The 288,358-nt window shown below is 40.6% G+C and overlaps 7 protein-coding genes across 12 annotated transcripts in view; 4 read left to right on the top strand and 3 right to left on the bottom strand.

The window, feature by feature from the left end:
* Window positions 1–89,099: 89,099 nt before the first annotated feature.
* mcc (MCC regulator of WNT signaling pathway) lies at window positions 89,100–156,826 on the bottom strand. Of its 5 annotated transcripts, none has more exons than XM_083782105.1 (19): window positions 156,459–156,826; window positions 154,856–155,100; window positions 151,823–152,055; window positions 127,894–128,007; window positions 124,332–124,474; window positions 120,535–120,677; window positions 119,044–119,207; window positions 118,125–118,331; window positions 112,398–112,544; window positions 112,197–112,286; window positions 107,741–107,889; window positions 103,183–103,323; window positions 101,614–101,714; window positions 98,287–98,470; window positions 96,081–96,315; window positions 94,352–94,570; window positions 91,803–91,894; window positions 90,925–91,047; window positions 89,100–89,971 (listed from the first exon to the last, which is right to left on the bottom strand). In XM_083782105.1, the coding sequence occupies exons 1-19, from the start codon at window positions 156,584–156,586 to the stop codon at window positions 89,791–89,793; spliced, it is 3,039 nt and encodes a 1,012-aa protein (XP_083638231.1). In that variant the 5' UTR covers window positions 156,587–156,826; the 3' UTR covers window positions 89,100–89,790. The 5 variants fall into 5 exon arrangements, with proteins under 5 accessions (XP_083638231.1, XP_083638230.1, XP_083638233.1 ...); XM_083782104.1 differs by having other exon boundaries at window positions 98,287–98,473; XM_083782107.1 differs by lacking the exons at window positions 151,823–152,055; window positions 154,856–155,100; window positions 156,459–156,826 and adding an exon at window positions 144,598–144,847 and having other exon boundaries at window positions 98,287–98,473.
* Window positions 156,827–160,437: 3,611 nt separating this feature from the next.
* LOC310870297 (very long chain fatty acid elongase 7-like) lies at window positions 160,438–164,455 on the top strand. The gene is made up of 7 exons (XM_083781463.1): window positions 160,438–160,502; window positions 160,745–160,805; window positions 160,909–161,099; window positions 161,480–161,560; window positions 162,223–162,279; window positions 162,510–162,752; window positions 162,929–164,455. Exons 2-7 carry the CDS (start codon window positions 160,754–160,756, stop codon window positions 163,187–163,189), a joined length of 885 nt encoding a protein of 294 aa, XP_083637589.1. The 5' UTR covers window positions 160,438–160,502; window positions 160,745–160,753; the 3' UTR covers window positions 163,190–164,455.
* Window positions 164,456–165,754: 1,299 nt separating this feature from the next.
* On the top strand, window positions 165,755–176,316 carry LOC310870807 (DEP domain-containing protein 1B-like). Its single transcript, XM_083782125.1, has 11 exons — window positions 165,755–165,878; window positions 166,947–167,212; window positions 168,054–168,195; window positions 168,552–168,679; window positions 168,894–169,024; window positions 169,333–169,380; window positions 169,692–169,832; window positions 170,661–170,827; window positions 170,957–171,133; window positions 172,819–173,010; window positions 174,723–176,316. The coding sequence occupies exons 1-11, from the start codon at window positions 165,831–165,833 to the stop codon at window positions 174,885–174,887; spliced, it is 1,605 nt and encodes a 534-aa protein (XP_083638251.1). The 5' UTR covers window positions 165,755–165,830; the 3' UTR covers window positions 174,888–176,316.
* Window positions 176,317–179,979: 3,663 nt separating this feature from the next.
* Window positions 179,980–233,560, top strand: LOC310870452 (contactin-associated protein-like 2). Its single transcript, XM_083781681.1, has 25 exons — window positions 179,980–180,416; window positions 193,452–193,562; window positions 194,129–194,322; window positions 195,339–195,486; window positions 196,300–196,503; window positions 198,659–198,843; window positions 201,894–202,037; window positions 204,370–204,628; window positions 205,115–205,264; window positions 205,859–206,021; window positions 209,194–209,300; window positions 210,704–210,823; window positions 212,121–212,236; window positions 212,678–212,762; window positions 217,777–217,933; window positions 219,818–219,945; window positions 221,173–221,343; window positions 221,702–221,920; window positions 222,727–222,963; window positions 223,379–223,615; window positions 225,748–225,881; window positions 226,489–226,582; window positions 231,308–231,538; window positions 232,283–232,357; window positions 232,931–233,560. The coding sequence occupies exons 1-25, from the start codon at window positions 180,296–180,298 to the stop codon at window positions 233,128–233,130; spliced, it is 3,990 nt and encodes a 1,329-aa protein (XP_083637807.1). The 5' UTR covers window positions 179,980–180,295; the 3' UTR covers window positions 233,131–233,560.
* A 3,227-nt stretch (window positions 233,561–236,787) lies between these two features.
* tgs1 (trimethylguanosine synthase 1) lies at window positions 236,788–255,893 on the bottom strand. Its single transcript, XM_083782696.1, is given in 16 exon segments — window positions 236,788–237,112; window positions 237,497–237,574; window positions 238,220–238,437; window positions 238,664–238,810; window positions 240,313–240,489; window positions 240,752–240,915; window positions 241,496–241,755; window positions 244,806–244,989; window positions 247,089–247,175; window positions 248,428–248,560; window positions 249,563–250,132; window positions 251,596–251,691; window positions 252,163–252,217; window positions 252,600–252,823; window positions 252,826–252,899; window positions 255,351–255,893. Coding segments are annotated over 16 exon segments (2,721 nt in total). The 5' UTR covers window positions 255,491–255,893; the 3' UTR covers window positions 236,788–236,998.
* Window positions 255,894–255,961: 68 nt separating this feature from the next.
* On the top strand, window positions 255,962–268,769 carry tmem68 (transmembrane protein 68). 2 transcript variants are annotated; one of them, XM_083783029.1, is made up of 10 exons: window positions 255,962–256,058; window positions 257,635–257,834; window positions 259,128–259,301; window positions 260,099–260,201; window positions 260,743–260,910; window positions 262,879–263,072; window positions 263,343–263,403; window positions 264,897–265,036; window positions 265,327–265,457; window positions 267,597–268,769. In XM_083783029.1, the coding sequence occupies exons 2-9, from the start codon at window positions 257,775–257,777 to the stop codon at window positions 265,429–265,431; spliced, it is 1,005 nt and encodes a 334-aa protein (XP_083639155.1). In that variant the 5' UTR covers window positions 255,962–256,058; window positions 257,635–257,774; the 3' UTR covers window positions 265,432–265,457; window positions 267,597–268,769. The 2 variants fall into 2 exon arrangements, with proteins under 2 accessions (XP_083639155.1, XP_083639154.1); XM_083783028.1 differs by having other exon boundaries at window positions 265,327–268,769.
* An 11,984-nt stretch (window positions 268,770–280,753) lies between these two features.
* The window catches only part of xkr4 (XK related 4), a 30,157-nt gene continuing 22,552 nt past the window's right edge, over window positions 280,754–288,358 (bottom strand). The window contains exons 2-4 of the mRNA XM_083781108.1: window positions 287,489–287,688; window positions 281,934–282,288; window positions 280,754–281,422 (exon numbers count right to left, since the gene is read on the bottom strand). Of these exons, the coding sequence (XP_083637234.1) occupies window positions 280,822–281,422; window positions 281,934–282,288; window positions 287,489–287,688 (1,156 nt within the window). The 3' untranslated portion in view covers window positions 280,754–280,821. The remainder of the gene's footprint in view (window positions 281,423–281,933; window positions 282,289–287,488; window positions 287,689–288,358) is intronic.

Consider the following 288,358-nt stretch of genomic DNA (forward strand, 5'->3'; position numbering starts at 1 on the left):
AGCTGTTCGGTGCTGGAGCACAGCTGTTGACATTGTCATTTCACTGTGATCGAGTAAACAAACTATGTAAATAAAAAGCACAAAATGCTCCCAAACATTTGGTTGCAAATATTATAATAAGAGTTTTTCCAAACAATAACAAAGCCCTGATAAATGGGCTAGAACCCATTAACCTATTATCCTATTATGTTAATTACATTCAGCAGAGTGGTATTTAATTAGTACATTATCATCAGCTGTTATGGTGAGGGTTGTACCTTAACTCTCATAATCCAATTAAACCAACTAAATTCATTGTTTTGTTGACATTGTTGTGTTCAATATGTATAAATTAATCAAAGCATTTATGTCATTAATTGAAACTTGAAAAGCCCTCACTGTATACGGATATGCTGTGCTCGAAACAAATATTGTCTCTACCCCGGCTGTCTCTGAGCTTGGAAAAACACTGACAATATTTAATTATCTGTTTGCGAGTGGGGATTTTGTTCACTTGAACAAATGGATTTGTTATCGCCATACGACGAATTGGTTTTCGTCTCTGTCCGTCCAGCCGTGTGTCTGTGACTTTGCACACTCTCTCAGTAGTTCAAGTGACATTTTCAAATTGGCCTCTCTAACAACCCACTTTACGTTTTGGCCTATAACTCAAAATTCCTTTTTCCCCTGGATTCCTTAGATCACGACTCATATTGGCCCTGGCCATTTGTGCCCGTCTTTGAAAACAACGATGACCCCAAACAGACACGTCGGGCTAATCTAGTCCTTTTATTTGACTTTTTAAAACTGTAATTTTATACTAGATTAGATTTCATGGCCGTTGGATTGGGCTGGAACTTTGTCCAGATATGGCAATGGCTGGAGTCATAATACTGATATCATAGTAGCCTTCTGATAGATTGGCGATATGACGTCTTCTTGTTTGTTTTTTCCCCATGCATGACATTTATATTTTGTGTTCTGATTCCCTCTGCCCAATCACCTTTTTTAATGATTTGTACTTATTGATGATTTGTACTTATTGTCTCCACCAGGCCGAAGGCATGGGGTGAGAGTGTGTGTGTGTGTGTGTGTGTGTGTGTGTGTGTGTGTGTGTGTGTGTGTGTGTGTGTGTGTGTGTCTCCTGCACCGTTAACCCGGTCGATGTCAAATTTTGCACACACACTCCCTGGATGCCAACAATGAACCTCTGCCCCAGAATTTCCAGAACGTCCTGTTATAGCGCCACCTACAGATTTTGTCCAAACATCACGCAAATTGGTACACAGTCTCTCTAGAGCCATTCAACGAAACGGGTCTTTCAGATTTCTCAGACTCCATCCTGATTAGCTAAGATTGGCTTCCAAAGTCAAGTGCTCAGTTTCAAACAAAATGCTGCAAATCATGAACACATCGTGTGATTTCCGTGAAATTGTGCACGCACATTCCCACTAGGCAGAGGAAGAAATGTGAACATTTTCAACTCAGTCTCATGGTGGCGCTATAACTCGCCGAAAAGTGTTTTTACCTCTAACTGGATCTGTGGGTAACTTTGTATGCCAACTCCCTTGAGGCCAATGAAAAACCTTTGCCTGGAATTTTTCACATTTTTATAGCGCCACCAGGAGGCCGACATGTAAAACACATTTTCTAATATTACTCCTTCAGATTTTATCCAAATTTCACGCAAATCAGTACACATGCTCTCCATAGTCATGTGATCAAGACGCGTTTGTTTGATTTCTCATAATCCACCTTCATTGCTTACGATTGGCTTCTAAACCTTTCAGGAGTAGCCCGCTTTGTACCCGTTTTGTACAAATTCCCACAACTAGTCAACGCAGCGTCCGATTGCGGTGAAACTGTGCGTGTTAGTAAAGTTGAAACACTCCAGCATTAAATTATAGGCGAACAGGGATTTGAACATGTAGAGCTACCTGAAGGCTATTGTAGCAGTGGCTCACAGCCCCAGCCTGTGAACAATATCATCTACAGTCTCATATCTCCCCTTCGCTATAGGCAGCTGCTTTGGATTAGTGGTTAAGATGATGGCCTTCCGTGCGGGAGACCTGGGTTCGATTCCCGGGTGTTACACTAATGTACAAAACAGTGCTCAAAGCATTTGATGAATGTGATTCTGTGTTCAGGACTCAATTCTTTCAACTTTACTTTGGTGTAGAGCGTGGAGGCCCTCCGTAGAACTGCGCATCCGAGGGTGTCTAGGATGGGCCTGTCGTATTCAAACCTCTCAAAGTACTGTTTCACTCGGTGAAGACGGGACTTCTTGACGGTCAGGTCCACCATGTTGTCGCTCTTCTTGCCCTTGGGCGGACGGGAAGCCATCTTCGTCGAGGTACAGGCCAGCTCCTGCGGCTATTTTTGGTAGACCGGCAGGGAACTGGTTCTGTATCTTGTTGTTTTCTTCGACGAGCGGCTAGGCTAACAGGTTAGCCGAGCTAGCCAGTTCAGGCTAAGTAGAGCCGCGGGCAAAGAAAAAACCCGTTGACTCAACAGCCAGAACAAAAGGCTAACAGGGCTGAGTGCTAGCTAGCACGCTCGAGCGCCAGCAACAAGGCCGCGGTGCTCTTTCGGGAGCCCGTTGACCAAGAGCTAAAGGTAGTTAGCCTGCGCTCGAGCGTTAGCTGAAAGGCCGCGGGCTTTGTTTTGGAAGCCCGTTGACAAAGCGCTAGTTAGCTTTAGCCTTCGCTCGCACGTCTGCTTCAAGGCCCTGTTTTCCGACGCTAGCTATCGCTAACGTGAGGAAAAAGGGTTCTCGAGGCCTAATTCTGCAGTACCACAAGAATTAAAAACTAACCAGAGCTATCGGAGAGCCTCACGGTGCTCGAGTCCTCTCTCTTGTCCGGTTTACGAGACGTAGAATTGCTCCAAACAGCGCTGGCTAGAACTTGCGTACCTATCTTGGACAGAAGGGAAAACGAATGACTCATGACGTGGGGGCTAGGCCTTAAATACCCCTGAGGCGCTGGCCGCCTACGTCACGAGTCTTAAACCCGCAGGCCATTTTAAATGTCCTGTGGAAGTTCATGAAATTAAATTCTGTATCTCGCTTTCAGAACGAAACCTCCCATATTTCGCAAACACAACTTGAAAGAACCCATGTTTTTTGAATTTTTGATTTTTTTTTAAATCCTCAAAAATGATGAAAAACGGCGTGCTATAGTATGCCGTACGGTAGGGGCTATAGCCCATGTTCAAAAATGAAAAACGAGGATAAAAAAAAAAACTAAAATTCAAAAAAACGATGGGCTATAACCCTTTTTTTTTTTTGATTTTTTTTTCAAATCCTCAAAAATGATGAAAAACGGCGTGCTATAGTATGCTGTACGGTAGGGGCTATAGCCCATGTTCAAAAATGATGAAAAACGAGGTTAAAAAAAAAAATCTAAAATTCAAAAACCGATGGGCTATAACCCATGTTTTTAGAATTTTAGATTTTTTTTTCAAATCCTCAAAAATGATGAAAAACTGCGTGCTATAGTATGCCGTACGGTAGGGGCTATAGCCCATGTTCAAAAATGATGAAAAACGAGGTTAAATAAAATAATAAAAAAATCTAAAAACGATGGGCTATAACCCATGTTTATGATTTTTTTCTTTTTTTTTTTCAAATCCTCAAAGATGATAAAAAACGGCGTGCTATAGTATGCCGTACGGTAGGGGCTATAGCCCATGCTCAAAAATGATGAAAAACGAGGTTAATGTTTTTTTTCAAAATTTAAAAAAACGATGGGCTATAACCCATGTTTTTTGGATTTTTGATTTTTTTTCAAATCCTCAAAAGTGAGGAAAAACGGCGTGCTATAGTATGCCGTACGGTAGGGGCTATAGCCCATGTTCAAAAATGATGAAAAACGAGGTTAATTTTTTTTTTCAAATTTTCAAAAAACGATGGGCTATAACCCATGTTTTTAGATTTTTAGATTTTTTTTCAAATCCTCAAAAATGAGGAAAAACGGCGTGCTATAGTATGCCGTACGGTATGGGCTATAGCCCATGGTCAGAAATGATGAAAAACGAGTTTTCTTTTTTTATTCCAAAAATTCAAAAAACGATGGGCGATAACCCATGTTTTTTGAATTTTGATTTTTTTTTCAAATCCTCAAAAATGATGAAAAACGGCGTGCTATAGTATGCCGTACTGTAGGGGCTATAGCCCATGTTCAAAAATGATGAAAAACGAGGTTAATTTTATTTTTTCAAAATTTCAAAAAACGATGGGCTATAACCCATGTTTTTTTTTTTTTTTTTTTTTTCAAATCCTCAAAAATGATGAAAAACGGCGTGCTATAGTATGCCGTACGGTATGGGCTATAGCCCATGTTCAAAAATGATGAAAAACGAGGTAAAAAATAATAATCAAAAAATCAAAAAACGATGGGCTATAACCCATGTTTTTTTTTTTCTTCATTTTTTTCAAATCCTCAAAAATGATGAAAAACGGCGTGCTACAGTATGCCGTACTAAAACACGTCTATTTTTAGACGTGTTTTAGACGTCTATTTTTAGAAGTTTTTTAGACGTCTATTTTTAGACGTTTTTTATCCCATTTTTAGACGCTCGTCTAATAGCCGGCTATTGCTCAGTGGGATGGTCAAAAATGATGAAAAACGAGGATTAAAAAATAAATCAAAAAATCAAAAAACGATGGGCTATAACCCATGTTCATGAATTTTAGATATTTTTTTCAAATCCTCAAAAATGATAAAAAACGGCGTGCTATAGTATGCCGTACGGTAGGCGCTATAGCCCATGTTCAAAAATGATGAAAAACGAGTTTTTTTTATTTTTCAAAAATTAAAAAAACGATGGGCTATAACCCATGTTTTTTTTGTTTTGTTTTTTTTTAATCCTCAAAAATGATGAAAAACGGCGTGCTATAGTATGCCGTACGGTAGGGGCTATAGCCCATGTTCAAAAATGATGAAAAACGAGGTAAAAAAAAATAATCAAAAAATCAAAAAACGATGGGCTATAACCCATGTTTATGAATTTTTGATTTTTTTTCAAATCCTCAAAAATTATAAAAAACGGCGTGCTATAGTATGCCGTACGGTAGGGGCTATAGCCCATGCTCAAAAAAAATGGGATAAAAAACGTCTAAAAATAGACGTCTAAAACACGTCTAAAAATAGACGTGTTTTAGAGGTCTATTTTTAGACGTTTTTTAGACATCTATTTTTAGACGTTTTTTATCCCATTTTTAGACGCACGTCTAATAGCCGGCTATTGCTCAGTGGGATGGTCAAAAATGATGAAAAACGAGGATTCAAAAAAAATCAAAAAACGATGGGCTATAATCCATGTTTTGGAATTTTTGAAATCCTCAAAAATGATAAAAAAACGGCGTGCTATAGTTTGCCGTAAGGTAGGGGCTATAGCCCATGTTCAAAAATGATGAAAAACGAGTTTTTTTTCTTCAAAAATTAAAATAAGTGATGGGCTATAACCCATGTTTTTTTTGTTTATTTTTTTCAAATCCTCAAAAATGATGAAAAACGGCGTGCTATAGTATGCCGTACGGTAGGGGCTATAGCCCATGTTCAAAAATGATGAAAAACGAGTTTTTTTTTTCTTCAAAAATTCAAAAAACGATGGGCTATAACCCATGTTTTTTTTGTTTTTTTTTCAAATCCTCAAAAATGATGAAAAACGGCGTGCTATAGTATGCCGTACGGTACGGGCTATAGCCCATGCTCAAAAATGATAAAAAAAACAGCGTGCTATAGTATGCCGTACGGTAGGGGCTATAGCCCATGTTCAAAAATGATGAAAAACGAGTTTTTTTTTCTTCAAAAATTCAAAAAACGATGGGCTACCCATGTTTTTTTTTTTTTTTTTAATTTATCCTCAAAAATGATGAAAAACGGCGTGCTACAGTATGCCGTACGATATGGGCTATTAGACGAGCGTCTAAAAATGGGATAAAAAACGTCTAAAAATAGACGTGTTTTAGACGTCTATTTTTAGACGTTTTTTATCCCATTTTTAGACTCACGTCTAATAGCCGGCTATTGCTCAGTGGGATGGTCAAAAATGATGAAAAACGAGGATTTAAAAAAAAATCAAAAAATCAAAAAACGATGGGCTATAACCCATGTTTTTGAATTTTTGATTTTTTTTTCAAATCCTCAAAAATGATGAAAAACGGCGTGCTATAGTATGCCGTACGGTATGGGCGATAGCCCATGCTCAAAAATGATAAAAAAAACAGCGTGCTATAGTATGCCGTACGGTAGGGGCTATAGCCCATGTTCAAAAATGATGAAAAACGAGTTTTTTTTTCTTCAAAAATTCAAAAAACGATGGGCTACCCATGTTTTTTTTTTTTTTTTTAATTTATCCTCAAAAATGATGAAAAACGGCGTGCTACAGTATGCCGTACGATATGGGCTATTAGACGAGCGTCTAAAAATGGGATAAAAAACGTCTAAAAATAGACGTGTTTTAGACGTCTATTTTTAGACGTTTTTTATCCCATTTTTAGACTCACGTCTAATAGCCGGCTATTGCTCAGTGGGATGGTCAAAAATGATGAAAAACGAGGATTTAAAAAAAAATCAAAAAATCAAAAAACGATGGGCTATAACCCATGTTTTTGAATTTTTGATTTTTTTTTCAAATCCTCAAAAATGATGAAAAACGGCGTGCTATAGTATGCCGTACGGTATGGGCGCCCATGTTCAAAAATGATGAAAAACGAGGTAAAAGAAAATAATCAAAAATTCAAAAAACGATGGGCTCTGCCATACGGTTCAAAAATGATGAAAAACAAGTTATTTTTTCTTCAAAAATTCAAAAAACGATGGGCTATAACCCATGTTTTTTTTTTTTTTTTTTTTTCAAATCCTCAAAAATGATGAAAAACGGCGTGCTATAGTATGCCGTACGGTAGGGGCTATAGCCCATGTTCAAAAATGATGAAAAACGAGTTTTTTTTTTCTTCAAAAATTCAAAAAACGATGGGCTATAACCCATGTTTTTTTTGTTTTTTTTTCCAAATCCTCAGAAATGATGAAAAACGGCGTGCTATAGTATGCCGTACGGTACGGGCTATAGCCCATGCTCAAAAATGATAAAAAACGGCGTGCTATAGTATGCCGTACGGTAGGGGCTATAGCCCATGTTCAAAAATGATGAAAAACGAGTTTTTTTTCTTCTTCAAAAATTCAAAAAACGATGGGCTATAACCCATGTTTTTTTTTTTTTTTTTTCAAATCCTCAAAAATGATGAAAAACGGCGTGCTATAGTACGCCGTACGGTAGGGGCTATAGCCCATGCTCAAAAATGATAAAAAACGGCGTGCTATAGTATGCCGTACGGTATGGGCTATAGCCCATGTTCAAAAATGATGAAAAACGAGGTAAAAAGAAATAATCAAAAATTCAAAAAACGATGGGTTATAACCCATGTTTTTTGATTTTTTTTTCTCCAAATCCTCAAAAATGATGAAAAACGGCGTGCTATAGTATGCCGTACGGTATGGGCTATAGCCCATGTTCAAAAATGATGAAAAACAAGGTAATTTTTCTTATCAAAAATTAAAAAAACGATGGGCTATAACCCATGTTTTTTTTTCTTTTTTCTTTTTTTTCAAATCCTCAAAAATGATGAAAAACGGCGTGCTATAGTATGCCGTACGGTATGGGCTACAGCCCATGTTCAAAAATGATGAAAAACGGCGTGCTATAGTATGCCGTACGGTATGGGCTATAGCCCATGTTAAAAAATTCAAAAAACGATGGGCTTTTTTTTTCAAATCCTCAAAAATGATGAAAAACGGCGTGCTACAGTATGCCGTACGATATGGGCTATTAGACGAGCGTCTAAAAATGGGATAAAAAACGTCTAAAAATAGACGTCTAAAACACGTCTAAAAATAGATGTTTTTTAGACGTCTATTTTTAGTCGTTTTTTTAGACATCTATTTTTAGACGTTTTTTATCCCATTTTTAGACGCACGTCTAATAGCCGGCTATTGCTCAGTGGGATGGTCAAAAATGATGAAAAACGAGGATAAAAAAAATTCAAAAATTCAAAAAACGATGGGCTATAACCCATGTTTTTTGAAATTTTGATTTTTTTTCAAATCCTAAAAATGATGAGAAAAACGGCGTGCTATAGTATGCCGTACGGTAGGGGCTATAGCCCATGTTCAAAAATGATGAAAAACGAGGTTAAATTCTTTTTTTCAAAATTTCAAAAAACGATGGGCTATAACCCATGTTTTTTGAAATTTTGATTTTTTTTCAAATCCTCAAAAATGATGAAAAACGGCGTGCTATAGTATGCCGTACGGTAGGGGCTATAGCCCATGTTCAAAAATGATGAAAAACGAGGTTAAATCTTTTTTTCAAAATTTAAAAAAACGATGGGCTATAACCCATGTTTTTTGAAATTTTGAATTTTTTTCAAATCCTCAAAAATGATGAAAAACGGCGTGCTATATTATGCCGTACGGTAGGGGCTATTAACCTGACTCTGCCAGATGAGGGCGGTATTGGGTAACCATGTTTCCCAACACAGCAATCATCTGGGATCTCTCACACAGTTGAGCTTACAAAAATCCGTTCCGTACCGGACCAATCAGCGTGAGCTAAGGGCGGGATATGTGCGAAACCGGACGTGAAGCTATATAGACACGTCAATATGATTGGTTGTGTTTGCACGCCCACACGGTGATAGACAGACGGTCCCATCCAATCATCTACCAAGTATCTTGAAAAAAGGAACAGCCCCGTCATCGAATTTGCTTCCGCGATCCCAGATCCCAATAAGCTGTGAAACAAATTTGTGTAGCAAGCTTCTTGGATCTGGCAGCGTCAGGTTAAGGGGCTATAGCCCATGTTCAAAAATGATGAAAAACGAGGTTACATTTTTTTTTCAAAATTTCAAAAAACGATGGGCTATAACCCATGTTTTTTTAAATTTAGATTTTTTTTCAAATCCTAAAAATGATGAAAAACGGCGTGCTATAGTATGCCGTACGGTAGGGGCTATAGCCCATGTTCAAAAATGATGAAAAACGAGGTTAAATTCTTTTTTTCAAATTTTCAAAAAACGATGGGCTATAACCCATGTTTTTTTAAATTTTGAAATTTTTTCAAATCCTCAAAAATGATGAAAAACGGTGTGCTATAGTATGCCGTACGGTAGGGGCTATAGCCCATGTTCAAAAATGATGAAAAACGAGGTTAAATGTTTTTTTCAAAATTTCAAAAAACGATGGGCTATAACCCATGTTTTTTTTAATTTTGAATTTTTTTCAAATCCTCAAAAATGATGAAAAACGGCGTGCTATAGTATGCCGTACGGTAGGGGCTATAGCCCATGTTCAAAAATGATGAAAAACGAGGTTAAATCTTTTTTTCAAAATTTCAAAAAACGATGGGCTATAACCCATGTTTTTTTAAATTTTTTAATTTTTTCAAATCCTCAAAAATGATGAAAAACGGCGTGCTATATTATGCCGTACGGTAGGGGCTATAGCCCATGTTCAAAAATGATGAAAAACGAGGTTAATTTTTTTTTCAAAATTTCAAAAAACTATGGGCTATAACCCATGTTTTTTGAAATTTTGAATTTTTTTCAAATCCTCAAAAATAATGAAAAACGGCGTGCTATAGTATGCCGTACGGTAGGGGCTATAGCCCATGTTAAAAAATGATGAAAAACGAGGTTAAATTCTTTTTTTCAAATTTTCAAAAAACGATGGGCTATAACCCATGTTTTTTGAATTTTTTTCAAATCCTCAAAAATGATGAAAAACGGCGTGCTATAGTATGCCGTACGTTAGGGGCTATAGCCCATGTTCAAAAATGATGAAAAACGAGGTTACATTTTTTTTTAACCCATGTTTTTTGAATTTTTTTCAAATCCTCAAAAATGATGAAAAACGGCGTGCTATAGTATGCCGTACGGTAGGGGCTATAGCCCATGTTCAAAAATGATGAAAAACGAGGTTACATTTTTTTTTCAAAATTTCAAACAACGATGGGCTATAACCCATGTTTTTTTAAATTTTGAATTTTTTTCAAATCCTCAAAAATGATGAAAAACGGCATGCTATAGTATGCCGTACGGTAGGGGCTATAGCCCATGTTCAAAAATGATGAAAAACGAGGTTACATTTTTTTTTCAAAATTTCAAAAAACGATGGGCTATAACCCATGTTTTTTTTTTATTTAGATTTTTTTTCAAATCCTAAAAATGATGAAAAACGGCGTGCTATAGTATGCCGTACGGTAGGGGCTATAGCCCATGTTCAAAAATGATGAAAAACGAGGTTAAATTCTTTTTTTCAAATTTTCAAAAAACGATGGGCTATAACCCATGTTTTTTGAAATTTTGAAATTTTTTCAAATCCTCAAAAATGATGAAAAACGGTGTGCTATAGTATGCCGTACGGTAGGGGCTATAGCCCATGTTCAAAAATGATGAAAAACGAGGTTAAATGTTTTTTTCAAAATTTCAAAAAACGATGGGCTATAACCCATGTTTTTTTAAATTTTGATTTTTTTTCAAATCCTCAAAAATGATGAAAAACGGCGTGCTATAGTATGCCGTACGGTAGGGGCTATAGCCCATGTTCAAAAATGATGAAAAACGAGGTTAAATCTTTTTTTCAAAATTTCAAAAAACGATGGGCTATAACCCATGTTTTTTTAAATTTTTAAATTTTTTCAAATCCTCAAAAATGATGAAAAACGGCGTGCTATATTATGCCGTACGGTAGGGGCTATAGCCCATGTTCAAAAATGATGAAAAACGAGGTTAAAAAAAAATTTCTAAATTTCAAAAAACGATGGGCTATAACCCATGTTTTTTGAAATTTTGAATTTTTTTCAAATCCTCAAAAATGATGAAAAACGGCGTGCTATAGTATGCCGTACGGTAGGGGCTATAGCCCATGTTAAAAAATGATGAAAAACGAGGTTAAATTCTTTTTTTAAAATTTTCAAAAAACGATGGGCTATAACCCATGTTTTTTGAATTTTTTTCAAATCCTCAAAAATGATGAAAAACGGCGTGCTATATTATGCCGTATGGTAGGGGCTATAGCCCATGTTCAAAAATGATGAAAAACCAGGTTAAATTCTTTTTTTCAAAATTTCAAAAAACGATGGGCTATAACCCATGTTTTTTGAAATTTTGAATTTTTTTCAAATCCTCAAAAATGATGAAAAACGTTGTGCTATAGTATGCCGTACGGTAGGGGCTATAGCCCATGTTCAAAAATGATGAAAAACGAGATTATTTTTTTTCTTTCAAAATTTCAAAAAACGATGGGCTATAACCCATGTTTTTTGAAATTTTGAATTTTTTTCAAATCCTCAAAAATGATGAAAAACGGCGTGCTATAGTATGCCGTACGGTAGGGGCTATAGCCCATGTTCAAAAATGATGAAAAACGAGGTTAAATCTTTTTTTCAAAATTTCAAAAAACGATGGGCTATAACCCATTTTTTTAAATTTTGAATTTTTTTCAAATCCTCAAAAATGATGAAAAACGGCGTGCTATAGTATGCCGTACGGTAGGGGCTATAGCCCATGTTCAAAAATGATGAAAAACGAGGTTAAATCTTTTTTTCAAAATTTCAAAAAACGATGGGCTATAACCCATGTTTTTTTAAATTTTTAAATTTTTTCAAATCCTCAAAAATGATGAAAAACGGCGTGCTATATTATGCCGTACGGTAGGGGCTATAGCCCATGTTCAAAAATGATGAAAAACGAGGTTAAAAAAAAAATTCAAAATTTCAAAAAACGATGGGCTATAACCCATGTTTTTTGAAATTTTGAATTTTTTTCAAATCCTCAAAAATGATGAAAAACGGCGTGCTATAGTATGCCGTACGGTAGGGGCTATAGCCCATGTTAAAAAATGATGAAAAACTAGGTTAAATTCTTTTTTTTTAATTTTCAAAAAACGATGGGCTATAACCCATGTTTTTTGAATTTTTTTCAAATCCTCAAAAATGATGAAAAACGGCGTGCTATATTATGCCGTATGGTAGGGGCTATAGCCCATGTTCAAAAATGATGAAAAACGAGGTTACATTTTTTTTTCAAAATTTAAAAAAACGATGGGCTATAACCCATGTTTTTTGAAATTTTGAATTTTTTTCAAATCCTCAAAAATGATGAAAAACGGCGTGCTATAGTATGCCGTACGGTAGGGGCTATAGCCCATGTTCAAAAATGATGAAAAACGAGGTTACATTTTTTTTTCAAAATTTCAAAAAACGATGGGCTATAACCCATGTTTTTTGAAATTTTGAATTTTTTTCAAATCCTCAAAAATGATGAAAAACGGCGTGCTATAGTATGCCGTACGGTAGGGGCTATAGCCCATGTTCAAAAATGATGAAAAACGAGGTTACATTTTTTTTTCAAAATTTCAAAAAACGATGGGCTATAACCCATGTTTTTTTAAATTAAATTTTTTTTTCAAATCCTAAAAATGATGAAAAACGGCGTGCTATAGTATGCCGTACGGTAGGGGCTATAGCCCATGTTCAAAAATGATGAAAAACGAGGTTAAATTCTTTTTTTCAAAATTTCAAAAAACGATGGGCTATAACCCATGTTTTTTGAATTTTTTTTCAAATCCTCAAAAATGATGAAAAACGGTGTGCTATAGTATGCCGTACGGTAGGGGCTATAGCCCATGTTCAAAAATGATGAAAAACGAGGTTACATTTTTTTTTCAAAATTTCAAAAAACGATGGGCTATAACCCATGTTTTTTTAAATTTTGAATTTTTTTCAAATCCTCAAAAATGATGAAAAACGGCGTGCTATAGTATGCCGTACGGTAGGGGCTATAGCCCATGTTCAAAAATGATGAAAAACGAGGTTACATTTTTTTTTCAAAATTTCAAAAAACGATGGGCTATAACCCATGTTTTTTGAAATTTTGAATTTTTTTCAAATCCTCAAAAATGATGAAAAACGGCGTGCTATAGTATGCCGTACGGTAGGGGCTATAGCCCATGTTCAAAAATGATGAAAAACGAGGTTACATTTTTTTTTCAAAATTTCAAAAAACGATGGGCTATAACCCATGTTTTTTTAAATTAAATTTTTTTTTCAAATCCTAAAAATGATGAAAAACGGCGTGCTATAGTATGCCGTACGGTAGGGGCTATAGCCCATGTTCAAAAATGATGAAAAACGAGGTTAAATTCTTTTTTTCAAAATTTCAAAAAACGATGGGCTATAACCCATGTTTTTTGAATTTTTTTTCAAATCCTCAAAAATGATGAAAAACGGTGTGCTATAGTATGCCGTACGGTAGGGGCTATAGCCCATGTTCAAAAATGATGAAAAACGAGGTTACATTTTTTTTTCAAAATTTCAAAAAACGATGGGCTATAACCCATGTTTTTTTAAATTTTGAATTTTTTTCAAATCCTCAAAAATGATGAAAAACGGCGTGCTATAGTATGCCGTACGGTAGGGGCTATAGCCCATGTTAAAAAATGATGAAAAACGAGGTTAAATCTTTTTTTCAAAATTTAAAAAAACGATGGGCTATAACCCATGTTTTTTGAAAATTAGATTTTTTTTCAAATCCTAAAAATGATGAAAAACGGCGTGGTATAGTATGCCGTACGGTAGGGGCTATAGCCCATGTTCAAAAATGATGAAAAACCAGGTTAAATTCTTTTTTTCAAAATTTCAAAAAACTATGGGCTATAACCCATGTTTTTTGAAATTTTGAATTTTTTTCAAATCCTCAAAAATGATGAAAAACGTTGTGCTATAGTATGCCGTACGGTAGGGGCTATAGCCCATGTTCAAAAATGATGAAAAACGAGGTTATTTTTTTTTTTTAAAGTTTCAAAAAACGATGGGCTATAACCCATGTTTTTTGAAATTTTGAATTTTTTTCAAATCCTCAAAAATGATGAAAAACGGCGTGCTATAGTATGCCGTACGGTAGGGGCTATAGCCCATGTTCAAAAATGATGAAAAACGAGGTTAAATCTTTTTTTCAAAATTTCAAAAAACGATGGGCTATAACCCATGTTTTTTGAAATTTTGAAATTTTTTCAAATCCTCAAAATGATGAAAAACGGCGTGCTATATTATGCCGTACGGTAGGGGCTATAGCCCATGTTCAAAAATGATGAAAAACGAGGTTACATTTTTTTTTCAAAATTTCAAAAAACGATGGGCTATAACCCATGTTTTTTGAAATTTTGATTTTTTTTCAAATCCTCAAAGATGATGAAAAACGGCGTGCTATAGTATGCCGTACGGTAGGGGCTATAGCCCATGTTCCAAAATGATGAAAAACAAGGTTACATTTTTTTTTTCAAAATTTCAAAAAACGATGGGCTATAACCCATGTTTTTTGAAATTTTGATTTTTTTTCAAATCATCAAAAATGATGAAAAACAGCGTGCTATAGTATGCCGTATGGTAGGGGCTATAGCCCATGTTCAAAAATGATGAAAAACGAGGTTAAATCTTTTTTTCAAAATTTCAAAAAATGATGGGCTATAACCCATGTTTTTTGAAATTTTGAAATTTTTTCAAATCCTCAAAAATGATGAAAAACTGCGTGCTATATTATGCCGTACGGTAGGGGCTATAGCCCATGTTCAAAAATGATGAAAAACGAGGTTACATTTTTTTTTCAAAATTTAAAAAAACGATGGGCTATAACCCATGTTTTTTGAAATTTTGAATTTTTTTCAAATCCTCAAAAATGATGAAAAACAGCGTGCTATAGTATGCCGTATGGTAGGGGCTATAGCCCATGTTAAAAAATGATGAAAAACGAGGTTAAAAAAAAAATCAAAATTTCAAAAAACGATGGGCTATAACCCATGTTTTTTGAAATTTTGATTTTTTTTCAAATCCTCAAAGATGATGAAAAACGGCGTGCTATAGTATGCCGTACGGTAGGGGCTATAGCCCATGTTCCAAAATGATGAAAAACAAGGTTACATTTTTTTTTTCAAAATTTCAAAAAACGATGGGCTATAACCCATGTTTTTTTAAATTTTGATTTTTTTTCAAATCATCAAAAATGATGAAAAACAGCGTGCTATAGTATGCCGTACGGTAGGGGCTATAGCCCATGTTCAAAAATGATGAAAAACAAGGTTACATTTTTTTTTCAAAATTTCAAAAAACGATGGGCTATAACCCATGTTTTTTGAAATTTAGAATTTTTTTCAAATCCTCAAAAATGATGAAAAACAGAGTGCTATAGTATGCCGTATGGTAGGGGCTATAGCCCATGTTCAAAAATGATGAAAAACGAGGTTAAATCTTTTTTTCAAAATTTCAAAAAACGATGGGCTATAACCCATGTTTTTTGAAATTTTGAAATTTTTTCAAATCCTCAAAAATGATGAAAAACTGCGTGCTATATTATGCCGTACGGTAGGGGCTATAGCCCATGTTCAAAAATGATGAAAAACGAGGTTACATTTTTTTTTCAAAATTTCAAAAAACGATGGGCTATAACCCATGTTTTTTGAAATTTTGAATTTTTTTCAAATCCTCAAAAATGATGAAAAACAGCGTGCTATAGTATGCCGTATGGTAGGGGCTATAGCCCATGTTCAAAAATGATGAAAAACGAGGTTAAAAAAAAATCAAATTTTCAAAAAACGATGGGCTATAACCCATGTTTTTTGAAAATTTGATTTTTTTTCAAATCCCCAAAAATGATGAAAAACGGCGTACTATAGTATGCCGTACGGTAGGGGCTATAGCCCATGTTCAAAAATGATGAAAAACGAGGTTAATTTTTTTTTTCAAAATTTCAAAAAATGATGGGCTATAACCCATGTTTTTTGAAATTTTGAATTTTTTTCAAATCCTCAAAAATGATGAAAAACGGCGTGCTATAGTATGCCGTACGGTAGGGGCTATAGCCCATGTTAAAAAATGATGAAAAATGAGGTTAAAAAAAAAAATCTAATTTTCAAAAAACGATGGGCTATAACCTATGTTTTTTGAAAATTTGAATTTTTTTCGAATCCTCAAAAATGATGAAAAACGGCGTGCTATAGTATGCCGTACGGTAGGGGCTATAGCCCATGTTCAAAAATGATGATAAAAGAGGTTAAAAAAAAATCTCAATTTCAAAAAACGATGGGCTATAACCCATGTTTTTAGATCCTCAAAAATGATGAAAAACGGCGTGCTATAGTATGCCGTACGGTAGGGGCTATAGCCCATGTTCAAAAATGATGAAAAACGAGGTTAATTTTTTTTTTCAAAATTTCAAAAAATGATGGGCTATAACCCATGTTTTTTGAAATTTTGAATTTTTTTCAAATCCTCAAAAATGATGAAAAACGGTGTGCTATAGTATGCCGTACGGTAGGGGCTATAGCCCATGTTCAAAAATGATGAAAAACGAGGTTAAATGTTTTTTTCAAAATTTCAAAAAACGATGGGCTATAACCCATGTTTTTTTTAATTTTGAATTTTTTTCAAATCCTCAAAAATGATGAAAAACGGCGTGCTATAGTATGCCGTACGGTAGGGGCTATAGCCCATGTTCAAAAATGATGAAAAACGAGGTTACATTTTTTTTTCAAAATTTCAAAAAACGATGGGCTATAACCCATGTTTTTTGAAATTTTGATTTTTTTTCAAATCCTCAAAAATTATGAAAAACGGCGTGCTATAGTATGCCGTACGGTAGGGGCTATAGCCCATGTTCAAAAATGATGAAAAACGAGGTTACATTTTTTTTTTCAAAATTTAAAAAAACGATGGGCTATAACCCATGTTTTTTGAAATTTTTATTTTTTTTCAAATCCTCAAAAATGATGAAAAACGGCGTGCTATATAGTATGCCGTACGGTAGGGGCTATAGCCCATGTTCAAAAATGATGAAAAACGAGGTTACATTTTTTTTTCAAAATTTCAAAAAACGATGGGCTATAACCCATGTTTTTTGAAAATTTGATTTTTTTTCAAATCCTCAAAAATGATGAAAAACGGCGTGCTATATTATGCCGTACGGTAGGGGCTATAGCCCATGTTCAAAAATGATGAAAAACGAGGTTACATTTTTTTTTCAAAATTTCAAAAAACGATGGGCTATAACCCATGTTTTTTGAAATTTTGATTTTTTTTCAAATCCTCAAAAATGATGAAAAACGGCGTGCTATAGTATGCCGTACGGTAGGGGCTATAGCCCATGTTCAAAAATGATGAAAAACGAGGTTACATTTTTTTTTCAAAATTTAAAAAAACGATGGGCTATAACCCATGTTTTTTGAAAATTTTAATTTTTTTCAAATCCTCAAAAATGATGAAAAACGGCGTGCTATATAGTATGCCGTACGGTAGGGGCTATAGCCCATGTTCAAAAATGATGAAAAACGAGGTTACATTTTTTTTTCAAAATTTCAAAAAACGATGGGCTATAACCCATGTTTTTTGAAAATTTGATTTTTTTTCAAATCCTAAAAATGATGAAAAACGGCGTGGTATAGTATGCCGTATGGTAGGGGCTATAGCCCATGTTCAAAAATGATGAAAAACCAGGTTAAATTCTTTTTTTCAAAATTTCAAAAAACGATGGGCTATAACCCATGTTTTTTGAAATTTTGAATTTTTTTCAAATCCTCAAAAATGATGAAAAACAGCGTGCTATAGTATGCCGTATGGTAGGGGCTATAGCCCATGTTCAAAAATGATGAAAAACTAGGTTAAATCTTTTTTTCAAAATTTCAAAAAACGATGGGCTATAACCCATGTTTTTTGAAATTTTGAATTTTTTTCAAATCCTCAAAAATGATGAAAAACGGCGTGCTATATTATGCCGTACGGTAGGGGCTATAGCCCATGTTCAAAAATGATGAAAAACGAGGTTACATTTTTTTTTCAAAATTTCAAAAAACGATGGGCTATAACCCATGTTTTTTGAAAATTTGATTTTTTTTCAAATCCTAAAAATGATGAAAAACGGCGTGGTATAGTATGCCGTATGGTAGGGGCTATAGCCCATGTTCAAAAATGATGAAAAACCAGGTTGAATTCTTTTTTTCAAAATTTCAAAAAACGATGGGCTATAACCCATGTTTTTTGAAATTTTGAAATTTTTTCAAATCCTCAAAAATGATGAAAAACGGCGTGCTATATTATGCCGTACGGTAGGGGCTATAGCCCATGTTCAAAAATGATGAAAAACGAGGTTACATTTTTTTTTCAAAATTTCAAAAAACGATGGGCTATAACCCATGTTTTTTGAAAATTTGATTTTTTTTCAAATCCTAAAAATGATGAAAAACGGCGTGGTATAGTATGCCGTATGGTAGGGGCTATAGCCCATGTTCAAAAATGATGAAAAACCAGGTTAAATTCTTTTTTTCAAAATTTCAAAAAACGATGGGCTATAACCCATGTTTTTTGAAATTTTTAATTTTTTTCAAATCCTCAAAAATGATGAAAAACGGCGTGCTATATAGTATGCCGTACGGTAGGGGCTATAGCCCATGTTCAAAAATGATGAAAAACGAGGTTACATTTTTTTTTCAAAATTTCAAAAAACGATGGGCTATAACCCATGTTTTTTGAAAATTTGATTTTTTTTCAAATCCTCAAAAATGATGAAAAACGGCGTGCTATATTATGCCGTACGGTAGGGGCTATAGCCCATGTTCAAAAATGATGAAAAACGAGGTTACATTTTTTTTTCAAAATTTCAAAAAACGATGGGCTATAACCCATGTTTTTTGAAATTTTGATTTTTTTTCAAATCCTCAAAAATGATGAAAAACGGCGTGCTATAGTATGCCGTACGGTAGGGGCTATAGCCCATGTTCAAAAATGATGAAAAACGAGGTTACATTTTTTTTTCAAAATTTAAAAAAACGATGGGCTATAACCCATGTTTTTTGAAAATTTTAATTTTTTTCAAATCCTCAAAAATGATGAAAAACGGCGTGCTATATAGTATGCCGTACGGTAGGGGCTATAGCCCATGTTCAAAAATGATGAAAAACGAGGTTACATTTTTTTTTCAAAATTTCAAAAAACGATGGGCTATAACCCATGTTTTTTGAAAATTTGATTTTTTTTCAAATCCTAAAAATGATGAAAAACGGCGTGGTATAGTATGCCGTATGGTAGGGGCTATAGCCCATGTTCAAAAATGATGAAAAACCAGGTTAAATTCTTTTTTTCAAAATTTCAAAAAACGATGGGCTATAACCCATGTTTTTTGAAATTTTGAATTTTTTTCAAATCCTCAAAAATGATGAAAAACAGCGTGCTATAGTATGCCGTATGGTAGGGGCTATAGCCCATGTTCAAAAATGATGAAAAACGAGGTTAAATCTTTTTTTCAAAATTTCAAAAAACGATGGGCTATAACCCATGTTTTTTGAAATTTTGAATTTTTTTCAAATCCTCAAAAATGATGAAAAACGGCGTGCTATATTATGCCGTACGGTAGGGGCTATAGCCCATGTTCAAAAATGATGAAAAACGAGGTTACATTTTTTTTTCAAAATTTCAAAAAACGATGGGCTATAACCCATGTTTTTTGAAAATTTGATTTTTTTTCAAATCCTAAAAATGATGAAAAACGGCGTGGTATAGTATGCCGTATGGTAGGGGCTATAGCCCATGTTCAAAAATGATGAAAAACCAGGTTGAATTCTTTTTTTCAAAATTTCAAAAAACGATGGGCTATAACCCATGTTTTTTGAAATTTTGAATTTTTTTTAAATCCTCAAAAATGATGAAAAACAGCGTGCTATAGTATGCCGTATGGTAGGGGCTATAGCCCATGTTCAAAAATGATGAAAAACGAGGTTAAATCTTTTTTTCAAAATTTCAAAAAACGATGGGCTATAACCCATGTTTTTTGAAATTTTGAAATTTTTTCAAATCCTCAAAAATGATGAAAAACGGCGTGCTATATTATGCCGTACGGTAGGGGCTATAGCCCATGTTCAAAAATGATGAAAAACGAGGTTACATTTTTTTTTCAAAATTTCAAAAAACGATGGGCTATAACCCATGTTTTTTGAAAATTTGATTTTTTTTCAAATCCTAAAAATGATGAAAAACGGCGTGGTATAGTATGCCGTATGGTAGGGGCTATAGCCCATGTTCAAAAATGATGAAAAACCAGGTTAAATTCTTTTTTTCAAAATTTCAAAAAACGATGGGCTATAACCCATGTTTTTTGAAATTTTGAATTTTTTTCAAATCCTCAAAAATGATGAAAAACAGCGTGCTATAGTATGCCGTATGGTAGGGGCTATAGCCCATGTTCAAAAATGATGAAAAACGAGGTTAAATCTTTTTTTCAAAATTTCAAAAAACGATGGGCTATAACCCATGTTTTTTGAAATTTTGAAATTTTTTCAAATCCTCAAAAATGATGAAAAACTGCGTGCTATATTATGCCGTACGGTAGGGGCTATAGCCCATGTTCAAAAATGATGAAAAACGAGGTTACATTTTTTTTTCAAAATTTCAAAAAACGATGGGCTATAACCCATGTTTTTTGAAATTTTGAATTTTTTTCAAATCCTCAAAAATGATGAAAAACAGCGTGCTATAGTATGCCGTATGGTAGGGGCTATAGCCCATGTTCAAAAATGATGAAAAACGAGGTTAAAAAAAATATCAAATTTTCAAAAAACGATGGGCTATAACCCATGTTTTTTGAAATTTTGATTTTTTTTCAAATCCTCAAAAATGATGAAAAACGTTGTGCTATAGTATGCCGTACGGTAGGGGCTATAGCCCATGTTCAAAAATGATGAAAAACGAGGTTAAAAAAAAAAAAAAAAAAAAAAAAAACGATGGGCTATAACCCATGTTTTTTGAAAATTTGAATTTTTTTCAAATCCTCAAAAATGATGAAAAACGGCGTACTATAGTATGCCGTACGGTAGGGGCTATAGCCCATTCTCAAAAATGATAAAAAACGAGGTTATTTTTTTTTTCTAAAAATTCAAAAAACGATGGGCTATAACATGTTTTTTTTTTTTTTTTAATTTTTTTCAAATCCTCAAAAATGATGAAAAACGGCGTGCTATAGTATGCCGTACGGTAGGGGCTATAGCCCATGTTCAAAAATGATGAAAAACGAGGTTAAATCTTTTTTTCAAAATTTCAAAAAACGATGGGCTATAACCCATGTTTTTTGAAATTTTGAATTTTTTTCAAATCCTCAAAAATGATGAAAAACGGCGTGCTATAGTATGCCGTACGGTAGGGGCTATAGCCCATGTTCAAAAATGATGAAAAACAAGGTTACATTTTTTTTTCAAAATTTCAAAAAATGATGGGCTATAACCCATGTTTTTTGAAATTTTGAATTTTTTTCAAATCCTCAAAAATGATGAAAAACGGCGTGCTATAGTATGCCGTACGGTAGGGGCTATAGCCCATGTTAAAAAATGATGAAAAACGAGGTTAAAAAAAAAAATCTAATTTTCAAAAAACGATGGGCTATAACCTATGTTTTTTGAAAATTTGAAATTTTTTCGAATCCTCAAAAATGATGAAAAACGGCGTGCTATAGTATGCCGTACGGTAAGGGCTATAGCCCATGTTAAAAAATGATGATAAAAGAGGTTAAAAAAAAATCTCAATTTCAAAAAACGATGGGCTATAACCCATGTTTTTTGAAATTTTGAAATTTTTTCAAATCCTCAAAAATGATGAAAAACGGCGTGCTATAGTATGCCGTACGGTAGGGGCTATAGCCCATGTTCAAAAATGATGAAAAACGAGGTTAAATCTTTTTTTCAAAATTTCAAAAAACGATGGGCTATAACCCATGTTTTTTCAAATTTTGATTTTTTTTCAAATCCTCAAAAATGATGAAAAACGGCGTGCTATATTATGCCGTATGGTAGGGGCTATAGCCCATGTTCAAAAATGATGAAAAACGAGGTTACATTTTTTTTTCAAAATTTAAAAAAACGATGGGCTATAACTCATGTTTTTTGAAATTTTGAAATTTTTTCAAATCCTCAAAAATGATGAAAAACGGCGTGCTATAGTATGCCGTATGGTAGGGGCTATAGCCCATGTTCAAAAATGATGAAAAACGAGGTTAATTGTTTTTTTCAAAATTTCAAAAAACGATGGGCTATAACCCATGTTTTTTGAAATTTTGAATTTTTTTCAAATCCTCAAAAATGATGAAAAACTGCGTGCTATAGTATGCCGTACGGTAGGGGCTATAGCCCATGTTCAAAAATGATGAAAAACAAGGTTAAATCTTTTTTTCAAATTTTCAAAAAACGATGGGCTATAACCCATGTTTTTTGAAATTTTGAATTTTTTTCAAATCCTCAAAAATGATGAAAAACGGCGTGCTATATTATGCCGTACGGTAGGGGCTATAGCCCATGTTCAAAAATGATGAAAAACGAGGTTAATTTTTTTTTTCAAAATTTCAAAAAACGATGGGCTATAACCCATGTTTTTTGAAATTTAGATTTTTTTTCAAATCCTCAAAAATGATGAAAAACGGCGTGCTATAGTATGCCGTACGGTAGGGGCTATAGCCCATGTTCAAAAATGATGAAAAACGAGGTTACATTTTTTTTTCAAAATTTCAAAAAACGATGGGCTATAACCCATGTTTTTTGAAATTTTGATTTTTTTTTTAATCCTCAAAAATGATGAAAAACGGCGTGCTATAGTATGCTGTACGGTAAGGGCTATAGCCCATGTTCAAAAATGTAGAAAAACGAGGTTAAAAAAAAAATTCAAAATTTCAAAAAACGATGGGCTATAACCCATGTTTTTTTAAATTTTGAATTTTTTTCAAATCCTCAAAAATGATGAAAAACGGCGTGCTATAGTATGCCGTACGGTAGGGGCTATAGCCCATGTTAAAAAATGATGAAAAACGAGGTTAAAAAAAATATCAAATTTTCTAAAAACGATGGGCTATAACCTATGTTTTTTGAAATTTTGAAATTTTTTCGAATCCTCAAAAATGATGAAAAACGGCGTGCTATAGTATGCCGTATGGTAGGGGCTATAGCCCATGTTCAAAAATGATGAAAAACGAGGTTAAAAAATAATTCAAATTTTCAAAAAACGATGGGCTATAACCCATGTTTTTTGAAATTTTGATTTTTTTTCAAATCCTCAAAAATGATGAAAAACGTTGTGCTATAGTATGCCGTACGGTAGGGGCTATAGCCCATGTTCAAAAATGATGAAAAACGAGGTTAAAAAAAAAATCTAATTTTCTAAAAACGATGGGCTATAACCTATGTTTTTTGAAATTTTGAAATTTTTTCGAATCCTCAAAAATGATGAAAAACGGCGTGCTATAGTATGCCGTACGGTAGGGGCTATAGCCCATGTTCAAAAATGATGATAAAAGAGGTTAATTTTTTTTTCACATTTTTAAAAAACGATGGGCTATAACCCATGTTTTTTGAAAATTTGAATTTTTTTCAAATCCTCAAAAATTATGAAAAACAGCGTGCTATAGTATGCCGTATGGTAGGGGCTATAGCCCATGTTCAAAAATGATGAAAAACGAGGTTAAAAAATAATTAAAATTTTCAAAAAACGATGGGCTATAACCCATGTTTTTTGAAATTTTGATTTTTTTTCAAATCCTCAAAAATGATGAAAAACGTTGTGCTATAGTATGCCGTACGGTAGGGGCTATAGCCCATGTTCAAAAATGATGAAAAACGAGGTTAAAAAAAAAATCAAATTTTCTAAAAACGATGGGCTATAACCTATGTTTTTTGAAATTTTGAAATTTTTTCGAATCCTCAAAAATGATGAAAAACGGCGTGCTATAGTATGCCGTACGGTAGGGGATATAGCCCATGTTCAAAAATGATGATAAAAGAGGTTAATTTTTTTTTCAAATTTAAAAAAAACGATGGGCTATAACCCATGTTTTTTGAAAATTTGAATTTTTTTCAAATCCTCAAAAATGATGAAAAACAGCGTGCTATAGTATGCCGTATGGTAGGGGCTATAGCCCATGTTCAAAAATGATGAAAAACGAGGTTAAAAAAAAATTCAAATTTTCAAAAAACGATGGGCTATAACCCATGTTTTTTGAAATTTTGATTTTTTTTCAAATCCTCAAAAATGATGAAAAACGTTGTGCTATAGTATGCCGTACGGTAGGGGCTATAGCCCATGTTCAAAAATGATGAAAAACGAGGTTAAAAAAAAAATCAAAAAAATCAAAAAACGATGGGCTATAACCCATGTTTTTTGAAAATTTGAATTTTTTTCAAATCCTCAAAAATGATGAAAAACGGCGTACTATAGTATGCCGTACGGTAGGGGCTATAGCCCATTCTCAAAAATGATGAAAAACGAGGTTATTTTTTTTTTCAAAAAATTAAAAAAACGATGGGCTATAACATGTTTTTTTTAATTTAGAATTTTTTTCAAATCCTCAAAAATGATGAAAAACGGCGTGCTATAGTATGCCGTACGGTAGGGGCTATAGCCCATGTTCAAAAATGATGAAAAACGAGGTTACATTTTTTTTTTTTAATTTCAAAAAACGATGGGCTATAACCCATGTTTTTTGAAATTTTGATTTTTTTTCAAATCCTCAAAAATGATGAAAAACGGCGTGCTATATTATGCCGTACGGTAGGGGCTATAGCCCATGTTCAAAAATGATGAAAAACGAGGTTACATTTTTTTTTCAAAATTTCAAAAAACGATGGGCTATAACCCATGTTTTTTGAAATTTTGATTTTTTTTCAAATCCTCAAAAATGATGAAAAACGGCGTGCTATAGTATGCCGTACGGTAGGGGCTATAGCCCATGTTCAAAAATGATGAAAAACGAGGTTACATTTTTTTTTCAAAATTTCAAAAAACGATGGGCTATAACCCATGTTTTTTGAATTTTTGAATTTTTTTAAAATCCTCAAAAATGATGAAAAACGGCGTGCTATAGTATGCTGTACGGTAAGGGCTATAGCCCATGTTCAAAAATGTAGAAAAACGAGGTTAAAAAAAATATCAAATTTTCTAAAAACGATGGGCTATAACCTATGTTTTTTGAAATTTTGTTTTTTTTTCGAATCCTCAAAAATGATGAAAAACGTTGTACTATAGTATGCCGTACGGTAGGGGCTATAGCCCATGTTCAAAAATGATGAAAAACTAGGTTAAAAAAAAAATCAAAAAAATCAAAAAACGATGGGCTATAACCCATGTTTTTTGAAAATTTGAATTTTTTTCAAATCCTCAAAAATGAGGAAAAACGGCGTACTATAGTATGCCGTACGGTAGGGGCTATAGCCCATTCTCAAAAATGATGAAAAACGAGGTTATTTTTTTTTTCAAAAAATTAAAAAAACGATGGGCTATAACATGTTTTTTGAATTTTTTAATTTTTTTCAAATCCTCAAAAATGATGAAAAACGGCGTGCTATAGTATGCCGTACGGTAGGGGCTATAGCCCATGTTAAAAAATGATGAAAAACGAGGTTAAAAAAAAAATCTAATTTTCAAAAAACGATGGGCTATAACCTATGTTTTTTGAAAATTTGAAATTTTTTCGAATCCTCAAAAATGATGAAAAACGGCGTGCTATAGTATGCCGTACGGTAGGGGCTATAGCCCATGTTCAAAAATGATGATAAAAGAGGTTAAAAAAAAATCTAAATTCCAAAAAACGATGGGCTATAACCCATGTTTTTTGAAATTTTGATTTTGTTTCAAATCCTCAAAAATGATGAAAAACGGCGTGCTATAGTATGCCGTACGGTAGGGGCTATAGCCCATGTTCAAAAATGATGAAAAACGAGGTAATTTTTTTTTCTTCAAAATTTCAAAAAACGATGGGCTATAACCCATGTTTTTTGAATTTTTGAATTTTTTTCAAATCCTCAAAAATGATGAAAAACGGCGTACTATAGTATGCCGTACGGTAGGGGCTATAGCCCATTCTCAAAAATGATGAAAAACGAGGTTATTTTTTTTTTCAAAAAATTAAAAAAACGATGGGCTATAACATGTTTTTTTTTATTTTGAATTTTTTTCAAATCCTCAAAAATGATGAAAAACGGCGTGCTATAGTATGCCGTACGGTAGGGGCTATAGCCCATGTTCAAAAATGATGAAAAACGAGGTTACATTTTTTTTTCAAAATTTCAAAAAACGATGGGCTATAACCCATGTTTTTTGAAATTTTGATTTTTTTTCAAATCCTCAAAAATGATGAAAAACGGCGTGCTATATTATGCCGTACGGTAGGGGCTATAGCCCATGTTCAAAAATGATGAAAAACGAGGTTACATTTTTTTTTCAAAATTTCAAAAAACGATGGGCTATAACCCATGTTTTTTGAAATTTTGATTTTTTTTCAAATCCTCAAAAATGATGAAAAACGGCGTGCTATAGTATGCCGTACGGTAGGGGCTATAGCCCATGTTCAAAAATGATGAAAAACGAGGTTACATTTTTTTTTCAAAATTTCAAAAAACGATGGGCTATAACCCATGTTTTTTGAATTTTTGAATTTTTTTAAAATCCTCAAAAATGATGAAAAACGGCGTGCTATAGTATGCTGTACGGTAAGGGCTATAGCCCATGTTCAAAAATGTAGAAAAACGAGGTTAAAAAAAAAATTCAAAATTTCAAAAAACGATGGGCTATAACCCATGTTTTTTGAAATTTTGAATTTTTTTCAAATCCTCAAAAATGATGAAAAACGGCGTGCTATAGTATGCCGTACGGTAGGGGCTATAGCCCATGTTAAAAAATGATGAAAAACGAGGTTAAAAAAAATATCAAATTTTCTAAAAACGATGGGCTATAACCTATGTTTTTTGAAATTTTGATTTTTTTTCGAATCCTCAAAAATGATGAAAAACGTTGTACTATAGTATGCCGTACGGTAGGGGCTATAGCCCATTCTCAAAAATGATGAAAAACGAGGTTATTTTTTTTTTCAAAAAATTAAAAAAACGATGGGCTATAACATGTTTTTTGAATTTTTGAATTTTTTTCAAATCCTCAAAAATGATGAAAAACGGCGTGCTATAGTATGCCGTACGGTAGGGGCTATAGCCCATGTTAAAAAATGATGAAAAACGAGGTTAAAAAAAAAATCTAATTTTCAAAAAACGATGGGCTATAACCTATGTTTTTTGAAAATTTGAATTTTTTTCGAATCCTCAAAAATGATGAAAAACGGCGTGCTATAGTATGCCGTACGGTAGGGGCTATAGCCCATGTTCAAAAATGATGATAAAAGAGGTTAAAAAAAAATCTAAATTTCAAAAAACGATGGGCTATAACCCATGTTTTTTGAAATTTTGATTTTGTTTCAAATCCTCAAAAATGATGAAAAACGGCGTGCTATAGTATGCCGTACGGTAGGGGCTATAGCCCATGTTCAAAAATGATGAAAAACGAGGTAATTTTTTTTTCTTCAAAATTTCAAAAAACGATGGGCTATAACCCATGTTTTTTGAATTTTTGAATTTTTTTCAAATCCTCAAAAATGATGAAAAATGGCGTGCTATAGTATGCCGTACGGTAGGGGCTATAGCCCATGTTCAAAAATGATGAAAAACGAGGTTACATTTTTTTTTCAAAATTTCAAAAAACGATGGGCTATAACCCATGTTTTTTTAAATTTTGAATTTTTTTCAAATCCTCAAAAATGATGAAAAACGGCGTGCTATAGTATGCCGTACGGTAGGGGCTATAGCCCATGTTCAAAAATGATGAAAAACGAGGTTAAAAAAAAAATCAAAATTTCAAAAAACGATGGGCTATAACCCATGTTTTTTGAAATTTTGAATTTTTTTCAAATCCTCAAAAATGATGAAAAACGGCGTGCTATAGTATGCCGTACGGTAGGGGCTATAGCCCATGTTCAAAAATGATGAAAAACGAGGTTAAAAAAAAAATCAAATTTTCAAAAAACGATGGGCTATAACCTATGTTTTTTGAAATTTTGAAATTTTTTCCAATCCTCAAAAATGATGAAAAACGGCGTGCTATAGTATGCCGTACGGTAGGGACTATAGCCCATGTTCAAAAATGATGATAAAAGAGGTTAAAAAAAAATCAAAATTTCAAAAAACGATGGGCTATAACCCATGTTTTTTGAAATTTAGATTTTTTTTCAAATCCTCAAAAATGATGAAAAACGGCGTGCTATAGTATGCCGTACGGTAGGGGCTATAGCCAATGTTAAAAAATGATGAAAAACGAGGATTTAAAAAAAAATCAAATTTTCAAAAAACGATGGGCTATAACCTATGTTTTTTGAAATTTTGAATTTTTTTCCAATCCTCAAAAATGATGAAAAACGGCGTGCTATAGTATGCCGTACGGTAGGGGCTATAGCCCATGTTAAAAAATGATGAAAAACGAGGTTAAAAAAAAATATCAAATTTTCAAAAAACGATGGGCTATAACCTATGTTTTTTGAAATTTTGAAATTTTTTCGAATCCTCAAAAATGATGAAAAACGGCGTGCTATAGTATGCCGTACGGTAGGGGCTATAGCCCATGTTCAAAAATGATGATAAAAGAGGTTATTTTTTTTTTCAAAATTTCAAAAAACGATGGGCTATAACCCATGTTTTTTGAAATTTTGAATTTTTTTCAAATCCTCAAAAATGATGAAAAACAGCGTGCTATAGTATGCCATATGGTAGGGGCTATAGCCCATGTTCAAAAATTATGAAAAACGAGGTTAAAAAAAAAATCAAAATTTCAAAAAACGATGGGCTATAACCCATGTTTTTTGAAATTTTGAATTTGTTTCAAATCCTCAAAAATGATGAAAAACGGCGTACTATAGTATGCCGTACGGTAGGGGCTATAGCCCATGTTCAAAAATGATGAAAAACGAGGTTACATTTTTTTTTCAAAATTTCAAAAAACGATGGGCTATAACCCATGTTTTTTGAAATTTTGAATTTTTTTCAAATCCTCAAAAATGATGAAAAACGGCGTGCTATAGTATGCCGTACGGTAGGGGCTATAGCCCATGTTCAAAAATGATGAAAAAGGAGGTTACATTTTTTTTTCAAAATTTCAAAAAACGATGGGCTATAACCCATGTTTTTTTAAATTTAGATTTTTTTTCAAATCCTCAAAAATGATGAAAAACGGCGTGCTATAGTATGCCGTACGGTAGGGGCTATAGCCCATGTTCAAAAATGATGAAAAACGAGGTTAATTTTTTTTTTCAAAATTTCAAAAAATGATGGGGTATAACCCATGTTTTTTGAAATTTTGAATTTTTTTCAAATCCTCAAAAATGATGAAAAACGAGGTTAAAAAGATAAATCTAATTTTCAAAAAACGATGGGCTATAACCTATGTTTTTTGAAAATTTGAAATTTTTTCGAATCCTCAAAAATGATGAAAAACGGCGTGCTATAGTATGCCGTACGGTAGGGGCTATAGCCCATGTTCAAAAATGATGAAAAACGAGGTAAAAAAAAAAAATCAAAAATCAAAAAACGATGGGCTATAACCCATGTTTTTTGAAATTTTGAATTTTTTTCAAATCCTCAAAAATGATGAAAAACGGCGTACTATAGTATGCCGTACGGTAGGGGCTATAGCCCATGTTCAAAAATGATGAAAAACGAGGTTACATTTTTTTTTCAAAATTTCAAAAAACGATGGGCTATAATCCATGTTTTTTGAAATTTTGAATTTTTTTCAAATCCTCAAAAATGATGAAAAACGGCGTGCTATAGTATGCCGTACGGTAGGGGCTATAGCCCATGTTCAAAAATGATGAAAAAGGAGGTTACATTTTTTTTTCAAAATTTCAAAAAACGATGGGCTATAACCCATGTTTTTTGAAATTTTGATTTTTTTTCAAATCCTCAAAAATGATGAAAAACGGCGTGCTATAGTATGCCGTACGGTAGGGGCTATAGCCCATGTTCAAAAATGATGAAAAACGAGGTTAATTTTTTTTTTCAAAATTTCAAAAAATGATGGGGTATAACCCATGTTTTTTGAAATTTTGAATTTTTTTCAAATCCTCAAAAATGATGAAAAACGAGGTAAAAAAGATAAATCTAATTTTCAAAAAACGATGGGCTATAACCTATGTTTTTTGAAAATTTGAATTTTTTTCAAATCCTCAAAAATGATGAAAAACGGCGTGCTATATTATGCCGTACGGTAGGGGCTATAGCCCATGTTCAAAAATGATGAAAAACGAGGTTACATTTTTTTTTCAAAATTTCAAAAAACGATGGGCTATAACCCATGTTTTTTGAAATTTTGATTTTTTTTCAAATCCTCAAAAATGATGAAAAACGGCGTGCTATAGTATGCCGTACGGTAGGGGCTATAGCCCATGTTCAAAAATGATGAAAAACGAGGTTACATTTTTTTTTCAAAATTTCAAAAAACGATGGGCTATAACCCATGTTTTTTGAATTTTTGAATTTTTTTAAAATCCTCAAAAATGATGAAAAACGGCGTGCTATAGTATGCTGTACGGTAAGGGCTATAGCCCATGTTCAAAAATGTAGAAAAACGAGGTTAAAAAAAAAATTCAAAATTTCAAAAAACGATGGGCTATAACCCATGTTTTTTGAAATTTTGAATTTTTTTCAAATCCTCAAAAATGATGAAAAACGGCGTGCTATAGTATGCCGTACGGTAGGGGCTATAGCCCATGTTAAAAAATGATGAAAAACGAGGTTAAAAAAAATATCAAATTTTCTAAAAACGATGGGCTATAACCTATGTTTTTTGAAATTTTGATTTTTTTTCGAATCCTCAAAAATGATGAAAAACGTTGTACTATAGTATGCCGTACGGTAGGGGCTATAGCCCATGTTCAAAAATGATGAAAAACGAGGTTAAAAAAAAAATAAAAAAAATAAAAAAACGATGGGCTATAACCCATGTTTTTTGAAAATTTGAATTTTTTTCAAATCCTCAAAAATGATGAAAAACGGCGTACTATAGTATGCCGTACGGTAGGGGCTATAGCCCATTCTCAAAAATGATGAAAAACGAGGTTATTTTTTTTTTCAAAAAATTAAAAAAACGATGGGCTATAACATGTTTTTTGAATTTTTTAATTTTTTTCAAATCCTCAAAAATGATGAAAAACGGCGTGCTATAGTATGCCGTACGGTAGGGGCTATAGCCCATGTTAAAAAATGATGAAAAACGAGGTTAAAAAAAAATCTAATTTTCAAAAAACGATGGGCTATAACCTATGTTTTTTGAAAATTTGAAATTTTTTCGAATCCTCAAAAATGATGAAAAACGGCGTGCTATAGTATGCCGTACGGTAGGGGCTATAGCCCATGTTCAAAAATGATGATAAAAGAGGTTAAAAAAAAATCTAAATTTCAAAAAACGATGGGCTATAACCCATGTTTTTTGAAATTTTGATTTTGTTTCAAATCCTCAAAAATGATGAAAAACGGCGTGCTATAGTATGCCGTACGGTAGGGGCTATAGCCCATGTTCAAAAATGATGAAAAACGAGGTTAATTTTTTTTTTCAAAATTTCAAAAAATGATGGGGTATAACCCATGTTTTTTGAATTTTTGAATTTTTTTCAAATCCTCAAAAATGATGAAAAACGAGGTAAAAAAGATAAATCTAATTTTCAAAAAACGATGGGCTATAACCTATGTTTTTTGAAAATTTGAATTTTTTTCAAATCCTCAAAAATGATGAAAAACGGCGTGCTATATTATGCCGTACGGTAGGGGCTATAGCCCATGTTCAAAAATGATGAAAAACGAGGTTACATTTTTTTTTCAAAATTTCAAAAAACGATGGGCTATAACCCATGTTTTTTGAAATTTTGAATTTTTTTCAAATCCTCAAAAATGATGAAAAACAGCGTGCTATAGTATGCCATATGGTAGGGGCTATAGCCCATGTTCAAAAATTATGAAAAACGAGGTTAAAAAAAAAATCAAAATTTCAAAAAACGATGGGCTATAACCCATGTTTTTTGAAATTTTGAATTTGTTTCAAATCCTCAAAAATGATGAAAAACGGCGTACTATAGTATGCCGTACGGTAGGGGCTATAGCCCATGTTCAAAAATGATGAAAAACGAGGTTACATTTTTTTTTCAAAATTTCAAAAAACGATGGGCTATAACCCATGTTTTTTGAAATTTTGAATTTTTTTCAAATCCTCAAAAATGATGAAAAACGGCGTGCTATAGTATGCCGTACGGTAGGGGCTATAGCCCATGTTCAAAAATGATGAAAAAGGAGGTTACATTTTTTTTTCAAAATTTCAAAAAACGATGGGCTATAACCCATGTTTTTTTAAATTTAGATTTTTTTTCAAATCCTCAAAAATGATGAAAAACGGCGTGCTATAGTATGCCGTACGGTAGGGGCTATAGCCCATGTTCAAAAATGATGAAAAACGAGGTTAATTTTTTTTTTCAAAATTTCAAAAAATGATGGGGTATAACCCATGTTTTTTGAAATTTTGAATTTTTTTCAAATCCTCAAAAATGATGAAAAACGAGGTTAAAAAGATAAATCTAATTTTCAAAAAACGATGGGCTATAACCTATGTTTTTTGAAAATTTGAAATTTTTTCGAATCCTCAAAAATGATGAAAAACGGCGTGCTATAGTATGCCGTACGGTAGGGGCTATAGCCCATGTTCAAAAATGATGAAAAACGAGGTAAAAAAAAAAAATCAAAAATCAAAAAACGATGGGCTATAACCCATGTTTTTTGAAATTTTGAATTTTTTTCAAATCCTCAAAAATGATGAAAAACGGCGTACTATAGTATGCCGTACGGTAGGGGCTATAGCCCATGTTCAAAAATGATGAAAAACGAGGTTACATTTTTTTTTCAAAATTTCAAAAAACGATGGGCTATAATCCATGTTTTTTGAAATTTTGAATTTTTTTCAAATCCTCAAAAATGATGAAAAACGGCGTGCTATAGTATGCCGTACGGTAGGGGCTATAGCCCATGTTCAAAAATGATGAAAAAGGAGGTTACATTTTTTTTTCAAAATTTCAAAAAACGATGGGCTATAACCCATGTTTTTTGAAATTTTGATTTTTTTTCAAATCCTCAAAAATGATGAAAAACGGCGTGCTATAGTATGCCGTACGGTAGGGGCTATAGCCCATGTTCAAAAATGATGAAAAACGAGGTTAATTTTTTTTTTCAAAATTTCAAAAAATGATGGGGTATAACCCATGTTTTTTGAAATTTTGAATTTTTTTCAAATCCTCAAAAATGATGAAAAACGAGGTAAAAAAGATAAATCTAATTTTCAAAAAACGATGGGCTATAACCTATGTTTTTTGAAAATTTGAATTTTTTTCAAATCCTCAAAAATGATGAAAAACGGCGTGCTATATTATGCCGTACGGTAGGGGCTATAGCCCATGTTCAAAAATGATGAAAAACGAGGTTACATTTTTTTTTCAAAATTTCAAAAAACGATGGGCTATAACCCATGTTTTTTGAAATTTTGATTTTTTTTCAAATCCTCAAAAATGATGAAAAACGGCGTGCTATAGTATGCCGTACGGTAGGGGCTATAGCCCATGTTCAAAAATGATGAAAAACGAGGTTACATTTTTTTTTCAAAATTTCAAAAAACGATGGGCTATAACCCATGTTTTTTGAATTTTTGAATTTTTTTAAAATCCTCAAAAATGATGAAAAACGGCGTGCTATAGTATGCTGTACGGTAAGGGCTATAGCCCATGTTCAAAAATGTAGAAAAACGAGGTTAAAAAAAAAATTCAAAATTTCAAAAAACGATGGGCTATAACCCATGTTTTTTGAAATTTTGAATTTTTTTCAAATCCTCAAAAATGATGAAAAACGGCGTGCTATAGTATGCCGTACGGTAGGGGCTATAGCCCATGTTAAAAAATGATGAAAAACGAGGTTAAAAAAAATATCAAATTTTCTAAAAACGATGGGCTATAACCTATGTTTTTTGAAATTTTGATTTTTTTTCGAATCCTCAAAAATGATGAAAAACGTTGTACTATAGTATGCCGTACGGTAGGGGCTATAGCCCATGTTCAAAAATGATGAAAAACGAGGTTAAAAAAAAAATAAAAAAAATAAAAAAACGATGGGCTATAACCCATGTTTTTTGAAAATTTGAATTTTTTTCAAATCCTCAAAAATGATGAAAAACGGCGTACTATAGTATGCCGTACGGTAGGGGCTATAGCCCATTCTCAAAAATGATGAAAAACGAGGTTATTTTTTTTTTCAAAAAATTAAAAAAACGATGGGCTATAACATGTTTTTTGAATTTTTTAATTTTTTTCAAATCCTCAAAAATGATGAAAAACGGCGTGCTATAGTATGCCGTACGGTAGGGGCTATAGCCCATGTTAAAAAATGATGAAAAACGAGGTTAAAAAAAAATCTAATTTTCAAAAAACGATGGGCTATAACCTATGTTTTTTGAAAATTTGAAATTTTTTCGAATCCTCAAAAATGATGAAAAACGGCGTGCTATAGTATGCCGTACGGTAGGGGCTATAGCCCATGTTCAAAAATGATGATAAAAGAGGTTAAAAAAAAATCTAAATTTCAAAAAACGATGGGCTATAACCCATGTTTTTTGAAATTTTGATTTTGTTTCAAATCCTCAAAAATGATGAAAAACGGCGTGCTATAGTATGCCGTACGGTAGGGGCTATAGCCCATGTTCAAAAATGATGAAAAACGAGGTTAATTTTTTTTTTCAAAATTTCAAAAAATGATGGGGTATAACCCATGTTTTTTGAATTTTTGAATTTTTTTCAAATCCTCAAAAATGATGAAAAACGAGGTAAAAAAGATAAATCTAATTTTCAAAAAACGATGGGCTATAACCTATGTTTTTTGAAAATTTGAATTTTTTTCAAATCCTCAAAAATGATGAAAAACGGCGTGCTATATTATGCCGTACGGTAGGGGCTATAGCCCATGTTCAAAAATGATGAAAAACGAGGTTACATTTTTTTTTCAAAATTTCAAAAAACGATGGGCTATAACCCATGTTTTTTGAAATTTTGATTTTTTTTCAAATCCTCAAAAATGATGAAAAACGGCGTGCTATAGTATGCCGTACGGTAGGGGCTATAGCCCATGTTCAAAAATGATGAAAAACGAGGTTACATTTTTTTTTCAAAATTTCAAAAAACGATGGGCTATAACCCATGTTTTTTGAATTTTTGAATTTTTTTAAAATCCTCAAAAATGATGAAAAACGGCGTGCTATAGTATGCTGTACGGTAAGGGCTATAGCCCATGTTCAAAAATGTAGAAAAACGAGGTTAAAAAAAAAATTCAAAATTTCAAAAAACGATGGGCTATAACCCATGTTTTTTGAAATTTTGAATTTTTTTCAAATCCTCAAAAATGATGAAAAACGGCGTGCTATAGTATGCCGTACGGTAGGGGCTATAGCCCATGTTAAAAAATGATGAAAAACGAGGTTAAAAAAAATATCAAATTTTCTAAAAACGATGGGCTATAACCTATGTTTTTTGAAATTTTGATTTTTTTTCGAATCCTCAAAAATGATGAAAAACGTTGTACTATAGTATGCCGTACGGTAGGGGCTATAGCCCATGTTCAAAAATGATGAAAAACGAGGTTAAAAAAAAAATAAAAAAAATAAAAAAACGATGGGCTATAACCCATGTTTTTTGAAAATTTGAATTTTTTTCAAATCCTCAAAAATGATGAAAAACGGCGTACTATAGTATGCCGTACGGTAGGGGCTATAGCCCATTCTCAAAAATGATGAAAAACGAGGTTATTTTTTTTTTCAAAAAATTAAAAAAACGATGGGCTATAACATGTTTTTTGAATTTTTTAATTTTTTTCAAATCCTCAAAAATGATGAAAAACGGCGTGCTATAGTATGCCGTACGGTAGGGGCTATAGCCCATGTTAAAAAATGATGAAAAACGAGGTTAAAAAAAAAATCTAATTTTCAAAAAACGATGGGCTATAACCTATGTTTTTTGAAAATTTGAAATTTTTTCGAATCCTCAAAAATGATGAAAAACTGCGTGCTATAGTATGCCGTACGGTAGGGGCTATAGCCCATGTTCAAAAATGATGATAAAAGAGGTTAAAAAAAAATCTAAATTTCAAAAAACGATGGGCTATAACCCATGTTTTTTGAAATTTTGATTTTGTTTCAAATCCTCAAAAATGATGAAAAACGGCGTGCTATAGTATGCCGTACGGTAGGGGCTATAGCCCATGTTCAAAAATGATGAAAAACGAGGTAATTTTTTTTTCTTCAAAATTTCAAAAAACGATGGGCTATAACCCATGTTTTTTGAATTTTTGAATTTTTTTCAAATCCTCAAAAATGATGAAAAATGGCGTGCTATAGTATGCCGTACGGTAGGGGCTATAGCCCATGTTCAAAAATGATGAAAAACGAGGTTACATTTTTTTTTCAAAATTTCAAAAAACGATGGGCTATAACCCATGTTTTTTTAAATTTTGAATTTTTTTCAAATCCTCAAAAATGATGAAAAACGGCGTGCTATAGTATGCCGTACGGTAGGGGCTATAGCCCATGTTCAAAAATGATGAAAAACGAGGTTAAAAAAAAAATCAAAATTTCAAAAAACGATGGGCTATAACCCATGTTTTTTGAAATTTTGAATTTTTTTCAAATCCTCAAAAATGATGAAAAACGGCGTGCTATAGTATGCCGTACGGTAGGGGCTATAGCCCATGTTCAAAAATGATGAAAAACGAGGTTAAAAAAAAAATCAAATTTTCAAAAAACGATGGGCTATAACCTATGTTTTTTGAAATTTTGAAATTTTTTCCAATCCTCAAAAATGATGAAAAACGGCGTGCTATAGTATGCCGTACGGTAGGGACTATAGCCCATGTTCAAAAATGATGATAAAAGAGGTTAAAAAAAAATCAAAATTTCAAAAAACGATGGGCTATAACCCATGTTTTTTGAAATTTAGATTTTTTTTCAAATCCTCAAAAATGATGAAAAACGGCGTGCTATAGTATGCCGTACGGTAGGGGCTATAGCCAATGTTAAAAAATGATGAAAAACGAGGATTTAAAAAAAAATCAAATTTTCAAAAAACGATGGGCTATAACCTATGTTTTTTGAAATTTTGAAATTTTTTCCAATCCTCAAAAATGATGAAAAACGGCGTGCTATAGTATGCCGTACGGTAGGGGCTATAGCCCATGTTAAAAAATGATGAAAAACGAGGTTAAAAAAAAATATCAAATTTTCAAAAAACGATGGGCTATAACCTATGTTTTTTGAAATTTAGAATTTTTTTCGAATCCTCAAAAATGATGAAAAACGGCGTGCTATAGTATGCCGTACGGTAGGGGCTATAGCCCATGTTCAAAAATGATGATAAAAGAGGTTATTTTTTTTTTCAAAATTTCAAAAAACGATGGGCTATAACCCATGTTTTTTGAAATTTTGAATTTTTTTCAAATCCTCAAAAATGATGAAAAACAGCGTGCTATAGTATGCCGTATGGTAGGGGCTATAGCCCATGTTCAAAAATTATGAAAAACGAGGTTAAAAAAAAAATCAAAATTTCAAAAAACGATGGGCTATAACCCATGTTTTTTGAAATTTTGATTTTTTTTTAAATCCTCAAAAATGATGAAAAACGTTGTGCTATAGTATGCCGTACGGTAGGGGCTATAGCCCATGTTCAAAAATGATGAAAAACGAGGTTAAAAAAAAAAAAAAAAAATCAAAAAACGATGGGCTATAACCCATGTTTTTTGAAATTTTGAATTTTTTTCAAATCCTCAAAAATGATGAAAAACGGCGTACTATAGTATGCCGTACGGTAGGGGCTATAGCCCATGTTCAAAAATGATGAAAAACGAGGTTACATTTTTTTTTCAAAATTTCAAAAAACGATGGGCTATAACCCATGTTTTTTGAAATTTTGAATTTTTTTCAAATCCTCAAAAATGATGAAAAACGGCGTGCTATAGTATGCCGTACGGTAGGGGCTATAGCCCATGTTCAAAAATGATGAAAAAGGAGGTTACATTTTTTTTTCAAAATTTCAAAAAACGATGGGCTATAACCCATGTTTTTTTAAATTTTGATTTTTTTTCAAATCCTCAAAAATGATGAAAAACGGCGTGCTATAGTATGCCGTACGGTAGGGGCTATAGCCCATGTTCAAAAATGATGAAAAACGAGGTTAATTTTTTTTTTCAAAATTTCAAAAAATGATGGGGTATAACCCATGTTTTTTGAAATTTTGAATTTTTTTCAAATCCTCAAAAATGATGAAAAACGAGGTTAAAAAGATAAATCTAATTTTCAAAAAACGATGGGCTATAACCTATGTTTTTTGAAAATTTGAAATTTTTTCGAATCCTCAAAAATGATGAAAAACGGCGTGCTATAGTATGCCGTACGGTAGGGGCTATAGCCCATGTTCAAAAATGATGAAAAACGAGGTTAAAAAAAAAAATCAAAAATCAAAAAACGATGGGCTATAACCCATGTTTTTTGAAATTTTGAATTTTTTTCAAATCCTCAAAAATGATGAAAAACGGCGTACTATAGTATGCCGTACGGTAGGGGCTATAGCCCATGTTCAAAAATGATGAAAAACGAGGTTACATTTTTTTTTCAAAATTTCAAAAAACGATGGGCTATAACCCATGTTTTTTGAAATTTTGAATTTTTTTCAAATCCTCAAAAATGATGAAAAACGGCGTGCTATAGTATGCCGTACGGTAGGGGCTATAGCCCATGTTCAAAAATGATGAAAAAGGAGGTTACATTTTTTTTTCAAAATTTCAAAAAACGATGGGCTATAACCCATGTTTTTTGAAATTTTGATTTTTTTTCAAATCCTCAAAAATGATGAAAAACGGCGTGCTATAGTATGCCGTACGGTAGGGGCTATAGCCCATGTTCAAAAATGATGAAAAACGAGGTTAATTTTTTTTTTCAAAATTTCAAAAAATGATGGGGTATAACCCATGTTTTTTGAAATTTTGAATTTTTTTCAAATCCTCAAAAATGATGAAAAACGAGGTTAAAAAGATAAATCTAATTTTCAAAAAACGATGGGCTATAACCTATGTTTTTTGAAAATTTGAAATTTTTTCGAATCCTCAAAAATGATGAAAAACGGCGTGCTATAGTATGCCGTACGGTAGGGGCTATAGCCCATGTTCAAAAATGATGATAAAAGAGGTTAAAAAAAATCAAAATTTCAAAAAACGATGGGCTATAACCCATGTTTTTTGAAATTTTGAATTTTTTTCAAATCCTCAAAAATGATGAAAAATGGCGTGCTATAGTATGCCGTACGGTAGGGGCTATAGCCCATGTTCAAAAATGATGAAAAACGAGGTAATTTTTTTTTCTTCAAAATTTCAAAAAACGATGGGCTATAACCCATGTTTTTTGAAATTTTGAATTTTTTTCAAATCCTCAAAAATGATGAAAAACGGCGTGCTATAGTATGCCGTACGGTAGGGGCTATAGCCCATGTTCAAAAATGATGAAAAACGAGGTTAAATTTTTTTTTCAACATTTCAAAAAACGATGGGCTATAACCCATGTTTTTTAAAAATTTGAATTTTTTTCAAATCCTCAAAAATGATGAAAAACGGCGTGCTATAGTATGCCGTACGGTAGGGGCTATAGCCCATGTTCAAAAATGATGAAAAACGAGGTTAATTTTTTTTTTCAAAATTTCAAAAAACGATGGGCTATAACCCATGTTTTTTGAAATTTTGATTTTTTTTTCAAATCCTCAAAAATGATGAAAAACGGCGTGCTATAGTATGCCGTACGGTAGGGGCTATAGCCCATGTTAAAAAATGATGAAAAACGAGTTTTTTTTTTTTCCAAAATTTCAAAAAACGATGGGCTATAACCCATGTTTTTTGAAATTTTGATTTTTTTTCAAATCCTCAAAAATGATGAAAAACGGCGTGCTATAGTATGCCGTACGGTAGGGGCTATAGCCCATGTTCAAAAATGATGAAAAACGAGGTTAAAAAAAAAATCTAAATTTCAAAAAACGATGGGCTATAACCCATGTTTTTTGAAATTTTGAATTTTTTTCAAATCCTCAAAAATGATGAAAAACGGCGTGCTATAGTATGCCGTACGGTAGGGGCTATAGCCCATGTTCAAAAATGATGAAAAACGAGTTATTTTTTTTTTTCAAAATTTAAAAAAACGATGGGCTATAACCCATGTTTCACTTAGTAAGAGACCACACCTTCGCTCAAGTTCAACCATTTATTGGTAAATTGAAAGATGAAAGGGGGGAGGGGGGGGAACCCGGGATGGGTGAGACTCAGGATGGGGGTGTAGTCTCGGGAGAGGACGCCGTGTAAGCGCGCTCGGAGAGCGGGCGTCTCTGCTCCGGAACTGCCCGGGTTCCTGAAAGAGAAGGAGACAAGTGTGATTATTGAGGTGGAGGTAGAAGGGGTGGATGGAGGGTTTGTTCTGGATCACGTAGTGAGAACAGGTAGATGTTGGCGCACGGGTGTATTTATACTGTGGTGATTGTGGAAGGATTGGCCAGGCGATAATGACAGGCAGGTGAGTTTGATAAGGAGGGGAGTGATTGATAAGGAGGGGGGAGTGGTTAAGGTCGAGCGGAAGGAGGCCTCTTCTCCCGAAACTACGTTGTATAAATACAACTTCCCTTTTTGAAATTTTGAATTTTTTTCAAATCCTCAAAAATGATGAAAAACGGCGTGCTATAGTATGCCGTACGGTAGGGGCTATAGCCCATGTTCAAAAATGATGATAAAAGAGGTAAAAAAAAAAATCAAAATAAAAAAAAACGATGGGCTATAACCCATGTTTTTTGAAATTTAGATTTTTTTTCAAATCCTCAAAAATGATGAAAAACGGCGTGCTATAGTATGCCGTACGGTAGGGGCTATAGCCCATGTTCAAAAATGATGAAAAACGAGGTAATTCTTTTTTTTCAAAATTTCAAAAAACGATGGGCTATAACCCATGTTTTTGAAATTTTGATTTTTTTTCAAATCCTCAAAAATGATGAAAAATGGCGTGCTATAGTATGCCGTACGGTAGGGGCTATAGCCCATGTTCAAAAATGATGAAAAACGAGGTTAAATTTTTTTTTTTAAATTTTAAAAAACGATGGGCTATAACCCATGTTTTTTGAAAATTTGAATTTTTTTCAAATCCTCAAAAATGATGAAAAACGGCGTGCTATAGTATGCCGTACGGTAGGGGCTATAGCCCATGTTCAAAAATTATGAAAAACGAGGTTAAAAAAAAATTCAAATTTTCAAAAAACGATGGGCTATAACCCATGTTTTTTGAAATTTTGAATTTTTTTCAAATCCTCAAAAATGATGAAAAACGGCGTGCTATAGTATGCCGTACGGTAGGGGCTATAGCCCATGTTCAAAAATGATGAAAAACGAGGTTAAAAAAAATATCAAAATTTCAAAAAACGATGGGCTATAACCCATGTTTTTTGAAATTTTGATTTTTTTTCAAATCCTCAAAACTGATGAAAAATGGCGTGCTATAGTATGCCGTACGGTAGGGGCTATAGCCCATGTTAAAAAATGATGAAAAACGAGGTTTTTTTTTTTTCCAAAATTTCAAAAAACGATGGGCTATACCCCATGTTTTTTGAAATTTTGATTTTTTTTCAAATCCTCAAAAATGATGAAAAACGGCGTGCTATAGTATGCCGTACCGTAGGGGCTATAGCCCATGTTCAAAAATGATGAAAAATGAGGTTTTTTTTTTTTTCAAAATTTCAAAAAACGATGGGCTATAACCCATGTTTTTTGAAATTTTGATTTTTTTTCAAATCCTCAAAAATGATGAAAAACGGCCTGCTATAGTATGCCGTACCGTAGGGGCTATAGCCCATGTTCAAAAATGATGAAAAACGAGGTTAAAAAAAAAATCTAAATTTCAAAAAACGATGGGCTATAACCCATGTTTTTTTAAATTTTGAATTTTTTTCAAATCCTCAAAAATGATGAAAAACTGCGTGCTATAGTATGCCGTACGGTAGGGGCTATAGCCCATGTTCAAAAATGATGAAAAACGAGTTTTTTTTTTTTTTCAAAATTTCAAAAAACGATGGGCTATAACCCATGTTTCACTTAGTAAGAGACCACACCTTCGCTCAAGTTCAACCATTTATTGGTAAATTGAAAGATGAAAGGGGGGAGGGGGGGGAACCCGGGATGGGTGAGACTCAGGATGGGGGTGTAGTCTCGGGAGAGGACGCCGTGTAAGCGCGCTCGGAGAGCGGGCGTCTCTGCTCCGGAACTGCCCGGGTTCCTGAAAGAGAAGGAGACAAGTTTTAGTTGTTAACGTTAGTTCAACTTAGAGCTGTAATGCTCCATCATCCGTCTGCTCCAATCAGATCTGCGTTACCTTGTCCGCACCCCTTTATAAACGGTCCTCACTTCCCTTCGCTCATCTGTGCTTCCGTTCAGGTAGCACACAGACACGTTCGAGAGCTCACAGCTCACCTTCTTCATTCGTCATTTCCATCCAAGTTCAAGAGTCAACAAACTCCTCCACGGCCGCAGCTTTCATCCCAGGACACACCGTCGGGTGTTTCGCCAGCGTCCCAGGCCCTGCATGCCTCCATCAGATACAGTATCATTCTAATTGCTCGTCACTGCTATTTATCCACCTGAATGGTTCAACCTTCAAAACAAACGTAACTGCTAACAGCCTAATTTCGATTCCGTTCCGATGCTGCCTCCGCACTAGCCACTTTTTACCCTGCTTGCTTGCTGCTGCTCAGTGCTTTGTACGTCGTGCGTTGCCGTTACAAGGCTGCTTATGCTGTATAGTGTATACTGCTGCTAATGCCTCATGCCACCAGTCTCGCACTGCTTCAGGTGGCGTCTGGGCGATCATGCATTAAACGTTGCTTTCACGGCAGTAAGCTACTGGTCATCCTGTGAACGTAGCATAGATCAGGCTGCAGGTCTAAAATCATACACGGCGTTTTAGTTCGTCCACAGTGTAGAGTGGCGACACGCTTTGTCTAGTTCCAAACTTTTTGTTCCTTGGCGGAACTTTCCCCCGAGATAGAACGAGCACTTCCGCATTCCATTGTTGCCACGAGAGTCAACACTAGTGTAGGCTCGAGGATCGTTTGCTTTTGCCTGAAGGCTGGCGTGCTTTGATGACGCAGTGTTGTGATGCGCCAGTGTTGGCTGTGATGAGCTGTTGGATGGAATAATAATAAACGGAGCGACCGGTGGCGTTCCAATGATAAACTCCTCGTCATCTATCCTTATAAAGAGAGTCTAAAGCCTGCATTTTCTTCTAGCTGCGGCCGGCGCTACACTAGCGTCACCACTATCGTATCTTAGACTCCTAGACTACTCTGAGCATGTCCGGTGCCGTCAGGTTGCCACGTCCGCTCATTATAAGCGTCTCAGGCTTGTTTTATTTAATCACTTACCAGGTGGACGCCGTTGTTTAAACCCACGGTTCATTCGAAGCACCCTCAGTGTTACATGTTGGTAAATTATCTGACGCTGTCGGATCGTTTTCATAATGATTCAAGTTAGTTTTCGTGACTTGTTTTTGCGGACCTGGCGCTTGTCTCCTCCAACATGGCAACTCGGTGCCCCATTCATTCATGCCCTGGCAATCTACTAGTGCTCCAGATTCTTTCTCCAATCATGTGGATTGTGATGAGATGTTGAGCGTAATCGTAGGAAAAAGAAAAAGAGAGAAGAGAGAAAGGGAGAAAGAGAAAAAAGAGAAGGAGGAGGAAAAGAAACAAAGTAAAAAGAGGAGAAGAAGAGAGAAAAGAGAGGCGTGTGTCAGTGTGAACACGTTCAAATAGCTGATCTACAAGCCGTGAGCTTTACAGGTCGGAGCTCCCACTATCAGCTCAATAAGTCACATTTTGCTGTGGTTTATTCCCGGGTTTTCATTCCATGTCTAACCCCCTGATCGACGTTAGACCCTCAAGAACGCTCCATTATTACATTGTCAATGAAGGGAAAATGCTTGCCATATTGTCCCTCTTTACGCCACTCTGTTCCTATCATTCACGGCATTTAATGTTCATGCCGGCACCGCTCGTTCACTTGACCTTTCACCACCTAGTTAATTTGAGCCAGCCCCCTTTTCACCAGCGCCCCTCATTTCTCACGGGTGTGATTATCACATTACGTTTGCTCAGGAATCGGCTCAAGTGCGCGGATCGGCTTCCCGCTGTCCCCCTAAATCGTTCATTTAGGACTCGTCACGTTTCACAGAAAAAGAGTCAACGCGTCAGTCACGCTAACTCGACGCAGGTATAGTGCAAACATACAAATGGCTTGTCTTCAGGGCGGCCGTGTCCATCTGGTATTCCTCTCCTTTCACAGCAAATCTCAAATCTGCTGCCGCGTTTGCACATTGTCGTACCTCGCCCAGCAGATATGGGAGTTTTTCGCCACGGGCCACGTTCTCAATCTCCAGTTGTAATCCGTGGGAAGTACGTGTCTCTGATGTCTCGGTTCAACACATGGTTAGAAAGCGTAGCTCGCTTTCCACTTCATTCACGCGCAGTGGGCGCATAGTCTGTCTTCTCTCAGGATTCAGGTCCGCCTATGTCGACCTTCTCGATGGCGAGACCGTGCTCACCGAGCCGTACCTAATTAAGATTTTCTCTGTTACTCACCCGTCAACTGCATTGTTTCTCCCGTCAATTAAGTCTTAATATTCTACTCTCACTCCAACTGCCACGTCGGTCCGACCATACTAACTCCATGCTTGTGCCCCTCCTGTCCAGCTACCTGCTCGGCGATCATCAGGGAAACGAGCACTGTTCACGCATGCCTGGAAGGCCAGGTTCCCGGCTAGGCCTCAACACGGACCCCCACCGAGCTGAACTCGTCAGCCATCCAACGCAGCCTAATCCCATCAGCAGCCACGCACTGCAGCAGCCAAACCCAGCCGGCAGCCACGCACCGCGACAGCTAAACTCAGTCGGCAGCCATGCACTGCAACAGCTAAACTCAGTCGGCAGCCACGCACTGCAACAGCTAAACCCTCTGGCAGCCATGCACTGCACCAGCTAAGCTCGACAGCCACGCACCGCAACGTCTCAACTGCGCCGTAATGTCTAAACTCATAGGTAACCACCCACTCAACGTCTCAAACCACTCACCTCAACCCATTTCCGGGCGGGAACCCCTATCGGTATCTTACCCCCTCAGGCCGGGAACCCATACAGTACGTACAGTATTCAAATGTAAAATTTCGATGCTGCTTTATAAATATCTGAAGTTTTTCAGAAACCTTAGGTCAGGATTCAGAGGCGTTTTTAGAATCCGCCTTAGGCCTAAATGGATTAAGCCATAACCTATTCACAGCCTCCGTTGCTCGGAGAGCTCAGGCCACCGTGCTACGCTCCCACTTCAGTTTTGGGGGGGAATTCCAAGCGGAATAGTTTCCCGCAGTCGGCCATATCACTATTAATAATTTCGGTTCCACGTCCACTGCGTCAGCCATAGCCCAAGAACCTATGTTCGTCAAACCTTTCCCCTCGGGTCTGCCGCGTTCGTCAAACATCACGACGCCCAGTTTTCGCTCGATGCCCAGAGATCCATGGCGTCTACTAGTCCGGCACCGTGGTCAGGTACCTCTCCTCCGTGCTCCTCCCCCTCCACGTTAAGACCAGTTTCTTCCCTGCTACTGCGGAGACCGTCCTCCTCCTCGGCCGTGAATGCCGGACACTTCCGCCCCACGGAAATCCCTGGACGGGTGCTGCACCAGGATGTCTCCGTGGTACTTGACATCAACCAGGATGAGCACATCACCAACGAGCATCCGTACGGGCCATTACCAAGTATAACAGAGAAGATAGCAGTGAGGAGACTAGCTGGTCACTGCCACCGCCATCGAGAACTCCCGGCCAAGGCCGCACCGCGGGAACCAACGCTGGGCGTCGATCGAGAGGACGTCCCACACCTTCCTAGGCAGACGCACTAAAGAAAGATACCGGTGCGGAAGCCAAGGAGCTGGCCAGATGTACGAAGGACCGAGATGACCGGAGTCGTCGTTGGAGGGCTCGTCTGAGGTCGTCGTAGAGAGTTCGCCTCCCATCTCCGCTCGCTGCTCCTAAGATGTGGTCTCCCTCCTGACCGCTATACTCCAGCCACTCCCTGAGAATCGGAGCCGCCACCACCGCTGCTGCCAGCGGCGTCTCCGTCCTGATCCTGCAAGCCTCGGGCCACTGGTCGTCCTCCGCCTTCTCCTCCTACGTCAGACCTTCCTCCGCCTCCGTGCTCGATGCCCAGAAGTCCATGGTGTCTTCCAGCGCGGTACCTACATTGACTGGTGGATGTGTCGGGTGGCGGGTACCTCCTCCTCTGCCCACTTCTAAACATGTTCTCCCTCTCCAGGACGCCCACTCACTTCCTCCAAAACGACGGTCGACCCGTCCTCCGGCCACGCAGGCCTCCTCCGTCGGGAGTCTCCCTGTCCCGCCAGGCGAATCAAATTCTCACTCACTGCCCTCTGTCGAGAGGACGCCTGCTAATCAAATTCTCACTCACTGCCCTCTGTCGAGAGGACGCCTGCTAAACAATCATTCCATTCACGTTTCATTCATGCCATGCTAACCAACCTTACTCTCATCCCAAACAGACTCCGCCGGCAAACGATTTCCGGCCAACCATCCAGAGGCTCGCTAACCATCGGGCTGTTCGCCTACCAACCATACCTACTAACCATTCTCCCACAAGCCCCTTCCGCAAAGGCTCCCATGTCGGCGGCACCAGCGTCGTGAGGCTCCAATGGCGCGGGGCCTTCCTGACTCTCCCACGGATCCCTTCTCGCTAAAGGCCCCGGCTCGTCGAGGGAATCTCTCCAACATCGTTTGTATAGTCCCTTCCAGGTAAACCTTAATTTACTCCTTCCTCCAGACGTTTGCACCATTCCTCCAGGCGCGCACTATTTAATTCCTTTTGGGGGGCAGGCTCAAGAGCCCCCCCTGCCTCCGCCAGGCAGGATCCGAACCGAGGCTCTGGTCCGTCCCCAGGGGGCCCACGCCAAAGCTCCTCCACTGTCTCCTCCTCGTACCGTCATCATTCTGTTATCATTCTGTTATCATACTGTCAGTCACTTCTCTGTCCATTCACTCAATCCCAGCTCCATACTGTAATCAATTCATCTGCAATAAATCTCACCTCCAACCTCCACCCTCCGTCTTAAGTGTAAGCTCGTTAAGAGTTGAAGTTTTAGTTGTTAACGTTAGTTCAACTTAGAGCTGTAATGCTCCATCATCCGTCTGCTCCAATCAGATCTGCGTTACCTTGTCCGCACCCCTTTATAAACGGTCCTCACTTCCCTTCGCTCATCTGTGCTTCCGTTCAGGTACCCGCCACCTCCCCGACGACCGCCCAGCAGCAGGCTCCACCAGGTCGGCCCCAGGGGGGCAGGCTCAAGAGCCCCCCCTGCCTCCGCCAGGCAGGATCCGAACCGAGGCTCTGGTCCGTCCCCAGGGGGCCCACGCCAAAGCTCCTCCACTGTCTCCTCCTCGTACCGTCATCATTCTGTTATCATTCTGTTATCATACTGTCAGTCACTTCTCTGTCCATTCACTCAATCCCAGCTCCATACTGTAATCAATTCATCTGCAATAAATCTCACCTCCAACCTCCACCCTCCGTCTTAAGTGTAAGCTCGTTAAGAGTTGAAGTGTGATTATTGAGGTGGAGGTAGAAGGGGTGGATGGAGGGTTTGTTCTGGATCACGTAGTGAGAACAGGTAGATGTTGGCGCACGGGTGTATTTATACTGTGGTGATTGTGGAAGGATTGGCCAGGCGATAATGACAGGCAGGTGAGTTTGATAAGGAGGGGAGTGATTGATAAGGAGGGGGGAGTGGTTAAGGTCGAGCGGAAGGAGGCCTCTTCTCCCGAAACTACGTTGTATAAATACAACTTCCCTTTTTGAAATTTTGATTTTTTTTCAAATCCTCAAAAATGATGAAAAACGGCGTGCTATAGTATGCCGTACGGTAGGGGCTATAGCCCATGTTCAAAAATGATGATAAAAGAGGAAAAAAAAAATCAAAATTTAAAAAAACGATGGGCTATAACCCATGTTTTTTGAAATTTAGATTTTTTTTCAAATCCTCAAAAATGATGAAAAACGGCGTGCTATAGTATGCCGTACGGTAGGGGCTATAGCCCATGTTCAAAAATGATGAAAAACGAGGTAATTCTTTTTTTTCAAAATTTCAAAAAACGATGGGCTATAACCCATGTTTTTTGAAATTTTGATTTTTTTTCAAATCCTCAAAAATGATGAAAAACGGCGTGCTATAGTATGCCGTACGGTAGGGGCTATAGCCCATGTTCAAAAATGATGAAAAACGAGGTTAAAAAAAAAATTCAAAATTTTAAAAAACGATGGGCTATAACCCATGTTTTTTGAAAATTTGAATTTTTTTCAAATCCTCAAAAATGATGAAAAACGGCGTGCTATAGTATGCCGTACGGTAGGGGCTATAGCCCATGTTCAAAAATTATGAAAAACGAGGTTAAAAAAAAATTCAAATTTTCAAAAAACGATGGGCTATAACCCATGTTTTTTGAAATTTTGAATTTTTTTCAAATCCTCAAAAATGATGAAAAACGGCGTGCTATAGTATGCCGTACGGTAGGGGCTATAGCCCATGTTCAAAAATGATGAAAAACGAGGTTAAAAAAAATATCAAAATTTCAAAAAACGATGGGCTATAACCCATGTTTTTTGAAATTTTTATATTTTTTTCAAAACCTCAAAACTGATGAAAAATGGCGTGCTATAGTATGCCGTACGGTAGGGGCTATAGCCCATGTTCAAAAATGATGAAAAACGAGGTAATTTTTTTTTTTCAAAATTTCAAAAAACGATGGGCTATAACCCATGTTTTTTGAAATTTTGAAATTTTTTCAAATCCTCAAAAATGATGAAAAACGGCGTGCTATAGTATGCCGTACGGTAGGGGCTATAGCCCATGTTCAAAAATGATGAAAAACGAGGTTACTTTTTTTTTTCAAAATTTCAAAAAACGATGGGCTATAACCCATGTTTTTTGAAATTTTGAATTTTTTTCAAATCCTCAAAAATGATGAAAAACTGCGTGCTATAGTATGCCGTACGGTAGGGGCTATAGCCCATGTTCAAAAATGATGAAAAACGAGGTTAAAAAAAATTCAAAATTTCAAAAAACGATGGGCTATAACCCATGTTTTTGAAATGTTGAATTTTTTTCAAATCCTCAAAAATGATGAAAAACGGCGTGCTATAGTATGCCGTACGGTAGGGGCTATAGCCCATGTTCAAAAATGATGAAAAACGAGGTAATTCTTTTTTTTCAAAATTTCAAAAAACGATGGGCTATAACCCATGTTTTTTGAAATTTTGAATTTTTTTAAATCCTCAAAAATGATGAAAAACGGCGTGCTATAGTATGCCGTACGGTAGGGGCTATAGCCCATGTTCAAAAATGATGAAAAACGAGGTTAATTTTTTTTTTCAAAATTTCAAAAAACGATGGGCTATAACCCATGTTTTTGAAATTTAGATTTTTTTTCAAATCCTCAAAAATGATGAAAAACGGTGTGCTATAGTATGCCGTACGGTAGGGGCTATAGCCCATGTTCAAAAATGATGAAAAACGAGGTTAAAAAAAAAATTCAAAATTTAAAAAAACGATGGGCTATAACCCATGTTTTATGAAAATTAGAATTTTTTTCAAATCCTCAAAAATGATGAAAAACGGCGTGCTATAGTATGCCGTACGGTAGGGGCTATAGCCCATGTTCAAAAATTATGAAAAACGAGGTTAAATTTTTTTTTTAATTTTCAAAAAACGATGGGCTATAACCCATGTTTTTTGAAATTTTGAATTTTTTTCAAATCCTCAAAAATTATGAAAAACGGCGTGCTATAGCATGCCGTACGGTAGGGGCTATAGCCCATGTTCAAGAATGATGAAAAACGAGGTTAAAAAAAAATCAAAATTTCAAAAAACGATGGGCTATAACCCATGTTTTTTGAAATTTTGATTTTTTTTCAAATCCTCAAAACTGATGAAAAATGGCGTGCTATAGTATGCCGTACGGTAGGGGCTATAGCCCATGTTCAAAAATGATGAAAAACGAGGTAATTTTTTTTTTTCAAAATTTCAAAAAACGATGGGCTATAACCCATGTTTTTTGAAATTTTGAATTTTTTTCAAATCCTCAAAAATGATGAAAAACGGCGTGCTATAGTATGCCGTACGGTAGGGGCTATAGCCCATGTTCAAAAATGATGAAAAACGAGGTATTTTTTTTTCCAAAATTTAAAAAAACGATGGGCTATAACCCATGTTTTTTGAATTTTTTTTTTTTTTTCAAATCCTCAAAAATGATGAAAAACGGCGTGCTATAGTATGCCGTACGGTAGGGGCTATAGCCCATGTTCAAAAATGATGAAAAACGAGGTTACTTTTTTTTTTCAAAATTTCAAAAAACGATGGGCTATAACCCATGTTTTTTGAAATTTTGAATTTTTTTCAAATCCTCAAAAATGATGAAAAACTGCGTGCTATAGTATGCCGTACGGTAGGGGCTATAGCCCATGTTCAAAAATGATGAAAAACGAGGTTAAAAAAAATTCAAAATTTCAAAAAACGATGGGCTATAACCCATGTTTTTGAAATGTTGAATTTTTTTCAAATCCTCAAAAATGATGAAAAACGGCGTGCTATAGTATGCCGTACGGTAGGGGCTATAGCCCATGTTCAAAAATGATGAAAAACGAGGTAATTCTTTTTTTTCAAAATTTCAAAAAACGATGGGCTATAACCCATGTTTTTTGAAATTTTGAATTTTTTTAAATCCTCAAAAATGATGAAAAACGGCGTGCTATAGTATGCCGTACGGTAGGGGCTATAGCCCATGTTCAAAAATGATGAAAAACGAGGTTAATTTTTTTTTTCAAAATTTCAAAAAACGATGGGCTATAACCCATGTTTTTGAAATTTAGATTTTTTTTCAAATCCTCAAAAATGATGAAAAACGGTGTGCTATAGTATGCCGTACGGTAGGGGCTATAGCCCATGTTCAAAAATGATGAAAAACGAGGTTAAAAAAAAAATTCAAAATTTAAAAAAACGATGGGCTATAACCCATGTTTTATGAAAATTAGAATTTTTTTCAAATCCTCAAAAATGATGAAAAACGGCGTGCTATAGTATGCCGTACGGTAGGGGCTATAGCCCATGTTCAAAAATTATGAAAAACGAGGTTAAATTTTTTTTTTAATTTTCAAAAAACGATGGGCTATAACCCATGTTTTTTGAAATTTTGAATTTTTTTCAAATCCTCAAAAATTATGAAAAACGGCGTGCTATAGCATGCCGTACGGTAGGGGCTATAGCCCATGTTCAAGAATGATGAAAAACGAGGTTAAAAAAAAATCAAAATTTCAAAAAACGATGGGCTATAACCCATGTTTTTTGAAATTTTGATTTTTTTTCAAATCCTCAAAACTGATGAAAAATGGCGTGCTATAGTATGCCGTACGGTAGGGGCTATAGCCCATGTTCAAAAATGATGAAAAACGAGGTAATTTTTTTTTTTCAAAATTTCAAAAAACGATGGGCTATAACCCATGTTTTTTGAAATTTTGAATTTTTTTCAAATCCTCAAAAATGATGAAAAACGGCGTGCTATAGTATGCCGTACGGTAGGGGCTATAGCCCATGTTCAAAAATGATGAAAAACGAGGTATTTTTTTTTCCAAAATTTAAAAAAACGATGGGCTATAACCCATGTTTTTTGAATTTTTTTTTTTTTTTCAAATCCTCAAAAATGATGAAAAACGGCGTGCTATAGTATGCCGTACGGTAGGGGCTATAGCCCATGTTCAAAAATGATGAAAAACGAGTTTTTTTTTGTTTTTCAAAATTTCAAAAAACGATGGGCTATAACCCATGTTTCACTTAGTAAGAGACCACACCTTCGCTCAAGTTCAACCATTTATTGGTAAATTGAAAGATGAAAGGGGGGAGGGGGGGGAACCCGGGATGGGTGAGACTCAGGATGGGGGTGTAGTCTCGGGAGAGGACGCCGTGTAAGCGCGCTCGGAGAGCGGGCGTCTCTGCTCCGGAACTGCCCGGGTTCCTGAAAGAGAAGGAGACAAGTGTGATTATTGAGGTGGAGGTAGAAGGGGTGGATGGAGGGTTTGTTCTGGATCACGTAGTGAGAACAGGTAGATGTTGGCGCACGGGTGTATTTATACTGTGGTGATTGTGGAAGGATTGGCCAGGCGATAATGACAGGCAGGTGAGTTTGATAAGGAGGGGAGTGATTGATAAGGAGGGGGGAGTGGTTAAGGTCGAGCGGAAGGAGGCCTCTTCTCCCGAAACTACGTTGTATAAATACAACTTCCCTTTTTGAAATTTTGAATTTTTTTCAAATCCTCAAAAATGATGAAAAACTGCGTGATATAGTAAGCCGTACGGTAGGGGCTATAGCCCATGTTCAAAAATGATGAAAAACGAGGTTAAAAAAAATTCAAAATTTCTAAAAACGATGGGCTATAACCCATGTTTTTGAAATGTTGAATTTTTTTCAAATCCTCAAAAATGATGAAAAACGGCGTGCTATAGTATGCCGTACGGTAGGGGCTATAGCCCATGTTCAAAAATGATGAAAAACGAGGTTACTTATTTTTTTTCAAAATTTCAAAAAACGATGGGCTATAACCCATGTTTTTTGAAATTTTGAATTTTTTTCAAATCCTCAAAAATGATGAAAAACTGCGTGCTATAGTATGCCGTACGGTAGGGGCTATAGCCCATGTTCAAAAATGATGAAAAACGAGGTTAAAAAAAAAATCAAAATTTAAAAAAACGATGGGCTATAACCCATGTTTTTTGAAATTTGAATTTTTTTTTCAAATCCTCAAAAATGATGAAAAACGGCGTGCTATAGTATGCCGTACGGTAGGGGCTATAGCCCATGTTAAAAAATGATGAAAAACAAGGTAATTTTTTTTTCAAAATTTCAAAAAACGATGGGCTATAACCGATGTTTCACTTAGTAAGAGACCACACCTTCGCTCAAGTTCAACCATTTATTGGTAAATTGAAAGATGAAAGGGGGGAGGGGGGGGAACCCGGGATGGGTGAGACTCAGGATGGGGGTGTAGTCTCGGGAGAGGACGCCGTGTAAGCGCGCTCGGAGAGCAGGCGTCTCTGCTCCGGAACTGCCCGGGTTCCTGAAAGAGAAGGAGACAAGTGTGATTATTGAGGTGGAGGTAGAAGGGGTGGATGGAGGGTTTGTTCTGGATCACGTAGTGAGAACAGGTAGATGTTGGCGCACGGGTGTATTTATACTGTGGTGATTGTGGAAGGATTGGCCAGGCGATAATGACAGGCAGGTGAGTTTGATAAGGAGGGGAGTGATTGATAAGGAGGGGGGAGTGGTTAAGGTCGAGCGGAAGGAGGCCTCTTCTCCCGAAACTACGTTGTATAAATACAACTTCCCTTTTTGAAATTTTGATTTTTTTTCAAATCCTCAAAAATGATGAAAAACGGCGTGCTATAGTATGCCGTACGGTAGGGGCTATAGCCCATGTTCAAAAATGATGAAAAACGAGGTTAAAAAAAAATTCAAATTTTCAAAAAACGATGGGCTATAACCCATGTTTTTTGAAATTTTGAAATTTTTTCAAATCCTCAAAAATGATGAAAAACGGCGTGCTATAGTATGCCGTACGGTAGGGGCTATAGCCCATGTTAAAAAATGATGAAAAACGAGGTAATTTTTTTTTCAAAATTTCAAAAAACGATGGGCTATAACCCATGTTTCACTTAGTAAGAGACCACACCTTCGCTCAAGTTCAACCATTTATTGGTAAATTGAAAGATGAAAGGGGGGAGGGGGGGGAACCCGGGATGGGTGAGACTCAGGATGGGGGTGTAGTCTCGGGAGAGGACGCCGTGTAAGCGCGCTCGGAGAGCGGGCGTCTCTGCTCCGGAACTGCCCGGGTTCCTGAAAGAGAAGGAGACAAGTGTGATTATTGAGGTGGAGGTAGAAGGGGTGGATGGAGGGTTTGTTCTGGATCACGTAGTGTGAACAGGTAGATGTTGGCGCACGGGTGTATTTATACTGTGGTGATTGTGGAAGGATTGGCCAGGCGATAATGACAGGCAGGTGAGTTTGATAAGGAGGGGAGTGATTGATAAGGAGGGGGGAGTGGTTAAGGTCGAGCGGAAGGAGGCCTCTTCTCCCGAAACTACGTTGTATAAATATATGCCGTACGGTAGGGGCTATAGCCCATGTTAAAAAATGATCGTCGTCGTCGTCGTCATCATCGTCATCATCGTCGTCATCGTCGTCATCGTCGTCGTCGTCATCGTCGTCGTCGTCGTCGTCGTCGTCGTCGTCGTCGTCGTCGTCGTCGTCGTCGTCGTCGTCGTCGTCGTCAGTGTCGTCGTCAGCGTCGTCGTCGTCAGCGTCGTCGTCGTCGTCGTCCTCGTCGTCCTCGTCGTCGTCGTCGTCGTCGTCGTCGTCGTCGTCGGCGTCATCGTCGCCGTCGCCGTCGTCGTCGTCGCCGTCGTCGTCGTCGTCATCGTCGTCCTCTTCGGGAGAAGAGGCCTCCTTCCGCTCGACCTTAACCACTCCCCCCTCCTTATCAATCACTCCCCTCCTTATCAAACTCACCTGCCTGTCATTATCGCCTGGCCAATCCTTCCACAATCACCACAGTATAAATACACCCGTGCGCCAACATCTACCTGTTCACACTACGTGATCCAGAACAAACCCTCCATCCACCCCTTCTACCTCCACCTCAATAATCACACTTGTCTCCTTCTCTTTCAGGAACCCGGGCAGTTCCGGAGCAGAGACGCCCGCTCTCCGAGCGCGCTTACACGGCGTCCTCTCCCGAGACTACACCCCCATCCTGAGTCTCACCCATCCCGGGTTCCCCCCCCTCCCCCCTTTCATCTTTCAATTTACCAATAAATGGTTGAACTTGAGCGAAGGTGTGGTCTCTTACTAAGTGAAACATGGGTTATAGCCCATCGTTTTTTGAGATTTTGAAAAAAAAATTACCTCGTTTTTCATCATTTTTTAACATGGGCTATAGCCCCTACCGTACGGCATACTATAGCACGCCGTTTTTCATCATTTTTGAGGATTTGAAAAAAATTCAAAATTTCAAAAAACATGGGTTATAGCCCATCGTTTTTTGAAAATTTGAATTTTTTTTAACCTCGTCTAAAAATAGACGTGTTTTAGACGTCTCTTTTTAGACGTTTTTTATCCCATTTTTGACCATGGGCTATATCCCATACTGTACGGGATACTATAGCAAGCCGTTTTTCATCAATTTTGAGGATTTGAAAAAAATCAACAAAAAAAAAAACGATGGGCTATAACCCAACGTTTTTTTTTCTTCATTTTTTTCAAATCCTCAAAAATGATGAAAAACGGCGTGCTATAGTATGCCGTACAGTATGGGCTATTAGACGAGCGTCTAAAAATGGGATAAAAACGTCTAAAAATAGTCGTCTAAAACACGTCTAAAAATAGACGTGTTTTAGACGTCTATTTTTAGACGTTTTTTATCCCATTTTTGACCATGGGCTATAGCCCATACTGTACGGAATACTATAGCAAGCCGTTTTTCATCATTTCTGAGGATTTGAAAAAAATCTAAAAAATCTAAAAACGATGGGCTATATATAACCCATCGTTTTTTGTTTTTTTTTCATTTTTTTTCAAATCCTCAAAAATGATGAAAAACGGCATGCTATAGTATGCCGTACAGTATGGGCTATTAGACGAGCGTCTAAAAATGGGATAAAAACGTCAAAAAATACACGTCTAAAACACGTCTAAAAATAGACGTGTTTTAGACGACTATTTTTATCATCGTCGTCATCGTCGTCATCGTCGCCATCGCCGTCGTCGTCTAAAAATAGACGTCTAAAACACGTCTAAAAATAGACGTGTTTTAGACGTCTCTTTTTAGACGTTTTTTATCCCATTTTTGACCATGGGCTATATCCCATACTGTACGGCATACTATAGCAAGCCGTTTTTCATCATTTTTGAGGATTTGAAAAAAATCAAAAAAAAAAAAAACGATCGGCTATAACCCATCGTTTTTTTTCTTAATTTTTTTCAAATCCTCAAAAATGATGAAAAACGGCGTGCTATAGTATGCCGTACAGTATGGGCTATTAGACGAGCGTCTAAAAATGGGATAAAAACGTCTAAAAATAGTCGTCTAAAACACGTCTAAAAATAGACGTGTTTTAGACGTCTATTTTTAGACGTTTTTATCCTATTTTTGACCATGGGCTATAGCCCATACTGTACGGAATACTATAGCAAGCCGTTTTTCATCATTTCTGAGGATTTGAAAAAAATCTAAAAAATCTAAAAACGATGGGCTATAACCCATCATTTTTTTTTTTTTTTTTTTTTTTTTTTCAAATCCTCAAAAATGATGAAAAACGGCATGCTATAGAATGCCGTACAGTATGGGCTATTAGACGAGCGTCTAAAAATGGGATAAAAACGTCAAAAAATACACGTCTAAAACACGTCTAAAAATAGACGTGTTTTAGACGTCTATTTTTAGACGTTTTTTATCCCATTTTTGACCATGGGCTATAGCCCATACCGTACGGCATACTATTGCACGCCGTTTTTCATCATTTTTAAGGATTTGAAAAAAAGTTAAAAATATTCAAAAAACGATGGGCTATAACCCATCGTTATTTATTTATTTATAATTTTTTTCAAATCCTCAAAAATGATGAAAAACGGCGTGCTATGGTATGCCGTACAGTATGGGCTATTAGACGAGCGTCTAAAAATGGGATAAAAACGTCTAAAAATAGACGTCTAAAAATAGACGTGTTTTAGACGTCTATTTTTAGACGTTTTTTATCCCATTTTTGACCATGGGCTATAGCCATAGACTGTAAAAAATATGGACAAAGCGTTCGCCGGGTCTAACATGGACGTAAAATGAAGCCTGTTATTCCTGCACTGTAAGTCGCCATCTTTCTAGATCCGTTTGGTACCAGCTGGCCATTGGCTGGCTCCGTTTTGGACCAGCTGGCCATTGGCTGCCCAGACAACGAGGCGGGACTTCCCCCCTTCTTCTCCGTTGGTTTTTATTTTGACTCGAGTGGGAGGGGAATCCCGATCATAGACTGTAACGGTAGCCACGCCCCTCAGAACATACGCGATGTTTTTTTTTCTTTATGGTCATTTTTATTTATTTATTTTTTTTGAAAAAAAGTTAAAAAAAATTCAAAAAACGATGGGCTATAACCCATCGTTATTTTTTTTTCCATTTTTTTTCAAATCCTCAAAAATGATGAAAAACGGCGTGCTATACTATGCCGTACAGTATGGGCTATTAGACGAGCGTCTAAAAATGGGATAAAAACGTCAAAAAATACACGTCTAAAACACGTCTAAAAATAGACGTGTTTTAGACGTCTATTTTTAGACGTTTTTTATCCCATTTTTGACCATGGGCTATAGCCCATACCGTACGGCATACTATAGCACGCCGTTTTTCATCATTTTTAAGGATTTGAAAAAAAGTTAAAAAAAATTCAAAAAACGATGGGCTACAACCCATCGTTATTTTTTTTTATTTTTATTTTTCAAATCCTCAAAAATTATGAAAAACGGCGTGCTATAGTATGCCGTACAGTATGGGCTATTAGACGAGCGTCTAAAAATGGGATAAAAACGTCAAAAAATACACGTCTAAAACACGTCTAAAAATAGACGTGTTTTAGACGTCTATTTTTTGACGTTTTTTATCCCATTTTTGACCATGGGCTATAGCCCATACCGTACGGCATACTATAGCACGCCGTTTTTCATCATTTTTAAGGATTTGAAAAAAAGTTAAAAAAAATTCAAAAAACGATGGGCTACAACCCATCGTTATTTTTTTTTATTTTTATTTTTCAAATCCTCAAAAATTATGAAAAACGGCGTGCTATAGTATGCCGTACAGTATGGGCTATTAGACGAGCGTCTAAAAATGGGATAAAAACGTCAAAAAATACACGTCTAAAACACGTCTAAAAATAGACGTGTTTTAGACGTCTATTTTTTGACGTTTTTTATCCCATTTTTGACCATGGGCTATAGCCCATACTGTACGGCATACTATAGCAAACCGTTTTTCATCATTTTTGAGGATTTGAAAAAAATCTAAAAAATCTAAAAACGATGGGCTATAACCCATCGTTATTTTTTTTATCTTTTTATTTTTTTCAAATCCTCAAAAATTATGAAAACGGCGTGCTATAGTATGCCGTACAGTATGGGCTATTAGACGAGCGTCTAAAAATGGGATAAAAACGTCTAAAAATAGTCGTCTAAAAATAGTCGTCTAAAACGCGTCTAAAAATAGACGTGTTTTAGACGTCTATTTTTAGACGTTTTCTATCCCATTTTTGACCATGGGCTATAGCCCATACTACCGATTTCAAATGAGGCTTCACGAAATATCTGGCTGACTGCCCCCCTGGCTATAGCCCATACTGTACGGCATACTATAGCAAGCCGTTTTTCATCATTTTTTAGGATTTGATAAAAATCTAAAAAATCTAAAAACGATGGGTTATAACCCATCGTTTTTTTTTTTTTTCAAATCCTCAAAAATGATGAAAAACGGCGTGCTATAGTATGTCGTACAGTATGGGCTATTAGACGAGTGTCTAAAAATGGGATAAAAACTCAAAATAATACACGTCTAAAACACGTCTAAAAATAGACGTGTTTTAGACGTCTATTTTTAGACGTTTTTTATCCCATTTTTGACCATGGGCTATAGCCCATACTGTACGGCATACTATAGCAAGCCGTTTTTCATTATTTTTGAGGATTTGAAAAAAATCTAAAAAATCTAAAAACGATGGGCTATAACCCATCGTTTTTTTTTTTTTATTATTATTTTTCAAATCCTCAAAAATGATGAAAAACGGCGTGCTATACTATGCCGTACAGTATGGGCTATTAGACGAGCGTCTAAAAATGGGATAAAAACGTCAAAAAATACACGTCTAAAAATAGACGTGTTTTAGACGTCTATTTTTTGACGTTTTCTATCCCATTTTTGACCATGGGCTATAGCCCATACCGTACGGCATACTATAGCACGCCGTTTTTCATCATTTTTAAGGATTTGAAAAAAAGTTAAAAAAAATTCAAAAAACGATGGGCTATAACCCATCGTTATTTTTTTTTCCATTTTTTTTCAAATCCTCAAAAATGATGAAAAACGGCGTGCTATACTATGCCGTACAGTATGGGCTATTAGACGAGCGTCTAAAAATGGGATAAAAACGTCAAAAAATACACGTCTAAAACACGTCTAAAAATAGACGTGTTTTAGACGTCTATTTTTAGACGTTTTTTATCCCATTTTTGACCATGGGCTATAGCCCATACCGTACGGCATACTATAGCACGCCGTTTTTCATCATTTTTAAGGATTTGAAAAAAAGTTTAAAAAAATTCAAAAAACGATGGGCTACAACCCATCGTTATTTTTTTTTATTTTTATTTTTCAAATCCTCAAAAATTATGAAAAACGGCGTGCTATAGTATGCCGTACAGTATGGGCTATTAGACGAGCGTCTAAAAATGGGATAAAAACGTCAAAAAATACACGTCTAAAACATGTCTAAAAATAGACGTGTTTTAGACGTCTATTTTTTGACGTTTTTTATCCCATTTTTGACCATGGGCTATAGCCCATACTGTACGGCATACTATAGCAAACCGTTTTTCATCATTTTTGAGGATTTGAAAAAAATCAAAAAAATCTAAAAACGATGGGCTATAACCCATGGTTATTTTTTTTATCTTTTTATTTTTTTCAAATCCTCAAAAATTATGAAAACGGCGTGCTATAGTATGCCGTACAGTATGGGCTATTAGACGAGCGTCTAAAAATGGGATAAAAACGTCTAAAAATAGTCGTCTAAAACGCGTCTAAAAATAGACGTGTTTTAGACGTCTATTTTTAGACGTTTTCTATCCCATTTTTGACCATGGGCTATAGCCCATACTGTAAGGAATACTATAGCAAGCCGTTTTTCATCATTTTTGAGGATTTGAAAAAAATCTAAAAAAAAAAAAATTCGTTTTTTTTCAAATCCTCAAAAATGTAGAAAAACGGCGTGCTATAGTATGCCGTACGGTAGGGGCTATAGCCCATGTTCAAAAATAATGAAAAACGAGGTTAATTTCTTTTTTTCAAAAATTCAAAATACGATGGGCTATAACCCATGTTTATTTTTTTTATTTTTTTAATCCTCAAAAATGATGAAAAACGGGGTGCTATAGTATGCCGTACGGTATGGGCTATAGCCCATGGTCAGAAATGATGAAAAACGAGGTTAATAAAATTAATCAAAAATTCAAAAAACGATGGGCTATAACCCATGTTTTTTTTATTTTGATTTTTTTTTCAAATCCTCAAAAATGATGAAAAACGGCGTGCTATAGTATGCCGTACGGTAGGGGCTATAGCCCATGTTAAAAAAATATGAAAATCAAGGTTAATTCTTTTTTTAATTCAAAAAACGATGGGCTATAACCCATGTTTTTTTCCCCATTTTTTTCAAATCCTCAAAAATGATGAAAAACAGCGTGCTATAGTATGCCGTACGGTAGGGGCTATAGACCATGTTCAAAAATGATGAAAAACGAGGTATTTCTTTTTTTCTAAAATTCAAAAAACGATGGGCTATAACCCATCGCTTTTCTTTTTTTTTTTCTCTTTTTTTTCAAATCCTCAAAAATGATGAAAAACAGCGTGCTATAGTATGCCGTACGGTAGGGGCTATAGCCCATGGTCAGAAATGATGAAAAACGAGGTTAAAAAAATTAATACAAAATTCAAAAAACGATGGGCTATAACCCATGTTTTTTGAATTTTAGATTTTTTTTCAAATCCTCAAAAATGATGAAAAACGGCGTGCTATAGTATGCCGTACGGTAGGGGCTATAGCCCATGTTCAAAAATGATTAAAAAAAACGAGGTTAAAAAAAAATCAAAAATTCAAAAAACAATGGGCTATAACCCATGTTTTTAGATTTTTTTTATTTTTTTCTAATCCTCAAAAATGATCAAAAACGGCGTGCTATAGTATGCCGTACGATATGGGCTATAAAGTATAAAAGTATAAAACTTCATAGTTTTAGAAATATAGTGCTTTCAAATTTACAATGGGGCTCAATGGCACATCAAAAATCACTTTCACCTAGAAACTCCATTCACAATTTTTATTATTCAGCTTACTGTGGAGACACATGCTGGAACTTTTTGTCTCCACCAGGCCGAAGGCATGGGGGGAGAGTATGTTTTGCACTCCGTCCGTCCGTGTGTCCGTCCGTGTGTCCGTGTGTGTGTCCGTGAGCAGCTAATCTCGGCCACCGTTAACCCGGTCGATGCCAAATTTTGCACACACACTCCCTGGATGCCAACGATGAACCTCTGCCCCAAACTTTCCAGAACGGCCTGTTATAGCGCCACCAGGAGGCCGCTTTGTGCAAAACAAGTTTTTGCACAGTACACCTACAGATTTTGTCCAAACATCGCGCAAATTGGTCCACAGTCTCTCTAGAGCCATTCAACAAAACCGGTCTTTCAGATTTCTCAGACTCCATCCTAATTGGTTAAGATTGGCTTCCAAATTTCACAGGAGTGCTCAGTTTCAAACAAAATGCTGCAAATCATGAACACATCACGTGATTTCCGTGAAATTGTGAACGCACATTCCCACTAGGCCGAGGACGAAATGCCACATGAACAATTTCAACTCAGCCTCAAGGTGGCGCTATAACTGGCCGAAAAGTGTTTTTACCTCTAACTGCACGGATCTGTGGATAATTTACTTTTGTTGCCCTTTTATCCAACCACCAGATGAAGGCAAGCTGCAATGTCCTACATTCCTATCCTGGTGGAGACCTGTGCCCAGAAGGGCACTTTTTCTAGTTTACTTTGAAATGTTTTATAGTTTCTGAGTTATTTAACTTAAACGCCCAATGCATTCTCTATGGCAATAGTACAAACTTTGGCATGCTACTAGTCCTACATACAAAATGATGAAAAACGAGGTTAATGTTTTTTTCAAAAAACGATGGGCTATAACCCATCGTTTTCTTTTTCTTCATTTTTTCATTTTTTTCAAATCCTCAAAAATGATGAAAAACGGCGTGCTATAGTATGCCGTACGATATGGGCTATAGCCCATGGTCCAAAATGATGAAAAACAAGGACTTTTTTTTTCTTTCAAAAATTCAAAAAACGATGGGCTATAACCCATCGTCTTTTTTTATTTTTATTTTCAAATCCTCAAAAATGATGAAAAACGGCGTGCTATAGTATGCCGTACGATATGGGCTATAGCCATAGACTGTAAAAAGTATGGACAAAGCGTTCGCCGGGTCTAACATGGACGTAAAATGAAGCCTGTTATTCCTGCACTGTAAGTCGCCATCTTTCTAGATCCGTTTGGTACCAGCTGGCCATTGGCTGGCTCCGTTTTGGACCAGCTGGCCATTGGCTGCCCAGACAACGAGGCGGGACTTCCCCCCTTCTTCTCCATTGGTTTTTATTTTGACTCGAGTGGGAGGGGAATCCCGATCATAGACTGTAACGGTAGCCACGCCCCTCAGAACATACGCGATGGTTTTTTTTCTTTATGGTCATTTTTTTAATTAATGGGACCATAATTTTCCAGAAAGAATATTATGACATTAGAAATGAGACTTTAAACTAGTGACTGGAAGAAGAAAGTATTCATGACCATGTTTATTAAGGTAATACAGTCTAGGTGAAGTTGGGCCAAAATACATGGGCCTCTATGGAGCTATGGGGCTTTTTGGGTCCAGTCCAGCGCCACAACAGGCCATTATTATGAACTACCGATTTCAAATGAGGCTTCACGAAATATCTGGCTGACTGCCCCCCTGGCTATAGCCCATGGTCCAAAATGATGAAAAACAAGGATATTTTTTTTTTTCAAAAATTCTAAAAACGATCGTTTTTTTCATTTTTTCATTTTTTTCAAATCCTCAAAAATGATGAAAAACGGCGTGCTATAGTATGCCGTACGATATGGGGAGTATGACGTTCTCTCTACCGCAACATACTTAAAAATAGCGGTGTATGAGAATGGGTGTTGCGGTGGATGAGAAACATTTGAATGTTTTGAGAACAGAGAAGCCTACATACTTACACCTAGCAACCCCATTCTAGCCTACTTAGGTTCATCTTACAGTGGACATGATTGCCTGAAAAGGAATATTTGAAATGTTTCATCGTTTTAGAAATATAGTGCTTTTAAATTTTAGAATTTTACAATGGGGCTCAATGGCAGACATTGGCACATCAAAAAAGCACTTTCACCTAGAAACTACATTCACACTTTTTATTATTCAGCTTACTGTGGAGACACATGCTGGAACTTTTTACTTTAAAATGTTTTATAGTTTCTGAGTTATTTAACTTAAACGCCCAATGCATTCTCTATAGTGTGTCGTTTTTTCATCGTCAAAAGTCAAGAAAAATGACATTGCCATTGTCAACGTTTATAATCGGGGCCCAGTATGCAAATACACAGACTATTCTGTCAGATGATGGGCCAAAATGCATTGGATTTATTTTTAAACGTTTGACCTAATTCTTATCTGTAAAATGTTAGGTGGACAGGGTTCTTTCAGACATAATCCCCATTTAACCATTACTTCTCAGGAAACAGGGGGAGAGAGCACCGTCTCCCGATGGTCCTCCAGCACCTTGATGACATGGGACTTGAACCTGCCAACTGTCTGTAGCAGAGGCAACCAATCAAGCACACCACACCATTGAGCCAAGGCACCTTTGGGCATTCAGCAAATTTCTCCTGGTGCTTTTGAGTTTTTATTTTTTTATTCAAGCCTTGAAACGTTCAAATTACTGCAGCATTGAATGAGACTTGAACACAGAAAGTCTGTACTGAAAGACTCATCATTAGACCACTGCGCCATGAGTCAGACATTCTCAGCCAAAGTCTCCTGGTAATTTTGAAGTTTGTTTGTTGTTAGCCTTCAGTTAGTAAAGTTAAAATAACACAGAATCATATTAATCAGATGTTTCTTAGCACTGTTGAGGTCTTCTTTTGCATGTTAGTGAAACAGCCGGGAATCGAACCCTGGTCTCCCACGTGGAAAGCCAACATCCTGACCACTGAGACAAGTCAAATTGCCTATGACTCAGGGGAGAGTTTTGAGGTCGTCAGGCTGAGGCTGTGAGGCACTGCTAGAATAGCCTTCAGTTAATAAAGCTGAATAACTCTAGCATTAGACTGCCCCTATACTACACCATCACTCAGTAACAACTGCCTCTTCGTACTGTTGAAGCGATCTTTTGTATGTTAGCCTTCAGTTAGTAAAGTTGAAAGAATCAAGTCTTGAACACAGAATCACATTCATCAAATTCAAGTTCAAGAGTTGTTTAGTACGTTAGTGTAACACCCGGGAATCAAACCCAGGACCCCTGCACGGAAGGCCAACATCTTAACCACTTCTCCAAAGCAGTTGCCTATAACTCAGGGGAGATATGAGGCAGCTGAATGTGTAGAGAGGCTGCCTGGCGAGCAGAAGGTCCTGGGTTCGAATCCTGTTCCCAGCAATGTGTCAAGCCCTTAATTGCACTTCTGTGGGAAGTAAAGTGAAGCTGAAAAATCATACCCGTGTGAAGTGAGGGGTGCTCTTATCATCTTACAATATCGAGGAGGGAATCCGGTATAGCTTGGAGCAGCTATAAATGTTACTTTATTCAATGATTAGATGATGTAATGACGATGTAAAACAAACATTAAATTATCTTTATTGTTAGTGGCATTTAATGTTTGTGTTAGGGACAAGATGACCCTTCATTGTCAATGGCGTCTTTAAAACAAACATTGAACTAAACACAAACATTAAACCTGTATATAGGAGGGGCTAGCGCCCTGATCTTTCACTGTGGCATTAATGCAACACAGTGGCCACTTTGGACACAAATAACATGGCAGCCAACCCAAGAGTCTCTGCAAGCATGTCCGGCAAGGACGTGCCAGTCTTTGCTTTGACTGGCAATTAAACTCTGTCTCTCCTATACAAAGTAATACTGTACAGTCAAGACCCTAGCAGAGAACCCCCCTGTGTTTATACATTTATGGATGGTTGTTATTGCTTTGTTAAACAAGTAAGCCCAGGCGGTGGCGTAACCGTCTGGGCACCCGAATGGTAATCCAGTCGCAGTGTGCCGCGGGTTCGACTCCCGAGCCTGACACGGCATTTACTGCATGTCTTCCCCCATCTCTCTCCCGTTTCCTGTCAGCCTACTGTCTGTCCCTTCAAAAAAAAAGAACAATAAAAGGCGTAAGCCGCAAAAAGAATATCTTAAAAAAAAAACAAGTAAACAAACATAGTGCTGCTATAAATAGATCTATTAATTACAATTAGGAAGGTGGGGCATTTCATTATCAAAATATCACACAAGTGATTGCGAACGCAGTGAGCCACTTACTATGACAGCAGGGGCTGAATGTCTGTGTGTGTGTGTGTCTGTGTGTCTGTGTGTGTGTCTGTCCCACTGTTACACCACCCGCCCGCCACCAGAGGGCGCAGCTGTAGCACACACACACACACACAGGGCGCAGCTGTAGCGCACACACACACACACACACACACACACACACACACACACACACACACACACACGCACACGCACACGCGCACACACACACACACACACACACACACGCACACACAACCACACACACACAAGCTGCGTTCGCTTCACGCGTTTGCTTGTCTTAGTCATGTAAGTCATGAAAACACAACATGCATTCATCTTTATAACATTAAGCATTATGAATATACTGTTACAAACAATCATATCCTGGTGGAGACCTGTGCCCTGAGGGGCACTTTTTCTAGTTTACTACTGTTACTGTACTTATTAATGCTCTCGCTCCAACACACATATACTGTATAACAACACCAACACAAGACATATCAAAATACAAAACAAAGACGAAAATGGAAACCCATAACAAACAGTGAAACATAACATTTGCACAGAAGCATACAGCAGTCCACCCCAGCCCAAATTCAAGACATCAAGTCATCAAAATATATTAGCAAAAGATGCAACACATTTACAATTTACAATTTACAATTTAGGCATTTAGCAGACGCTCTTAATCCAGAGCGACTTACATTTAAGCAAGAACAAAAGCATGGGAATACATCACATAAAAGCATTTATCATGAAACATGCGTAAGCTAAGAAAGTAACAGTGGAATATCTATATAATGAAACTATACATACACTATACATATAAACTATACATATTTACTACTACGTATGCTATACATATGTACTATGGCGTGCTATGACTATATACAATACAATTATAGTGCTGTCTACATAACATGCTATAAGTCTGTGTCAAATGCTATCTAAGTCTACAGAAATGCTATCTAAGGGGGTGGGGTAAGTGCTATGGGCCATGATGGAGTCTGAAAAGGTGGGTTTTCAGGCTACGGCGGAAGATTGGGAGTGATGCTGCAGTTCTGACTGCAATGGGAAGTGCATTCCACAGTTTTGGAGCCAGAAGGGAGAAGAGTTTGGGACGTGTGGAGCGTTGTCCCGGCGTTTTAAGTGAGGGTACTTCCAGCTTCCCTGCGTTGGCTGATCTGAGTGCGCGCGTTTGTAGGGTTCAATCATACTTGCAAGATATGGGGGAGCCATACCTTTGGTTGCTTTGAATGCCAGCATCAGAGTTTTGTATTCTGTGCGGGCAGCGACCGGGAGCCAGTGGAGGGAGCGGAGCAGGGGGGAGACATGTGAGAATTTTGGCTGGTTTAGAACCTATTCTGATCCGGAAACGTCATCAGAGTAAGTGGAAGTGTAAGTGGAAAACTTCAGATCATAATTATTTGTCTGTATGATAATCGCTCGTAAGCAGCCAGTGGACCAAGCGTGGCATACCAGTCCACCAGCCTCCTACCTGACATGAGGGCTGTCTGAATCCATTCAGCTAAGGGGGGAACAACATTCCATAACGTGGCAGTGTCCCCCAGAATAAACAGACTAGGGGTAGTAGGGGAGAATGGGATGTTCAGGTCTGTTATTCTCTCCAGTCTCTTATAGCAGACCAATAGTCCTGAATTTTGGGACAACTCCAAAGCACCAATGCACCATCCCTGTCCTCCTGACACCGCCAACATCCAGGCCCTTCAATCAGGCCCACTGTCTTGATGGTGTAACTGTAATCAATAATCAATAATCAATCATTTGAAATTTAATCTATCTCATACGCAAATCTCTTGACATTTTCTTCCCATTCCTAAGAATTTGAACCCAATCACCATTTGAAATCGAAATTTCCAAATCCCTTTCCCATGGCAGCTTAAATGCAAATTTACTCGAGTCAGAAGCATCAAGGAACATTGTCTAATATGCAATAGTCAATAGTTTTATATATTTTTCCACTGTATCAATTTTAGGAGGTGCCATATACTGTAGGTGTCTCAATTGTGAGTATTGCCTGATGATGTGGTATAGGCCAAATTCTGTCATAAATTTTATTCACCTCTCTAACTTGAGAACTGGATAGACCCCTGTCCTCCATCTGCTCTGGTATGTGGAGAGTCTGTATGGTTGAGAATACTTTTACCCACTGCGCGGTACATGAGCCAAAGCAAATGCTGCCTCTTTTCCTCATGTTCAACAAGACCTGTCCTACAAATAATGAACTGCATAATGGCTGGTGATTATGCTCGGGCAGAGGATGAGTCATGGCTCAACAGCAGACAGCAAGGTAATTACTTCTACCAGAGGAGACATGGGGTATGGGGACAAGGGTGTAGTGGGGCTCTAGGGAGAAGTTCTGCTCAAAGACCATTACAATAGTGCTAATGAAACAAGTAACACAGTGATTTGGGGGGTGCTGTTGGTGATGTTGTTGAGGAAATAAAGTGATGCTTGAGGGTATATTCTGCCAAATATCTAATAGAAAACCCTTGACGAGACAACAATAAACAAACAACAAATATTGAGTGTCAATTCGGCTTCGGAAACAGGCTCAGCTGTTGTGAAGTATACCTGGTCTAGTGCGTTAGCGAGTTAATGCACTGCACTGGTGAAGGTAAGATGAGAAATCTCTGAGGGCCGATAACCTAAGAGAAACAACAACAGCATGTGATCATAGGGTTGACTTTCTGTCTTCCCCTCGTCAAATATGGACACAAGGTGTGTATTTAAATGCGGACCATGACCATCTCTATTTGGATGGCAGTGGTGCCCACAGAAATCCCATGGCAGTATAAAAATACCTTTCACATTTAAAATGTCGTAAATTGCCTAGGCACAATGGGTCGATTGTAGCAGCAGGGCATTTTGCAAACCACCAGGACAAATATTTTGTTTTGCATGTGAACATGTTTCACAATTTCTATGTGTAAGTATGTAGGACTAGTAGCATGCCAAAGTTTGTGCTATTGCCATTGAAAATTTCTCAAATTTGAAAGCACTATATTTCTAAAACTATGAAACATTTCAAAGATTCCACTGTAAGATTAACCTAAAAAGGTTTGAATGGGGTTTCTAGGTGTAAGTAGGACTAGTAGCATGCCAAAGTTTGTGCTATTGCCATTGAGAATGCATTGGGCGTTTAAGTTAAATAACTCAGAAACGACAAAACATTTCAAAGTAAAAAGTTCCAGCATATGTCTCCACAGTAAAGCTGAATTATAAAAAAGTGAATGGAGTTTCTAGGTGAAAGTGACTTTTTACGTGCTAATATCTGCCATTGAGCCCCATTATAAATTTCTCAGATTTGAAAGCACTATATTTCTAAAACTATGAAACATTTCAAAGATTCTATTAATATTCTATTTACAGATATGGCTGTTTTTGTCCTCCATATGAGTATACAATGCAAAGAATCAGAGGCATTTTGTTTCGGCAAAAAAACATAGGGACGCGTATACAAATTGAAAGTATGAAAAACGACAAAATACACAAACAAAAACAAATGAGGATGAGTGTGCCTCCATTGAGCTTCAAAACAAGTTATTTCAACTGTCTTCAAAGAGAGAATGCACAATTTATTTATTTATTTATTTGGCATAACCATCCCCTTGGGTTTTTATTTTCTTTGTTTGATGTGTGCATGCACGACTTGCACGTCTACCTCCTCCATCAAAATCAAGGACATCCTATAGATTTCTCATGGTCCGCCAAGAATAAGGAACTTCAAAGCAATCATATTAGAGGAATCAATTGGTTACAGAGATGGAACTGTACCAAGCTAAGGGAATATAACGGATCTCATTAGCAATCCAGTGTTATGGGGTCTTTTTTCCTACACCATTTGTTCATTTATTTATTTATTCATTTGTTTGTTCATTTGTTTGTTTGTGTGTTCATTCATTAATTATTATTATTTTTGTATTCATTTAACATGTTAACTTCCCTCTCAAGAGCAACATTGGTAACTTCATTCTGGGGAATCCTGAGGCGTCCCCAGACCATCTGATCCTTTGTCTGGCCGGGGGTCTCTTTCCAGTATGACGTGCATGCATCGAGGACCTCCTTCGAGAGGCATCCTTTATACCAGATGCCCAAAACATCTAAGCTGGCTCCTTTCCAGATCTGGGTCCGCAGCCAAATACATATTATTTGGGGGGTCCATGATATGAAAAGTTTCGACAACTACTGCCTTATAGTACAGGTTATTTACTGCAAATTAAAAAATTATACCGTTTATTATTTTCCACCCCATCCTCCACATGTTACTATGACTAAAGCAAAGTACCATGGCCTCCGTCTAGCATTTGGCCCTCAATTTTAAAATCTCAGCATGTGGTTTGCAAAGGGGTAGGAATAGAATCTACATTGAGGCTTGCATATAATTGCACAAATAAATATTTGAATAAAACCTGAATAGATTAAAAAACAATAACAATAAATGCTTTGTGTGTTTGTCGTAACACTGCCATTCTGCACCCATTTCGAGTCTGATTCAGGGTTCCCCTCTTAATTACTTAACAATTTAAAGTTTTCATTTGCAGGACCCCTAGCCATGAATATGTAATAATGTCCTTAGAAAGGTAAGTGTAATTCTATGAGCAATATTTTGACTATACATAAATAATGTATATTCTTTGCATTAAATTGCATATTAATGAATAACAACATTAATATGCAAAGGAATGCAGCATAGTACAGTAATATGTTTATTGCTTTCACCTCTTTATTGAAATGAAAAACTAAAGTCTATTGAGCATGAATTTATATTAGGTGCAGGTTCTTCCTTGGCCTACTGGGAGTGTGTGTGCAAAGACTCACACCGATGGGCCCAGCAGTGCACAAGCTGCTCTCAGACAGACTGATGGACAGACCAAGAGACAGACGTCATGTCTCAAGGGAGCGAAGGCCATATATCCCCAGGGCGGTTCTGGCTGGTGGAGATAAAGTTGTTAAATGTGGTGACTTTCTTCAGCTTGAGATGGAGGCGTTAGCACAAGTTAGCACAAGTTACATCACAAATACATACATTTCTATGAAGCAAAACTCCAGTGTGATGTAGAAATTTTAAACTAAACTTTGAATGTGTATCTAGTCATTATGACTGGAGACTGGATTGGACCAAAAAGCAGACCAGTCATCCACTTATCTCCATTGTAGCTTTTAAAAGTATAGCCATGTTCATGGAGATTGGCCTAATGAGAACATACCATGCAGGCTTTTAAAGGGGACAACAGTGATTTCCCTACAGGCGTGGTATAGCTCTATAGATGCTGTCTGTTCGGAGCGTTGGTAGTATACCAGACGTATACGTGTGAAAACAAGCGGGAGATATATGGCTCCCATGAGGACTAATTGCAAGGTCATACTGTTCCTACACTGCCGATAAACAATTCACCTAATTTGCATCTGAACCTGCATCGAATCGTGCGGATCTGGGGAGCCACGTGGGACCAGTGTGCCTCCAATGTAGATGTCCAACGTCATGTGGCCAGCCCGTTATGTCAACAGTGGTGGGGAAAAGTACTCACATCTTTTACTTAAGTAAAAGCACCTATTACTGCAGTGCGAAACTCTGTTACAAGTAAAAGTCCAGAATTCAAAATGTACCTAAAAGTAAAAAGTACAAAGTATTGACTCTGGTTTCCCTCCCATCCCTGCCCCCTATAGGGAGTGTCACCAGGCTTTTTTTTTTGCACTATGTTCCATAAACTCTGCACTTTATATTAGGGATGCACCGAAAGGGAAATTCTTGGCCGAAACCGAATACCGAATATAGGAAACAGTTGGCCGAAAACCGAATAGCCGAATACAGCTTTGTTGTAAAGCTACCTGATTATGGCAAAAGACATGATTATGGATTTTCATAATCGATTCATCTGGCGATTATTTAAACGATTAATCGGATTATGGCACCTTTTTGCAATTACCTTTAAAAAAATGCTTCAAGTTATTGTAGGCATGTTGTAACTAACAATAAAGACAATAAAAATTAATACTCCTTCAAAATTTATATTTTACCCCCTTTTTAATACAATTTGATTTCATTGCCATTCCTTGTACTTGTAATGATACTGTAATCTGTAATGTTGACTGTGTATAGCTGACTGTCTTTCTTCCCATTTCTATCTCTGGGACCCCAATTTATTTCTATTGTAAAAAACAATGTAAATTTTGAGAGTGTATTTGGTTCCATTTTTGCACTCTGTTACAGACCGGCCCCACTTGGTTTACTTCCTAACTATCTATAATTTAGCTGGAACTCCCACTATGAGAACCACTGTCCTACACAGTGTGTGGGCACGCACACGCAAGCACGCACAAACACACACACACACACACACACACACACACACACACACACACACACACACAATAGCATGCTAGCTGATAGGGGAAAACGTTCTTATTTAGCAGCCATATTAGCATGTTCTCTAGGCTCTAGTATCACATATTGCCAAAGTTAAACAGCACTGAACAACTGATCATTGTTAAGCAAAACGTTCACGGACATTCTGCTTCTGCTTTTGCCCTGCCTGTGCCCACTTCAATGCGCTGCTGAGATTACACACAGGTGGAACAAGTTTGAGGAGCTAACGAGCAAGCTACTGCTAGTGTTCGTCGTAGCCTGCATGCAAACTCACAGATTCAGACATTGGGGAGCATTTTTTGTCATAGCCTACGACAAAAAATAGACAGTGGCGGTGCTCACAAATACCATGTTTTGGGACCTGTTGATGAGCGCAGATTTCGCGGAGCGCATCGCAGCCACAGCACAGAGCAACTTGACGCTGTGTGTGTGTGTGTGTGTGTGTGTGTGTGTGTGTGTGGGGGGGGGGGGGGGGAGACTGACGTTGGGAGAGAGAGAGAGGTAGATGCGGAGCGCTCTGGTTACGTTCAAGACAATCGCGTGTTGTGTTTATACCGACCCGGTGTTTTGACTATTCGGTGATATATTTTCGGCCTATTTGAGCCGAAACCGAATAGGCCGAAAATACATTTTTAGCCATTTTCGGCCGAATATTTTCGGTGGCCGAATTTTCGGTGCATCCCTACTTTATATTTATACTTCCTGCACGGTGTTGTATTTGTGATGTTATTTTTGTTATATGTGAAAAAAGGAAAAGAAATGCACACACGCAATGTCAAAGCAAATTCCTATGTGTTTTACACAATGGCAAATAAAGGTATGTGAATCTGAATCAAAATGTATAGGCCTACTCTACTAGTTATACAGAATGTTTTCAAATGTATAAAAATCTTTTGCGAGTTTGTAGATCGGCTATTTTCAAATGGTCGAAATGTATAGGGCTGAAGTTTAATGTACGTTTTGTGATAATAATACAGTTACTTTATCCAATTACTTTATGTAACTAGTAACTAAAGTGTTCAAAAATAAATGTAGTGGAGTAAAAGCACAATATTTGGATCCGAGAGTGCAATAGAAGTAAAAGTATAGGAAATTGAAAATATTAAAGTAAAGAACATGTACTTATTACACCACTGGATGTCATGCAGTCAGATGATGTATTTTCATCAGATTCTATTGATTTACTTATCCATTGCAACATTTCAAAATGTTAAAAAACTAGGGGAGGATGGGGGAAGATGAACCACTTTTTACTTAAGTTGTCCTGGAAGCAAGGCAAAATGAGATGGAAGTCAAATCTAATGATCTACACATATTTCAGGGTGTCCTCTATCAATTGAAATGATGAGTAAGCAGCTATGACAAAGGGCCATGAAAATATGACCTTTTAAAAAAAACTGGTCATGTGGCTCAATTTGCCCCAGGTAAGGGGTAAGTTGATCCAAAATGGAACCACATGATATTTTAATGTAAAGAGCTTAAACTTGAACAGATAATGTATTCACTTATTGAAAATAATTTAATAACAGTTTTCCCTTTTGCAAATAGTCTTATTTATCTGTTTATTTATTATTTAAACAATATAAAGACAATTAAATAAAGTTTGTTATTTAGAACCTTATAATATTTGCAATATTGTTAATACAATATAGCAAATTTGCAAACATTTGCAAACATCCAAATTAAAGGTCATTCAGTATAATTTGAGTAGCAAATACTTAATACAAAAATATGAATGGTGATTCACATTAAGAAAATTGGCTCAATTTACCCCAAGGAATTGGTTCAACTTGCCCCATGGCCACTTTTTGACAAAACATGGCTAGCTTTATGCTCCAGGCTAATGTTTAGCTAAATGATTCACATGGGTTTTATACATTGGTATATCACCAACATGCATGATATATAAGTTTAGACCTGGGTGCTTTTGCTTTAACATAAAAATGATTATTCCAGAAAAGTTTTTTACTTTGACCAGCAAAAAACACTTTGTGTATAAATGTACTTTCCACTTTGTCCATGTGTCTCTCATCTTTACAGTCAGGTTGAAATGGTGGGTGTGTCCTGATTTTGAGGTCACATGACAACTCATGTGTGTAGTTTTAAAGATACAGGGGGTGGTTCAACTTACCCGACGGTTCATCTTCCCCCATCCTCCCCTACAGTGTGAAAAGAAACAAGAATTGTCCTTGATTGTCTCCACCAGGCCGAAGGCATGGGGGGAGAGTATGTTTTGCACTCCGTCCGTCCGTCCGTGTGTCCGTCCGTGTGTGTGTCTGTGAGCAGCTAATCTCCGGCACCGTTAACCCGGTCGATGCCAAATTTTGCACACACACTCCCTGGATGCCAACGATGAACCTCTGCCCCAAAATTTCCAGAACGGCCTGTTATAGCGCCACCAGGAGGCCGCTTTGTGCAAAACAAGTTTTTGCACAGTACACCTACAGATTTTGTCCAAACATCGCGCAAATTGGTACACAGTCTCTCTAGTTCACATCTGGCTTTTAGAGCGCCACCAGGAGGCCGACTTTTGTAAAACACATTTTTGGATATTACTCAAAAATCCTGCAAATCGTTACACAGTATCTCCATAGTCATGTGCTCAAGACGGATGTGTCTGATATTTCATATTCCATCCTAATTGGCTAACATTGGCTTTCAAATTTTGCAGGATTGGCCTGTTTTTAACAAAAAGCCTCAAATCATGAACGCAGCGTGCAATTTGACGTGAAATCTTTCACGCACTTTCCTACTAGGCTGAGGAATATAGCCCACCCATTTCACATTGGCCTGTTATAGCGCCACCAACAGGTGGATTGTGCATACGTGCGATCAACACGGATCTGCACCATTTCCCATATTCCATCCTGATTGGCAAAGATTGGAACAAACAAACAAAAAACATTGTATTATCGTCAGGGTGGCTAATGCTAAAATAACAAACAAAAGCCCTCCAACCCTACCTAGAAAAGAAACAATCCTAAACTACACCAAAAAGAAAATTACAATCTAGGCTCCCTGACTAAACAGAAACAATGGGCCAAAACTGGGGCAACAAAAGAAAATAGCAGCACACCCTTTATACCATACAGCTTCCCTTCTTTTGACACAGGAAAGGGGTTTGGGATACTTTGACAGCGGTTTGTGTACAATGATTACTAGGTTGGTCTGTTCTTTAAACGCACAGTAAATAAAGAAAGCTCAATCAGGTAAGGCACACAGCCTACAAACACTACCCTAGCTACAGACTGGGTTCAGCAGCACAGGTGACGGATGGCAAGACAAGACACACACACACACACACACACACACACACACACACACACAATCTTACGCAAGGAACGCATGACCCCCCAGAGAGAGAATCAAGAGAGCGCTCAGAGCGCAACTGGGAGAAAATAACGGAAAAAAGGAAAACCTACAGCGGCGGCCCTGCCTCGACAGCTGCATTCCATGCTGCGAGTTTCAGAGATGCATATTCTGTATTGGTAATCACAAATCCAAGAACTGTACTGAACTGACTGTTGAACTAAGAAGAGAAACACTGAGGAAACAAGGCAGGTGTTTTGTTAGCCCTGAAACATGACTGCCATGATAATTATCATGACAAGTCAAGAACCATGGCTATTGGCTATAGTGTTTTGTATGTCTGGTAGGCAGGCATGTCGCGCGTAATTGTAGAACGCAGGGCATTCACTGTGAAGAGTGCGGGCGCAGACACCTCAAAACAGTTTGCAATCAAACAGCCAGTAAATATACAGCGCATGATAGACGCGCCGACCACGGCAACGACAGACAGACTGACCACAGTGTTGTAGAATGCAGATGCAGTTAGTAGTGTAGCAAGCAACTCTACAGACAGTCAACAGTGTACTATACTGACTGCAGACAGCTACCATTTGGATAGATGCACCAACGCAAAGCCAAGTAGCCAGGTGCCTGGGGGTAGCACCCGCATTTTCATTAAAGTGGATAGTTCCAATATTGGAAAATGGTCACAGGAAAAATGGAGAGACTGAATGAAGGACTAGTTGCACTGGAAAGTGTATTTGGATGGCTGGTGCAAGGAGAAGTCACCACGCTAAATATCATAACTGAAGTTGTGGACATTCGAGTGATGCACATCAGCATCGGAGAGGAACAGGTCAGACCAGTTACGCAACTTTTGGGAAATCGAATCACTTGGAATCCACATGAAAGAAATGCATTCTGAGAAGGAAGTATATCCCAATATCCACGGATATCCCAAGCAGGGCCGGCCCTCCCATCAGGCAGAACAGGCAGTTGCCTAGGGCATCATGAGGGGAGGGGGGGCATCCACCAAGCAAAAAAAAACAAACACAGTGCTTTAGAACACAAGGGGGCCGTGGTCATTTTTCAAGGGGGCATCACGGAAAATCCTGCCTAGGGCACCAAATTGCTCAGGGCCAGCACTGATCCCAAGCCATATCCATGGCTTCGTGCCTATTCCCACTATAGGCTGAGGAAGAAATGCCACTTGACAGTTTTCAAATCAGCCTCATGGTGGCGCTACAACAGGCCAAGTTGCGTCTCTCTCACTCTCTCACACACACACACACACACACACACACACCTCGCCCCATGAGTTATTTATGGGTTATTTCCAATAATAATACTGTATATAAATAATAAAAAAGTACTTATTTAATATTATCTGAACCCACTTTTGAATAATGCAGCATACCGTACTGTACATATAGTACTGTCCACAAGAGCCCACACGAGACTGCATCAGTGCTAATTACAAATGCATAGAACATTGTCTCTTTTGCATGGCTTCTTTGTCATTGTAATGCCATATAATCTTTCTTCAATTAGACCATAAGGCCCCTCTGATGCTGTGTGTGTGCGTGTGTGAGTGTGTGCGTGCGTGCGTGGAGGTATTGTCCAGGATGAGGCTAATTAGGCATGTCTGATTCTTCAGATTTCAACTGTAAGCAACTCTCTCTGGAACTCATTTAAATATACATACACTCTTGTGTATGTGTAAGCAATTTACATTGGAAACCGTTTTTAAATGAACTGGAAGTATGTGCGTGTATGTGTGCGTGCATGTGTTCATACAGTATGTGCACACATGTGTACACACATGTTTGCGTGCTCCTTTCACATTCTTTTTTTGGCACTGTGATGGATGGCTGTGGAGAAGATATTGGATTGTCCAACTTCACTGATGACTGGTTCATTTCATCCTCTAATTCAATCTTCCTCCATTCATCCTCATCACTGCTGCCTGTGCCCTGTATGCCTGCTATTTTTCTCTTTCTCAATCCATCCCTTTCATTAATTTCCTGGTAGGCCACTCCATAATTTCAAATTCCACTCCAAACATGATAAGATTAAATATGAGACTTAACCACTTAAATCCTACATACATACATACTGTAATAAAATAGCAGATCTACATATCTACTGAATGTTCAAACGGTTCATGAGCTATGTCTGTTAAAAGTTTGCATTTTCAGCCTTTTGGCCAATGGTTGTGGGCTTTGCGTCTTCAACATTTGGCCACAGAGGAAAATCAGAAACACAACTCCTGCTGTTTTCTTCTTTTTTATTGTTATTATTCTGTACATAACATTGGAATGTACAGTCTTGAGATAATGACAACCCTTTGTCATTTGTCATAAAGGCATCAGTGACTAACATGCTGCCATCTCTGGAACCCTTATCACGGACCTGCTCTCGCTTCCTCATTTCTTGGTCTAAATGGAGATGAACTTTAGCACCGTCAATCTTATTAACTGCTCAGGCTGCGCGTGCCAGAATGGGATATGATAATGAACTATAAAGAGCCATGTGCCCAAAAGCAAGTTCATTTATTACCGTTGAGCGATAATGACTAATTGAATCCTCCGATTGGCTAACGAGACATATCCCGACACACCCATTGGTTAACGAGCCCCTGTGACATTACTGTCATTAAGACAGAATTATTTGTCTGTCACCATGGTAATAAGTGCTCATGTTAGACCTGTTGGTCTTCTATAGCAAAGACAGAGGTGAGGGTTTTCTAATCAGCTGGTGTCCTCTGAAGCAAGGAATCTGTACGGTAGAATAGACTCGAGTCATCCTGATAACACTGTCACATGCTGTGAATGTAAAGCTAAATGAGTTCTCCCCAAGGACTATGAGCTTTGTACATTTGCATATATATATATGCAAATATATATATTTCTTTTTTTTGTAAATAGTATGAATTTTTTTACTCATAGCCTCAAAGTAGGGACACGGCATAATAAGAGGTGAACCACTTAAACCCTAGTGTCCCTATTCTGGGCATGTCATAATAGGCGAACGTTTGACAGATCTACAATCTCACAACAATTCACTGTCTGAGATCCCTAGTCTAATATTCTCGTTTGTTTTCCAGTTCAGATAAAAAACTACAGCAACATATAGGAGAGTAGTAGCCTAAGCAACACAGATGCATATGATTCAATAAATAATTGGTGTGCAAGATTTACATGTACCCAGACTCTGGCTATACCGATATGCTTGATGGCTCTGGGTCCCAGAGCCATCAAGCATATCGGTATAGCCAACAATACTTGTGACACAATAAAGTCAGTCATATGCAGCGTGCCCTGTTTTTACTCTGCTGTAGGTTTATTAACCTGAACTGGACAACACATGACAAAATCAGCCTAAATGGCATAATTTCTCAACATTAGTTGAGAAAAGCACATACAGTAGCACTATAGCTGAGGCAGCCAATATTAGATCTAACGTGCTAATGCATGTGAAATATGATTACAAAAATGCCTTATTAAAATAAAATAAAAATATATGGGCTGCATACGATCATCTTCTAAAAATCACTGCTGTTTCTCTTAATTAGAGTCTGTCCTACTGTACGGCTCAGTGATGTGGATCCTTCCGACCAAGGCCAGGCGGATAGTCACCAGGCGGCTGCTCTATCGGCAAGCTGCACATTGGCCCTTGACACATTCATGGCAGGACCTTTTACGTAACATTAACCTTTACGACAACATGCTGAGAATAACAGGCAACATCAAGGTTTTCTGGACTCTGGTGTCTGACTGCCTGAGCCTGCCTGACTATACCGTGGACTGGGAGCCCTTTGAGGGAGAGAAGAACCTACATTTAGATCAGGCCAGCTGAGGAGGAACACCAGCCTCACAACCGCAGAGGCAAGGGGGGCTGAGCCCCCCCTATCTTATGGAGTAAAGATGAGAAATTATTATTAAAATGTTTTAGAATAGATACTTTTATATTCTGGTATAATCTAAAGCAGCAACAGCATGAAGTAGTTACAAGAAAAACACAAAATAGGTCAAAATGGGCTGATTTTTTTACAGCCCAAAATGCTTCCATTGGCTTTCATTGCGTTGAATGATTGACAGCTGCCAAGACACGCCTGCTTGGTTTACTTGCCATTGGGGCTAAAATCTCTCAGCCCCAGAGCCTCAGACCGTGAGGTCATTGGCTATTGACCAATCACAGCACCTGCTCTTGTGTGGTTGTTTATGATGTGAAAGAATGACGGGTGGAAGTATTTTAAATGAAATAAGTTTATTATTTACTTTATAATCCGTTTTGTCCCCCGTCCGTGGAGGGGAAAATGAAGTTAAGAGACTGGGAGCATATCGTCCATTTTGGATATAACAAAAGGAAAGGATACGATATGTTTTGTTTTGTGAGTTTGAAATTCTTGCTTGGGGCAGACAGTAGCCCTCCAAGCAGAACCCAATGCTACTGAAGTTTCTGACATTTGTTAGACCCAGAGCATGGGGTCCTGTTGCAGCAGTACCATGCCACCTGGTACACGGACATACATAAAACATAAACAACATGGATAATGCCTGTCTGCGCTCTTTGACGACTTTTTTTCGTGTGAGGTCTTCTGAATCTGTGAAGTATAAGTACCTATACATGCCGCTGCGAATATCTCCTGTGGCGCGGAAGCCGTTAAGTATTTTTAATCTTTGTTTGACCGATTTGGTCGCTTTGATTCTTCTCTTCCTTCCTTGTTTATTGACACCTCATTGTACCGCCTATCTGGCTAGCTAGTGGCGCTATAGCTATGACAGAGCAGATCAGAGGCAGGGACGTAGCCGCACAAGCCAACCGCACACCGGGAGGCGGTACAATAAACGGTAAACAAACAAGAAGAAATAAAGCGACCAAATCGGTCAAACAAAGATTAAAAATACTTAACGCCTTCCGCGCCACAGGAGATATTCGCAGCGGGATGTATAGGTACTTAAAGTTCCCGAATTCAGAATAACTCAAACAAAAAAAGGCCGTCAGACGCCGCAGATTCGATCTTAGAGAGCATGTTTATGTCCGCGTTCCAGAATTCCCATACGGAAATATAGTCATGAACAGGGACCCTACATAAAACTCATCAAAATTTCAGAAAAGCTTTATGGAGGGTTCCGAGAGGGGCTAGGCAGACAGCTGAGTGAGCTGACCGCACACCGGACCCACAGAAAGGTAGAGTGGTCTGCGACTCTGCTTCATTCATCTCACAAAGTTAAAAAAACATAATCGCTGGTTTAATCACATTGAAAGTGGCTCGAGCTCTCATTGAGTTGGGAAGAGAGAGAGAGAGAGAGTAAAGCTAAATTCCAATACCGCAACTTTCACACTCGCTCACTCTCCTCGCGTCCTCCACTCGCTCCTCGGCTCCGCCCCCAGCGAGGAGGAGAGGAGGAGAGGATTCTATGCGAGGACAGAGTGGTGGTCGAATTTTCCTCTAGAATCGGAATGTACTACGTTGTCATTTCAAAGCGACGGCACATTCCGCGATCACTAATGACGTGTATCAATTAAATTCAATTCAAAGGGCTTTATTGGCATGGGAAAACATACGTTAACATTGCCAAAGCAAAAGTGGTGGAACAATACAGTGTCACACAGCTGGATCACTGGAACTCTGAACAGAGCCGTACAGTCTACAGAATAGACAATTCATCATTTTGTACATGTAAACGAGGGTCCGAGGCCAATGTGTATGTATTGGTAACATGTGCAAGGCAAGGCTATTTATTCCTGAAATAGTGAATAATCGCCAGGATGCGCCCACGTATAAATCACCCCACCCCCCCTCCTCCGACAGTCAGTCCTCCGCGGTCTTTGCAAATAACGGACACTATAACAGGAATTAGGTATAGTCTCTCTGACTTACATATTCAGTTCAGTCCACATAATTATAAATAAAAACATTTTTGTCACCGTCATTCATAGCAGTCTGTGCATTCAGGCATGCACAGAGATAAATTAACTATAGCTTTTGAGGTGCGCACAATATAGCCCGCCTAATTTATATATCCTACTTTTATTATGCTTATATCACACATCGCAATAAAGCCAGTGGCTTGTTGTGGTCCTTTCACTTTCACATAAGTAGGCTAGATAGGCTACTTTATCATTCTGAAGCTCTATTCATTCAGCGAAAATGTGTCTCTTCAACAAACAGTTGAACAGTTTGTGCATGTGTGTGTTGGCCGTTGGGTCAGCGACTTCAGCCAGTCAGCTAGTGGATGGGGTGGGGTGGGGGGTGCATAGTATCGGGTTTCAAGCAGTGTTTTTGTGCCACATGTGGAGGAGGCGGACTTATGTCACTGGAGAAGGAAAAAAAACATGTACACGTGATGCGGAAATCCGCTGCGAGGAGACAAAATACCCCACCGAGCCTCCACCTGATGTACACTCGCTCTATGCGGTCTCGGAGAGCCCACTCGGCTCCTCCACTCGACTCCACTCTCCTCCTCGATGGAGCACTTTAACAAATGGAACGTTAACCATTTCCGGGTCACGCTGGAATGACCCCGAGTGACCGAGTGGGAGTGAGCGAGTGGCCGAGATTTTGGGTATTGGAATTTAGCTATAGGCTGTGTTTGTGTGCGTGTGCCACTGCCTTGCAAGTTGCTTGTTTCGAAACGGCACCGACGCGCGCGCGCAACGCAACTGGCGCAAACGGCCCGCTTGCGCCAGTTGTGCGCGTGTGCGTGTGTGTGCGTGCATGCTTGCGTGCATGCATACTGTTATTATTAATGACAGTATAAGAGCAGCTATCTGTACATACAAATACAAACAATGTTCAGTGGAGTGTTTGTTGTGGGCATGCACTTCTGTTGTTGTGGAGCATTTGCTGTAACAAAGTATAGGCCTGTAGTAGTGTCATTGCTGTACTTTGATATCTGGAATATGATGCTATTGCTGCAGGTTGAACTAGTTGGGTAGCATAGTGTAATAGATTTTCTGAGTAGCACTGTATGGGTACTGGGTTGTTGTGGAATGTGATGCTGATGCTGTTGTTGCTGTAGACCAGTATTCTGTGAACATGCTGTAGTATAGGGTGAACAATGGATAGCATGTTTTTGTATTGAGTTGTACTTGAAATGTACTGTAATTCTGCAAACTGTTAATAAATCAATCAATCAGCATATACTATAGTATATTGGCCCGTAGCATAAGATTTCTTAGGCAGCCCCTCCAACCAACATCACCAAGAACCGCTACTGAATTGGTTACATGCACACCTTGTTGCATAAAACGCACAAATAGTCACACATAATGAACCACCACATCTAGCATAAGATACCGCAGGTAATGTACCTCGCCGTGAACCAGTTATAGCCCAATAAATGCCAAAGGAAGCTGTAAAACAAGAGGCAGTTCAAAGGTTGACCCCGTCTCATCCGGAGTAGTGAATAATGGAACAGGAAGAACCTCTGTATAAAAAATGCATCACACCGCCATGTATTGTTCAGTCAGTGTGCAGGTTTTTATGTGTGTGTGCGCATGCTTACACACATGAAACCCACAATCACCTGCTGTGCATGTGTTAAAGATGATTTAAATTATGCAGGCCGCATGCTGTATTGAGGCAAAAGTTCACTGGTGGAGGTACGGTAGGAGAAGAGGAAAAACAGAGGGAGGAGGGGCATAAAACCTGAATTAGACTTAGTTATGCAGGTGTCACGCACTGAAAATATCTGATCTAATGGATATAGATCGACTATTTTTGGTACACAGCAACACTGCCATGTAGCCAAGTATATGTCAAGGAAGACAAGCAGGCAACTGCAGATGGGTTCCAAGAAGGACAGAGGCCAGGACCTCCCTGTCCAATTCAATGAAGCAGCACAAATCACAACGGTGTTCATATCAGTGGCAACTGGCAACACCACACTAATGCACATAGACAAGCTTTAACTGTGATGTAATGCACACACACACACACACACACACACACACACACCATGAGCTGTGATTGGTCTACTTTTGGGGCACATACATACAGTACAGATACTGACACCACACATACTGACACCAGCATACTGACCAGGATACTGACACCAGCATACTGACCAGGATACTGACACCAGGACCATGCATACTGGCACCAGGATACTGACACCAGCATACTGACCAGGACCATGCATACTGACACCAGGATACTGGCAGCATGATACTGACAGCAGGATACTGACACAATGACACATTGCATCACAAATATTAGGCTTGTCTGACCATTTATGGGTTATGCAGTAATGTACCTCTCATTATTTGTGGTTGAATTTGTTCTGAGAGTCGGTAAGCCAATCATAGGCATAGTAGAAGTGACATCTCTCTTTTGTTTCAGTGTATTTAAGAATAAAATTACCATGCATTTTATGTACATGAAATACAAGATCTGAAAGCATCTTAATACAAATTACATAAAGGAGAGAAAAGCACAGAATGTGGCAAGATATGTGTGACAAGAGGCGATCTGCAAGCTCACAAGCAACTCTTAGGAGCTTGTGAGATTCTTGGTGCCATCATACGAAGCTACAGTAGGCTGTCTTTGGGAGGGCGATAATGGGGATTTGAGGTAAAGCAAGGTGACAAGACAGGGTGGAAATTATAGGGGGTGCCAGGCGGAGGGATCAAGCAGGAATAGAAAGAGGAATTGAATACGTAGAGACAAGAGTGAGCATGGAAGTGAGATTATACTGAGATGGAAGCTGAGGAGTTTGCAGGCAAAGGTAGATGAAATAAGCTATAAGCCGCCATCCAATCATTTTTCACAGGCAAGGCAAATGTATATTTTATACACATTTTGTATGTATCACATTAGAAAAATGTATGGCCAATTTTGATTTCCACAATATCATAGAAAATGTTTTGGTGCTTTCTTGATGTGTAAGTGTTTTATTTCCTCCCCTGTATGAAGAAATTCTTAGAAAAGGAGAGAAAAAAAGGATAAATTAATAGTAATGGAAATTGATTAGTTTTTAATTTTACTACTGTAATTGTTCTCATAAATCTCATATTTTCTAATGGCTTGAAGAGCAAGCACTCAGTTGAGTAGTTTAATAAGAGAATACCGGGTGCACAGTTCTAGTAGAAATAGTCTACCAGCAGTCCAGCACTCACTTTTTATCCGTTTAGGATTCTTTGTGGGTTTCTAATGTCTACAAGATGTTCTGGCAGTCTATTTGGAAACACAACTTCTGCAGTATACCTTTTTGAGCGGTGCTTCTGCTCCATTGCGGAGCCATGTGTGTCTGTATGTCTGTCCCTGTGCCTGTATATGTATGTCCAAGCACGGAAAGCTGCACCACCTAATGTGGCCAGTAGAGTACAGCACAGAGTAAAGTGGCACAGAGTACACTACAGTAGAGAGCACAGCACACTACAACAGTAAACAGACCACAGTGCAGTACAGTAACTATAACAATAAATGTATAGTTGCACCGCTCACTTCACACAGGTGTGATTGTATTATTTTGAAAGGTTAGCGTAAAGTTAGCTTGACAAATGGATGGACACCTGGTGTGGTGACAGACCCATGTATGAGGGGAATAGAAAGGGAATTGTGTCTGAATGATGTTGAAGGTGAAGTCGTTGCAAAAATGGTAAGAGAGAGAGGAAGACCAGGAGGGAAGGCTTTTACGGTGCTCAATGGGTTTTTATATGGCATCTCCCAACATGCAAGCAAATGAAAATGTTCATTCATGCTCTAGGTGTTGCTGACTATATTTCCCACCCCTGCCAGGTGGTGATAGATGCGGAGGTGAGTGTTAGGCACGGTCTAGGGGGATTGTCACTTGTATAATGGTGAAGTTTGACCTTGCAGGTTCACCCTGCACGGGAGACCGCCACAGCTTTGCTCAGTTTTACCTCGCAACCCCTCCCTGCCAGGACAGCTGACAGTACAGTACAGCCTACAAAACAAACCTTTATCCAGGCATTTATCATGGTGGCGTGGATATTTAGCTATGCAGGTCTGTGTAGTTATTTCTATGCTTATGTGTTCTAGTTTGTTTCATTTGATCATTTCTATTATTCCATATCCATAATGCATCAACTACGTAAGCATTCCATACCACCGCCCTTAGATTCTGAACAGTATTTCAAAAGAACTATTATCTTTGTGTAAGAAGGAGCATTCTGCCATCTAGTGTTTACAATGGGAAACAACAGCCTTTGGTGAAGCTATTTACTGTATTTCTATGCTATCAAACTTGGGCCACCCCAAGTTAAATCCTCAAAAAGATATATCTTTTCTGTTGGGCAGAAATCTCAAATCTCCATATCTCAACTTTTTGAGTTTGTACAGCCTGGTGCTATAAGGGTTCCTGTCAGTGCTAAAATAAAGTCAGCCCAGCTGTGCTGGGAATATTGCCTGCCACATGGAATTCGGTTCAGAAGTTCAGTTTCACTCCCAGCTCTCTTCAGTGTCTTTTCAGGTGTCTCTCTCTGTGTGGGAAGCCTCGATCCCTGGTCCAGCACCAAGAGACAATCCTGAATAACCTATTAACCACAAAGCCACTCAATAAACCCTGGCACTGCTCCCATGAGCCACCCAGAGCCAACATAAATCACACCGCACTACCACAAAGTATTTTTGAGGGGCACTAGCCCCTCGTATATATAGGTTTAATGTTTGTTTTAAAAACGCCATTGGCAATGAAGGGAAAATTACTGGACATCTATTGATTTTAAATGATGTGTAGCCTAAAAGAAGAGGCAGCACTCAGTGCCACTCACTCGTCCAGGGTCACTTCAATGGTGTGTTCATGTTTTCAACCTATCCCCATAAAGGGTTTTGGTCATGGTAGTTTTAACGGATCATCCAGGCTGACTGGAACCAAGGGTTGGAGATATATTATGTACTTATTATTATTATGGACCGTGGCCATGCAACTTGCAAGTAGCACCAGCCACCATGCTGCTATTTGACTGCTGCTGATCACAGCAGAGGCCCAGACTGGTGCTGTGCGAGTTAATCCAATCCTATCAAATGATATGGGCATAAAACTTGCTACAGGATTTTGCAGTCCATGTACAGGATCTGTATCCACCAGTATGAAAGAGCTGCACAAGACAACCATTTCTTTATGAAAGCTGAAAGCCTTTGAGTCAAAAGGCCCAATCGATTCGAAATACACCACTTTATAGTGACATCATAAAATCATCCCCTCCCCAAAGCCAGCTATGGGCCAGGCTTAAGTTCAGGTGGGTGGTGCTAAGGTGAAAACCAGGTATAATTACTGGTGGGTGTGGCCACATAAAAAAAACATAATTTTAACTTCTGTACACTTCTCCTAGTAAAATCACAGTACCTGATTTTATATACACACACACATACACTTTTTTGAGGGGGGATCACAGATCATCACAGCACTCCATCATTAAGTGCCTACATGTATCGTTGTCGGTTGTCACGCACTTACGCTTATGGTTGTCCATCGAGTCAGATGACGTCCACTTTACTATGTCCTTGGTGTGTTCCTTGATGGCTAAAGAGTACTTGTTTTAGTGGAAAACTATACTCGAACTGTAGAGCCCTGCAAATGATAACAAAAGGTTGGTTATTGGGATAGACTACATCCTGTAGCCTGGAGTGATGATTGCTCTGCGATTGGCTAATAATCATTGTTAGTCCAACCGGCTGACCAATTACGTAACTTCAATCAAGCTAAATGATTGACAGTCAATCTAGTCTGAAACTCAGATAGTGTACAAAGCCTATAACTCAATACGTGTACAAATGGAACCATATGGGTCCATGTGTAGGCCTACACTCTCAAGAGTTACTGGGGTCCATGGCCTAATGCTGGGGCATCCTTAAAATAAAAGGTTTGAGAACCACATGTGTAACTTCGTGTGTGTGTGTGTGTGTGTGTGTGTGTGTGTGTGATGCCCCTCCTCTCCGTTTTTCTCTTCTCCTACCGTACCTCCACCAGTGAACTTTTGCCTCAATACAGCATGCAGCCTGCATAATTAACACATGCACAGCAGGTAATGGCATCTTCCTCCTGAACAAGTGTGACATCAAACCACCAGCACTAGAGTCCCTAGCTGGCTGTTGATGGACACACCTGGACACCAGGGAATCACTGGTCTTCAGGAGACGTTCACAGAGGAGAGAGCAGCAGCAGCCTGCACAGAGGAGACGTTCACAGAGGAGAGAGCAGCAGCAGCCTGCACAGAGACACCAACGTGAGAGAGCAGCAGCAGCCTGCACAGAGGCACCAACGTGCCAAAGGGCCTCCGACCACCACTGCTGCAGGAGGGGAAGTCTGTGGATCACACATGGGTCTGACCAGCCACCTGGCTTTGCCCAGGCGACCGACACAACCACAATAATCAACATCAATTATATTTGGAGCAATGTCATTATCAACATTGATGACAAGCAAGTGTGTGCGTGTGTGTGTGCATGCAAGGCAGTACTCCATACTTTGATGTTACCAAAAGGCATCATATGCCATTTGTATCTTTCATAACTCAGTGAACTCACTGTTAAATGCTTACTGTTACACGCTCGCTAAGTGTAAAGATGGACTCTTACAGTGCGTTTTAATAGCAGGCAACAGTCAGACGAATTTTCCGGAAGTGCATTATTTGTCTATGGGACCCGGCGACTATCTATAGTCGAAAAGTGGGCGGAGGAACGTCGCCCGAAAAGATAAAAATAATTAATATTTTCGGCCGATAGTGGGCGATTAGGCGATGTGTCACCCCGATGCTCGCCCGCTGTTAAAACGCACTGTTATAGGTACAGTATATGTTTATACACTCAAGAGTAAAGCTATTGTATAACATATCTACCGGTATGACTGGACCAGGACACTTTGTTGCTGTAATCATTCAATGTTCACATTTATATTTATATTAAAAAAAACACAATGTACATTATATGCAAGTCATTCAATAATACAAATGAAACCTGTCTTTGGTTAAAAGAAAACAAGGTTAATATCCTCACACCCAACACTGCGTATTACACAGTAAAATCCTCTCACATATGCATTTGTAAATAGGAGTGAAAAACTTTAACCAAATTAATGGTTACATTTGTACACTCTCAGAGTTAACCACTTAAACCCCATGTTTGGTTGACCGGAGTCCCTCAGGGCTCTATACGAATTACTTTTTCACTCTACATAAATATCTTGCATTGCAACGCGTTGTGAGCTTGTAGATCTTCTATTTTGCTAATGTTTCCCCCAGAATACTGAGGTGGGGTTTAAGTGGTTAAATTAACAGGATAATTACCCAGATGTTACAGGTAAATAATAGTCTGGCACCATTTTCTCATCCCCCTCATAGGAGGAAACTACTGCTGGTATTACTTTTACAGTAAAACGTTAAGATACAATCCAGGCAATGTACGTACAGTGTAGTGAAATTGTGTGTGTGTGTGTGTGTGTGTGTGTGTGTGTGTGTCTCCCGAAAGCAACAATATATTATTTTAACAAATTGCGCAACCCTACAAAATAGGCCAGAACATGACCAAGCTGTTGTGACTTTCTCAAATTCCATTTATCTAGGATGCTTCTGGGATTGGCAATCATGATGGTCAGCCTAAAGAGTGAATGTAACTTCAATCAACAGGCAGTAAAATTACACCGATATAAAATAATAAGTTGTCCAACCTTAAGACAATAAAGGCATATCAAAGCTAAATTAGTGACGCTGTAGCATAAACCGTGTTAGACTCTGGTAAAATAGCCTGTAGAAGAGGATACCAAATCGTATAATAGTGCTCTTAAAAATATAGAAATAACACAATTTGTATTTGTAGTTCAGTAAATGCCATCCTTCTCTTGTCCTCACTTCACATCAGCTTGCAATGCAACTGTTCACATGCAAGCCTTGCATGTGAACAGTGAATACACACTGTGTCCATCATCCACGCAGTAGGACCACAGGAAGGAGGGGAAGACCTTGTATTTAATCACACACACACAGACAGACACTGTGGGATTCCTCCGTACTGCACACCGAGAGCTGTGATCTCTCACAGTTCATGGCATTACAGTTCCATGTGTCAGAGGTTTAAAGTCAAGTCCCTGTTGTTCTACTTAGACAGAAGAAAACCATAACACAAAATGGCACCCCTATGTCTGCCAGTCTGTGCGCACAAGGGAACATTGCCATCATTACTATTTTGAAACAAAACGCCTATGGTCTCCAAGGCTACGATCTGGAGTCGCCAGAGGTAAGAACATGAGGACAGTAATGAAGTGGATAGTTTTGTTTCTTTCGTGCTTTCCGCAAGACTTTTCAGCACAAGAGACTCGGTGAACCCACTGGGGGAACGAATACTTTGGAAAGCCTCTCTTTGTGTTCCTCGCCCCATCTAATGCGCAGGGATATTTATTCATAAACGCATTAACATACAGTCTTGGCTCAGCACCATATCCCGACTTCAACAACTCTCAACGCCTCGAGGATGTCAAACAACTGCAGGTCCATCACAAGTTCCATTTTGCTGTCTTTGCGGGCAGACTTTGTTTTCCTCCTCTCCGCGGGGGCTTGACGACGTGTGTCTGTCTCTCCTCGCGTGTCCTATAGTGACGTCTCGTTGGTGTGAGGTCGTGTGTTCTCCTCCTCCAACAGGGCGATGCGCTGTTTGAGCATTCGCACCTGGGTGTCGTGGCGCTCCACCATGCCCATCATCTGGCCCTCCATCTTCTTTAGTTTGCTCTGGTGTTTCTTCTTGGCCTTCTCATAGGCTGCTACCAGGTTGCTGCAGCGCCATCAAACCCAGACAGGAACAAAAATAAATAAAACAGTTTTCAACATGTGCTCTGTCTGTTTTGCAAGGACGTTTCCTAGCTAGGTAGTTTGGGAAATATGATTACAGGATGGGAAGTTTTCTCATTTTGATGAATTGTAAAGGAAACATCAAGTGGTTCTTTAGTTAGTAGTTAATATATCCTATAATTCTGTGTTGAGGCCAGCAAATCTTTGGTAATTTCAACATTAAATACATCTGCTGTATGAGAGGCTTGTTAGCATGAAATACACAGTGGATATTTTACCTAATAAATGACAAACTATAGGTTAAAATGCGTTAGGATGTCTCATTCCAAAAGACAGGGTGATCATTTCAATCAACAGAAACTAGGCATGTAACGATACACTCAACTCACGATACGATACGTATCACGATATGAGGTTCACGATACGATTTTTCACAATATTTTCAACACAATTATTTTCCAGACAAATGACAGATTTTTTTTTTAATGATTTATCTTCCCCCCAAGCTTTTTTCACAATTTTCATTTAACTACATTGCAAAAGTAGCATTACTTTTCATGTAAAATTACTTAATTTCTGTGCAACAACTGTAAACATGCTTTCCTGTTTAAACCTAGCTCGAGTTAACATTTCTTCTTTTCTTTGATGGCATCTTAGGATAGATGTAGACCTATTTGACAGTGCAGAAACATAATTGCCTTCCTTGATGTATTAATGAGCATCAATAACGACCATCACCTGTGTCACAGACACATACAGCTCCCCTCTGCAGGCCTCTACTACTGAAAGTGAGGGGAGTTGCACCACTCAGTTCACACGGGTGTGATTTTTTATAAATCAATACATATCGTCGGGATATACGATATATCGTTACATGCCTAACAGAAACTAATGCAGAATGGATGGTGAATCAGATTGTCCATGGACCATGGTTACCTGTTGGCCCGCTTGAGGTCGTTGACAAACTCTGCACTCTGCTGATGTCGGACTTCACTGCTTTTGGTCAGCCTCTCCAGCGCTGCCACCAGTTCCTGCACGCGGCATTTTAGTTTTTTCTCCCTGACAAACGCAAAAACACAATACAACAACATAAATCAATAATTTCATACATTATATATTAATAATGAATACTAAATCTACCTTATTCACCAGAGATCTGCACTGTATGTGACACAGCCATTCTATGCTGGAATATCATGTGATTTGGAATACAGAATTCGTATAGCTTTGTGTGAGTAAATGGCCTTGTTCTTTTCTGATATTTCTATGCCCATCTTTATTTTACAGTAGAGTAGAGAGAGAGGAATTCCTACAACACTGAATGTGAAGCCTTTCCATGATGACTGCATACACAGGCAGATCCAGGGACAGGTGATCACCACACACAGAGACTTTATTTGCTCTCTCTTCACAACTCAACCTTTATTTATCTTTAGCACATTTATAGCAATAAAGGTCAAACAAAAGTGCTGAACAAGAAGTTCCAGGGACACACCTCACTTTGTGCCATGCTGCAAGCTTGTACATCTGCTATTTTTGAACATTTTTCAAAATTAAAATGTTGAATAACTTTTCAGAAAATGTGAACACAAATCTTCTCTTCTGGACACCCCTTAGCTTGGCACAAAACATGGTTTAAAAAGGAACAATAACATTTTAAAAGTCAATTCTGAAACCGACTGGCAGCCTAGGGAGGCTGGGACTGGTGTGATGTCAGGCAGCAGGGTTCAAGGCCTGTAATGTTTAGCTTGAAATGAAAGCCAACCATCTTAGACAAACGACACATCGTACAACAACTAATCAATTAGCCTTACCGCTTGATTGCATTAGTCAGTTCTGCAGCAAGGTCGCTGTCATTTATGGTTCTGAAGTCTGACAAGCTGATGGCTGGAGACTCTCCTCCATCCTAGACGACATACAAAAATAAACATAAAACAATAATGTCTGTGAGGTGAAAAATGTTTGTTACTTGTTGATTCCTACATTGCCACATGGACATTCTAACGTCTTATGACGCAAATGTGTTGACAGACACTAACATTGTAGACTGTTTTTTTTCCTAAGCAGCAGCTATGCAATGGGCAAAATCACATTCAGTTGTTTCCACGATCTGAAGAAACCAACGTTGTCCACAAGAGGGCAGCAGTGTATGTGAAAGATCTAATGCTAGCAGGCATACCCATAAACTTAACACTTAAGTCACACAGCAACATGAACATTGTGAACATACTGTACTAAATAACATGAATGGTTTTCAATATGTATATATCCATGTGGGATTGGCTCGCCCCGTTTTCTTGTCCTTCTCTTCTTGCAGCCATTCCATATATGGTGAACAGGTCATATTAAGTGACTGAGATCAAAGGATGTCCCATTTGAGGGCCTGTTGATGGATGGCTTGCTATATGCCAAGTGGGGAATACGAGCTGGGGATAAGAAGAATGGATGGAACAAGGTAAAGGGAGTGTATTGCTGATGATGGTTGATTTTATAGTGACAGTGACCCTTTGGCTAAGTGCCTTTCCTTGGCGTGGACGGTTGCATAAAGGTGTCTAATATGTGTTGGAGTCTGTGCGTATAGTCGTATACGTATGTGCACATGGGCCCTGTGATGAATTGCTCTGATCATAGGATGTGACAGAATGGAATGATGTCACATGTGCCGTGTGTGCCTGTGTGTTGTCACACGTATATGTCCTTAAGAGGACCGAATGTCCTCACGAGAACAGGAAGACCCTGCAGAATAGGGAGATTTTAGTATAAACTGACTAACTGACTAACTGTGCATTATACCCAATGAAGCCGTTTGCAGAGGTGGAGGTGTTACACACCTGTCACTTTATATGCTATACTACCATTATTATGATAGTAGTTGAATTCTACTTCTTCTTGATCAATTCAATACCCGTTTGAATCTCCTACAGAACCTTCTTCCTCTTGCCAATATAACTTATTAATAAGCAGCATGATCTCAAATGAAAAGATGTTTGGTTCACTTTGCAGTGCACGTATATAAGCTAGACTTCACATTTTAATTGAGCTCTGACAACTAGCTCGAACATTCACTGGAATATCTCATCAAATTCCAATGACATACAGTATAGCCTCACTGAAGCAATGCGATAAGAATTCAATTAATCAAATCATTGAATGACGAGAAGATTAATCAATATGTTTTTAGTAATCAAATAATTGGTTTTAGCGACGTATCATCTGCAGCATTCCAATATGGGCCATTAGAACTTCACCAACATGTGAATGCTTGTCTTTGTTCCAGAAGGCAGCTCTCCAATGAGGCAGACTGCAGCGTTAAATCCTCAGGCAGGACCCATCTGGCAGTCTAGACTTAAAGCATAAACGTGACCTCACCTTTGCCATTGGGGTCTCAAGGGTTTTGGAACAACCTGCCTGAAGAGATTATGCTAGCCAGATCACTGTCTTCTGTTCTTTTGTATGTCTTCGAAAAAACTAAATTTTATAAACTTCCTTTAGGCATTTTTTTTTACTCCCTTGTTTTATTATTCTTTTGTCGATTATCCACTGAGAGTTGTTCTGTACTGTTGTTCTGGCAACTGTGGAGCGCTCCGTTTGTTTTAAAAGATGCTCTAAATAAAGATTGTATTATTTCAAAATGTAAAGTTATGACACCTGCATGCCCCAGGCTCCTATTAGATGGGCGATAAGACTTCCAATCAATATCACGATTCCATCCGTTAGTCACCCACGCCTCCATAGGAAGGAGCCGCCGGTCCAACACCCGCCGGCACCGCTACGTCTGTGGAAACTTGGACCACCTGTCCTGGAGCTGCCCCCAGCGGGAGCAAGACATTAGTATGGCCTCTGCCGCTCCCTGGGACGGTGTAAAGCCCTGTCTGTACGGGAGAGATAGGCCACGGAAGCGTTCCAACCGACCTGTCAAAGTGGAAGGCCAAGATACACATGCTCTGATCCACTCGGGGAGCGCTGTCACTCTCGTGCGACCCGCCTACGCCGGCCACATCGAGATGTATTCATTTTTGAGTGGTGCAACCACTCCTACAACCAGCAATGTCCGTGTTCACCTATGTGTTGGTTCACCTATGTGTTGGTTCACCTATGTATGTGTATCTGAGCACCAGTATTTGACTATTATTACCAGTAGGGGCGCTGTGCCAGAAACAGAGAGAGAGATAGTGCTGCTCTGTTGCCTACTAATGAGAGAGAGAGAGAGGAGGAGGAGGAGGAGGGGGGGGGGGGGAGAGGGGAGTTGCACCACTCAGTTCACACAGGTGTGATTTTTTGTTAATTGCTTAGCACTAGTTTACAGGATGGGGAGGTTTTAAACTAGACTGTTTTGTTTTTTGAGTGCATAAAGAAGGCTCACCTTGGCTCCTCCAGAGGAGGACTTGTCCTTGCTGCTGCTCCCTGTGGAGCCTAGCGAACGCCTCCGCTGCTCCTGCTGCTCCTCCACCTCCGCCTTCAGGTGCTCGATGTGCACCAGGTAGGCCTGCTCCTGCGCCTCCCTCGTGCTCAGGCGCAACTCCACTGCCTTCTTCTCCTTCTCCAGGAGGTACAGCTGGGCCTTCAGCTCTGCCATCTCCTCCTGGAGAGGAGAGGAGAGGAGAGGAGTATGTAGTGGTGTCATGCTCATGGAACGCAGTACCACACCGTGGTACCAGTAATATTTTGACGAGCACGCGCAGGGACGGAACGGTGCATGTGCGTGCACACTAGAACGCGTCCCCCTAGATTCAAGAGAAGACGCACCTAATGAACCTCGCGTCACCAGACTTTCCAAGTCCCCCCACCCCCTATTTTCACGCCGTGTCAAGTACCGTGCCGAATTAAATGGCTGCTACTTTGCAGAACAACAGGACAGCTTTGTTTACCTGAGCGCACGTAGCCTATACGGTAAGCATGCACACTTACAGCAGTAGGCTATGGCTCCAGTAGGCTACTGCTGCTGTGAGGTGTTCTGCACACAAGAAGAATGCCTCATCCTCCATCAAAGAACAGATTCATTCGTCCAAAGCAAACTTTTTAGTTTCGCTAGTGTGCAGTAGGCCTAAAGATGTTTGTCTGACTATTTTAAGTCTACTGTTTTGTTTGTGTCTAAAACTCTCACACTACTTAACAATAGGCTTAGGCTATATCAGCTGTTCTGTGTGCATACCGTGATGCGCACATGCACATGCATGTGACATCATTAAAACGCTGTGGTACCAGTAAAAAAAAAACACCATGACACCACTGGGGGTATGAATTAAGCAATATTACACGAGAGGCTGTGCTTTATCGTGATTATTGGCACACCAGTGATGTGGTCAGGAAGGAGGCTTTAGCAGAGTTCAGCAAGGGTCACTGCGTTTGGGCGGTCCTTGACATGAAAAAGTTTGAGAACCACTGATATTGAAACACATGTTTCTCAGAAAACTGTTAGCATTTAGAAGACATTTTTAAGAATCTAACTCAGGTTTTGGGTTAACTACCAAGTGCCAAAGACGTGTACAGATGTCTTATCAAATAAATAACCGTAGGAGGCCTAGGACGTCTAAAGGTGTTTTATATTGATTAACGTAGGCCCTGACCCTAAGCTACATCTGGCTAGCTCTGGAATGCTAGCACGAGGTATACGATGTATACGGTTGCGGTTATGGTTATGTTTCGGATGACTTAGATATGCGATTTTAACATTGGTGGCTTTAAGTTTCGGTTCACGGACCTGGGCAATTATTTTTCCTCAAGCAAATCCGCTCAGAATAAATGGTAAATGGTGCATTTATATAGCGCCTTTATCCAAGTCGCTTTGCATAGATTGTGCATTACATTCACCCATTCACACACACATTCATACACCGATGGCGGCGGAAACCATGCAAGGCACCAACAAGCACATCAGGAGCAATTAGGGGTTCAGTGTCTTGCTCAAGGACACTCCGACACTAACTCTGGGGGAGCCCGGGTTCGAACTGGCAACCTTGTGGTTACCATCCAGCCACTCTAACCCTGAGCCACCGCCGCCCCATTGGAAGGCACGGCAGAGGCTACAATAATGAATTAATAGCTGGCTACATAAGTGTTAATTAGTATGTGTAATGCTCCTCCAACGGTACCTTCATAGCCATCAGCTCCTGCATGAGGACGGCGTTCTCCAGGTCCAGGCGGTGCGTCTCTCCGCGGGGCTTCACCTCCAGGCTGAGCGGGTCCACGTGGACGCTCTCCAGGTCCAGCATGGTGAGCTTGACGGCCGCGCGGTCGTTCTTCAGCTGCTGCACGTAGTCCTTCAGCCGCTGCTCGTCCTCCTTGGAGAAGTCTGTGTCACACGAGCTGGCCGTGGAGCTGGTGGTGCTGCATGGGAGAGGAAGACAAGGACCACGTCAAATAGATGGTGGTGCTGCTGGGAAGAGGACGAGAAGAATCACGTCAAATAGAGCATACACGGGCAACTAGGTAGGTGAAGTGGGCAGCCGTGAAGCAGTGCTCGGGGACTTAATACGGCCTGGAGGTTAATATCGGAATACTGATATATTATTGATTTCAGCTGTTACAAATGAAACATGGAAACAGGACCCGCTTTAATTACTTAAGTCTATTATATTAGTAGCTCAAATATAAAGACAAGTGAACGAGAAGAGAAGTTGGTTTACAAAGTCGTCGCAGAGCTGTGTGTGTGTGTGTGTGTGTGTGTGTGTGTGTGTGTGTGTGTGTGCGTGCGTGCGTGCGTGCATGCGTGCGTGCGTGCGTGCGTGTGTGTGTGTGTGTGTGCGCACGCGCACACGCACGTGAGTGTGTATGTCACTCTGTCCTCAACAATGACTCAATACACTGCACTTACTGTATCATCAAATCACAACACAAGGCCATGAAACATCAACTATTAGATCTCAAACTCAATATCTGACATGTAGTGTGGTGAGGAACATTGCTGAACCACTTAGGGTTATATCTGATCAAACTGAGGAAGGATGTTCTGTGTTTGCATTGCTGAAAACCAAGTGCACAATGTTCAGCGAAGACAAGAGCGAGGACACCACAATGAAAAATACAATCATGTCAGACAAAAAGTGGAAAGTAATAATAGTAAGTAAGGAGTAAAAATGTATAAATGAATGTATTTAAACTAGAAATGCACTCTGTGGAGGTGCCAACTTGCACCTTGCACACAACACAAGTAGGCCATACATACATGTGCGCAAGCAGAAGCAGAGTACACAAGTACTGCTACCGTACTAACTAATGTCTATTATAACTGCTGTTCTAAATCCTTTAGATCCGTTATTGACCTTATACCAACCTTGAAACGTACCTTCAACAGCCAATAAGGGACCACCATTCTCATTCTTGCCCGACAGACAACACTGACATACGATACGACCGACATATGCAGCGCGCTCTGCTTGCGCAAGTAATAAATAAATGACTCAAGTCATATATATCAGCTTGCATTCCATTCTCTTGCATATTGTACCTTAGTGGGTATTTCTGTAGTTGCGTTTGTAGTAGTCTAGTCATGGTGCGGTGGGGGAAGTGTCCTATTGGCCGTATAGGGCTAATGGCCATTGGCTTAGAGGCCAGCCAATCAAGCAAATCTCGCCACTAGACCAACGTGACTAGAATAGAAAGTCTGATCATTGATCAGCTCTGCAAGCTGATAAAAAGTACACAAGTTAAATTTGAGCTTAGTGATGCATTTCTTTTCCCTGGTATTTTTCCCATCATACAGTGAGTCACACTGAGATCATGAAAGAAGAGATACTGATATCGATCCATGCACACCAAGGTACAGTATATGCCTTGGGCGGTTATACACACGCACGCTGCACTGGGAGGGAGTGAAAGCTCAAGAGAACATTCTTCCAAAAGCACCATGGTAACAAATTCTCCCACATCATAATATCACAACAGCCAACACAACTGAAAATCCCATTCATTGAGGGAAGAAAATGAAGGGCATCCGACTGTACTCCAAAAGCCCAGAGTTTATTAACTGTATTTCTGTCCTGACTCCAGTCTCACCTGGTGTGGCTGTTGGGAGGACAGACTCTCCAGTTTCACCTGGTGTGGCTGTTGGAGGACAGACTCTCCAGTCTCACCTGGTGTGGCTGTTGGAGGACAGACTCTCCAGTCTCACCTGGTGTGGCTGTTGGAGGACAGACTCTCCAGTCTCACCTGGTGTGGCTGTTGGAGGACAGACTCTCCAGTCTCACCTGGTGTGGCTGTTGGAGGACAGACTCTCCAGTCTCACCTGGTGTGGCTGTTGGAGGACAGACTCTCCAGCTCACCTGGTGTGGCTGTTGGAGGACAGACTCTCCAGCTCACCTGGTGTGGCTGTTGGAGGACAGACTCTCCCAGGGCTGGACGGTGCAGCCGCCGACGGTGAAGGCCGCTCCGCCACAGCTCCCGTCCAGGCGCGTCAGCAGCTCCTTGGCTGTGTTCTCCGCCGTCTTCCGGCTGTCCTGGGCCCTCTTGAGGATCTGGCTGGTGCTCTCCTCGCCGCACTGATCTCCTACGCATGCACATGCACACACACACACGCACACACATCATTATTATTATAATTATTATTATTACGATTATTTTGGAAGCACGGAGAAGTTGAGTGACACAGGCAAGCGTGGTCCCGTGAAATTGTCACGCGCGTCCTTGTTTGCACACACGCCGACGGGCGACTAGACCTGGATTGAGTTTGAGATTTCTTTTCACGGCCCACCACAACCCCCAATGAACTGATCCAGGTGAGAGCGCCTGCGTCACTCGCTGAAGGGGCCTTGCGCTTGAAACCTACCGGTCGCACTAGCATGAGCGCACGGACGCTGATTTATCTAATGCTCCTTGGAAATGAATGCAGCCACTCTCACTGGCCACGCACGGAAGCTCCACTGGGCCAGGATTGACGAGAACAGTTGTGCACAAACCTGCCGACTTTTTTTTGGGTGGGTTCCAAGCGTCTCACATCCTTTGGTCTGGTCTTTCTCAGACACCATAATACACTGAATGTCTTTCAGCATATAGTTGCTGTCCGGTCCAAAACCGTTATTCTTCAGGAAATGGAATTTGATCCAATGGATCCAATGTAATCATTTCATTGTCATAAGCTCTTGTTTTCGTTGGTGTGATATTTATAAAACCCACAGACACACTTTTGCATTCACTTATTTATTTTTTATTCCAAAAATAGCAGGTCTATAAGCTCTCAGCGCGTTGCATTGCAATGCATTGTGTGCTTGTAGATCGGCTATTTTTGCAACTTTTGTGTGACGCTGCAGTATCATGATGAAGTAGGGCATTGATTTCTGAAAATATAAATAGTAGAAATATGGAGATACAAGGATAGCAACGATATCATTATTTGCACCCATCTGCAGAGCACAGGGCAACCTGACTCAGTCAGTTCTCATTACCAGAAAATATTTTTTGCTCAGTGGAATGCAGTTGCCATTGTGTTTTTTGAATAACCCCCACAGCCTCTAGTCTAAAGAATAGCTGCTTCCCCTGCCACACAATCACCTAGCTGACAGCTGTGTTCAGAATTGTTCTCATTAGCGGCAGTATTGAGCTGATCCATTCATGCCCAGCTCAAGCAAGAATGCTGTTGTGAACGCACGCCATTCACTTCCAAGGAGGTCTATAGCACCATTTGTTCAATTTCTGTCCTTTTCTCCAGTATTGAAACATCTCAGACATTCGTTTCATTGATTCAATTAACAACAAAAAATATATTGTGGTTAGAGGCCAATATACGGTAGAAAGACCCAATGATAAAAGCATGGCCAAGTGAGTGTCTCTGAAGAGAGATAGATCATCAGCTGAACCTCTGGATCTCCTTCACAACAGTGGAAGCTGTGACCTTGTCCCCGAGACAAGGAAAGCCTGCGTATGGGTATCATTTTTCCACCAGCTCTCCTACTGTATGTTTTTCTCTGTAATGTCTCAGTTGATGTGCTATCCACCTTGTCAGTGCCACTATATAGAACTGTATTTCTCCACTTTAGTCTCCACACAGCCAATATAACACTGGTAATAATATATAATATTTTAGTTTTCATTATATTAAAGTCACAATACAATGTTATTGTGCCAATAAATACATATTTATCCGAATCTATTGTGATATTTGATTTTATCTCAGCCCTAGTTAGCACGGTTGCCTCACAGAAAGAAGGCCCTGATTCTTTGCATGTTCCCTGTTAGTGTGAGTTTCCTACCACATAAAGATACATTATTAGGGACATGCTCCTGCCTCGGGGCTAGAGCTGCGTGGTCCCCGAGCACTGCTTCACGGCTGCCCACTTCACCTACTGTACTAGTTAGGATGGGGCAACTGCAGAGGACAAACGTTTCCACTGGAATCAATGAAGTATAACTTAGCTAAAAGCGTTAAAGGACCTATAACATAAAATTCAACTTTTTCAATTTCTTTTGTGTTTCTGGGGCTCCCATGTGTGTTTTCTATCCCCACAAATAACCAATTTTGAACAATCAGGCTTTCATGTCATATGGGTGTTTTAAGGGAAATTACTCTCAGGAACAGCTCGACTGATTTTGGCCTCATCGTGATGTCATCAATGTCACCCTACTTTGTATAATTCCTCCTCTTCTTCAGTCTTCAGTTCCAAATTTGCATTTCCACTTGTTTACAATGTCCACCATTGTTGATTTTCCAAGCTGGCATGGAATGGAAACAAGCCTGGTTTTATCTAGCATCAGTATTATAATGACTCAAATATTAAATAATCTGCATATCAGCACCCCCACCACCTCAGGACATTGTGGTACTGCAGCTAAAACTGCTTTCAAAGTCCAGAAAGAAATGACAAGGCCTGGTTATATCAGAGTGGTGATTGAGGCTCAAACCATTAGAAATAACTTTGAGGGACATAGACAATATGATTATTAAATATTAAAAGCAGTTTTAAAATGCATGTTATTTGCCCTTTAACTGAAACCTGGTGGTTATGTGTACTAGATTTTCAGGCAGCCTTAAAATCTAGACTTATATTGTGCTGATCAGAGCAATGATCACCCAGTTATGGCCATTTGAAGTGTTTAAAGCTGCTGTGACACTGCAGTAGTGTCTTGCAATTTGTTTTTGTTTCTCCGGTGGGACTATTCTCATGCCAGGCCCCTGAACAGTGTTTGGTGCCAGGTTTGATGCAGATCGGGGCAACAGTGCGCCTGTGGCCCGCTGGGGGGCCCTGGCTGAGCTGGTGTGCCTGCCTATTCCCATGGCAGACCCCTGAACATGGTCTGTGCCAAGTTGGGTGCGGATCGGAGCAACGGGCGTGTCGCAAGTCCAAATGTTACGTTTGTGACATCGTCCACTGTCGGTCCACCAACCCACCCTCTAGGCAAGTTTAATATAGGATACATAAATCGTGCATTTGGTAAATGGTTTTTATCCAAAGGTCTTTACATAGATTGTGCATTACATTCACCCATACACCCATACACTCATACACCGATAGCGGAGGAAACCAACCTGCACCTCAGGAGCAATTACAGGTTCAGAGTCTTGCTCAAGGACACTTCGACACTAACTCTGGGGGAGCCTGGGATCGAACAGGGAACCTCAGGTTTTTTCCCCATCCGGCCACTCTACCCCTGAGCCACTGGCGCCCTGAACATAAGAACAAAGTGTTTCTTTACCTACGGAGCCGACTCCAGCTGCTCTGAACTGTCCCAGGACCAGGTTCTGCTCACTCTCTGCCAAAGCCAACAGCAGTTCATAAGCCTCGATGCACTGCTCACTGGAGGACACACACACGTACGCACACACACACACACACACGTCAGATAAACACACAACACAGAACAGAAATGGTTCAGATGGCATCTTTCATAGACAGACAGTATTTGCAGTGCTTTGCAGATTCTCATGCCTACAAGTAAAGCTGCATGCACCACTCTCCCATGGCAGCACTAAACTCATCCATACCAATATCTGAAAGGCTAATAAATGTATATATACATACGGTATGCGTATACAATATACATACATATTATATATGTATTGCGCACGCACACACACACACACACACACACACACACACACACTTTAAATGCACCAAAATATTAGACAGACAGGTAGATTCCTACACTTTACGCAGGCTCTGGCTCTGTTAATCTAATTAAAAGGCTGACTGTAGGCTTGGTCAGGGACATACCTCATCAGGTACCACATCACATACAAAGGCAGAGGCCCGTGGCAAGCACACTGGCTTAGAATAAATGCTAATGAGATGCTAATGAGGGTTCAACCATACAAGGTAAGAAGATGAAATTGAATAGGCCAGGGGTATGGATTTAACTGTATGTGTGCTTTAAACAATTCAAAACAGGTAAGCATCTATGTCATTTTAGCTATATATTAATCATATAATTTTGCCGGGTTTTTTTTGCACACTCAATAGTTCTGGCCAGACATTTCATCATTATAATTGGACCAAAGCACCTCATGTTGTGATATATTAGACATACTGTAGGTAACAAACTTTCATGTTATCAACTCCCAACATGAATAACCTATTTTAATACCTAAATTAATATTCTGGCTAAACATCATGCTTGTAAGGACATACTGTGGAAGAGTATACCGGTAATTGTTGACCAGATGTTGACCAGATGTTGTATTTTTAATTAGCTAAAAGCATGAAAACACAAAATCAATTTCCCTGTCCCCATCCATAGTGGTCGCCTCCTTCAACTGCACTGGATCTTTTTCCCTTTCTTGCTGCTCCTTGCAGCAATATGGGTTCCCCTGTTGCTGTCAGGGAGAAACCTTGTATGTCCCAAACTGAAACAGGGCTCCATTTGATTCAATGGAAGTATGAGGATCTTGATACTTTTCATTGGTTAAATAATTATTGTAAAACCTGCAGACTGAAATAAAGGGTGCTATAAAAAACAATAACAAAATATGGACATACAGGTTTCCATCCGACAGCGACCTTATGAAATTCATGTGACTTCTTCCCCGACATCCTGTGTGTGCATGTGTGTATGTATGTGTGTGTGTGCGTGCGTGCGTGCGTGCGCATGTGTAGGGACGGGTTTACCACTGGGATGGGTGGACTGCAGCCCTGGGGCCCCTGACAGATTTGTGTTTAGTTACTGTATATTTAGTTTTACTCTATTAATTACTCTAGCTCAGGGGCCTCAACTCCTATAAATCCGGCAGTGTGTGTGTGTTTGTGTGTGTGTGTTACTATTCTGTACCTGTACTGCAGTGCCAGTCTGAGAGCGGTAGCGTTGGACTCATATTTGCCCACCAGCATGCTCATCCTCTCAGCGTTGCCCTTACACTCCTCCAGAGTGATGGTCAGCAGGTCGTTCTGAGACTTCAGGTGTTCAATGCGGCTAGAGGACACACACAAGCACACACGCACGGGCACACAGTTACATATCGTTGCTGTAGGGCAGAAACCTCGCAAATGAATGCTCCAAGCAAGCTTGTAGATCCTCTAATTTAGAAAAATATGTAAAGTGAAAGTGGTTTGTGGGTTTTTGTAAATATTGAACCAAGTACCATTTTGGACACGCAAGGTTTCCACTCAACAGCAATGATATATAGTTCATTTAAAACCAATGGCCTTCCAAGGCCTCTCTTGCCGTTATCATTTTAGAGACCTCAGCCCTCCTCGTGCTCGCTGCAGTCAGCCAGAATAACACTTCTTCTCTCATGAATAGAATTATGAACCTAATTCTGTTCCTTTGCACTGATAAAAAAAAAAGTGTGAAGCATCATTTCAAATAGACTCGGTTTTCTGTTTTAGCACTGATGATAGCGCTGATAACCTTAAAACCTGTGCATTACTAACACAAACAGTGTATTCATGGTGCTCAGCAGAGACTACTGCACCCTAAAAAAAGACCCATTCATGCAGTTGAGTGGTGGAAAGCTGGCACTTGTCAGTGGTGTACATTTACTCCAAGTACTGTACAATTTTGAGATATTCTTTTACTGGAGTATTTCCGATTTTCAATACTTTTACCAATACATCTCAGAAACAAAATAGTGTACTTTTACTCTACTGCAATTACTTGAAAACTTTAGTTACTAGTTATTTACTTTATTACAAAACATTTAACCACTCAACTCAGCATTTTATATACTATTTTATATAATGAAACTAGTTGATCTGTTGTGAGTTTGTCAATTTGCTATCTTCAAAAGATCTTTAAAACGTTCTGGGTCATTCTGTATAGAGTACATTTGCCTTTAGTACTTAAAGTATAGTATGATGCCAACAACATTGTGTGGAACCTGGACCATGGGATGTCAACAGTCCAGTGTAAACGACAACAATATTTATTTACCTCTGCACCACATGAGCGCTAGCGTTCCCGATCCTGGGGGCGAACATCTGGCGGAAATAGCAGATCTACTTGAGTAGATCAGCTATTTTCGGGGAAGATATTTAGTGCAGAGGGAAAAAGGAGGGGACTAGTACAGAGCCCTGGGGAATCCAGTTAACTAAGTACTGTATATAGGGTTTAAGATTCGTTACAGTATGTACATGGGGATATATTCACAAACATTCTTAAAGGGATTGAATTGTAGATAGAAAATAGCAGCACATTTAGAACTTTTGCACTGCAAAATATAGGCCAGTTTTATTCCAATGTTTACAGTACATTACCAAGGAAAATAAACCTCCTGAAAAAAAGACATCTAGCGCAGAGGCAATCAGCGAGAATCTAGGGGATTTGTTTATCATCTAGGTCCCAGATGATTAAAACATGGCTCCAATGCCCATTTATTTACATACTGTACTGTATGTATGTATCACTGATTGGGCCATTAAAACAAGCTAATGCTCGTATATCAGTTGCTGCTTGCAAGCTGTATTCGTCACTGTAGCTACCCCGTGTAACACTTTAAAACAGTATAGAAGCTTACAGTAATTCAGAGCCAATCATGGTCCACAAAACCCAAATTGCACCTTCTTCACCCCTAAATCAACCAAGGCAATACTCTTACATAGTCCAAGATCAATGACAATGGCCATGTTCACATGCATACAGTGCACCCAGAATACACTCTTATCCCAGCCATTGTCTTGTTCTAAACAGAGTTGCGTTTGCTGGTTTGATTCCAATATCCCTGTTTCTATGAGCCTCTAACAGTTTTTTCTAGAGAACTTTGAAACGCTTGCTAGAGCATTAAGGCAGTCGCATCAACAAGATTTTGGTTCCAGTGGTAATAGCCGGGCAGCCAGTCACACAACATTTGAGAGGACCTGTGATGTTATACTACATCACAGTACTTTTGCCTTTAGCTGATCTACATACAAGCTCTCAGTCTCTTGTATATCTGCCATGTTTTTGAGTGGTGCAACCACTCCTACAACCAGCAATATCCGTGTGTATCATGAGCATGAGTGGTGTGCGCATGCGTGAAACCAATGCTGCATCGTAGCAACACACATCAATGCTGCGTGCGTGCGGTATCGCACGTGTGTGTGTAGTGCCTAGCACGTAGCAACACACACGTCAATGCTGCATGCGCTGCGTGCGTGCGGTATCGCACGTAGCAACACAATGCTGCGTCGTAGCAACACACATCAATGCTGCGTGCGCTGCGTGCGTGCGGTATCGCACGTGTGTGTGTAGTCGCACGTGTGTGTGTGTAGTGCCTAGCAGTGCACGTAGCAACACAATGCTGCGTCAAGCATCCAAAGTATGAGAGAATGCAATGTGAAATACTGTATGTCCTGTAAGTAGACTTGGCAATAAAACTAGTGTTGACTAATCATTACACGTTGCTCTTATTTTGAAGAGAAAGTTATTGCAAAGGAAGTCTGTTTCAGTTGTAAACAAGCTACTATGACAAAAGTCCCAAAGTGTCGTTCTCCTCTCATAGTGGTATGTGGACTGTGGTAGTCGTCGCTAAACCATGCGACAATCATTATTATGATTATTATGCACAACACTGGGATTATTTATGGACCTGCAGCAGTAGGTGAGTAATTACTTTTATCTATGTTGGACGTTTGTGTTGCTGCATCATGAGCTTGGAGATCTGCTGTGTTGCTGCATCATGAGCTTGGAGATCTGCTATTTTCAACTGTACTGTACTTCAAGTGCAATTTCTTATAATAGACGGAACTCTTTTGTAATGTGAAAAATGACAACTTGATACTTTTGAGCCAGGTTGCTTTGGTGGTTTAATACAAACATCCTGTAATGTTGTAATAATTTTTAGGGTTGAAACAGTTAATTGAAATAGTTGACTATAAAACAAAATATTTTAATAAAATACTAAATGTTTTGTTTTAAAAATGTATTCTTTATAAATACAGCAAAATACCAAAAATAGCAGATCTGCAAGCTCCCACGTTACGTTATGTGTATTTGTAAAAATAAAAATAATAAGTTGTCATATGTCAGCATGTAGACCTGAATGAATGCATTTAGCTACTTAAATCCTATTTTGGATATGTCATATGTTTCAAAATTCTAATAAATTCTAATCATAACAAAATGTAAACCTACAGTTAGTGGCATTTTAGTAGAGTTAAGTCAAGGTCGTACGATTTGTCACACGTTACGGCAGTGAAATTTGTTCTCCGCATTTGATCCATCTTTTGCAGCGGTGAGCCGCCGCCAAGGAGTGTCGAGCTGCAGCCGTGCCCCGCTCGGGAATCATTTGATTAGTTGATTTGACCCCCCCAATCCAACCCATTGATGCTGAGTGTCAAGCAGGGGGGCATTGGGTCCCATTTGTATGATTTTGATGCTATTTTAACTAATTCATATGCCTGTGAACCCCTTGGAAAACCCTCAAGGACCCCTGGGGGCCCCCAGACCCCACTTTGAGAACCACTGCTTTATATTAACTCAAGTCATACACTCATTTTAGTGAACAGATCAGACTGTAACATCAATTTTTGAGTGGTGCAACCACTCCTACAACCAGCAATGTGCGTGTACACCTATGTGTATCAGTGGTCATGAGCACGAGTATGTCACTTATTAATACCAGTAGGGGGCGCCAGAAACAGAGACAGGGGTAGTGCTGTGCCTTCTGCTTGCTAATGAGAGAGAGAGAGAGAGAGAGAGAGAGAGAGAGAGAGAGAGGAAGGGGGGGGGGGGGGGGGGGGGGGGGAGTTGCACCACTCGGTTCACACAGGTGTGATTTTTCTATTCATCTGGTCATTAAGGTCCACAGAATAAGAGGCCTGCTCTGCCGGAAACATTGTGAAAAAAAGTTATGGCCATTTTTGTATACCACACCATAGAAAACATATTATGGCAACATTTTCCAAATATCATTATGCTTTAATAAGTAGTATGTGGCATGTCAAACTAGGGGGTTTTCATGATTCTGAATCCATTCTAGGCATTCGTTTTTTGCACAAAAAACACTCATTGGGCTAAAAGAAAACTGTATTCCTTGAGCTTTTGGGCCTGTGGCCCCTCGACTATAAGAAGTGATTTTTTTGGAGGAGCGGCCATAGCCGAGTGGAAGGCAAGACACTTAACCACTAGCCACTAATCAAAGCCACCTGAGTAGCCATCATCTGGGTCAAGTTGTAAAAACTATTTCTACACCCCCCTATTGATCATTTTGAAACTTTACCAGGTATATCAGGGTTGCCATAGCCAGTAAAATGGCATTATGGTGTGTATGTTAAAACATTATATGGTGTTAACATGCACTTTTATCGAGTAGCGTGAACTGAGGATTTTGCCTGTAAACATGTCCAATGTTTTATCAAGTTGGGCCGTGTAAAATAATATTGAAAAAGCAAAAACTTGGTATAGTGGTCACCTGTTGAGCCTCTCCGTCTCCACCTCAAACTCCCGTATCTTGCTCTCGGAGATGGCCGAGCCGTGGGAGTACAGGGTCTGGAAGATCTCCTGGATGTTGGAGCAGTCCTGCAGGGAATGGGCCAGGTGCTCTGCTACGTTACTGGACACCTGCACACAGCCACAGCACAACACTTACATCTAGTTTCACTTATTTAGAGATTTTCAGAGGAAAATCACTACTATCGATGTCGAGTCACGTTTTTGAGGGGCGCTAGCCCCTCCTACAGGTTTAATGTTTGTCTTTAGTTCACTGTTTGTTTTGTAAACGCCATTGACAATGAAGGGAAAATGTACGTCATAATGTGCCTCATTATGTCATATTGTCTCTTTATTGTTAATGGCGTTTAATGTTTGTGTTGGCACCGTTTGTTTTACATCACCATTAAAGCACCTAATCAACATGAGTTAGACTTTAATATATTAGCGCCCCTCACTTCACACGGGTGTGATTTTTTGTACTTTGAACTAGACCCATATTTTTAAATCCTCTTTTCATTAATAAACAGGAGAGACCAACTGGTCCACACTGATCATACATGACATATGCCAACGGAACTTAATGGCAACTACGCACAATGCAACACTACTGCCTTACTTACAGTAGTGCGTATGTTGGCAAAACCACCAAAAACGTAAGCAATGTATACGTATGTGAACAAAAAAGTATTTTTTTGTGGGTTCCTGAGCCAGCTGTGAACCAGATATGTTAACCCATTTAGACCCGAGACCAATTCTAAAAACCTAACTTTAATTTTATTTTAGAAACACTTATGTTGCTATATATGTGTGACCTGATTGTTCCACATAAGTGGGCAGCCTATTTAAAATGGCCTCTATCTCTCTCTTCAGTCTCTCGTAAAATAATCTGATGAATGTCTGTGGACCAAAATGTTTTAATTTCCATTGAACGCATTTGCATTTGAAGACAAAACACAAGAGTTATTTACAACACAAACTGATACAGGACTCGGCTAACAAATACATTAGCACGAGTTTTTCATCTACATGCTTTGTGTTGAACAGCATTAACTGGTCAATTGTGTGGATGTATGTGAGCGGATTATCCTGGTTGGGGTAAGGGGGGGGGGGCAACGGGTGAGCATGTGTGTATGTTGTTCTGTGAGTGAGTATGTAAGTGGGGGAAGGGATAGGGTGGGATACGGTACACGGTACAGTGCAGAGACAGAAAAGACAGGGTTGAGAGAGAAACAGAGTGAGGGAGAAGGCTGCTATGCATGCAACAGTGGTCACCAGTCCAAACACTGTGTGTATGCGTGTGCGTGCGTGCGTGTGTGTGTGCGTGTTTAACTGTTTATTTAAAGAATATATATTTTAGCCCCATTTAATACTTAAATAGATATACAACAGAGTTGCATGAAAATAGCCGATCTACATACAAGCTCTGAGTCTCTTGTATATCTGAAAATGATCGCCTAGAATAAAAATCCAAAATAGGGATGCCTTTTTAAAGCGGTTGAAGTTTCAATTTCATATGGAGTGTCTAACTTCATACCAATCCTTGTGTTGTGCATCTAATATCTACGCAATAATTCTGATGCCGTCTGAAATTTCACTCTGGAATAACAAATCAAGTCTTATCTTGATGTGTGGCATGTCATTGGCTGGGGCTCTGTCCTGTCTGTCTTCATTGCGGCGTGCCATAAAGCAGCAGTGCACTGCTTTACAACACAGTGACTTAGCAAGGACTTCATCTAGAGGGAAGTGGAACGGTGCTCGGCGAGACGAGAAGCTTATCTGCTGCTGCTGCATTCCATCAGATAGTGCGCCTGAAGCGCGACGCATACTTCGGCGAGTGGCGGTGTCGCACGGCGAGAATAGCAGAGAAGAACAGACCTACAAGCTCACAAGGCGACGCCTCGTTAGCTTGTAGATCTGTTGTTCTCGGACGTTCTTGGCGCCATGCAACGGATCATCATAATACCGCTATCCTTCAATCGCTCCGCTGTCTTTCTCTGCCACCTCCTCTCTGTCACTGTCCTAGTCTGCCCTCCTCACATCCCTCTTCTCTTTACCTTTCCCGCTCTCTCTCTCTCTCTCTCGTTTCTGTAATCTATTTTAGGAACCGTGGTTTCTACTGAAGGACTGACGCGTAGTTTTGTTGGATGGAGCTTCCCGGAACAGCCAAGAAATAAGAGCCCCCGGAAAACATTAGGATTGATTTTCCATCACAAACACCCATGTGCACATACACAGTCATGCACGCATGCACACACACACACATCAAAAAGTTCTACAAAGAAAGGCTATTTCAGGGTACTTCAACAGAATATAGTACTGTAGTACTGTCAGTGGTTCTCAAATGATATTACAACTTTGATGCTCATGTAGCTCCTCTCGGCTTACAGGGGACGACGTGAAGGGCAACCATACAGGAAGGAGGCAACCAAACACTGATGATGATGGCTGTACTTACGCTACGCGTCCGTGTAGACCACGCTACCTTTGGCTTATCCCATGCAATAAAAGCTATCTGTGAATGCTGCTTTCTTTCAGTGTGATTGCATTTACTCTGGGGGAGTTGTGCTCCCACAGTCTGTATTGCTTCACATGCTATGGGAAGCCTCTCAGTACTGTATGTGTGACTAGCCCATTCTGACCTGAGATCAGATTCACATGCTATGGGAAGCCTCTCAGTACTGTATGTGTGACTAGCCCATTCTGACCTGAGATCAGATTCACATGCTATTGGAAGCCTCTCAGTACTGTATGTGTGACTAGCCCATTCTGACCAGAGATCAGATTCACATGCTATGGGAAGCCTCTCAGTACTGTATGTGTGACTAGCCCATTCTGACCTGAGATCAGATTCACATGCTATGGGAAGCCTCTCAGTACTGTATGTGTGACTAGATGAGTGATTCTCTGCTGCAGGAGAGCTGCAGCAACCGCCTGCACCACCGACTGCCACGGGAAGAGTGTCAATCTCTCTCTAGGCTTCCACGACGAATGCAAACATGTGCATTTTGCTGCACGCCAATTATCCGGTCTTATCGCAATTAAGGCAGTGCATTGACAATATATAGCGCTTGCCATGAAAGTGCCACAGACAGTCCTTTTCCCCCCATTTTTCTCCCTATTTAGCTCGTTATGCCCATTCCCAATTCCCTGTGCATTCCCAGCTCTTCTCACTGCTGACTCCTACAGCTCTGGATTAAGAAAGAGCGTCTGCTAAATGCCTGAATTGTAAATTGTCCTGGGGGAGAGCACAAAACATAAGGAGTCTCCTCCAATACACGAGAGAGGAGCTTCACCGGGAGGACATAACCTTAGAGTATATATGAATAGAGACGGCACCGGATTTCTCCTCCCCTCCACTTGCATTAAGTTGCTGGTGTTTTTTCCTTTTCGTATGTGAACATGTCTGATATTTGTATGCAGTTGTGACTCTGTCTCCAAGACAAATTTCTCCCAAGGGAGACAAATAAAGACAACCTTGAACCTTGCTCAAAAGCACATGAGGCGATTTCACTCAGGAACAAGGAGTGCATTCTGGGATATGGATTGGACCCATATCGTGAACGCGCTGGCTGTTGACTATCATTGCACGCTTTCACATGCGTTCACGTGTCATCATGAACGTGCGCAATGATAAGTCAACGGACCAGCACGTTCACGATTTGGGTCCAAACTGCAATACCAGATTTGGCCACTGTCCATTTCGCCTCAGGGTTTCCTCCGGGTGCCGTCTCTATTCATATATACTCCAAGGACGTAACCCATGCCGAGGTGCACACTATTCCACACCTCGCTGAAATGGTGTCCTGAGTCCTGACTAGGGTTGGGTTCCTTCATGATTCTAACGATTCCGGTTCCTTAACCCCTTTTGGTGTTAGCATTATGTTATGCTTTAGCTACTGAAAAATAGCAGATCTACAAGCTCATAGCGAGCCACCGAGTGGCGCGCTAAGAGCTTGTAGGTCTGCTATTTTTGAAAAATCGAAGAACGACTGACATAGAAACATAGCTTTTTCAGAAAACTGTCAGACATTTTTTGAATCTGATCTCAGGTCAAAATGGGTTAACGATTCCCTCTTATCAGTCCGATTCCTTAGCCATTCCCTTTAATGATTCCTATAGGGGGTTCCAAATGGAACATGGAATATGTGTGTGTATTGTGTATTTGTACTGTATGTAATGTTTAACTTATGTGTATTGTATTATATAGGACCCCCATGTAAAAAGAGATGCTGCATCTCAAGGGGCCATCCTCTCATTGACCCTGGAAGTTGATTGTTCAAATGACCTTTCCAGATTATGTCATGCAAACACACGTGCAAATATAAACATGTGCACACACACACACACACACACACACACACACACACACACACACACACACACACACACACACACACACACACACACACACACACGCACAGACAGAGAAGCCTTACCCCTATACTGCTGATCTCCGAGCCCAGCACAGGCCTCTCCGTGGATGAAGACTCACTACGCGTTTTAGACAGCTTAACTCTCTCTGCCACCTGGTGAGCACAACACAACCAATCACATAACACATCTCTCCAAAACAAAACTGCAACAAATATCCATGCATACAACTTAATGTAAAATGCCAGTGGTGCATATGTCTTTACCTTGGCTACAGGCACGTCATTGCTGCTACTGCTGGTACTTAGCTCTCCAGTACTCGGGTTGATGGGGCGTGAGACACCTGTCAAACGACCCGGGCTGGACGGTCCTCCCACCTGAGATGTCTGGAGGCGAGTCTGCAGCTCACGCACCTATAGCCAACAAGACACACACACACACACACACACACACACACACACACACACACACACACACACACACACACACACACACACACACACACACACACACACACACACACACACACACACACACACACACACGTTCTGGTTTGACGTTTACATGTAGACAGTGCTAGTAATACTGACTCTTAAGTCTTCTGGTGTAAAAAAGTTCTGCTGTAACTTGCAGAACTTCAGCTATGCGTCCGCCGTGCACACTGTACACTGTACATGGGCTGAGACAGTTCTACACGACCCACCTGTCAACTACTCTGATACACAAATCATTACATGGTTTGCTTTTTGTTGAAGCACGGGACTGAGGTGGCATATTATTGTCTCCACCAGGCCGAAGGCATGTGGGGAGAGTATGTTTTGCACTCCGTCCGTCCGTGTGTCCGTCCGTCCGTCCGTCCGTCCGTGTGTCCGTGAACAGCTAATCTCGGCCACCGTTAACCCGGTCGATGCCACATTTTGCACACACACTCCCTGGATGCCAACGATGAACCTCTGCCCCAAACTTTCCAGAACAGCCTGTTATAGCGCCACCAGGAGGCCGCTTTGTGCAAAACAAGTTTTTGCACAGTACACCTACAGATTTTGTCCAAACATCACGCAAATTGGTACACAGTCTCTCTAGAGCCATTTAACGAAACGGGTCTTTCAGATTTCTCACACTCCATCCTGATTGGTTAAGATTGGCTTCCAAAGTTCACAGGAGTGCTCAGTTTCAAACAAAATGCTGCAAATCATGAACACATCGCGTGATTTCCGTGAAATTGTGCACCCACATTCCCACTAGACCGAGGACGAAATGCCACATGAACAATTTCAACTCAGCCTCAAGGTGGCGCTATAACTGGCCGAAAAGTGTTTTTACCTCTAACTGCACGGATCTGTGGATAACTTTGTATGCCAACTCCCTAGAGGCCAAGGAAAAACCTTTGCCTGGAGTTTTTCACATCTGCTCTTTATAGCGCCACCAGGAGGCCGACATATGTAAAACACATTTTCTATTATTACTCCTTCAGATTTTATCCAAATTTCACGCAAATCGGTACACATGATCTCCATAGTCATGTGATCAAGACAGGTTTGTTTGATTTCTCATATTCCATCCTGATTGGCCACGATTGGCTCCTACAGTTTTCAGGAGTAGCCCGCTTTGTACAAATCGCCACAACTCCTCAACGCAGCGTCCGATTGCGATTAGGGATGCACCGATCCGGCTTTTTGGCATTCGATACCGATTTCGATACATGGGGGTCCAGTATCTGCCGATACAGAGTACCGATCCGATACCCCCCACAAAGAAACGTAATAACCTATTAAGCTGTATGCCTCACTGTGTGGAGTCTGGAATCATTATTTTGTGTAAGGCAACATCAAGGCTTGACTTAAACATTACTTTCCCAACTTTGTAAAACAAAATGTAACAAACACAGATATAAATGCACTGAATTATTTATTAAATAACTGTGCAACAATTAGACCAGGTTAATGTGTGCGCAGGCTAGCCTGGCTGCATTCCACATGTTATAATGTCAATACTACACTGCTGTGTCACAGAGGAGGTAGAGTTGTTTTCATACTGTAATTACACATAATTATCGGATCGGATAATGGATCGGCCACCGATCCGATACCCAATCTAGAATTTTAGCCTGGATCGGCGCCGATCTCCGATACGAGTATCGGATCGGTGCATCCCTAATTGCGATGAAACTGTGCACGCATATTCCCACTAGGCTGAGGAAGAAATGCCACTTGACAGTTTTCAACAGCCTGATGGTGGCGCTACAACAAGCCAAGTCGCGTCATGCACTCGTTTATTTGTGTTGCCCTGCTACCCAACCACCAGATGAAGGCAAGCTGCAATGTCCTACATTCCTATCCTCCTGGTGGAGACCTGTGCCCAGAAGGGCACTTTTTCTAGTTCAAAATAAAAGACCCAAACCTCAAGGACAAAAACTAAAACCTACACGTAATCATTCAACTGTAATTTTGTATGACCGTCTCTGAAATAAGTTCAATTGCCGTTTTGTTTTAGTCAGCAAACGTGTGTTTCCTTAGCATCTACTGATATAAACCACTTCAACCATTATGTCATAATAGGTGAGAATTTGGCAAAAAGATAGACAATCTACAAGCTCACAAGTCTAGTTAACTTATATGGTTTAAAGTGAAGTGAAGTCTTGAAGTGATACTGCAATAAACACATTTTCTTGAAGAATAAAAACAAATGCATTTAACTTCTGAAGTAAACTGACTAAATACATCTCTAGTTAGTAGGAATGCAAACAGGAAATCAATTTGCCTTCGGAGAGGCCTGTGCTCTACCGAGTGCTTTCTGTGTATATGCTTATTTTTATATGCACACACTGGAGTGAGAGGAGGCCTGGAGGAGGGAGATGAGATAAAGTATTAAGATAGTGATTACGTCTTAAACTAATCATCCATAACGTCTGAATGTGAATGCTATGCTAATGATTTGCTAGAGGGGAACATTTTCCAGCACTGCTGTGCTTGTAGGCAGCATGCGCTAATGCTCTTGTAAATATACATGTTTTTCTTAACTTTAGCAAAGCCAGTCTGGGCATCACCGAGTGATGCCAAGACCACATACCTTCTCAGTGGGGGAAAAAAATAAAATATGCATAGGCTGGGTACACATGAGTGGTTCAAACTAAGCTCCTCCATAGATGATGTATGGCAGGGTGGGTGGACTGGACTGGATTGCATAACGCATACATACATTTCAACGTGTCACATAACTTTGTACACTTTCAGAGTTGCTGAAATCCACAATTGTTGACGAATGAATCGTTATTTTAACAATCTGTATGGTATAGCGTATGTTAATACATTAGAACTTAGGCAATACAGTGCTTGGAGGTGGTCTCCCTGCACTTCTATCGAGACATTTATTTAGGTCCTGCGGTCCCGTTTTTACTGTGTGTTAAATCCTGACCTTAGATGGAGCCAAGACTGTGTCTACCATTGGCAGCCTGACAGAGGACAGTCTGTGCAGTGTGCATGCAACCTCCCTGCTCCTATACCACTACATTTTGTTGCACGAGTGGAAAGACGAAAAGGAGCGTGTTATTGGGAAAGGAAGGAGAGGAGATGAGAGGTAATGGCGAAGAGAGGACTTGGGGCACAGGGGACGCGATTTAGTCTGACGGACAGCAGAGATGGAGGGAGACCGATGCAAAAATGTAAAAGAGAGGGAGCAAATGCGGCCATGAAGAGGTCCTTTGAAGGAGGCACTGATTTCCCTGTGCTCTCCTGCCAAATGTATGCAGAGCCCCACCTCTGAAAACAAAAAAACTGCTGCTGGCCTGTGTACTGGCCTGTCCTGTGCCCAAGCTCACCAAAAGCTTTAGGAAAAACAGCCAGAGAAATGAAAATGATAGGTTTGTGCTTAGGCGTGGGATATATAGGCTCAGTAATTATGTAACCTGGGACTTCCTTGTAATTTCCCGATTTCAAAGACACAAACTGGGACTGTGCCAGTGTTACTGAAAATATGGATGAGGTGTGTTTTGACTTGCTTGTGCACCTGCTTTAGGGGGGAGATCACTCTTTGCCAAACACATAGATCCAGTCTCACTTTTCATGACACCGTCTTCGCCCTTATGGCATTTATGTTGACAGTCCTGAACAAACACACAGGGTTGTGATGAGACTACCCCTGGTGCCATATAACATATAATACCCCTAAAAATAAATAATAATAAAATAAAAATAAATAATAAAATAAAGCCCATACAATATCACAGACTGCAAAAAAAATAGTGCCAAAGGTGAGATACCGTACATGAGTACCGGTACTGAGACCTGAGGACGATTGGACAATATGAAGGCAGTTTGTGTCAGGACATAAGAATTGTAGCCCTTAATCACTACGGTTGGTCCCGTTGTGTGCTGTTAACAAACTGCTGATTGTGCAGGAGAAACCACCCAACTGTGCAACTACGGTAAAACAGACCAAATCCTTATTGTTAACAGAGAAACTCTGCATTCCAAGGGATTAACAAGATTAACGAGGTGTCGAGACACAAATCAAAGAAAATCCTCCCATTGAGATGGAATTGTATGCGTTCTCTCAATTAAAGGAATGGTTTCATTAAAGGATTTTGACTGTCCCCAAAGTGTTCTAGAAAGCCTCAGCATTTGCACTGTTAACATTAAACCTATTTATTTAATAACAATCTACATTAATAAATACATTTACAGTAAATATCCTGTTAATTTAACTCTGAATGTATATAGTAGTTTCAAGCGTCCGTCCATTTCTATGCTGTCTGGGTTTCAGAGTGAAAAGCCCACAGTTTTGTAATGAAATCATATGAAGGTCTAAAATAGCCCAAATTAAATTGTGCCATAAAACCCACATTTCTCAGATCGGATCACATTTACCATCGCCCCTTGACATTTTACGTTAACCTCTCATTCAAAGCTAGGCTGGCTTCGGGGACACACCCAACTATTTGACCCAATGCATCCACGGACATAATCACATTAGAGGCCTAACAGGCTTCCGTGGACCCTGGGAGATGGCAAGATTTGATTATGTGCCTAACGGCGCTCTCGACGTATTGATTTAGCCGGGCCCACTTGTCTGGGTTTCCAACAATAGAAGTTGATTACCAAATGTTCAAATTCAATGGCTTCATTCTTAGCCGTGTAGATATATGGATTTGTCTGGTTGCAAACTATGGAGGGGCAGTAGATTGCATGAATAATTTCCCTACGAAATCAGAAATAGTATTCAACACTGTCAAATGAGGTTATGGGAAAATGGGATCGCATAGACAGTCCGGAGACGCACAGAAACAACACATTATGCAGTATATCACTGTATAGGGTGGAACATGATATGTATATATGCCATATATACTGTAGGCGAAGCCTACAGTATATATGCCTTCTGAGACCCTCCCTTAATCCAAAATTAACAAATATTTTGATTGCCTGAGCAGGTAATTTACCACTTAATGTGCCCTACTGTATATACTTTGTTAACCCATTTAGGCCTGACCTCAAAAAAAAAAAAAAAAATCTAAATCCTCCAGTTTTCTGAAATAAATATTTTCACAATTTTTCAAAAATAGCAGACCTACAAGCTCGTAGCGCGCCACTTGGTGGCACGCTATGAGCTTGTAGATCTACTTTTCAATAGCTAAATTACAACATGTTTAAAATACCAAAAGGGGTTCCCGCCCAAAATGGTTTAACCGGGTTCCCAAGGGGTGTGTACTTGGTCCCCTCCACACCAAACCTTCTCTTCAAAAGTAGATCTTCAACCTCACAGCTTGTAGATCTTCCATTTCCACAGAATGTTCACCTATTATGACATGCCCAGAAAAGCGATGCTGGGGTTCATGTATTAAAATAGCAACAAGCTACAAAATCTAGACTTCTGATTTAGTGATGTCCAGTGAAACTCATAAGTTAGCGTTAAAGTTGGCTGTGGCAACGTTGATTGCAATCCAATCACGGACATTAATGGGCATATGGCACAAACACACCCTTGAGTTCACGCACCCGTCGTCGTAGTCGATCCCGTTCTTCCCTGACGGCGTTCATTGAGGCTTTGGTGCGGTTCAGGTCCTCCTCCTTGTTGCACAGCATGGCAGTCAGACTCTCGTTCTCCTCCTTGAGGCTGGCCAACTCCTTCTCCCAGCGGAACCTTTCCTCCGACAGGCTGGGGTAGAAGTCCCGACCCAGAGCACCCTCGATCTCCTCCACGGTCTGGAACAACAACATGGAATTGACCCATTAAGAGCGGGAAAGCAACTGTGTCATTTTAGATTTTTGTAGAATCGGGCTCAGACCTTAATGATTTATGGAAACAAGCACTAACAGTGCATTTTAACAGCGGGAGAACAACGGCGACTCCTGCTGTTATTACCTACTGTATGTCCTTGTATGGAGGGTAAACAAAGCAACACATGAATTTGATTGCCTATCTCCGGATGATGTCATCCAAAGATACAAATATTTATGTTGTCGGGCGACATTCCTCCACCCACTTTTCACTTATCGCCAAATAACGCACTTCCAGAAAATACGTCAGGCTGTCACCTGCTGCTAAAACGCACTGTAAGGTTCCCCAGTCAGAGCTAAAGTATACGTATTATTACTACTTATTAAATGACCATCACAATACACCCCACAAATAACGCCTTTTTTGTCAGACTGCCAGCCCAAACCTGCTCTCCTATCTAGATTGGAGTCGGATTGGTTTCATGCATTCGGGACAAGGCTAAGGAATGTGATTAAAATCTGATTGCAAAATGATTGCATTTTCAAGGCATTGTTTTTCCACTGCTCAGAGTTGATAAAAAACAATCCAATTCTAATCTGTATAGGCCAAAATTCTGATTTGGACCACCAATATGAACATAGCCAAATGCTGACATACTGCAGTGATGTGTTGTTGAGAGGAATGGGCCTACAGTACCTTGATGGCCAGGTCACAGTGCTCGCTGGCTGTGGTCAACTGCTCGATGTGGCGGTCCACCTCGGCCACAGACAGACTGCACGCGCTCTTCTTCCTTCCACACAGCACGCTCTCCAGGCCCGTCAGCACCCGCTGGAGCTCAGAGTTCAGATCACTGCAGGTGTCTGTATGCGTGGGAGGATCAGGGGATGAGTGGGAACCTTATAGCACTGTTGTCCCAACTCCCAACTGAATCTTCCAACTCTTGCTAAGGATAAGCCTGCATATGTCTGATGGAGATTTACTTTTTTTGAATAAATTAGTAATTTATTCAAAAAGATTAATTAGTAATAAGTAATTTATCACCTCTCTGTCTCAACATATATTTTAGGACAGGGATGAGTGATTATTAGCCGTAGTTATCCAATTTTATGGTACTTATTGTGTATAATATACCAGTACCCACCACCATTCACAAAGAGGTTTATTCTAACCCAAGTATGCATAGCAAGCACAGAGAATGAAACTGGAATATGTGTGTGTGTGTGTGTGTGTGTGTGTGTGTGTGTGTGTGTGTGTGTGTGTGTGTGTGTGTGTGTGTGTGTGTGTGTGCATACATGTGTGTGTGCATACGTGTGTGTGTGCACACAGGATGTATTGTGTACAGAGCAGCAGGGTTTGGAGTGACACACAGTGACCGTAGGCCTGGCCCTCAGGGGTGGCATGGCAGGCAGCTCTGCAGGGTAATAGAGGGCTTATAAACCATGCTGTAAGTGGAGGAACAAGCAGCTGGCATACTGCTCTGAATCAGCGTTGTCCAGTGAAAGCATAACCATGTGTGCACTGTGCACACTCACACTGGCATGACTGCAGTGGGAGTGTTAGTCACACTCACACACTGCCACTTCAGCTGAGTCATGAGCAACAAATAAATAAATAAAAGAAGAAGCTAACTTCAGAGGAGTGCTTGAAGTCATTACTTTGCACAAGTCATTTCGCTGTGCTATTGTATTAGTGCAATAGCTGAACTGCACCCTGGCCGTTTAGCATGAAGCATGACTTATGTGCCTAACCTACAAATCCCTATTTTATTTTATGATTATCATCAACATGACCCTCCTTCGTGCCTTCTGAACAGAGCAGGGTAGCCATAAACTCAGTGTTCATTGTCTGTGTTCAATAGCTCTCTGTGTCATTTACAGAAACCAGTTTTTACATAACAAGTAATGGTCAGGAAAAGCCTGCAAACTGAAGTCAGATATGGCTAATGACATTGTATTGTGCAATGTGCACTTTTTTTATTTGCTGCATTATGCATAATATCTTATTTGTAGAAAATGCAAACATAGCCATGTCTGCAGAGACCACTAAGGAGGTGTTTTCAGGCAGAGAGAGTGAACGTACCCATGTCTGCAGAGACCACTATGGAGGTGTTTTCAGGCAGAGAGAGTGAACGTACCCATGTCTGCAGAGACCACTATGGAGGTGTTTTCAGGCAGAGAGTGAACGTACCCATATCTGCAGAGACCACTATGGAGGTGTTTTCAGGCAGAGAGAGTGATGTCCTGTCTTGATCCAGGCTCCGTCCGTCTTCAGTGGCCTCCTGATGGCTTTGGCTGAGCTCGGAGTGCAGCTCCGAAAACTCATCCTCCTCCCTGATTTGATACAGCCAAGAAGGGCAAAAGGAGCATACATTAAAGCTGTAATCTGGGACTAATTCTGATGAATAAAAGTATATTATTAATCTAATATAACTAGTCCATCTGCAGTGGTTGGAAGTGGTGTCCCTACTCTTAAATTGAGAACTTTAGACCTTGGTACCAGGTAAGACACATTGGTTGACAATTACTGCAGCACTGGCTGAAGCTCATAAGTGCAAAACCTCCCCTGGTAATCAACAAACAAATAATATAAGAAAGAGGCAAACAATTTGAAAATAGCCGATGGGAGTAGGAAATACAGGCTGACAGCAGTTGGCATTCATACATGTACATAGCATAAAATAGATTTCACCTAAACAAATACATAACTAGCTGCTTTACATGTTCCAAGTGGAGCGTGGGTAAATGTGTCCTCTGCACAGCAGCCGCTGTACAGTGGGGACCATACAGCTCCAGCTAAGGCCAGCATCCTGGTCAAGGGCAGTAACATGCATGTAATATAATACAATGATAAATGAGTAGCCTAGTAACACCAAGACGGCACACCATCACAGTAATAACACAATAAACCAAGCAACATCATCTGCTTTGAAAATGTTTGCCTCACTGTCTTTAACATTATCTATATTAACAAGTCTAAAGTTGTCACGTGCGAAAAAGATGTGCACAAAGCCAATGAAAAGATGTGCGCATAGCCAATGAAAAGATGTGCCACTAGCCAATGAAAAGATGTGCCCATAAAGCTCTCAGCCCTTCCCTCTTTGGCTGCTGTAATGTGATCTCCCCTATGGATCTCCGCACTCCGCAGAGAAACCTTACCTATAGTCGCCTCACCATTTCGCTTATTCCTTCTAAATCTCTGCATTTAAAATATAGGTCGCTCAGCGAATGTCTTAGTTACATTAACATTGTTCTTAGAAACTACTGGGTTTGTACCTAACTACTACAATTAGACAGATCGCGTTTGTTATTTCGCTACTGCCAGTACTTCTGATTGCACGCACACACACACACACACACACACTACCCCCTGTCCCACACACACACAACACTGCCGCGCGGATTTAAGCTGTCAAAACTATTTTGTTAAAGTTACATATGCCACAGACACTTGCCTGAACTGTGCAGCTGATATATATACAGCATTGTCATATTTAAAAGGCGCTTTATAGCTTCTCTCAGCTCAAAGCGTGTATGAATAAGGAGATAAATGAACAGCTGACGTCGGTGGGAGAGGACATCAGCTGTGTGTGTGTGTGTGTGTGTGTGTGTGTGTGTGTGTGTGTGTGTGTGTGTGTGTGTGTGTGTGTGTGTGTGTGTGTGTGTGTGTGTGTGTGTGTGTGTGTGTGTGTGTGTGTGTGTGTGTGTGTGCGCGCGCACGCGTGTGAGAGGGAGGTACCGTAAACAGTCAGCAACACGTTACATTTCTACTTCTACTAAAGAAAGAGGCAGCGATGGAGCCATAAGTCCATATCCATAAATTCGGGGACATAAATTGCGCAAAATACTGTTAAACATGACGGCATCAGCCTGCTGCATCCTCCTAGCTGTTGTGTGCTAAGCTAAATCATCATACAGAACAGTCAACACGGCATTGACCAGGGTTGCCACATTGACTGAGAGGGAAACAAGCAAACAGGTCTATGAAAATGTTAACAGGCCAGATCAAGTCAGAAAATAAATCAAATATTGCTGACTGTCAAACATCATTGTCCAATGTTGTTTTACAGCAGTGGTTCTCAAACATTTTCATGTCATGGACCACTAATATATATATATATAATATATATAATATATATATTTACTATATATACACACCGGTATATATACAGTGTACACAAACCGTATATCTAGGTGTGCCCCAAGATTTTTAGGCTATGAAAAGTGTGCCCTGGGACAAAAAAGGTTGAGTTAAGCGGTGCCCAAAAGGTAGATCACGATCTACCAGTAACGTCAGATCAGGGGTTTTGTTGGCCAGCGCCAAAAATGCACCCCGACAGCATAATCGAAGCAAATACCGGGCAGTGTGTATGAGCCATAACGTGTTGACTACACTACACTACACTAATAAGGACACATAATAATAACTAATAACCCATCCGTTACTACATGTGGAGTCAACTCCCGCAATTTCCTTCTTCCCATAGTGCGCGGCAAAGTAACTCTGGGATGAGCGAAATTCTAGTGTTTAACATTTACTAGTAGTAGTATCATGTTACTGCTGTTGTTTTTAACAACTTAAACGCTATACAGTATATCTAATACTGGTCTCCCCCCCCCCCCCCCCCCCCCGAATCTCAAGGCTGTGAGATTGTTGAACAGAACTGCACATAGTTTGTATCTACATGGATTCACTATGGATTTACTGTAGTGGTGGTTGATAATTAGCCTGGCTTGGCCAGCCTCATAGCGGAGATTCACTGAAGATTCCTCTTAAAGGGACACTTCACCCTTTTTGCTAAAAAATATATGTTAATGACATTTAGGAGCTTTAGAACACTTTCCTGGGGGTCTTTATGTGTGTAATATGTGGTTTTAGATATTTTAGATTGTATCAATGAGCCCAGTGTCTCTGATGTCATGGACACTGGGATCACTTACTTCCTGGACTACATCAAGGAAGCTCTGAGAAGGAAGTGAAGTGGTCACGTGACTGGGCTGCGCCATGACACTTTCATGGACACTTTCATGGGAGCCAAACTCACACAGGAAGTGCAATGAATACATGGCAGTGAATGGAGCCTGCTGGACCAGCTCATAACAAACATTATTCATGAACAATTGAGACCTTTTGTAAAGTAATCACTTCTGGAAAATAACAGAAGACATATCACAGGTTGTTTTCTAATCACTTACTTTTCGATGTGCACAGAGTGCACAGTATATAATTTTATCTGAGGATCTAAACAGCAGCAGGTATCGTTTCTGGCTCCGAAGTATCGCGATATTTGGCTGCCAGACAGGAAACGGTGGGAAGTCTCGCGATACTTGGTGTATTCAGAAATGTACTTTGTACTTTATGGTATCTCTATTTTTATAGAGATATCATACCTCTATAAAAATTACACAGTGTACACATTGAATAACAACACAGCAGACAATAATGTGTTACATGTCTTCTGTTATTTTCCAGAAGTGATTACTTTACAAAAGGTCTCAATTGTTCATAAATAATGTTTGTTTCATGAGCTGGTCACTGAGCTCTCATTGACTCCAATGCATTCTGCCAAACTTCCGGGTAGTTTGGCTCCCATGAAAGTGTCCATAAAAGTGTCATGGCGCAGTCACGTGACCACTTCACTTCCTTCTCAGAGCTTCCTTGGACTACATGTGGTCCCAGTAAGACAGACCTCCCCTATCCACAAGGAGGAGCACCAGTATAGTATTATGGGAATTGTAGTCCAGGAAGGAAGTGAGACCAGTGTCCATGACATCAGAGACACTGGGCTCACTGCTACAATCTAAAATATCTAAAACCACATATTACACACATAAAGACCCCCGGGAAAGTGTTTTAAGCTTCTAAACGTCATTAACATATATTTTTTTGCAAAAAGGGTGAAGTGTCCCATTAAGGAGGAAGCGTCAGTGAATCCACCATATGAGTCTAGTTGATAATATGACTAGTGTGAGTAAGTGTGTCTATACCTGATGGAGTTGTTCTGCAGCAGTTCTATCTTCTTGTTGAGCTCGGCGATGACTCCGTGGAGCTCAGTGATGCGTTCCTCGTAGCGCAGAGTGGTGCGCTCCTGGACATCCTCGTGCTCGCGCATGAGGTGGGACTGCTCGCACTGTGGGGACAACCACAAGCACACACACATCCATGAAGAACATGACATGGGACTGCTCACACTGTGGGGACAACCACAAGCACACACACACACACACACATCCATGAAGAACATGACGTGGGACTGCTCACACTGTGTGGACAACCACAAGCACATACACACACATCCATGAAGAACATGAGGTGGGACTGCTCACACAACAACCAAAAGCACAAAGACACAATCAAGAACATGCACATGTGTTAGTGGACCGTGGATGTTGAGCAATGAGCCGTGGTTCTCCGTGGACCCCCCCCCCCAGGGCTTCAATAGGGTGTTCCAGGGGGATTGATAGTTAATATTCACCATTGTTACATTTAGAACTACATAAATACAACTAGAGAATGCACAGGAAAGGCCATCTTGATCAGTTTCACTGTTATCTCTATACCCAGGTTACATAGACAGCACTTAAATAAATAACAATATAAAATGTTTTTTTTTATTGTACCTGCTGCTACTTGGGTTTATTCCTCAAAGCAATCTGCATAACTGTCGATAGAACAGATGTAAAAAAACAAAATCTATGATATATAATGGGTCATACCGATATATCGGTCGGGGCTCTATTCAAGTTCTTCCTCCCTCATCTCAACAAACCATTTCTGTACGGGGGAATCATGGTGGGGATTGTAATTCTGAAACAAGAAACTGCCTTCCCACTGTTGCCACATAATTGGAAGCACACAATTGTCTAGGATGTCATTGTAGCCGTAGCATTATTCCAATCACTGGAACAAAGGGCGGTAATTAGAAACACTGATGGACCCCTTTTCACAGATGTGTCAGGGTAACAGACAGCTTCAGCTAATTAAATTAATCCAGTCAGTAGTACTGATAACTGGTACCCCTGACCTAATGTACATCAAACATAGCTACCCATTCTTTTTATTTTATTAGCTGCAGCTGACTCCGTTTATCCTGTTATGATACATCTAAAACAGTGGTTCCCAAAGTGGGGTCCGGGGACCTCAAGGGATCCTTGAGGGAGTTCCAGGAGGTCCCCAGCTAAATGATAGTTTGGAACCAAATGGACCCTTATGGGTCTGTAACTCTGAGTGTACAAATGGAACCAAATGGACCCTTATGGGTCTGTAACTCTGAGAGTGTACAAATGCTACATTTGTAGCTAAATTAACATTGATTTTACAATATAAATCGGGGGTCCCAGAGATAGAAATGCCATTAAATGGGGGTCCGTAGGTTTAATGAATGTCAAACCGGGGGTCTTTGAAATTAAACAGGTTGAGAATCACTGCTAGAGCCGTAAAAGTCTTCTCTTATGGGGGGTCCCTGGCAAATATTTTCTAATGGGGGTCCGTGGGATAATTAGTGTCAATTTGGGGGTCCTTGACATGAAAGAGTTTGGGAACCACTGATCTAAAAGGTCCCATTGCCCAAGGCTATATACACTATATATACAGAATTTACTTCATTGTACGGACATATTGATAAGTTATTCTTTTCAATTTCAAGGAAGACATTTCAAGAAATTATAGAACGTTTCATTGTCAATTCACTCTTCGGTGCTACTGAAAATGTATGACGAGCCAAAATCATTTCGGCACTACAGCAGTAAAATAGGAGTATGAATCGGCCCTTAGATCTTCATATATGGATATATGTCAGAACCTGCTCTGACATTCCATGTGTTGATCCTTCCTTTAGGGCGAGGTCGCTTCTCGCCCTTAGGCATCTTACTGGTATTACTACCGATATATATTATTCCATCCAATGTTAACTGGAACAAGTAGAACATATTCTGCACCATGCATTTGATGAATGTCCTTGGTAATAAACCCATATCACTATAGGACATCAACCCTGCTGGTGAATTTTGTAATTAACCCCTATTGTCCCTTTGCGTGCATGTGTGTGTATGTGCGCGTGTGCGTGCATGCATGCACTCTAGCCACACTGAACACCAGAAGTTTCGGAATGACTTGCTTGCTGTGTGTGTGTACAAAATGAACACTAAATGCATTTTTGTTTTGGTCATGTGTACTGTATAGATTTGTTTAATGTAGAATAGATGCAGTGTAAATGCTTCATAAGGTGATATCAATATTGACTAGCACTGATGTTGGAACATATGGAGGGGTATGGATATATCCCGTTAGCTGATCTGTGAAATGCTGTGCCTGCGTCAGCTATTCTGCTAACGTCCTTGGAAGAATCCCAATTAAGGAAGCTCAATTCACCGTAAAGTAATTTAACGGTAGGTTTATCAGTCACAAATGAGTCGCTACACTTTTGAGAGCACACCACACTTGTTTGTTTATCGACATTGCTTCTAGGCATTCTCAAGAGGCCTTTCGTGATGAACAAAAGAATGCATACTTGTTGTATTTGATAGTTCGTCACTGTAGTCACAGCAGCACTACAAAACATCATAATCAAACCTGCTCTGCCACATTTACTGAATGTATAACATTTTTACCGTCTGGCCTGGATCGCTGGCGTAGCGGTCCAAGCAACAAGGCTACAATGTAGCCTGACAGCATGTCGCGGATTCGAGTCCCGATGACGACGGCCTTTGCTGCGTGTCACTCCCATGTCTCTCTCTCTCTCCCCTCATTTCCTGACTACTGTCCTATTCATAATAAAGGCATTAAGCCCAACATAAAAAACAATGCACTCCCCCCCCAATGTCCAACCAGACCTCTATCATCTGATGTAATATAAATGTTTCGCAACAATAGTATTGCAATTTGCAACATTTATTGTAATGATTATTGTGTGACAGTATAACACAATAATAGTCCCTTTTGGATTTCATACTTTCAGAGTTAAATTAATGCTCCAGAATCAGAATGAGATCAATTTGTCACATCACAGCTTAACCCGGTCGATGCCAAATTTTGCACACACTCCCTGGATGCCAACGATGAACCTTTTCACCAAATCTTCCAGAACGGCCTGTTATAGAGCCACCAGGAGGCTGTTACTCCTACAGATTCTGTCCAAAATTCCTGCAAATCGTTACACACTATCTCTATAGTCATGCATTCAAGACGGATCTGTCCGATATTTCATATTCCATCTTAATTGGCTAACATTGGCTTTCAAAGTTTGCAGGAATGGCCCGCAATGAAATCTTTCACAGACGTTTTTACTAGGCTGAGGAATATATTCCACCCTTTTCACAATGACCTGTTATAGCCAGGTGGATTTTTGTAAAACACATTTTTGGAACAAAATGCCACGAATCATCGAATTGCCATCCAAGGCATAAGAATAAATTGCACCCTTTTCACATTGGCCTATTATAGCACCACCAGGAGGCCACAACCTGACCTGCCCTGGTTGTAGACCTGTGCCCGAGGGGTACTTTATCTAGTTTGGATTGCACTGCAAACTTGGCGGTGAGGAATGCCTACCTGTGCTTTGGCCAATCTCTTTTCCAACTGGTCTCTGTCTTTCTCTGATAGCACCAGCCGCTTGTTGAGCTCCACCGCATCCCCATTTAATGAGACCAGGTTGGCTAGGTGAAGCTATGTGGAGAGGAGAGAGGAGTTGATCTTTGGTGAGTACGTACGTATGTTTTCATTTCAAGAATGCAGAGACAAGAATACAAACATAACATATGTTGCCAGACATAATCTCATGTACAATAAATAAGGTACAATTCAATTACTCCAAGGAGAAGGTATCTTCAATGCTTCCTTAAATCCTTTGAGAAGTTGAAAACCTAAGCCTAACAAAGAATGACTACATCTGGTGCTCTTGATAAGAGGAAATAATAAATTCCTGTAGAATTACCGAACTGTAATTAGTCCTCATGAGAAGATGCTCAGACAAAAAAAACATCCAGGAATTCTGGAGTTATATACACACAATGGCCAAAAAGACACATTGTTAAAATACTTAATTTCACTGAAAAGTCTAAATGAATGAGCCAACAAATGGCCTTCATCAGGAAATGACATCACTCACTTTTTACTTACACTCCCCAACCCAGTGAGAGGATTTATCTCCAAAGGAAAGCTGATATGACGCGTGCATGATGCAGCATGTCTACAATTATCTATTTTAGAGAGGGGGGGGGGGCGGGCATGGCACACACAATGTCTCAACAGACATTCCTGACACATCCTGTAAAAACATGGGACTCTCCTTCAGTGACGTACCACTGCTGAGTGCTGACCATTCCTTTGTTTAGTTTTTTTCTTCTTGTTTGACACTGGTCCCAGTGTTGTCCAAGCACACAGTATAATATGTATGTAACCGAGTTGTGTTACATTTGTACACTCCATGTTACAAATGGGTAAATTAACACTAATGATTTTACTGCGCAGGGTGACAAGACATTCCTACAATTCAGTCCCATGGAGCCAGTCCTTGCTCAAGGGCACTTCAGAAACGCACTGCACTTCAACCTGGGAACTCTTTAGGGACCTATTTGGGGGAACGAGGTGCAACAGTGTGAAGTGCAGTCAAGAGCATGGTGAGGGAATGGACCTTTGGTACTGGTTGTACCCATGGGTGTAATGAGGCTGGAAATGTCAGTGGGTGTTGAAGGTGGCGTTTTCCACTACCAACTGGCAATTAGTCCACTTGCCAGAATGTGAACCCAGGCATGTTGAGTACACCAAGGGATGTTAGAAATGTTGAGTATGGGTCCCCAGCATTGCTCAACTTCCATATGTTGAGCAATTTTCATAATTGGCATGTGACCATACCATTAAAGGAGAATTCCATGCTAGAAGGCTTTGTTACCTTTCTTTGTTGCCGTTACGTCCCCACAAAAGACCATAAGCCCTCAATGAATTGCATTGAATGGGGCTATGGGGTGTTGTGCTAATTCGCTTATTTTCATCGAAATAAGTAGTAAAGTGTGCCTTGTGCTTGGGATATTATTTACATTATGAAGAGAGGATATATACAAAAAATAATCATTTTGAGCGATGGAAATAAGCGAATTAGCACAACACCCCATAGCCCCATTCAATTCAATGCAATTCATTTAGGGCTTATGGTAGGGGAAATAGCCAATAAGGAGCATTTGCACAAAATAACACCTGAACCTCTTTGGTGGGGACGTAACAACTACAAAGAAAGGTAAGAAAGCCTTTTAGTATGGAATTCTCCTTTAACAACCTATAGAAGGCATCCATTCCAAGCATTAGTTTTGGAAGAAAACAATCCTTGGGCTAAAAACGGCCATAGCCATCATCACATTTGTGATGATGGCTATGGCCTTGGTGTACTCAACATGTCCATTCTTTAGTACCTTCCCTTCCGAGCTGCCAGTAGCTCAGCTCTTGGTAGCAATAGCACGGAGATTGTTTCATAATTGATGCAATGGAGACAGGGTGCCACTGAGCGCTGCTGCGCCAACATTGCAGTGCTTTACGTGAGATCTCACTGTATGTCAGAAAGTATTTATTTTCCAAGTGGGTGCCGGTGCACTACACCGGGCTCCACCCAGGCCTAGTGTCAAAGGGTCTTGAGCAAGACACTGTCCTAAAACCCCCAATGAGCAAGTTGGAGCCTTGCATGGTTCCCTCTGCTGCCGCTGTGTCCATGTGTTTGAATGGGTAAATGTAATGTACACTGGAAATGCTTGCTTTTAGATAAAGGTGCAATAGAAATGCACATAATGTATAATTCAGACAGCAACAGAGTGTTGCTCTTCTCCATCTGAGTGTTAATTGAAAAGAAACATTAATCTTTCTGATTTTAGTGGAAGTGCTTGGGAATTCAGGTAAATATTGACTCAAAGTCTTTTTTTTTTTTTTTTCAACATCTTAGAAAGCACACAAAAATAGAATGTCAAAGTCAAGGCCGACAGTCCTGTCTTTTGCATTAAATCGAGTCAGGCTACTTATTTAGATCTTTTTTTTTTCTTTTTTGAAGGTTAGGATATGCATGAAACTGAACTTCCACTAACTTCCCCTAAATATTTACAGACAAACAAACTCTCCATTTAAACAATGATTTTATTTTATTTTATTGATGTCTACCTAGGTTAAAAATCTGCGTCCATGTTCCTAGTTACTTAATGTTTGCACATTCCAATAAAAAAAAGAAAGCTACCGGTAGTTTAAAGCACATATAATTGATATTTGGATTAGACTTCAATGGCATATCTGCAAAGCAACTCACAATGATGGTCATATGTCTGCAGACTCCTTAACCATGATTACCCTCATGTGTAGCTGCCAGCATGAACAAACTCCCCTTTTATCAGGAGACAGACACACACACACACACACACACACACACACCAACCGTCATTTCACTCTCGTGTTTTCAAAATTAGTTCTCTCTCGTCTTCTATCCCCTATCCTGGCCTCTGCAACGTTTACTCTGGCTCATTAGTTCACTCCCTCACTTTTTCTGATACCTAACATCAACGTCTCTATTATTCCTATCCTGTTTCAGCAGTAAATCCTCATTCTTCCCGTCTTGTAGCTGACCTAACCTGCCTTCTTACCTTGGCTCCCTCAGTCCTGTCAGGTCAGGGCTACATGGTCCTCTCAGTGTCCATGTGTCTTCATTCAAGCCTCACAGACTGCACATATACTCCAACCAGCTGGCTATTATATGTTTGTACAAACGGAGCCAAATGCCTTCTCCACTCCACAAAAAGGACACAACTCTTATACTTAAATAAATAATACAGCTACATTGTAAAACTCTTTTGTTTGTAGACTTTAGCCCATATCCTTGTTGAGTTGTGATGGCGTGACTGTGAGTGTGTGTCTGTGTTGCCTTTTCTTTTGTTGGGAGCATCGCCCTTTTCCTTCCTGTCGCAACAGTGGGGGTTGTTTCCCTGTTTGTGTCAGGGCTCCGGCTCAGCTATGTGGGCTTGGCCTGGTCAGAGTGAGATAACGGTCCCCATGTTTGGGACTAATAATAATCAATGATGTACTTATTGTTCAGTGAGTTAAGGGTTACTATAATTATACCAGTTGAACTGCAGCATGCCTAATCTATTCTGGGGGGGAACCTTTGCCAAATATAGCAGATCTACAATCTCGCACGTTGTGAGCTTATCGATCAGAAACTTTTGGCAAAGACATTTGGTTAGGACGAAAAAAAGTAGGCTACGGTTGCATAGTTGCAAGTAGGCTACAGTTGTACGATCTATCCACTCACAGACTAAGTGATTATGTTTCTCTCTGCTTTTGTTTTAACACATTTTGGGCAGGAACCCCTTTTGGTGTTAGCATTACGTTATGCTTTAGCTATTGAAAAATAGCAGATCTACAAGCACGCCACCGAGTGGCGCGCTACGAGCTTGTAGGTCATTCGTATGTTTATGTATGTCGTATGTTTATGTAAAAACGGTGGTTCCGAGGGACAACACCGACATATGTGGATGACGTAACCGATTTGAGTTTCAAACATATATAGGAAAGTTAAAATATTCAGAACCCATTGTAGTGGTGAGAGAAAAGTTGCGCGCTCTGATCACGTAGGCCATGAATGGCCTACTTGTGTACAAAGCGCAAGTTGGCAGCTCGACAGAGTGCATTTCTATATGAAGTTCTTTGTCAGGCATGCCCAACTATGGAGTCTATGCAGATGCCAGAACAACTTTGTGATGTCAGAACAGACCAGCCCCATATATGGAGATCTAGGGGTGATCAGGTTCAGGTATGATCAATTGGCTAATTTGGGCCCTGTCCAGAGCCCGGGCAGAGGCCTTTTGTGGCGGTTCTGGACAACCGTGGGTCCGACCGACTCAAGGCCGGGCACTGCACTCCCTGCGTTCGTGTGAAACGTGTGTGGCAAATTTGAAGTCGGGATGGAGCACACAGACGTGGTGCATTTATAATAGGATAAACCGGTATCCGTTGGGCACTGGCCTACTTGAAACGATGCAAGTTGGAAATGCATGCCCCACCCAGTTATGGTGGTGTGGAACACGCATGGGACGAACGGTTCTCGAGAGTTACGTGGATTACACACACACACACACACACACACACACACACACACACACACACACACACACACACACACACACACACACACACACACACACACACACACACACACACACACACACACACACACACACACACACACACACACACACACACACACACACACACACACACACACACACACACACACACCGTTAAAAAGCCTTTATTGATGTGATTAATCCATAATAGAAGTTGTTAAAAACAGTGGGATAACGCACTCGTAGCGGACAGTATGGCCTTCTTCGGGGTATGTTTTGTCACATTTGTTATCTTCAAGTCACTTTGAGACCTTTGTGCATATACTATCATGGTTCAAATAAACTAAACTAATAAAATAAGCATGAATTGTGTAAAGAAAGGAAAAGCCTGTTTGTTTCTCCCCCACTGAGGAAAAGACAACTCACACTGAAACTTGACACGTCCAGTGCCGGGGTCTGGAATGTGGAACTGGAAGTGGTGGTGGTGGGGGGCGACGGCGTACGTGTGTGTGTGTGTGTGTGTGTGTGTGTGTGTGTGTGTGTGTGTGTGTGTGCGGCTGTGCGCGCCTGTCTATTGTAGCAGCAGAGATAAATTAGTGCAGCGGTCCAGGTTAAGCAGTTCAAGGTGAAAGGATGGCCCTTGACACCACCGTCTGCTAGACCAGGGACGGGGTTCCCAAAAGGACCCCCTAATGGCCCTATAGCCTCTAGCTGCGGCCCCTCGATTTCTGACATTTTCTGGAAATGTTTGAAAACCTCTGAAAACTGACAATAATGACATGCACAAAATAGGGCTAAACTGTAAGTTGCCCTTTAATTAAATAAAGGCCATTCCTGTTTTTACCTTTGAGTGCCCGGATCGTCTGTTGTTTTTTTTTCTATGCCTTGATCCCGTTTGATCCGTGTGAGCAGTGAGCACCTTTTATATTTGTTTACACTTTTTATCTCCTGTGAGCACCTGGTTGTTCCCGTTATATATATTTTTTTTTATTGAATTGAACTTTGTTTTATATTTATTTCGTTGACAATTACAGGGCCCAGGCCCCCTCCCTCGGCACTGGCCCCTCTTGGAAATAACCCCCTGGGTCAGAGACGTCCCCCGCACCCCCCTCGGAGGCTGTTCTGAAAGCACCTGGCACTACTGGGAGATGAATAAACTTCAAAGAGGTAACTTTAAGGAACCCCATTTTATTTAGAACTTATATCGTCCTTGCTGTTTCACTGTGTCTTTATGCCTAATTGCCCCTATATGATAATGTGGTTGACATGGTGAATGATTAATTAACAGTTTGACTGTTTTTTACGATTAACCCGCATTTTAATCAACCCCCCTTCACTGCCGAGATTGTTGTATTACCTTTAGAGCACACGCTGAATTATTTGGGCTTTTAATCCGCGAAAATCGAGCGAAAATAGCTCCCCCCGTTTGTTATGAACGATCGAACCACCCGCCATCTTGCTACACCGAGAAGAGGCAGCACAGGACCCGCCTCCATGAGGCGTTGAACCCAATGCGTTTGCATTGGCCTCAATTTCCCAGAAGCCCTAGCAGCTCACAGCATGTGACGATTTCCGGTTCATTGTCAACACGAAATGCACCTCCTCTCTTCCTAAGCGGCGAAAAAGAATTTTCTTTTTTTTGTTTACATTACGGCGGATTAAACACATAAAACAAAAGTCGCGTAAGTCTTTTATGGCAGCGACATTAACCTGGAGTAATCCATTCCCGGCACGGAAACTGTTAAGAGATGGAGATTTGTTTTGCACTGAACAGTAGACTTGAATTTCAAATAAAATACTGCTTTAGTTGGGATGATATGTCTCTGTCAATCTGTCATCTGTCTAATGTAATAAGTGCATGCATACCTGCATGTGTGCATACGTGCGTGTGTGCATGGATAAGGGAGGGCTGGGCGATAACAAGACTTCAAATCAATATATATCACGTTTATTTAGATCATTTCAAGTTTTGTTTTGATTACAATTAATGCACGGTTGTAAAAAAACAAACAAGAGTGAAACACAGATCTACAAGAGTTTGTACATATGCTATTTTCACTTTTTTGTACATCAGCCATTTTCGCTATTATATCTACACCACCATTGTACGTACAATGTATAAAGTATAATACAGATTAATCAATGTAGTTTATTATAAACATATTTTTTGTGCGTCATCTATATATATTATATAGGGGAAAAAATGCTTCATGCTTGATTATTTAATTAACCTACATGAGCAAGATTAAGTTGGTTATTGGTTCTAAATATGGGTCTTGATATAAATGATTTGGGGTTAATTGCCCAGCCCTAGATCAGGGTCATGGGACTGCTTCTATGCATACTGTGCGATAAGATCCTGCTGCCGGAAGCCTTTGCACAGGAAGTAAACACTTGGAAGGCGATGACAGCACTCGGTTTTTCCACCAGGACTGTGGGAAGGTGACCCCTTTTTACTCAGCTCTTGGGAGGGACAAAAATGCATCACAAATAGGTAGGTGCTCACTGCTGGCTGGCCCTCTCTCTGGTTAACGACTTAAACCCTATACTTAGTCCGCCAGGTATACACAATTATATATAGTTCAACTCATTAAGACAAGGCTGAATCTGAAATCTGTGATAATGTGACAATAAATTCTGATTCTTTGTAGATGCGCATACATAGTACATACATACCCTAAATACATACAGACGAACCCTGCTCTAGATGGATTGGCCTTCAGCCTCGCTGCAAAAAATTGGAAGCCAGCAACAAACAGAGCAAACTGTGTTAGCATTTAAGTGGGTGATTGATAGCAATCCATTTAGCAGGTAATGTAAATGTAAAATCCATATGAGCGGGTCAGCAGTATCAGGTTCCTCTGTGTCCACACATCATAAGAGGACCTAACTTGGTTACCGTACTCACACCATATGGACACCAAGATCAGGACAGGCATGACAGGAATTTGGCAACTGGTCCCCGAGACTCTCACCAAATTCTCCAGGTGATGTCTGACAACATCAGGGACACGAGTACCATACTGAAGACCAATCTTCATCAGTGTTGATTTAGTTCTGAGAGTTACAGACCGGGAACAGGTTGAGAACCAGTGCTCTAGAACAGCGATTCACAACCTGTGGGTTGGGACTACGGAAACCCACATCATTTCTTTTTGGGGGGGTGGGGCTCCCAAGATGACATTGAAGTGACAATTTAATTAAAATAAATAAGACAATTGTCGCATCACAAGTAATCCACAAACTATACTATAAAATCTGGTCAAACATTGGCAAAAAAACAGCCGATCTACAAGCTCACACCTCTCAACCACGGTGTTTGTGAGCTTGTAGATCTGACATCTGTGTGTACTGTATGGTAAATGCATTAGCAGCGAAGTGAGAGGCAAAGGTTGCGATACCAAACTTACCAAAACGCAGAATCTCCTCTGCTGAAAGAGCATTCTAGCATGTGTTCTGTCTCTATGCACTGTCTTGAAAACATCAAATATTCATAAGATTATATTCATTGATAATTATTATCATCTATTCTATATTGGAGAAGTTGAACCCAACACATGGCAAGAAACCCAAAGCCACAACAGCTACTGTACGTCGCTATTGCAACACCCACAACACCATCTTAGACACTACACCCACACACACTCACACGGCAGTGACGTCACACACTTCGCAGTGTTGCAACGCTATCTCCTCCTATCACGCCGAACGCCAAAACTCGACACCACCCGCCAAACACTGGCACTGGCACTGCCACCAAAAATGCCTCCCGTCCACACTCACACCGCCAATGCATTTGTTTACTACAAACATTATCGCCCGAAGCACCCACACCCCCGGAACACTGTTGCCCTTTCACCACGCTAAATTCGCCAGGTCTATGCAAGTGAGCACAAATTACATGTGAGAAAATTCATTCACAAGCCCACAAATGCCATTCAAATGCCATTCAGCACACACTACGACTCGCTTACAATTCGCCAACCTGGCAACTACTACCCCGTCTTAAGCCACTCCCCTGTGCTGCTCTGATAGTCTCCCTGACAGTCCTGTCCGCAGGAGAATAAAACAAGGAAGGAGAGGAATCTTCGCCTCACGATTTTGCTTATTCCTTCTAAATCACTGTATATAAAATATCGCTTACTCAGCGAATCTCTTAGTTACAATTACAATTACACCGTTCGAATTCGCCATTTCGCCTGCCGAGTACTTTGCATTGCGCACACACACACGCACACGCACACACACACACACACACACAGGAATAGCCATGCAGCCTATACACGGCGCCAGCGAGACAGGACGTTATAATCTTGAGTTTCATTAAATAACTGTCTTTCTCCACACGCGCACGTGCGCACACAACATTATTCAACTGAAATGCGTAACGCCAATATTGGGCTAATATAGGTAATATGCTACCAATATGTGGGTAGCCTACAGCCAGGGATTTACCCACGGAATGAATATATAATCATCTATACCAGGGCTGCCCACACTTTTTTTACTTCAGAGCTACTTTCAAAACGACCAGCAAAATAAAACTATCATCCCATTGGTTTTTATTTTTGGTATTTGATTTTGCTACTGATGATTGTACGCAACAACAAGTATTGCATTGTGTGTTTGAGCTGACAGGCCCTTTTTGATGTCAATCAATCAAGTCATCTCAGGTCATCTCAAGCGGCAGATGCAAAAATCGTTTTTTATATTAAAATTATATATATTTTTAGGGCCATGTCATGTGGTCTACCTGCAAAGCCGTTGTGATCTATACTGGTAGATCCTGATCTACCTTTTGGGCACCGCTTAACGTCAGATCAGCCGTTTTGTCGGTCAGCGCCAAAAATGCTCCCCGACAGCATAATCGTAGCAAATACCGGGCAGTGTGTATGAGTAAAGTGTTGACTACACTACACTAATAAGGACACATAATAATAACTAATAACCCATCCGTTACTACATGTGGAGTCAACTCCCGCAATTTCCTTCTTCCCATAGTGCGCAGCAAGGTAACTCTGAGGTGAGCGGCCGCAAAGCGGCCGCGAAATTTTAGTTAATACATATCAGTATTTATTATTTACAAACTAAATTCTAGGGCATCATCTACTCTACATTGATGGTCATGGCTGCCTAGTGCCCACTGAATCTCCATTGGAGTTCAGTACATCTTACAACTTGTGGTTAGCGTGTCAGCCGTCAGACTGGGAATAGAGACCTAATGCCTCCCGGCCTGGCAGTCTGTTGTAGTAACAAAAGTTCTACACAAACTGTCGGCCGACTGCACATTCTCTCCACAGGGGCCTGTCAGTGTTGCCAGGTCTGCTTAGTGCTTATTACCGGTAAAGCTATTATAATGTTCCTTTAGTTTGGACTTGTTTATGAAGTGTAGTTAATTGCTTATTTGGGCTTGCTTTCAAAATTCTTTTTGAAAATAGCTGATGTAATAGGGGCTCAAGTGGTAAAACTGGTCACTTGTTTTGGGCTCGTTTCCATAGGTGGACGCTTGTTTCACTCACAGGGCAACACCGGAGCCTAGAGTACACACATCCTTATGTTCCCCAGGTTCTATGTTCCCCACTTACCTTAGGGTTAGCGTTATAGGTTTCTGGTTTAAGAACTTCAGTGTTTTGTACTAAAGAAGTTGTAGTACAGAACATCAACATTTTTGCCATCTTTGTTGAAGAGGTTTAGGTTTATTCTAAGTGGGGAACAAAGAATCTTTTTTGCATGGTGGGGAACATAGAACCTGGGGAACATAGGTACGCTGGTACGCTCCCGCACATACTGATGCTGCACCAAGGGACATGCTTAACTGTAGTTATGTGCAGTACATTACATGTACAACTGCATACCGCAAACAATATCATCTTCTACCTACTCTAAAAGGGTAAACCGCGACCCGAGTAAAATATCTCTGCATACTTCTTTCTGGTGTTCTACTTCACTCTCAGTTACCAATGCTTACATGACAGGCGGATGTGAAAGAGTCATAACTCTGCATAGATACAGGACATTGTGTCTGTATATACAGGCTAGACTTGTCAACCACATGAAAACTTAGCATCCCTGCCCTGGCGGACACTGGTCACTAATTAGTATATAGGGTTTAAGTGGTTAACCCATTTTGGGCGGGAACCTCTTTTGGTGTTAGCATTATGTTATGCTTAAGCTATTGAAAAATAGCAGATCTACAAGCTCATAGCACGCCACCTAGTGGCACGCTACGAGCTTGTAGGTCTGCAATTTTTGAAAAATCAAAGAAAGACTAACATAGAAACATAGCTTTTTCAGAAAACTGTCAGGATGTAGAAGACATTTTTAGAATCTGATCTCAGGTCAAAATGGGTTCATAATATGGTGTTTGGTGTTCAGGAGGGTGAGGAACTAGATGGGTCATGTTGAATAAAGAACTCTAATAGACGAATGTGTGTCCTGGCTTTACTGTATGTTCAAAGCCAAATCCAAGTCCAAGGTGGAAAATCTGGTTGGGATTCAGGATAAAACGGAGGGACGGTGGTATAAATAAATGTAGGCCTATATAGCAGTTTTGGGGAGGGATTGTCAAGAGGCAAAGGTTAAATGAAAGCTGAACTCTCACTTCTCCAGCTTAATGGACTGTGAAAGATTAATTATGTCCTCCTCTCTCTCTCCAACCTCATCCAGAAAGGCTAAACACTAAACATCCATTGCTTACACTCTGTACCTGCACGCCTTCTCCCACAATCATTGTCAAGAGAACACACGAGAGGAAAAACAGCAACAGGAAGGGAGGAAATTTAAATGTTTGTCTCAAATCCTTTTGTTATTACGCGTGCGTGCATGCGTGTGCATGTCAGAAACAATAGATTTGTGTGGTACACGACCAGAAGAGGTCAAGCATGTCTTTGTCATTTACAGTTGAATGAATTACACAGCCTCTTTGGTGGTCATGAATCCTGATTGCTGACGCATGTACGTTTGAGTATTGCAGTGTGTGTGTGTGTGTGTGTGTGTGTGTGTGTGTGTGTGTGTGTGTGTGTGTTTAGCATTGATTGAACAGCAGCCAATGTCCTTTACATCTCTAGGAGCCTGTATATCACCAGCGTAAATGATGAGTGAGCGATACCTCGTTCTATGGCCCACACATTTAAAACCGTCTTTATGGCCTAACCTACTTTCCCTCTCCATAAATCTGAGGTAAAAGCCACCAGAACATTTTCTCAGACATAAAAACATTACCAAGAAAACTACTAACATTATTAGAAGATGGAGAGTCTGGTCTCTATATTTGCTCCGTTTGATAAAGAAGCAGACTCCTTTTGGTGTAGGAGTCTTAAACAGAGCACTAAAGCAAACAGGAATATAGTTTGCTTGAGACCACCTCTTAGACCGGTGGTTCTAAACTGACATTTTCATTGACATTTGCCGTTTAACCCTCGAGACCGAAAGGAGAAATTTCTCTTTGTTTGGTTTCACTGGGACCCAGACTATAGTGAAAATGGCAGATCTACAAGTTGTAGATCTGCAATTTTCACTACTTCTTAAAAAGTGAAATTAGTTTTTTGATTTGTATTCATGAAATTATTTTTGAAAAGATTGTTAGAATTAGTTTTATATGAACAATGTCAAAAGGACCCCCGAAATTGAGCTTGTACGTAGATCTACCATTTATGAATAGCCAATGTATAAAATAATGGTTAGTGGTAAAAAAAGACATGCTTTCCCATTTTTAAAGGGTTAAACGCTGTAAACAATATGGCTCTGTAAAAACCAATCAGAACATCACAGGAAACACTTTTGGGGCTCCCAGTCCCGACACTCCGAGGAACACTGGTCTAGAACACTGTGGGACTCGGGGACCCCCAGAGGGACTTCCAGGGGGTCCGCAGCTAAATGATTGATAGTTAGGAAACAAATGGACCCTTACTGTTATGCAGCTTAGATGCAGTTGAATTAACACAATTAAATGACTTCACTACAGAGGCGTTTACTGTACTTTGCGCCCGCAGAAATAAATAAAACATCTTGTCCAAACTGTGTCCATGGACTAATATATTTCAAAAAGGGGGTCCTTGAAAAGGTTGAGAATCGCTGCTGTATAAAGATGCCAAGAGTTGTGTTTGAGGTGTTTGGGGTTGTGGGAGGAAGCTGCTAAGCACCTAGTGTGAGGCACATTGCTTAAACAGAGCTGCAGGCTAACGATACAAAGCATAAACGTGTCAACACTCTTATGCATGGTTTTCCTCTTAACTCGCAAGTCTCCCCTTAAGTGCTTTAACATACACTTTAGTCCATACCGGCATTTCCATCCACCATCCGAACGGACTATGGGACTGTGACTACAGATTCCATAGCCTACGTGGACCATAGAGTTATAAACGATAGAGTGTGGACAGCCCCGCCCCCTTTTTTCCGTGGAAGTTGCTCAGTGGCGTTTTGAAGCACCCGGAAGAACGCTCTACTTCAGTGCAAACAAGCGCTCTGGGGTTTCCTCGTGCTAAATGTACAGGCTGTAGTTCCAGCCCTGACCACTAAGTCTTCAACGTTGGCCAGCCTTTCTGGGGGCTTGGCGTGGACCCATAGATAGACCATAGCAGAAATGCTAAAATGCACACGCAGATTAGACACACCAACGGACCGACATGCGGAAACAAAGGTCGGTCATGCGGTCGAACATGCATTGCTCCCATGCTTGCGGTTAGGGTTTGGGGTAGGTTGTCGGTCTAATTACAGTCGGACCAATAGTATGTCTACTCTAAACTAAAGCCTGTACCCCCCCCCCCCCCCCCCCAAAAACGGCTTAACATTGGGAAAGTGTTCAGCTTCAGATTCTTGACTTCCTGCCAACGGTCAATGCACATGTGCAAATTCAGATCGATTGGACAACCCACTGAGGAGACATTTGGAACAGACACAGAAGGTTCATTTTGTAGTAGGTTAACTAACACCCCCTTTATCTTCTTGCATGCTTACACGCTTTCTTGACCTTTTCCTGAAGGTTTTCTGAAAATGCAGGTTTTCCTGCAGGTTATATTCACTGATTAGCCTTGCTAATTGTACTGCTTTTCTACCGAAAAGAAGTGTCCAGCAAAGGGACTCCATCTATTATGGGAATCTGAATATAATTAACATATAACACCTTTGCAAATGCCCCGCCCCCCTTTCTCACTGACGATGTTCTGACAATGCACCGACAGTGACAATCTACTGAGTTGCCAATGTGAAGTTCTCTGTAGATGCATTACCTTCTGCCAGATGTGCCTGGCAGGGTATTGCAATCTTCCTGTTTGTTTGTTTGCTTGCTTGCTTGTTTGATTGTTAGAAAGATACTTAACAGATGTTCATGAAACCTGGAAGGAATGAACAGTAGATTAAGACGACAATAAAATCTGCTGCTCTTACACTGCCATTTCCTCCCACCGTCTATTGCAAGAAATGGATCATCAATTTTATCACGTCCGGATCATCATCAGGGGACATCGAATACAAGGGTGATCGAAATGTTGATCCATCTTGTAATGCTAAACAGTGGGATCAAATGGTAGCATGCACACTTTATTGTTTTATTTATGCCGATAGTTGTTATTTTGTTTGTCCTGAACTAACTACAGTGCTCTACATCTCTCAACCACTTCCAATATATTTGATCTAAAACAAATAGTGGAGATAGCAGATCTAGCGAAAATAACGCATTGCAATGTGACGTGTTGAGCTTGAAGATTGGCTGCTCTTTCTATTTTTGGAAATGTTTTTTAAAAATTCAACATATTTAAATTTATTTTCCCAAATGGGGATGATCAGTTACTGATCAGTTAATGGTCAGTAGCCCTGAAGAGATGATTGAGATTTGGGTCAAAAGGTTCAACGGTCAAGGTCCTAATCGAGAGATGTATGTTGATGCATGTAGGGTTTGCTCACCCAGGTTTATTTATTTAATTCATTATTTAAAATTGTGATTCATTCAATTTACGTGAATTATATAAATGCTGCTTCCACTGGACAGATCTGAAATATCTGCTCAGATGTTGTATTTTCCTGGTGGTTTGTAGTTCTAGCTCCTGCCTCCTGTAGCAAAATCTTTCTTCACTTGAGTTGTAGCATTATCTATACTGTATGCCAGGATGCTGAAATGTCCCTCAGGTATCAGTACAGTTTCATAAAATTATCTTCTTCCCTGTCCTGATCCTGAACCATCTCTGCTGGGGATTTCAGCTGCAGAGCACAGCTAAGTGTCATCTCAATTTTACTAGAGCAAACTCCGATGACTGATTAGGTGGGGTTCAGTGTCTTACTCAAGGTTATTTGAACTGAATAAATTGGCTGTTGGCAAGGGATGAAAGCTGTGACTTTCCAGTAACAGGAAAACCAAGGGTGGTACCAGCTGCTTTTTACATCTCTCTTTAGCCCTTTAAATCAGAAAAGGCTAACACGAGTCAAACTCCATCTGTAATGCATAGGCACACTGTAGCGTCGCTGTCGGGGGTACAAAACCGTTCCTTTTTCATTTTAAAAGTTTTTATTTTTATTAAAAAAAAGTGAAAATAGCCGATCCACGAGCTCAAAACACCTCGCCTTGTGATGCGTTGTGAGGTTATTTTCACTATTTTTGTGCGACACTCTCGTATGATGAAAGTAGGGCATTCATTTACAAAAAGACAAACTATCTATTGTATTTGTTTCTCAGATCTGACAGAGGTTAAGTTAAAAAATCACACCCGTGTGAACTGAGTGGTGCAACTCCCCTCTCCCCCCCCCCCCCTCCCCTCTCTCTCTCTCCCTCTCATTAGCAGGCAACAGTGCAGCACTATCTCTCTGTTTCTGGCACAACAGCGCCCCTACTGGTACCAATAGTCATACTGGTGCTCATAGTCACACGTGGGTTAACGTCACATAGGCGAACACATAGGTAGGTGAACACGGACATTGCTGTTCCTTGGAGTGGTTGCACCACTCAAAAAACTGAATACCATGCAAAAAATACCAATGACAAACAGTATCATTCCACTGATTCTAGCATAGCAAACTAGAGAAATCTCACAGGATTCACCTGGTTTTGACTGAGGTTAGTATTATTCCAGTATAGTATCTATAATATGATCATTAAAATACATCAGTGCATACTAGCCAGTCTACAGAACTATGTCGTACTGAATTTAAATCATAAATGTCTGAAAAATGATATGCACTGCCACTGGCATTTGCATTCTGTCAGAATAAAGAAGTGTCTGTCCAACTGAGTAGTTTGACATGCTGCTGGTCACGAGGGTTAGGAAGAAAAGTTCCTTCTTTGTTAATCGACAGCAATCTTTTTTTTCTTCTTTGCCTCTCTGTGTGCAGCATGCAGCAGGACTACACCCCCAAGCATTTTACCTAACCTCACCTCCCCCTTCCCTCCGTGTTGAGTGGGAGATATCTGGCTTCAACCTAACTTCCCCTCCACCTGGTTTTAATATGCAGCAGGCCGGGGGAATGGAAGGGGGGGCTGGAGAGACAACTTGCCCAGATGACTAAGATATTCTGACAACAGGCTGCCTTCAAACTTGGTGTTACATGAGCTTTGACATGCACACCGACCGCAGTGGTGTCTTCTATTGACAAAAATGACAACAAAAGACAATCCATTTGGACAATTTACCTGACTGTTGCAAGCCGAAATGGCAACAGCAGTTATTTAACAGCCTTAAGCAAATGGATTTCCAAGCAAGATGCAAGATTCACGCATTTTAATGAATGGGATTCTGAAACCGTAGAAGTCAAACACACTGAAATCAGAAGGCAACACTCAGAAAACAAAACAAGAACTAACAGCCTTTCCAGAATCCTTCAAAAAGGTGAATGACACTTCTGTGGTCGTACAGTATGTGTAGAATAATTATGTTGCCATCTTACCTCACCCGCTCCATTCTGTGCGTCATTCCCCAATTTCACAGGCGCCCCAGAAGAGTTCATAATTCCTCAAACTCTCAAAATAGATTAAGATTCCAGAGCCCTCACTGGGCAGCGGGAGCGGAAGACAAGTCGACAAAAGGAGGAATGGAAAAGGACAAGGTGAAACGAAGTAACAAAAAAAAAGAACTCCCTCCTCTTCAGCTGCCTAACGCCTCCAGTGTCCTCCAACTGCGCTGGCCAGCCATTTCCATTCAGAGAAATCCCCCCCTTAGTGCTACGTACGGTGAGAACACACCACACACATGTTCACACAGTTCCGTCTCCCTGAAGCGGACACGCATGCTGGTGCGGGCTCCTCCACGGTGTGTGGAAAGGCATCAGCGATCCTGCCTGCTGCCCCTCAGGCAACGCATTCCCCGAGTCGGTCTGAGGCTTTGCTGCTCTCCCTGCTGGCTCCGCCGCCTGCCTGCCGTTCCCCTTGTCATGCTGGAGTGTTTGGACAAGGCTCAAAAAGTGTGTGTGTGTTTGTGTGTGTGTAGGAGAGAGAGAGAGAGAGAGAGAGAGAGAGGTGGTCCCTTGTGTATCTGTGTCTCGGCCGTTCTGCTGCCTTTGCCTGTCAGATTCCAGCCTGCCACAGCCTCCCTCCCTCTCCTCTGTCCCTTCTCCTCTTCCTCCTCCCCCCCCCCCCCCCCCGACCTCCTCTCTCCCTCTTGAATGCAGATGTTGAGTTTCAACAATATTTCTCTCAACTGACAGCAGCACTGAAACAGAGAATCTGTGTGTATTCACTTTCACAAGAGACTAGGGTGGATTTCTTTTCCATCACCAGAACTTCTGAGAGATTATGTTTTGCATAAAATAATTCAATGAGAACGCAAAGGCATCATGTCAGAAGCAATTGTTATCCAGGCAGGCAATATGCTGTCAAGATTCCCAGCCAGGTTTCGCTTTGTACGAGATTGGACACCATTTTCCATGGAAATGCAAATGAAGGACAGCGATATGATATTCAGATTAGTTCATGCTGGCTCTCTAAAGAATGTACACTTTGATCACTTCTATTTAACACGTATTTGATTTAACATGGTCCCTTTCTCCCTGGGTAAACAAGGAATTTGTTTATAGAATAATCCCTGATTTAATGTATTTTGAGCCACTTTTCTGTATTATGCTCGATTATATTATTCTACCATTTTAATAGGGCTTTAGACAAAGTTCTTAACCTTGTTCTTAACTTAAACTCATTCTTAACTGTAAATTGAATACGCTTCCATTATTGCAATCTTTTAAACATCAAAGGAATATTGGAATATTGTGTTTTTGCTATGGCTCTGACCCTTTAAACGAGTTATATTATTCCATTTGGTGAACTAGTAGGGACTGACGTTCAATGACTGCACTTAATATAAATCTCTTCCCTCGGAATAAAATGGAATGAATGTAAAAAAAAAAAAAAAAATACTGAAAACTGTAAATAGGAAACTACCGGTACATCTAGTAGAGTGGCGTTAAATTAAGTGCCATCATGTCCCTCACTAGATGCATAAACAATCAATCAATAAGCATTAAAATGGTGCAGCTTTCAATTTCACATAATTAAAGTACTGTAGGCAGTTGAACCGAGTCAAGACTGCCTCCCTCTGGCTGCATTCTGCACAACAGCCAATAACTAGCCACTACCATTGATTACATTAAATCTGTATTCATAATTATTAATATAGTTAAAACAAATTAGAATACTTATTTTTTTTATATAGTAGCTAAGCTCAAACAAGGCCAATGAATTTCTCAATTCTCAAACTGTTCTTAGAAATGAGGACATTATATTCAGGAAATACACGTGAAAGTAAAGGCTGGCTGGCTTTGGCACAGTTCAGTTCTTTGGCACAGCTCAGCAGATGTGACCTGTACGAGAACAACACACATGGCCTTACTGTAGGCTAGTGCTACATTATGATATTGGATCTCAACCTATGAGCAGAGGCCCACTGGAATCTGAGGACATTACAAGTGACAAATAATTGCAAAAAAAAAAAGTTTAATTGAAAGAAGTTCGTTTTCATTGTGACACCAATCAATAGTTAAGGACTATAGTATGTTAGTTCTATCGATCCAAGCCGGAGCACAATCAATTACTAACAATAACATTATCCAGAAAAGGTTGAGAACCACTGCATGACGATCACACACACCCTAGCCAAACTAAAATATGCTCATCCCTTTTAGCCAATCACTGACAGCGGGACGTTAATGTGGTTCTGCAACTTCCGCCAAGTGCCGTTTCCTCTTTTATGGCTGTACACAACCTTGCTCACCACCCTGAACGTGCCTGGCTGCAAGGACCACTGTCACATTCTGACCATGCACACCATTCACATCTGTTTCCAAAGGATATACTAACTAGGAGGAGTAACAGTCAGTGTTTTATACTCCATTTGCCGCTGTGTGTGTGTGTGTGTGTGTGTGTGTGTGTGTGTGTGTGTGTGTGTGTGTGTGTGTGTGTGTGTGTGTGTGTGTGTGTGTGTGTGTGTGTGTGTGTGTGTGTGTGTGACGTGTGTGTGTGACGTGTGTGTGTGTGTGTGTGTGTGTGCATATATGTACGCCAATGTCGATTGTTGCTCTGTCAGTGTCAGGAAGTAATAAACATAGCAAACAAACACTTTTCTATAAAGTCACAGGTCTAATATTGAGAACAATGTGCAACATGTGATATGATCTTGCCAGGCATGCAACATCCACCACTATTTGCAAACAAAGAAACTTTGCCCCAACAGTAGGAAGATGGACGCAAATGGAATCCTGTTGCAGCTGCTCACAATCTCCAGAGGCTGTTAGCACATGTTCTACCAGGAGGCTGTAACCAAAGCCTTAATGCTGAAATCAGAAGTAGCAGCTGAGGGGAAGCCGCTCTTAATTGTGTATGGTGTCGAATGTGGTGGTGTGTGCATGTGTGTGTGTGTGTGTGTGTGTGTCGCACTGCGTACATATTTCACTGAAACATACTGTAATGTTAATGGTCAGTGTCAGGAGAAATGGAGCTTATCCCTACTGGCACCACTCTCTGTTACTCACACCCAATAGCACTTAACCTCTCTACTCCCAGGGGCGTGCACTGATCTACAGAGGAACTCTGTCATGACAGAGAAGCACAACAGCAAAACCACTTAATGATTTATATAAATCTATAGAGTATCTACCCATGAAACCTGATATGGGTGAGTATGACATTTACAATGAAGTTTGCGGGAGCCTGAGAGATGCCCACTGATGAATAATAAATAGACACGCATTAATGAGAGGGACGGTTGAGTGGAGATGCAACAACACACGCCTCATACGTTCTCTTTTTTTATTATTAATAAACGCTTCCGTCACCACCAGATATGGGACGTTAAAACGTTACCTCAATTCAAAGCAGGATTTTCAAACCTCCATAAGTCGGAATGTTGGAGAGCTGTCCTTGGTGGATCTTCTGCCATCCAAAGTTTGGATGTCATTTGTGACTTTGTACTGCATCGCTCCCGACATGTAAACGTTTCTGACGACGAGGTAAACAGTGTGCGCTTGCGCTAATGATAGCAAAGTGTGTGTGTTGAGTGTGTGTGTGGCGCAGGTGAGGGCGGGCAAACTCCTTCTCTTAAAGGGATAGTTCAGATTTTTTTAACTTAAGTTGTATGAAATACTTGCCATTAATATAGTGGTTGCAACTGTATTAATTGATTGCCAGAGTCCTGTCGTGGGAGTTCTGCTCTGGTTTTGGTGAAATATCAAGTAGTTTCGGTCATTTTGTGGGGGGTACTGGGGGCCACGCAGTAAAAGTAAATTAATCCACAAAACTAACATCATTTGTATTGTTGACCTATTTCTAAAATATTAGTGCAACTTTCGTTCTTTTTTTACCCCACACAGAACTATGTTTTTTGTGTCCATATCACTACGCCCCAAAAATAGTTCCATGTGATGGAGGGGTCAAAGTTGAACGAAAGTTGCGCTAATATTTTAGAAATAGGTCAACAATACAAATTATGTTCGTTTTGTGGATTAATTTACTTTTACTGCGTGGCCCCAGTGCCCCCCACAAAATGACCGGAACTACTTAATATTCACCAAAACCAGAGCAAAACTCCCACCACGGGACTCGTGCAATCAATTAATACAGTTGCAACCACTATATTAATGGCAAGTATTTCATACAACTTAAGTTCAAAAAATCTGAACTATCCCTTTAAAGTGAACGCTGATGGTGGCACCTTGAACTGGGATTTATGCTAACAGCTAGCCCTGGCAGTGTCCCGGGTTTAATTCCCATGCCCGGCGGCGGCGGCTTTGCTGCATGTCATTCCTTGACTCTCTCCCCGTTTCCTGTCTCACCACTGTACCATCAAAATAAGGCAGACAAGCCCCCCAAAAACATATATATATAAAATATATAAGATGTATAAAAATGTGCATTGTTTGCACAAAATAAGAAGAGCCGGTGAATGTAATATGAATGAATATGTAATCCAAATGCAAATAAAATGACATCCACCTCTGTGCCTCTTTTCCCTAATAGCTGCACCTTCGATAGGCTCCCACAGAGTCAGTTCAGTTTCCTGGCATCCAGTTCCAGGTGCCTGACACAGTGCCCTGCCAACCTCATCCTTCCCTCTCTGACCTTGCCTGTGACCCGGGGGAGGCCTCCGTATAGGTTCACGTTTCTGATGTAGTCTGCCCACGTGACATCAAGTGCTATTTGTAGCATTCTTGACTCCATCCTGGACCTTTTCCTGCTGTACTGTGACTGAGTGTCCATGTCTCAGTACTGACTCAACTGTAGCCACTAATAACTAATAATACATTATAAAGTAATACATTGTTATTATGGTCTTGGTACGACATAAATCATCCTCAAAAGGAGGTAAAACATCACAATTATCCATACATTTTAGCCCATGAAAAAGGCAATTCATACATGCATAAACTTTTAAATTGTATTATAGTACTGTATAATATACAGTAAGTCATCAAAATGCCCCAGTAAACAAGACTACGCAAGGGGGGATTCCAGTACCACTTTTCTGCGGAGGAAAATTGCAATCAACCATCTACAGGAGAATATGTGATATAATGATGCAAGGAGCTGTGAGGGAAACAAAAGATCTTTGCTCACCGAAACATCACATGGAAATTGGTTGATTGGTTGAATATGATGTATGATAACTTTAAGAGTGCGCCTCACTTCACACAAGTGTGATTTTTATTATTATTGAATAATCTGGCCCGGACCATTAATTAATGTATGAACCTCAATGCTGAGTCCCTCTACAATGTCATCGTGAGTGTTGAATAAGGTAGGATGGATTTTGATTGGAAGCAGAGTGTGTGTGCATTGCGATCCCTAATAAGCAGGCACACATCTAAGGGTGTATTGATTCACAGTACAATTTCACACCAACAAGGGACTCAGATCCGGACCCAGTCTTCTTGCCAGATATTTTTTGATTAATGTGAACACTAGTGTAGTGTGTAGGGATGGATTAACATCGTACCATCCAATTGGAAAGGTGGTCTGGAGTCTGGAAAAACAAGCATACTGAAAATACAGAAGCTCACAGCTATTTGACAACTCTCTCTTTCTCCCTTCCTCCCCCTCTCCCCTTCAAGTGTACTCTACTACTCAGTGCTCACATTACTAATGTGAAAGCTGACAGGTGGGGGAGGGGCAATAGTACTCAGGCACTGTTCAAAGCAGTAGTTTCAATGTGAAACCAGCTTAAATAGTGAGGAAGGATCTGTGCTGTCAGTGTCCGCTGGAAAGACCAGCTCGGGGCTGGTCTAAGTGCAAATGATTTTTGACTGTCCTCACTGTACATAAGATAGCAATATAACAAACCACACCTCATTTTAAGACCAACAACAGCCTTCAGCACACAGATGAGCCACGTACATTTGGTAATTATAAACAACATGGGTGCTTGTGTGTGAATACGTAATCTGTGTTGTTTGAAGTTGCCCATAGTGGCATTTAGTGCCATGTGTAAAATGCTAGCAGCCCCCAGAGATCATGCTGCTCCTTCATTGATTACCAAAACACACAATGTTTATTCTATTCACTATGATGCAACAAACAGTAGCTTCAGACAACATAAACATAAAAAGTATTAGTATAGTAAGCATCCAACTGCCTCTCTTAATTACATTTTTATGTACTGTAATACTACTATGGCTCCACTAAAATACTTCACCATCATAATAATTTCTCTGAAACCATTTTAGCCAATTGACAATATCACAAATATCAAGTGCCTGAATTTGGGGGATCCCCCTTAACAGCTTCACACAGGTGGGATATATACTCTTTGAGGGGGCAGGATACTGTGAGCTTAAATAAAAGGTCTCAGTGTCTTTCTTCTAGACTGAGGCTCCCTCTTGTCTCTCATCTCCATGCTCTATTCTTGACTGTAATCTGTCTCCTCCACTTCATGTCTTTCCACTTCACTAAAATAATGAGTTGCTTCCTGTTGCTTGTGTCTGTGGACTCACAGTATTCATGAAAACATAGGACTTTTTAGCACACAGGGGTGCACATGCGTGCGTGCAACCCATGCGTGCACGCATATGTGAGAGACAAGAGAGCAGGGGACGAGAGATAGACAAACTGTATATTATGGGCAGTTTATTATGATTTACGAGGATGTGTTTGTGTGAATCATAGCGATGATTTGATTGGTTGATCACCCCATAGCGATGATTTGATTGGCTGAGCAAAGTACATATATTGAGGATCAAAAGTGAGGGCAGAAAACTGAAGACACCAAATGTGATTGGTTATGATGATGTATGATAAGAGTGCCCCTCACTTCACACAAGTGTGATTTTTTTAAGATCAGCTGAATTCATTCAAATGTACATTGTTGTATGTATGAGTTCAGTAGGTAGGATGTCTATGCATTTACTTTATGTTCCGACCACGCATGTCTCCTACTGTACATCCTATGCACTACTGATGATAATATGAAAAGGTTAATTTATACGTCAAAGAAACAGAGATGGAGAGAAGAGAGAGAAAGTCTTTCTGCCTTAGACAATGTGTCTAACTTATAACTAACTTATTACTTCTTTGGTGCACAACACCATCATACAACAGAGTATAAATAAGCATAGCCAGTGGAGGGGGAGGGGACTGGTGCCTGTAGCCTTACAGAGAAGGAAAGAGGATGAGAGAGCGTACGGAAGACGGACAGTGTCTGTCTACAGCGCTGTCTAACATCGATGTAAATGTGTGGGGGATTCAATAAAATTATTTGCAATCCCCGCAACCACGTGCTGATATTCAGGCATTGGTGTCCTTTTAATAAACAATAATAATAAACAAATGTACACTTTACTAAGTTGTGTACATATGTTAACTAACTGTTAACTAAAAATTGACATTTCACCCAGAGATTATAAAAACTAGAGCACAAGCTGTGAAGCCGGGCATGACAGCAACATTAGTTGAGAGACACATTGGACATTTGGTTGTGAGACCTACTCACCGTGTTGGACAGCTCCATGTAGTTTTTATCAATGGGCGTGACACAAGCGCTGGTCTGGGCCAGGAGTTTGTGGAGAGCAGCCTTCTGCTCCAGGACAGAGTCAGGCTGACCCAGAAATTTGCGGAGCAGTATCGACTTCTGAGGCTGCTGGCTATGAATCCGGACCTCAGGACTCTGGAGGTCTCGTGCTCCTGAGTCAAACTCCCAACTCTCTCTGGCTCCTGACAAGGTGCCTGAAATAATTAATGGTAAAATAATTAATAGGAGGATAAAATAATTGGATCTTCGGTATTACATGCTATGAGACAACAACATAGCTTGTACCCATACTAGTATTCATTTATTAAAATAGCATTTAGATCACTGACACCAATGACCAATCTCTACAATGCAGTTGAGTTAGGAATAGGATGATTGAGTTAGCTTCTATAAATGGAAAATGTTCGTGACAGTGATAAAGTCCCAGATGAGGACAAGCAGAATAGAATTATTTCTGAATAGGATCTTTGTCCTCACTGAACTCTCACAGAAGCTTGAGACTAAACTTTGGGGGGGGAAATATATGGAAGGTCTTTTTACACAGGAGTTAATGGCTGCCTTCAATGGCCATGTCCATTTGGACACCTTTTCAGATCTTGTATTATTTCTATTCTAGGGGTGTCCAAAATATATTGGTCATGATATCCAACATGAGTCATGACGATTTGTATCGTCAAGACAAAATGCTGTACTGCGCTGGTGAAGTTTGTAATGTTTTTCTCACATTCATGATTACACTGGGCTGAGCACTGAAAAGGCAATTGGGCCTCATTCACAAAACCCGTGTACAATCAGATTTGATAATAATGTGTACTTTCCATGAACATCGTGGCATGAAGTTGTTTTGTCTATTGCAAAGTTGAACTGTGAATTATTGAAACTGAAATGGCAGAAGGCATGGAGAAAGCATATGAACAGGGTGAGCCATTTGGCATTTCCACATTAGTTTCTCTCTTCTTGTCCATGTTGGAATGATCATAATTGCTGTACTCAACGTAGCATGTGGATCTGATCTCAATTCTCAAATGTGTTTAGGTTTGGATTTGAGACACGACCACAACTCGGCCAATTAGAGACACAGCTAAATTATATTATCGCTATCGGGTAGAAACCTCATATCTCCAAAACTGGAGAGGATTCAAAATCAAAAGGTAACAAGTAGCAAAGATCTAAAAGTTCAAAACGCTTGTAGAACGCTTGTGTGAGACTGTAGTATACTAATCAAGTAGCACATTAATTTACTAATTTATTAAGAAATAATTAAAAATAGGGTACAATATGGAGATGAAAGGTTTCTGCCCGACAGCAACATGATATTTGAGGGAGGAAAACATCACTGCTCAGTTCCCTGCTGTTGCCGTCTAACCAAATCACTTTTCCTCACTCACTTAGTCATTTGCGTCACTGGAACAGCTGTAAACAACCAACAAGCTGTGATCAGGAAATGTGTGGGTTCTGTGCAATATATTCATTACTTTCTGATTTTAAGTCAAACCATTTCACTTGACCGTGTCCTTCTGCAGTCACAGCGTTGACAGCATTGGTCATTTATTTCCATGCTTTTGTGTTTGTTTTATCTGTCCCCGTCACTCAACTATTTACACTTTTAGAAGTTATGGCTTATCTTCGTGTCTTTTCATGTCGACAGGGCGTCCACTGATGCAAATCAACATGAAAAGGAATGCATCAGTTGGAACACTTGCACACACAACATTTAGGCCGGGACTCGATTTCATGAGTACCTTGTTGGTTTTCAATAGGCTCTAAACCACAGGTTTTGTGAATGGCGCATTTACGCAGACCAAAATATGCCTACAGCCACGTCCCACAACTCATGTACTGCAGCTCCGGACTGTAACTACTGGAGATGTATTGAAGAGTTATGGTGATGAAATACATTAGACCGACGGTAGTCTACTAGAGTCTAGACCTAGACTAGCGGTGCCCAAAAGGTAGATGATCGCAATCTACCAATAGATCACAAAGGCTGTGCAGGACATGTCCCTAAAGGATATTTAATTTAAATATATTATTTCCCATTCCAAGTGCATCTGTCCTATATGTAATGCCAGCACCGCTATTCTAAAGCCCCGGTACATATTTAAACTATTTTCAGCAATGGTGGGTAGATCTTGTTGAGCCGATTGATTTTGAAAGTAGCTCTCACTAAGTTTGTAGTTTCAGCTGTAGTCGGACATGGACGGTGGACCATGTCTTAATGTACAGTATATGTGCCCTTTGGATCACAGCTGACAGGTAATAAAATGCTCATTAGGTCTAAAGCTGTTTACCGTGTTCTGTCATTTTAATGTCACGTATACATGTTAACACTTTACATACATACATGCATTTAGATTTAGAACCAGGTTGTTAGGCATGCCGTTTGCCAAGATCACAGTGACACCAATGTGACAATTATCCATCAGCAAGCATTCATTGACTTGACAACGTGCTCTAATTGTTGTCAGTGGTACAGTTAGCCAAAGGAAGTCAGCAAAGTGGGTATTAGCCCTTAAATCAGATTTGAAAAAAGCACTGCAACAGTAGTTGACAGTGTCCGTCAACCACACAACTTCAATGTCCCTGGTTCGACTCCGGCCAGAGACCTGTGTTGCATGTCATGCCCTTTCTACCCTCACTTTCCAGTCTCTCTGCACTCTCCCATCTAATCAAATTTAATCTAATCTCTCCTCAGCTTTCTACTTTATACTGTCTCCACTTTAACTACACTGTCTCCCTCTTAGCGTTCCTCCTGTATGTCTCAAACGTCTCAGTTTTCTTACTGGCTGTCTCCTTCTACAGCACATGTCCCCCGCTCAGCTTTCCTGCTGTCCCTCTACTCATACACTGTCCTTAAACTTCACAATTCTTCCATATACTTTCTTCTCCATGGCGTAATGCACTCTACCTTGCTCTGCACAACTATATACATATTTGCACATCTGGTGTGACAAATCTCATCGTTATTTCTATTGCTTACAGCCAGATACTGACCCAGGTTGTTGTCACTGGTTGGCAGGGAGATGATATGTTCTAGGAGCTTCTGGTTACTGTTCGGATCTTGGGTATGTCGGTAGAGCTTGCCCTCCTCCTTGTGGATCTCCTGCACCAGCCGCATGCGGCAGCGACTGAAGTCCTCATAGGATATCTTCCCACGCTCATCGCCGCCTAGTTGGCTCATAATATCTGCCACCGATTCCTCCATGTTGAGCTGACGACAGACCATAAGGAGGTCATTCCTGATACCAAGACAAATGAAGAACAAAAAGGCGTGAGAGTACACCCAAACGTAACGTTGGCCACAAGTTCATAACATACAGTAAGGGATCATGTTGTCATCCATAAACAACTTTGTAGTAGGCTCTGACTTTGGATTGACATCATGTGTATTCGTTTATGCTTATGGGGCAATGATATACGTGCCAACTCCAGGGAAAATCAACATTGCATGAGGAGAGTATACTTCACATTGAGTGGTGGCGAAATGAATGAATCTGCATATCCATATGGCAGATATCTTTGTAGAGGAATTGAGAAACAGAATGCTCATAAAAAAGCAAAAGGTTAATCTTAACTGACACTGTTATCAGTGTGCATTTACTCTGGTTGCAAGGTAGACGGCCGGGAATAGGCCAAAATAAAGGCATTAAACTGCCACAAAATGCCAAAAACCTGCACAAAACGGACACAATTACGCATGTGCACGCGTAATTCAACGGGTGGCTCGGAGTAGAGAGTCGCTGCTTCTTCGCCTGGGAATGAGCCAGCTTAGGTGGTTCGGACATCTGGTTAGGATGCCCCTCGGGCGTCTCCCTAGGGAGGTCCTCGAGGCACGTCCCACTGAGAGTAGCCCCTGGGGCAGACCAAGGCGCAGTTGGAGGAAACACATCAACTCACTGGCCTTGGTTGGAATGTATCGGGAGCCCCAGGAGTCACTAATGTTGCTCTGGAGAGGGAAGTCTGGAGCACTCTGGTGGAGCTGTTGCCCCCACGACCAAGACGGATGGATGGATGGAGATTATGAATCATTAAAATATTTATAAGGGGGGTGGGGGGCTACCTAAACGAATAGGCCGGGGATATATCCACCGGACCCTGACCAGTCGGTGTCATTCTGGAGTGGACTATAAATGTACAACAAGTCCAGTGTGTCCACTGTCTAGCACAACGATGGCCAGCTAATACAATAACAATGCACAAAAAAGGCCAATTATGAACACATACACGACGATAAAACCTGCTATGTTGTCAAACATTTGCTGCACGGTTGCTGCCTGTTGTTTACGTTTGCCTGCTGCAGTGCTGCAAGTCAAAGGTGTAACTTAAACGAAGTGGGGTTAATAATGCAGGTCAGGAACACTAGTCTTGTTATATCATGCAGATATCATATTTGGCAACTTGGTTTCGGGTTGTTCATAAATGTTGTCCTGGGTCAGCTGACATTGGAATGTCTAAAAAAGAGCGTGGTCATAAAAGTCTACTTAGTACCTAGTGTGCTCTGCCTCTCGGATACAAGTTGCTAACAAAGGTTTCCCCTCCTGAACAACTTTCTATCGAGTGTCAAATGATAGCGAGTTAGCGACCACACCGTGTTTACCTGTTGATGAAGCCGTCTCCGTCTCCGTCGCAGGTCTGGAACAGACGCTTCATCCTCTCCTCTTCCCCGGTGCTGGAGGTATCGCTGCTGCCGCTGCTCACACTAACATCAGCCGCTGTGGTCGCCATGATCCTCCCACCATGGATCCCACTGGAGTCACTGCGCGAACTTTACTAAAGTCCCCCCTCGGTTAAATACAATACAACAATGATTATCATCGTGCCTCTGTCTGTCCACTGCTCCCCATCGCATGGTAACGTTTTGCTTCGTTACGAACTTGACAGTAACGTGGCTGTATATCGTACATTTGAGTACGGTACGGTAGCTGAATAAAACCAAGACAGTCTAAACTCAAAAGGCAAAGGATCCCAGCATGCGAAGCCCCGGTGGGTGGGTGGCCTGTGATGAGGCTTAGAGGGGAACTGCTCAGAGGGCGGAGTGACTCCTGCCTGCTTGATCCTACATACACTAACACTAACTACAGAAGCCACGACACGGGCTAACAAAACTACTTACTATTATTACTGTTAAGAACCCTCAATTTGTCCCAGCATTAGGCCACGTACGTACCCCCAACTCAAAGTGTACAATGTTGGAAGCAGGGGACCCCCTGGGCTGGAACCTCCTCAAGGACCCCCTGGGGGTCCCCGGACCCCACCTTGCATGATAACCACTGTTAAACTATAAATCTCAAAATGATCTAGTAACTAGATTCGAATCTAGTTACTAATTAACTAACTAGAAAGATCTAGTTAGTTAATTAGTTCACATTAGCAAATGTATAGCCAGATGTGCAAGGTAAAACATGTAATAAAATAGCCTTTTTTACCCCTTCAGAAAGATACAACAAGGAATCCTGACAAATTATACTATGGGAAGTGCCCAGGTTATTAGGTTAAAACTTCAATTCAGGTAGGCTATGAAGCAGAGGGCCGTATAAAATCTGTCCCCAGGCCGCACTTTGGACACCTCTGATCTAGTAGGCCTAGTAAGTAGCCTGCCTCAAAATAATGACATATGGCAATACATTTACAATTACAATTTAGGCATTTAGCAGACGCTTGATCCAGAGCGATTTACATTAAGCAAGAACAAAAAGCATGGCAATAGTAGGCTATCACAAAATGAGAAACTTATGAAAATGACAACTTGATAAAGTTGCTCATTTAGAGCAACTTTATCTTATAGCAATTTGACTTATAGGTTTCTCATAATTTTCATGTAGCATTAAAGTCATTATTTTGAGAGAGTTGAAAGTTTGTCATTATCTTGTGATGGGTCATATGTCAATAATTCTCTATATATCATATATCATATCATATATATATATATATATAAGCATCAAGGGTAAGTCCACTGTAGTGTCCACAGTTTCCAGCCAGCTCTAACTAGACCAGTGGTTTTCAACCAGTGATCCGGGGACCACCAGTGGCCCCTGTGGAGGTTCCAGGTGGCGCAGCTAAATGATGGAGTTGGTCAAATGGACCCTTATTAACTCTTGAGAATATAAAATGAAACCAAATGAACCCTTACGTTACGGTTACAGGTTCATTTGGTTTAATGTTATGCTCTCAAGAGTTAGTAGACTTAGTTTACAAGAAGTCTACAAAGTAGAGAATGTAGAATATTTTTGAGCGGTGCCTCCGCTCCATTACACAGCTATGTGTGTCCCTGTGTATCTGTGTCCGAGCACAGAAAGCTGCAACACAGTAACTGTTATTTCTCAACTGTTTCGGACGCGGGAAGGCTCGCCGGAACTGGGCCGGCCCCCTGGGCGCGTTCCTGGGGATCTGGATGTTGTGGGGACCCCCTGGGGACCCCCACACGGTAACTCTGTAATTTATCAACCGTTTCGGACGGGGGAAGGCTCGCCAGGACCGGGCCGGAACCTGGCCGGCCCACTGGGTGCGTTACTGGGGGTCTGGATGTTGTGGGGACCCCCCGGGGAACCCCACACGGTACAGTTGCACCGCTCACTTCACACAGGTGTGATTTTTTTTGTTCAACGTTTGCCTGTTATCTCTCCTATGGTACCAACAGCATGGAATTGTGGACAAATGTTATCCAACAACAACAAAATATTCTATGTTTTGGGTCTGATAGGCAGTAGGCTAAAACTAATCTTAACAAATGCTGGTGGCAACACCCATAGTAGCAATATACCACTGCGCTGGGCTATATGCATATGCAATAGGGGTGGGTGAAATGTGGCTGCGCCAGGTTACACCCATAGGGCAACACCCATATAAAACAATTTTGTCTAAAATTCCAGTACACTTTCAGTGCCATCTTCACCCATCATAAAGTAAAATAAACTGCTACATCTAGTGGGGAAAGACGGATTTGCAGTAGCCACACATACAGTCATACCAGTAGGTGAACCACGAAAAGTGATTTTTCATTTAACATACATAACACCCTTGTGGTCTTTGGGTTAAAAGTTATCTGCAAAATATCCTGCAGTTTATTTTTTTGCATGTTATATCCGCACAGTTACGTATCCCAAATCCCAATGTGAAATTAGCCTATGATACAATCTTTCAAAACTAGTTTTGGCAGAGGGCTTTTTGTGCCAGCCAGGCTAATCTCACCACACCCTACCTCTTTTCATGTCAACGCAATATTAAAGCAATCACTGCCACTTCACTGTCAGGGCTCTTGATGACTACAGTTCCATATTCATATGAACGAGGTGAACTGAGATGGGGTGAGATGGGGTGGGGTGTGATACAGTACAAGCTGTGAGTTCAATAGCCAACGTATAATGATAAAGTGGTTAAATTAATGTGACGCTGTATTAATACATTCAGCTGGGGACCCCCTGGAATCCCCAAGGACCCCTCTTTGCCCATGAATAATGTATTTTTAGATAGATAGATAGATGTTACTGGGAAAATGTCTACATTTCTATACAGCAATGCAGAAAATGTACTTTGTAATTTGTACTCTTGAATACGTACAGGTTACAGTAAGTATTTTCAAAAGCATGTACTTTTGAATACCACCACTGCCTTATTTGTTCATCGGGATGAGTATTGGCCCAACTGGGAGAACTGGTTTTGTCAGTCAGTGTGTACGAATGAACTGTGGTTTTGTCATTATTGTAATCGTAAGAGACACACAGAAATGCTTGTACCCCATCTTGAAATTGACTGGGAGTGTTGAAATTAGACATTATGATTGATTGTGTTCTACCCTGTGAGGCATTTTTGTGTATATATATAATTTTTTTAATTTGCAAAATGTACAAATTTGTACATTACATAATTTTTAAAGATTTTGCAGATTAGCAAATAGCAGATTTACAGTACAAGTTCACAATGCACCGCGACACGATTGGATTCACCTATGGTATGCACACCTTGTCCAACCTGTTAAACTAGTATAACTGACATGTTTGTCATCGCAACTCTCACGGTTTCTTTTCATTTTGTGTGTGACAGAGACAGTGTAGATATCCATTGTGTCATAAGTCTTGGCCATGGAATTTATCACATGTAAAGTGGCCCACATCCAAATCTATACATTTGACAAAAAAAATTGAAGCTTTGAATTGAATGTATTTGTCTTATTATGTTTTTCATGTAATTTCGTAATGGTTGTTCTCAACTACTACTACAAGAAAAGGCATCCCTGGAATGACACTGTCATCTGACAAGAATGAGGATGGAAGTTATTGAGCATCTGATGTCATCGTTTATGTGTAGAAAAAATAAATAAAATGATTCAATATGAATGAACAATCATGAATTCTCTGACCATTTCCCATTGTTTTTAACTTAATATATGCCTATATATATTAACAAAATATGTATTTCATCATTATCCATATGCATAAAAGACTGTGTTGCTTGGCTGGCATTCATTTGGTCATGGCTGGTGGTTTAATCCGGTTCCACCCCCATATGGTAATTTGACTAGTGTGGGAGTGGTCACCAATGTATAAAGACAGAGCATCACAATGGTAATAATCAGTTTCAGCTTTGAGGAGTGGATCAGGACTACAAAGCCAGCCACAGTAATTCCCTGTTTTGTAACAGGCAGGTAGGTTGACCTAACTAGGCTATGCCTCTGGACTTGATAGCATTGCCATTTTGTATATGACCAACAAAAACATTTTAATTGCATGCCATGCAGAAAACTGTTAATTTGACTGAAGAACTCATGGTGAACAACATTTCTATGGGAGTTTCCTCTTGAAAAATATAAGTCAGATTTGAATAGAACATAGAAATAACATGCAGGAGTAGTAGGGCAGAAAGTGATCAAATCTTTTCACATTTTAGGTGAAAAAAATGTCTAAAAACGACTCAACAACGCTTTATGATGGCTGGTATAAGAATGCTGGTAAGTTGCAATTTTCATATTTATCTATCTATCTATCAAATGATGCATAGTGTACAGTTGCATAAAATGAGCTTTTTGTTTTTTTCTCTTTTTCTTGGCATAGACCCCAGAGTGGAGGACTGGTTTCTCATGTCTTCTGTCTGGCCTCAGACCTTCATTGTCTTATCATACATTTACTTTGTCACAAAACTGGGCCCACGTTTGATGGAAAACCATAAGGCCTTTGAACTCAAGAACGCCATGGTCTTTTACAACTTCAGTGCTGTGGGCTTGTCTGTATACATGATACACGAGGTAAGTTCTCTCATCATGATGACTATATACCTGTGGACACAACTTTGTCTATACTTTTATATAAAGTAAAATGGTTCTGTACAATCTGCTGAATTTACTTAATATTCTGATATATTTGATTTGTGCCACAGTGATATAGTAACAGGCATTGATGTAATGTTAATTAGTGTACACAAGTGGAATTATTTAAGTTTCCCCATAACATGGATCCTTGTAATTAACCACTTAATCCCTATACTATATGGTTAGGGTTAGTCTATACTTGGCCCCCACTTCTCGTTTGCCAAAAAAAGCTGATCCAGAAACTCGTCTTGTCTAATGACATGCACAATGGGGGACATGCATGTTCCCCATTGTGTCTCTTCCCCTTTGTTTCCTAGTTTCTCATGTCAGGGTGGGCAAAAGGCTACTCGTTCCGTTGTGAGATTGTGGACTATTCCAACTCTCCTATGGCACTCAGGGTAAGTAACAAATTAGAACCATATATTTACAAATATCCAATCATTGTTTTTAGTTCCGTAATTTAGCAGCAGAGCTCTAGTTAGTAGGGGTACAGACAGACCGACAGACAGGCCATTGGGTGAACTCTAATAAAGAGTTATTTGCCAAACAGGTTAACCACTCCTTTGGTTATTGGTTAACCAGGCTATCCTCAAGTCACCCCCCCCCCCCCCCCCCCCTCCAAATGATGGTCACCCCCCCTGTTTGTTTTTAGTCTCGCCAGTCACTACGAGTTGGAATAAAATATGGATATATCAAACCTAACTATTTCAAGAAGTATTTGAAGAAACATCACTCGGATGCATACGCCATTTCAAGGCTTTTATTCGGTAGGCCCTTTCTTTGTTTTTCAAAGATGGTCCTTTTCCTTGTTTTTAAAAAATGCCTTTTTAATACTATGCACTTTTGTCCTATGCATCACCAACCTGTTGAGGTGTGCATCTGCCTTTTCTATAAAATTGGGTAGAATTATGATTCAGGGAATTATTTTGGGTAATTCAGCCAAATTTCCATTTAGGTGTAAGGTGCAGCATGGCCTGTAGTCTAGGGGCTGCTAGCAGGGCTGTAGACTCATCTCTTAGTCAGTTTATATCTGATTTAAATGTTTTGTTCCATTCTACAGATGGCGGCAACTTGCTGGCTGTACTGGTTCTCAAAGATGATTGAAATGCTAGACACGGTAAGCACACTATGACACATCATTCTCTACTAGTATAACTGCATTACTCACTGGCATGTGAAGTGCATGTCCTGTCGTCCCGAACGATTGAACTAATTGTTGAGATCTTGTCATCTCTTGTGCTCAAAATAACCCATAAAGTATTCAGGTGTGCAAAGCACATACTTGGCACATACTTGGCAAAATATTTGATTCTGCATTAACCTCTGCATTCTCCCTCTCTTCATCAGGTCTTCTTTGTTCTCCGAAAAAAGAACAAACAAGTGTCATTCCTCCATGTCTTTCACCATTCCGTCATGCCATTCACTTGGTGGTTTGGGGTCAAGTTTTCCCCCGGTGGCCATGGATCCTTCCATGCCCTTCTTAACTGTGGTGTTCATGTCATCATGTACACATACTATGGCATGGCTGCCCTGGGACCTGCCTACCAGAAGTACCTGTGGTGGAAGAAGTACCTGACCACTATCCAACTGGTAGGTGGCGGTGCCCTTATAATTGTTTTTATTCTCATTCATTCATTTCTGCCTCCTGTTAGTATGTTTATTTTAAGTGGACCTCAATATGTTTTACAGAAGACCATTCCTTGAACATGCATTTAAATTAAACAAAACATTATTCTAAAACAAGTACGTTCTTCCTTATCCTGCAGGTCCAGTTTGTGATAGCGGGCGTCCACATTGGCCAGATCTTCTTCAACGGCTGTCCCTACCAGTACCCCGTCATCCTGTACCTCATTGGGCTCTATGCTGTGTTGTTCACGGTCCTCTTCCTCAACTTCTGGTTCCATGCATACGTCAGAGGCAAGAGGCTTCCCATGCATCTCCAGAATGGCAAAGCTCTTCAAAATGGCAACTGCATTCACAGCAACGGGAGGAGCCACAGCCAACAGATTCTTAATAAGGAGGATTAAAATTGTCCATACAAGGATTCCTTTATGAGTCTTGACAGTGGTTCTCAAACCTTTTAATTGCAAAGACCCCAATAACTCCAAGAGTGTTTGCATGGAACTTGATGAACCCGTAACGGGTCCATTACGGTCCATTTGGAACCCCTGGCCTCAAATAACAGTGAGGGACCCACTTTGAGAACCACTGCTTTATACTACAATATGATTTAAGATTTAATCTTAAAGGGATAGTTCAGATTTTTTTTTAACTTAAGCTGTATGAAATACTTTAATATAGTGATTGCAACTGTATTGATTGCCCGAGTCCTGTGGTGCGAGTTCTGCTCTGGTTTTGGTGAAATATTAAGTAGTCCGGTCATTTTGTCACATGGGGCCACGCATTAAAAGTTAATTAATCCACAAAACGAATGTAATTTGTATTGTTGACCTATTTCAAAGATATTCGTGCAACTTTCGTTCATTTTTGACCCCTCTATCACACAGAACTATGTTTTTTGGGTCCATATCACTACACCCAAAAATAGTTCCATGTGATGGAGGGGTCAAAGTTGAACGAAGTTGCGCTGATATTTTAGAAATGGGTCAATAATACAAATAACGTTACTTTAGTGAATTAATTTACTTTTACTGCGTGGCTCCAGTGCCCCCCACAAAATGACCGGAACTACTTTATTGACCAAAACCAGAGCAGAACTCTCACCACGGGACTCGGGCAATTAATACAGTTGCAACCACTATATTAATGGCAGTATTTCATACAGCTTAAGTTAAACTATCCCTTTAAGGTTTTACCTAAAATCTTTCACTGGACCGGTGCCACCTCTGACTACCTCTGTCCTACCGTGTACAGTTGATCCTTTCCCTCAGAATATTCACTTTTTAAACCTCTGTTCTCTGTTTGTCAAGGAAACAGTACAATGGACCTCCTCCAGTTGGCACAATGGTTCTTGCCGCTGTGATAATTCCTAATCAAAAAGCCCTGTACTACACTACACTATCTATAGTGTCTTAACCCATTTAGACCCGAGGACGACTTCTAAAAACTCCTAAAGTCTAATAAAATGTATCTAATAATTTATGTTACTATTTGAGGTGTATGAAACACAGATGTAGCTCCCGGCATGAAGGGTAAAACAACGTCTAGGTTACAGAACACCAGATCTGAATGGGTTAATGTCAAACATTTCACAGAATATCTCGCTTAGTTTTAATGTTGGTGTTTTATGTGTTACATTATTTATTTTTAAATAAACTCTCTGCTATATGGTTCGTGGACTACAAAATAACTCATTATAATAAAATGTATAATGAAGGAAATGTGAATAACTCCTGAAATAAATTTGGGCTTGAAAGCTGATATAGAAAGAGGCCCTGGCATGACAGGGAACTTCAAGCTTGTTCAAAGAACTCAAAGAGTTAAAATATTTACTTTAGATGAATTTATTTATATTGTTTGTTTTTACATTTTGAGGCTCTTATAAATCCTGTTCCTAAAAGAGCTGGTGATGAAATGACATTGCATTGCTTTCTTGTACAACTGGCTGACTATTTCAGTTAAGTGAAATGACTGCTACTGTATGTTATGCGAACGAAAATAAAATACTTTTATATTAAAATAAATTATGTAGCCAAGCCTTATGCTTATGGACTTAAACATGTCCAGTGTGTGTTACTAATATGCATTGCATACTATTAACATTCTTTTTGCATAGATGTGTATATTTATCTGTCTTTAAATGTTTTTGCTGAATTGAAAATGGAGGACCCTGGCCTGATGTAAACAATTCTATCCTCTTATCGTTTTTTGTATTGACCTGTACCTTCCTCTGACTGTACCCATTCTGCAATATGTTAATAAAAAAATTAAATCAATCAGGTCTAGAATAACAGCCCATGCACCGCAAAAAAAAACCCAATGTTAATTTACTGTAGGTGTAGCTGTGCAGGCTAGCCTAAGATTTAGAGTACTCTTGTAGATGTAGGCTAATTTGTTAAATTTGACATTTTCAGGGACCTTATGGTTCCGAACATTACATGTACACATCACTTGCGGCCCCCACCCTCAGGTTAATATCAGAATACTGATATATTATTGATTTCAGATGTTACAATTCCAAACATGCAAACATGACCCGCTTTTGTATGTCCAATGTGTTTGGATTTAGTTCGTAAAGTTAACATAACTATAACTAAATTAATTTGAAATTAAATAAAAATTAAATAAAATTATTTAGGTCTTTGGGCTGGATCCAGTCTAGTGGCCCTCTCCATCGTCAAAGTACCCCTGGTCTAAAGCTTAGGCTATTGCGTCCCAAAAAAACATAGGTCACCTATTTCAGTGCAACATGCAAGAAGTGGGTGGCTTGAGTGACGCTTTGGTGACGCTGCACTCACGTCGCCGGCGTGGGGATCAGTCCGTCCTCTGTCCAATCACGGCGCTCCTCCTTCGTACTGCTGGAATTCAAAGTTTATTGTTATAAATTAGCCGAGGCGTCCGTGTTGTTGCCGTGGAGACCTGTGTGTCCTGGCGATCACTATGCAAACGAACTTCAACATGAACGGATAAGTGTGTTGTTCTCGGTCCTGACCAGGTTTAGACATTTCGTTCACATTTATGATTTCATACATGCTTCTTTAGACGAAAATGGACGGGAGAAAAGTTGGACCGGGACCATACAGAGCAACAAAGCTGGTAAGATTCTCGTCTCTCGTGCGTGCGTGCGTGCGTCCGTCCGACCGACCGAGCGAGTGTGTTATTACAAGATGATTACGAAATATAAAGAAAGGGTAAGTTTGTAGCGTGTTGTAGCCGGCCTATAGTCTATGCTCAAATAAATAATTATGTTTCGCTAAAGAGTTATCTGCAGGAAGGAACGGGAAATGTTAATTAGTATTGAGAATCTAGTCTAAACCAACGTTATTACAGTGTAATTACACCCAGTTTAAACTCTCTCTCATACACTAGAAATTAGGCTGTTATTCCTGAATAACAAAGAGTCTTCGACCATAATGTAGGCCTACCTAATTTTCCTCTTTTTAAATATTCTTGGGGGTGCAGTATAGTTAATACTAGTCTATATTCTTGTTATGGTTGCTTATCTAACCTTTCCATTTTCCATCGCTTATATTATAGTAGCCTACTTATATAATACCGGTACATTATGATATTTGGTAGCTTGCAAGAGCCTAGATGTCTCCACTAGGCCTGTTAGCTATTGTTTTGGTTACAGCCTGCATGTCTTAATGGTTCAGCTTGTTCTTGAAGCAGCTAGTAAACTATTGTCTGATCTCTGCGCTCTTTGGCAGAACTATCCTACCCCCGACCTGAGTGTTGTACTTCTCCGGGTTCTCATGTACATTAAAAGCATTAATAAACATCACCCTATAGAATATATTGTTTTGTAACTCCTATGGATTCAGAATTCCACAGAAAAACTAGTTGGTTTGGTGAGCTGCTTTCAGGACATCTGTTTTTCCCATCTCCATCTCCCATAAGTCCTACAGTGAATAGAACAACAAAGTATGCACACTGGATCCATGCTCAGAAGGTTATTTTATTACCACCAAGGCCAAGGTTGATGTTTTGAGAAGAAACAACAACCGTGGTGGTAATAAAATACCTTTGGTAAAGTCTAAAGTCTGCAGTGCACTGCAGACTTTGTTGTTCTCTTTGCCCATCACCTGGCCTTTTAACTTTGTTGTTCTCTCTATGCCCATCACCTGGCCTTTGGATGTGCGTGCCGCTTTATTCACTCTGCAGTGGAATGAAACCATCAAAGGGTTTCGGGAAAGCATGCCGGTCAGAAGACACTGGTTGCACTTCCGCAGCTACGAGCATAGCTTCACCGGATCCGAGGCAGTGGATTGTCTCCATCTGTTGCTGAGGCAGAACCAGTACTTTGGACCCAACGTGACCCGCTACCAGACACTGCAGCTGCTCAGAAAGTTCCTGAAGAACCATGTCATCGAGGACATCAAGGGACGCCATGGGAAAGAGGACTTTGAAGACAATGGTCAGCTGTACAGGTAATGATAGATAGACAGACAGACAGACAGACAGACAGACAGACAGACAGACGGACGGACGGATGGATGGATACACAGTTAAGGTTACAGGTAAAGGACAGTACAGCTATACATGGCAAAAAGAAGAAGCATCAACAATACAGAGCAGAAGTAAAACCTGTCCTGCACTATGCAAGAAAACAATACCGTCCTGCGCTGCACAGGAAAAGCAATGTCGATTCAGGTCTTACAGTAATTACAATGATTGATCAACAGGTTTGAACATGAGTGTCACCAACTGTTCTGACTTCTGAGAGTTTCCAATTACAACTCACTGGCAGTCTGATTAAAAACACCACTGCTGTTCCTGTTTTCTAAAAAGGGCCTTTTTTGCATCCTCACCTTTGTCTTCAATGTTTGTGTTACGCAATGTTTGTGTTTACACGAACACTCAAAATGGTCCATTCATTGTCAATGGAATTTAATGTTTGTGTTAGGACAAAGTTTGTGTTTGCATCTATGGTTTGCACATACACTAAAAGCTAGACATAGGAGGGCCTATCGCCCCTCAAAAAGAAAAGAAAGAAAGACAAAAGGTCAAAGTAAAATGGTAAAAGAAAAGATAAAGAAAGGGAGGAGAGGGAAGGGGAACCCTGCTGTCTTGCCTAGTGCTCCACCCGCTTTGGCCTCCTAGTTAAAGTGGTAGCTGTAAACTCTTTACTTGATCACATTTTGACAAACTTATACCTTGATGGAACCAAAAGTGTGGGGAAAAAAAGCATACCCAGTATTCTTCAAAGTCAGCTTAAAATCATTGGGTACATAGGGTGCTGTCATCATGCTCTGTTTACTGTGTATCCAGGTTCCCAGCCACTTCACCTCTGAAGCCTGTTCCCCAGAGACCCCCACTGACAGAAGGGGACCTGCCCAGACTGATCCGCTGGGATGACTACGAGGAGCTGCCACTGCAGGAGAACTTTGTCCCCATGAGGCCACTAGCACTGGTATGACTGTTAGACGAGCATGCTAGCAATAACGCTGCTATATGACAGAGATATGACAATAGCACTGGTACGACGGAGAGATGACCATGCTAGTAATAGCTATTACTATTTGATATTACTATGAAGAATTATGCTGACTTAAGTAACAGTACGGCTCTGGACCTTGTTTTGATAGTATGTTGGACAACAAGGGACTTCTACAAGTTTGGGAAATTCGGTATATCTGGTGTGTTGGCTAGGTAGAACATACTTGTTAGACGCTTTGCCAAAATACAAGAGGTGAAACATAGGTTCAAAAGCAGATTTATATCTGATGACACTAGAGAGGAATCTATATACACTTAACTCTGTTTCAGAACCCAGAGTCATGGAATAAGAGGCACAGCATAGCTATTGGGGAGGTGCAGGAGTGCAAGCTTGTCCGCAGAAAGGAGATTACCCCCAAGGAAGTGGACCATATTTGGAAGACCATGACGATTGCACAGTAAGTACCTTCCTGGCACCTGTCTTCATTTATTTTTAAAAGGTAACCAGATTTGTTTTATTTAGTTTTTACTTACAGTATTTTCAGTCATTGAAGGAACAATTATGTCATTGTAATGTTGCTGATCTAAGAAGAACTGAAGCTTAGTTTATGGTACCACTTGGGGCTCTTGCACAAGAGCATCAACTAAATTCCTGATTTTTGTTTTCGTTAGTTTACAGAGAGTCCTGGAACTGAAGACGATGAACGGAGTACTGGACCCAAAATATGTGAATGCACAGCACCTTGTTCAAAATGTGTTCGGTGTTAACAAGAGTGGAATTGTCATGTTAAAGAACAAAGCAGGTATATTATGTTCTTCAGCCAATTTAAACCTTATCTCACACATCCTGGAAAACCTATAATGTTTTCATGTCATTTTGCATGTCATGGAAATTGACAAAATAAGGGTCCAACTCCATTTGGTTAAATTTGTACACTGGGGTCTTTGAAATTAAAACGTCTGAGAACCTTTGTCAATCCAAAAATATAATATGCAAATAATATTTTTCATTAGTGAACAGATACAGATATTTCCATTTTTGCTCAGCCCTCATTATGATGATATGTTTTTGTTTTTCCCTAACCTGTCTCCCCTTTTGCTTACTGCACAGAGGACATGCCCTATTGGGTGTTATCAGCCATGAAATGCCTCGCTAACTGTGAGTATTGTTTAATTGTACTAATCAACCTTGAAATTCTAAGATGCTGTATCTATTTGTCTATGTGCGTGCATGTACAGTACTATATTCACTGAATATAGTACAGCTTAAGCCCTTTAACCGGTACTTGGCCCCGTCCTTTTCCCTCCTTGTAGATCCACTATTTTCACCAAATGCTAAGTCTCTTTTCGCCAAAAGTTCACTCATGACATATCCAGAATAGGAACACTAGGTTCATGTGGTTAAGATCTGTCTTTTCTTCAGCATTATGTTAGCACTGCAGTAAAACATTTATTCATCTTCATTGTCAGGGCCTAATGGCAGTGAAAGCAAGCAACCCATGTACCCAGGATTTGAGAGGGACGTCCTGAGGACGGTTGCAGATTACTTTCAGAGACTCAAGGAACCACTACTGACATTCCATCTGTATGATGTGTATGTCAACATTCTCAGTAAGTCAGCCTAGACTGTACAAACAATTTATTGCATTTAATCTAAGAATCTTGTTAGTTAAATGGTCCTTGTATAAAATAAAATGCAAAAGTCTACTGTATGCTGTCATTGAACTGTTGACACGCACTCTGTATGATTGCACACCCTAATGCCAGCCATGGCCCTAGCCCTCACATTAATGAATCCCTAACCTAAACATAACCATAACCATTTTGATTAGGGGAGGTGATACACAGGACCCCAGGAAGAGTAGAGGCTCATTCATGTGTCTCTAATGGGGATCCTTTAATAAACATAAACAGAGGCTGGGAGTAAGAGCTGCTTGAGAGCGTACATTCAGGACAAGAAAGTCCCTTAATCGAGAAGGCTGGTCACACCAAACCACTTGAGGTTCTAGCAGCAAATATTGTGGTTTTGAATTGAAAGGCCCATTGCCAGTGGCTGCAATTTGTTATGTACAAGCTCAAGAGCGTAATGAATAATATATTTAATTTAGCTTTGTTTTTCTCTAGACCTATGGTTTTCAACCAGTGGTCCTTGAGGGGGTTCCAGGTGGGCCCCAGCTAAATACCAAATGGACCCTTATAGAGCTTACGGGTCCATTTGGTTTCATTTTACGCTCTCAAGAGTAAAATTATTGTTAAACATCTGCATTTAGCCAACTGACTGGTCTGCAAGGCTAAATGTCACCAAATGGTGGTCCGTGGCTCAAATGCCGAATTAATAATGGGCCTTGATATGAAAAAGGTTGAAAACCACTGCTCTAGACAACAAGCAGTCCTAGTACAGTATGTATACTTCAATCATCATCTCTCTCTTCTCCCCAGGCCTGCTCCCACAGCAGGAGGTAGCCGTTGAAGCTCTCCAGGTCAGCTGCCTCCTACTGCCACCAGCTAACAGAAGACGCTTACAGCTTCTACTGCGTCTCATGGCCCGCGTGTGCGAGAACCCGGCTCTGCCTCCACTTAACGACACTATTGCTACCCGTACACTGGTACATACACTTTTCTTCCACCGGCTACATCATATGTCCATTGTTGTCCATCAAATGTAAGGTATCTTGACCTTGAATAGATAGTCAGGTAGATAGATAGTCAGTTCTTTATGGCCCGTCTCTTTTCAGATGGTGCAGACATTCTCTCGTTGCATCCTGGGCTCTGCTGAGGAGGTGGACCTAGATGACCTCCTGGCCACCCAGCTGGTGAGCTTCATGTTGGAACAACACCATATCGTTCTCCAGGTGCCGTCCAACCTCCACCGCCACGTAGAGGATCACCTCTCCCATCTCCGACGGGTACAGGTCAGCACACACCTATCAGTCGTTCGTCGTTCCCCAACTATGTGCAGAAGTCTGGGAGTACCTTTTAATTCCAAAGCCAACCACAGACCTTGTGAAATGCATACCCATTGTTCCCACTATAGTGGATTATCCACCACAAGATGACCAGTAGTAACTGTGTGTTAGGATTGTCTAGCTTTGGCTGCAGTAGTCACAGGTGAGGGCACTCGGGGCGAAAGAGGAAATCTGGCCTATTTTGACACAACTAGCGGAGTCAGTAGAGGCATTGAAAGTTCTGCTCTTGAGCTTCAGGCCCAGGCCACACGTATATGGATCTTTTGCTAAACGCACATTATTTTGTGCGTTTGGGCCGTTTGCGTTTCACGCAAACGGCGTTTTCGGACACTCAAACGGAGGTTTTTGGAAACTGATAAATAAGTGAAGATTTTCGAAAATATCCGGATCAGTGGAGCTATGTAGTCATGCGAAACGGAGCTTTTGAGAAATGATGATGTCACCGCTTATTAGCGCATATCATTTTTACTATAATTAGGTGAGAAATGAAGCTTGTGCATGGAAATGACATGGATATCATTCCGATTGTTCATGTTTATATATCACTGTTAACAACTTTAAAACGTATCATATGTTGCATCAACTGCAGCGAGCAAAGGCTCTGCTCTGCTCTGCTGCATCCAATAATAAATATATCAGCCTACTAGTCCAGTGCAGACTGGTGATTTCATTTGTATTGGTGCCGTGTGCAAAGCTTGAACAATAGGTTAATTGCGGACCGCTACAGATAAACTGTGGATATTAACCTACCAATAAGGACCCAGGCCAAATGCCATTGCGCAGTAGCCTACACCAACAAGTCTACGCGTGGTGTGTGCATAGCCGCATGTGAAACTATATCGTGCTGTATTTTGCTCTCCATTTCATGGTCATGGTCATGCGAGGAGAGAGAGAGAGAGGGTGCAGAGAAAGAGGTGTGAATGGAATCGCATCAAATAGCGTGGTTGGTGAGAAGAAAGTATACAGTGGGTCGCCGTGCGCATTTGGCACATCTCTCTCCTGTTTTGGTAATAAAGGGCGCACCCTTGACTGCATTCCGCTGTCACTGTGCCTGCATGCCGACAATGTGCACGCGTGAACTTTTATTAGCCTACATTATAACGTGACATTTATTATACACCTGGAAAATATAGGCACTCTACAAGCTCACAACTGGTTGTGGCGGTCTGACTCGGCTATTATTTTCTGTGCAGGACTTGCCAAGTCGCCAGAGCAATGGTAAAGTGTCTATCATTTTTTTATTATATGGAGAGAAAAGTCGAGAGTCGGTTTGGAGATTTTGCTGACAGACAATGTCAGACATGCTGACAGACAATGAAAGAAACATGTTCCACTTCCACTCACAATTTAGGTGGCTTTTAAAATGTGGTACTTATTCCTTCATTAAAAAATATGATTGGCACCTCATAAGTGTAAATATAAAATCAAATATAATATAGCCTACAATTGAAACCTGCTACTGCAGTGATTTTATCCTGTGTTCAATGCGTTTGTGTGTGGACTGGATATCTCTGTCGTATGGGCAGGGATTTTTCCTAAAACGGAGGACGGAAATATCCGTTTTGCAAAAGATCCAGAGTAGTTTGGCCGGGGCCTTAAAGCATCAAACAATTTGTCTCCATCACCATCAGATCAAGTACTCGGGTTCCGGTGCCGATGCAGACCCATCCACGCCGTCTCCAGCCTTCTGTGAGCAGATCAGCAGGGCAGAGTTTGAGAAGCAGAGGGGCCTGGCCACGCAGGGGCCTCTGCAGGAACTTCTGGAGGGTCTGATTGCTGACAAAGAGCTCTCTGCCAAGGACAAGAGGAAGAGGCTCAAACAGGTATGTCAAAAAGAGCTCTCTGCCAAGGACGAGGCTCAAGCTGATTTTTGCTCAAGTTACTGTACAACTGTTGTCTGAAAGTGAGAGTGCATTGGTTGAGATTATTTTGTGACACTTCCTTTTAGCTGCTTTGTTCCTTCAGCTCACAGGGGTTCAGAAAGCCTCAACGACAAAGGATAGAGAAGATTTAAACCACGAGTTGATAGAGAGAAAGGCGGAGGTTGCAGAGTCACCTAAGAGGGACGGGGAAAGACAGAATCTGTTTAAGAACAGCATTTAGGCAACATTACGATCTCTTTGGAAGTGGAAAATGCATTATTTAATAAAAAGAGAGAGAGAAAAGCAAAGGATCCAGGCACACAACGTTAAAAAATGAGGGACGCCTTTAACGACCTAACAGGTCTTCATCAGGGCAAGAATGAAGGACAACACCAAACATACTCATTATATAGCAACAGGAAACTCAGTTTCGCAATGAGATAATTAGTGTCCCATTAGGCACTCAATCAACAGCTGACACCTGTGTGTGACAGCCAGAGGATTACACAAGCAAAAGCTAAGCACCAAATATTCAACAGAAGGAAAAGAACACTTATTGGAAAAGGTTTGATGTGTTCTATACCTGTAATTATCAAGAGTGTGTCATTGCTGTTATGGCATTGGCTGAAGTGTCTAGCAATAGGATAATTTATATTATTAATGCGAATAGCATATTTGTGTTCAGCCAATCTATTCCTGAGGCGGCGCTTTGTCCTGCCTATATAAAATATGTTAGGACAGGTACATGTCAAACGATATATGACACGAGTAGTATTGCAATTGATAATCTTATAGGTTTTCTGTGTTGAAATCTATAAATGATTTAGTCTGTGAGACACTGGAGCAGTGGGGGCAACACATGCACTTGAACATACTGTACCTAATGGTTTGTTAAGCCAGGTCTGCTTTTTAACAGGTGGAAGGTATCAGACCTGGCTTAATAATAATAATATCTCAAACTTATATAGCGCTTTTCTGAGTACCCAAAGACTCTTTACATGGGGGTAACAGAGGTAACAACTAATTAAGACAAACAAACCATTAGGTATGTTCAAGTGTCTGACACTGCTAATTATCTCATTGCAAAGCTGTTTCCTGTTGCTATATAATGAGTATGTTTGGTGTTGAACTTCATTCTTGCCCTGATGAAGACCTGTTAGGTCGAAACATGTTGTTTTTAATTTAATAAAGGCGTTCCTCATTTTTTTTTACTTTGTGTGCCCGGATCCTTCTCTTTTTGAGTGGTGCAACCACTCCTACAACCAGCTTGCAATGTCCTCGTACGTGTTTGTGTGTCTGTGTGTCTGTGTGTGTGTGTGAGCATGAGTATGTGACTTAAAAATAGCAGTAGGGGGCGCCAGAAACAGTGATAGGGGTAGTGACTCTAATGAGAGAGAGTGAGAGAGGTAGTGACTCTAATGAGAGAGAGAGATAGAGAGAGAGAGAGAGAGAGGGGGGGGGGGGGGAATTGCACCACTCAGTTCACACGTGTGTGATTTTTTATCTATGTCTGGGTCCCGTTTTTGATCCGTGTGAGCACCTTTTTTATCATTATCACATTTTGCTATCTATTCTCCATTGAGCACCTGGTTCGTTCCCCTTTTTTCTCTATGCATTATTTAATATTGTGATATTGGTATATAATTGAACTGTACATACACCATTTTCTGTAGTTCCAGAGGTCCTATCCAGACATCTACCAGAAGCGATTTCCTACTGCTGAGAGTGAAGCGGCTGTCCTGCCTGACAAACCTCCACGACTCAAACCACAACTCATGTTCCTCACCCTCAAGAAACCCTTACAAACCTTCCAGAGGAGTTGGAGTTTCAGGGCTTGACACTTCAACCCCTCTGGCTACTTGGATCATATACTGCATTTGGTATCGTCACGTGGGAATGCTGGCAGATACAGCTTGTTTGCTTAGAGCAACAACTGGAAGATATTTGCCCTCATTGATCAAACTTGTGTAGGATCAATTATGATGTAATTAAAATTATCGTAACATCGACATTTCAGAGACAATGTACACACATTTCAACAACCCATGATGTAGCCTGGTGTAACCTGATGTAGCCTTACAGTTGCATCATCCTCATTATCACTCATTATTAAGTCTCATTAATCATACAAAAAATTATAAACAATTGCGCAAATTCTTTCAGCTGTGAACAGCTGAAAGCTAGTGCTTGAAGCTTAGGGTTTCATAAATGAGGGCCATTGAATCTATCTGAACACCAAGATGAAAGTAACACGTTTGTGTCCCCACAGATAATCTCACATACCACTTGATCGATTTTATAACAGGCCAGTATGTTTCAGGATTTTATTTTTTGTGTTATGTTGTGGATCCCTATTTGAGTAAGGCGTTGATGTCAGAGATCTATAGGGAAGTCATGCCGTTATTAGTACATTTAATGTACTTTTGTCCAATGACAATGTCAGGTACATTGAAACACTGTGGTCCCTAAATAGTGTTCAAGACATGAGTGATGTGATGTGAATGCATCATTGTCTCTGGAGAGTGGAGACATACGACATGGTGGAATATGTGAGTCGTAATACTGTGGACACATCTTGGTCACTGACTGTATAAGAACAACTGCTTAATAATACTGTTAATCTTAATTGCTGTTGAACAAATGCTGTTTATCTATGAAATGAGTTTAAGAAATCCTAAAGGGACTTTATAACTGTCTTGTAGACTTGAATATTCTATAGCGAATCGTGGATAAGTGCAGCTCTTGATAACAAATAACACTGTTCAATGATGTTCATTGAAATACGGGTAGATTTAGTTATTACTGAAGAGATTTATTCAAAGGAATTGTAATTTGCTTATTTCAAAGCAAAAGCATTTTAACTGGATTGATTTTAGTGTGTACCCTAAATATAAAATGCATTTCACATGATCTTTACTGAAAAGATACATACATTCTCTTGCTAATTTCAATGCAAATGCATTTCAATTGGATTCACAGATTTCCTTATTTTATTTTAACATGTAACATTGGTACATAGGTCTACAGATCTACCCATCATGGTACTACCGTACTACATGTACTGTTTGGGCATTATATTAATTTAGGTTGACATTGTAGCACTACATTTTGAATGGATTACTAAATTGTCTTATCTTAAGAGGTACAATAACAATAGCTTTGTCTTAATATGTGGCTTTCCCTGCAGTTCATTCTGTATGTTTATTTTAATGCAATGATACATTTCATTATCAATGAATCACCTGATGTCAATTAACTGGATTGATGTGTTTACACGTGGCTTGTTTTATATGTATATATGAAATATTCTCAAACATGGTCTATCTTTTTCTTTTCTTTCTGATTTACGTTGTAATTTTTCTGTTTCTGTCTGTACTTCATTTTATTTGTATTTGTATTTGTCTGAATCTTGTTCCTGGTTTATGAGTATACAGATTATAAAACTACATATATTTGAACAGTGGAACCTATATGGAATAATGCTGGAGTAACTGTTACTGACTGTTGAGAGGGTGCTCATATCTCTATGCTGGAATAAACACATGATCTATAATGAAATCTTGTGTTAAAGTATTTATTTCTAAAGTCATAATTCAGCACATCATAATGTAGGTATTTAAAAACAATATATCCAGAGTGACTTGGAATGTGTGAGCACTGAGAAGGTAACCTGACGCTGCCAGATCCAAGAAGCTTGCTACACAAATTTGTTTCACAGCTTATTGGGATCTGGGATCGCGGAAGCAAATTCGATGACGGGGCAGTTCCTTTTTTTCAAGATACTTGGTAGATGATTGGATGGGACCGTCTGTCTATCACCGTGTGGGCGTGCAAACACAACCAATCATATTGACGTGTCTATATAGCTTCACATCCGGTTTCGCACATATCCCGCCCTTAGCTCACGCTGATTGGTTTGGTCGGGAACGGATTATTGTCAGCTCAACTTCCAGGTCTCACAGATTTGTAACTCACAAATTCAGATTTGCAACTCACGTGAGTGAACTCACAGGTTCACATTTGTCTTTTGTATCCACAAGTTCAGATTTGTGTTTTGTATCCGTGTTTCGCATATGTGTTTTGTATTTGCGTTTTGTATCTGTAATCTGCATCTGTGTTTTGTATCCGTGTTTCACATCTGTGTTTTGTATTTGTGTTTCAAACACAGATGTGAAACATGGATACAAAACACAGATGCAAATTACAGATACAAAACGCAAATACAAAACACAGATGTGAAACACGGATACAAAACACAAATCTGAACTTGTGGATACAAAACACAAATGTGAAACACAAATTCACTCACGTGAGTTGCAAATCTGAACTTGTGAGTTACAAATCTGTGTTATTTACTGTGAATCTTTTGAGACTGTTCTGACTCCATATCCCTGAGAGATCCCAGATGAGTGCTGTGTTGGGGAACATGGTTACCCAATACCGCCCTCATCTGGCAGCGTCAGGTTACTGAGAAGGTAGCAAATGAATGAATGTAACTGCAGATGTTTGGTGGCGATGTTTTATGTTTTCCACTAGGGGGCAGTGTTTCTATATAAATCCAACTGGGCCAGCTTGCGGGAGCAGCTATGGTGTCTTCCTGAGTAGGTAGAAATATTATTTTAGAATGAGCCCCTAATCTGAAAAAACTCATTTGTTTTTACATCTTTGTTTTTTACTGCATTACAGAAAACGAATCATTAACACTAAATAGCCTATAGCAAGAAGGTGGCAATGAAAAATAAAATATATCTATTATTTATAAGAATATGACAAATAAGATAATAATAATAATTTGGTTGTTCCCATTGCAATTTGAACTCACAACCCTACATGTAGTGAGGAAATTGACTTAAATAATTCATAGTTATGAAAACTGGGGCATTTTAGAGCTCTTTGGTGGTCTTGTCTTTTGCTACTAAATTGTAATTGACATAATTATACACACAATAGTCCGGCAGTCGAGGTGGACAGGTGGGAAATTTGGTATATAGTCTTTTTTATTGGCCTAACATATTGTCTATATGAATATATTCATGAATCCACTTGCTGACCGCCAGCTGTTAGTATTGGGCAATTATTAATAGGGGTTTCTTGTGACCCTACCATTAACAGCAGGCAAAAATGTCAAGATTTCCTTATGCTTTAAGTAGCATGTGACATGTCAAACTACTGACACTAGGGGGTTTTCATGATTCTGAATCCATTCCAAGCATTAGTTTTGCACAAAATACACTCCTTGGGGTCACAAGAAACCCCTATAAAATAAATTGCCCAATACTAACAACCGGTCAGCAAGTGGATTCATGAATGTATGTATATAGACAATATTTTAGGCCAATAAAATATACTACAGTATATACCAAATTTCCCACTTTAAACAAAAGAAGCCTGTCGGCTGCCGGACTACACATACGTAGCATATAGTACATATAGCAGTGACTGAGACAGCGTGAGCGTGCGTCCGCAACTGGTTGTGGCCCACATCAAGTGACCTTTTGACCAATGTGGCCCTCACCCCAAGTTGAGTTCGACAGGCCTGGGTTAGATAGGCTGCAACTTTTAAGTTGTACTCACAGAAACATCCTCTGTGTTAATTTTCCATGACCATTTTTACACTCACAATTAAATTAACCTTGGAATTCGCCCCTCGAATTAATTAGTGAGTATTTCTCTAAGTGTACTACTTTTCCAAAGAGTGTCAAATCAGAGTGGCTGGGGGCTCAGCCTAGTGATGAGACCATTATGCACTTTGTGAGTGGAGGACCAGAGTTCCTTCCTCCCTCCTCCCTCTGCAAAAAAAAATAACTTTAAAAATAAGATACAATTAAAAACAAAATTCTGGTTCTCTTTGATTTCCAAAACCCCTGGCACCTCAGGGCTACGGAAGCCTGCAAATTATCCAGGTTCATGTTTGAATAAAATCTAATTGGAAGTGGAATATGTGCTGATGCAGGAAAAATATATAAATAAAAAAATAACCCAGCATGCCCAGAAAGAAATAGCTGTCCCAGTTTCAGCAACATAGGTGTTGACCTATTGCAAGAAGCCCTAGCTACCAACTCTATTAGCGGAGCATGCGACCCATAATCTATAGTGTCTTGTTGTACTTCAACAAACAAAAGATATATACTTTTTAAAGTTTGTATAATAGCTTTTTGCTGTTTGTTGTTAGGCTATAGATTATACCAAAACATAAAAACCATGAACATTTATATCATATATGATTATGTTTTGTGAAGCTGGTTATGACAAAGGTAGTATATGTCACTTATTTTTGTATAGTCCCGCCTCGTATGTAAAAAGAAAACCCCTGCAACAATAAAGTCCTTTTAAATGGATTCATATCCACCTTCTGGTATAGGAAATATAGACTCATGGCCACCACCCTGTGTCTTTCATCCCATCCTGTTTGTTGGTCTGAAAATTAAATAAAGAAATAAATAAATAAATCGTGTTTCGTGTATTCTGTGTAATTGTAACTTTTTACTTGTATTTATATTTAATTATCTTCAACTCTGGTATATTATTGAGAGGGGACACATGCGCTATTGTTCCCTCTTTCTCGCACTCACTCACTCACTCACTCACACACACACACACACACACACACACACACACACACACACACACTGCAAGCGCGCGTGCATTCTTCTCACAGCCTTCATCTCACCGACGCGGACCGTACCAAAACAAAGGGGTGCGGCTAGGCTAGACCGAGCAAGCAGCGATTCAGCACCTGGACAGCTCTCTCCCTCTCTCTCTCCCTCTCTCTCTCTCTCTCTCTCTCTCTCTCTCTCCTCCCCTTGAGGAAAGCCGATCTCGGCTCCACTGTCCTCCTCCCTCCTCCAGATAATAATCAGACTCGGGTGCATCATCTACCGATGCGGATGCATGTGCTGCAGGTCCAACGCGGGGAATAGCCATGTTTTATTTAGGGGATCTTTGCATTTCCGTGGATCTCTAGACGCCTTAGTGCTGATGGTGTGCCGGAAGGGAAGGTAACAGTGCCTTAGTCAGCCACAAAGAGGCAGGCTGAGAGGCGAGCCATTGCTTCCTTTGGGGGAAGTGGAGGTAGAGGCACTTTGTGTTGCTCATCATAAACCAAAGCAGCGTGTGTGTGTGCTCGGCTCGCTGGATTGTCTTTTTACCGGATAGGAAGAATATAACAAGGCGCACCGGCCGGGCGGCAATGACGCATTTTTGTTAACGGGGACCATATTGGGCATTTTATATCAACGCGGGCTGCATGGGCTTGTTGTTGTGTTTGTGTTTTGAGATGTACCAGATGAAGATGCAGCGTCTCGGAGCGGCGTGGGTCTGGGTTCTCCTGGCATGGAGCATCCCTGCATCCTCCTCCTCAGCATCCCGTAAGTAGGCTACACACACACACACACACACACACACACACACACACACACACGGTACTGGGTCGCTTACTTGGGTGCTTTATGTTGGTGCGTGGCCAACGCAGATCAGGCTTTCTGTGCGTCAGCGGGATATCATATCATATTGACCGGTAGTGGCTGCGCTAATGGATCATAACAAAATTACTAGTGTTACACAGAAATTGGTGACCTGTCAAATCAATTCTGTGATTCCAGACGTCCCTATACCTCAACCCCTTGTTTTGCATTCTGTTAGTTCTATGAAAAATGCATTTGTTCCATTAATGACATGCATGCATGATGCATGATGCATGTATTGTAAACTGATTGAAAGTTGTTAAATGGCATAGGTTCTGATTAACAGAATAGAATTGCAGCCTGCTTTAGGCAATGCAAATTCCTTTTTCAATCTTTCATTTTTACTCTGATCCACACACGGAAAACATCACTATTCTTCAACAAATTCTATTTGAATAAAAGTGACGAGACAATGTGGGGAAAACAAACACCAACCACATTGAAGTTATCCTCTCAGCCTTCTTGATGTGGAGTCACAGAATTTGATAGCTTGCTTACTGTGGTGTACCATTGGTGTTGTTGGATAACGACATGCTAAACCCTACAAACCATATAGCACATGAAAACAAACAAACAGAGAACAGATAACAAATGGCATTTATTCCTTTTTGTGCATAGGTCTACTCCACATGGAAAATGAAGCCAGTGAATTATTTATTGTATTGTATCTCGGCTACATTGAAAATGAGGGCCTGCCCCTCAACTGTACTCCGAGTTGAAATACAGGTTACGATGAATGTGTACTGTATAGCAGCAGTGTAGCCTATACAGTATATACCAGCCAGGCTACGAGGAAGAGTTCAAACTGGTTTCCATTAGCAACATATAGCACTTTGCATGGTCCCAAATGGCATGTACATGTATGCATGTGCACTAACAAATTAAATGTTTGCACTTTGTATATACCATTGATCACAACATTGGTTTACTTTGTGACTGATAAATAAAAGGTTTAGATATCTCCCCTCAGATCAGTCTGCTGTCTGCGGTCAAGTAGGGCATAGGGTGCCACAAGGCTCAATTTCAGGACCTTTCTCTTAAGTAGGTGATCTTCCACTTCCACAGATGCTGACATAGCATTTCACTTTTATGCTGACCACACCAGTAGAGGCTACTGGTTGTTGGCCTCACTACATGACTGCCTGGCCGATGTGAAAGTTCTCCGGACAGATCATCTCTTAGTTCTCTTATAAGACACATGAAGGCCATGCTACATGCCTTAGGAGGTAGAACTAAGAGACAGGATCACATTACCCCTATTTAGCTGCCTGCATGTTTTGATAGAGTTCAAGGCACTGCCTGGCTCCTGGCTATATTTTAGATAGCTGCAAAAGCCAGTGCCTATAGCAGTGAATCCTGTCTGTTTCAGAATCCAGCTTTGAAAACAAATTAGTTGCATCCGGGTGGTGCCTGCCTGGGGTCAAGTTCCTGCCCATCACACGCAGTGGAGCCGATGTTTGCAGGTTGGAGGTCGGCATGGGAGGGTGATCTCTCTCACTGCAGCAGACTTCATACAGGGTAGACAGTGGGGAGCGGAACTAGGAGGGATAGCATATTGCTCTGCACACGTTACGCCAGTGAAACTCATCAGTGAAAATAAGCTGCCGATGCCACGTGAACCAAACGAGACACAGTTTGCGTGGGGCAGTATAAAAACCTTTGATTGACAGGTGATTTATGAATATAATTGACACAAGGAATTAACAATCAGACTTGGCTGATTGATTGATTGATTTTCAGTTTGAAAAAAGTATACAGTTCAATACAAGGTCTACTAAGAGGATTTAAACCCCAATAAAGCCGATATGGCTTGTTTCCATTCGAGATTACATAGAAATTTGAATGATATAATTCTGTTCAGAGTTTTACTGAAATTGAAGGGTCAAGACTCACAAATACATTAAGCAATGCACTAGGCTAGAGTGTGTTTGTTTGTCCTATAGCGTTGACAACAAGCCCCACTACTTTCGTCCAAAGTTTCGTCTCCATATAGCCTGTCTGTCTACTCTGATCATACGGTGATGATGTAGGCAGAATCATAATTGATGAATTTATTATCTCCCATTGTCCCTTTGCCCTGTGCCTTTTCATTCTTGCACACCGCCCCAAAACATTGTAATCACATGCCCCAGGCAGAGAAAGATGGAGAGAGGTAGACAATGTGTATGAGAGTGTGAGGGAGGAAGTCACTATTATGCTAGCCTCGGAAACCCAGACATTTTTATTTCCAGGGAGAAATAAATACTATTATGCTGGCTGTATTGTTAATACTGAAAACATTGCCATTATTAATGTTATTATTAGGGCATGTCTCCTGGTAGCACTCTACTCGCTTTGTACTTTGCAGCCAAATGAGAAATTATGTTATTATTATTAGTAGTAGTAGTAGTAGTGGTAGTATTATTACCAGTAAGACGCCCTGAGGGCGAGAAGCGACCTAGGTCACGTGCACGCATCCACCTGGGTGACGGCAGACTGCTGGGCTGGCACATTGACATGGGGGTCAGATCAACATATGGAATGAATTCTGTACTGGCCATATACAGTATGGAGCGTGTCTTGAGTGTATAGGGTTTGATGAGGTCAGATCAACATTATGGAATGTCAGAACAGGTCAGCTCCATATATGGAAATCTAAGGGTGGCAGCAGCGGCAGTGTCTTGAGTGTACAGGGTTTGATGAGGTCAGATCAACATATGGAATGTCAGAACAGGTCAGCTCCATATATGGAGATCTAAGGGTGGCAGCGGGGGCAGTGTCTTGAGTGTACAGGGTTTGATGGCCCAGCCCCAGATAGGGCTGGGCCTTAATTTACGGGCCTGTTGAATGGACATGTATCAGTCAAAAGGGAGACATCGAAGAGGAAGGACGGTTGGGGAAGGATCAACATATGGAATGTCAGAACAGGTCAGCTCCATATATGGAGATCTAAGGGTTAGAGGTTTGAGGTCAGATGTAGAGTTGCTGGCCGCATCCAAATTTGCAGATCTAGGTGATGATCCAGTCTTCTCCATGTATGGCTATCCAGGGTTTGATGAGGTCAGTGTCGTGATCTTCATATATGGAGATGGCCATATATGGAGCGTCGACCATACTGTATATGGTGGCGTGACGTGTCACGAGGCATACCGGGCTGACGGCCATATATGGTGGCGTGACCTGATGGACGGACGGACGGACAGACAGACAGGTTTTGCAGGTTTTCATAGTAATCTGCGACCTATGGCAGCAATCATTCGTTTACTTCAAGAAACCGCTGGCTGTTTTTGTTTGTTTGTTTTTCTTCAAAGCTACTGTACATTCTGTATTGAAGCTGTTGGAGTGAGAAGTAATCTGCTTTACTCTTTTTTTGTGAAAGACATGAATGAAACATACATAATTATCCATGTTTCATATTCCCTACATAAGCACAGCCATCTCCACAAACTCAAGAGTGTTTACTCCTGCTCTCCTTCAATCAAATATTTAATACTAGAAGTGACGATATCTATCTTCCAAAACCAAACCAGTTCACTTCACTTGAACATTCACTGAGCATAAATACCTCTTTCAAACTTTCGTCTGAGTTCACACTGGAACATTTTCTGTCTGTGTGCATGTCAGCGTAAACATATGTTTAATCACTTAATTCCAATGTTTTAACCTATCTGACAATCACACTCACTGGCATCAATACTAAAGGCTTTGTATGACATCAAAACCTCCTAACTTGGCAGCAAGGACACATTCAAGTATCTGACCATGACAAACTTTGATGAGGCAGTATTGTGTTGTTTTAAAAATGTTTTTTTATTTCCTGAAAAGTCTATATTCGGGTTTCTTTATGCATGGTAATACCGCCTTTTTATCGTGTTGATATTGCTATTGCTGCTATAGCAATTCTTGGGCATATGTCTTGTTATTACATTAGCTTTATTATTGTTAACGTTATGTTTATGTTGCACAGTATCACAGACCTTATCACATTTACATTTCACTGTACCTGTAGAAAGAAATCATTGGAGATGTCACACTTTTACACCAAACACTGCACCATATAGTCTACACTCTATAGTCTACACCATTAAATCCACAAGATCTAGTTAGATTTGTATTTGTACACTATATCATCAACTATATTAACACTGAGGATTTTGCCTATTGTCATGACACCTAATGGCTACGCTAACTGCCCCCTAGCTATTGACTATCTGAAAACATGTTCACATGCAGTAATTAGGTGATACCCGCTGTGTTCATTAAACTCAGTGTAACACAGACAGACATACAAACAACACCAGTGTACATATTAGTCCATATTACAAACCATTACATTTTAGAATCTAGATATAGATATAGCACACTTTAGCATTTAGCATACTTTGGCTATTCAAAAAAGCAGATCTACACGCTCATAGCGTGTCACCCTATGAACAGTCGTGAAACAGTGTGCAAATCGTTGAATATATATACATTATATTTTTAAAGTGAACATTTTTAACTGCTTCTGGGGGGTCCCTAGAACAAAATATTTTGAGATGGGATGGGGGGGTGCCCGGCAAATACATTTGACATTTGAGAACCACTGATATAGCAACTTAATGGGTTAATAAGTGCATGTAATGCAGCTGATTTAACATGGTATAAGATAATGTGGTTCATCCTGTAACCGCTGGCCACTTGACTGTCAAATAATCTTTATGAAATACATAAAGCACACCTTCAGCACCAATAACACATTTTAATCCTATATAGAGGAGCATCATTTGAGCTCGTTTTGTCTTGACACGTCAACCAGCGAAATAGCAATCAAGACTTTGAACTATGACCTCCCACACTGCCTCTGGCCTGACCCCTGGAGACATGAATAGATATTCAACCTCACCTCACAGTCACAGGACACGTTCATGCAAGGCTGCAGAATCTCTCTCTCTTTGTCTTCGTCTCCCACCCTCCCATCGTACAAATAATATTATTATTTTCAATCTGGTGTACTTATTTTGAGCATGCCAAAACATTTCCAACATTTTCAACTTTTGTCAAAAATATCAGATCTACGAGCTCACAATGTGATTTGTTGTGATCTTTTAGATTGGCTATTTCCAATGCGCAACATCATCGTATGATAAAGTATATATAAGTGGTTAGAAGGTGAGTTTTACGTGAATCGATTAAACTTGTAAAGCTGACCTTTCAGCATGGTCAATTATGTGCTTTTAAGGCAAAAGAAAGGAGTGCAGAGACCGAGAGTTTGGGTGGAAGTTGATTGATATTCTGTATAGTCTATACAGGCCTAAATATTTAACTTTCCCCTTTCCCCTGATTGTTGTCATGACGAGTCGTGAGTACAGAGAAAGTAACTACTTTCTACTCAAAATGTGTTTTTATGTCAGGGAAATCATATCTGGCATAAGTGACTGTATTATATAGATATATATTATTATAGGTCAGCTCAATGCGTGTGTTCTTTATGTCCTCCTGATTAAGATCCTTAATAAATAATGGGGTGTGTGGAAGCATGCTGTTTTTTGGGGGGGAATGTTTTTATCTAGGGGATTCTCTCCCAGAACTATAAACAGCTGTAGAGGAGGATTTGCGTGTGAGTGTGCGTGTGCGTGTACGTTTACGACGTGTACGTGTACGTGTGCGTGTGCGTGAGCATGCGTTGTGTGTGTGTGCCAGGCTAATCTCGCAAACGGCTGAACCGATCAGCGCCAAATTTGTCATGCCACCCCCTCCCTCACGTGATTTATATTCTTATTAAATATTTAACTTCAACTTCATAATGGAAGTTGGCGGGGGGCTGAAACTCTGCCTAAAATTGGAGGCATAGATCATAGATACGTCGTGGACGACTGACACCATATAGACTATAGCTGGCCACATGAAGTCTGAGAGCCAGTGGTGGAAATGGAAGTACTTCTCACCACTGCTGAGATCCACACGGGAGCCATGCTGCTATAAGACCCCGTCTTGAGAGTGTGCATGTTGAACTCTCCAATAATAAAAGCTGATCTGGTCCACTTCGAAAATAAGGCTACTGGCAAAAGTCATGCAGTTCCATTTCAAAAACGTGTCCAACACAAGTAACATTCAGAACAGCATTTTCCTTTTGTTTTTGAATTGATATTTGGCTATGAATGAATGAATGATTTATTTTGGTGCTTTACAATTACATGGCTAACTACTTCAGTTGTGTTTACATAAAGGTGACACCGAAAAGGTGTAGGCTGAAGCCAAAGCTTATTATGCCTACCCATTTTTAAAGGCAGCTCCAGACAGCACAGTCGGCCAGTTTGAAAGCGTCAGGAGCTTGTCGGCAGGAGACTCCCGTCGCTTGCCATCAATATCGCCTTCCTGATGTGTCGGAACCCGTTGATTTTCAAAACTGAGTTTGACAAAATGAAAACAAACAAATTGAAAACAATAAATGTAAGACTATTTGTCTTGCCATTCTGCTATTTGCTCTGTGTTTACATAACAACAACAGAAATAAATTTCCAGCCAGTGGAGTTATAGGCGGTGTTTATATACTGTACCTGCAGAAACACATTGGCCTCTCACTGTATTTTGGCGTTTGTTTTGGTAGAAAGGGGGGAAAAACGGTGAATAAATTACAGCGTGAGGTCAATAATAATTTTGTCTGCAGGTAAACACCACAACACTATTACTGATATAGAGGGAAATGATGGGTATATTGGATATATTGTTATCTCTAAACAGAGGCTAAAGTTAAATAACTCATTAATTCATATTTCTATTCATATTCTTGTTACTATTTGATCTTAAATTATTATTTGATCTTATCTTGTTTGTATTGTCATAGTCACACACACTGTTGAAGAAGAGGCTGGAGGTACAATAATTGTACTGCTTGCAATGATTCTACTTATTCTCTGTCTGTGTGTGACAATAAGAAGCCTTGAACCTTGTTAAAGGCTTCTTATCGGCTCAGACTTGTAAGCGATTGGATTTTTCCAACGTAGTCATATAATCTAATTGTTCTCAAACCTGCCTTCTTGCCATGAGCTCCCCCTGTGGTCCTAGAAAGATCAAAAGGGGATATATTTTGTTGCTGCCAGGCAGAAACCTGGTATCTCCATATTTAACTTTTTTTTCCTTTTTTATAAATGAATGCCATACTTCATCCTACTACCGTGTCACACAAGAGTAACAAAAATAGCCGATCTACAAGCTCACATAAGGCTTGTACATGCTTGCTACTTTTGACCAAAAACTGCAAGTGAAAATTCTATCTGTGCAGGTTTTATAAAAAATGATGTTATCAATTGTAGGTTTTATCAATATTTAACCAATGAAAAGTATTAAGAGCTTCTGACACAATAATAACAATAACAATAAATAATTATAATAATAGTTCTACATTGGATCCATTTGAACACAGGTTCTTTTTTTCCATTCCCTGAAAAGTAACCGTTTTCGACATACAAGGTTTCCACCCGACAGCAACGATATGAGACATTATAGAGAAGCAGCCGTGAAAGGATAGATGGTGTTGAACAGATATTGATCAGCAGTTGGGCAGCTTGATGAATAATAAGACGCAATAAGCATGTAATGATCACATCTTCTAGTGTGTCTGTGAGCTTGTGACGCTGGATTTGCTGGGGTTTTTTTGTTAGGCAAATGAGGAAACTCATTAGTATGCGGGACACCTGCCCCTGTGATTTGTCAACGCGTGTGTCACAGACAGGCATGGGCTACCCATTGACTATACCCACCCCACGCACACACCAACACACATGCACGCAGTGGCCCTTCCCCCTCCCCAAGTCTTCAGGGACTCCCTTTGTGTCCATTGCTTGATGGACATGTCCCAGACCCAGACAAAGACGAACCTAGAATGCACCACACACACACACACACACACACACACACACACACACACACACACACACACACACCATTAAACCAAACACATGTCAAATTACAATCAGGATCAAGTACTATTGCCATCCATTACAATTTAGCAGGTAATTTAAAATAGAAAGATTTAGCAGATGGCTGACAGTTATGCGTGTTTAATTGTGAACTTGTATCATCATCTTGCCATAATGTTTTAATATGTCTGTAAAAAAAGACAAATTCCTAACCTTCTAGACTACAGTCAAACATTTCTTTGACATCCTGCCACACTAATAGACAGCGCATCACCACATCCTTTGTCCGTCTTCTCCTACCAAACCACACCGTTTGCACACATCTCACCATGCACAAAACCAGGGTGCCTGTCCAGACATCAACCACTACTTTGCATTCATACAACTGTCATATTTACAGTACAGTACCCATTTATATGAAATAACACATTATTGCGCAAGCTCAACAGCCTACGTCAAAATCGTCATGTTGACGTCTTTTTACGCCAACTGCGTTCACTTAATGGGGCCAGTCCTTCACAGTGACACACGCGTTACATGAACCACGCGACCGGGATGGTTTCTTACCCCTTAATGTCGTGGCCATTCAAATGCCAACACACTACAATTCGCGAACCTGGCTACTTACGCCAACTGCGTTCACTTAATGGGGCCAGTCCTTCACAGTGACACACGCGTTACATGAACCACGCGACCGGGATGGTTTCTTACCCCTTAATGTCGTGGCCATTCAAATGCCAACAAACTACGACTCGTTTACAATTTGCGAACCTGGCAACTACTATCCCGTCTTCTAATTGGCTACTACTCTATGTCATCTGATCTCCCTCTCCAAGTCCGCAGGAGAACAGAAACCCGGAAGGAGAGGAATTGGCGCACACACACACACACACACACAGCGACTCGAGCAGCAGCTCCGTCAGAAAGAAAGCTCACACCCAAATTAATCAAATGAATGAAGAAGGCGCTTATATCGCTTTTGCTCAGTGGATGGGACATTTACATTAAAAGCTATCGGATGGACGCGTGGATAACGGCATGGTTGTGTACAATCGGAGGGAAAGGTTCCATAATCCATACAGCTTCCATGCTAGCTGCTTCACACACAGGGGAGAGGGAGGGGAGGGAGATGGCCCGGTTCACGGGAATCGAAATAACGCTTATGCAACAATTACCCTAAAAACACAAACACCTCAACTCAATGTCATTGTGAATAACAATTTCGAGCGATTTTTTTGTTTTTTGAATGACAATTTCACCCAGAATGAAGCTAAATGTGGAAGCCGTGTGTCACGCCAAAATTGGTGACCTATAGAATCCTGTACCGATCCTCTTGAATCTGGGCTGAGGCACTGCCTGCGAGTTGGCTCCGTCTAATGAGCAAATTTAGAACTTCCTGTTTGAGAGCTAGCAATTTTAAGACATCCAGTTGCCTTCAGAATAAAATAAGGTAATTTAATTTGTTAATTAAATAATTATTACATTACATTATTAGTATTATTATTACATTACAGTTATTGTAAAGACACATTATGTTTCTGTGTAAAAATAAGTAATTAAATAACATAAAAAAGTTATCTAAATGGATAAATGCTATTCACTAGAGTGCATGGACTTTATAAAGTGGACACTGGACAAAAGAGGCCTCCGTGAGGCAACTATTGGGACATACCCACGTGTTCAGGGAGATGTCCTCTACCACACCCCACTACACGTGCTGAGTTGACAAAGATTGACAGATTTCGGAGAAGACTGATAGTTTATCCTTTAGTTATTAGGCTGTGGAAATATTCACACTACTTTTGGATTTGCAGGCCCGGCGCCATGGTGGGGTAAAGGGGTGTTTGCCCAACTAAATCAACCTCTTTGCCCCCTTAGATCAAAAGTGGAAAAAACTCTATAGTTACAGACAAAACAATGGTACATTTCCAGGCATTCAATTAAATTCCCTTGCTTGAAAGGAAGGAAGTAAGGATGCATATTAATACAGGATGCAGCAGCATCTTAATGATCTCCCATCTAGAACTGGAAAAACAACATTCCTCACCTATAGGCCATCCTTGGGGTGGGGTGATAATGTCATTGTTGCAGTGGTCAAGGTGCTTAAGTGGGCAGCTACTGTAACTAGCCAGGGGTGTTGTGCTGGGCGTGGTCAGGGTGCTTAAGTGGGCAGCTTAGCTACTGTAACTAGCCTATTTATTTGTTGGTAAAAATGTCAATAATAAAATATATATTTTTTAGATTTGGCAATTTTGGCAGTGCCGTTGATTGATAAATTGCAGCATTTGATGTGTGTAGTTCTTTATCCCTTTCTCACAATCTATATATACAAGTGAAAACATGTGAGCTAAAAGGTGTACCCATGTCGTATCATACATGGTCACCTGTAAACTCACTCATTTACAAACAAGCTCACATCACAACAATAATCCATGTAATAATCACAATAACAATACTAATAATCATAATAATAATAATAATAACAATAAGCTTCTCTGTAAACTCACTCATTTACAATAATAATCATTATAAGAAGAAGAACAACAACAACAACAATAACAACACTAATAACAACAGTACAGTACAGTACAGTACAGTACAGTACAGTACAGTACAGTACAGTACAGTACAGTACAGTACAGTACAGTACAGTACAGTACAGTACAGTACAGTACAGTACAGTACAGTACAGTACAGTACAAAGAAGTATAGTACAATACAGTACAGAACAAAGAAGTACAGTAAGGTACAGTTCAGTACAGTACAGTACAGAGGACAACATTACAGTACAGTGCAATACTAAGGAGTGCAGTACAGTACAAAGGGGTACAGTACAGCACTCCCATCGACCTCCCGCTATTGCCTTCTTCCGAATGGCGCTAGGATGAGCGGGCCGCAGGCCCGCGAAATTCTAGTTATTGTTATAGAAGACCTTTACTAATGCATGGAGCTGCATAGTGGACTGTATAAGATATCCATTAATTTTATTGTTGGTCGGCCCATGAATAAGGACTGTGGCACACAGCAGGGCGCGAGCGCGCACACACACACACACACACACACACACACACACACACACACACACACACACACACACACACACACACACACACACACACACACACACACACACACACACACACACACACACACACACACACACACACACACACACACGCCCCTCCCATACACAGTCATTATTAACAGCATGGTCTTGTGCTGTGTCAATATGGCCAGAGCAGTAGTTCAAACTGTAGGGGGTTCTCACTGTCTGTCAGCTTGGTTGGTTGGTTGGTTAGTGATGGAAAAGGTAAATACTCAAGTATTCAAAATTGCAAAGTGCATTTTTTTTGTGCATTCTTTGTGCATTTCCCCCAAAATGTAAGTGTTTTTGAAAATGGCCAATGTACAAGCTCGTTTATACAGAAATTGTTGGCTGGCTGGCTGGCTGGTTGGTTGGTTGGTTGCAGAGATTCGGATGGCTCCGACACATTTAACAAAAACAAACATACACTAGACAAATTAAAAACAGACGAGTTAAAAATTCCACTCCCTGTTCGTGCAAGATCACACAGCATGCCATTCAATGCTCTCACACCACTGAACAAAATAAGCTGCTGCTAAACCTACTTGTGCGTGGACAGATGTACTGGGTGGTGACACCTTGTGTGTGTGTGTGTGTGTGTGTGTGTGTGTGTGTGTGTGTGTGTGTGTGTGTGTGTGTGTGTGTGTGTGTTCAGGCAGGCAGAACAGGCTGTTCCCATTCAACCTCCACTCAGCACCTTATTCAACCAATCTGTGTGTGCGTGCGTGCGTGTCTGTGTGTGTTCTGTCAGAGCTGTTGAACTCAACAATACTGGACATGGTCAGTCTTTCACAGCTTCTTGCAGCTTAATTGTTGCTCAGTTACAGAAAAGTCAACTGTACTGTCACTGTGACACAGTCCTATGACAACTTGATCAAAATATGTATATATAGTTCAAGGCAGCACAATATCCTTCAATAGTCCAGCTGTATTTATATTAAGATTACAATATGGTGTGGTGTGTCATAATGCAGCCAGTCTGCAAGTATCCTGTTAGATGAAACATTTGGAGAATGTTGACTAGAAAGTCTGTCAGGAATCATTCAGGTCATTAGATAAAATGAAAATTCAGAGCTTTATCTACCATCAGCAGAACTCGCTTATAGCATCCCAACAGCTTCAGATAGGCAAAATATAAAGGAATGGTTGATTTCTCTTGACTCTTTCTGGCTCAAATATCCATTAACCATCGTTCCATCATCTGAAATCTGAATGTAGTTGTAGTCATTCAATAGCAGTATGGTCGTAATTTATCAGAGTGGGCATGCTGTTCCCTGTTATTTGATCCACAGAACACATTTGCATGCTGTTTTAACCGTTACAGGGAGCTTTGCATGCATAGCGTAATCCCCCACAAGGATTTATTTACTCCTCTTCAGGGTGCATAGGGAGATGGATAGAACCAAAGCAGGTAGAGGCTGAGGTGGTCTTGCAAATAGCAGCAGCTGTAGAACATGTCATCATAGAGAATATGACCTTTTAAACAGGCCACCCAATCAGTGTAAACCAGCTGGGGTCTAATAACGGCATGGCTTCATGTGGCCCTTCAAATTCATGTGCTTCACTCAGTCCCATCTTATAGCGTTTCCCATGCATACAATGGGTTGGGAACCATTTTGGGTCGCGAACCCATTTCTATGGGTTGTGAGTAAATATGGATTTACTTTTGCTCTCTTGTTATGAAACACAAGTTCATGGATACAATCAATGTCCATGAAATAAAGCTCATTTGACTGCAAAAATATTTGATTTGCCCAACATTTTCTGTCCATGAAGTAAAAAATTCTAAGCATTAGGCTTTTTGTTAAAGTTCCATCGCACAACATCTTGCACATGTCACGCCATAACAATTGACACACACACACACACACACACACACACACACATGTGGTTCTTAACTTAAGTTTCGAGGGTTTAAGATGTGGTTACCTATTTCACAATACAATCGTTCTGCTCTTCCCCTTCTCTGTCTAGGTAAATGTGAGGAAAGCCTAGCCACCCCTCTGCCCTACAGCTCATTCATCGCCTCAACATTGTATGGTGGAAGTTATGGAGCTGGTTATGCCAAACTCAACAGGAGGGGAGGTATTTATCTGTTGTTTTCACATAGTGTACATGTGTGTCAGTCTTAGGGCCGATTCATAGTCCTATTTTAGAGCCGAATAAAAGTCAGTTCGGCTCTGTAGTGCCTACAATGTGACGTCATTTGAGGTTCGGGGGGGGGGGGGGGGGGGTACCGTCCTAAAGTCGGCTCTTCGGTGCTACTGAGAATTTCGGCACTACAGCGCCGAAACAGCTGTAAAATAGGAGTATGAATCGGCCCTTAGCTGTAGTTCTGTGTGTGCATGTGTGTGTAAACTCTCACCAATGAAAATATGATTTATCACGTGATATTTCCACTAAATGTCCAACAAATAATATGCCAAAGGATGTTGGATGAGCATTGATCAGAGGTAATAGATAATAAGCATAATAAGCATATCATTATACAAACATATAAAGCTATATTATTTGTGAGATGAAGTCAGTGAGTGTATGGGTGGCTTAGTAATCTAACTATATGACTCAATTAGAATCGTCATCAGTATAGGATGTTGTGTGAAGAAGGGTTCTTACAAAGTGGTCATAATTTCACCTACGACATCGTCCAGGTGCAGGGGGCTGGTCACCCTTGGACATGGACCGCTACCAGTGGCTACAGGTGGACCTTGGTTCCAGGAAGCAGGTGGTGGCGGTGGCGACACAGGGCCGATACAGCAGCACCGATTGGACGAGCCAGTACCGTCTGCTTTACAGCGACACGGGCAGGAACTGGAGGCCTTATCTACAGGACGGAAACATCTGGGTATGATGTCATCTGATGTGATTTAATCTACTGTAATCACAAAGTGATAAAATAAAGCAAACAAGCCCCAAGAGGCTGTGATTTGGCAGAGACTTATAACGGCTAAGCAGAGCCGAGTGCCTACGAACCCCGTAGCTGTTCCAAAGTCGTTGTAAGGCATTGCCTCACATGGCTCATTACTTTCAGGTTAAATTAACTCTCACTCCAGAACTATTTTAATTGGGATATGTTAGATTTTTTCATGTTGCAATATTTAGTAACCTAAATATGGCGGCATGAAAATCATAAACAAACGCTTTTTGTTCCCACCGCTCACTCTTCTGGTGCGTTGTTCTCAGAAGACAAACAATCACAAGTGAAGGGTCGACACGCACAATGGCAGGATCAAAGTTTATTTAATTTATTTCTCCTATCCAGCCTCTATCAGTGTGTGACACACTGATAGAGGCTGGATATTGAACATCACATATTCCAATTCAGAAAATTGTCCCCAAGTGCCTGCACAAACAAAGAATCAGCTATGCCAACTGTGTCGTTGTCTTGTTTTTGTTGTGAAACCATGCACATACTGGTAGGTGGGATGTCAAGTGAACTAAAAAGAAAAGATCTTCTTCCCCAGACGTCTCTTCGCAAAAGCAAAATTGTGAATCGTAAAGCCCAACACACACAGTCTGTGCAGCGGGTGCGCAGCGACGCGCAAGGTAACGCCTGGAAAATAGAACAGTGGCGTGAACGCGCGCCAGTGCGCATCGGACACCGCCGGTGTGGGATAGGTTAATTGAAAATAACGGATTGAATGGTACAGTGAAATTGAAATATTGTATAACATGCTGTTGGTGCAAATACTGACATTCGGTCAAGGTGTGTGAGAGTGTTTTACAACACCTCAGCCAAAAAGTAAATTAGAGAAGAGAAGAAAAGAAAAGAAAAGAGAAGAGAAATGGAGACTGTACAATGCGGGATGAAACTATGTAGGCTAGTGATATTTCTAACACATTTCTTGTGTTATCTTTCAGTCTTTTCAAGGGAACACCAACAGTGAGAGTGTGATGCACTACGAGCTGCAACACCCCATCCTAGCCCGCTTCATTCGCTTTATACCCCTGGAGTGGAGCGAGGAGGGACGCATTGGCCTTCGAGTGGAAATATACGGCTGCTCATACTGTGAGTTGATGCATTACTGTAGGTGTGGTGTTTTCTTCTTTGATTTATACTTCCCATGCGCACCGGTGTCAGTGTGCAACAAAACGCATAACCATATTACTCAGGCTTTATAAACCAGACGTTGAGCGTGTCAGTTGGTGTGATCAGGGAATATGTGACCTATTGTTGGTTAATGTGCTAAAAACTGATTGATGTTATCCATCCATTAACTTTGTGCATTTGGCAGGTGGTTTTATCCTGAATGCAATGGAATAAGTCCCTTGTACACATACATTGCAGGCAAGCAATAGAAAGGAGTACAAGGGCTAAAAAGCCAGGCTTTATGTACTAGTACTATGACCTAATGAAGACTGAGGATTAACAACATGCAATTCACATGAACAAGACTTATAGTTAAGTCAGTTTTGTGACATCCAGTACCAGTAGCTGTTAACAATCTGAGGATTCATCTATTTATTTATGCATTAGTAATGAAAATGCATTTAAATCAAGGGAAGCATATCAATAGAATAAGGGACTGACCGCACGATTGCAGAGCACACAGTGAAATATAAGAAGAGAATTTCTTCTTTGACAGAAATGCTGCAACAACATTGCACAGGCAGTTCCAAATATATACCCAGAGCATATCTAAAAAGCACAGAGGATGCATAATTAGTCCAATAAAAGGAAACGTTAGAACCAATTAAAATAAAACAAGTCAAAACAAGGATACTTTAGGAAATGGTTGAACGGACGACACCAATTTTGCTTGCCATTCCAAAGCTTTGGGGTATCTTTAAAGGTAACACTCTTCTCTTTCCCATGCTCCAGGGTCAGATGTGATCAATTTCGATGGTCACAGTGTTATCTCCTACAAGTTCAAGAGCAAGAAAATGAAGATCAAGAAGGACGTGATCTCGTTGAAGTTCAGGACCACAGCTGGAGATGGAGTGCTGGTCAATGGCGAGGGCCAGCAGGGAGATTACATTTCCTTGGAGCTCCGCAGGGCGCGACTGCAGCTCAGCATCAACCTGGGTACTATAGTTTGTGTGAAGTAAAGTGAAACAGTGGTTCTCAAACATTTTCAGGTGAAGATCCCCCACTTGTTTTGGTGTGCTTCTCCCCAATTTAGTCGTTGGTGCCAAATAATAACTCCCACACATGTGTGTGTTGTCACTACTGCTGTATCCTACTGACACACCTGCCAATGAGGAGCCCCCACCGGGAGGGCGTAGAGCCCATTCCTATTCAAACAACAGTCCCTGATGTGCAGTGTGCGTGCAGTGACAAATATCACCCTCCCCTTAAATTATTTTGTTGCTATAATAACTATTTTTCATTGCCCACCCCTGAAAGACCACTGTGGGTCCCCAGACCCACTTTGAGAACCACTGTAGTAAATTAATTACAATTGGGTTTAGGCTCTTTTGTAGCTGGGCTACAACTCAGATACAGCCATTAGTTTCAGTGTCGTTTCAATTCTTTACCCCAGGCAACACGGGTGTGTGATGCTGCGTGTGAGTGAGCTTATTTCCATTCTGTTACGCAACGCTTAAACGGAGACAACTGACTGTTTGTTTACGGTGTTCACTATGAGCTACAGAGCTAGCCAGATTTATATTGCTATTACTTGCATATATACAAACAAGACCAGCATAGCATAGCTCAGCTACAATCTGGGTAAGCTTATATCATGGGATAGCTTAGAGTACAGCAGAAGGTAACATGCAATAGCTAAGTGAAAGAACTTTGGAGTGAGATTTGTTACCGTACACAGTATGTAAAATAAGAATTATGATTCTGCAGAAAAAAAAACCCTTAATGATCATGAATATTAAAGGTAGGGTAAGTGATATTTCGGGGTTAAAACCTTTTTTGTTAAAAGGTTAAACCACCATATTGTGATAGTAATCATTGAATGTTACAGGGGTCTTTGATAAATAGAAAATACCAAGTTATAAATATATATAAATAAATAAATACAGGTTACCAATTCCTGGCCAATAAGGAGAGAGTATCCAATTATTAGCCTGCCCCAGCCAGTATGAGGTCTGGTCTAGAGGGGCAGATTCAAATTTGCCGGCGAAAACAGCCGGTGGATCCTATTGGTTCACCGTGCAGTTCCCATACCAGGTGGTGAGTGACACAGAGAACTGTTGTAGAACAGTTCCCATACCAGGTGGTGACACAGAGAACTGTTGTAGAACAGTTCCCATACCAGGTGGTGACACAGAGAACTGTTGTAGAACAGTTCCCATACCAGGTGGTGACACAGAGAACTGTTGTAGAACAGTTCCCATACCAGGTGGTGACACAGAGAACTGTTGTAGAACAGTTCCCATACCAGGTGGTGACACAGAGAACTGTTGTAGAACAGTTCCCATACCAGGTGGTGACACAGAGAACTGTTGTAGAACAGTTCCCATACCAGGTGGTGACACAGAGAACTATTGTAGAACAGTTCCCATACCAGGTGGTGACACAGAGAACTGTTGTAGAACAGTTCCCATACCAGGTGGTGACACAGAGAACTGTTGTAGAACAGTTCCCATACCAGGTGGTGACACAGAGAACTGTTGTAGAACAGTTCCCATACCAGGTGGTGACACAGAGAACTGTTGTAGAACAGTTCCCATACCAGGTGGTAACACAGAGAACTGTTGTAGAACAGTTCCCATACCAGGTGGTGACACAGAGAACTGTTGTAGAACAGTTCCCATACCAGGTGGTGACACAGAGAACTGTTGTAGAACAGTTCCCATACCAGGTGGTGACACAGAGAACTATTGTAGAACAGTTCCCATACCAGGTGGTGACACAGAGAACTGTTGTAGAACAGTTCCCATACCAGGTGGTGACACAGAGAACTGTTGTAGAACAGTTCCCATACCAGGTGGTGACACAGAGAACTGTTGTAGAACAGTTCCCATACCAGGTGGTGACACAGAGAACTGTTGTAGAACAGTTCCCATACCAGGTGGTGACACAGAGAACTGTTGTAGAACAGTTCCCATACCAGGTGGTAACACAGAGAACTGTTGTAGAACAGTTCCCATACCAGGTGGTGACACAGAGAACTGTTGTAGAACAGCCATGAGGATGTGACGTCACAGTGAAGTCACAACGTTCCCAAGGATTAATACAATATTTTTGAGATTTTTTTTGATTTGATTTACTATCTCATCTCCAGGCAGCAACCAATATGGATCCATCCAGGGTCACACCTCCGTAACCAGCGGTAGCCTTCTGGATGATGATCACTGGCACACCGTCGTCATAGAGCGTTACCGCAGAAACGTGAACTTCACCTTGGACCACCACACCCAGCAGTTCAGGACTAACGGAGATTTTGACCACCTGGATCTCGACTATGAGGTATTAAGACACAATTAATGAATAAAGTATAATTATGCAATAATAGTAAGGATCGATTTATTGCCAAGTAATTTCAGGAATTGTTTTGCATCTGGTCAGGTGCTGTGGTAACTGGTAACACAACAATATAACTTTAACAATTGATGCAAATCAGTCAGCGAAGACTTGGACAAACAGTTAGTTAATTAATTTCATTTATTGCCGACGTGTGGAAATTTGTCCGTGGTCTCAAACAACGGTACAAAAAAACAACAACAGCAACAACACTTTTAAACACAATTATTTTCATGGCAAAAATGCAGGACAACAGTGGCAAATACAAAACAAATCTAGCGAAACATGGTATCATTTAGTGCCTTAATGGCATTAGGATTGAAGGAATTTTTAAAGATGTTACGGTTAGCTTTTGGTCATTATCTTGACAGCTTTATTTTGGAAGTACTTCCTTGTAGATACAACTTAATTGTTTCTGTCTCTTCCCGATTATGTTTGAGGCTAGGTTCACTATTTGCTGCAGCTTGCTTCTTCCTTTTACATTAAGATTGCCATACCACATTGCTACAGTATCATTGCCAAAGTCAAGATTCTTATAGACTGTTTACATGATAAAAATCTGGTCAGTACTTTCACTGAAATTGAGTTTGCTGTCAATATATGTGCCTAAATACTAAAGTAGTGTATATTAACATAGCTACCTTCAAACACATTAACAGATAAAGCAAACCTTTACATTGATGAAATGGAACCAAAAAGCCAGGATCCAGTGTGAAAGTCATGGCAAATGTTAAGTCATACAGTATATGAGGCATACATTGAGAACACAGTTTAGCCAACATACAGCATGACAAGATATTGCAAAATGAATATTGATTGTATGAGTAATGCACTCCAGCTACAGTAGTCACAGTAGTCGCAGGCAGGGTGACACGGCTACACAATGCTGCATGAATTATGGCAATGACAGATGAAGTTTCTATACTGGCAAACTATAACTCACTGCCACAATCTCTTAATCTAGCAAATGGAAGCAGGTGAATACTCTCAGGCTGATGTTAAGGCTGATCCATTGGCTTCCTGAAGGACACCATGTTTTATTGATTCTGGACCCAATGGTACTCTGATGTGGGGGGAAAGATAACGGCAGTAGTAGACAGAGATAATAGCACAGACTCATCAGCAACTCGGATCAACTCGGAACATTGCATCAACAACGAGGACTGACAACTCTGTCCCCTTGATGTTTATATTTGCAGTGGTCTGGGATAATAACATTTGAGACCAAAATGTCTCCTTGCAATACATATCACTATCATATCACGTTTAATTGGTGGGATTCTCCAGTGCCCTGAGAAGCACCGGATAACATCAAGGTGAGGAAATATCTTTAATAAAACTCAGTTCCCTGCGGTGAAATTTTAACAATCCAGCAGCAAAGTGCAGCTACAAACAAAATACAATTGCAGAGCTATTCAGTCACCAATTGGTATATTACTAAATACCTTATATTTCAATTACATTTTATTGTAGTAATATCACTACACAGTATAGTGTTTTGTATGATACTGTATGTGCCAAAGTTGCACCATATACAACTAGTTACAGAATGTGTACAGAATGAGTGTCTACAGAATGTAGTATACTGTACCTGTACATGTTGAATGTATCAAGGCGTGCAATCAATAAATGAGGGTTGCAGTTTACTGCAACTGTAAGGGAAACGGTCCAGTGTGGCAGAACAGAAAACATGTTATTGTGTCTATTTAGTACTGATCCATTGCCCATAGGACCATTGCAGAAGGCAATGTTCAGCTCTGTACAAGTTGGCTCTGTAGAAATGCTGCACTGCATCATAGTCAGCTCTACTGCAGTGTTTGTCAATTTGTTTTGATTGGAATCGTTTCGACCTTCTCTATGAAGGTTAGGAAATAAACTTAAAGCATAAACTGAGTAGATACTTATCAGAGACATAGAAAAGTTCAACACCGGCAAAGTTCATAGCGGCAAAGTGTCAGGCAACAAAACAATAACACTGAGTGGAATGCAGAGAGCCATGGCACAGTGCCATTATCTCGGGTTTATTGTCTGTAAACATGGTTCCACTCAACATGGTGAATACACAATGGGATAAGCAGGGTTTATACATCATGAAATGAAACAATATATAGCCTTCAGTGTGAGGATAATGCAGACCCTGAACAAATCCCTCAGGTGTTGATAGCTCAAGAAGTAGACTGTGGTGAGTGTCCTGTTTTGAAACAATTTACAATGCACTGCAGTTTCACCCCGAGTGCTTCAGGGTCAACAGATTCGTGACAGTTTGAGGTGATAAGCATTTTCTTTCGAATTCCATTTATTAAATAGCTGAGTCCAGGTGCCTTCAATACATTTCATTCTCTCTTTCTTTCTTACTAGTACTGCAAAATAATACAAAAACATAGTGTGTATATTGTACACTAGATTACTTGAATTAAAATACTAATCTCATACCTTACATAATGCCAGTCTATCATGCGTGTTGTCTTAGATTGATCATTGTAACGCAATTGGGCAGAATATAGTAATAACAATTTCTCATAAACTTGAACATAAATAAGGAACAGCATATGCTACAGCATAATACTAGCAATGTTTAGTATGCCAGTGCAGAAGGTTAAAGTAACCTCAATTCCTTAAAAAATGTTGAACAAAATACAGAGCCGTTTTGTAAGTCTTTCACTGCAAGTTCAAGTCAAGTGTTAAGTCATGTCTCTGTCAAGCTGAAGGCGTGGCTGAGACTATATGCCCCTGTCTGTCAGTGTCTCATGTCCGAAGCATCCAATTTGTGAAACTTTGCACGGACATTTGAACTCTTCCTTACACACATGAATCATACACAACACATTGTGTTTTGTGTGTTCAAATAATGTGCATAGCAGAAAGTGTAACATTGAGTGTTTTGCTGTGACTAAATTTAAACCATACTCAATCTCTAGCTCCTAGTTAATAGTAGGCCTACATCTAACGCATGGCAAATAGGCCTAAGTGTGATCATGTGTTTCTGCCACACACAGATTAATTTTGGAGGCTTGCCAGTGTCATCAAAGCCCAGCTCTGGAGGACGAGAGAACTTTGTGGGCTGCATGGAGGGAATCACATACAATGGAGACAACATCACCAGCCTGATCCACAGGAAGAGAGTGGACACCTCCAGCTTTGTAAGACACTTCCCCTGCCTGCCTCTCTGTCTGTGTGTGTTCAAGTCAAACTGTATTGGTATAACACAAGGGTATTACGTCAGCGGCTACTGGGGGTGTGGATCGACAGATATCGGGCAGATTTAAGTTTGCTTTAGTAGCCTATTTATTGGCCTCAGACAGTCACACACAAGTCACGTATACTGTGGGTGCCGTTAGTTTCTTGAGTAGTCGCACCGGGTTTACTGCTTGCCAAGTTGCCACACTTTGTCTGTAGTTACACACCTACGGCTCTTTATAAAATACTTCCCACAGAATGCAACGAATAGAGTGTAGGCATCCTCACTGTTTAGTTTGTATATTTATATTATTATCACAATTGTTGTAGTTATTATTTGGCATTATTGGGTATTGGTGTAATGGGTTATTAGTTAATTGAGACAACACAGAAGAGACAATGCCAGAAGGCGCTGTTATGGAAGTAAACGCAAACCAAAATGACATTGATTAATTTATTCTGCGTACATCCATAGTCTCCGGGTGCATCAGTGGGTTTGGCAGTTGCCTATGTGGAAATGTTTAGAACAAAAGAGCCACAACGGAGAGCATTGATAAAAGAGCATTTTGCTACGGATGTGAGGAATCCCACTCACAAAAAAAAGATTATTATTAGTGCTGCATAGTTTATATATTAAGCACAGAGCTTGCCCAACAGATGTACCATCGAGGGGAGGTTGAGGCCCTCTTAAGAGAAACAATTGCAACCTCGGTTGCCAACACAGTGCTGATGATGCGTGAAGCAGAAAGGTCTATGGATTTCCAGGCTTCGATATTGATTCCCAGTCTTCCAAGCTTCTTAGCCTTCGCCACTTAATGGATTTACCAAGCGTATAGCTGGCTTGCTTTAGCCTATGTCTGACAGAGTTCCTGGTGTTGTGTTGCAACTGCCTTCTGATCGAGATGGCTGGATATGAGACAAAAATGCTGTCCAGCGGCTTTTTGTATGTTCTCTTTATTTAGATCGCTTAGAAAGCTGAGAGGAAGACAGTGAATGGAAGCCAGGGGGCATTGTGCTGGATTACACAGAGAACATGCATTATGTGTATTGTATTTTATGCTCCCCTGCTGCTGATTATTGATTGAACAATAAACGGCTCATGCCGCAGGCCTGCTCTCTCTTGAGATGGACACTATCTCTATTTTGGAACATTTTGGGAAATGTTCGGAAAAGTTTCACAATAATGACATTGACATGCCCTACAAGCTCACAACGTGTCATGGATGGGATGTGTTATGAGCTTGTAGATCTGCTATTTTCAGCATTCGACATACCAGTAAATTACCTTTTAAAATTCCTGCTCCTCAAATATTAGGCAGGGTATTCCATATTTTAGGAGCATAGAAGAACCAGCACTCGTGGTTCTCTTTCAAATGCCCTTGTGAATATTTAATAAGCCTGCTGTATGGATCTCAGTTGGCAGAGTGGAATATAACATTATATAGAGATTCTGACATATACAGTAGGAGGCTGCCAAGCCATTCAAAAATTATGTGGTCTCTCTTGCTTTTGATTGTTGTGTTGTATGACATGTCTTCTGAGAATAGCATTGCTAGTCAAGACTGTGTGTAAAGGCTTAGCCTCCAGCATCCCTTTTGGGAAGCATAACCCTTTCAACTTGAGGAAAAAGGGATGCATTCAAAGAAACAAAAAGGCCTTTTCAATGATCAGCAATGTTGAGGGGGAAAAATCCCAAATCAAATCACTCGGGTGAAATTCCAAACTGATTCACAAAATAAAACAAAGCAATGCATTCAGTTTCTGGTAAGAGCGCATGAGTCATACTTCTTCCATCCCTGTTCAATTAAACCCGTTTACTGCATGCCATAAAAATGACATAGCCTTCAGTTTCATGCACTCACCCACAATCCTATTGGCCAAATTTAAATATTTACATAATACAGTATCTGAATTATATCATTTATGTAGCAGTGTTACACACTCAATCAGTAAAGCATAACTTATTAAGACCTGGAACGCATCTGTGTCACCTTATCTTTAACCATTATTTTAAACTTTAGCTGTTGAAAAATAGCAGATATACAACTTATGAGCTTGTAGACCTGCTATTTTTTAAAACATGTTCAAATCTTTGAATATATGTATATATTCTTTCACAGCAAACGTTTTTAACTAGAATCTTTGCTTCTGGGGGTCCTTGACATAAAGTAGTTTGAGAACCACTGACATAGAAACATAAGTTTTTCAGAAAACTGTCGGGATTTAGAAGACATCTTTTAGAATCAGCCTCAGGTCTTAATTGGTTCATTTCTGTATTCCCTCCCCATCTTATAGCGTAACCTGACGTTCTCCTGTGCCGAGTCTCAGTCCTTTCCCGTCTTCTTCAACTCGTCGTCCTTCCTGCGTCTGCCAGGACAGGGAGACAGTGACACGCTGTCCGTCAGTCTGTTCTTCCGCACGTGGAACCCCAGCGGCCTGCTGATGTACACAGCCCTGGCAGACGGAGTGGTGGAGGTGGGCCTGACGGACGGCAAGGTGACGGTCTACATAAACGTCACGCAGACCAAGAACACGCGCATCGATATCTCGTCAGGTGAGCAGCAAACAGTTAGCCTGGCTCCAGCCCTGAATCGCTATATACCATTACAAAATATGTCAGAAACGAATGTCAGGCTATAGCAAACAGACTATTACGTCAAAGTCCACCACGGGACAATCACAGCACTTTTCTGAGCCATTTTATCATTCAGAAAAAACCCAGACCACAGGAAATCCACTGAATATTCAATGTTCAGTTTTTTGGGGGATGTAATTAAGGTCATATAACACATTGTAATGAAAGGTAATGAAACACAAACACAAGTGTAAATTTAGCCTGGTCAAATCCCAAATCAAAATCCATTGACTTTATAGGAATGAAAATTATTTTGCAACCAGCAGGAGGGGAAATACAGTAAAGAGACATTAATGAGAACTGCAGCGTTTTCGTTATTTCATGCCACCTGGTAGTACACCGTAAAATCCAGTTGTTGTATTTTTCCTGGTGAACTGAAGTCAAGCTAACGGTTTGTCCCCTCAGGCACCAGTCTGAATGACGGCCAGTGGCACAGTGTCCATCTCAGTGCCTTGGAGAACTACGCCATGTTAACTATTGATGGAGACGAGGCGTCCACCGTCCGAACGGCCATCCCAATCCAGATCAGAACTGGGGGGACGTACTATTTTGGAGGTAATCATGCAATCCAGGCCGAGGGCCTTCTTCACGCCATTGAACCACTTAGGCCCAATTATCAAAAAAGTTTCTAAAATAGCTGATCTACACGCTCTACAGGATCTGCTATTTTATAAAGAATCTTTAGAAATAGGGAAGACAGGCCCAGACAAGTAGAGAAGACAAGGTTAAAGTGGTTAAGACATTTTTACCATAATTGATCATAATTTATTCCTGACACTGAGCTATCAATAGAATAATTGGATGATGCAATTAGCAAACTATCCGTCCAATGTGCCTGGGACAGATGGTTTGACAGTGAATTTCTCTGGGATAACTTTATTTTAGATTATTTTAAGTTAACACTCTCCTACCTTGCGTACAGTATTTTCAAGTCAGGCAAATATGTCAATACTTATTGATATATGAGGGCAATCAATTATTTCAGACAGCCAATCAGCATTCATGCAGCAAAGGTCTATCCATAATATTCATGTGGGTTTAGATATATTCAATTGTATTCAAAAGACTGACTAAAACTAAATCTAACTTTTTTCAAAATGAATACTGTGACAGTGCATATAGTGACTTTTACCATTGTATCTTTTCCAGGCTATTTCCTGCGTACAAACACGCCCCCACTGCAGCGGCCGTTCCAGGGTTGCATGCAAATGATTCACGTGGATGACCAGCTGGCTGACCTCCGAGCTGTTGAGCAAGGCACAATCGGAACCTTTGAAAACGTCAGCTTAGACATGTGTGCCATCATAGATAGGTAGGAAGCGTTCTTAGTGTTAACATGGCTGACATTCGGGACACATGTTGAGTGTGTGTACTAAAACCACTCTACTGGGGAAGAATGTCAATAAGTAAATATAGCTGCAAGCAGCGATAAGACAAGATCAAGCAATAAGCCCTTTTAGGCTGCTCAACAGTGCCACTTTAGGTCACCCAGTGGTATTGCAGCTGTTCGTACCCCAAACATACATACATGTAAACAGACAGACAGACGAGGCATGAGTTATGCCTGTTCAAAGAGCCTGTTATTGCTGCTTGCAGCTATATTTTCTTTTACATTTTTTTACGTACACATTTCTCTTCAACTAGGATTTCAGATAATGGTCCATAGATTGTGTGTAGAACAAACGAGACATGAGTTATGCCTGTTCAAAGGTTTCATTTTCAAACGATTGCCCATCTTTGGCCAATTAGAGTAAGAATGGTTTCAGTGCCATTTGGCATGACCCTCTACCATACTGTAAAGTTTGACACTGCATGTATAGTATTAGGGACAGAAATAATTTTCATAAAACTGCAATTTTCATTGGCTCATAAAACCTTCATATTTTCACGTAACAAGATTTACTCCCGATTTCTTTGGCCAGGTCCAAAGTTCCCATGTAGAAGTTTTCGTGCATTTTGATCTACCGGGAGGAGATACACTTTAACTGTTTTTCATATCATTCAAAATGGCAGGTGATCTAAAGGTCAGAGGTCAAAAGTCAGAAACGAACATTGTTCGGCATATGTGTGTATCCAAGTCGTATTGCTGATGGTCAAACGGTTCATTAAAACTGCTATTTTTGGCGGAAGGAGGAGGAGAGGAAGAAAAACAACAGACAAATACAATAAGGGACCAATAAGTCCCTTTGTGCTTGGTCGCATTAAGTTAAAAGGAATCACGTACAGTACATGCATAGGAGCTTGCATCCGAGTTAACGGCTATCATCCTGAGAGAATTGTTTATACTACACTGTACTGCACAACATTACACTACAATCCACAACACTTTTCAGCACTAATATACTTAATTACTATGCAAAGAGAACTGTACGACTGCAAAAAGAAAGAGAGAGAGAGAGAGAGAGAGAGAGAGAGAGAGAGAGGAGAGAGTGAAACAGAGGGACAATGGAGAGAGAAAGAGGGAGGGAGAAGATGCAATAGATTTTGCTGTTGAACACTGGGAAAATCCATTGATTCATGAGTCTGGGCGAGCTCAGTTGCTCACAGCCCACCACTGTATTCATGGTGGGGTTCAAGTTCAGTCTGCAAGACTGATCACAGGCTTTGAGGAAGTCCTGTTTTGTTTGAAACCAGCACAGCAAAGGCTCCTCTCAGAGTTGTAAGGAATTAGAGGGTGTAGAGTACTACAAGATGTGTGGCACAGTTTAGCTCTGATTGGTCAACTCTCGTAAACTTTCAAGATCAGATGGGAAATGCCCATGTTCGAAATATAATAGGGAAGAATATAATAGGAAAATCCCCAATTCAATATCATATGTTGGGATGCCCAAAATATTGTAATGTATTGTATAAGCATTTATTTAAAAATATATTAACACTAGTTACTAACTAATTAACTAAATAAATAACTATTTTCACTAGACAGTCTTGAATACAATGCCTATATAAACAACAACTTTATTTAGTCTTTAAATGTTTTAGTGCAATACAGGATCCCAGAGAGACAGGGAATTGAGGCAGATAAGAGTAGGGTGAAGGAAAGATACAGGTCTGTAGCCGGACTTCAATCAGGGATGCTGCAGTTAAGTGGTCGATATCCTTTCCCTACTATTATTTATCCTTACCATCAATCCTTTGTTGGGTCGATTAACAGCTAAAATGGCAGATTGGATGAGAGCTGAAAATAAAGCTCTCTGAACTGTTGCATGAGCATGAGTTTCTGTCTTAAAGGACCACTTCACCAATTTTCAACCTGCCTTCATATAATTGGTCCTCTAATGTTCATGATACAATACCACCATTCTTTTCTACTCGGTCTGTGTCTCATGGGAGGGCTGTGGGCAGTTCAGACACGCGTCCGTCCACCAGTGACATCATCGATGGGGAATCGAAGCTAATAGAAACGGAAGGCTTTCTATTCCTGAAAAGTTGCAATATGATATTGGAAGCCATCGTTCTCATGATAATAAAAATCTAAATATATATATATTAATCTTGTTTAAAAACATATATCTGCCTAACGATGATGTCACTGGTGGACGGGTTTCTGAACTGCCCAAAGCCTTCCTATATGAGACACAGACGGAGTAGAAAAAAATGTAGCATGAACATTAGTGAGGACCAATTATATGAAGATAAATTGAAAAGTGGTGAAGTAGTCCTTTAAACAATGAGTGAGAAGGATCAGTGATGAATCGAACAAATGAACAGATGCTTCAGATGAAGACAGTTGTCTTCATCTCTGCTAACAAAACATGTAGTGCTGGAGTGCTGGAAGTTGATTAAACAGCCATACGGAGCCGTCTCATGATTAAACATGCACTCATCTGTAGGATTTATGATTGTTTGTGTTTATCTGGAAAGACGGATAGAAAATGAGAACCTTTTAGATGCTACTTCAGTTGTTAGGCAGGACGAGAACTAAGCAATTTTATTAGAGCAAATTTGTTTAAGATCATGCATATATGAGTTGAACATTAAAATTGTTTAAAGGTTTTATGACATTCATTTTCATTTATTTTTCTTTTTTCTTTTAGGTTTTATGACCTCAATTACACCCAAAAAACCTGAACTTTGAACATTCAGTGGATTTTCTGTGGTCAGAAGTTTTCTTTGGGGTTTTTTGGGCCTTTTGAGCTACAATGAAAACAGGCAACACAGTGAAACAGTGACATCTGCTGGCAAATCCCATTGACATATAATGGGATTTGCAGTAAGTGATGTCACTTACTGCCGGCAAATCAGAGCACCTGTTTGAGCCAGAAAACCCCAGATCACAGAAAATCTACTGAATGTTAAAAGTTCATGTTTTTTGGGTGCAATTGAGATTAGAAAACCTAAAAAAAACAAGAACAATTCCAAAACCTTTTTTTTAATGTCACAATCCCTTTAATACAGGCTATTTGGAATGAGAAATTGTTTCTGCATACGTTTACACATTTAACCAGTGTCCCTCTCTTTTCCTCTTTCTGTGTGTGTACTAGGTGTGTCCCTAACCAATGTGAGCATGGCGGTTACTGTTCTCAAACGTGGGACACTTTCACTTGCTACTGCAATGGCACAGGATACACGGGAGCCACCTGCCACGCCCGTGAGTACACGTGCTGCAGTGCACACAGTACCCGAGCCCCCTGACCCTAACACCTGGCACTGGCTTCCAGATGCATTGAGAATTTACTCCAAAGTCATCCGACATGTCAATTATAAGCTTGCCAATGTCCTAGCCGAGGACTTGGAACAAAGCCACACACATATGTCTTACATAATGCTGTCCGGAGGAAACCTCATAACTCCATTTTTGAGGTTTTTGATTTTATTCCATAAATCAGGGCTAATAAATATTCTGTGCTTGTTTAAGAGATGGTTGTGACACCAAGGTACATTTAACAAGTCATGTTTATTTCTCTGTGAAACCGTGATTTATTGGTCAAGGACGCACGGCTGCAGAGAAGTGAGGTGTTGTAGGTAGGGTACTCAGTGAGAGCTGCAGGTTCTGCACTGCATGTTGCCTGTGTGAAGGCTGGAGACTGAGGAGTGTGGAGTGAGTTGCTGGTTATATGTGGCACACCTAAACTGTGATTGGCTAATGAGTCGAGTGGTGTGATGGCAAACACATGTGTGATTGTGGATGCAGGGAATGGGGAATGTCCACCAAGCGGCTGCCATTCTGACAGCATGGATATAATCACAACAAGGGCTATTGAACACCCTTTAAGTCTGTGTGTTGTTTCGAAAATATTGAACAAATGGAAAGTAGTAAAACAAAATGCATAGGACTAAACCTCTTAACTCCATTGGACCCTCAAACTGTCTGCTAAAACAGCTAACTCCACCAGCTCTCTCCTTCTCATGCAAGTAATTGACAATAGCTAAAGTCACACCAACTTTGATGAGGCAGTATTGCATCGTTTAAAAATATATGTTTTTTTTTTTTCATTTCCTTAAAACGTATATTTTTTAATTATCTGAAAAATGAACATTTTGGAGTTAGGACATTTCCTCTGGACAGCAGAGAATTATAATACCTTTGTGAGGACATCAGAAACCAATTTGTCACTAACAAAATAAGTTCTCAATTAAACTGCTGGCCCAACCTAACCTATCCCATACCTTAAACATTAACCCTAAACTTAACCCCTCACCCCAATGCCTAATCCTACCCTCAATTTTCCTATGACACCTGGCCATGGATCCAAGTGCACATGCAGTAGGCCTATATTGCTTACTTGCTTACTCACATAATACACATATGTTATTTACATAGACTTACTCAGACTTGTTTGTCCACAAATGCGGATGCATGTTGCTTATGTAGATGGATGTTAACTGGAATCCTTCCTAACTCTTGCACTTTGTTTTAATTTTAAATTGTAACCATATCGCAAACTCTATTTTCATAATTGTAACCCTAAATCATTCATAACCATCAAAATTTGAGGGATGTCACACAAACAGACACTGTTCTCACTGAGCTGAATGTGTTGTGTCCTCTAGCTGTGTATGAGCAGTCCTGTGAGGAATACAAACATCTGGGTAAAGGTTCAGGGAACTATTGGATTGACCCGGATGGCAGTGGACCCCTCGCTCCCTTCAGGGTCAACTGTGACATGACAGGTAAATGCTCCTTTTTGGAAATGTGTTTCTGTGAGACCCACTAGGGCAGGGGTTCCCAAGCTTTTTCATGTCAAGGACCCCCTAATTGACACTAATTAGCCTGCGGACCCCCATTTGAAAAGATATGCCAGGGACCCCCATACGAGAAGATTTTTATGTCTCTAGCAGCCGTCTCAGCCGTTTAATTTCAAGGACCCCCCAAGTTTGACATGCATATTAGTCTACAGACCCCCATTTAATGGCATTTCTATCGCTGGGACCCCAATTTATATTGTAAAATCAATATTAATTTAACTCTGAGAGTGTACAAATGGAACCAAATGGTTGTACACTGTCAGAGTTACAGACCCATAAGGTTCAATTTGGTTTAGCTGGGGACCCCTTGGAACTCCCTCAAGGACCCCTGTGGGTCCCCGGACCCCACTTTGGGAACCACTGCACTAGGACAGTCAGCACCATCCCATCTATTGGTTGCACACCATTTTCAAATATCTCTGGTTGTCCATAAAAATAAAAGGAAATTGTACTACATAAATGCAGCTTTTGGGCTGCATGGGACTTAACTGGCCCTCTAATAAGCTCAATGTCTGGAATCACTAGTAAATTACTAAATACTTCCTGACCCACGCAAACGTTCATGCATGTTTCTGAAACAAGAATAGGCCTACTATTATTTATCCAGAACAACGGAACAAAGCATAATAGATTCACAGCTGTGCAGGTGGCTATAATTTGCTGGTGCAGAATAGTTTGGAGTTTGGATTTCCACAGAATAGCTTTTTTCTTTTCCCATCAGGCATCACCAGCAATAAATGGAGTTGAATTAAATCAGGCAAGGTGGTATAGACCACTCACAGGCCCCCTCCTCGCTATCCATCTGCAACATGTCATCCAAGCAACTGCACACCACCTTTTATTCCAGACTTTAATATGCCTTCTTGGAGGCAGACTAGCGCCTAGTGCAGCTCATCCCTTTTATTGGAGTTTGAATCAAGCGCAGGTGTCTGTCTGACAGTGCTGACTGTCAGTAATTGCTGAAAGGCCAGGACTTAACCTTCCTGAGTCTAGTGCTGAATGGAGGCAGCCTTTTACTTTCATCTGTATTCAGCCTGTATTTCCTCTGGTGGACAGCAAGCTGAAGATCTGAGCAAATTGTCTCTATTTTCATCTGTGCATTTATCTTTCAACGCGATTCATAGTGCTACTCCTTTAAACTATATTCTAGACAGAGTACAAGACAGCTCAATTTGAAGATGATATATAGCTCCCCTGATATGGTATGTTTTGTGATTTTCAGAAGACACTGTTTGGACCACAGTAAAGAACAACCTGTCTCCTCAGACATCAGTGACCAGTTCTGACCAGGAGGGCAAGGCAGTGCTGCAGCTCAGCTACAATATGACTGCTGAACAGGTTTGGAGAAAATGTCGCCTTTGGAATTTCAGCTTGATGTTTTTGTCTATGTTACATCTGTAAGTGCTAATTTACTACTCTACTCTTTGGAGTGTACAAACACTCAAAGATTTCTTTAATGGCACCCAGTCTGGAATAATTATCACAATAAATGTTTTAATAGTCTTCAACAGACAGTACAGGACAGTACAGGATGGACAGGATAGTGCATGGCCAATTTTCACAGCGCGAGTATAAATGATTAAGGCCTAGGCTATTTCTGAGAATTATCGCTTATGACATGCCCAAAATAGGGATGCCAGGGTTAATGTGGTTAATATACTTTTCCCTGTGTGTGTGTGTGTGTGTGTGTGTGTGTGTGTGTGTGTGTGTGTGTGTGTGTGTGTGTGTGTGTGTGTGTGTGTGTGTGTGTGTGTGTGTGTGTGTGTGTGTGTGTACTAGGTGTGGTCTATCACCAACAGTGCAGAGTACTGTGAACAACACATTGCCTACACCTGCCGCATGTCTCGCCTGCTCAACTCTCCAGGTAACATTACTGTCTGAATCTGTGAGCTGTACAAATAAGCTGTTTGATCTGTCATGATCACACTATCACAGTAAAAAGACAATACAGTCAGTCTAATGGTGAAAATATTTTGATGTTATGCTGCAGATGTTGTGTCATATCCGTCAAAGCTCTTGGATGTTAATGCCAAAATGGTGACATTATGTCAATGTCAAATCCGATTTCAACAAATGCTAAATTGTGGAATCTTTGAAAGAAGTTGTATTAGTGTTGGTCATAGAAAGAGGCAATGTCTTGACTATTATTGTCTCCACCAGGCCGAAGGCATGGGGAGAGAGTATGTTTGGCACTCCGTCTGTGTGTGTGTGACTGTGTGTGCGTGCGTGCGTCCTGCGTGCGTCCTTCCGTCTGTAATAGGGTCTGTGCCAAATTGCACGCACACTACCTGGATGTCAACGATGAACCTCTACCCCACATTTTCCAGAACGGCTTGATATAGCGCCATCAGGAGGCTTTGTGTGTTACACACTATCTCTATAGTCAAGTGTTCAAGACAGATCTGTCTGATATTTCATATTCCATCCTAATTGGCTAACATTGGCTTTCAAAGTTTCGAACAAAAAGCCTCAAATCATGAACGCAGCGTGCAATTTACGTAAAATCTTTCACAGACTTTCCTACTAGGATGAGGAATATATCCCACCCTTTTCACATTGGCCTGTTATAGCTCCACCAACAGGTGGGTGTCTGCAAAACACATTTTTGGAACAAAATGCCTCAAATAATCCAATTGCCATCCAAGGCGTAAGAAGAAATGGCACCCTTTTTACATTGGCCTAATATAGCGCCACCAGGAGGCCACAACCTGACCTGCCCTGGTGGAGACCTGTGCCCCGAGAGGCACTTTATCTAGTTCATTTCTACATTAGTCTGAAATGGGGTTAGATCTACAGTAGAGTTCATCATGTGGGAATGCTGGTACTGTACTGTATGTCACCATCTACTGTGGATTTGCATAAACATTGTTATAATGTTTATATCTGAGTTAGATGAACACACGGATATTGCTGTATTTTGCAATACTGCAGGTACTGAAGCAAATAGCCTTCATCTGCAGTCTGGTTAGAATTCTGACCACCATCCCCATTAGGCCCCTATGGCTATATTTGGGCGTGCATGTGTGCGTATGAGAGAGAGTGAGTGAGAGAGCGCGCGTGTGTGCATGTGCGTGCTAGCCCCGGGTCTGCTCTGGGTCAATCCACCACACTGTTCAGCATTGCATTTTTAATGTCTCAGACAGAAAGAGAAAGAGAGAGGAGACAGAGAAGGATACATTTTCATCCCTATATTCATTGTCCATATATTGATATCAGTTTCCACTAGTACTTGTTCCAAGTCTCAATGACAACTTAACACCAATCCGGTTCCATTCATTTAAAATCTAAGTAATCCAGCAAAAACGTGTTCAAATGAGATGTATAGTTTAATTCAGATAGTCGTATAACACATTGGATTGAATAACACGTTCTGCATGGTGGCTTCCTCATGTTCACTCTTCACTTGATTGGCATCAGGTGTGGATTTACAACACACACCTGATGCCAACAGGTAAGTGCCACCGCCAACTGGTAATTACAGCTCAACTGAAGTTAACTAATTAGATATCAAGTTTCATACCAAAAGGTTAAAAAGAGACTGAGAAGATGCAAGAGGTCCTATACTCCCCCAACCCCTAAAACCCAAGAGGTCCCATACTCCCCCAAACCCCTAAAACCCAAGAGATCCCATACCAGCTGTAAAGGCTAAAAGCGTTGGCCTGACGGCCTGAACCACTCTGCTAATCACTGAAGGCTGCCAGCCAGAGTCACATAAGGAGAGTTGCGTCACTCCCGTTCACTTCATACGTCGGGCGGTTTTCTACAGCGACTTCTAGTGGCGAATAGTGACAAAGCCCTGAACCGGAGGTTTAGGGAATGCACTGGAGTCTATGGGCTATGGGTCACTATTTTCCCTCATGAACCCTCATTGGCACAACTCTCCAATATGCTCGGCTGCCAGCTAGCCAACAAGAGGCAGCTGGATTTTGAATATTATATGCATTAATGTTATTTACTAATAGATGGAAAATGTTTTTCCAATATTGCAAAGAAGGACCTATAACATAAAATTCAACTTTTTCCATTTCTTTTGTGTTTTTGGGGCTCCCATATGCGTTTTCTATCCCCACAAATAACCAATTTTGAACAATCAGGCTTTCATATCATACAGGTGCTTTAATGGATATTGCTCTCAGGAACAGCTCAACTGATTTTGGTCTCATCATGATGTCATCAATTTCACCCTACTTTGTATAATTCCTCCTCTTCTTTAGTCTTCAGTTCCAAATTTGCATTTCCACTTTGTTTACAATGTCCACCATTGTTGATTTTCCAAGCTGGCATGTAATGGAAACAAGCCTGGTTTTATCTAGCATCAGTATTATAATGACTCAAATATGAAATAATCTGCATATCAGCACCCCACCACCTCAGGACATTGTGGTACTGCATCTAAAACTGCTTTCAAAGTCCAGAAAGAAATGAAAAGGACTAGTTATATCAGAGTGGTGATTGAGGCTCAAACCATTAGAAATAACTTTGAGGGACATAGACAATATGATATTAAATATTAAAAGCAGTTTTAAAATGCATGTTATTTGCGCTTTAAACAAGTGTTCATTTGATCCAGAAGATCAGATAACATAACTGTGTTTACCGTTTATGCCAACAGCTAACCGTTAGCAGTGACATAAATCAAGGATAAACTTTGCATCACAGGTTTTTGCTTTTTTAGAAGCAGAAACGGTAGAGGGGAGGGGACAGGGAGAGGGAGAGCAAGGAGAAGAAAAAACCCACTAAAGAAACATGTCAAAGAGAGCAAAACATCTCAAGAAATATACTGATAGCATAAAACCAGCAGATACGGTATGTAGTATGTACATGACGTTAAACACAAGTAAGACGCGCAAACGCGTGAAGCGAACGCAGCTCGTGTGTGTGTGGTTGTGTGTGTGTGTGCTACAGCTGCGCCCTGTGTGTGTGTGTGTGTGTGTGTGTGTGTGCGTGCGTGCGTGCGTGCCACAGCTGCGCCCTCTGGTGGCGGGCCGGTGGTGTAACAGCGTGACACCACACAGCGTGACACACACACACACAGACACTCAGCCCCTGCTGTCATAGTAAGTGGCTCACTGCGTTCGCAATAAGGTGCAAGTAGCACATCGGTAGGTCCACATTGCATCACTTATGGTGAGATTAAACTCTGTCATGCGCCTAGTGTTGTGTTACGAAAATAGCAGATCACAAAATCTTTTGCATTGCAGCACGTTGTGAGCTAAGCTTGTAAATAAGCTTTTCTGTAGCCTACGCAACGCCAAAATGAAGTATAAATCAGGCTTTAATCGGAAAGGCCAATTGGTCATTATGTCACTGTCGCATGCTGAAGACTGCTGTGCGTTGCTAGTTGCTACCTACACAATTAATGCGTAATTAAAGCTTCTGCACTTTATTGACCACACGCATGCACATATTGGTGCACCAAAGTCTATACAGTGGTTATGTGCACTAGCACAGCATTGCTGGATGTGCTACTTGCTGCGTGTTTAAATCAAAGTCCCGTATACATTTTCAACCAGCTCTCTCTCTGCTGCTGGTGTGTGAGTGTGTATAGGCCTGAGCCCAGGTACAGCATGCTACTATAAAGATGAATCAATTGGACAGGTTCAGTGTCTCAGAGGAGGAGAGAGTATAACATATTAAAATGTGTAGGATCCACAGGATTGTAAATAAGGTGGTACCCACCCAAATTACTTTTCAGTTATTCTACCAAAGGGAGCTCCACCTCCACAGACTTTGTACCAGTTTCAGATTCAAAGGCTGTAGGAAAAGACTTACTCAGTTATGTGGAATTTGTTGCCTTAATCACTTAAGGTTGAGTGTCCCTCAAGGGCTCTATGCTAGTGTATTTTCTGTTTTCTGTTATTGTGAGGAAAGCTTTTGCTGAAATTGGCAGATCAGAAGCTTTGTGTGAGCTTGTCGATCCGTTATCTTCTGCATAATCTTCCCCAACAATACGGATGCTGGGGGGAATTAGCAACGTCGTAAACTTCAAGTCCTCCATAAAGAGCTGGCTGAATAGCAGCTGGACCAGGTTCCATTCACAGTGCCCATATTGATCTTTGCTATTGTACTTGTCTAGTATGTTGAAATTGTATGAATGCATCTATTATTGATTTTACCCCCGCGCTCACCCCCAACCCCGCCCCCAACCCCACCCCCACCCCCCCCCCCACACACACACATTTGCACTTGAATGACGACAATGGAAATAAGCTCTTGAGCTTTTTTTGTATAGATATATTGGTCATGTATACAGTATGCATCTTTGTCAATGAAAGACAAAAATGCTAATAAACACATTCAATTTGGGGAAAGGGAAGAATCAGCTTCCTCACTCCCTGCATATGCCAATGGTCAACGACCATTGTTTAGAGTTTAGACAGATGGACAGGACAGAGTTTTCTTAGTTTTATTTTAAAGTAGTATAGTAGGCTATAGTAAAAAAACATTACATTACAGTTAAGTGTTTATCCTAAGGATGCATGCTTAGGTCAGTTTTCGTTGCACAAACCTGTTTACCAGCTGACTAATGCCGTTTTAAAATGTACCATTATAATATTTTCTTCGATTGTCTTATGTCTTATGTTTTGTTGTTTTTTATGTTTTGTTGTTTCTGATGTTTTTGATGTTTTTATGTTTTTGATGTCTTTGATGTTTTGATGTCTGTGATGTTTGGCGTTTTTAATCTGTCTGTAAAGCACTTTGTGCTTTACAGACAGATTAAACTAGATGTTTGGAAAGGTGCTATATATAAATAAAATGTATTCATTCATAGTAGGATAGTAGTCTAGGATAATAGGATTACATTTAGCATAGAAATATCAGCATATAAGTAAAATAAAAATAAAATAAAAATGTCTTGTTTGTTTTCCTTTCTGCAGATGGTGTTCCATTCAGCTGGTGGGTGGGAAGAGCCAATGAGAGACATTCTTACTGGGGGGGTTCGGGGCCCGGCATACAGAAGTGTGCATGTGGCATCGAGCGCAACTGTACCAACCCCAAACACTACTGCAACTGTGATGCTGACCAGCGGCAGTGGTGCGTGGATTGTATTTTTGCATTTGAACATTGTAGCATTAGGTTATAATTTACATACAGTAGTCTAGCCTACAATATTATTATTATTATTATTATTAGCAGTAGTAATACTAGTATTCCAGTATACTATTTTATAATTTTTTATGATAATATATGATATATTATCCTTGCCAAAAATGCACAATTGAGTCTGAAGTCGTTCGTATACAGTATGTATGTGCATACAATAGTTATGTATGAGTCATAGTGACATACATGCGTATGGGGTTTGTTATGTGAGTCAAATTGACGTGACCAATTTTCATATAGGATGATAATGATTAGACTGCCTTTTTTAACTTTTTTATATACATGGAGAACATTTAAAACTCTTAAGTGGAAGTCGAAACCTCATCCTGCTTTTGAAAAATATAGGGATGATTGAATTATTTAGAAGAGGGTCGACGCCAATGTCAAGTATAACACAAGTCAGAGTCAATGGGCTAAACATTATTGAAGAACTATTTTTTGCAGGTTTGAGCATGCAATCAATCAGTGTGCAAACTCTACATAACAGGAGTTGGCATGCAACAGAGGCAATTCATGAAGACATTCACATCTAATACAACTGGCTTGCTGTGCACAGCATAATAAAGTTACCCAATGTCTCATGGCAGGAGAAAAATGTCACTGCCAATGCTCCATTATCCTATCAGGGGCACTTCTACCACAATGTCTGCCATAGGCTGCACTTGTCTCTAAAACCCTTTGTAATATGCCAGCTAACTGTAGCATGGCAGTATAGTTGATAGCAGGTGCAAACATGATATAGCTCATACTGCACCGTGACAGATTATTTTAATTAATCTTCTCTTTCAACTATACTGTATCTTGTTAGATTACATAATCATTCTCCTTTCCCTCTACCCTGCACCCTGCAGCCCTTTCATATGCATAAGAAATTCATATAGTGCTACGGCATACATTTGTATTTACAGGCACAAAAATGATTTTAATGAGAAATAGCAATAACAAGGCATTCAGCAGATGCTTTTACCCAGAGAGACGTACAAAGTGCAAGCAGCATGAACGTATGACTAACAGGGTAAGTGGGTCGAGTAAATAGAGTGCTAAGAAGAAAATACAGTATGCGCTATGCAAAGTGAATAGGATAGGAGGTAGACGTCAAGCAACTAATATTATGAAAAACTATATAAATTGCACCTAGTGTGTGCCACTGGCACTGCTAAATAACAAGTGCACACAATGCGCACAGATTAAAACGGAGAAATACTCAGCCACGTTACACACGATCAGCAATATAAGCTTGCTCAAGGTTATCGTATATTGTGTAAGAACATCTATCTTTAGATTCAGCCACCACCAACATGTGGAAATTACCATGCACGTTGTTTTTCACTATCAAGGAGCACACCCCCCCCAACCTACGTTTTCCACAGTGCAAACATGTATTGTATGTGACAATAACATCTCTTGAATCTATATCTTCCTACTCTGTGTCATGTTTTCCTGTCCTCCCTCCCCCTCCCCCTCCTTAACATTCATCATCTCGCCTCCCCATCTGTCTCCTTCTCCCTTCCTCCGGTTTGGCCCTGCTTACCTTCCCTACCTACCCCCTCTATTGCACACACACGCACACACTCACGCACACAAACACACAGCTTACTTAATGTAAATAAGTACACATACAGCCATAGTAGTTACATACATATATGCATGCGGCAATGCGGCCTACCACAGACCATAAAACTAAAAGATTAAAGCAGACAGATAATAAACCGACACAGCTAGGGAATCAAATAGGGCTTAAAGTTAGTTAATTAATTGAAGGAGATTGAACATTAAAAGCTCATGTCTGTCTCTCTCTCTCTCTCTCTCTCTCAGGAGGGAGGATGCAGGTCTGTTGGTATACAAAGACCATCTGCCCGTCACTCAGGTGGTGGTGGGAGACACCAGCAGGGCGGGCTCTGAGGCCAAAGTCACTGTGGGGCCACTCAGATGCCAGGGGGACCGTGAGTCACTGGACACGCACTCACACATATACAGCATACATATAGATAGGACTGGTTGTAGGGATCTTTAACCAATTTTGACCTGAGATCAGATTAAAAAAATGTCTTCTACATCCTGACAGTTTTCTGAAAAAGCTATGTTTCTATGTCAGTGGTCTTCGATTTTTCAAAAATAGCAGACCTACGAGCTTGTAGATCTGCTATTTTTCAATAGCTAAATTATAACAATGTTTAAAACACCAAAAGGGGTTCCCGCCCAAAATGGGTTAACAACCATATTAAGCAGTCATACATACATAGGCCTACATACATAGTATGCAAACAGACATGCCATAGGAATTAGGCACAAACATTGACTTCCACTCTGTATGTACCAAATTTTGACCGTCTCTCTCTCTCTCTCTCTCTCTCTCTCTCTCTTGCTGACACACACATTCTCTACTCCTCTATCTCGCTCATGTAAACACACTCACACAGGGCTTTCACTTCCAGTGATTTTTAGTAACTAGTTGACTAGTTGTTTAACTACCTATATTATTTTTTAACTAATATTTGTACAATTAAAAACTGTGTAGGCAGTTGACTATAATTATAATCTAGCTGATAGCTGATAGGCCTACAAAAACGGGAGAAAAAAGAAACGCTTTTTTCCCCCTTAACTAGTCAACTAGTACCAACGAGGTAAACTAGTAGATAGTTGACTAGTTGCTTAAAACCCTAGCATACACGTACAGTAGGAAGCATGCACAATATACTTGGAATCCATCCCACAGGACAACATATGCTGAATAATTCATAATATTTATGAAACGGTAAAGTAAAGCATCTTTGAGGGTCGACTTTCAGGCCTGAGGGCCCTTGTCCTCGCTAATGAAGGTATAACACTTCTGTCTCAGAGATGGGCTGTGGATATAGCTCAGAAATGCATCCTCCTGATTACAAAGGATATTGAATCTGACTTGCTTGCTCACACGGCACAATGGTGCAACTTGCCGATTTGAGTGAAATAGGTTTTCTAAAAGTGAAAGAGGTTCTTTTAAATTGCTCTGTGCCTCTAGAGCAGGCAAGCCAGATTTACTCGAGTGATGTAATCTACTGAACTTGCAAATATGATGGAATCAATAGCTAAACATCCCAGCCTCACGCCATGTTCACTCTCGCTTATGCTGAACACTGCACCACAGGAAACTGGCACCAACTCCCTTGTTTATATGCTGTTGCGTATAGGTGACTACTGGAATGCAGCATCGTTCACCAGCCCAGCAGCCTACCTACACTTCCCGTCCTTCAGAGGAGAGACCAGCGCCGATATCTCCTTCTACTTTAAGACCTCGTCCACTTATGGGGTGTTTCTGGAGAACTTGGGTACCACCGACTTCATACGCATTGAACTGAGAGGTAAGGGGGCAAAGTGGCATGATGAGTAACTTAAAACCCATTGTGTGTGTGTGCATACGCACATGTGCGTGTGTGTGTGTGTGGGCTAGGAGGGACACCTACTGGCAATAGAGCTCATTGCTCTGCCTCCTTGCTGCAAAGCCCTTCCTACAGACTAGACTAGAAATGTTGTTATAGTAGCTGCGGCAACATTACATGTCTCCCGTTTACTCCACCGGTCCAATTCACACACGACCTGCTCTCAAGTGACAATGTTATAAATCAATGTTGCAATGTAAACATGCATCAAAGCTACTGCTCGTCCTCTATATCTGCCCTCACATCTTGAATGAATTGAACCTCTCTTCCTCTCCTCCAGCTGCTTCCGTCGTGTCCTTCTCGTTTGACGTGGGAAACGGCGCCGTGGAGCTCAGCGTCCGCTCGCCTGTGCCGCTCAACGACGACCAATGGCATCGCGTGGAGGCAGACAGGAACGTGAAGGAGGCGGGGCTATGGCTTGACGGACAGTACAGAGACATCCGCCCTGCCCCCCCACAGGGGCACACCAGGCTGGAGCTGTTCAGCCAGCTATATGTTGGTGAGAAACACACACGGGACAAATTTGGATCGGAAGATATATATTTTCTTATATAAACATAGCTTACGCTTCATTAGTGTTCAACTAGTCCTGGAATGTGGACGTGGCATTCTCAAATTCAGAATATGACAAAAGGGAACAACCAAAACAAAACATGAATAAACGTGAATAAAAATACAGTTCTAACAAAAGTCTGCTCAGTTCACATTTAGACTAGCCTGATTATCAGACTGTAGCTTTCTTGAAGCTTCAAGAGATGCAGTCCACTCAGAGAGTGGGCGGGATCTTTGGGCTGGATCCAGGCTACATTTAGACAGTGTTGCCAGTGTGTGCCTCCAACTTTCCAAGTCTGACGTCAATATCGCTAGAGGGTGCCAAGTCAGCGGGTTTGTGTATTTATTTATTTGCATTATAATCCCCATAGGGGGATCTTAGATCGCCTCATATAAGAACTGTGTGAAAAATAAACAAATCATCCCGGTGGTTTCACTCATATGGATATGAAGAATCAACTGACTGAGAGAAAACGCTAATGTTACTGCTGTTGAATTAGTTACATTTTTGCTAGAAATGAATATCAAATATGAGTGACTGAATGTCTTAAACGATACAGAGACAACTCCGACAATATCGTTGAAACGGTTTGTTTATTTTTGGACCACAATTCTTTAAGATGACCCAATGTTACTCTGCATAGAGAAAACCGTCTGTGAACCCATTGGAACCAGGGGATGATCTTTGTTTTATCAAGAGTTAAACAGATGACATCCATCCATCCATCAAATGCTTCTCCTTATAATTTCCAGGTGCGTCAGGCGGTCAGAGGGGGTTCCTGGGGTGTATCCGGGCCCTCAAAATGAACGGTGTGACCCTTGATCTGGAGGAGAGGGCAAAGGTCACACCAGGGGTCAAGCCGGGTTGCCATGGCCACTGCAGCAGCTACAGCATGCACTGTCGCAACGGTGGCAAGTGTGTGGAGAAGTACAACGGCTACACCTGCGACTGCACACACACTGCATATGATGGACCCTTCTGCGCTGACGGTACCTTAGACTGGATCTGTCTGTCTGTCTGCACACCTGTTTGCCTTCCCACATATTTGTATGTTTGTCTGCCTAGTTGACCCGTCTGTTTGCCCACCTGTTGGTGTCTCTTGCCTGTCTGCCCACCTCTTTGTCTCTCTTTCGATGTGTGCATGCGCACGCGCGCATGTGTCCGTCTCTCTACTGTATGTCTGTTATATCTGTCTGTCTATGTGCCCAGTCTGCCCACCTGTATGTCTGTCTGTGTTTGTATCTACTGTATGTCTGCCCACGTGTTTGTAAAGCATCCTCAGGGAGGTTGAAGTCAGAGCTCGTGTCTACAATAATCTTTCTCTGTCTGTGTGTGTGTGTGTGTGTGTGTGTGTGTGTGTGTGTGTGTGTGTGTGTGTGTGTGTGTGTGTGTGTGTGTGTTTAGACGTGGGCGGCTACTTTGAGTCAGGCACTCTGGTACGCTACGACTTCCTCCCAGAGGCGGGCCTCCCTGCTGTGCTGAACGGTAGGAGCGTGTCGGCCATGGTGGGCGTTCCCAGTGTGGCCAACCTGACCCAGGAGGAGCTGGTGTTCAGCTTTAGTACCTCCAGCGCCCCCACTATCCTGGTGTATGTCAGCTCCAGGACAAAGGACTACCTGGCTGTGGTGCTCAGGCAGAACGGTATATATTAATATAACACACACACACACACGTGTGTGTGTGAATACTCAAGAGCCTAGTGGGAATATGCATGCACAGTTTCACCGCAATCAGACACTGGGTTGAGTAGTTGGGGCAATTTGTACGGGAACAATGCGGACTACTCCAGAAAAGTTTAGAGAAATCAAACAAACCCATCTTGATCACATGACTATGGAGAGCATGTGTACCGATTTGCGTGAAATTTGGATAAAAGTAATATTAGAAAATGTGTTTTACATATGTCGGCCTCCTGGCGGCGCTGGTGCAGATGTGAAAAATTCCAGGCAAAGGTTTTTCCTTGGTCTCTAGCAGGGGGGCAGTCAGCCAGATATTTCGTGAAGCCTCATTTGAAATCGGTAGTTCATATAATGGCCTGTTGTGGCGCTGGACTGGACCCAAAAAGCCCCATAGCTCCATAGAGGCCCATGTATTTTGGCCCAACTTCACCTAGACTGTATTACCTTAATAAACATGGTCATGAATACTTTCTTCTTCCAGTCACTAGTTTAAAGTCTCATTTCTAATGTCATAATATTCTTTTTGGAAAATGATGGTCCCATTAATTAAAAAAATGACCATAAAGAAAAAAAACCATCACGTATGTTCTGAGGGGCGTGGCTACCGTTACAGTCTATGATCGGGATTCCCCTCCCACTCGAGTCAAAATAAAAACCAACGGAGAAGAAGGGGGGGAAGTCCCGCCTCGTTGTCTGGGCAGCCAATGGCCAGCTGGTCCAAAACGGAGCCAGCCAATGGCCAGCTGGTACCAAACGGATCTAGAAAGATGGCGACTTACAGTGCAGGAATAACAGGCTTCATTTTACGTCCATGTTAGACCCGGCGAACGCTTTGTCCATATTTTTTACAGTCTATGGTCTCTAGGGAGTGTGCATACAAAGTTATAGCCAGTTATAGCGCCACCATGAGGCTGAGTTGAAAATGTTCAAGTGGCATTTCTTCCTCGACTTAGTGGGAATGTGCGTGCACAATTTTGCGGAAATCACACGATGTGTTCATGATTTGTAGCATTTTGTTTGAAACTGAGCACTCCTGCAAACTTTGGAAGCCAATCTTAGCCAATCAGGATGGAGTCTGAGAAATCTGAAAGACCCGTTTCGTTGAATGACTCTACGCTGTAGGTGTACTGTCCAAAAACCTGTTTTGCACAAAGCGGCCTCCTGGTGGCGCTATAACAGGCTGTTCTGTAAATTTTGGGGCAGAGGTTCATCATTGGCATCCAGGGAGTGTGTGTGCAAAATTTGGCATTGACTGGGTTAACGGTGCCGGAGATTAGCTGTTCACGGACGGACAGAGTGCAAAACATACTCTACCCAAACATGCTCTCCCCATGCCTTCGGCCTGGTGGAGACAATTAATCTCCCATTAACACAATTATCACAATTATAATATCTAGATGGGGTGAGAGGAGGTAAGTGGGACACATTATGATCATTTACATTTTGCATTATTTTAAGTTATGATTATGATCCATAAATACAAAGATGATGAAGTGTCCCACTTTACCAGTTGTTCCACTTTACCTGCATTCATCAAACTGCTTACACCAGGAATTACGTCTCAGAAGCACGGACACAGAGTCAAGTACTAATTGTCTCCATGTATTAATTAAACTATGGTGAAATTCACAGATATACAGTTCTGTTCTTGACAGGTTCTTTCACTATTTTCTTTACAATTACATGGATACAATCGTAAACGAATAGGCCCCCAGTTACATAGTGCAAGTGATTAACAATTATCTTAAGACTTACATCCAACATCATTAATTGAACAACGTCTTGAGGGAACGGGTGTACAATACAACTAACAGATTATTCTTTGGGAAACTTCCAAAGTGCCCTCCTCTAATTTTTAACACCAAACATGTTACCCAATTAATTAAGATATGGCCTACTGTGGTGCATTTTCCCCTGTGTGTAAAATTGCTGTATGCTTTTCAGCAGTAACAGCAGTACTTCTGCAGTAGCTGACGGTGTGTGTGTGTGTGTGTGTGTGTGTGTGTGTGTGTGTGTGTGTGTGTGTGTGTGTGTGTGTGTGTGTGTGTGTGTGTGTGTGTGTGTGTGTGTGTGTGTGTGTGCGTGTGTGCTCAGGCACACTGCAGATCCGCTACAGCCTAGGGGGACTGAGGGAGCCCTACTTCATCGACGTGGACCAGCGGAACATGGCCAATGGACAACCACACCATGTTAACATCTCCAGGGACCACAGGAACATTCGTCTACAGGTGCCTACACCGTTAGAACAGTCAAACCTCAAGGCTCAGCATTATTATGCTGCATTCACACTGGCAGATACAAAGATGCAGAGCTACACTTTGTAGCTTTGTATCTTTGTATACAGTAGCTGAAGTTGAAACCAGCTTTTTCAGCAGCTACAAATGTCGGATGTATCTTTGTATCTTCATGTCACTGGCTTCCATTTAAAATTCATGGTAATCTGTGTCTTTGCATCTGCCTGTGTGAATGCAGCATTGAGGTTAAGAAACAATTGCCTGAATGAAAACGCCCATACAAAATTATGCAGAAAGTGGTAAACAAATACCTACACAACAAGAAACACATACATGTACAAAGACACTCATGTGCATTATGTACTTACTGTACAATTTTGAGAGATTCTTACTTTACTGGAGTATTTCCAATACTTTTAATTCTACTCCACTAAAGTAAATGAGATTTACTTTTAATCAAGTAGATTTTTAATACCAGACTTTCTTTTGTAACACAGTATTTCTACATTGTGGTATTGGTACTTTTACAGTACTTGTTAAAGTACAAAATGTGAGTACTTCTTCCACCACTGCGATTCTCATCTCTGGTTTGTGTGTGCAGTTGGATCACTACCCAGTGTCCACCTACCAGCTGCCAGAGGCCTCAGACACAGAATTCAACCTGGTCAAAACCATCTTCCTGGGCAAAGTCTTTGGTAAGCACGGTACCTACATGTGTACACTCACCGGCCCTCAATTGGCCTGAAACATTGCGAGAGATTTTATGGGCCGACAGGCGCCCCACAAATATATCACTGTTTTATAGATTGTTCAATAGACAGTGTCATATATTGTCGTCCTGGGGCCATGAATTCCAAGGGGCTCCCCTGCGTACACATAAGGGCTTGATAGCTATACTATCGTTTTCTTTGCGTGATACCGGTGTGCAACAACGTATAAATCCAGCTTTATAAGTGTGAATAACTTTGTTAGTGCCGGTGTGCGGTTTGAGCAAATAAGTAAAAATCACACCCATATGTGAAGTGAGTGGCGCTCTTATCATCCAATCACAATTTCTGTCTTCACTTATCTCCCCTCACTTTTAGCTTCAATATGTACTTTGCTCAGCCAATCAATCAAGTCATCGCTATGGGGTGATCAGCCAATCACAAGGCAATGTGTTTGTGTTCACACAAACCCCGAAAGCTGGGCATACTAAAAAACAGAAGACTAACTTTTCAGAATTCTACGCTTAAATAGCTTTTTGAATTTAAGAATATCATCATGAATTCAAATTGTTAATAAAATGCAAAAATGAAAGAATGTATTAGAAACGTTAAAGTCCATATGCTGACATTTCCTTTGATTACTGTTTAAACACCAGATTCCAGCAAATATTCACAAAACAAAGTGAATACATTTAAATTCAGGCAGGGAAATGCTCAAAATTAATGTTAAGAATTGAAAAAGATGACATACGGAACAACAGACCTCTTTAGAAACATTCTTTGTGGTTGTGAGCATTCTGTATCACCTCCCAGAGGGCATTTTAAGATAATTAATTAGACGAGAACAGATTGGCTGATAGTGGCTTGATGCCGAAGCCCTAGCACTCCCCTGGGTCCTTTGCTGTTGTGCATAAATTAGCAGAGGCAATCTGACATCATCCTTTGGGAACAAAGGCCTGTGCCACCTTCGCTTAGCTCAGAGTTGCCAACTCTGCTTATTATATTCATTTTTTTTTTTTTCATTTGGGATGTTTCTGTTGCTACAGTATGTGCATCATCTGATCCCCCGGACCAGTAGCCTGCCCCACAGTGCCCCGCCCCCAGCCTGTGTGATGTCTGGCCTAGAGGGGCGGGGGCTGGCGAAAACAGCCGGTGGATCCTAGTGGTTCACCGATTTGAGCACACACGCATTAGAACACACACCTTAGTTAATAAGGTGTGTGTTCTAGTGTGAATGTGTGTTCGTGTGTGTGTGTTCGTGTGTGTTTTTGTGTGTGAGTGTTAGTGTGTGAGTGTTCAACTGTTCGTGTGTGAGTGTTCAACTGTTCGTGTGTGTGTGTGTGTGTGTGTGTGTGTGTGTGTGTGTGTGTGTGTGTGTGTGTGTGTGTGTGTGTGTGTGTGTGTGTGTGTGTGTGTGTGTGTGTGTGTGTGTGTGTGTGTGTGTGTGTGTGTGTGTGTGTTCAAATCGGTGGGTGTACTAAGGCATAAGATAAACATGTTAATTTGAGCTCAGGGTCATAACAGTCAATCTCCCTAAAAATTATGTATAGAAAAAGTGCAGACACATGCATTTTTAAATGTTAGCCATAGTTTATGTATCTATACATATTTATCTATCTATTATGAAATGACTACTCCACCCTCACAAATAGGAGTGAGGGATCCAAGAAACACATTAACCATATACTGTATATGCTGGACAACTGAAGATAAGGTTACCCAAGTTGGTACGGGTTCAGAACGAACAGAACCTGAGGCTGATGTAAGTTTATTCAAAACATATTCAAGCGTCCTCACACAAGTCAGCTCCACTCTTGACCCATTGCAGTTTGCCTATAGGCCAAACCGATCAGTGGAGGATGCAGTGATAACTGTATTAAACACAAGTCAATTGGAGACAGCACAGGCATACGCCAGTATGCTGTTTGTGGACTTCTCCTCTGCTTTCAACTGTATGCAGCCCCACATTCTCTGCACTAAGCTGAAAGAGCTCCACTTGGATCCCCACATGATCCTCTGGATAATAGACTTGCTTCCTCCTCAAACGGGAGCAGTTTGTTAAGGTCAATACCTCCTCTTCTTCAGTTATGATTACATCTACCGGTGCCCCCCAGGGGACAGTGATTTCCCCAGTCCTGTTCTCGCTCTATACAAACAACCTGAGAGGCTCGGACAGTGCGAGCATGGCCGTGAAGTTTGCAGACGATACTGCTCTGGTCGACACCTCAAAAAGCCCTGCTCACTTTGAGGAGGAAGCAAATAAGCTCCATCAGTGGTGTGAGGAGCACTACCTTCAGCTGAATGTGAAGATTAAGACCAACGAGCTTCTCATAAGCCCTCGGAGGGGGGATGACCTCGACCCTATTCTGCAGCTGACATTGGGTGGTTAGGTGGTGGAGAGGGTCGGCAGCTACAAATATCTTGGGACCACTATTGACAGTGGGTTGACCTTTAACGACAACACACAGGCCATCTTCGCAAAGTGACAGCAGCGGACCTACCTACTATGGAGGCTGAGATATATGGATGTTGGCATGTTGGCATTTAAAACGGTTTTGTTTTCCTTGATGCTTAATTGTGTGTTTTAATCATGAGATGTTTTTTTAAGCTTTTGCCTACTGTTTCACGCTTTTGTCTACTGTAGCACTTTGAGATTCTGAGGAATGTAAAGTGCATTATAAATAAAATCCATTATTAGTATTATTGTATGTCCTCAACACCACTAGCCGCAATTTGCAACTCTAGATTTTTTTTATAATGGGATGAATCTAGAGTTGCAATACCCTCCATTGACTCCCCACTCATCTTTTTTGGATTGCGATCTGCTTGTCTTAAACGACGTTAAACTCACCAACATTGCAGCTGTAGTACAAGCTTGAATTATCCCCTTTCAATCTGCCGAGCTTGTTTTTCATAAAAATCCACCGTAGAGATGTTATGAGCTACTTTCTGTCAAGACATCCTCTGCAAGTGATTATTTTTCTAAGTGCTGGAGTTTGGAAGCACTCGTCGTACGTCACTGAACCTTCTGCGCAGAGCCGGCCCTCAGATCAGGCAGATCAGGCAGTTGCCTGGGGCAACAGGAGCGGGAGGGGCAGCAGAGCCGTCAGCCCAATCGCAGAAACTTTCGCTTTTTTTCAAGCAGGCAAGGCGCGCTCCTAAACAGCTGAGCAGGCTGCTCCTGTGGTCATTTTTATGGCCACAGGAGGGAGCTAATCGTCCAGTGTGAAACAATAATAAATCAGTCATGTGTATTATAGCCTTTGTGTGTATAAATATATATAAATGACTCTACATTGGTCACGGGAGGGGGGGCATCTGGAAATATTATGCCTGGGGCAACATTTTCAATAGGGCCGGCACTGCTTCTGCGTTCCACCTGTTTCGAATTTGCACATAATGCAGGAGGCAGCAGCGCGACCCGTTAATAAAAACGAGTGCTTCCAAACTGCAACACTTAAAAATAATCACTTGCAGAGGATGTCTTGACAGAAAGTAGCTCATAACATCTCTACGGTGGATTTTTATGAAAAACAAGCTCGGCAGATTGAAAGAGGATAATTCAAGCTTGTACTACAGCTGCAATGTTGGTGAGTTTAACGTCGTTTAAGACAAGCAGATCGCAAACCAAAAAAGATGAGTGGGGAGTCAATGGAGGGTATTGCAACTCTAGATTCATCCCATTATAAAAAAATCTAGAGTTGCAAATTGCGGCTACAACACCACTATGGCACATGGCCCAACAAACACTCTGACAAAGCCTAGTCTCAAATACAATATGGGAAAAACAGTGAAAGGTTGTAGGTTAGTTGTCCTCCTACAATAGATCACATTATGTCTGGTTATGCCACAATACAAATTCATTACATTATACAAAAAATAGCAAAATGACTACCCAGTCAATATACTCAAGACTCCCACTGAATACCCACAGCTGTGGATAAACACGAGGCTCTGGAAGTACAGACTTGACCAACATTGTCCCCATGTCAAAAAAACGTCTTAAAAGAAACCCATTCTCCTACCCTTTACTGACTTAGTTAGTTAGTGTCCCAGCTCCCCCTCACAAAATGTCACACCTGCCGAACTCTGCCGAACAACAAATTAAAATATATCCCCATAAATCAAAATGAATGATCAAAGCATTTGTTTGAGATTTTCTTACCAAGTACTAGACCGTCTGTCTCCAGGTCCCCAACAAACACTCAAATCAGGCTTCTGGCCAAACATGAGGCCTCAAACCTGCTCACCCCTTTATGCACTACCCTTAAAGGGGAAGTGCTACACTACAGAAAACACTGTACACAGTGATATTGACAACACGTCTAAGCATTTTGACTATCTTGTTTGTAAACATTGACATGAGGACTCCTGAGAAGATGTCGATGTATTTCTTTCTAGTAATTGTTTTTTCTGAATTGCTACATTGGTACTATATTGTTTTTGAGTAGCCTATATTGTGTGATTGCCATTTGGGACCTCTGTGTTCTCACATTGGAAAGGCATGAAGGCCGTCCTTCATTAACTTCACCAGGCATTTCCTTGTTTCCTAGTTTGTTGCTGGACTGTTCTTTGTTTGAGAATCACTGCCTATACAAAAACATGGGAGAAAATTAGACATGGTCAATTCAGGTGTGTACCAGCCTGGTACAACAATAACATTTGTAGTTCATGTAATTTATCCTCCAATGTCCTGTTTGCTGTGTCTTCCAGAAACGGGGCAGGTCGACGCCATCCTGATCGAGCGATACAACACACCAGGCTTTGTGGGCTGTCTGTCGCGGGTGCAGTTCAACAGCGTGGCTCCGCTGAAGGCAGCGCTGCGGTCCGGCCTGGCCGCCCCCGTCACCACGCATGGCATTCTGGTCCAGTCCAACTGTGGAGCCTCGCCCCTCACCATCTCACCCATATCCTCTGCCAATGACCCATGGCACATGGACACAGGTGAGGACCCATGCATACACGCGTGCATACAAGTGTAAAAACGGACCTGTAAGAGTTAATGAACACTCTGGAACATCTATATACAGATTCACCACACAACACACACACACACACACGGGTCATACCCATTAAATCTAGCTCATAGGCGATAACAGATTGGTGCAGCGTACAGTTGCACCCCTATAGAGAATCCATCTGAGCAGCCATATTCCTGGCACACACACGCACACTCCCCTAAAGAGGCATGTGTTCTATGTATAGTATCACTGCCCAGTCTGCCCTACCACATCCATCTATCTACAATATCTGTGTCAGTGTCTGTCTGTATGTCTGATCATACGATTGTATTAGTCCAAAAAATAAACGGTACGCTCTCGCTCTGGGAACAGGTTAACTTTATTATCTGTCTGTGGTCTTCATCTGGGTTTTCTGAAGACCCAGCCGAAAACTACAGACGAACGGCTTGTCTGATAATAAAGTTAACAAAGTTCCTCTGGCACTGTTACTTTGAACCATAGCTTCAAAACAAATTTAAAAAACCATCACAAATATAGTCACTAATCACACCTTTGGCCTTATTTTAATGCAATAAAGAAAAGGAGTAACAATTCAGCATATTTTGTATTCCAGTAGGGTTGTGAAGTTATAAAATGGCTCCATGGCTCTTTTATAATTCTTCTTCATTATCTTCCACGTGGTCTGAAAAGTGCAAAACGTCTCAGTGTGTGGTGGTTGTGCTTACAGCTGGTGCTGTCTTCCCCTTCGGTGAGGAGAAGGTCAATGGAGATGGAGTGGATCGTAACTCGGCCGTTATCGGGGGTGAGTCCAGGCTTCAGACTGCTGCATGAGGCTGTGCCTGGATTTATAATCGAGATGGGTGGTAACCTACAGCACAGCTTTATTTATAGGCTACCCATTCCACGCAGAATAAACAAATAAATGAAAATAAAACACGAGTGATACGATTGAAGCCCATGTCCTGTAATCAAGGGCGATGTGTCAACATTGCCCCCTGCAGGCCATAAAACTAAACATTCCCTGGTTGGTGAGAGACTGCTGCCAAGAAGTGTAGTTTCTTTAAAATCATGTCGTTTTTTTGTCTATTTATTTTTAACCACAAATTTAACACACAATAACAAATTAAGTAAAAATTAAGGGACTGAGCAGATCTCAACTTCACAGCATAACTACAAATAACTACCATAAACATACACAAAACGATATATAGGTTTGTTTTACAAACCCCTATGACAATATAAACATACCTATTTCAGCCCCAACATTTACAAAAAATAAATAAAAATACAAATCCTTTTTATATCTAATTGTGGAGTTGCCCATTGTTTCCATTTCAATCACTGACTGTACTTTTCCTAACGTTGTTCCATGCAGGAATCATCGCCATGGTGATTTTCATCGTCCTGTGCATAATGGTGTTTGTGATCCGCCACATGTTCCGTCACAAGGGCTCCTACCACACCAACGAGGCCAAGGGCGCCGAGTCGGCGGACTGTGCCGACGCCGCCATCATCGTCAACGACCCCGCCTTTACAGAGACCATCGACGAGAGCAAGAAGGAGTGGTTTATCTGAGGAACTAGAACCGTGACTAGAACCGGACATCCTGACATCACACAGTGTTGCTAATTAAGCTAACGGAGGAACGAGGAAGTCAGTCACCTGATGTGCTCCCTGTGGAACTCAAGTTTATGTAAAAAGAAAAACTAAACAAATGTATCAGCACACCGTGACATTACCATGTTGTTATAGGGCAAGGGGGAGCCAGGACTGACTGTAGCCCCCTTGAGGATATGCAGAGTTTATCTTAGCATCATCTACAATGAATGGACAACCTGACAGTAGGCCAGCGTGACCTGTTCACATATTGGAGTCGGGTATTGAGGGTCGTTGGTGCCAATTCCTGACCTAGGATTATTTTTGAGGGAAAGTTCCCTTGGAAGATACCCCCACCCCACCTTGGTTGCTGTGTGTGTGTGTGTGTGTGTGTGTGTGTGTGTGTGTGTGTGTGTCACAGGGGCTATTATAATTTATTTATGTATCTTCTTTGTTTTTATTACATCTAATTATTGTATCTGTTTACATTGTGAAATATAGTGGAGGTTTGGCATTATTGCTTTTTGTTTCATGCTCCATGGTTATAAATATCAATTGATATCAAGTTTTGAATCAAACATTTGACTTTCAGAATTGTATTATTTTTGTATTTGCCTTGATTTATTCTCGTATAATAGCCTGTGTGTGTGTGTGTGTGTGTGTGTGTGTGTGTGTGTGTGTGTGTGTGTGTGTGTGTGTGTGTGTGTGTGTGTATATAACCTAGCTCACTTTCGAGATGGGGTTTTATGATTGTGACAAAACCTAAATTAAAAAAACGAACACAAATATTCTACATGTGTGCTTCTAGAGCCATTATTTGGACAGCCTCCTGCCCTCCCATTGGACTGTGAATGGGAAACAAAGAAAACGTACACTTTTATTAATTTTTGCATCTGCATAACTGACAATGTGTCTTAATGATTTTTCGAGCTTTGATTGTAGAGATTTCAATGCCTGCATCTTTAAGGTTGAGCACATAATGTACACTATTCTACTATGTTTTTTTTGTTGCCAAATGTGATAGTGGGATAATTCAGGTTTTAACGATGGACCATTTTTTGCCTATAATAAAGCCTCTGCTTCTGTGTTCAATATTCAAGATGTTTACATTTGTTGACAGAACCAATGCAAGTCAATGGGCCTGACAACCATTTCTTTGGAAAAACTGCATGTAGCTTCTATTCTATTGTTTCACACAACAGAATTGTACAGTACCTATGCTTTTCCAGTTTCTTGACATGTTGCCACTAATACATTTCGATTAAATGCTAACAACTTTGGTTTTGAATATGTATAGCCAAAACACTGATGTAAGTGCTTTTCAGTGTGACTTGAAATGACTCCTAGTTTATGACAATGTAAGAAATAAACCTGAATTATCTCTTCTTTTTTTGCAAGGTGAATGAACACTCCTTATACCCATGTATAAACCTAAGGCGCTAACATCCTAGAAGACATTGACATTTTGATTGTATCGTATTTTGTATTTGTTTTGATTCCGTCCAGTCATTTTTCCTTTAATGTGTGTAGAGTATAATGGCATGCTGTTAAGGGTACGACAAACCCATTTATGTTTCACTTACCATATTGTAGCACCAAGTTGCTTTTTTTAATTCACTTACGTATGTGTCCATGAATCTGGCCAATAATTTCTTTTTCAGTGCCAAATTGTGCTTTATTTCTTGTGTTCTTGCTGTGTCTTGAAACGTGATTGTTCCGGTTGGAAAGACATTAGAAATGCCAGTATTATCTTGCACTGGTTCCCATTAGACATTATGCTAAGCCCCGTGAACAAATCATAAATGAAAACAAAAACATTGGTTGTCAACTGGTTTTGCTTTGGATTGGATTCAAATGTGGCTTTAAATGAGTCACAACCCAATGTACAACTACAGTATATAACACAATGTTTCTCTGTCCAAGTTGTTTGTACTGTATGTGACCCTGTCCAGAATATGTCATGGATCCCTTTGGGGCAATGACCCACCAGTTGAGAAACTACAGTAGGTAAGACAGCTATGCCCATTTGTAAATCAAAAGTTTGAATTCAAATTTAACAGGCCATCCTGTCAAATCAATATGCAAATGGGAACATTCCGATAGTGTACATTATATCTGCATACATTTGTACTTTCCTAATGTTCTAAAACATTATTGTCTGGCACATTTTACCACCTGTGTAAAGAAATGGCATTGTGAGTGAATTGTGCAGTGCAGCGTCTATCAATAATAAGGTTGTTGTATATCGACCATAGGATTCATGATTGATTCAAGAAGTGCCTTCTGGAACCATCTAATTCTGCCTTTTGCTCCAGGCCTGCCCAACTGCATTTTCAACACACAAACACCAACATGAGTATTGATTTGGTATTTTAGAGATAAACCAAAATTACCCCAAGAGTAATGATTGATGAATTACATTATTGAATAGTGTGTGGGAAATGTATTTTGTTAGTAATTTTTTGTTAGTAAACACTGACTCCTCACATACTTGTGTAAATGTAGGAATTGCTGCAACTTCTCATACATTTTTTACCACACAAACATTGGTCTGAGACACATTATGAAATCGCTCCCCAGCTAAAAAAAACCCTCTAAAAGAATTATGTCTCATAGTGGGGTCAAAAGTTTAACCCCATATATAGAGTATCTCGGCTATTTGATACCGATCCACATGTTGTGAACTTGAGGATCTGCTATTTTCAAAAGAATGTAATACATTTTTATGTTTTTGACACTGTAGGGAAAAGCTTTCGCACACCTAGAAATCTGGCATATGCACAGGTGCATAGGCCAGTGGACATCAATGAAAGGAATGAAAATACACAATGTTTTTGACACAAATCTTGTATGACGGCCACCAGCACAAAGATATTTTCAAATGGGGTCCATGGCCATGCACATGCTGTACAACTTAGGTATCATTGACATGAAAAGGTTTGTCTGAGTCACAAAGCTTTTCTTTATGAAGACATAGCATTCATTGATTTACCCAATGCATTATACAGTATGTGCCATTTTATAATGTAGCTTTGGTGTGCTCACTCTGCTGTACCTAAATATGTAGCCGTGTGCTCACTCTGCTAGTGTACGCAACTATGTAGCCTGCTAATCAATTTAAGTTACAGTGTTAATATGACCTGAAGTTTTACAGAGAATGATTTAAGACAAGCTGTCTAAGTAGAGCAAAACGAGAGGCCTCCATGTCAAAATTGTGGCAGAAGAGCCAGCGTGTGTTGATGTGCACAGCATTAAGCTGTCATTCCCTGAGCACAGTGCTTTGATATTAATGAGCCGAACCTTCAGAGTTCTTGTGTCTCCCTCAGGGTCTCGGCTGGGAGCAGCCGCGATCGCTGACATCTCTCAGGGCTTTGGTCGGTGAAAACACAGATAGTTGACGGGGACGGCATTAGAACTGCCATTTCCCCGAAGTGAAAACAAACCTGTCTCTGAGAGAACAAATGTGACAAGAGGTTTTCTGAGTGAATGGTGCCACACAATGGCTGCAACCTTTACTACAATTAGCTTTTGTCTTGTTGCAAGAACAATAAAGACGCCTGTTGTGTTGCTCAGACCATGTTCATGTGTAAACGTGTCAACGCAAAAGACCAATACATAATACAAAAAAATGCTTTTAATGAGATATAAAGTACAATAAAATGACACACTGAAAAGTGGAAAAGAAATAAAAATAGATTAAAACTGATAATCATGGCCAGAGTATTCTCTCAAGACAGAGGTTGGGGACAAAAAAAGTGCACCATGTTCTGAAAAGGTTGTGGACAAACAACTTCATTACATTGGGTCCCAGCATGAAAGCAGATGAAAATCAACTGGTGTTGTTTTTCTAGCATTCAGACTTGATGAGGTTGCCAAAGTATGCAGTGATGGTCTTCAGCTTGTTGTTGAGGAGGTTCTGCTCCACCTCCACCTTTCCTCCTGGGCCGGCAAGTGAGGCGATCTGACACACAGTAACAAACACACAGTAATTAGATGCTCTCATCCAGAGGAGCGTGGACATACATAACAGTACTGCATCTCAGTGGTTCTTAACCTTTTTGGCCTTGACCACCTAAAATAATTATATTTAAACTGGGGACCACCAAAAAGAATCCTATTTAAACTGGGGACCCCCAAAAATAATCTTATTTAAACAGAGGAACCCCCACCCTGACAAGCACTTGGAATGCTTCTTTCGACAATTTCGCCAATGTTTAACCAGATTTAAAAATTTGAATAGTAAGGTTTTGTTGATTACTTTTGATACAGCAATGGTCTTTTTTTAAGTCTTTAAAGTCCTTAAATTGTCCAACTGTCCCACAGAAGCACACGTTCAAACACAAACCTGGTCCATGTCGGCGTTCCGAGGCAGGAAATACACAATGTTGTCTGATATCAGTTTGGACAACCGGAAGATTTCAAAAGTATCAGTGGTTAAGGACAACAGCCTGTTCACAGCACATCTGTTACATCTAATTCTAGAGGTTTTGGTGAGACGTGTAGTGTACGTACATTGTTGTGATAATCATCTTGATTTCTATGCTATAATGCTGTTCCTCACAGCTTTAACAACCAAATGGTTCACCTTCTTGGTTCAGTAGTTTTATGATATTGTGTATCATCCATTCTATCTCATCCTATAGTTTAACCCATTTTGGGCGGGAACCCCTTTTGGTGTTAGCATTATGTTTTGCTTTAGCTATTGAAAAATAGCAGATCTACATAGCTTGTAGGTCTGCTATTTTTGAAAAATCAAAGAACGACTGACATAGAAACATAGCTTTTTCAGAAAACTGTGATTTTCAAACAGACATTTTTAGAATCTGATCTCAGGTCATATAATATCATACATAAAATAGAACATAAAACGATTAGGTGAGATGATCAGCTTAATGTATTTAATTTAATCTCATCTCACGATATCTCAATTGATGAATTGAATACACAGGACCACAATGGAAACAATCCATTAGGCCTTTGTGTGTTATCCTTTTAGCATCATTGTACAAATCGTACCACTGTACAATTTGCTAACCGTTAATCAATCAACCAACACATTTAAAGGATATCCATCTGGGTCAATCATGGTCTGGATGTCAAAGACGTCAGCGGTCAAGTAGTCTGGCCCGCCCCATGGAGGCGACAGGAAGACCACATCAGCGCGGAGCCGCGGTGCCAGCTGTAGGAAGTCCCCTAGCACGAAATCAATCCGGTCCGCGACACCGTAAACCGTGGCGTTGTGATGTGCCAGGTCCAAACGCTCCCGGTCAATATCAATGGCCAGGACTGGCAAAATAAAGTACAAAAAAAGAATGATCACCTGGCACAGAATCCACAGAATGTGTGTATTACCAATGACCTCATTCACGCCATTACAACTGTATGAGTTCGAACAAAATGAGCACTTAGCCCTAAATTAGGTCCTTGAAGTAGAGGTCAAAGGGCACTTCATATTGGGTTCCAAATAAAACATAATAGATTAAGAACACACCCACACACAACCTGGGCATACCTCTCTTTCCGGAGAGGGCGAACTGGATGGCGTTTCCTCCGACCCCGCAGAAGGCATCGATGAGCAGATGTGCGTCGGAGAATGTGTCCTCCACCCTCAGGGCGATATGCTCCGCTATTCTCTCTGGTGTCACCGAGAACCAGCCCTCTGAAATGTGAGATGCGTTTATACACAGAGGGTCATTAAAGAAAAATACAGTACGACTGAAAAATAAAAAAAGGTAGTAGATTTGAGTTGTGCTTAGCTTGAGACTTTGACTCTCGTAGATGTATTTATCGATTCTGACATTTTCAATCTACGAGAGTCTAAGGTCTCATTACCCATGTTCCTAGGATTTTCCTCCCGGACCTATAATTGCTCTCTACATGTACAAATGCTAAATTTAAGGTGGCTTCTCAGGTCGGCTTGCGTTTAAAACCCGTAGGTCCGTAGTTTTCAATTAAAAAAGTGTTTTGATCTACGTGGAATCTGTTGGCCAAAGCATTTCCGGGGGTCCCCCAGCCAAATGCATTGAGAACCCCTGGGTTCTCAGACCTTAGACTCTTGTAGATTGAAAATGTCAGACTCAATAAATACATCTACGAGAGTCTAAATCTTAGGCTAAGTTGTGCTAGTAACACAATACCATATTACCATAGGCCAACACAACTGACACCCATTAGTATATACGGTTGACTAAATATTTGTTCTATCCAATGATTACTTTCTTGTTTAGTGAACAGGGACAAATCTAACTTTATAAATAGAGGGTGGGGGGAGGGTAAATGAAAATAAGTGCACAATTATCACTGTATTGTAGCTGCTGTGAAACACAGGATAGGTACAGGTGAGAGTAGAGAGATAAGAATAAAGTTAATAAAAGATGCTATAAAATTGTTAATAGGGACTGGCTGAGTTACAGTATATCATAATTAGTAATAAGTATGTATCTATCGACAGGGTTTATATGCATGAATATACATCCATCACCAATGCTGCATATGTGCATACAGTATACTCATAACAGTGAATATGAGACTGAAATGCTGTCTTTCAGCATTGATGACATAGCTCAACCTGGCATATCTGCAGCCATTATGTCACAATTTGAAGTTGACGTGTGTGCATGCATAGTATGTGTGGCGGTTGCTCTCCCTAGTGTAGAGTGACACAGTAACATTAATTTGTGTAGGTCGTCCATCCCCCACCCCTGAGGGTTGGCCCTAGAAGACATTTTCCCCTGAGGAGATGTGTAATGCACATTAACGCCACTGGGTGGCACACTAATACCACTACACCAGTGGGTGAGACCCATGCAGAGATGATGTCAGTCTATTTCATGACACAGTATATCTCAAAGTCACTGCAACATGGACTAGGAGCAATAGTGCAGAACAGAGTCTGCTCCCAGTCGACTGGTCTGGAAGGGGAAAGGAAGCAGATATGCGGCCCGATTTGCCATTTTAGTTGGATACTGTTACAAGCTAATTTGCGCAGAAAACAACATTCTCTTACTTCAATAAAATGGACAACTGCTGTTTGGTTGTACTGTACAATAAACCAGACAGCAGTTCCGTTTCTGTGAAACGTTGCAGAGTCAAGTGTCAAGGAATCAAAGTTTCTCGGTTCAGCCTGCACATGTCAAGGAGTGTGAGATACAGTGGACTCACCGTGGTCCAGTCTGATGCCCTCGTCGAAGCGAGAGAACAGCCGGTAGCGCTGGGCCCAGTATTTAGCGAGCTCAGGCTCTGCAGCCATTTCTGCCGGCATCTCACCACACCCGCCCCTCCGCCGCACCTTCTTTCTTTTCTTCTTCTTCTTCTTTTCTTTCTTCTTCACACTCGGCTCTACAGTTCCGAAACACAATGGTTTTCTAATGTAACACGCCGACAGGGATTTAATTCAGATATAGAAGGCCTCTATTGATAAACATTCAAGTTTACCACCTTCGAAATAGAGGGGAAACCTATGCGCATCCAGGATTACAGGACTTAAATGGTTAATATCAGACCAATCGATTTAGTGTTATTATAAACATTTTAAAGAAAATAGAAATTATCACAAACAAAGCCGCTTCTCGATTAGCTGTACGACTGGATTAGGACTCACCAATATGTGTGTTGGGTTGGTCAGGTAGGAGGTAGTCTGGGATGTCCAGACAATAAACCTCCCTCCTGAATCTGTCGCTTTCCTCCTTGGTTTCCTGCTGCACAGTAAGGAGTGTCCCTGCAGGGACTTTGTCCTGGGTGTCCTTCCCATCGTTGCTCTCTATGCTGCTGGACCAGGCTTATGATTAATGGTCAAGTAAAACTAACACAATAATAATTCATTGATAGACAGAATAGTGAAAAAACACCCCTCGTCTGCCAGTAGACTTGGGTGAGGTGCTGGAGTCAAAATTAAGCCATAATGAGCAAATAAAGGGAGGCTCCGCACATCAAAACTGTGCAAAATCAATATAGATACTCTAGCAAGCTTTCTTTCATAGACCTTCACCTTCATGTCTGAAGGTCTATGACTGAAGCTTGCCATCTACTGTGTGTGTGTGTGTGTGTGTGTGTGTGTGTGTGTGTGTGTGTGTGTGTGTGTGTGTGTGTGTGTGTGTGTGTGTGTGTGTGACACCCCAGTGTCACACACATCACACCCCAGTGATTGAACTCATGAAATTCAATGGCCCAAACCATACCAAACCGTTTGGACCCAAGGAGTTGCACAGTGACCCTTTGGTGTGGTTAGGGCTTGAAAGTCAGCCTTTTGAATAACTAAAAGTAAACTAAATTAGCAAACCCACACACTTCAAAAGTCAACGGAAAAAAGTCAAAACTAAATAAAAATTAAACTAATAATAACAACCTTGAGCTGGAATGGCACTCTTCCAACTCCACACTTCCATCTACTAGATGCTCTTCCACCTCGTCCTCCTTCTCTTCCCTTAACATCCCCTCCTCCTCCTCCTCCTGGTTTGCTGGCACTTCCTCCAGTGCAGGGTTACTGGGGGTCGTGTCCTTGACATGCTGTGCATCTCCTGCGAGGGACGTGTCACACGGGAGGTCATCCCGTGGTGTCGCCAGCATCTCCGACTCGCTCTCCACTCTCTGGAGAAAGCTCTGCACCTGAGGAAAAGGAAACAGACCAAGTCAAACTATATTTGCGTAGCGTGTTTCAGACATACGGAAATACAATGTGACAGCGTGTGACGTGTGTGTGCTTATTGTTAATGTACATCTGTATGTTAGGAGAGAAGAATATGCCAGTGTGTGTGTGTGTGTGTGTGTGTGTGTGTGTGTGTGTGTGTGTGTGTGTGTGTATTTGCATTAGGGCCGGAACTCTCTACAGGTACAGTACATGAGTCGATTCCGATGCATCTCGATTCCAATACATGATTTAAGTACTTTCTAATGACCATAATAAAAACTTATAGTAATTCACTTCCATTAACTTTTATTACACTACAGTACAAACAAAAACATTAAGAATCTTTCGTTGAAAAACAATGAATTCTGTACCAACATACAAAAGACAATATTTGACTATTTTGAATTGAGACTTGAGGTTGCTGAGGAAAACTACATTTCCTCAACCTTTGCAGCAGCAGCAACAACAACCACAAACACCCACATTTAGGGGGGAAAACATCTGAACAATAACTGTGAAAATATATAAATGTAAAAGAAATTGTCTGAATCCAGTAACTGTGTACTCAATTTGGTTAGGGAAATATAAAATCTACCATTAGTATGCAAGTACATTTGTGCAAGGTTCACTGCATGTGCTCGCATCATTAGGTAACACATTTTCTAACATTTTTCTATTAGTTGTTATTGCGATTTGAAAAGAATACAAAATAGCTCAGTGCCAGCCAGGCATGGTCAGAGTTGGTTGTACAAACCAAGTTGGGCCATGATAATTGAAATTGCACCAATGCTTTGTGACTGCAACTCCATTTGTGACGATTAAAAACCAACTTGTTAAAGACATCCTTTGCTGGTTTGTAGTGTAGAATCGACACTACACGCATACGCACACGTAGATTAGCAATAAATGTCCTTGCGAAACAAGTTTGGGGACACAAATCTGATTGAATCAAACAGAACGAAGGAGGGAACTTTGTGAGACATTTCATTACATTTTCTCCCTCTGTGGAATGATAAAAAAGCCTATTCTGCACTGTCAGCACATGAATAAAAATGTGTATGCCTGTCTACCCGTTATGCCAAGGTCACACTGTCTGGGGCCTATGCACACGTGTGTGTGCGTGTGTGTGTGTGTGTGTGTGCGCGTGTGTGTGTGTGTGTACGTGCATGCCTGTCTGTGAAGACAATGTGTCGATGTGTGTATAGATGTGTACATGTGCATGCACTGTGTATTTTGTGCATGTTATTGCCTTTGCCTACAAGAAACTGAGGGAAGTTGAGTGACATTAACAAGTATACTGAGCCAAACATGCTGAGCCAAACATGCTGAGCAATGCCTATTACAATCGAGAAGAGAAGAGAAGAGAAGAGCGAAGCATTGGCCAAATTGTCAAATAATATAATAATAAGTAGAACTGCACTCTGTCGAGTGCATACTTGCTTGTTGCACACTAGTAGGCCATAAATGGCCAACTAGTGTGCAAGCAGAGCGCGCAAGTACTTTCGACCGTTAGAAACTGTCACTTTTGATGCGTATGCACCGTCCCAGCAAATTGTGCCTGATATGGCAGTGGTGCCAGATTACATACATGTATACACAGGAGCATTACCTTTAATCCTCCCAACACTAAAACATATCGTCATTACGTCACTATCGAAAACCAATTACACTCTGGCATTGAGTCCTTTAATCCACATATTTCTTACGTCATCATTGAGAGCTATACATATATACTATGTACTGTATATGTATATGTAATTTGTAAGTTGATTAGCGGTATACTGTGGTTACTTTGCGCCGTACGCAGTCCCAGCCAACCCGCCACTTTTGATGCGTATGCACCGTCCCAGCAAACTGTGCCTGATACGACAGTGGTGCCAGATTACATACATGTATACACAGAAGCATTACCTTTAATCCTCCCAACACTAAAACATATCGTCATTACGTCACTATCGAAAACCAATTACACTCTGGCATTGGGTCCTTTAATCCACATATTTCTTACGTCATCATTGAGAGCTATACATATATACTATGTATATATGTATATGTAATTTGTAAGTTGATTAGCGGTATACTGTGGTTACTTTGCGCCGTACGCAGTCCCAGCCAACCCGCCACTTTTGATGCGTATGCACCGTCCCAGCAAACTGTGCCTGATACAGCAGTGGTGCCAGATTACATACGGTACATGTATACACACAGGAGCATTACCTTTAATCCTCCCAACACTAAAACATATCGTCATTACGTCACCATCGAAAACCAATTACACTCTGGCATTGGGTCCTTTAATCCACATATTTCTTACGTCATCATTGAGAGCTAGTTATACATATACACACCATGTAATCTGGTCCCAACAAATCAGGCACAATTTGCTGGGACGGTGCATAAGCATCAAAAGTGGCGGGTTGGCTGGGACGGTGCATACGAGCCGGGCGAAACTATTACTTGCGCACTCTGCTTGCGCAAGTAATAATACCAGTAAGACACCCTGAGAGCACCCTGTCAATTCTGTACTGGCCATATATGGAGCATGTCTTGAGTGTACAGGGTTTGATGAGGTCAGATCAACATATGGAATGTCAGAACGGGTCAGCTCCATATATGGAGTTTTAAGGGTGGTAGTGGGGGCAGTGTCTTGAGTGTACAGGGTTTGATGAGGGCCCAGGTAGGGCTGAGCCTTAATTTTCTGGCCTGTCGAGCACGGCTGCACTAATAACTTTGGGGCGGCCCGTCTAGAGTTTGAATGGACAGGTATCAGTCAAAAGGGAGACATCGAAGAGGAAGAACAGGTGGGGAAGGATCAACATATGGAATGTCAGAACTGGTCAGCTCCATATACTGTATGGAGATCTAAGGGTTTGAGGTCAGATGTAGAGTTGCTGGCAGGCTCCATATATGCAGATATATGGAGCGGTCACACAGGCTGAAAAGGTTGAGAACCCCTGCTCTAGTCTGTACCCTTTCAACAATACATTTCAGCACAACAGCTCTGCACAAAGCAGTCAGTAATATATACCTTCTGGACGGTAGTGTTCATCTGTGGCTGTGTGTTGTGTTCGTCGTCTGTGAAAAAGATGTGTTTGTTCCCGCGGTGCGCTCCTCGGTTTCCTCCTGCGTGTTTCCTGCTTCTCCACGATGTACCTCCGCGGGTCTGGCACTTCTGTGTCGAGCTGCCTTTAAACCGCAGCACGCTGTCAAACCTGTTGATGCATACAAGATTCAAGATGTTTATTGTCACAAGGATGTACATGTACAGTACAAGTACCGAACATGCACTGTGAAAACCTTAGCTTAATAGTACATAAATAACAACTTAACTTAAACCATTTACCAACCAAAACTCCGATCAGTATACAAGGCTGTAATACCACAGAAACATCATTGTTTAGAAGTCTTACAGCCTGGGGGAGAAAACAGTATACTTGTGCTGGCTTTGATACTCTTGTGCCGTTCCCCTGAGGTTAACAGTATGAACAGTACTATGAACTGACTGTTATACAAGTACATTCACACAAACAAATACAGGGATTAGTTACACTACTCAAAATAGGAAATATTCTTCGGGATGTTAACGTCTAGTCGACTCGGGATGCCCATCCACCACTACACAGGGCTCCGACAAGAAGTTGACAGGAGCCAGCTCTTTATATAGTATACTTTTCAGGTGGTGGTGTGTTAGAATTTACAGTTGGTATGTGCATTTGTGGTTTTGTACACTGTATTAAAACATTGGCCCAATTTCCCAAGTATAACAGTAGATCACATGACATTTTTTTGGCACTACCACTTGAATTAAGGTGACTTGATTGATTGTTTTACACCAGTGGCGCTATTCGAAAGCCCTCTTTCGGTGGGTAGATCTTGTTGAGCTGGTAGTTCTCAAGCCAAAACATTATATACACTGTTCCAATAATGTATGTCTTGTTATTTGAAAATGCTTTCGGTTTACTTTACCGTGTGTTAGTGTGTACTACTACGAAAGTTGACTGGAGTAGTAGTATAGCCGTAGCCCATGCAGTGCATACGTATCCAGAAGAACCAAAGACATGACCGTAGTACTACAGTACTCCTCCATTTAAAATCTAAAAGTCTCAAATTCAGCATTTGATTCATCAAAGAAAAAGACTAATTTCAATGCATTGTGTCAATCAACAACTTATTGACCTTTTCTTTCTTCCAGTTTAGTTACTGTCAATCCCCCTATGTGGTCCCTGTCCCTGCCAAGCACCACTGTTGGCCGTGGGACGCCATCTGCCTCCTCTGACACAAATGGAGTCGCCAGCTGCCTCTTCTCACTTCACAGCGAGGAGGTTCACCAGAGAACCTAAAAGTGCACGGTGCTTTGCATTATGTCCCCCAGCTCACCTCCCCGCTGACCACATGCCTCATCGGACCAGTAGGAGTCTCTAGTGCAGCGCAGTGTTGTTTTTGTCGACTAAAACTAAGACGAAAAATGTTCGTCGACTACCTTTTTCCACTGACAAAAACTAAATGGGAACTAAATTAAAACTAAGCTATGATGACTAAAACTAAGACTAAATATATTGACAATTTCGTCAACAGATAAGGCTATTTTCATTACGATGGCATCAAGGCCCACCAAAATACATTTTAGTCGACTAAATCAACTGTAGATTTAGTCGACTAAAGTCTTATGACATTTAGTCGACTAAAACTAGACTAACACTAAAACATTCCGGGTGACTAAAATGTGACTAAAACTAAATGGAAACTATTCAAGAGACTATGACTAAAACTAAAATAGAAATTTGCTGCCAAAAACAACACTGGTGCAGCGATAAGGACACGAGCACCCTGCCAGGCTGCCACCTTCCAACTCGCAAACACTGCAATTGTGTTTGTTGTGGAGGCACTGCTACTGGGAATGCGGATTGTTGATGAGTATTTGACCTACACGCCACCAGCATGCCCAATTGTGCAACTACTTAAATGTGAAACAAGTCAAACAAGGATGAACATAGGCAATAATGAAGGAGGGAGGCAAATAAGTAAGCAGTGAATGAAAGAAATATGAAGTTAAAAGGAAGGAAATAAGGAAGGAATGAAGGAGGGAGGGAGGGGGCAAAGACAAAAGATGATAAGAAAACAAAAATAGCGAAAGAAGAAATCAAGCAAGGATTCACTGGCTATGGCTACTGTGAATAAAATGTAGACACGAAATGTACCCTGTGAATCTAATCACCATGGTGTATATACAGTAGTAAAGTAGGCATAAAGGGATTCTGTTCAGTAAATAATAAATAGAATGCAGTGAAGATGATCAATTTATCAAACTTACAGAGGGTCCTGTTTGCATTTAAGTCCCAGTTTATCCCAAGCCTCCTCCTTGGACAATTGAGGGTTTTCCTCTGCATCAAGCTCATGGCTAGAAGAAAAGAAACATTTAGGTCTTTATTAACACAATCTGTGCTGAAACGAGAACATCTTGTGAATAGCTATTGTTTTATCTTATCTATATTGAATCTTGTAGTTATTGTTCATGTCATGTCTATGAATTGATTGTAGTGTTGTATTTTGTTGCCGTTTATACAGTCTAATAAGCTATTCAATCATTCAATCAATCAATTTAAAGATGATACGGCTGTTTATGTTCCTTCTGAGAAAACTATCATGGTTTCCCACAATGCTTAAAAGCCAATGCGTTATTGCTAAATTTCTATTTCATTGTATTCATGAAGTTAATTTGTACTACTGTACATTTTAAAGTGATTGATTATTAAGCATCACTACAGAAGTAGAAAGGAGCATCATTGACGGGGACAGCAGGGCACGCATGCACATTGTTTGACTGCTGACAAAAGCCATGTTTTCAATAATTGAGGCAGAGTCTAAAGAAAATGGCTCCTAATCCTAACAGTTTTCTGAAAATGTTTCTATGTCAGTGGTGCTCAACCTTTTTCATGTCAAGGACCCCCAGAATTATCTGTATATTTGGCCGCGGACCCCGGGCCCCATCTGAAAATATGTAGTTCCAGGGACCCCCCCCAAAAGCAAAGATTTGAGTTAAAAACGTTCGCTCTGAAAGTATATATATTGAAAGATTTGTGCCACATTTTCACAAACTTTCAAAAATAGCAGATCTACAAAGTCGTAGCACGGCACTGAGTGCCACGCTATGAGCTTGTAGATCTGCTATTTTTCAATGGCTAAAGTAACATAACATAATGCTTAAAAAAAACAAAAGGGGTTCCCGTCCTGAATGGGTTAAAAGCCAAAGAAAGCATTTGTGCACTCAAAAAGCCCAAATGATAGTTTTTTCCCCCAGCATGCATTGAGGATAAACAAGCAAAATGCTTTGACCAAAAACGAGGATTTCTTCAGGCAAACAAATGTAAATGTTTTTCATGGTACGCCAAAGCCTGCTCTAAAAGGGAAGTGCATGACTTGTAATGTAAAGCATTCCAGTAAACAACATACTGCATGATTATCAGCTAAAAAGTGTATGCTTAACAAAAGTCGTTTTTCCATTACATTAATCCATTCTAATGTTGCTGGAAACAATTCCATGACCCAAAAGATACAGTATAAACATTTCAGTCAGCCCACACACACACACACACACACACACACGAAAAAATAATGTACATGTGGACATGATATAATAATATACTGCTCACCTCCTCTTCACTTTAGCTTGTCCTCCTCTCGGTGGCTCATCCTCACCATCACCATCACCATCTTCATCATTAAACCTTTTCTGGTCTCCTGAAGCATTCTGATTGCCTAGACAGCCACCGTCCAGCTTGGAATCTAGGATTACACGTCAGTGATGTTACACCCTGGCCTGAACAAATCTCATTACATGAGTTGATCATTGGTGAATTGAAAGTTGAATCACGGATTGGTGAGGGCATTCCTATTCCAAGACAGTTATTAGCAATGTTAAATTTGGGCTGATGGTGTTCATAATCATTACAAATGCCTGTCAGGGTGTGTTGCTGTGACAAGCCAACCTGCATGTCCACCACCATCCCTTTTTTTTGTTGCACCTATTCTCTTTATACCTCCCTCTCTTTCCTTTTACATCTCTCCGCCATTGTTGATTCTGAAATTAGGTTCAGCTATTAAATATGAATGAGCTACCACCACATGCTCCATTCATTGAATGTAAGATGCCTTTTGATCTAGACATCATGAAATATTCAGGGGGATTTATCCAGGAGCCAAGAGTTCGTTGAGGTCAATGGCTTCAATGGTTTCCTGCGTTCCAGGGCAAGATACAAGTTGTTTGTACAAATTACACCGTTTTTGCTTGTTCTCCATGGGAATACTTATACATGTGTTCAGCAGTGTTGAAACTACACCACATGAAACCTTTATGTGTGTGTGTGTGTGTGTGGGGGGGGGGGGGGGGCAATTAAGATAATAAAGTTACTACTAAGCTTTAGGCATGTGTGTACAGTACTTCAACAAAGTCCACAATCACAACACCAGAGGGAGTTCAACATACCACGTACAACCCAGATTCGGCTCAAACGGGCGGCTGCAATTCGAAGCTGGCCCGGGCCCCTGTAATAAAGTTCAAGTAACCCCCCCCCCCATTTATCAGAGAAGTGTATATTTGTACGTCTTTAAATGTTCTGATGAATTGAAAATGGAGACTCAGGGTCTTCTGGTTTTATCCTGGTAGCAGTTTTTGTATTGGCCTGTACTTTCATTTGAACTGTACCCATTCTACAAACTGAATACAATTTTCAATCAGGGGTTATTCAATCAGGGTACACAGAACTATATTTGTCTGATTATTATTACCTCCATTTTCTGCAGTGCTGTCCCTCGAGGAGGTGGCGGTCCTCTTCTGACCTTTACCACTATCACAAGGCGGGTCCTCATCGGTCCCACAAACATGGTCCTCTTGCCTCCCTCTGCTATCACACGCACCGTCGACCACCTCTGACCGGAGGCTCATCTCACCAAGCAGACCAATCAAGGTGCCCCCGTCTGTCTCCAACTGAACCTCGGATGAATCCCTGACATCGCAAGATAAAGATCCGTCCTTTTCGCCTACCCTTCCTACAACTTCAGCATCTCCATCCCGTTGTTCTTCTTCGTTTGCCCTCATATCTCCTTCCACCTGTCCTTCTCCATTAGCAGGTATACTGCTGCCGGAGCAGTCAGTTGACCAGCCATGAGATGACCAGTACGCATACTGTTCCCAGTAGCTGTAGTAGGTCTCAGTAGCATGTTGCTCCCAGGCGGATTTTGTGTCTGGGTTTTCCCAGGGAGGAGTAATCATTTCAGGGCAGCTGCCGGATGACGACGTCTGAATCTCTGGATGTTTCTCTAGCCAACCTTGCCATAGTAGAGCTTCTCCTTGCTGACCTGCAGATTTTAAAGTGGACATTTCTGAAACCAAGAACTTGTCTACACAAACCTGTGCCTCACTCAGCAGTTCCTTCAATATGTCATTTTTACTATGTATTATCATTTATCTCACACCTCTAAACTAGACCCTGGTCCAACATTTCATTAGAACTATCCTAGAAAATACATACAGTACATACATTTTATCCCAAAACAAAATAGGATAAAAAAATAAAAAAACATGTTCCACAGACCACTCAATTAATGGTATGGGGAAGGGCGCTCAAGCGTAGCCTGGCCAGACTCATATCACACTGTCGCCGGAGGCAATTTATTTTTGCCACCGGCCGATTCACATCTGGCCACTGCGACGCTAGCACAAGCGCGCACACACACACACATGCGCGCGCGTGCGCACACAAACACACTAAACTTAATATCCAAGGGTTGTGACTTGTGGTGACTGATGTTGTTCTCTCTGATCATTTCTCTTTTCTTTGAAGTAGTATTGTTAAAGTAATGTCCGAGCATACAAATGTTCAACCAGAGGTAATCACAATATGGTATATCACCGAAAATACAAGTGAAATATTTATTGAGGCCTTCTCTTCTACACCAACCGTCTCTTGGGTCTCAGGTTATGAGCTTGTGGATAATAAGTTGGTGCTCTGGCCCTAATTAGAGGCTAATTGTTCATTGTCTGGGTTTGATTGCTGGAAGCGCCTGGACAATTAAAATTATGTGCAGTTATGTAGCCTAGATTTACAACTGGTTTCATTAGTTCCACATTTTGCGTCTGCTAATGTTCAATTTTAAATGGTTTATTAATGGAACGGGTGGGACTACCAAAACAATCTTAATTTCATCATCGCAACATTCTAGTAGCCTATGAACCAGGCGTGTAGCATGGATCAAATGATTGACTGGGAAAATTAGCATCACAGGGAGTTTGACACTTAGTATATATGAGTATATATGAATAAAGATGGCATCCGAGTTATCCTTCCATCCACTTGCATTAAGTTGCTCAAAAGCGCATGAGGCGATTTCACTCCTCCTTCCGGGTAGGAACAGAGTGCATTCTGGGATGGATTTGCCCCAAACACATGAACGCGCTGCCGTTGAACGTGCACGAACTCGCACGAACGTGCTGCCGTCGTGAACGTGCACAATGATAGCCAACAGACCAGCGCGTTCATGTGTTTGGGCCCACGCTGCAATACCAAATTCGGCCACTATGTCCATTTCGCCTCAGGGTTTCCTCTGGGTGCAGTCTCTATTCATATATACTCTAAGGTTTGACACCCCTACAGTGTAGCGATTTGCTACACTGTAGCAAAGACATGAAATTGAGCAAGGGCAGAGAGGGCGTAGAATACAGGCAACACAAGTCTTCAGCTGGAATCGGAGTGGGGACATTGTATTTGTGGTCAACACACTATCCGGTCATTTACCAGCATGCTCAAAATTCTCTTACTCACTCCAATAGGTTTCCCATCCGGCATCCTGACCACCCGCATTCTCTACATGTTCTCCAGTTCTTTCTTCCACTGGATCAGTCACTTTGTGGGTTTCAGCTAAGAAAATGATTATAGGGAAAAGGTCAAAATGGCATCCTGTGAGAGTGTGTGTGTGTGTGTGTGTGTGTGTATATATATATATATATATATATATATGGTACTGTGAGTATAGACTGCATATACTGTACTATACTGTCCAACCACCTCAACACTATTGTGGCAACATCTTAACACCACCACTGTATGAATAAACATGTCATTCGTTGCTGAATGTTACGTCTATAAACTTAGGGGAAATGTTAAATGTATTTTCAATCTTTGGCTTGATAAGCCGCAATAACAAATTAATGTATTTATTAAACCTGGCCCTTTTTTTATATTGTTTTTAAATCAGTAAAGAACTTTTCCCAAGTTTACTTTCCTCTTTCGACAATACTGTGAAAGCTGTCAAGGTGTCAAGAGATCTCTGACCACCAATAATATAATAGCTAAAGAACTGTGGACCAAATATAGTAGCAGTTTCATTACCATCCTCTTCTTCCCAGTGGCAGTCATTGGCTGTCTTCTTATTTGATCTCGTCCTCTGTGAAAAATTCGTACTTATTTTAGCTCAATAATAAAGACTCTTTATCCATCCACGCAAAAGCTATGCAGAAACTGTGGAACTTGAATGTGAACACGTTTCCCTATAACACTGATATGAAAGTACTGTAATATTCTAGGGCATTGGTTCTCAAAGTGATTTTACAATATAAACAGAAATGCTTTGTGGGTTTGTGGGCTCATTAGTGTCAATTTGAGGGTCCTTGACCTGAAAAGGATTGAGAACCACTGGTCTGGGGGAGGAGAGGGGGGGATTTCATAACATAACATATTTTGGGTGAGTATTAATTATGTTAAAGACACCTGCAGTTTGAGATCAAGAATCTTGAAGTACAATAGTCTCAGTTAGAATGGCTACTCACAGCTTTCTTCTGGTCAGATAAAGTGCCAAAGGCAACTGGCAGACCCATGCTGACCATCAGCTGGGCCTCTTCGTCTAAGACCACCTCTTCCTCTTCTTTCTCCTCTTCCTCATCTTCTTCTAAGTCATCAAGATCATCATCTACAAACAGAACATGTTGAAACTCATTGAAACTGTTCACTTTACAATTTGTACAGTACAGCTCTATTCGGGTATTATTTGTAACAAACCTTGGGGCCCGTCGGTTTCTGGCAGCTCAGAGACAAGGTATCGATTATCAGACCGATATAACTCTCTGTCCCTAAAGAGAGGGAAACACAGAGCACAGAGTCAGGTTAGGAGTTAAAGGCTAATCTACCACTGATTATATCATCAAGATTCAATTTAGGCATTTGGCAGACACTCTTAATCCAGAGCGATTGACAGTAAGCAAAAACAAAATGGAAATGCATCAAATACATAAAAAATAGTCATCATGAATCATACTTCTTTTTGATATTAGTTTAGTTTATTTGAATATCTTCACAGAACTGAATCATCAGCAAAAAAAGAAACAGCCCCGTGAAGGTGATCAAAAGGCATGGGCTTAAAAGCTTATAAGTGCCCATTGCCCATCCTTCTCACAGCACAGCATTTTAGATACTCAGCATAGTTAAACAGTGTTTAACTAATAACAACCCTACACCCAACCGTGTCACCGTAGAGATCCACCAGGATCCATAGTGATTATGACTGCTTTAGTTAAACATTATTATTGTGTTACTACTTTCTAATTCAGTTTTTCAGTGTTTTGATTTGGTCCTAGCCCCTTTCGGGACCCTCCATAAAGCTTTTCTGAAATTTTGCTGAGTTTTATGTAGGGTCCCTGCTCATAACTATATTTTCGTATGGGAATTCTGGAACGCGGACATTAATATTCTCTCTAAGATCGTATCTGCGGCGTTTGACGACCTTTTTTAGTTTAAGTTATTCTGAAATCGTGAACTATAAGTACCTATACAAACCGCTGCAAATATCTCCTGTGGCGCGGAAGCCGTTAAGTATTTTTAATCTTTGTTTGACCGATTTGGTCGCTTTATTTCTTCTTGTTTGTTTACCGTTTATTGTACCGCCTCCCGGTGTGCGGTTGGCTTGTGCCGGCTACGTCCCTGCCTCTGATCTGCTCTGTCATAGCTATAGCGCCACTAGCTAGCCAGATAGGCGGTACAATGAGGTGTCAATAAACAAAGAAGGAAGAGAAGAATCAAAGCGACCAAATCGGTCAAACAAAGTACTTAACGGCTTCCGCGCCACAGTAGATATTCGCAGCGGCATGTATGGGTACTTATACTTCACATATTCAGAAGCCCTCACAAGAAAAAATGTCGTCAAAGAGCGCAGACAAGCGTTATCCACGTTGTTTATGTTTTATGTATGTCCGCGTACCAGGTGGCAGGATACTGCTGGAACAGGACCCAATGGTCTGTGTCGTCAAAAAGTCAGAAACTTCAGTACCATTGGGTTCTGCTTGGAGGGCTAATTTGGTCCATGCATGCATGGAACTCCTTAGCCCCTCTCGGGACCCTACATAAAGCTTTTCTGAAATTTTTATGAGTTTTATGTTGGGTCCCTGGTCAGACCTATATTTTCGTATGGAAATTCCAGTACACGGGAGTAGAAATTCTCTCTAAAATAGGATCTGCGCCAAGTGACGGCATTATTTTCCTTGAGTTATTCTGAATTCGGTAACTTTAAGTAGCTATACATCCCGCTGCGAATATCTCCTGTGGCGCTGAAGCCGTTAAGTATTTTTAATCTTTGTTTGACCTTTATTTCTTCTTGTTTGTTTACCGTTTATTGTACCGCCTCCCGGTGTGCGGTTGGCTTGTGAGGCTACGTCCCTGCCTCTGATCTGCTGTGTCATAGCTATAGCGCCACTAGCTAGCCAGATAGGCGGTACAATGAGGTGTCAATAAACAAGGAAGGAAGAGAAGAATCCAAGCTTCCAAATCGGGCAAACATATATTAAAAATACTTAAACGGCTTCCGCGCCACAGGAGATATTCGCAGCGGCATGTATGGGTACTTATACTTTACATATTCAGAAAGCCTCACACTGAAAAATATCGTCAAAGAGCGCGGAGAGCCGCTAAACATGTTGTTTATGTTTTTAAATGGGTGCGTCCCAGGTGGCATGGTAGTAGTGCTACAGGACCCAATGCTATCTGTGTCAACAAAATGTCAGAAACTTCAGTAGCATTTGGGTTCTGCTTGGAGGGCTAGGAACTCCTGTATACATAAAATGATTCATGATTTTAAACTTTGAGAGAGATGAACCTCAGGGGGCCAAATGGACCTATACTTAATAGACCCTAGCCTTGGATTAGCCTAAGATTTAGATCTATTTTGTAGTCTTGTAGATGTATTTGAACGATTCTGAAAATAAAATACACATCTTAGGCTAGCCCTCCAAGCAGAACCCAATGCTACTGAAGTTTCTGACAAAGCTTTATGGAGGGTCCCGAAAGGGGCTAATCTTAGGCTAGCCTTGGATCAAGACAATCAGTCATAGAAGTAGTTTATCGAGTCAGACTTAATAAAGCTATGATAGTCTTGATCCAATGCTATAATAGATGTAACTCTGAGTAAGTGAGTGTACAAATTGAACCAAATGCACCATTAAAAGGTCCATTTATTGGTTCCATTTGTACAATCTTAAGAGTGTTAAATTGTGCAAGAAAGCAATGTCAAATCAATCAGCATCATCACTTACTGCACAAAGGCCCTGGAACAGAGGCAGTGGACACTGTCCACATTAGTCCCATCATCAGTAGACAGGTTATTCCTCTGGCTGAAGATGATATCAGCCACCACGTCCCATTTACTCCAATAATCGATCATCATGTTGCTCATCTGATCATTCACTTCATCTGATTGTCTTCAGGTCTGACACGAGTCACAGTGAGCAGTCACAATGACTTCTTCTCTTTGGAAAACAATAGATGCTTCTTCCTCCAGAAACACAAACTGTAAAATAAAAATTATACGTTTCCACGACCACGACGATAAAACGTGCAGAAAGGTAGTCACTTAGATCCCATATACCAGAGGGACAAACGCACTGTAGCCAACTACAATGCCACTTTTAGTTGCTACTTTTAGAAGGAAAACTGTATCTATTTTAAAACATGATTGTCTAGCTTAAACTCACAGACATTATTTGAAATTAGAGTTGAATTAATAATAATTATGAATAGCTAGAATCTCCAAAAGAAAAGAAAACATTGTATACAATCCCGGCTTGCTCCATCCTCTTGGCTGATGGGATTTAGCCTGGGTGGCTTCTTCCTGGTTGTGTTACATCTAAAACCTTCCGGATGGAACAGGGCACGTCGCCTTCCTTATCGGGCTAGCTTCCCACTTGTGACTTCCAGCTCAAGGAGAGAATTAAGTGACACATCATCAACAACAACAAAAAGATGTAGGTGGAAAATGTTTCTTATTTATTTGTGTATTTGTAACATGGATGTGTTATATCGGTACATAACCCGAGATCTTAATTATAGTAAGTAACCATCGGCAAAAGATCTTGGAGTGAAGCGATGTTTTCATCCTGTGTATGTGTGTGTAATAAGGCGACGTACTTGAGGTTATTCAAATTGGCTCGCTGTCAGGTGACTGTTTATTATGTTTTCCATACACATTTTAAAGCATACAAATGATTCGAAATGCTTTAGTCTGAAGAAGACGGCGCCATGTGTCCAACATAAATAAAGTCTGTGGCTACATTAGCAATGTTTACATCTTGACAGGCATATTTATTCGCACCGTACAGACCTGTTATTAGCCCTGCTATTAAATATCCAATTAGCTAGTATAGCTATACTAGCTAATTGATTGATATTGATTTATTTTATTTACATATTGAGAATACATGACTTTGCACTGGCTAGCAATTAAATAAAGCTTTGTAGCCAGAGTTGATATTAGTTATACAGCAGTTCTCAAAGTAGGGTCCGGGGACGCTCAGATTTCCTTGAGTTGGCTCCAGGGGGTCCCAGGCAAAATCAGGTTTTACAGGTTTTAAAGCCTTATTTTATTTTTGGGGTATTCAAAAATGTGTGAGCTTAATTGTAGATCTTCTATTTTTGAAAGACTTTGACAAATATTCTCTTATAGGTCCCTGACAAATACATCTGAGCGTCTGCAGCATCCCCCCACCCCAAAAGATTGAGAACACTGTATTTGTATGTTGTTGACATACAGTAGATCACTTAATTTGACACCTGTTGGAATGAAGGGACTAGTTTGGGGCACACCCAGGTCTCAAGCATGCATATCAAGCTGCCCTGGATGGATATCCGCTGTCGCCATTAAATAGCAGTAATTTCAGTACTGGTGGAGCTTTGTCGCTACTCTGCATTAGTTATTCAATGTTCTCGTGCCGAGGAGACCTCCAAAAAGTCAAAAGTCAAAGTTGTACGATTTGTCACACACGTTACCGCAGTGAAATTTGTTCTCCGCATTTGCCCGCCAAGGAGCGGTGAGCTGCAGCCGTGCCATGCTCGGGAATCATTTGATTAGTTGATTTGACCCCCCAATCCCATTGATGCTGAGTGCCAACCAGGGAGTCTTTGGTATGACCCGGCCGGGGATCAAACCCCGACCTCCCAGTTTCAGGGCGGACACTCTAACCACAAGGCCACTGACTGGTCAATTCAATGTTCTCGTGCCGAGGAGACCTCCAAAATGTATTTGGCCGCAGACCCCCATCTGAAAATGTTTTATGCCAGTGACCCGATCACAAGGTCTTTCTAAAATGTTCAAAAATAGCAAATGTACAACCTTGCAACGCGGCACAAAGTGACGTTCTGTGAGCTTGTAGATCTGCTATTGTTAAATAGCCAACCTTAAAATCTACAATGACACAGATGCTTTCTCAGTTTGAATAGGCTAAGTTCACTATTAAAGTAAAGGTTAGTAATACGGTAGTTACTGTTTGTCTGTCCACCTGTATATGATTTGTGGGCCTAAGTTCTCTCTTCACACTCACTCAGGTGTGCCTGAACAGCAGATGTGTGGATCTCCTCGTCCACCCAGTGCTGGCTGGCTGGTTCTCTACCCGTCTCTGCCAGCTAGCTAGTTGACTGACTGACTGACTGACTGACTGACTGACCACAGTAGCTGTCCTAGCAGGATGTCATACAGTGGCAATCAATCCTGCCTGTGGGGAACAGACGACTCAGTCTCCTTCCTGGTAGGTGTGTGTGTGTGTGTGTGTGTGTGTGTGTGTGTGTGTGTGTGTGTGTGTGTGTGTGTGTGTGTGTGTGTGTGTGTGTGTGTGTGTGTGTGTGTGTGTGTGTGTGTGTGTGTGTGTGTGTGTGTGTGTGTGTGTGTGTGTGTGTGTGTGTGTGTGTGTGTGTGTGTGTGTGTGTGTGTGTGTGTGTGTGACCTGAAGAATAATAACACAATTCAATATCATCACAAAAAAATAATATATATATATCATCACAGGAAAAAATAAAACACTGTATGTACAGAGTTGGAATAAAGGAAGGGGGTGATCACCTGTTTAAGGGAGAAAAGATAATTTCCTCTCCCTTGGGCTTGCTGAAAGGTGGATTTTCAGGCCTGTGATCTGCCTTTTTTGAGGGAGGGGGTCAGCATTCCACGCTTGGGTGGCGGTGCTGTAGAAGGAGAATTTACCCATATTTGTTTTGAAAGTGGGTGGTACCAGATCGTTGTTCTCGCTCCCTCTAGTATTATGGCTGTGGGTGTCGCTCACTTTTTTCAGGTAGTTAGTCAGGTATGCGGTTACTGAGGGCATTGAGGGCAAGCCTGCATTTACAATTTTTAATGTTGACTGGGTTTTCGCAATATCCGCCCATGCAGACAGTGGAACAAATATTGTGTGTGTGTGTGTGTGTGTGTGTGTGTGTGTGTGTGTGTGTGTGTGTGTGTGTGTGTGTGTGTGTGTGTGTGTGTGTGTGTGTGTGTGTGTGTGTGTGTGTGTGTACTAGACTAGAGAGTGCCCACACGTACGTCAGAGCGCTGATCTCTGGACTTTTGGTTTCTCTGGGACTCACTCTACCCAAATGAAGTAATTGATTACACAATTGTTCCCTAAATGTTTGTGTGTGTATGAGCTGGACTGATGCTGGCTGATTTGAAAAAGACGGTAAATGAAATTATTTAACTCTTGAGTTTTTCCAGAATGATTGTTGCGCTTTTTACTTTATTTGTTTATTTAGGCGGGACACAGCATATTAATAAATACATATACACCGGATTTTGTGAAGACGCTAATTTATATCTGCAGTCCCCATAAAAAAACTAAAACAAAGCATAAAGACAAAATATTGGTCAAAACATGGGAAACTTCCTGACTCCAAAATCAGGATCTGCATCAGATTCCACAGAATTGGCATCAGTCACCCAAGAGGATATCAAATGATGTATGACTAAATGAATAATTTGATTTATTATTATTGCTAAAATGATTATAAAAAATGATCTGAAACGTACGGTATCACCCCTCATCTGCTCCCAGGTGTGTGTGTTTCACACATGGCAGGAGTGGGCGGGCATCGAAGGTCTGGAGGACTACCTGAGCTTTCTGCAGTACCTGGTGTGGATCTTCACCCCTCTGGCCGTCGTCTTCATCCTGCCCTTCCTCATCGTCTTACTGCTCTACCTGTCCATACTCTTCCTCCACATCTACAAGGTAGGAGGAGAAGGCAGCGTCTCCACTCTCCCAGCACAATGGGTCAGGGTCACAGGCCCATGTTTATGGGTCTCGAGAAAGTCAATATCAGTAGAATTTGCATTTATTTCGAAATAGTTTAAATAATCTTGAAAAGGAATCACACATTTTCAGACAAAAGAATAATAAAAAAGCAGAGCTGCAAGCTATATAGGGTAACTCTGAGTCTCGGACTGACTGAGGATTTGTCTGTGTGGCAGGTAGGTAGTACAAATGTTTGCAATGCGGATGTGACTGAATCCACATTGTGGGGCAGGTCAATAATCAACGATACATGTCAACGACACTTATTGTGGAAGTCCGTATTGTTGACATAGAAAAAATCTATGCTCCTTTTCATTGCCTCTTTCAACCATGTGAGGGACATTAATTCACATGTATTTTTAACCCATTTTGGGCGGGAACCCCTTTTGGTGTTTTAAACATGATGTTATAATTTAGCTATTGAAAAATACTAAAATAGCAAATCTACAAGCTCATAGTGCGCCACCGGTGGCACGCTATGAGCTTGTAGATCTGCTATTTTTGAAAAATCGTAAAAATGTGGTGCAAATCTTTGAATATATATTCTTTCAAAGTGACAGTGTTGTTGATGACAGTAGTATTTACAAAGATGTTATCAGATTTATTGGAACATGGCCAACTGGGTGGTTGTGAACGGGCTGATACGTATGAGGAGCTGTTGCTCTAATTGCCACGTTGGCATTATCTAGAAGTGAATAATTGCGGCCTCCTGTTGCGCTGATCTGCTCCGACAGAGAAAGAACCAGCTGAGAGAGGCGCTGCAGTCTCACAACCTCTGGGATGGAGCCAGGAAGACCCTGGCTATTATATGGGATGGACATGGAGTCATATGGCATGGTAAGTTTGTGTGTGTGTGTGTGTGTGTGTGTGTGTGTGTGTGTGTGTGTGTGTGTGTGTGTGTGTGTGTGTGTGTGTGTGTGTGTGTGTGTGTGTGTGTGTGTGTGTGTGTGTGTGTGTGTGTGTGTGTGTGTGTGTGCGTGTGCGCGCGCCTGTGCCTGCGTGCGTGTGTAGACTGCACATACTGTACTGTACTGTGTGTGTGAGAGAGGGTGTGAGAATCCTCTTGCAAGGACCCATGATGTCCTTGCCAAGGTAGAAAGATGAGTTGCAAGTAAGTACTTAAAATAGACTGGCTTTAAGTAGGCTGACTTTTACCACTTGAAATGTAGTTTCCCTAATCTGGGGGCAAACATTAGGCAAAAATAGCCTATTTTTGGGCGGTAGTGAGACTTGGTGTAGAGTAGACAGAAAAGGTTAGGGTTAGGTCCAAGACCAGTACAGTTGTACAGTAGACTAACTCGGGTTTGGTTTTACTATGAAATAGAGCGTTTGTGGTTAAAAAATACGCCATGCATCTCGCCCTTTTGCAATCTCCCAGGCTATGAAATCCATGGGATGGAGAAGGTTCCAGACGAAGGTGGAGCGTTGATTGTTTACTACCATGGAGCTATCCCCATTGACTACTACTACTTCCTGGCCAATGTTATCATCCAGAAAGGACGCACCTGTCACTCTGTAGCTGACCACTTTGTCTTCATGGTCCCAGGTACATGGACACGCATACACATGCATACATACTACTGTACTGTACGGTAGGCCTCGAGAGGACGTGCAGTCACGTGATGCATATTGTTTACAAGGCCATGTGGGACAACAAGGATAGATTGGCAAATGTGTGCATATTACCCAAATTGGCAATTGCCAGCCCATCTCTGATATCAACATGGTTAACCCATTAACACAATCATTCCCGGGATTCCTTCAAAATAGGAGCTCTGGAGTGCCGGAAAGACATGGCCGCTTTTACACTGAACCCACCCCCACTTTGTGCCACACTGCGAGCTTATACATCTCTAAATGTTTTCAAGATCTTGAAAGTGTGGGTGAACTACAGATTTTACAGGCATTTTGTGGAATCGGCCAAGAATGTGTGCGTGCGTGCGTGCCGCAGGTACTACAATGATTGCAAAAAAGATAAATTGTTGGAGTTCAGGACCCTTATAATTTGCCCCTCTATGCCGACCCAAATGCTCTGAAGATTTGATTGTTTCAATGCCAAAACCAGTAATCAAAAGCTTTGTTTGTGTGTATTTAATCATGTCATAGTTCAAGGGTCTCTCACACGCACGCACACACACATGCACACATGCACACACGGGAGGGGAATATAGCACACGCCGGCATTTCTTATTGAGCATTATACTGTAAACATAAAATGACAGACGGGCTGAATCAAAACCCTATCTAACCATGACTAATACGCTTGTCTGCTTCCAATAACTAACTACAAAAAGATGCTGAGATGCTGGCTTTCCAGCCATGTTGGCACTGTGTGCTTCCAGGCATACTGGCTCCAGGCGCGCTGTAAGATAAAGTATTATTTGATGTTGAACGCTGAACATTGCACAATGTGTCACAAGGTTAATTAGATTATTCAAGCGTTCTGTTTCATGCGGTTTCAAACTTTTTCTTGTCACACAAGGACTCCAAAATTGACTTTCATTAGATAATGGAGCGCCATTTCATTATTATTGAAATTATATTTTTAATTATGTTTTTTGTTTAAATTAAATAATTTCACATGAGAAATAGAGCAGTTAACTGCACCAATTGATGGTGGACGGTGGAAAATTACTAATGTGTCCATTTGTTTTCTCCAAACACAGACGCTATCAAATGTAACTCAATAGACGACACAGAGTCACATACCTGACAACATCGCCAGGGTTTTGCAACACAGTTCTTATATGACGCTATCTATGACAGGTACCAGTCATAGATAGCACCAGCAAAGAACTGGATGTGCTTTTTAAGCTATCTATGACAGGGCCTTCTCTGTGGCCGCCACTACCCTCTGGAATGCACTCCCCAAACACATCAGAGACACTGAAAATCCACCTGTTTAGACTAGCCTTCCCAAGCTGACGTGTTTTAAACCTATTACATGTTTTATTGGTTTGAATTCTTATGTTACTTTTTCTTTTCTAATAAAGTTGTCCTTTTCTTATGTCCCCTGGCCAACACACATCTTTGGTCTTTGAGTAACATGAAAAGCGCTATATAAGTCCCAGATATTATTATTGTTATCTAAGATTTGCCTATGGCCTGGGAAGAAAATAACGCTGTGAGTGAGCGGGGTAGTGGGAGCAAGTATGAAGAAAGAATATGGCATTTTTTATGTTTTTCTTCTGGCTTCTTCAGTTCTTGTCTAAGGCTGAATGATGGATGGTAGCTGCTTTTTGATTCAGTTTGCCGTCTAAAAAGGATCCAACTCTAGCAATAAAGGCATTTCAGCAATAGCGATTTTACACGTGGAGTCTATAAAAGTCTTTAGTGATCGTAGCATTTCAGTGTATGTTTGGCTGCTTTTGCACACCTGTAACCCTGCAAGCAGAGAAAAAATTAACTGTTTCTCCTTATCTGACTCTTGCCTTTGTTTCTCTCTCACGTTTTCTCACAGGCTTTAATTCCCTCTCTTATGTTCTATTGTATTGTGTTCCCTCTATTGCTGTAGGCTTCAAGCTGCTGTTGGAGGTGTTTAGTGTGATTCACGGACCCCAGGAGGAGTGTGTTCGGGCCCTACGGAGTGGCCATCTCTTGGGCATCTCTCCGGGCGGGGTCAGGGAGGCTTTGTTCAGTGACGAGACCTACCAACTGCTTTGGGGGAAACGGAAAGGATTCGCACAAGTCGCCATCGACGCAAAAGTGGTATGTTTCTGTGTTTGATTTTGTCCATTTTGTTATAGTTTTTATTTTTAGACATACACTACTTGCTGTATCCACTGCTGTTAAACACTATTAGCCTAGTTATTATTCTAACTAACTTATTCTAAGACAAGTATTCTACATTATTGTTAAGCACTGTGTGTAAACTCGGTTATTATTTTCATATTGTTAAGATATAATCTTAGTTATGATTTTTGCTCAACAGAAATCCTATTTGATTTTCTTTCTCTGCCTTTCTGTCACTCTTTCAAGCCAATAATTCCGATGTTTACTGCGAACGTGCGGGAAGGCTTCCGGTCGCTGGGACCACTGAGTAAGTACAGGAAAAAAAGCAGTCAAAACTATGTTGAGTCATTGGAATACATTAGCCATTTAGGGGCACGGTGGCACAGTTGGTAGTGCTGTCGCCTCACAGCTAGAAGGTCCTGGGTTCGATTCCCGCTGGGGACGCTGTGGGCACTGGCGGCGTGTTCCCTCCTCCGCGTCATCAGTGCCCATACCCGAGGCGGGGGTTGGCGAAAGGGCGTTTCTGTGTGGAGTTTGCATGTTCTCCCCATGTCCCCTAGGGTAGATACCCACACAAAAACATGCCGTAATCCTGGTCTCTAAAACTACCTCCCCCTGGCCAGCCGGGGCGCCTGATGGAGGGGAAAGGAACTGGTCGGAATAACGTGTCCCTTCCATGCGCTACATCTGGCCGGGGAAATTCCCCTCTGTCAGGTGAAAAGAAGCAGTTTGGACTCCTCATGCATAGAAGGAGGCATGAGGTCGGCCCAGGCCGTAGCGTAACGGTCTGGGCACCGGACTGGTAATCCAGTCGCAGTGTGCCGCGGGTTCGACTCCCGGACCCGACACGGCCTTTACTGCATGTCATCCCCCCATCTCTCTCCCGTTTCCTGTCAGCCTACTGTCTGTCCCTTCAAAAATCAATAAAAGGCGTAAGCCGCAAAAAATATCTTAAAAAAAAAAAAAAGGAGGCATGAGGTCAGTCCGCTGCCCCCCCAGGTTGGCAGAGGAAGTGTAGCGCCCAGGATTACATTAGAGAATTGGCACTGGCAAAAAGGAATACATTCGCCAACCTCGTAGTCTGGAAGAACCTACATTCAGTGTATTGGTTTTTGGAGTGACAAAACTCAATACGCTAAACGTAGCAATTCTAGAAGCATTAGTGAATATGAAGTAGATGTCAAAACCATGACTTCACTAGACTATCTTATCTAACTATAAATGCACCAAGTCTATGTGTGTGTGTGTGTGTGTGTGTGTGTGTGTGTGTGTGTGTGTGTGTGTGTAATCCACGTAACTCAAGAACCATTCGACACACACGTTCCACACCTCCACAGGGAGTGCAGTGCCTGATGTCGAGTCGGTCGGACCCACGGTTGTCCTGACTCTGCCCGGGCCAGACTCCATATTTGGGCATGCCTAAATACGGGTTCTTCCCACCGACTTCTGACATTCTGACGTCTGCATAGACTCCATATTTGGGCATGCCTGACAAAGAACTCCATATATGGTAATAAATGGGACACAGATATAATATCTGGGTGGGGCATTCATTTCCAACTTGCATCGTTCCAAGTAGGCCAGTGCCCAACGGGCACCGGTGTAGAGGCTCCAACGGGCACCGCTCTAGTATACCAAATTTCGCTCTTTAAACAAAAGAAGCCTGTTGACTGCCGGACTATTTCTCTCAATCCTTGTTTATGGTTTTCTCCCTCCCTATCTGCTTCTTTCTTTGTCCATTCATATCTCTCTGTGTTGTCTGTTTATAATGTATGTCAATGCTTCACCCCCACCTTCAAGGGTTTTTCCGTTGGGTGTACGAGAGATTTCGGCTGCCCGTAGCTCCAGTGTATGGGGGCTTCCCCGTAAAATTCCGCACTTACTTGGGTGACCCTATCCCATATGACCCCAACCAAACTGCTGATGAGCTGGCAGAGAAAGTAAGTAAGCAGTATTAGGATCACAAAATACCTTAAACTAGTTCTGCTGTGAGAGGTGTGATAACCCAGATACTTTCTTCCGCTTATTGATTTGTATGTATGTTGTATTTCACCGCGGATGGATTCCGAGGTGAAATACATATCATTTTGGGGGTCTTTGACATGAAAAGAAAAGTTTGAGAACCACTGACATAGAAACATAGTTTAACTTTTTTTGGAAAACTGTAGGTGTTCAGAAGACATTTTGTGTGCTGAATTCAGCTGTGCTGTCCTTGGTGTGGTGTGTCCAGGTGCAGAATGCTGTCCAGTCCCTCATTGACCAGCACCAGCAGATCCCTGGGAACATCCTGCGTGCGCTGCTGGAACGCTTCCGCACAAGACACAAAGAGGAATGATCCTTCGCACGTCCACAATGTTCACTGTAAGCCCCACCAGGTGCCATGCTAGGGTAACTTCTTCCTTTTTACACTGACCCAGGGTTAAGCTCTATAATGTTAAGGTGGCGGTTGGCGCTGAAATCATTGAAGCACAGTTATAGTCCTAATTTCTGGGAATGAACAGCACGGTCAGAAGGTTCTCTGACCAGTCCTGTTTCTTGTCTGAACGTACCCAACGTGCTTTGGTTTAAATGTCAGGTTAGCAAAGGCTTAAACTAGTCTAGAACACAGCACTGGCACAATATGCGTGTGTAAAATGCTAGATACCTACAAAAGCTTTCCAAACCAAACTCCATACTAAATATGGACTCAGGAACACACAAGACAAGAAGGTTGAGCCAGCTAGATATACAAACAGTTATGGATATGCATTATTTATGGCCTGCAGTTGCCAACTTGTGCACCACATAACCCAAACATAAATAGTACAACTTTTATGAAGGCTCTATGCATAAAAGATGTCTGAATATATCTTTGGCCAAGGTATGCATACAGTATATTTAGTATATATTAAATTGGCCATTGGTCATGACATCGATTTCTTTGGACATGAGAGGTATTTGAAAATGAACACTCTGAATATACTGTGTGTACAGTAATCTGTGAATCAAAGCACTTCATTATGGAGATAGTTGCAGAGATGGTAACACTATTATTTGGGGTCTGGTCTGAGTATGAAGCATTCATACATTATCTCAGAACAATTATCGCAACCCTTGATATTCAAAGTTTGTCTGTTTTTTACAGTCAGTGAAACTGAACTGTCAAGGACTCTTATGTCGCCACATAATTAGATTTAAGGTCTATAATCAGAGCTGTACTGCCGACAGAGTGGCCTTTGCAGCTTTATGCTAGAGTCTTTCTGAAGGATGTGGCTGAAAGGCATCAATAGATGCCCATGGGGAAGAAATAGATTTCAAGCCATTCACAGGATGAACAAATAATGCTCATGAGGGTGCAAACCGTGTCCGCACCAACATGTCTTGTTCTACGCATGTCCTGATTGTGAGCTTGACCTTTGACACCTGAGGCCGATTCTACATAGCCTTCTAAGTATGAGTAGTTTTCAAACGTTTTTGTGCCAAAGACTCCCAAAAGGATATATTTATTTGGCTGCAGACTTTATTTAGTAGGTATTGGATGGAGCCCGCACACCACAGGTATAAGAAAGATGTTCTTTATTGAAATACTGACAACGCTTCGATCTATTTGATCTTCATCAGGTCAGATGACCTACTGAAGTTTATTTAGTCCAGCACCCAGCCTGTCGATGTGCGTATTCTACGTCCGCTCTGCAGACTTTATTTAAACATATTCTCTTCAGAAAATCGTACACGATCATTCCCTCCAAGTTTTATTAAAATTTGCCTGCCATTCTCAAGTCAGACAAACTAGACAGACTAGACTGATTACAATTCCCTGCTATGTATTGCTGCGGGCAGGGTAAGAAACGTACATTCCTTCTCATTTCCTTTAACAACATTTTAAAATGTCTGAATAGAATCTGATGATCGCATTCCAAGGTTTATCCAATTTACCAATACACAGGAGGTCTACTCTAGAAGTAAAGGTGGAATTGATATGAGAATAAGATAATATATTAATAAGGTAAAAAACAAATAAGTAATGTCATACATAAAATGTAGATGAAAATAAATGCCTAAACAAATCTGATAGCAAGTATATCAAATATACTGTAGCAGCTATGGTATGTTATTAGTACTAGATACAGTAAGCAAGTAAAAAGACATTAGAAAGTGAGCTCCAACAACAAATGTCACTAAGGCTAATTGCCTTGGCTTGATAATTTAGCAAGTTCCTGATATGAACCAAATCATATTTCACACAAAGCAAAGTATATTATTATTATTAGTATTATTAGTATTGTTATTAGCTCATTTAGTCACTTTCAATATTTTGAAGCAATCAAACTGAAAGTGAATTTACCTTAGTCCTGTTCTTCTTTCCTCCTTTTGAATTATGTCATGTTGTGGCTTAAAGCATAACTTTTCCCAGAAACTGGCTTTGAGCTTGGACAGTCTAACGCAGTATAGTTAACATCCTTTTTTTTATGTTTATTCTTTTTTTACATTGAAATCTTCCTTTTGACTACCTCAAAACAGACATGGCCTCACTCTGTGATCTTTGGAGACAGGACCCCAGGCTGGGATGCACTGGTCTAACATACCTTTCAAGCTACACTGCTATTTCTCCTGTGATGTGCCCACTGCACTTACTGGCACAGGGAGACTTTTATTATGTGCCTGCTGCACTTAACTGGCACAGGAACCATTTTGGAGAATAGCCCAAATCAACATTCTAACTAAGTGCAGCTTAATCTCAGTGCATGGTTCTCAATGGGTTTTGCCCATTGAACATGAAATCAGTAATAACACTACTATGATCCGTTTAAAAGTTACATTTCTTGAACTTTCCAGAGCAACTCGTGAACCCTTTTTGTTTCCACAACCCATGTAGTGAGAAGAAGCACTGCTGCAGTGCTACAGTAGACTCTCACCAGGGTGCCTGATTTATGTGGTGGTCCTGAGGTCAATGAAGTCACTTTTGGTTAAACCACTATAAACCTGCCGGTGCCCTATTTGTGTACATTTGTCACGTCATTCAAAATGTAAAAAAAAGAAAAGAAATATATAGCTATAGCTAATATTGACAAGCTCAGCGCGTCACGAGTCACGATGCTTTGTGAGGTGCTATTTCTAAATAGCTGAAGTATGAAATAGGACGTTAAACGGATTGGTCATCTTTAACCAGGTTAGCAGTTATATACTAACACAGTTATTTATAATATCATTAAAACAAGTGTTGACTTTTAGTTACTGACAGACATGGTACAGTGCATCACATTACTAGTGTATAATTGTGTACCTCTCCCATGCAAATGCTTTTGCAGTCACCTAGTGCATTCGTCTTTATTAGAAAAGAATAACACATGTTATGTGTAATCTTTTATGTAAAGTTTAATCTTTTGTTGTGTAAAGTCTAAATCGCAACTCTTATCTTTTTATTGCCAAAAAATGTGCTTTAAAGAAATTGTGTTTTGTTCCGGTGTGATCGTGTATATACAGTATTTGCATGTATGTACAGTATGTAAATATTCTGATTCCACAATGATTTAACACACTTTAATCACTGCCAGTGATGACTATGTTTAAAAATGGGATAATTAAAAATGGGATAATTAATTGTGATTTTTTAACGTCTGTAAAAAGGTAAAGTAATATATACTGTTTGCACTTTCAGAATGTAAGGTCCACTATATGTGTATCATTGTGGTTGAAGACAGTAATTTCAAATAAATATATTTTATTATGAACTGTTGTGATTACTGACCTACTGAACACTCATTACACATCAATCATATTTATATACACACACACACACACACACACACACACACACACACACACACATAAATCAGAGGATCAACAAAATAGAAATGTATGTTCTGATCACCAGGTGAACCTGCAGTCTGCATGTCGATCTTCTGTTTTTCCTGCACCTGTCCTCAACACTGCAATTACTGTAGATGTGCAGTGCATGCACAGATGCAATGACTACATTCTAAAGTTAATGAATTTGAATTGCACTGATTGAAGTTAACAAAATTACCAACTCGCTCAGTCTTGCTGTCCAAGGCCAATGGTTTCTGAACTGATAATGCGACCCTTGAATACATTCCTTTTACGCTAGTCATGCAGTCGTCTCAAAACAGACGCATCAATGACATCACGCGCCAGTGACATCACTTATATAAAACTAAATGTTCACAGACAGAATCTGAGGTTTATTATTTGTTTCTCGCCATTGCTGGCAATGGTGAGTGTAAAGTTGCCCGAACGGCCAAGGCTCCAAGAACAGTCAGAAATGCCGTTTCAGGGTATTTATTTCTCCCCCAAAACTCGTCCACCAAAGTCCAGTACAGGTTCAACAGGACAATAACAATAATACTGAAAAATGACAAAACTAAATAAACACTTGAGCAAACACTACTGAACAAAACCCAAATGGATAAGAGCTCTCTTCAGGCTGTACCTTGATCACACAAGGCCCTGTAGCTCTCCCTCAGGGATGTTACCTGTGTCATTGCCCACATCTAACTAACTAGCCTGTCCCTGCAGCCTCCTTTAAATAGGAGTGGATCCTACCACTGGGCACAGGCTCAATTAGCACATTTCTTCTCAAATACTTCACGAATATAAATACTTCCATCAACAACACCTTGAATAAACAGTAACCTAAACATTCTCAATAATGTGTTACAATTAAACAAGTATAAATGAACTCAATGACAAATAATCAAAGCATAAGGAGGAACACCCCTCTCCTGCATTGCACTTGGCCCCTTCCTCATCAAGGGAAATGCCACCAGCAGTGCCGGAGAGACAACTAAACAATCAGTGATTACAATCTCAATAAAGTTTAAAACCATAGTCCTGGCATGTTATAGGAAACAGTTTCCTGTGTGTTTGTATATAGGGCACGGGTTGCCCCGTGACAGTGAGAAACAAATATGTACCCTTAATGCTGGAATTATACATGGCAATATTTGAAGCAAACTCAGTATGCCCCCTTTTTTGTGTTTTTCTCTCATCTGTACTGTTCATACAAAATCAATGTTCAGTTCAAGATTACCTTAAAGGTCCCATATTTTAACACTTTTGTAATTTCTCATTTCATTTGATAATTTCTACTAAATACACTGAAAATGTCACCATTTTGTTTTAGTCGGGTTGGGTTTGAAGTTGGGGAACTATGCTACCCATTATTCCTGGGCATCTATTTCTGCTCTTCTAACTCACATTCTGTTGGTTTGGGCTTTGTTGTGTATTTTTGGTTTGATATACATAGGCCCGAATAGATTACTTATACTGACCTGACCATGTGGTCTTTGTGTAGAGGATGAGGAAAATTACCAAAAGAGTTTCCATCTTTTCATTTAGAGGCTGTTACTTGTTGGAAGCCATGCAGTAACAACACATTTCCAATGGCCTGAGGTCATTTTGTCCTAACTCTTTCTTGTGCACACTATTATTTCACTCCACACTTTCCTCTTACAGTGTGAACTCAATAGCTTCAATTTGACCTCCAACTTCAATTGAGTTCTAACTTGCTCTGGTGGTGCGGCTACAACCTTGATGCTATTAAGACCAGGTTCCTGCAGCTGAACAATGATTGATCAGCCTGTGCAGCTGTACTGGAAATGCAGCAAAAGTAAGACTCCAGATATCAGAGACACCAGTGCTGACAATTTAGCACCACAAAACCTAAAACGCCTTCTATAGCATCCCTTGAGCGAGGGATTGGAAAAGAAAAACAGCAGACAGCAAGCGAGGGATTGGCCACGAGGCAATCCTACAGTATATACACAGGTTAACAAGCCTAAGATATAGACTCTCGTAGATGTATTTTATTGATTTTGACATTTTCAATCTATGAGAGTCTAAGACTTCATTTCCCTGAGGACACCAGACCATAAGGTGCTTAACCTGATGCCTCAAATGTTAGAGAGGCCTGCAGGGTGGTTGTGCAAGTGCATTTCTAAAAGGCATTAAAAAAAGAATAATAATAAAGCTGGAGACTAGAAAAATGACCACAGTGTACTTTATTAAATGAATTTTGGTACTTTGTGTTGCATTTAGATTCAAATAAAAATTTACAAAAATCCAATATATACAAAAATGTCATGTTTGTTCTCTTTTTTTCTACACTTCATTTATTTAATTTCTTTACAATAAAACGTACCTTTTCCTATTTAATGATTTTTTTAGCACTTCAGACTTTCATCACGCAATGCAACTTACTCAAAAGACCAATAATTACGTTTTTTTGTCTTTAGTGTTATTTTTTTATACACCACGTACACCACACATTATTTTTTTTACTCTGTAATACATCGTCATAGTAACGGCCACCCATGGTGGCGTCAAACCTCTAAAGACACCCTTCACAGTCAGAACTCAAAAAGAGAGGAATGTTCGTTTTCAACATGTACATTTTGCATACATTTATTTACAGTTAAGATAAGCTTTGAAGTTTCAATTTCTTATTTGTGATCCATCTGATTTCACCGACCAGACAATCTAAAAAGGACTCCTGTACAGTATGTGGTTATACAAGCCTGGTGGGGGTACAGAATGTCTGGATGCCCAGCATTCACTCTTCATCTTTGTTACTGTGCTTGTACTGAAGGCTGGATTTAACACAGGGAGAAATGCTCTGGCATTTAACACTGTGTCACAAATGTGTCATCTCCTGGCTACCGAACAAAGACACCAAAGGGAAAGAATGGTTGTCAATAATGGATCCAGATCCATATAGGTTCCCAAGAAGAGTCATATAATGGATTACTTTTGTTTTTTCTCTTCGTTGTTGTGAACAACCTACCTTGAACCTACACAAATTCCAATCCTCTTTTTTTTTTTTTTTTTGCCCACTTATAAATGGTGTTTTGCCAAAAGAAGATATAGCTCATGCAGAAGTCATAGAACTCCATGCATTGAGCCATTGTAATCTTGACTCAACTCAACTCAACTTTATTTGACAGCAATAGATTTTTCAGTCAACATCCCCAAGCTTGTGCAGTGTCTTGTTTACATTCTGCAAGGAAGATGCAAAAGCTATATCGCCTCACTTCATAAAGTTGTACAATGCCCATGCTCTTCACAATGATTTATTACACTGTTCAACAGTATGGCTCTGTGACTTGTCTCTGGCGTTTTTTGGAGCAACAATGGAATTCTATGACTTCAGGATATGAGCTATATGCTGTTTCTATATGCTGTATCATAATCAACACATCAAGACAAAAATAAATGTCACATGACAAGAGACCCATATATGTGAGGCCAGATTCACTAAGGGTTTGACCTTCTTAAAGAGCATTAAATGCTTACCTTTTCACTAACTTTCACATATGTGAGAAAAGAGCATGCCAAATTGCACAGGCAATAGAATAAATCCACTTCGTGTCTGATATGGTTGCACATGTAAATTACATTACATTAAAAAGTACTCGTTCAGCCCATAAATGTATCTTTAGGTTGAGCCATGCAAATAGAAATTGCACCCGATTCACCAAAACATCACAACTGCAACTCCTTTAAACTAATGTTGTTCAAATGAGAATCAACAGTGCATGCAAAGGCCACCTCACAAGCAATGGTAGCTAATATTACAGCTTAATTAGCCACCACAAGAATAATAGTTATATTACTGTATAACTACTGTAGTAACCAATATATTTTTCATCTTGTAACCAATATGAAGTGAGACAACATAGGGGGAGAATATTCCCTCCCAGAGCATCTTTGTTTCAACTCTGAGATCATCTGAAGATATAATTTAAGTAGCCAATCCATTACGCAGCTGAATGCGCTTAATTGGTGGGCCACTTTTATAGACATACTGTATCTGCAGATGATTGTTTAATTTGCGTCAGCCTTGTTGAATTAGTCTTGAAGACACAGTTTGATCTTCAGTTGATGACTTTCTTTGTGCAGAGCTCAGTAGCCCATTTGGGCTGCAAGCTAATTTGCATAAATGTCTTAGTGAAATGTGCAATATGTTGCCCTATGAGCTTAAGCAACTGGAGTGCAAAAAGAATGTGCAATCTGCCTTCACAATCACAATGTATGTTAGTGAATCTGGCCCTCTGAGTCTGATATGGAGAAATGTTAGGATGATGTGATCTGGAAGGGGAGGGTGGGACATTTGTACATCCTGTGTCCTAGTACGTATAAGCACAGCAACTAAATTACATAGAATGCTATTGAATAGTTTGAAAAGAAAAGAAAAACTGCATACAAGCAAAGTAGCAAACACACGCACACGCACACGCACACGCACACACACACACACACACACACACACACACACACACACACACACACACACACACACACACACACCACTTTATCCAGAAAACCAAGGAGGGGGTCAAATGCACATTAAAATAATTTCCTGAATGATGAGGAAGCAATGAAAAAATAGAGCATTTTTTTTTCTTTAAGGCAAATGAAACTTATAAAGCAGCTTAAAACCATGACCCGGGTGAAAGAGTTTTATTCACTGAAGTGCATTTCCTGTCATTGCTTCCTGTTGTTTGATGCACTTCCTACGTAGTGAGCAAGATATCCACCACTGTCTATAGTTTCAGCATCAATAAGACGTTTACAGCTGGTAACCCTTTAAAAACCACTTAAACCCTCCATTCTTAGTAAAACGGACCTGAGTTACAACTGTACTTAATTGGACCGCTTTTTTTCTGTCTACACCGAATATCTTCACCAATAATAGTCACAAACGCACAAGCTTGAGATCGGCTATTTTTGCTGAAGGTTCCTCCAAGAATAGGCATGCTGGGGATCAAGTGGTTAAATTAGAGCCACTTTGTTTCTGTGATTGTAATTAGGCAGCAACAAATATGAGCTAAATACTATACACTGTAAATAATACCTGAGAGTAGGTTCTTTACATGTGAGAACCACTACTTTACTGGAGCTAGCTTCATGCTTAAAAATAATGCATCTTTGACCATCGGTTTCTAATTGGTTTAAAAAGGTATGAGCAGAAACATCATACAGTGAAAAAGTGGCAGAATGGATGTAGGTCTTCTATGGTTGCAAAGATTTCCTGTATTGTTCTCACGCTCTGACCAAATCCTACAATCAAACTAGTAGGTCTGCATCATTTGGTCAATATGCAATGACCAAGCCAAACCACCTAGGCTAAGTTATTTTGCTGCTGCCTAATTGAACTGTGACACATATAAACAAGGGGCTGGGATCTAAAGCATTGCCTTGTATTGCAGTCATCAGTGAGAGACCCATAAAGAAAATCAACCACAAATGATGGCGGGTATTCTGCCCACAGATCCAAGTTGAGGTAGGTAGGTTTATGTACTGTACTGTTTCTTCATGTGATGGTGGCCACTTGAACAAAGATCTTTGAGCTATTATAAGCTAGTGTGGTTATGCTAACAAACAATTAGCCTATATTTTGACACACAATGTTTTTCCAAAAGCTTCATAAGTAAAATCCGTTCCAAAGATTAGGCTTTAGACGAAGAACAGAAAAAAGTATAAATCCTCAGAAATGGCAAATCATCTGGTTGATGACCCATGCAGGTCTTTGGTTACATTTGTACACTCTCAGAGTTAAATGAACACTCAGTATTGTACAGAGCCCAAACCAATTTTTTTAAATGGATGTGCTCTGGTAGTTTAAACACTGATTAGTGTTCAATCACCTTCACTACAGGTTTAATTGAGAAGGTTCGGGTCCAGTTTGTGGGCTGGCCATGGCTGTGTTGTCATTTTTCTACTGTATATGAACAATTTATTCTATCAGAGTTCTCTAAAAGGACTGAGGAAGTTATGGGTCATTTAGGTGTTTCAGTGTCTTGTTCAAACTTCATGGGACTGTCACCAATAACTAGACCACTGTGGCACACAAAAGGTTCCAGCAATATTTGTTGAATATTTTGTCTTCCGTGTCATATATAGCCTATTCTACCTAAACTGAGATCTCAAAATAAAGTTGCACATGAATATAAAATACCTGGACTCTCCATAGCATTGTTTAGTGTTTTGTTTGGTGAGGTAATTCACAAATCCATTCTATGTGTGAAGTTTAATTCTTCAACTTCAGACTATCTCACACACACACACACACACACACACACACACACACACACACACACACACACACACACGACCCTCTCCTTCCAGACATACAGTACACACAGCATCTTCGCCAAAACACATGCACAAAAACGAGGCCCAATAATTCCAAAGTAAACAATGAAATACAATCCATCAGATGTGAGGACATACAGTACGCCTACATAGCGACATGGAGACGGATTCAACTCATGGTTCATTTATGAAGCTGAGGAGGGAGGGGCTTTCACCTGACCTCTGTTTAACCACGGGTGGACGTTCTTTTTCAGGGGCGCAAGATTTCATAACAACGGGCAGTTTTAAAGTGCCTATGGTTTGCAGAGACAATGGGTCAATGTTTACACTTGACTCTGGGTTTTACTGTGTACATAGTGTTGGGATTGTGTAAGTACTGAGCACTTTTCTAATAAAACCAGGGACAAAACATATATACCCTACTGGGTAAATAGACTTTTGTGCAGTTCTTCCCTAGTAAAACACAACCACACCGATTAGAAGCAGTATTGTACACTTGCAGATTTAGACTTTTCACTTCAATTAGAATGCAGCCCTAATGCATTTTAATGACGTGTTGATAGGGATCTGGGTAGTGAGACTAGTCTTTTGTTAACCTAATTGTGTACTTAGGATACATTAAATCAATAAATAATTAATCTTTCGTACAGTACCTCTATTGTGCTTAATCAATAAATTATAGTATTATATGTGATCTCGTTGATTGAAAATGCAAGCATGTCAGTGGTGAATTAATTATCCTTTACTTCCTTATTTGTCCTGTAAACATCACTATCTGAACTGATCTGGTCGATTGCGGTTTACAGAATTAGCGTAGTGGTTTTTTAGACCATCATCTCTGGCCTTGGGTTAAAACCTGTAATCTTTCCACCACCAATCTTTACTTGGCCTCAAAACAATACAAACAGGAGTAGACAACCAACTCTCCTTAAATAAATATTTAGACAGACCAAGCCTCGCTGATTGTGACAGCCTCAGCCTTCTCTACATTTAAGTGGGTTCTTTTAAGTGGGTATTTACCCTTTATTTAGCCATAAAATGATTGCAGAGCAATTATATTGATATCTATAAAGATTTGTTTGTTTCTGAAACAATTTGTCAGGATCCACAAGTGGGCCTCTGTAATGTCTTACATGCTCCTGGACAAAGCACAACCTAACCAGAGTAATACTATAGTATGTGCTTTATGTTGTTCCCTCATTTCATGGTCTATGCCAGTTTTCGAGAGTAAAAGATATACAGTATGTGTGTGTGTGCGAAATCAGAGAACCAATGCTGCTTAGGACATGGCTAATAAAAAATCGTACTATATTTCAGTTTGTGCTACTGGCATTTTCATAGAGATGTGCATATAGGCACAAAATATATCAATTTGTGAGGACAGATCAGATTTTGGAGTTGATTTATATCTGTGTCACAAAGGGTAAATATCTATTTTATTCCCGTTCCTGTCTAAATAAACAGTATTGTGCCTTCCATGTTCGTCTTCACCCTGAAGCCTGTGCTTTCCATTTTTCCAGTGATGGAAAGGGATCCTCTCCTTCATAAGGGAGGTGAAAATAATAAATCCCTGCATTTCTTTTCAAGTACAGTCAAAATAAAAACACTTGCTCAATAATTTGGTGCATTGAAATATGATAACAAAAGAGTAAACTGTTGTAGATACTTGACTTGTTTTGTCTTTTTCTACAAATACCTGATGAGCAACAAGGTCAATGGTGTGTTCCGGTGCTACATTCTGGGTGCGGGACCTATCCAAAGGCTCTTTTTACACTACCTCCTGAAAGAGTAATGGCATCCTCTATTAATATTTAACAATGCTGAGTAAAACACACCACAGACCATGTGAACGCACGCACACACGCACGAACACACACATACACACAATGTAGTGTGGCAGCGACACAAGGCAGATTAATGTCTAAAAACAAAGCAGACGTAATGTTTTCCAACTTTTCCCTAAGAATGACCCATGTTATAAATAATATAAATCATAAGAGACAAAAGCTCAGAGAATAACAAAAAGCAGCACATTTTTTTTAAAAAAAAAAAACACTGTCCAAACGTGCTCAATAAATTAATAGTTTTATTCAATTAGCAGCAACGTTTTGGTACAAAGCCTGAAGGTCTTGTACTGAAATGTTGCTGCTATATATATATATATATATATATATATATATTATATATATATATATATATATATATATATATATATATATATATATATATATATAAATATATATATACGTACACTGTATACTGAGTAAGTTTAGACAGTGTGACAATAGCTAATTTACAAGCTTGGCTATTAAAAATAAGGAGAAAAAAAGAATGATAAACAAAAGTAGTGCTAGAAAAACGTTTTGTCCTTTTAACACTATTTCCTCACTGCGTGTGTCCTCTCTAATCTTGAGAAAAAATTAAAAAAATAAATCTTCTTCAGGAATGAAGAAGATCCTAAGGGATCGAAACGTTGAATCAAATAAACCAGTGGAGCTGAGTTTTTCATACCAGTGTTGCAGACTCTATTTTTTCTCTTATACTGCCTTTTGTCTAGCACCTGGGCTAGAGTGGAGGTGCATGCTCTATTTCCTTCCTCTCTAATCTTGCCCATATGTACAAGTAATGCTTAATTTATACTCTACACGAGCAACACCACTCTGGTGATGTCACTTGCCGAAAATGTTTTCTTTGTGTCAAAGAGTACAAAGTAGGCAGAAAGGAGAGCAGTTTAGAGTTGGAGTTGATTTGGTTAGGATTGGTTGAGCAGGGTAAATATGACTTTTGTGCTTCTTTTGTCTTCTAAAAAAAAGAAAAAGTTGTGACATTTATATATTAAATAATTAAATTGAATATTACATGAATACAAACATGTACTCATGCTTGATGGCTCAACTACCGTATATGATGACATCACTGGTTAGTGTGTGTGTGTGTGTGTGTGTGTGTGTGTGTGTGTGTGTGTGTGTGTGTGTGTGTGTGTGTGTGTGTGTACGTGCGCGTGTGTGCGTGTGTAGCAGTGGCTCAGAGCCTCTGCCTGATGGCCTCAAAAGTCTAATATCTCCCCTGGTCCATAGGGATATCCCTTTGGTTCAGATATTGGACTTTCACTCGTTCGAATCCCAGGCGTTACATTGGTGCCGTGACCCGGATCGGGTTTCCCCGTGGGAGGACGTCAAAAGGGGGGTGAGTATAGCAGAGTGGCTCAGAGCCTCTGCCTGATGGGTTCAACAGTCTAATATCTCCTCTGGGATATCCCTTTGATCTAGTGCTTAAGATGTTGGACTTTGTGATGATGATTTTGTGTTCATGACATGTATATCATGCCTTATGAAAAACTTTAACATCTCTGTCTCATTTGTAGTCTTTTCTTCACCAGGCAGCTACTCATCACAGTGTTTAAATATTGGTGCTTCACTAATGTAACAATTTAGATTTGTAAGTATTCTAGATAACAGTATTTCACGTCTATATGGGTGTTTTAGTATAGCATTAAGAAAATGGTTAGCACTAGCTGAGCAATAATAACGTCTCAGCTAGTAAAATGCTGAAATACTTTACTAAAATATTGACATAGGCCTACAGTAACATAATACTAAGCAACGCTATCAAACTGATTTTTGACTAGCTGAGGGAGAAAAACTAGCAAAATCTTCTGAACAAACTGGCAAAGTGTCTGGCAAAAATATAATAAATAAGGAATAAAAACGTTAAGGTATGTCGACATAGATGATTCATAACTACAGCTAACAGGAACAGTAACAGCTAATAATTTGTGTCCAAACACATCCTCATGTGCTTCTCACTCTTCCTTATCCTTTAAGGGTGTCCACACGCACACGCACACACACACACACACACACACACACACACACACACACACACACACACACACACACACACACACACACATACTCAGTACTCACACGATGACATTGAATTCAATACACTATAGTTTTTTTCTTTTTTTTTTCTGAAGAAAAGAAAAACATTTGTATGTTGTATCAGAGGACTGTACATCCTGGTGGTACTGTACTGTACGTTTCATTTGGCTGAGATGGTTGACTGCCTGTCGTCCTTGCCGTCCTCCTTTGTACCCTTCTCCTCTGAGATCCATTCACCTCTCATGTGGCGTGCGTTTTCTGCTTCTGCACCACCCACCACCCTCCAATAATTTCACGCTCTCCTCTCCTATCCTTCTGTTTCCTCGTGTTCTTGTTCTGCCCGCCGTGTTCCTGTCATCCCTTCATGCTTTGATCTACACAATCTTCTTTACTTGTCCACTCCTCTCCGCTTTGACCCCCAGAAACCAGTATGATTGTACGGCCAGATTTAGAGGCTGGACAGGTTTATAGTTGAACTGAGCTGCCAGGAAGCTTTTTATTGGCCTTGTGTATACTGTAACGTTTGTTTTTTTGTTTGTTAATTATTTCCAGGCTAGAAAAAGACTAGCCAAAGTCTCTACATCTTCCCCCTCCCTCCCTCTCTATCTCTCTTTCTCTCTCTGTAGCTATACACATCCTTCCTATAGACAATCCAAGTTGACCTTATTAAATGTAATCCAGACATGACATGATGACTATGTATAGATGCTACTTTGACTGTGGTCTAAAGTCTCTTCATCAAGATGAGTCGTTTAAGACAAAGAGAAAGTGGCTTTATATAATTCATAGGCAAACTATCACAGTTGTCCAATTACCCAGCCGTCAGCGAGAAGGATCCCGGTCCTCTGAACCAATTGTGGGAGTTCAGACAAATCCTTTTTGGCACTGGGAGAGCATGGCTGATGATGACACACAATGTTTGAATGCTGATTGGGATGTGAGTGCCCACTCCACTTGTTCTAAATGGTGAGATCAATCACATCACTGAAAGTCTGAAACCAGCATGGCCCCAATGTTCTGATGCTAGGCTACTACTACATCACACATAAGAGCTAAACGTTGTATGTCTCTCTCTCTCTGTCTCTCTCTCTAGAATTTGTAACAACTATACCACAAAGGAGAAGGAATAGCTGTACGCAAACCCGGTCGTGGTCCAGGTTTTAGTTTGATACCCGGTATGGCATCGATGACATGTATTGTGTGTCGTAATGAGCCAACATGGGCTCTGTTCCAAGACGTTGGTGACACAGAGGCGTGCTCATATTGTCATCAACAGATCCAAACTCAGCAAATGCTTGTCAATGCAACTTTTTCCAGATTCACGTAAGCCTTTGAAGCATTCCGTTTTTGTGCCTTTATTTCTTACTGTGTAATTTTCCCTGACAAGCATGTCGTAAAAATGACAACAATAGATTGGCCATCTCCTTCATAAGAAGAAGAAACACAGCCACACATCAGCCAGACCTTTTGCTAATGCACTCCTATGTTAATCAAAACGAGCCTCCTGTGTGTGGACTAATGCGGAGAGACAAAAAGAGAAATGGGACTCGGGGTTGCTGTGGTAGTGGTGGAGGCGGGGGAGTGGCGGGGTTTTGATGAGTAAGCGAAGTAAAGAAGCCGAAGCAGCAAGGGTTAAAAACCTATTGCCATAGTCCTTGCTGCTGTTTATTTGTTGAGAGGACAGCCCTCCGACAAATGGTGTTCCCATTCCCCCACTGTCCAGGGGATCAGACGATTTCACGTTCAGACTACAACGTGGTCTCATACTCTAACCTCTCCTGCACGAGAGCATCGTCTTTGTACTGCAGCCGCGGCGGACTCGGGGAACAGTCAATGGCCAGGATCGCCTTCCGTATACTCCTGTCCAGGACGTGGCGCTCCCAGGCCGGGTAGCGGTTGCGACAGAGGTCAATCTTGATGACGGTCTCGTCGAGGCGCGGCGCGCGAGAGGAGGGCGTGGAAGGGGCGGTGGGACGCACCTGGAACACCGGCATGCACCCGTCCCGCTCAGAGTACTTTGCCGCGTCGCGCTCCAGCGTGGAGGAGCCGCCGCGGTTGGAGCGCAGGGAGTTGGTGGCGCCGTCTGGCGGCAGCATGGAGAATTGTGCCGTGGGGTCCAGGTCGAGGGCCTGGCAACTGGGGGAACGTCCGAAGCGCGGGCCGTTAGGGTGGAAAAAGGCATAGTACATTAGCATGAAGACCACGCCGGTGAGGAAACTGCTGAAGATGACGCAGAGTGCAGGTACAGCGAAGGCGTCTGTGTTGTGCGGGGAGCGGTAGACGTACCACAGCGCACTCAAAGCTGCATTCTCCACCAAGATGACCAGGTAGTATATGAAGAGACGACACCTGCCACAAACAGATTTATAGCACATTATAGGATCATGTTAAATTAATAAATGGCTTGCTAGCTACCGTACCTATTAGACTGAGAAAGGCAAATGTGTCACTAGCTTGCTAACATCCTGGGTGTTCATTTAACTCAAGGAACCAAGGAATGTTGAAAAAACAATAAAACTAAGTATTTCAGATTTTTCATACTTTAGGAAAAGTATTCATTCACGTTTTTAAGAAGTTTAATTCATAGATATACTGTACATCCATGTAAACTAAAGGCTAATTTATCACAGGTACATCCATACACTAGTAAAGCCGATTTTATACTTAGTGCGCCGGTGTCTCCGATCTACACGCTCACTTGTAGATTGGCTATTTTCTGTGCAGGGAGCCCACGGAAAAATTGTCAGTTATTACTTATTGAACCAACAATCTAGAATTATGGAAGAGAACGGAAACACAAACAATGGAGTAAATGGGGAAAATACAACAGAGGAGAGACCGGCATCCTCCTCCTCCCTACCTTGTCCTCCCTTCCTTGACGTTGAACCAGGAAAAGATGTAGATGATGCCCACCACCATGTCGAACACAATCTCCTCCCACTTGGTGATGCAGAAGTCCGTCTCACAGTGGACGATCCAGAAGGTCATGATGCACCAGTGCAGCACGATGAAGATGCCAAAGTAGAGCTGGAACACGGAGGCAAACAGGGCGAAGGTGATGACGCGCGCCGCGATGGTGAAGAAGTGCCAGCAGAACTGAATGATGACGGCCAGGTAGGTGATGGGCTTCTTGTCGTCCCGCGAGTCACGCAGCGCCTTCTGGTAGGACGCCAGGGCCCACGCCAGGGACACCAAGGAGGCGGCCGCCGTCATGCCTGAGACAAGACACACGGGAAGCAAGTATCCGTTAATGCATTATGACCAGATCGAGGCCCACTGCTGTACGAGTACGATCCACATCGATCACCTTTAATTCGGGGGCGCCCAAAAGCTAGATCAATCTACCAGTAGATCACAAAGGCTGTGCACTGTGTGTAAGTAGACCACATGGCATGTCCCTAAAAAATATATACCGGTATACAACTTTTTGGCATCTGCCACAAGTGCTGTACAGTACACAAATGTCAGTAGCATTACAAAGTTTAAAACCCTACAACAATGGGATAATATTTATTCTGAGTGTGTAGATCTCATTGAGTCGGTGTGGGCACCCCTGCTTTAATTAAACTGTTGCTTTAGCCTGCAAATTCACAGTAACTACAGTATTGAGTGTGAATTGAAAATAATACAGTCATTATCCCTCTGTCTGCACTGATCACTGCTGTAGGCTTTAGTTGCCTTCCCATTCAGCTACTGTAGTTGAATTAATAGATTTTGCTCTGTGCTTTCAAGTCGACTCAGAATTGCATTAATTTACAGAGCTCAGCATGCAGCATCTTCTTCACCACCTATTCAAGATTTCTCCCACTCAGATTTCTCACATCAGACACATCTCACATACACACAGAGCATGTGCTAGCAGACAATCCCTAAAAATAGTGTGTGCTTTAGGAGATGTAGAGTTGGCCCAGATCCAAAAGGAATTCTGTGTCTCTCTCTCTCTCCCTGTACTTTAGCCTTTTAAAAGAAGCCCATGTTAATTCACTGTAGACTTACAGGTTTTATTATTAATTAAATTCACCACGATGTCATAATTATGCAGAGTTAAATTAGCAGTCAGGACTTTGCTGTGTACATATTAGACATACTGTATCGGAGTTGAACTGCTTCACAATCGTGTGTGTGCGTGAGTGCGTGTGCGTGTGTGTGTGTGTGTGTGTGTGCATGCATGTTTGCGCGAGTGCGTGCTTGCGAGGCAGATAGCATCTTGCAGTAATATAGGACATGGGAGTGCTTGGAGGCCTGCTGTGGGCTGTACACTTAAAAATCCTGAGTGGTAACTTTATTCTGAGAGTGCGCAAAAGGACCATTTCAACACCCTTAGAGTTAAATTCCGACTGAGGTCTTTATATGCATCACTCCCTCTTGCTGACTTCTTGTCACAGAGGCGGGAAGGAATGACAGGAAGGGAGAACTCAACTGTCAGCGTTTTGGTGTTGCAACGTGATGAATTCAAGAATATTTTCTGACTCATAACGATTTGTTGAATATAAAGTATAACGTTATTGACTCCACCATGACGTCAGGGACCCAATATATTCAGATCTTTCACATTTATTTTGGTGCCACCTGACATTGCGTTGGAGCCCTAAGTGAGGCAGTGAGCAGAATGTATTTTCAGGGATTCTCTGCAAGGAAAGAACACTCAAATACACACTTCTCAAAGAAAGGCAGTTGCAGCAGTGAGGTTTATGCGGTAAGCGTAATCAGTACACAACACGTTACATCCAGTCACTGTCAACTGTCTTGTCAGAGACTATATTAAGCACTATGTAGTTTATTAGATGCTACAGACACAGAAACGAGAGGGCGGATAGGGGACAAGTGTTCAATCTGACTCAAATCCAAGGAGATGGATTATGTGATCGGCACAATCAGGTTGAGACATCAGAGCATTATTGTGGATTGTCACACTGTTGACTTCATTTCTTCAAACAATGGCATACTCAAGTTGTTCACATCTTGTATAACTCATATTTGGTAAAATAGGCCTACTCATTTCTTGACTGCGTAAATCCAGGGTTCTGTTCTAACTTTGATCATAACTACTTTCATGGGCTTGTCAAAAGCTCATTAAAAGTAATGATTTAAAACAACCCCAATCAGCTATCCTATCCACCATAGCACATTTAAAAACTGGAGAGACCAAAGTGTTTTTAGCTGATAATGGGACATTATTAGGACATTGGTATTAAAATATACAATGACAATCATCTTAGATTTAACAAAGTCATTTGAACTTCTAAAAATTCGTAAATGATCTGGCTGTCTGTAACAGGCTTCAATTAATGGGTTTAGACTTAGCTAATAAAATAAATAAAATGTAAAAAAAGGAAAGGATCTAACATTAAATCCTGTCTGATATTAGAACAAAAACACAAACACTACCTCCTTTACAGATCCTATATCTATCCTAATGACTGTAAAATGTTCAATTTCTATCTCAGCGTTAATAATGGAGCTGTCAAGCCATGTTTCTGAGAAAAATAACACCCCAGCGTTACTTGTGCCGACAAGTAGTCACATTTCCTCTTTCTCATGAGTAAGAATCATTACGTTGAGATGAATAATTGTGCAGTCCATATCCGATGGTCCATATCTGAACCATCAGCTTGAAAGGACAATTTCTTGACATGCGGGCACGTTCCGAATCCACAAGCATTGTTTTCCAGCAGTGCTCCTTAGGCTTGCGTGCACAACTACTGTACATGCCTCCCTCCTCCATTCTCTGTGTCACGCTAGGTCTGCCATCAGTTTGGCTGCAGTTAGGGCCCCTGTCAGTGTTGTCATCTGGTGTTCCAGGACTCGACCGGCAGAAGCAGAGACAGGGGGATTGGGGTGGACGTCATAACCAAAGCCTGTGGATTTTCTCTGCATTTCATACATAGTTGTATGACATCCATTATACAACACAACCTTCCTGCCGCCATATTCTTTGTTTGGAGAGAACAATGAGCCTGAAACTTGGATTAATGTCTCTCTATCTGCACCGCTGACCGCCATTGACTAAGAACAATACAGCAGCATAAGCAAAAAAACAACACAACCCGGTCTAAATGCAAACAGGCAATATAATTAGCTAAGCAAAAACTAAGTAAAACAAATACATCACACTCTGCAATATGCACCGTAGAATGTATGTGGGACAGAACGCAACAAGCTGTTTGCAACAAACTGTTAAGTACTCTGTTAAGAGCAGTCTTAATGGTCGGCCAATTAATCAATTAATTGCTTAATTGCTAGTATCTAGTTGGCTAACAAATGACAGCAGTAAAAATAAAAAACAAAGCCACGCAGTGTAAAAGCAAGCAGGCAAGCTACGCGAACGAAGTAAAATTGTATACATCATCACACTTAATCCAGTGAATCCACCGACACCAGTGCAAGGAGTCACTTGCAGGAAACAGGAAAATGTTCCGCACAAGGACACAGTCCTCTGCCAGCTTCCCAACACTAATCCCTTATTGAACATGCAAGTGTTTAATTTATTCTGTAAGTGAAACACGTGGACCAACAGTAGAGTACAGTATAGAAACATTAGCATAATGATCAAATTAGCCTATTTTGATAGGCTATGCTGGAAACATGGATCATGGGTTCATGAACCTTACTTAGCAAATGAAGGATCATATTTAAACTAGAAAAAGTGCCCTACTGGGCACAGGTCTCCACCAGGATGACAGTGACCTTGCTACATAGTCTATTCACAATTAGTCCATGAAAGTTTCAGATACAAATAATAGAAAATGTGTTTTACATATGTCGGCCTCCTGGTGGCGCTATAAAGAGCAGATGTGAAACATTCCAGGCAAAGGTTTTTCCTTGGCCTCTAGGGAGTTGGCATAGAAAGTTATCCACAGATCCGTGCAGTTAGAGGTAAAAACACTTTTGGGCCAGTTATAGCGCCACCTTGAGGCTGAGTTGAAATTGTTCATGTGGCATTTTGTCCTGGGCCTAGTGGGAATGTGGGTGCACAATTTCACGGAAATCACGCGATGTGTTCATGATTTGCAGCATTTTGTTTGAAACTGAGCACTCCTGTGAATTTTGGAAGCCAATCTTAACCAATCAGGATGGAGTGTGAGAAATCTGAAAGACCGGTTTGGTTGAATGGCTCTAGAGAGACTGTGTACCAATTTGCGTGATGTTTGGACAAAATCTGTAGGTGTACTGTGCAAAAACTTGTTTTGCACAAAGCGGCCTCCTGGTGGCGCTATAACAGGCCGTTCTGGAAAGTTTGGGGCAGAGGTTCATGGTTGGCATCCAGGGAGTGTGTGTGCAAAATTTGGCATCGACCGGGTTAACGGTGGTTGAGATTAGCTGGTCACGGACGGACGGACGGACACACGGACGGACGGACGGAGTGCAAAACATACTCTCCCCATGCCTTCGGCTGGTGGAGACAATTATGTATAGCACATGGGGCCATATTTTGCGTGTCTTAAGTACCAGGTCTTATTACTTAACATAAGACCTGGAGGCGAGATCAATGCCATTTGGCTATTCTGAGTGTCCAAAGAGCATTGACCACGCCTCCAGGTCTTAAGTTAAGTCATAAGACCTGGTACTTAAGACACACAAAATATGGCCATGGACTCTAAAGTGCATGGTACAGTAGCAAGTACATTTAGGGCATGTGCATCGTTATGCCAATTAATCCTCCCCACACTCATTTCTGTGTGTGTTTCCACACACAGAAATGTGTGTGGGCTCACATACTGCTATTGTATCTCACTGGTTCACCTGCCAGTAAGGGACAGACATAGCCAGTAGAGCCTCCGTCCAACACTCCCCGCTGCCAGCGCTGCCCCAGCCCGTAGGAGTTTGTGCAGTGACAAATATCACCCTTCCTGGCTGCCCCGTCTTCCCTCCACTGAATATGGGCCAATGGCCTCTATGCACACACGTCATTTTGGAATAAACTTGGGCCCGGAAGTAGGGAAGGGGGTTTTGAGAACCACTGCACGCTAAATGTAACAGAGCAGAGTAATTAGTATCATCGGTAACACCTGTGAAGGAAGTAGGGAAGCGGCCCGGAAGTAGGAATTCTGTGTGCCCATTGTGTTCTTACTGTATACACTTGACAAAGCCAGGTGGAGTAAAACCCACAGACTCTGCCGTGTTGGGCAGGTACTTTACCACTGCGCCACACACGCACCCTTGGATTCAAAGGTTTTATGCTGACAGGCGTCCATTGGTATGATCAATGACAATGAAGTCAATGACGAGTCTCTTGGCAATGTCGTGCCATGTTTAACACGAGTGATGTCTTGACTGAATGCGATGCCCTTTGAATTCAATTCTGTATGTGTGTGTGTGTGTGTGTGTGTGTGTGTGTGTGTGTGTGTGTGTGTGTGTGTGTGTGTGTGTGAGAGAGAGAGAAAGAGAGATAGACAGACAGGGAGAGCATGTTACCTTGTACAGCCTGGAGTTTGTATGTCTGTATGATGATGCAGAGCTGCAGCACCAGTTGTGGAGCACTCTCCAGAAACGTAGCCAGCAGGTGGAGCATGCTGACATCAGCAAACTCATACACCATCCTCCAGTAGTAGCGCCAGCGCTCCGTCTCACCGCTCCGACGACTGCGGATGCCCAGGTAGATGGTGTGAAAGTACCTGTGCAAACAGACGTAATAATGTTAACACAAACAAATTGTGCCCAATGACAGCACACATGGTGGAGATCTTAAGACGGCTCCCTCCAGACACTGTCCACTAAGAAACAAAGAGCAGTGTTTAGTTTGTCTAGATAAAGGGGTTCCCAAACTGTGGTGCGTGCACCCCTTGTGGTGCGCGAACACCCTCAAGGTGGTGCTTGACATGAAAAGGGAAATGGTGGTTTTACAGTGTTATTTAACACAAACGGCAAAATGCGGTAAACACTGTTGTAAGGAGATGTACAGAGCAGCTGTGGAGTATACAGCACCTGCATGTCTCTCAGTGCAGTGACATTTTCGGCCAAATACAACAAGACTGAGCGTTGGGGGGTGCGTCAGGCCAGGAGGAGGTAACAGGGGCCTAAACGGTTTGGGGACCGCTGGTCTAGAGCTTTTAAACAATGAGTTGCACGAAATAATCAAAAGATTATGACAAAGGCATTTAAGGCTGAAACATGTCTGTCTTTGACCACGGCTGGGAACCAATACATTTCTAAAATGAGTCTGAACCATTCCACTTTTCATTTTCCTGTAACTGTGTTAACCATTTACATTTGAGACACAATTTCTGATTCTTTAAAGATCCCTACATTTTATGTCCTTTTGTGGGATTAGAACCTAGGTGTTCT

The sequence above is a fragment of the Protomyctophum parallelum genome, assembly GCF_964188405.1.
Source record: "Protomyctophum parallelum genome assembly, chromosome: 14".
In the NCBI taxonomy this organism is placed as follows: domain Eukaryota; kingdom Metazoa; phylum Chordata; class Actinopteri; order Myctophiformes; family Myctophidae; genus Protomyctophum; species Protomyctophum parallelum.

Excerpts from the sequence above, each read along its gene's own strand:
- mcc (XM_083782104.1), bottom strand. The coding sequence starts at position 156,586 with ATGGCGACCACAGCGGCTGATGTTAGTGTGAGCAGCGGCAGCAGCGAT. Across the intron at positions 119,208-120,534 it reads AGTGGTCTCTGCAGATATGG|ACACCTGCAGTGATCTGAAC; the intron begins GTACGTTCACTC and ends CCACGCATACAG. Across the intron at positions 103,324-107,740 it reads GAGACGGAGAGGCTCAACAG|CCGCATTGAACACCTGAAGT; the intron begins GTGACCACTATA and ends TGTGTCCTCTAG.
- tmem68 (XM_083783028.1), top strand. The coding sequence starts at position 257,775 with ATGTCATACAGTGGCAATCAATCCTGCCTGTGGGGAACAGACGACTCA. Across the intron at positions 260,202-260,742 it reads ACATGGAGTCATATGGCATG|GCTATGAAATCCATGGGATG; the intron begins GTAAGTTTGTGT and ends GCAATCTCCCAG. Across the intron at positions 263,073-263,342 it reads TCGCCATCGACGCAAAAGTG|CCAATAATTCCGATGTTTAC; the intron begins GTATGTTTCTGT and ends CACTCTTTCAAG.
- LOC310870297 (XM_083781463.1), top strand. The coding sequence starts at position 160,754 with ATGTCTAAAAACGACTCAACAACGCTTTATGATGGCTGGTATAAGAAT. Across the intron at positions 161,561-162,222 it reads ACTCTCCTATGGCACTCAGG|ATGGCGGCAACTTGCTGGCT; the intron begins GTAAGTAACAAA and ends TCCATTCTACAG. Across the intron at positions 162,280-162,509 it reads TGATTGAAATGCTAGACACG|GTCTTCTTTGTTCTCCGAAA; the intron begins GTAAGCACACTA and ends TCTCTTCATCAG.
- LOC310870807 (XM_083782125.1), top strand. The coding sequence starts at position 165,831 with ATGGACGGGAGAAAAGTTGGACCGGGACCATACAGAGCAACAAAGCTG. Across the intron at positions 167,213-168,053 it reads GACAATGGTCAGCTGTACAG|GTTCCCAGCCACTTCACCTC; the intron begins GTAATGATAGAT and ends CTGTGTATCCAG. Across the intron at positions 169,833-170,660 it reads TGTGTATGTCAACATTCTCA|GCCTGCTCCCACAGCAGGAG; the intron begins GTAAGTCAGCCT and ends TCTTCTCCCCAG.
- LOC310870452 (XM_083781681.1), top strand. The coding sequence starts at position 180,296 with ATGGGCTTGTTGTTGTGTTTGTGTTTTGAGATGTACCAGATGAAGATG. Across the intron at positions 180,417-193,451 it reads ATCCTCCTCCTCAGCATCCC|GTAAATGTGAGGAAAGCCTA; the intron begins GTAAGTAGGCTA and ends TTCTCTGTCTAG. Across the intron at positions 232,358-232,930 it reads TAACTCGGCCGTTATCGGGG|GAATCATCGCCATGGTGATT; the intron begins GTGAGTCCAGGC and ends TGTTCCATGCAG.